The sequence below is a fragment of the Mangifera indica genome, chromosome 5 (genome assembly GCF_011075055.1).
Source record: "Mangifera indica cultivar Alphonso chromosome 5, CATAS_Mindica_2.1, whole genome shotgun sequence".
NCBI lineage: Eukaryota > Viridiplantae > Streptophyta > Magnoliopsida > Sapindales > Anacardiaceae > Mangifera > Mangifera indica.
Window position 1 is genome coordinate 19,026,100 of NC_058141.1, and position 243,793 is coordinate 19,269,892.

The following is a 243,793-nucleotide window of genomic DNA, read 5'->3' on the forward strand; positions in this document are numbered from 1 at the left end:
AGGATCCTTCAACTATAAAAAAGATCATACCAATTCAGTCAGAAACGCTTGTTTATTAAGACCTTCTAGTGCTGTGAAGGCAGCCTCAAGCACACGGGAAAGGTATGCAACAACTCTATAAAAGAAAGAAGAGAACATTATTTGGTATGAGGAAACATGAGATGAAATGTCTTCTTGTGATTACAGCAATATCTAGCAGAAATTACTATCTCATACCCAAAAGTCAGAGATGGGATGGATATAATCATTGTAGGTTATCTCAGAATATCTTTAATAATAAGGTAAAATTTGGCAGTGTCCCCCTCAGGTATCAGATTTACAGTTAAAAGAAAGCTAAAGTTTATAGCAGCACAAACCTTGTGCAAGCATTGGTTGGACGATGATCAGGTGCCATTCCGTCATCAGGTGATCGATAATCTGTTGCTTTTTGTTCTGCGGAAAGCAACCGTTCCACCTGCAGATTTACCAGGAAATATTATTATGAGGTTGGAAAAGAGAGAATAAAGCAAAAATGTAGGATCTAGAGGCTAGAAACACTTGCCAATGAAAGAGCAGTATTATCTCAAGAGAAGCAATTATAAGCAAGACTAGCTACCTAGATGCATGATGCTAATAGTCTAATACAGTTGTGCTGAGTTAAGATCCACAATAAAACAGTGGATCTATAGAGTAAAAAAATTAAATCTCAATAACTTACCTCTGCCATCACAGTTTCAATACATTGTTGAAGCCCTTTATAAGCAGCAGCCTCAGCACTGGACATTGCCGTTGCCATTTCTTCGCATGAGGCAGCATGTGCACCATCCACAGGTAATAAAAGCCGAGATATAGAATTCGCAAAGTACTGTAGATATAAATTCACTTCAAATTGCTTTCCCATACTCTGATAAGCTAATTTGACAGTGATCAAAGGATATAAAATGTAAAGCAACATACTTGCTGAACTATTGCCACACTACTACCACAACGCTGTACTGCAACCATGAAAGATCTGAAACTGCTTTCACCAGCAGCAGCAGCAGCTTCTGCCTACACATCAACCAACCAATATCCATTGTGCAACTATTTTCCAAGTAAACTGCACATCAATTATTATACATGCATAACATAATATAGCGCACACAGTTTAGAATTTACAAATAGGGGTGTGATTAGGTAGTTACAGCAGAAGCAGCAGCAGCTGCCACTCTTCTACTAATATTTGTGCCCAGCACAAACCTTTCCCTCAAAGCTGCAGCTTCAGTGAGGCTGTCTCTGGTCCGTTCAAGCCCCTCTGTTATATACTGACTTACCTGCAAAACAAATATCTAAGTGCCTATTACAAAATTCTGGAAAATCAATGCATTTTGTTAACCAACTTACTTGGTCCAGCAGGCAAGTAAACACTGCTTTCACGTAGGCTGCAAGGGTGGCGGGCTTTAAAAGGCATGTGAAAATCAATCAGTAATATATAATTATACATATAATATATGAAGAATTCAGAATACAGAAAGATCCATTCTTGTTATGTCATCAAACCATAAATTTACAGTACATTCTCTATTTAAAATTTCCATCTTGAGTATTACCAGATCCAAAATTATCAAGCGCCAGCCTTTGCTTCAAAAATCATGACTAGTTCTATGCTTACTGTTTATTTTAATTCACTTATATTGTTTTTGTCATACCCAAAGGCATCTGCTACTTTATATAGCATATATCCAATACGCACTTACTTGAAGTCATCTCATGATCCTCTAATATAGTTGAAGTAAAGGGAAAATATGAATTTTCAGTCTTGACTTGCAATTGTGTTGTTTTGTAGTTTTACACATTAATGTTCCAGGACATATTCAAAATAGCCTATCAAGGAAATCTGAATTTTCTATCATAAAACCAAATTAGGCAGACATTTTGTATATGACCATAAGTTAAAAAATTGTTAATATGAATTGTAGGAGCATATACCTGAGACGAAAATAAAGTGCATCTGGCTATTGCTTCTTCATTCCAGCGCACAAACTCTGTCACAACTGTAACAGATATCTGCTGCTGAGAAGAAGCTATTGAAGCTCCTTTAGAACGCCCAATTGATCCTGTTGATTCTGAAAGCTGCTGGCATTCAGCACGCAATTCTTCCATCTGCAATGATTATTCTAGTTATTGAATGACTAGAGATTCTGATAACAGAATGATGCAATTGATGCAAACCTTTGCTTGATACAATTGTCTTAGAGAAGCTTGCTCGTATTCGGGATATTCTTCCTTGTGAGCAGTAAAAAGGCATTCTGTGACACCTGAAACACCAAAGTTTGGCAAAATGAGAAAAATCCATCAACCAGGACTTCATGAATACCCCATTTACTTAAGCAGGGCCTCTAAGGTAAAAGTTGAGAAAATGCAAGAGTAGGAATCTTCATAATTAATTCATCACCTTCAATATCCAAATCACCACATCCCACAGCTCGTAGGTCTCTAGCAAGATCCTGTGTCTTCTCATATGCTATGGCTAGCATTCTAAGATACTGAAGCCTCAAGCCAAATAAAGAAAAAAATCAAATCTGATTATCATTTTGAACTTGCATTTGCATTATTAATCCAGCCCAAAAATTCTACTCACTAATAGAAGTCCGCCTTCTTCCATAGGAGGTAGGTTCACCAGAGATGGCTTCACTAATACTTTGTCCAGAATGGCTGTAACTCGCTGCTCCAAAACTCGCTACATGTGGCATTTTAAAAAAACAGATGTTTTTGATAATTTACAAAGACATTTTGGTATGTCATATCTGAATTTGAATGTATTAACAGGATCCAAGGTAAAAGGAAAAAGGGTAGAAGATTAAACAAATGGTCTGAACCTGAACAAGAATACTCATGACATAATTAGGCGAGGGGAATACAGCTGTAATTGTAGCAGCTTCTTTCCGCACAGTATCTGCAAGGGAAACAACACTGATACGGCAAATCTGAAAACTTCGATCACAGGATCAGATCAATGATTATCCACCAAACCTGTAATTTCTTTGTACAAGGAAGAAAGCCCACGGGAAACATCACTGGGACTCGCTTGAGAAGCCTGATCACCTAGAACTAATCTGATGTCTGCATTCATGACTTCCACATCAATGAACATAGGACGTGTTGCCACATAATGTTGCATAGCACTAGTACCCCTGTTAAACTGAATTGCAATATAATAGTAACCAATGAGAAAGAAATAAGTTTCAACTGACGCCAGGGAAACAAGACAGATGAAGGCTGATAGTGGAAAAAAAGGGTTTTAGGTTGTTCAAATAGCATAAAAATACAGAGTAAAATAGGCAAGGCCTGATAATAGCCACAGAGAGAGAGATAGATGGATCACTGTATATACAAGCTCAAAACCAAAAGTTCCATTCGAATTGAAGACAATTAACTACGCAGCATCCCATTATTATTAATCAGAAGACACCCTTTAAAGTATTCCAATTGGAGGAATAATTGATTCCTACTAATGTGTATCAAGAAAAAGGAGAAAACAGAAACAGCAAGAGACCAAAATTAAGGGAAGAGATTGAACAATGTGGTCATTTGAAAACGAATCACCTGAGATAAAATTTTAGCACATTCAGCCATGGTAGACAATTCTCTTCTCTGTGATGCTGCATCAAATCGAGCTAACAATCTGTTCTCCAGTTCTACACAAAGGGTAAGATAAGATAAAACTTAGTGATTGAATAATTGAAGGATAGGAAGACCTATCCAACAGAAAGCAGACTCTGACAAAATCTTTTCCTCCCCATTCCTATTCTTCAATTACAGAAATTCTGAGATAAAAAAGAATGCTAAAGAAAGATAACACAGGGTGCAAAAGAAACTGGAAAAGAATTTAGTATAAATAATCCCATAAAAAATTATTAGTTAAAAAGAAAAAGAATAACGACAAGACCCTTGCAGATGAAATTCACTTATCTAGAAACCGACAGAAAGCTTTGCATCAAGCAATCATGATCATTATGTAACAGTAAAATTTTCACAAGAATATTAATATACACTGTGGGAATACATTGTTTCATACACAAGGATGGAGTGCATTCACATTGCCCACAATTAGCCACATTTTTCTGTGATAGTGCATCAAACAATCCCTCCCAAGAGAAAATGAAAACTAACAAGAGTATTAGTACAGAAGTAGCTGTACCATTGCAGTAATCCTGAAGATTAGCAACAGCAACTTCTAATCCTCTGCTGGCAGTTGCATTTCCAATATCTGATATGCCTTGTCTTCCAATATCTTCCTCAGCAAAAGACCCTAAAATCAACAGAGTAGGGAAGGTATTAACTTTTCATTAGGCTGAAAGATGCATAAATAAATGCCACACAATATTTACCCAGACACAAGACCAAGTTCTTTGCTATTAAAAGGAATCATAACTTTTATCACTATTATTGGGCATCAACCAATCTTAGTATGCAATGTCATCTCTCACACTCTCCAATCTGAAGGAAAACTTTTTCACCATTTAAACATATCATAACTTTCCTTTCTACCGCGCATCAACCAATATTACCACAAACAAATCATTACTTCTCTCTCTGCGTCTCTCCCCCTCTCTAATATCACCACAAAGAAAATGAATCATTTCTTTCATTCTCTTAATCTAATTTCGAGATGCACATTTGAGTTTATAAAAGACGATTAATAATAAATAAGGATGAGAGAAACATGTTTTGGAACAATTGTTTCATTCACCAACCTTATATGCAGGCCGCTAGAGGCAGGCACAGGATAGACAAAGATAATTGGCATATATGGTTAATATGATGTCATGGAAAAAGATGATAACTTATAAAAAGGACAAAGTTGTCACTCACTGACTCTAGCAGGAAAGAGAAAAACAGGGATCAAGAAAAAAAGCCACAAAGTTAGAGAGAACATCATGCCCAGAGAGAAAAAAAAAACATAAATTATCTTGTGAAATAACACCAACTTACGCAATTTCTCTGCAATCGATGCAGCCTCGGCAACACGACTATCATCAGAAAATAATGGTGAAAGTTCCATTAGGTCACCTGGGCTGCTGTTAAACTCCATCAAGTACTGCAGGGTTTCAATTGACAGAATGTAAAAGCAAATTAAAAAAAAGGCATACCTTTTAATTTCTTTAATGAGTAAAAGTTATTATTACAAAAATCTAAAGAGGAAAGGCCTGAATACACAGGATTTAATACAAGCAGCTCTACTAAATGGCTTTTACAAGGGAAGAATCTCAAATATTAGTGAACAAAGAGTAAACAAATTAAAAAAAGTTACAAATAGATCCTTCCAAAGAGGACTACAGACTTGTTAAGAAATCTGATTCAATTTCATACTGAATTTAAAGATCAATGGTACCTTAATGAGGTCAATTGTTTGACTAGCAGTTACTCGCTGAGCATCTGCACTCTGACAAGAAATAACCACCCGAACAAAAACATAAATCCAAATAAACTAATAATATAATTATACAAACACAACAAGAATAAGCAAAAACAGAATCAGAAGCATAGACTAATCCATAAACCAAATCTACCTGCAAGTGATCTCCTATTTTAGCAGCAGTCTGTCCAACACTTGATATACGTGAATCTAACCTCGCAAAGCTATCAAACAAGCCGTCTACACCTTTTTCTAGCTGTAAAATAATATGCATGGTTACTGTAGTAAAAAATATGGTTCAGATGTAAATCAATGTCAGATTCAGAAACATTGAATTTCATAACTCACTGTAATTTAGCAATTCACAGTATGTACTAATGACAACTAATTGTACAAAAAAATTTTATTAGTTATAGTCCGTTTCAATTGGAAAATGCAAACAGAATCATTTTTATAGAATAAGCGATCAAGGACTGATTACTTAAATAACAGATGCATGCTCAGGCTTATATGTTTTTTTAATTTAAAAAAATGATACTGCCAGCTTCCTTGGCATCTTTATCAGTGTATTCCTGAAATGATTTAAGGGAAACAAACCTCAGCAAGTGTCTTGCGGTGCTTAGAATCTTGAATGGAAAGCTCCTTCTTGAGATTGTAGAGTCTTCCATCAATCTGAACCATAAATCAAGAGAGGGGGAGAAATTAACTCGGAACATAATGTCAATTTGTATGCCCATTACCTACAAACCCAAAAAAGAAATACCTGCTTTCGAAGGTCAATCAACTCCTTACAGGAATCCTTGAACAGAGATATGAGAGCATCCACTTCTGGAAAAAGAGGAGCAGAAGCAGATAGTCCTAGCGAAAACTTCGATACATCGGATGGGCCCCGTCTATGCCCATTTGACAAAGCATCATTTCCACTAATGTTACCATGCACATCCACTGAATCAGCTTCTTCTTCTTGAAAGTATGGAAGGAGCTCATTCACCAAGTTCCCAAATAGTGCATCAAAAGAAAAATCACCCTGTTAAATGCATTTCCATCTTGAAGTTAAATTTGAAGTACAGATACCATTAAAACTTGGATAATAGTTAAAACCTAAAACTAAAAACAGGTCAACACTGCCCATCAACATATTACCTTAAAGTCTTCTATGTCGAGAATAAGGGGTGATGATGATTTTGAAACCCTATCATTCCCGGTTCTGTCTTTACTCTCTTTCATCTGGTTCACGTCAAATCACAACCATGTAAGAATGAGAGGTCATCAACATTTAATAAAAATCTCAAAATTTTACCTCATAGCACCAGCAAAAAGGAAAAAAATTAAAGGCACCACTTAATTAATGTAAAACATTCAAGAACGACTAATAACTTGCATGAATAAGCAAACGGATGTCTTCACTCTAACAACGAATCAAACACAAATTAAGAATACGATGTAATTTTATTCCTCATAAGTCAGAAAGAAATATAATTTAAAATGAAAATCTAAACCTCAATTTATAGCTCAACTTATCACTAAATAAATATCCAACAGAGATCGACAACTGTAAACCTGATGCGATCAGATAGTTCAGTGTGAATCAAAACGTTTAACCAAATCATCCTGTTTATATTTTGAAAATTACACGAATTTCACCCTTCCTATGACTAATTCAACTACAGTTCCAATAGAACAATATAAATCTGAGAATATACTCGAAAAGAACGTACATCGCATGAAGCAATAATGTAAGAGGGACAAAGGGGAAATGGTACCTCTTCGTTAAGTGATAAGCGAGCAAGAGAGAGAGGAACAGAGACGATACAGAGATTGTTCGCGTCTTTCTTGTAAGCTTTGGTTGGGTAGATCGAGCCAGGTAATGGAGAAATAAACGAAAGCTACAATGAAGCTATTTCTTTTCCAGAATGACGGTTTTGCCCTTGTGGTGCCAAAAGGAATGACGCTAGTAATGTACTTTAAGATACTATTCTCCTACAATTTTCCTTGTAGGAAAATAATATATACTCGTTGAAGCTGAAAGCCAGAACATAAATTAAAAAAAAAAAATCGGAATGAGGCTAGTTATTAATGTATTATCATATTAAGAATACTATTACTTTTCAATTCTATATACAAATTAGAATTACTCTTGAACTTCACAAATAATATACGGAAGATTATTTTTTTAGTAAAATTATGTATATAATTTTATGTATAAATAATAATATATAATTATATCATTATATTTTATTTTAATTTTTTATCGTGCGTTGAAAGCCTTGATCATTACAAACATACAATATTTTATATTTTTTATTGGTATCTTTTTAAGTATAACCAATAGCAATAATCGGAGCTTGCAAATCTTATCATCAGATTGTTTAATTGGAACCCACAAAATCTATTTTTAAAAAGTACGCAGGCCCTAGAATTTTAGCCCAACAGAATTCAGATGAAGGCCCCAAATTTTACATTGAAACCCATTTCATTCACCGAAGCCTGAGATGGCCGCCGCCGGAACCATTTTAACGTATTCAACCATAACGTCTACATCGTTTAATTAGAGAAAAAAAAATGGAAAATAAACATTGCTTACTATTAACGACCTAATCTAGAGGGCAAGCACGACGCCACACAAATGTTCTAGTTTTAAATCTTTTATCATTTCTCCGGTGGCAATTCAAAATCACCCGATACGGTGACTTGATGCTGTCGTTTAGAGTGTGTTGGGTTGTACTCTAATTGAAAAGTGGATACACTTTAACCAAAATTTACCCGCTTTTTGTTGCATCGTAGATCTTTCAGGCTCAGATCGCCGAAGTGCAGGGGAATTTATGCACAAGGAATTGAAAATACGAAAAATCAACGAAAGCCGGCGAACTTGAGGTTTTTCCTCTCTCTCTCTTTAGATTTAAATAAAAAACTCGAACATATTATAAGGTCACGTGTCGTTAAACACGTGGCTTCTGTCTGAACAAAGTAAATATTTAGTGTTTTTTCCCTCTACTCCCGCGCATTTTAAATTCAAGAGTCGCGCCATTTTCAAGAGAAGGGCGAAGTAATATGCGAGAACGCAAAGACGGAGAAACGAGGCACACAAACAATGGCCATTGATACCAAATTTGGAAAGCCGATATGTTCAATCTGCTACGAAGACCTCAAACCAATCGTCGAAGACTTGCAAGTTATCTCCATTTGCGGCCATGTCTTCCATGAGCTCTGGTCAGTGCGCGTGTATCTACATACTAAATTTATTTATTAAGTATGTGTGCTGTGCGAATAATTCTTGTTTCTTTTTTTTTTTTCAAACCCTAGCTTGCAGCAGTGGTTCGAGTACTGTTCAAGCACGAAAAAGTGCACATGTCCTGTGTGCAAGCAAAGTTGTAAAGCTAATGATGCCAGTCGACTTTATTTTCAGTCGGTTGGTGATCAGACTGAAACTTTAGTTTCGCAGAAGCCGAAAGATTGTGAACCAGAAGACCCGGAGGTTTTGCGCTCTGAAGTGAAGAGATTGGAGGTCAAGGTTTCGAGGCTTAATTCAGCTTTGGAGAGTCAAGGGAAGGAGCTCAAAGAAATCAGCGAGGAGGTGTTTGATTGTTTATTGTCACGGTTTTTCTGTGAGATTTAATCTTAGTTATTTTTTATTGGAAATGCAAAGTGGATAAATAAAAAGAAGATAATATCATAAAAATACTGTCCTTTAATCAGACCATTCTTCTTTTAGTTGTGCCTTCGCAGAGAACGTTCAAAGGAGGAAGTAGCATTGAAGAATCAAGTTTTGCGAGAAAAAGCATACATTCAACAACAGCTTCATTCGAAATCCGAGGTGAGTTACTTCACTGTGGTTTTGGATCATTTTTATTGCTTAAGAGGCTTCCTTAAGAGGTGTATATTGATGATTTAAGTAGAAATTTCAACTAAACCTTAGGTTGATTGTGTTGAATAGGACCTTGATAAATTGAATTCAGAGTGCTTGAGGCTTCAAGAAAGGAATATGGCCTTAGCCAAAGAACTTGCAGCCCTCAGATTGTGAGTGTATTGTTGGGTCAAATAATTCTTTAATTAATTGGATGCTTGTCCTGAATTCTTGCTCGCTACTAACAAAGGTGCATGGTTTTCAATTTAGGGTATCAGATTTGAGCCTGGATGAAAATGAAGTTTTAAAATTTGCCTCTTTGGGTAATGATGCTAACAACAAAGATACAATTGATGTTTTAAGAAAATCTCTGATCATCCGTAACAGGTAAGTCAACTTTTTTCTCGTTTATCCCTCTATCAATTTATTAGTATCCATCAACATAGCAAATTACTAAAGTTTTCACAGTCTTCTGACACCAATCGAACTTAATTGTCAAGCACAGTTCATAAAAATGGTTGAAGCTTGGATTTACCAGTATAGATTAAAAGCACCATTCAACTATGTTTTCACACTTTATTTATGCTGATTTGAAATAATAAGGAAATAGCACAGGATGTTATTTTCTTGTTTATTATATGTGTCATCATTGTGTTTGTGTGTATAAGTGAAGGATTTGACTGTACACATACTTTTTGACTGCAAAATTTTGAACAGGAATTATACAGAGTTGATGGCCAAGTGCAATCTTCTTGGAAGAGAAAAGGCTCGTTCATGTGCTAAACTTGAGAAAGCTCAAGAAAAGATACTTAAACTAAAGGTAAGTCTCTGATCAACCAGCATAATTTTTTTATGGTGGGCTTATCTTAATTTGACCCTGGCAAACCATTTGTTATATGGATATCATCAGACAAGAGTACAAGAATTGGAGACTGTAGGAGAAGTAAAAGCTAATGAAGTTCTGAGGTCTTTGAAAGCCTTAAAGAAAACCAGTTGTGAAAATGATATAAAAAATGGCAATGTTGATTACTCCAAATCTTTGTGTACATCCAATCGTATATATGAAGATTTTGTGGAGCAATGTTCTGTGCCAATGAGTGAATTGGATGGGACTAGAAGTGTGAAAGGTGATTTATCTTGCTTCAGAAAAGGAGAAAACTTCAAACCCCTTGAAAACATGAATGCAAATCATAGCAAAGAAAATGTAGATGTAATGGTTCATAAAAAGGCAAAAAATGCTTCATTTGTTGACGATACATCAAAATCTTCTACAACCGTGCTTGAGCTTTCAAGTCCTTGTTTAAAACATCAAGCTAATATAGATGTAATCCATAACCCTACTCTGCCAAGATTAAATGCAAATCTTGTTGACAACAAAGAAGTTGCAGAGCGTGGGCCTCATAATCTGCTTGGGAATCTCGGTTCAAGGTCTGGTACCAATAATGATAACTGCAATGCTCCTGCTGCTGCTATAGAGGAAGAAACTTTGATTGTTGTTGATGATGATGATGACTTTGAACAAGCCCAGCCTGTCCTCAACATCAGAAAAGAGTCTCCAATGGCAGTTCCTCTTTCCAAACGAGGTAATTTTAATGGCCGGTGCAATTTTGATTTTGTAAGAGTTTCAAATGTTGGATTTAGCTAGAATTTTGTGATTTAATTACATTAATGAATGCTTCTTTTGTTGTCAAAATAATTTCAATTTAACTTGTAAAGAAATCCAGGTGATATATGTTTTTCTACTGGATTGCTTGGTCCTGATGGAACAAACCGGTATCTGGGGAAATGGTGCAAGCGTGGCCAAAACAAGGTGCCCATGCAAGGTTCAATTGAAAGCAGTGGTGATTTGATTGCTGTTGGAGCTGATGGGAGAGGTGGCAGAATAAAAGTTTTGAGAACTCCAAATCAATCTTCTCAGGTGCGTGTAGACACTCACTTTCCCATGCAAATTATTTTCATCTGGAAATTTGTTCTTGAATTGTAGACTATATCACAGACAATTTAGTAATTGTACTTACTCCCAAAAAATAATTTGGTCTAACATTTGGTTTAACTTTGTGGATACCAATTTCATATCTATCGAATTTTAAATTTTAATATTAAAAAGTTGTGATTCATTTTGTAGCGAATGAAAGAACTTGATCATTTTTCCCCTAGGTGCCTTTTTTTTCTTTCTTTAAACTTTGGTTTTTGGTTTTTTTTTTTTTGTTTGTGTCTGTTATTCTATAATTTTATTTTTGGGCCTGCGTCTACCTCTTTTATGTAGGATGGTAAACAGGATTTGGTATGTGCAAAGAGGTTAAAATATGGAGCGAAGACAAGTAAAGTGCAGTCCCAAGGGTGCTTGCAAATAGAACACTTCTTTGGAAAGGTCAGCCAATAAGTAAATGCACACATCACTGTCGGCAACTTCTTAATTAGGATTATATCCTCTAGCCACATAGGAAAGGCTGAAGTTTTTCTTCAACATCAATATGCCTTAAAGAAAATATATAGAGGCAATTGATTTGGCTATCTCTTAAGTGAATCCACCTCTATGATAACATTTTTGGGGTTTAGACTTGAGACTGAAACTATTCCATGTTGTTTTGTTCATTGCCTTTTGAATGGGATCAAGAGGCAATGTAGTTTATTTCTCAAATTAGCAGCACTGATTTCAAATATCTGTTGTCATACCTTACATGGATTAGAACAAACATCAGTGGACGGGATTGGGTACTGGCTATGCAATGCTATGGATGATGTTTATTTTTAATTTATATGAAGCTTAAGGATTAAGCCAATAGAATAGAAATTATTTAAGTTTAGACTATGAATTTTTGGTTATTGATGCAATAAATTTCAATATTTAAGAGTAAGATTTTGATTAGGTCTCATATAAAAAAGTCTTTGTTAATATCCCATTTTTGATTTTGGCCGCGGTGAACATGATAAAAATGTGCTTTCAATTTTGACAATGCACGGTCAAAATAACGATGTGTAGGTTTGAATTTCACCATTTTCTTTGGTTTTCAGTAGTCTTAAAAATTTGGCAAGAAAAAGGTGTCATAAATCTAACTGAAGGAACCTTCAAGCAACTTTCTGATTGAAAAGAGGGAATGATAGATGGTCAATTTCGACTATGTTGCACAAAAAATTTGGTTGTTGATTTTACTGCCCTACAGAAATTTCAGTTTTCCTGTGCCTGGATATGCTATAGTATTGAAGCGTTGAATTAACCAGAGCACGTCTGTCTGCGGATTCTAAGCACGTGATGTTAGAACTGGACCGAAAGCGACTCTTCCAGGTGCTGTGTCGGTTTAAGGCCGGTGGGAAACTCTAATACTAATCTTATAAATATATATATATATTTTAAATATCCGTTTGATCAAATTTTTTTAATTCAGATTAATAGATTATTGGATTAAATAATCAGTGTCTGATAACTTATATAAATAATCTAGTTATAGATTTTAATCACATTTTTAGATTATTAAAATCATAATCCAAAATGTTTAAATGATAATCTTATATAATAATAGATAGTTTAAATAAATGGACACCGTTCAATTTAATAGAGTTTAAAATTTATTTTATATCAAATTAAAAAATTATTTAAATCAAATTAAATTAAAAAATATAAATTTGTCTAATTTAAATTATGTTTTTAAACATATAATTATTTAATAAAATTAATTGAATTATAATTTTTTATAATATAATATGAATATGAAACAAATATATATAATATACAAATAAAAAAATGATAAAATAAATTATATATCTAAATGTTTATTAAAATTATATATATATGTATTTTTTAAAAATACAAATTATAATTTAGTTTAATTTAAAAGTTATTCAAATTATAATCAGAATTAAAAATTATTCTTAAAAAATTTATTAATTAAAACTAAATTATTTTAAAAAATAAATAAAATCATAATTGTTAAGCGGATCAATTTACAATTTGAATGGAATTTTACAACCTCCACTTTAAAGTGAATAAATTTTGCCGATGATAATTCAAACTCAGAATTAGTTCTTTCTGACTATGCAGGCTTGCACTTTGTCTTGATACATCCAATTAGACAAGCTACACCCGAATGTCTGAGAATCTGGCTGCTAGAATGTTGGGTAAAAACACGTGTATGAATTCCAAACTCCTAAGTTCTATCCTTCAACAGAAATTTTTTTTTTTTTTCCAAAGTTCATCGATATTGGAAGACAGCCAAACAAACGGGTCCAATACTCCTTGTGAAGACATCTTCCAAAAAGCGATTCTCCTAGTCCAACAGCCATCGATGCATGAATGCAACTTTGTAATGGTCTATTGTTTTTTCCTCCAAATTTACATGTCTAAGAACAAAGAGATTTTACATAAAGCAGGAAATTTCAGAAATCCTACTTGAATTTTGATTTCATTTCAAGACTTTTAGTCTTTTATAGACTTCATTGTCAGACTTTTTTATTTAGAAATTTCAACATATTTTCCTGTATTTTTTATAATTTATTTATATTAACACGGGATAAACATGTAAAGTCATTTCGCATGACTTACAGTATTTTTTTCTAATTTATTAAATAATTTAATTCTTTTTTATAAATATATTAAATATTCATGCAGCTTTGTTGGAAATAATGAGACCAAATGTACGTAATATTTACATTCTATGCACGAATAACACGACAGGATTGAAACAAAAATAACGTATTTTATCTTTACTTTATTTATTTATTTATATATATTTTTTAGATTGATCGATATAATTTAATACAAAAGATAGAAGAGTGGGGAATCTGATTCGGAATTTTATATATTCTTAATCCGTGTTCCAGCCCATTGATCTGGTTATTGGAATTTTTACCCAATTCTGTACCTGGCAAGAACAATGTAATTTTACCAAATCCACTAGCAAGTTCTTTTATGGGTTCAATTAATTATTTTGTCAACCCAAACTTTGGTGAAATAATTTTTTATTCTTTAAATTTGAAAAGTTATTCCGTTTGTTTGTCCGTTAGTAATGTTAGAATTTTAGAGAAATAAAATATTCGCAAGTATCAGTTTAACCTTAATCATACATAGTTTAAAGTAATTTAAAATATTAATTATAATTATATTAATTTTTTATTATTATTATTATTGTTTTTTACTTCTTGTCATCTCCTTTCCTCATATTCACCGCCACCATTGCACCGTCATGCTATTGTCATGAATCGTCATCACCAACCATTTTATTTCAAGTAATTTGACAACTCTTCACACCGCCACCACCTGCATCTTCACACCATCGAGCCAGCCATTACTAGCTTAATTTTCTCAAACTGCCACCCTCCCTACCACCATTCTCATTTGGTTCATAATCTTCCACAGTAAAAATATATTACATCAAATAAAAACAATAAAATTGATAAAACAACCCAAAAAAAAATGAAAATTATTCTTTATAAACAACACAATAACTAATCAATTACAAAATAAATCATAAATAAAAGGTTTTAAAATATTATGGAAATTCATGGCACAATAACAAGGTCGTGACTAGAGCAGGTGAAAATAACTATAAAATTTATTTTTGACAATCAAAATAGAGCTTAGGGTTGACAACCATTTAAATCTATTATCATTATCTTTCCTTTTTTGTTGTTTTTAACATATTGGGATTGGGTTTATCAAAGAGAATGATATTGTGGAATATGAAGATGTTGACACAAAAAGAATATTGAAAAATAGTAAGTATTTTAACCTAAAAAAAGTAAATTGTACAAACAAAATGAGTGATCATGATGGTTGAAGGCAAAGAGTTAGATAAAGAAAATTGATGTTGTTTAGAAGATAATAAGGTCAATAAAGAATTTTATCTTTTTGCAAAAAAAAAAGGTGATCATGGTGTTGGTGTCGATGTTTTTTGTCATAATTTTTTTTTAAGTTATTTCATTAATCGAAATGATGATCTTATTAAATTTAGTTAATATTGATCTCTTTCTAAGTTTTTTATACCAAACCATCACACCATTGCCACTAATCTCCCCGAACAATTGAACCACCACCATCCTATCCTACCTACATAGAGACCATCACTGTCGAGAATGCCAAAGTTTTGGATGATGGGAATTGTGTTTTGGCAATTTGAATTTTGGTGTTGCTTGTTTTAGTAGCGTGTTTGTAAAGGAAGAAGAAAGAGTAATGTTATTTGTACAGTTTGGATACATGTGAGGATTGTGGAGATTTTGACTTTGTTTGCTGTTGAACCATATTATTTTTAATGTGATGGAAATGAGGTGGAAAAAGGATAACGATAGACTAAGACACGGGAAGAAAGAGGAAAAGCGAAAAGAAGACAGACGAATTTTAAAAAAAGAAAAAATTGATTTTTTTAAAATGAAGTAAAATTACCATGATAACCTTTATATATTTAATAGATATTGGGATATTTTGAACTTTTAATATTGGTTTTTATATATAAATAGATGCATATTTATATATATATAATTATGTAATTGAATATTATTTTATTTTAATTTAAAATCAATAAATTACATAATAATATATTTAAATATATAAATATATAATTTTATTAATAATTAATATCTCTAATTTTCTTTTTCTGTTGTATCTGCAAACGGTTCCAATGGCAGCAAAACACACGTAACATGAGTTCCATGCGAATTGAAGCATTACCTTAACTAGTATAGTGCAACTCACCCTTCACATGCAAGAACAAGAAGAGCTATATGTCAAAGTCAAAGTCAAAGTTTATGAGGCCACCGTGAGAGCCAAGTAAATTACGTATTCAAATAAGAGTGAAATTATATATACAAGTAATAATATATTATTGAACAATACTATGTGTACCTATTTTGGGTACATAAATGTATAAATACTCATATGTGTCTTAATATGATTGGTTATTGTTTTATTCTTAATTCAAAATCATTCAATCACATGATGACATATATAAATGTGTATATATTTGTGTACCCAAAGTGGGTACACATAGTTTTATTGTATATTATTATACTTTATAGGAGGGATAGTCATACATGCTTAGTTTTGAGCTTATCAACTACCCAAATATTCCCACGATTAATCTTCATTTCTATATAATTACGTCATAAGTAATCATACTTAAGTATTAATAGTAAGAGGGATAACTTGATGTTATATACCCACAAAAAAATTATGTATATTTATTTTATGTATATAATATATATACACTTATATTTGTTATTATATAATTAGATAATTTTGAATTACAGATAAAATAACATATAATCATATGATCACACATATAAGTGTGTATATATTTATGTACTTAAAATGGATATATATAATATTAGTCGTTATCAATAAAACTGTGTACGCACTTTAGATATACAAACGTATGCAAATTTATGCGTCTCATCATGAAATTGAATGATTTTAAATTTAAGATAAAGTAATATTCAATCACATAATAACAAATATAAAAAGTGTATATATTTGTGTACATAAAGTGAGCATGCATAATATTGCTCTTTAAAGAAAGTTTATTGATTTTTATTGATAATATATATTATATTGTATAATTTTTTATATATTTTAAGATTCGTATTCATTTACTACTTTTACCATACTCTATCGTATGATACATATTATGTATCATATTATATCAATAACTATGCTTTAAATAACAATTTGATTAAGGGTTTAGCCACACAATTTGTGAATTATGTATACAGAGTCAAGTGAAAGCCATTACTTCTTAAAGGAAAGGAATGATGAAAATCCATAACTCCGGCCATGGCACTCGTTAACCGGTAAAGCTTATCGCTGCATCTGATGGTTAACATTTTAGTGCCAACCCAATCTATACTTTAACTGACCTATATGAATACCATATTGTATATAGGAAGATCAATTGCGTAATACAGATTGAGCTCACGATGACCAAACGCGGTCATATATAAGAGACCGCCTGCCTCAGTAACGTGCTCGGCGGCATTTATTTCTAAATATGGGGGGTGACTTCCATCTTTCTCTATCGAGATCTGATCCTGTGCTTGTACGTGTAAAATGAGGATTGCATGGTTTTGATGTTAATCATGCAAGGATAAGTTTTTCCTACATTAAGTTGCAAAAACAGAACCCAGAAAGTCGGAGGCTAAAAATTAGTAATTGTCGGGTAACCTTTCACAACCCCTAACTCACGCAAAAGGAAAATATTAATTCTTAGCTCAACACCGGCCAATTAGCACATTGGAGTCAGCATTGCCATTCCCATGCCTCTTCAAAGTCCAAATTCTTCAAACCGTGTATATCTTTTACTGCTTCCAAGAAACTTCAAATTTTTTTTTTTTTTCAAATTCTTATGGAGTAATAAGTAGAACGACTAATTTAATTATTTATTACTACAAAATTATTCGATAGATATTAATTTCAGAATAAATACAGGGTAATTAAAAATTTAAAATTCAACTAACAATTAAATTTATTTTTTCTACAGGTTTGCATGATATCATGTATTAAACGCAAGCAGTTACGATATATAATTGACCTAAAAAAAGGAATTTATTCTAGTTTTCAAATTGTTGAACTGACGTTCCTTTCATATTCATCACGTTAACAAGCGTTGAGCCACCTCCACTGTCTATAAATAAATGCTTACACTTCTCTCTAGTTGGGGCACACTCAAACTGCAAATATATTCTAAGATTCATACACACACACTGTTCTATTTAGAAAGAGAAGTAAGCTTTTTGAACATTGAAAATGGCAGTTTTGTCCAAGATTGCTACTAATGACCGCCACGGGGAAAATTCTCCTTACTTTGATGGGTGGAAGGCATTTGATAGGAATCCTTTTCACCTTACTCGGAATCCTGAAGGAGTGATCCAAATGGGACTTGCAGAGAATCAGGTTTGCCGATATTTTCAACCTCAAGTTTTCTGTTATCTTGTTTATACCATTACAGTGGCAGAGGAATTAATGTCACCAGAGATGAGAACTAAACATTTAGTTTATATATTTTTTTTTTCTCAGCTTTGCTTTGATTTAATCATGGACTGGATTCGCAAAAATCCCTGTGCCTCCATTTGTACTGCTCAAGGAGTTGATTGGTTCAAGGATATTGCAAACTTTCAGGATTATCATGGCTTGCCACAGTTTAGACAGGTATTGTGTTGGATAATTACAGATATACGTATATATTCTGATTAACAACGCGGAAACAAGTGGCATTGATTATCTTATCTATTTCAGGCTGTGGCGAAGTTCATGGGAAGAGTGAGAGGTGGAAGAATAACATTTGATCCGGAGCGTATAGTGATGGGCGGTGGAGCAACGGGAGCAAACGAGCAAATCATCTTCTGTTTAGCCGACCCTGGGGATGCTTTTCTTGTACCCTCACCTTATTATCCTGGGTAAGCACCTCTTCTCTCTCTCTTTTACATCAACTTCTTCGTCTGGTTCCAGTTCAAATTTATGCTTTGGAGTAATTTTGAGCTAGTTATGAAAAAATGCACGATAATGGTACTGCATGAAAGAAAAAGCAGTCTGAAGAATTTAGCAATAGAATAAAATATTATTATTCCGAAGGCTTGAAGTCATGGGCCGACAACCCACGTGGCTTTGAAAGATAGATTTAAGGCCAAACGACTATTTCCCACCCAAGGTTTGATGTTTTCTCAAATGTCCCCCTTTAACTATAGAAACACCAAATACCCACCCATGGCTGTTTAGATTTAACAAAACCCTAACGTTTAAAAATTTTTTCTCTTTTTGCCCTCCTAAACTTTAAAAACTAAAATTTTCTCTCACCTTAAGTTTTAAAAAATGGCAATTTCACCCTAGGGTTTGGTTTTGAAATCTCCGACGACCATTCCGGCTCCATTGCCAACGACTTCTCCCTCCCGAAGTAGCCTCTCCTTCCGACGAATGGTTTCCTCCCATTTAGAGGCTCGATCGACGTCAGAGACGTCTTGGGAGACGAAGACGAAGTTGTCGTCTTCGTCTGGGAAGACAGTCGTCTTCCCAGAGTGAAGACGGTTGTCTTCCCAGAGTGAAGACGACCGTCTTCTCAGACGAAGACGACGGCTTCATCTTCGTCTGGGGAGACAAAGAACTTCATCTTCCCCGACGAAGTTCTTCGTCTCCCAAGGCGTCTCCGACGCCGATCGAGCCTCCAAATGGGAGGAAACCATTCGCCGGAAGGAGAGGCTGCTTCGGGAGGGAGAGGTCGTCGCAATGGAGCCGGAACGGTCGTCGGAGATTTCAAAACCAAACCCTAGGGTGAAACTGTCATTTTTTAAAACTTAGGCTGGAGAAAAATTTTAGTTTTTAAAGTTTAGGGAGGCAAAATTAGATTCTATTTTAGTTTATTTTTAATATTATAGCAAAAATAACGATTTTACCCTTATCACCGTTAGGGTTTTGTTAAATCTAACCGGTCATGGGTGGGTGTTTGGTGTTTCCATAGTTAAAGGGTGGAAACTTGAGAAAACATCAAACCTTGGATGGGAAATAGTCATTTGGCCTAGATTTAACGGTCAAATTTCCATTTGGAATGCATAGAAAATTATGGGTCAGTAAGATCAATAAATCAAAATGTTGGCTTCATTAATTAGGGTCAACATAAACAGTGAGTTTTCCATTAATTGCAGCCGTTGACATGGAACTTTGGGCCAATTAAATGGAAGATTTCTACAGCCATAACCTAATTTTCATTATAGTTTACAGTCTTCTTCTGTATCAGAATGTCAAAATTCAACCGTTGCCTCCAAGTTTGGTCTCATCAATTGTTTGGACTAAGGAAAAAAATGTGTCATAATCTTATCGGTTATACTGAAGAAACAGAATATGGGTTTGCAGGTTCGATCGGGACCTGGGATGGCGGACTGGAGTTGAAATAGTTCCAGTTCACTGCAATAGCTCAACGAAATTCCGGATAACCAGGGCTGCGTTGGAAGAAGCATATGAAAAAGCTCGACAAGACAACATTAATATCAAAGGCTTGCTTATAACAAACCCCTCAAATCCACTTGGCATCACCCTAGACACAGATACACTTAAAAGCTTAGTGAACTTCATCAATGAAAAGAACATTCACCTTGTTTGCGATGAAATATATGCTGCCACTCTCTTCAGTTCTCCCAAGTTCATAAGCATTGCTGAAGTTATCCAAGAAATGGATTGTAATCGCGATCTCATTCACATTGTTTACAGTTTGTCTAAGGACATGGGCTTCCCTGGCTTTAGGGTTGGCATTGTTTATTCTTACAATGATGCAGTTGTGAGCTGTAGCCGCAAGTTGTCGAGCTTTGGTTTAGTGTCCTCACAGACTCAATTTTTACTTGCTTCAATGCTTTCTGACGATGATTTTGTTGACAAGTTTCTCACGGAAAGCTCAAACAGGCTGGCCAAAAGGTACAATACTTTTACAGAGAGACTTGAACAAGTGAGAATCAATTGCTTGACGGGAAATGCAGGTCTTTTCTTCTGGATGGATTTGCGACACCTGCTTCAACACCAAACATTTGAAGCTGAAATGAAACTATGGCACACGATTGTGCACGATGTGAAACTTAATGTTTCACCAGGCTCTTCCTTCCATTGCCAAGAGCCTGGTTGGTTTAGGGTGTGCTTTGCAAATATGGATGACGAGACAGTGGAGATTGCACTGAAAAGAATTGAAGCGTTTGTGCTTCAAGGCAAGGAAATTGAGAATACAACAACAAAGAAACGCTTGCTACCAAATCTTCGTCTCAGCTTCAAGTCAAGGATCTGTGAACAGGGCGTTTTGTCACCCCATGTGATGTCTCCTCACTCACCAATTCCTCAGTCGCCATTGGTTCGAGCAAGGACTTAATCAGACACATACAGCTTCAAGCCAAGTCAATCATTCAGTTTCTTGAAGAAATAGCGGTAAATTTTTTTTCCCATTAACACAGTAGTCTTTTTGTGGGAGAAACAAAATTTTCAGTGTGAAAATTGTGTTATTGTGTTTGTAGGGTTAATTCCGCAAGGCAACTAACCCAGGAAAGTATAAAGGCCAAAAGACTTATTCCCACCCAAGGTATAGTGAATACCCCAATTCCCACCCACCAACTTTAAAAAACCCTTTCAATTAATGTTAGGGGTAGAATCATCATTTAGCAAAAAATTAAAGTTTTATCATATTTTTCTCTCCCATATTTAAAAACTTATATTTTCCCGCCCAACCCAAGGTTTGAAAAGTGACAAAAACCCCCCCAGGATTTGTTCCTCTTCCCCTGGCGTCAATTTCTCCTTCCCCCTTACCTCTCCTCCTGTCTGAGACGAATGTGATTTTGTCTTCGTCTCTGGTCGAAGACGATCAGAGAGTTATGAGGAGAGATAAGAGGGGAAAGGAGGATGACCGACGGTCGGGAAAGGAGAAATCGACGTCGGAGGAAAATGAACAAACCCTAAGGGGGTTTTGGTCACTTTTCAAACCTTGGGTTGGGGGGGAAATGTAAGTTTTTAAATATGAGGGAGAAAAATGTGATAAAACTTTAATTTTTTGTTAAATGATGATTCTATCCCAAACGTTAATTGAAATTTTTAACCGAAATTTAATTGTGGATGGGTGTTTGGGTTTTTTAAAGTTGATGGGTGAAAATTGGGGATTTCACTATACCTTGGGTGGCAATAAGTCTTTTGGCCAAGTATAAATTGGGTAATTTAAAGTCATAGGCTTGTGTGTTTCGTTGAGAAAAAATATTTCTCAATTCTACGTTGAAGCTAATTATATTTCTGGAATGTCTGCAAGATGACTTTTTATATATTGTACGCTGCCCTCGAATCACAAGCACGTTGTTCTTTTGAATTAAGATGTGATGATTACTAGTTATTCAATTATAGGCCACATCACTACATTCCCCCCAAGGTTTCATGATCCAACAAATTCCCATTTTTAAGTTTTAAAAATTAAAATTTCACCCATCATTAAATTTATCCTATTAATGAATTTGTTTAATTTTATAAAAAATAATTATTTTAACTTTTTACTAAAATTATAAAATTACTCTTAATATTTTTTATAAATATTAAATTATTAATATATCTTTATTAATATTCAGTTCAAGCCTAACTTGGGTGGTAAGTAGCACTGGCCTTAATTACATTATCCAGCCTTTACATTAAGAAAGATATTTATTTCTATGAAAAGTTAGTGTTAATTGTTTATGGCTCGACAGTGTAGTTGCAGTACAGAATTCTGAGACCCTGACATATCGTCAAGGGAACAAGAACATGTTATAATGTTTTACATTAAATATCAAATTATTGAGCTGGGTGGGTGGTTTTTGTGAGACAAAAGCGATGCGTTGTGAGCTTGATCTGGACAATGAAAGAACATGGCTCCCACTGCACTAACAGCTATTTTTCACTTGTGTCCAAATGAGGGGAGCTGTTTATAAGTGTTTCATTACCACGCTATGCTTCAAGTTGACATTAAAATGATTTATAGGCCAAAGGAATATTTTTCACTCAAGTTTTGATGAAAAGATAAATATATATTTTTAATATTTGAAAATTTTAAATATTCATTCAAAGTTTAGTTTGTTATCATATATTTAAATTTTTTTATTAAAATTAAAAATAAAATTGTTATTTTATCAGTAATATTAAAATAATTAAAATTATATCTTATTTTCTCTTATTGATTTAGAAAATTAATAATTTTTCTTAGGATTAAGGTTTAAAGAATTCATTTTTTCCCCCTAGTTTTGATATCCCGAAATTTGGCCACCTTCTCTGGTGAATGTCAGCTCTATCTTGAAATTCAACCAAAACCTTCATTGACAAACGAACGCATTGTCGAGGATTGGATCCGATCGGAGAGGTGAAGAGATATAGCGATAACTGTTTAGGGTGGAGATGAGAGGTTATCGATGTTAGAGATGGTGGTCGGAGGAGTGAAGAAAAAAACTCTTGGCTTTGAGAGAAATATAATTTTTTTAAGTTAGAAAACTTTAGATATAAATAAAGTTATTAGTTTTTAAAATTTAGAAGGATAAGATTTATATTTTTTAATATTAATATTAAAATAATAATTTTATTTTTACCTTTAATAAAAAATTTAATAATAATTGATAGATAAGGTTTTTAGTTTTTTAAATTTTATAAAAAGAATGCGTATTTATTATGATATTAAAACTTGGGTGGGAAAAAGCCCTTCGCCCATAAAAAATAATGTGCCCTATCACGTGAAGGCTCACGTGGGAATTGCGGATTGGCATTTTGATCCACGTTGTCTATTTGGCTCCATGTGTAAAAATCAGTCCCTTCTCATCATTCCTGAGCCCCACAAATCTCATGGGATATTAATTAAAATAGGTAAAATTTTTTCCGTTTATATTTTTTTAGGTAAATACACAGTAATTTTATTTTTATAAACAAATTTTTTTGTAACTCCAAAAATACCCTCTCAGCCCTGTATACGTAAGCGCTGAAAAGAAAACTTGAGTGCGTGAGTGCATGCGGAGTGCGCGCGATACGTGCAGTGCGTGCGATGCGTGAACAGTGTGCACACCCTGATTAATATATATAAACAAAGTATAAGGGTGCGTGCGCAGTGCGTACAGTGCACGCACCCTTTCTTTTAAATATATATATATTAAATATTATAATATTTAATATAATATATATAAATAATAATAATAATAATTTTTAAATATATATTATATTATTATATATTATATATATAATATTATAATATAATAATATAATATTTTATATATATATACAATCTATGTACAGTGTATTATACACAGTATGTGCACTGTGCACTGTATACAGTGCACGCACTGTACTCACCGTGCGCGCGCACCCACGCACTCCGCACATACCCACGCACTCCGTGTGCACTTCGCACGCACCCACGCACTCAAACCTTCCTTCCAGTGTTTACGTATATAGGGCTGGGAGGGTATTTTTGGAGTTACAAAAAAATTTGCTTATAAAAATAAAACTACTGTGTATTTACCTAAAAAAGTATAAACAAAAATTTTTTTACTTATTTTAATTAATACCCCCTCATATAAATATGATTTTAAAAACATATCAATATTTAGGTGAAAAATGGTTCCTTTGGCCTAAACGGAATATAGGAAGCCGCCCATGCCTTTGCGGTTCGTACTATGGGTGGAGAGATTATTAAGACCCACAAATCTATAGGAAACATGACCCTGCTGCAGTTTCTGTAAATAAAAGTGGCCCAAATTAATAATATGACAGAAAATTCTGAAAAGGGAAAGGCCTCAATGTCCCCACCACGAGTTTTTAATTCACCACCGCCCTTTCTCCGCCCAGGAGGATAAAAGTTTACAGAAAGCAAATCAAAGAGAAATTGATGAAGACTACTTTAAATGACACGATTACTATCATTTTCAGACTTTCAAAATCACACATGCTAAAATGTACATACAGAAGAAGAGAAAGACCAATAACTAAGTCCTAGGTTATATCGACGAACAAATTACACAAAATTTTATTTATTCTCTCTACATTGATCTCATGCTTGAAATAAAAAAATGAGGCATTTGACTTCTATATACACAAGTTTGTTCTTGGCTGGTGTTGCTCTGCCTCATATAAATTGATGATATTCAAATGCATCACCAATTCAGAAAGTTGTCTTTCAATTCATGGCTTTTGAAAGCCTAAAACATTTAACATATAACACAAGCATTTGGATTTTCTTCCATGCTTTGAACATGATAATATGTGGTCATGTGGGGATTATATGCTCTGTAAAGCTTGACTAGCTCTAAAACTGGGTCTGGTGGTGGTGGAGCTGGTGCAGCCTCTTTCTTTGGCTCTTCTTTCTTCTCTTCCTCTTTCTTGGGTTCTTCTTTCTTGCCCTCCTCTTTTGGTGGCTCCTCCTTCTTGGGTTCTTCCTTCTTTGCTTCCTCCTCTTTCTTAGGCTCCTCCTTCTTCGGCTCCTCTTTCTTCTCCGGTTCTTTTGCCGGCCCAACAAAGATAATATCCGTTGGCCAATATTTTCGCAATTTGCTCACTACTTTCACAGGATCGACAGTTCCTATCACTGTCAATGTCTTTTCCTTCAGGTCCATGGAGATAGCATCGATCCCTATCATATTACAAATATGAAAATCTCCACGTGTAATCAAAATATTCAATAGCTCATGCACTGGCTTGTTCTTTATATATTCTGAAAGTATCTTTTTTCAAACGATAATCTATAAATTTTTATACTTTATGTTTATTATTGATTATCTTCTAAGTAACGTAAGCTTTAAAAGGTTAGGTGATACAGTGAAAAAATTAGGTTCTTTGCAGGCATCATGCAAGAAATGTTCATATTGAAATAATAATAATAACTAATTCGCTTGAAATTGAAGTTTTTATTTCTTTACAGTGTTTTTCATTTTTTCAATCGATTTGAAACCTGAAAGAGTAGAGACTGTCTTCAAGGCCTTCTGCTTGGCTTTGCCATCATCCAAATCCAGCTTCAAAACAAACTTCTGCAAACACAAACCCCGAAGTTCTGATTCAGAAACAGCCACTTAAGCATTCTGATCTTTTATTTCCAATGAAAATCACATCACAATATGATGCTAAAACCCATCGACGATATCAAACCTGATTTATTCATGACAAATATGTAATTTGAAGACAAGAAATGTCATTTTCATTCATTTATTTACTAATATATACATATGTATATATATAAAGAGTGAAAGATTAATCAAAGTTTAAAACCCTTTTGAGAAAATGGACCATCCATGTTCAAGTCAATGAGAATCAACTAAAGAAATTACTAATCTGAATAAAATGAACAACTAAGGCGTTGTATTCTTTTTCTGTTGTATCTGCAAACGGTTCCAATGGCAGCAAAACACACGTAACATGAGTTCCATGCGAATTGAAGCATTACCTTAACAAGTACAGTAGCAACTCAACCTTCACATGCAAGAACGAGAAGAGCTATATGTCAAAGTCAAAGTCAAAGTTTATGAGGCTACCGTGAGAGCCAAGTAAATTACGTATTCAAATAAGAGTGAAATTATATATATGAGTAATAATATATTATTATACTTTATAGGAGGGATAGTCATACATACTTAGTTTTGAGCTCATCCTGTGCTCGTACGTGTAAAATGAGGATTGCATGGTTTTGATGTTAATCATGCAAAAATAAGTTTTTCCTACATTAAGTTACAAAAAAGAACCCAGAAAGTCGGAGGCTAAAAATTAGTAATTGTCGGGTAACCTTTCACAACCCCTAACTCACGCAAAAGGAAAATATTAATTCTTAGCTCAACACCTGTTACAGTGTGACTCTCAAGTCATGACAACACCGGCCAAATAGCACGTTGAAGTCAGCTTTGCCCTTCCCATTCCTCTTCAAAGTCCAAATTCTTCAAACCGTGTATATCTTTTACTGCTTCCAAGAAACTTCAAATTTTTTTTTTTTTTTCAAATTCTTATGGAGTAATAAGTAGAACGACTAATTTAATTATTTATTACTACAAAATTATTCGATAGATATTAATTTCAGAATAAATACAGGGTAATTAAAAATTTAAAATTCAACTAACAATTAAATTTATTTTTTCTACAGGTGTGTATGAATTTGCATGATATCATGTATTAAACGCAAGCAGTTAGATAAATAATTGACCTAAAAAAGGGAATTTATTCTAGTTTTCAAATCGTTGAACTGACATTCCTTTCATATTCATCACGTTAACAAGCATTGAGCCAACTCCACTGTCTATAAATAAATGCTTACACTTCTCTCTAGTTGGGGCACACTCAAACTGCAAATATATTCTAAGATTCATACACACACGTCATCCATATTTGCAAAGCACACCCTAAGCTTTTTGAACATTGAAAATGGGAATTTTGTCCAAGATTGCTACCAATGACCGCCACGGGGAAAATTCTCCTTACTCTGATGGGTGGAAGGCATTTGATAGGAATCCTTTTCACCTTACTCGGAATCCTGAAGGAGTGATCCAAATGGGACTTGCAGAGAATCAGGTTTGCCGAATATCTTCAACCTCAAGTTTTCTGTTATCTTGTTTATACCATTACAGTGGCAGAGGAATTAATGTCAGCAGAGATGACAACTAAACATTTAGTTTATATTTTTTTTTTCTCACCTTTGCTTTGATTTAATCAAGGACTGGATTCGCAAAAATCCCTATGCCTCCGTTTGTACTCCTCAAGGAGTTGATAGGTTCAAGGATATTGCAAACTTTCAGGATTATCATGGCTTGCCACAGTTTAGACAGGTATTGTGTTGGTTAATTACAGATACACGTATATATTCTTATTAACAACGCGGAAACAAGTGGCATTGATTATCTTATATATTTCAGGCTGTGGCGAAGTTCATGGGAAGAGTGAGAGGTGGAAGAGTAACATTTGATCCGGAGCGTATAGTGATGGGCGGTGGAGCAACGGGAGCAAACGAGCAAATCATCTTCTGTTTAGCCGACCCTGTGGATGCTTTTCTTGTACCCTCACCTTATTATCCTGGGTAAGCACCTCTTCTCTCTCTCTTTTACATCAACTTCTTCGTCTGGTTCCAGTTCAAATTTATGCTTTGGAGTAATTTTGAGCTAGTTATGAAAAAATGCACGATAATGGCACTGCATGAAGGAAAAAGCAGTCTAAAGAATTTGGCAATAGAATAAAATTTTATTATTACGAAGGCTTGAAGTCATGGGCCGACACCCCACGTGGCTTTGAAAGACAGATTTAACGGTCAAATTTCCATTTGGAATGCATAGAAAATTATGGGTCAGTAAGATCAATAAATCAAAATGTTGGCTTCATTCCATAAATTAGGGTCAACGTAAACAGTGAGTTTACCATTAATTGCAGCCGTTGACATAGAACTTTGGGCCAATTAAATGGAAGATTTCTACAGCCATAACCTAATTTTCATTATAGTTTACGGTCTTCTTCTGTATCAGAATGTCAAAATTCAACCGTTGCCTTCGAGTTTGGTCTTATCAGTTGTTTGGACTAAGGAAAAAAATGTGTCATAATCTTATCGGTTATACTGAAGAAACAGAATATGGGTTTGCAGGTTCGATCGGGACCTGGGATGGCGGACTGGAGTTGAAATAGTTCCAGTTCACTGCAATAGCTCAACGAAATTCCGGATAACCAGGGCTGCGCTGGAAGAAGCATATGAAAAAGCTCGACAAGACAACATTAATATCAAAGGCTTGCTTATAACAAACCCCTCAAATCCACTTGGCATCACCCTAGACAGAGATACACTTAAAAGGTTAGTGAACTTCATCAATGAAAAGAACATTCACCTTGTTTGCGATGAAATATATGCTGCTACTCTCTTCAGTTCTCCCAAGTTCATAAGCATTGCTGAAGTTATCCAAGAAATGGATTGTAATCGCGATCTCATTCACATTGTTTACAGTTTGTCTAAGGACATGGGCTTCCCTGGCTTTAGGGTTGGCATTGTTTATTCTTACAATGATGCAGTTGTGAGCTGTAGCCGCAAGATGTCGAGCTTTGGTTTAGTGTCCTCACAGACTCAATTTTTACTTGCTTCAATGCTTTCTGACGATGATTTTGTTGACAAGTTTCTCACGGAAAGCTCAAACAGGCTGGCCAAAAGGCACAATACTTTTACAGAGAGACTTGAACAAGTGGGAATCAATTGCTTGACGGGAAATGCAGGTCTTTTCTTCTGGATGGATTTGCGACACCTGCTTCAACACCAAACATTTGAAGCTGAAATGAAACTATGGCACACGATTGTGCACGATGTGAAACTTAATGTTTCACCAGGCTCTTCCTTCCATTGCCAAGAGCCTGGCTGGTTTAGGGTGTGCTTTGCAAATATGGATGACGAGACAGTGGAGATTGCACTGAAAAGAATTGAAGCGTTTGTGCTTCAAGGCAAGGAAATTGAGAATACAACAACAAAGAAACGCTTGCTACCAAATCTTCGTCTCAGCTTCAAGTCAAGGATCTGTGAACAGGGCGTTTTGTCACCCCATGTGATGTCTCCTCACTCACCAATTCCTCAGTCGCCATTGGTTCGAGCAAGGACTTAATCAGACACATACAGCTTCAAGCCAACAAGTCAATCATTCAGTTTCTTGAAGAAATAGCGGTAAATTTTTTTTCCCATTAATACAGTAGTCTTTTTGTGGGAGAAACAAAATTTACAGTGTGAAAATTGTGTTATTGTGTTCGTAGGGTTAATTCCGCAAGGCAACTAACCCAGGAAAGTATAAAGGCCAAAAAACTTATTCCCACCCAAGGTATATTGAATTCCCAAATTCCCACCCACTAACTTTAAAAAACCCTTTCAATTAACGTTAGGGGTTGAATCATCATTTAGCAAAAAATTAAAGTTTTATCATATTTTTCTCTCCCATATTTAAAAACTTATATTTCCCCCCAAACCCAAGGTTTGAAAAGTGACAAAAACCCCCCCCAGGATTTGTTCCTCTTCCTCCGGCGTCAATTTCTCCTTCCCCCTTACCTCTCCTCCTGTCTGAGACGAATATGATTTTGTCTTTGTCTCTGATCGAAGACGATCGGAGAGCTATAGAGAGAGACCAGAGGAGAGATAAGAGGGGAAGGGAGGATGACCAATGGTCAAGAAAGGAGAAATCGGTGTCGGAGGAAGAGGAACAAACCCTAAGGGGGTTTTGGTCAATTTTTAAACCTTGGGTTGAGGGAAAAATGTAAATTTTTAAATATGGGAGAGAAAAATATGATAAAACTTTAATTTTTTATTAAATGATGATTCTACCCCGAACGTGAATTGAAATTTTTAACAGAAATTTGATTGTGGATAGGTATTTGAGTTTTTTAAAGTTAGTCGACAGGAATTTGGGAATTCACTATACCTTGGGTGGGAATAAGTCTTTTGGGCAAGTACAAAATTGAGTAATTTAAAGGGGATATTGAAATTTTTACCACTATTTTATTCCGTGTATACAAAATTACCACCCATCCTAAAGCTTTCACAAATATACTACAACAGTAATCACTTTTTTCAAAATACCCCTCTTTAATCTTTTATACACAAATTCTCTCTCCTCTTCTCTGCAATTTTTTTTTCTCTTCTTCTAAAGTGATAAAAGAATCAATCATTCTCTTTTCTGGAAAAAAATGTTGAATTCTTCAGATTTCAAAAACAAAAGCAGAAAATAAAAAATTCTTCAGATTAAGAATTCTTCAAAATAAGGATTTAAAAAAAAAAAGCAACTCACAAAAAAACTCAATTGAAAAAAAATGACCATCGAAGAATATCACATTCAGTAGGATTTAACTGAAAAAAAATTAACATTTAAGAATTAAAACTTAAAAAAAAATTTACGTTTAACCTAAAAAAAATAAAAAAAGCTTGGCGTGAAATCTGGGAATTGTTAACGCCAACCTGGCCTGTACATAGAAGGGTTGGCAACGCCAACCCTTACATGTACATAATGTATTTATATTAATATATATTATTATATTATTATATTAATTTTATATATTATAATTATATTATATTATTATTATATAATATATATTATATTTTAATATTATTATAATATTATATTATATATTATAATAATATAAATAATATATTATTTTATAATTATATTAAAATATATTATATATTATATTATTATAATAATATATTATATTATTAATAATTATATAATAAAAATATATATATATAATAATGTATATATATAAAGCCAAGGTTGGCGTTTCCGCCAACCTTGGCTTTATATATATATATTATATATTATAAATATATATTATTTAATTATGTAATTATAATAATATTATATATTATATTTTATATAATATATTTTATTATATATTTACAATTTAAAATATTATATATATTTTATTATATATTATAATATATTAAATATAATATAATTAAAGATAATATATTATATATAATATAATTATAATTATATAATGTATTACATAATCTTATTATGTAATATACATATAATATTATTATTTACATTATTAATATAATATACACATTATATTAATATAAAATATTATATATAATATATTATATATATTTTATTCTCTGCAATATTTTCTTGCAGAGAATACTGATGCTTCTGTCATAAATCTCTGGAAGGATTAAAGGTGGGCCTACCATTCAAAAAAAATCAAAGAGTGATAGCAAATATAGCTTGGCGTTAACGCCAACTTTTTCTTTTTTTTTTTTAATTTTCCCAGCTCGCTTGTCCCACCATTTGCCCCTAGCTCCCTTTTTTTTTTTATTTTGACCAAGGGTTGGCGACATCGCCAACCCTTGGTTTATATATTATATATATAATATATAATAATATATTAATATATATTAATACATATTATATATTATAATATATTAATATTAGATTATAATATTATAATATATTTAAATTCAGGGATTGGCGTAAAATCCAACAGCTTTCACCATTTTAATTTGTTAAATTAATTTGAAATTTGATACAAATATAAATTAATATTATATTATATATAAAATATTATAATATTAATATTATAATATATAATATTAATATTAATATTAAAATTAAAATTATAATATATATATATAAAATTTTGTTACCAAGGGTTGGCGGCATCGCCAACCCTTGGCGACGCCAAGGGTTGGCGATGCCACCAACCTTTGATTTATATATTATATATATAAAATGGCACCCTTGGTTTATATATTATGTATATATTATATTATAATATAATACTGTAACATTTTTATTGATATGGATCCCATCTCTTTATAAAAGATAAAATGCAAGCATTGACATACGCACATTTTTATGAAATAAAATAAAATATAGTATATATTATATAAAATGACAAATAATATATACATATATTATATTATATAATATTATATATTATAATATACATATATTATATTATATTATATTATATATTATAATATAATATAATTATAATATTCTAATTAAAAATATAATATAATATATAAAATATATAATATATATAATATTAATATTATATATTATAATATTATTATTATATTATATATATTATTAATAGTATATAATATATTATATATTATAATATAAAATATTATATTATATTATATATTATAATATAAAATATTATATATATTATTATAAAAGTATATATATAATATAATATATTATATATTATACTGTTGTGGTATAATATATATATAATAATATTATTATATTATAAAATTATTATAATATAATATAATATTATTATATTGCACGCCAACTCTTCTCCTGCTTTAATATTGCTTTAATATTTATGGGTTGGCTTCCCTTGCTTTTTAATATTTTATGGGTTGGCGTACGCCAACCCTTTGCCTATTTTTTAAATATGGGTTGGCGTAACGCCAACCTTCAAAAATAACAAAAAAGTGTTTTTTTTTTTCAGTTAAATGTTTAATTTTTTGTTTTTCACTTAAATCTTTAAACGTCAATTTTTTATCTTTCTTCAGTTAAATACTACTACATCTTCTTCTCCGATCATCATTTTCTATAAGATATATATAGTGGATATGTTTGAGTTTTTATAGGTTATTCTTTTTTTTTTAATCTTTATTTTGAAAAATTCTTAATATGAAGAATTCGGTTTTTTCTTCTTGTTTTTGTTTTCGAAGATGAGGAAAAAGTGGAAGTGATTCTTTTATCACTTTGGAAGAAGAGAAAGAAGAGAAAAAAAAATTACAGAACAGAAGAGAGAGAATTTATGCATGAAATATTGAAGAGGGGTATTTTGGGAAAGGTAAGTACTGTTGTGGTATATTTATGAAAGCTTTAGGATAGGTGACAATTTTATATACACAGAATAAAATAGTGGTAAAAATTTCAATATCCCTTCCAGAAATATAGTTAGCTTCAACATAGAATTGAGAAATATTTTTTCTCGACGAAACACACAAGCCTATGACTTTAAATTGGAATGTCTGCAAGATAAGTTTTTGTATATTGTACGCTGCCCTCGAATCACAAGCGCGTTGTTCTTTTGAATTAAGATGTGATGATTACTAGTTATTCAATTATAGGCCACATAACTATATTCCCCCCAAGGTTTCATGATCCGGCAAATTTCCATTTTTAAGTTTTAAAAATTAAAATTTCACCCATCATTAAATTTATCCATTTAATGAATTTGTTTGATTTTATAAAAAATAATTATTTTAACTTTTTACTAAAATTATAAAATTACTCTTAATATTTTTTATAAATATTAAATTATTAATATATCTTTATTAATATTCATTTCAAGCCTAACTTGGGTGGTAAATAGCATCTGGCCTTAATTACATGATCCAGCCTTTACATTAAGAAAGATATTTATTTCCATGAAGAGTTAGTATTAATTGTTCGACAGTGTAGTTGCAGTACAGAATTCTGAGACCCTGACATATCGTCAAGGGAACAAGAACATGTTATAATGTCTTACATTAAATATCAAATTATTGAGCTGGGTGGGTGGTTTTTGTGAGACAAGTCACAAAAGCGATGCGTTGTGAGCTTGATCTGGACAATGAAAGAACATGGCTCCCACTGCACTAACAGCTATTTTTCACTTGTGTCCAAACGAGGGGAGCTGTTTATAAGTGTTTCATTACACGCTATGCTTCAAGTTGACATTAAAATGATTTATAGGCCAAAGGAACATTTTTCACCCAAGTTTTGATGGAAAGATAAATATATATTTTTAATATTTGAAAATTTTAAATATTCATCCAAAGTTTAGTTCGTTATTATATATTTAAAATTTTTTTATTAAAATTAAAAATAAAATTGTTATTTTATCAGTAATATTAAAATAATTAAAATTATATCTTATTTTCTCTTATTGGTTTAGAAAATTAATAATTTTTCTTAGGATTAAGGTTTAAAGAATTCATTTTTTCCCCCTAGTTTTGATATCCCGAAATTTGGCCACCTTCTCTGGTGAATGTCAGCTCTCTCCTGAAATTCAACCAAAACCTTCATTAACAAACGAATGCATTGTCAAAGAATAATGATTTGTTTAGATTTGACAAAATCTTGCATTGTCGAGGATTGGATCCGATCGGAGAGGTGAAGAGATATAGCGACAACTGTTTAAGGTGGAGATGAGAGGTTGTCAATGTTAGAGATAGTGGTCGAAGGAGTGAAGAAAAAAACTCTAGGTTTGGAGAGAAATATGATTTTTTTTAAGTTAGAAAACTTTAGATATGGATAAAGTTATTAGTTTTTAAAATTTAGGAAGAAAAAATTTATATTTTTTAATATTAATATTAAATAATAATTTTATTTTTATTTTTAATAAAAAAATTAATAATAATTGATAGATAAGGTTTTTAGTTTTTTAAATTATATAAAAAGAATGCGTATTTATTATGATATTAAAACTTGGGTGGGAAAAAGCCCTTCGCCCATAAAAAATAATGTGCCCTATCACGTGGAGGCTCACGTGGGAATTGCGGATTGGCATTTTGATCCACGTTATCTATTTGGCTCTATGCGTAAAAATCAGTCCCTTTTCATCATTCCTGAGCCCCACATACGCATTCTTTTTATAAAATTGAAAAAACTAAAAACCTTATCTATCAATTATTATTAAAATTTTTTATGATATTAAAACTTGGGTGGAAAAAAAAAGCCCTTCGCCCATAAAAAATAATGTGCCCTATCACGTGGAGGCTCACGTGGGAATTGCAGATTGGCATTTTGATCCACGTTATCTATTTGGCTCTATGTGTAAAAAAGCAGTCCCTTTTCATCATTCCTGAGCCCCACCATCAAGCAAGACATTAATGTACTCAACCCAACTTGGCTCTATCGAACCGACCATTATTAATTATGTTTATGAATATCATAAAGTATTTGAAATTAACTCTACTGCCATAATTAGCCATCGACTCGTTAATCCTGATCCTCTAAAATGCTTAATTCGTCGAATTAATGGTAAAATATTATTAATTGAAGATTAATTAAACTTAAGGCCAAATTACTATTTTTATTGAAGGTTTGATATAAATTTAATTTTTTATTTAATAATTTTTAAAAATTAAAAATTTATTTTTTATTAAAATTTATTATTATTAACAAAAATAAAATTATTATTTAATAAAAATATTTAAAAAATAATAAATTTACCACATTTTTCAGTTTAAAAATTAATAATTTTTAAATCACCTTTACCTTACCCAAAGTTTTAAAAATCACTATTTTTCTTCTAGAGTTTGCATTTTCCCTTGCCGTTTCTCTAACGATCAGAATCGGCCATCTTCCATCCTCTCATCTCTCGAATGAGAAAGAATCGTAGGGCGGCGAGATGAATCATCAGCCAACCTCTTATCAGTCGATGATTCATCCTCATTCAAGAGATGTGAGGGTGGAGTTTGGCTGACTCCGGTCTATAGAGAAGTAATGAGATAAAAAATACAAATTCTATAAAGAAAATAGTGATTTTTCAAATTTTGAGTGGGAAAAAAGTGGAAAAAAATATTAAATTTAAAATGTGATAAGTTTATAAATTTTTTAAATATTTTGATTAAATAATAATTTTATAATAATAATAAAATTTAACAAGAAGGTAGATTTTTAAATTTTGTAAAGCTATGTGTAAGAAGACAGTATAAGAACTTGTGATGTTAAACTGCACGTCTCTTCTCTAACAAAAATACGACCTGATACGTACCGTTTAAATGATTAATTAATCACTAATCAATTTCTAGCGAAAATTAATTTGTTTGGTTGTGCCGTTTAATTCATCTTTTCTTGCACGTATATTCTACACTGATGGTCAAGGGTTTTGAATTTTTTATTTGTTTTTCATTTCTCTAATTATGAGTCTCTGCATGAAGTTTTCCTTCAACGATACGCTTTGAAGCCCGGTGAAGCCATCCGAAACAAACTCAGCTCAGTGTCGAGCAAGCAATTGATAGGGTGTAAAGTTTGGTGAAGCATATAAAGCAATAAAAGAATACAATTATACTGGTGGGAGGATTAAGCAGGAGATTAATCAATCAAACGTTGGTAATTACATTCGTTGAACCATAATTAAAGAACGTTAAATTTTGCCAAGTTGTCAAGTCCCACAAATTCTATCAATGGAATCTTATGTAGACCCCGATATAATTTACCTCCACTGCCTCTGCTTTAGTTTTGACAACCGTACAGAGATGAAGTTACTGTGCTTCACGTGTTGTTCAAATGCGAGGCACGTGGAAACCAGAAATTCACACCTGCCAAATTAATAAAACATTATTTTATAAACCTATCTTTAATTATTTATATTATTAGATTTAATTCAATAATAATAAAATATATAATAATATTTTATTATTAATAGTCATATAATAGGTAATATAAATAATAATTTAATTATTACTTTTAATTATTGTTAAAGTAATTTTGATTTTATTATAATTATATTTTTATTTATTAATTTTTAAGATAAAAATAACTTTATTTTCAATTAATATGATAAGTAATATAAAAAATTTTAGAATAATTATATCTAAAGATATTTAATAAAATAATCTATTAATATTTTTTATTATCTTTAATTAAATATAATAATTATTTATATCTATTAGATTTTATCAAATATAATAATAATTTATATTTAAAAATCTTTTAAGTAATATATTTTCAAGACGATCTTTCAATTTTGATAATAAAACATTATTCAAACCAAATATCTTTATTAAGTTTCCTCAATTACTTTTATTAATGAATTTTGTTAAGCGAAATAATAAAAAAATTAACTTTTATAAATATTTTCATTATATATTTTTTATTTAAAATAAAATGTATTTAAAAAAATATATTAATAATTTGGTATTTATATTAAATATTAATGATAATTTATAATTTTAATGATAATATAAAATTGTTATTTTCATAAAATTTAAGCATAATTTATTATCGAAAATAAATAACAGACATTTTTTTTAATTTAAAAAATAGAAACTACTCAATTAAATATTCTTATTTGACCTTTTAAGTACGGTAATGCAAATCCATGACTTGTATCTTACGTGGAACACATTTTTAAGCAGCGGTGATGTACTTAGTGCTGCTGTTAATTAATTTTTAATAATTACGGAAGCAACTTTTGGATTAATCCTACGTCAGCTACAAGATTGAAGCCCATTAAGATACAGTAATTTAGATTTATAAGATCTGAAACATTAAAACAAATCATTATTTCCCAAAGAAGATTTCACATCACCGTCAAACCGGCCAATTATATAATAATAATATAGATAACAATAAAATTATGTGTATCTATTTTGAGTATATAAATATATACATATTTATATATATCATCATATGATTGAATAATTTTGAATTAGAAATAAAATAATAATCAACTATATGATGACACATATAAATGTGTATATATTTATATACGTAAAATAGATACACTTAATATTACTTCAAAGATAAGGCAGGAGGAATTATTCCCGCCCAAGTTTATCAAAATCACAGTCATACAAATTAAAAAAATTTAAAATCCCACAAATAAATTAATCACTATTAAAATTTTTTTTAAAGATAAATATAAAATTATTATTTTATTAAAATATTAAAAAATATAAAATTTATTATATTTTTTGTTCTAAATTTTAAAAGTTAATAATTTTACTCCTACTTAAAATTTTTTAATTTTAAAAAATCACAATTTATTTCTCCCAAATTTAAAGTTTTTTCCCTTTATCTCTCAAACCACCATTTTCGACATCAACTATCTTCTCTCTTTACTTTAAAACATTAACCAACATATGATGAGACACGAAAACCTCCTCTTTCTAGTTCTTTTTCTCTCTTCATCGAGACGAAGAGATCTAAAGAGAAGAGACACTAACCAAAGTTTTAAAATGGAGAGAGGAGGTTGTCAGTGTCAAAAGAGAGAAGAAAAAAATCCTATGATTGAAAGAGAGAAAATACGATTTTTCAAAATTAAAAAACTTTAGGTAAGAGTAAAATTGTTAGTTTTTAAAATTTAGAAGCGAAAATATAATAATTTTTTAAATATTATTAATAAAATAATTTTTTTTATTTTTATCAAAAATAATTTAATTTTAATTGATGTATAAATAAAATTTAAAAATTTTTAAATCTCATATAAATATGATTTTAAAAACATATCAAGAGTAATATTATATGTATCTACTTTAGATACACAAATATATATACACTCATATGTGTCATTATATGATTGGTTATAGTTTTATTCTTAATTTAAAATTATCTAATCATATAATAACATATATAAATATGTATATATTTATATACCTAAAATAGATACACATAGTTTTATTAAACATATCAATACTTAGGTGAAAAATGTTCCTTTGGCCTAAACGGAATATAGGAAGCTGCCCATGCCTTTGCGGTTCGTACTATGGGTGGAGGGATTATTAAGACCCACAAATCTATAGGAAACATGACCCTGCTGCAGTTTCTGTAAAAAAAAGTGGCTCAAATTAATAATATGACAGAAAATTCTGAAAAGGAAAAAGCCTCAATGTCCCCACCACGAGTTTTTAATTCACCACCGCCCTTTCTCCGCCCAGGAGGATAAAAGTTAACAGAAAGCAAATCAAAGAGAAATTGATGAAGACTACTCTAAGGGTGCGTTTAGTTGATGGTTTTTAAGTTTACGTTGGTAATTTATCTTTAATTTCTTTGTTTGATTTATCAATAATAAAAGATTACAGTAATCTTTTATTACCAATACTGATGTGATAGGTAATATAAGTGGTAATCTGATTACCACTTTCACCTTAGGTATTTAAAGATTACTGGGATAATCTTAAGTTTATTATAAAAAAATTATTATTTATTAATTTTTTGAGATAACAATAAATTTATTTTTAATTAATATGATAAATAATATAAAAAATATTTTAAAATAATTATATTTAAAGGTATTTAAGCAAAATAATTTACTATTAATCTTTTATTACCTTTAACCAAACACAATAATTATTTATACCTATCAAATTTTATCAAACATAGTAATCATTTATACCCAGTAATTTTCTAAGTAATCTATCTTCAAAGTAATCTTTCTATTTTAGTAATCAAATATTATCCAAACCAAACGTCCCCTAAATGACACGATTACTATCATTTTCAGACTTTCAAAATCACACATGCTAAAATGTACATACAGAAGAAGAGAAAGACCAATAACTACGTCCTAGGTTATATCGAGGAACAAATTACACAAAATTTTATTTATTCTCTCTACATTGATCTCATGCTTGAAATAAAAAAATGAGGCATTTGACTTCTATATACACAAGTTTGTTCTTGGCTGGTGTTGCTCTGCCTCATATAAATTGATGATATTCAAATGCATCACCAATTCAGAAAGTTGTCTTTCAATTCATGGCTTTTGAAAGCCTAAAACATTTAAAATATAACACAAGCATTTGGATTTTCTTCCATGCTTTGAACATGATAATATGTGGTCATGTGGGGATTATATGCTCTGTAAAGCTTGACTAGCTCTAAAACTGGGTCTGGTGGTGGTGGAGCTGGTGCAGCCTCTTTCTTTGGCTCTTCTTTCTTCTCTTCCTCTTTCTTGGGTTCTTCTTTCTTGCCATCCTCCTTTGGTGGCTCCTCCTTCTTGGGTTCTTCCTTCTTTGCTTCCTCCTCTTTCTTAGGCTCCTCCTTCTTCGCCTCCTCTTTCTTCTCCGGTTCTTTTGCCGGCCCAACAAAGATAATATCCGTTGGCCAATATTTTCGCAATTTGCTCACTACGTTCACAGGATCAACAGTTCCTATCACTGTCAATGTCTTTTCCTTCAGGTCCATGGAGATAGCATCGATCCCTATCATATTACAAATATGAAAATCTCCACGTGTAATCAAAATATTCAATAACTCATGCACTGGCTTGTTCTTTATATATTCTGAAAGTATCTTTTTTTCAAACGATAATCTATAAATTTTTATACTTTATGTTTATTATTGATTATCTTCTAAGTAACGTAAGCTTTAAAAGGTTGGGTGATACAGTGAAAAAATTAGGTTCTTTGCAGGCATCATGCAAGAAATGTTCATATTGAAATAATAATAATAAATAATTCGCTTGAAATTGAAGTTTTTATTTCTTTACAGTGTTTTTCATTTTTTCAATCGATTTGATACCTGAAAGAGTAGAGACTGTCTTCAAGGCCTTCTGCTTGGCTTTGCCATCATCCAAATCCAGCTTCAAAATAAACTTCTGCAAACACAAACCCCGAAGATCTGATTCAGAAACAGCCACCTAAGCATTCTGATCTTTTATTTCCAATGAAAATCACATCACAATATGATGCTAAAACCCATCGACGATATCAAACCTGATTTATTCATGACAAATATGTAATTTGAAGACAAGACATGTCATTTTTATCCATTTATTTACTAATATATACATATGTATATATATAAAGAGTGAAAGATTAATCAAAGTTTAAAACCCTTTTGAGAAAATGGACCATCCATGTTCAAGTCAATGAGAATCAACTAAAGAAATTACTAATCTGAATAAAATGAACAACTAAAGCGTTGTATTCTAGAAAAAACATAAATATAATAGATGAAGGAACAAGAATCTGTCAAAGGAAATTCTAAACAGATATATATACAAAAGAATATTTAACAGACAAGAAAGTGGAAATCAAACCTTCATTCCTTGTTGCTTTTAGAGAGAATTGCAGATGAATGGTACCAGTAAAGAGAGAATAAAGAGATGAAGAGAGATAATGTCAACTGGGGAAAGAAAAAAAAAAGTTGAGAAGACGTGATTGAATAATCCTCTGTTGAAAAAGATAAGAGAGACTGAAACCAAAAAAAGAAAGATCCGAATCAAAACAAGGAATGCAGAATAAAAAAGAGAAAAGCTGAGAGGGAGAGAGAGAGAAGGAAATCCGCTCAAAGCCTCAAACTCGTCCTCACCACTGCTCGAAATGTTGAAGATGGGTAAATTTAGTGGAGGAGGAGAGCTATAAAATGCCCATCTGGCTAGAGAACCTGATCTATTACGACACAAATTTAACCACCCACACCTTTCTATTTCATGTCCACGCGATTGATAGAGGCGTTACAACCACAACCACCTACATGCTTAGTGAGTGTGCCACCTTTGTCTTATTACTATTTTTATATCGCACTAAAATTCTTTCAAAAAATTGGCTTTTCTCCACAAAAATTATCACGCTGGCAATCAACTTTTGTTTGTAGCGCGTGTACTTACCACCGATGTGATCGAGATGATTAAAACGCCCGTAAGAGGATTATGTACCCCAGCAAGCAGTCAAATCAAAAGCATCAACAGACAACTGAAAGTTTTTACAGTGGGGGCCACCAAACATAAGCCTTCAAGGCATGCCAGCCGTGAATTTAGAATGCAGACATTTTAGGTCATAAACGTTAAGTGAAGCAGATTTGGACACGTGTTCCAATCTGGTGGTCCTAAATTTGCCACTTGAAGTAGCCCCAAATGGACCCATTACTAGATCAAGCGAAGCACAATGTGGAACGAATGCCAATGTTCAAATCTTCGTGTACAATGATGCAATTTAAAATTGTAATTAAACTCAATATGCATTAACTTCGCTTTAATAATATTCCTAAAGAGATTGAATTAGGTAGAAGTTAATACTTCAAATTCTAGCCATCACCGTACCAAATTAATCACAGCAGAAATGAATTTAAAAGGCCAAAGGACTATTTCTCACCCAAGGTATGCTGCAATATTAAGTGTCATCTCTTTATCTATGATAATATCAAATATCTACCTATCAGCAGTTAAAATTAATGATATAAGAGTAAAATCATCATTTTCTTTATAATATTAAAAATAAACTAAAATATAATATCTTTTTACTCCCCTAAACTTTAAAAACTAAAAGTTTCTCCCAATCTAAGTTTTAAAAAATAACAGTTTCATCCTAGGGTTTCTTTTTGAAATCTCCGACATCATCTTCGGCTTCATTGCAAACGGTCTCTCCCTCTGACGGTCTCTTTCCTACCATTTGGATATCTGATCGGCGTTGAACGTCCAATCTTCGTCTTCCCAGATGAAGAGTTTCGTCTCTTCCTAGACGAAGACGACAGGGAGGACAAAGAACTTCGTCTTCCCCGACGAAGTTCTTCATCTTCCACCGCTCTCCCGACATCGATCGGGCGTCTAATAGGAGGAAAGAGACCACCGGAGAAAGAAGATGCTTCGGGAGGGAGAGGTAATTGGCAATGGAGCCAGAGATGACGTCAGAGATTTCAAAACGAAACCTTAGGGTAAAACTGTAATTTTTTAAAACTTAGGTTAGGGAAATTTTTTAGTTTTTAAGGTTTAAGAAGACAAAATGAGATAAAGTTTCAAGGAATTAAGGTTCCGTTAATTTTAACGGCTGATAGATGGCTATTTGGTATTTTCATAGATAAAAAGAAGACACTTGATATTGCAGTATACCTCGGGTGGGAAATAGTCCTTTGGCCATTTTAAAAAGACAATTGCACGTGAATAATTTAGGCCTACACCTTAATAGAGTTAGTTTTAGTTTAAACTTAAATCAAAAGAGTTTAATCCAATTTGAATTTGGTTTTTGGTTTAATTCAAAGATTGTTACGTAATTATTTAAATAATATTATTTTATTTATTATTTGATAAAATAATATTATTTATTTATGAGTTATAAATTTAAACTATAAATTTAAATCATATATTTAAATTATAAATTTAAATTAAATTATTTTTATTCTAATCAGATATAAATTATTTTTAATTTTAATTTGATAAATTTAATTTAAAATATTTTTTATTTTAACTGAACACAGATGATAAGATATTTAGGCTGGTGGATACTGCTAATTCCTTTCTGATTTTGTTTCTCAGGTAGATTGGAAGGCACATCAATAAAATTTTTGTACAAGAGTACAGGAAGATGATCTTGCGTAACTTCGTTGTGATACCTAAAACTACCGGAGGACGTGAGATTTCTGACACGTCATCATTTTCCTTTAGTTTTTTCATTCGTAGTCTCCTGGCATGCAGACAATTAATAATACGACCGACGTTGGGATCTTTCTTGTACAATTACGAAGTTAAAGTAGCACCGGCCTATGTTGGCAAGTCGGTTCGTGAGGTCCACAACCAGTGGGGACTTTAATGGATCATAAAATTCTAACTTTTCAAAACCCAAAAAAGAAATTTTCAGAACCATTAATTGCAATTCATTTCAGTCAGCTTCATAATAAGGGGGCCAAACTTTTTTAAGTGTATATCTACTTTTTAGAAGCATCTTCTTTTACATCCACATTTTCACGAGTTGAGAATCAGCCACATCATTAAGCCATTTTCAAGTGAAGATCACGGACGTAATTGTTGAGGATAAGCCACATCATGACACCTTTTTGACACTGCATGCTTCTGGAACTTGAAAATTGCTTGATACGATTCATAATACTCACTGGAACTAGAAGGGGATACAATTAGCCTTAGCCATGCAGCTTTACAAATTCCTATACTGTCGTCAAATCTGCGGCTACCACGACTGTCAGCCTTTCAAATGTCATGTGATTGGTTGTGGGCCTTTAAATTTTCAACGGGCCCTTCAACCGTATAACATCGGCAACAAGGTTATGGGCTTTTAAGAACTACTTGATCGTGCTTAACACAACACTTGCTAAATACACCATCGCTATTTCTTTGTACATCCATTTAACAATTGATTAATTGAACTAGACTTGATTAGAGACCACAATTTGGCATGCGAGATCGGTCCTCCAGTCTGCTCCTCCTTGAATGAGAAGGAAATTTTCTAATAAAAATATAAATAAAGTAGCTAAAATCCTTCCTGTTAGCGACGAGGTAGCTAAGGATATATACATGGAGCAATATTATGTGTATCCACTTTAGATACACAAATATAAACATACTCATATGTGTCATCATATGATTGATTATTGTTTTATTCTTAATTCAAAATCATCCAATCACATGACGATATATATAAATGTGTACATATTTGTATACCCAAAATAGGTACACATAGTTTTATTAATATATATATCCCCAATTTGTCTTATCATCAATTCATCATCTCTCCTACATATTTTTTAAACTCTTATATATTAAATTATTATAAATATATTATAACACTTAATAATATTTCATCAATTTTCTAGTAAGGATAGAAAGAGAAAAAACTTGAGAAAATTTTTGTGTGGGGACAGAGAGGAGAAGGAGAGAAAAATTTTACTTTTAGAAAGGGGATGAGGATTCCCCATCATCCTCAGAGCGGAGACAAGGATTAAGGTATTTGATTCCTACTCATCCTATTGTCATCTTTAAATTGGATTTGAACTATGAGTCTATTTAGTTTGAAGTAGCTTAAATTAAACTTGAATAGCTCGAGTTTGATTAAAGCATTTCTCATTAGTTGAGCTCACATTCTTAATCTCAATCAAACCCAATTAAATAAGAAAACAATTTTTTTTTTAGGTGTAAACCAAACCATTTTGAAAATCAAATCAATTTAATTTAAAAGAATAATATTATATTCAATCATACTTATTATTTATTCGGGTTTTATAATAATATTTAATTATATAATTATATGTTATTTTATATTTAATTATTAATAAAATCACTTTTTTACTTCCTCATCACAATTCAATTTCATTTTATATTTTTTATTATAAAATATAAGTTTTAAAAATTAAAAATTAATATATTTAAAATAAATAAATTTAATATTATACCATACCAAACTCAAACTTTAGACTCCTTGTAACAAACTTGAGCCCTATTATGTTAAATTTGTCAAACCCAAACTTACTCTATCGAGACGAATGGACCAAATCAAGCGCGGGCTCAAAGTTTGGTGTGGCATTAGATACCCCATTTTCAATTGTAATTTCCCTTAAAATGAAATTGCATATGCACAGAAACCCAACCGCTGTAAAGGCAATATTACGAAGACACGTGTAACATACATGTCTAGTTTTCCTCTCCTCTCTTTGTCTCCCCACTCGTTTCTGACTACGTCGTTGCCTACTTTAGAAAAACAAAGAAAAACTCGACAACCGTTAAAAATCAGGAACGAAAACAAAACCCACTATTCAATTTCCAAATGCACGAATCCAAAACCCTAATCTCCAACAGCGATAAGTTTTTTCGCAACAACTGTTTCTACTTCCTCACGTTTCCTAAAACTTCTCAAATTGGTAAACCAATCATCAATTTTCCCAGTCTAAATGTTTTCGAAACTATAATTCCATTCAAAACAATAAATTCTTGTCAAAATTATTGAATGGATCGCAAAGAATCGATCGAACGGGTAAATTCCTATCACCTCATCCATAATTCAGCGTGGCTTGAAATCAGACTCTTTTATGTACGGATTTCACCCTGCGCGGTCTCCAGCGTGCCCGACCACCTAATCCTTTGCCATGTGCGAAGTCAGATCGGCGTATCTCTCGAAATCAATGGTTCACGTGTTCCTGCGTCTGAGGTGGCCTCGATAACCCTACGACGAGATCGGCTTAACAAGGAATCATCAGAAGTGACGTATGTGAGCACGGATAACGTGCACGTCACGGGAAACGTCGAATTCGAGGTGTTTCATGAAAAGGACATGGTTTTGTGTGGATCCTTGGAGAGGATGGAGTCAACGTGGAATAACGAGAGTGACACGAGGGCGGGATGGAGCATGGATTGTTACACGGCGATAGGTTCTGGTTCATCAGCGTTTTTTCAGCCGAAACTTGGGGTCTCGGCTCCTGCTATCGAGGTTTATATTGCTGGTTGTTGTGGGGGTGTACCGGTAATTTTGACAAAGACGATACAGGTTAGTCCGAGAAGGAAAGGGTCAAGGCATCGGGTGCTGGATGCGATTCCCGAGGAAGAGGAGATTGAGAAACATTTAAACGCTGATAATGGGCTCGCTCGCCAAAAAAAATTGCAGGTACGTAACGTAGACTTTGATGTTGTTCTAAAAAATGTTGATACTTTTTGTTCTTTTTGTGTATATATGCGATGCATTGATTTAAAACCAGTAACAGAGGTGTTGCCTGGATTCTAAATTATGTTGTTGACTTAATTTTGGAAATGCGGCATTGATGGGAACGATGAGTATGCTGATTATATGAAACATGTATTTGAGTGAATGGACGTTTTTGAAAATTTAAAGCAATACTATGGACATAGTCCGCTTGTGGATTTTGGGTTCTTAAGCCTGTTATTCTAAGTTCTGCAATCTTTCAAGTACTTATTCAAGATAATGCACTCCCTGGAATGCAAGAGAATTCAATTCTACCCTGTAAATTTAGCTTTACTGTTGGTCAAAGTTACCGTTCCCAATTCTTATAATGAATTTGGCATTTATCACTATATAGGTGAATATGTTGTCCGCCCCACTATTTTAGCTTTAAATTTTGGTTCACTTTGCTTCCATGTAATGAAATTCCACAATATCATAGAGGAATGAACCATGAAATTTATGCGTTAGTGAATACAGACACCTTTGGTGCCATTAAAACATTTATTCCATCCTCTATTACAAGCCACTGTCATCCATTTGGTCTTAATCTGTCTGTTTCTTTCTTGACTTCAACTAGAATTACGTTGAATCCTGTTAGACCTCTTAAGGTGTATCGTAGGAGGAATATGGCAACACACATAGGAGAGAATCTGTTGGAAGTATGGAAAACGTTTGGTTAGCTTGTGCTAGGGAGGTCTACAGCACCTCAAATTGCTGGAACTATCCTTGTTTTCATTTCATTTTATTTTGGCTTGACTTTTGTATCTGGTTGAAGCAGTGGACGTATATATTGGATTTTCCTGTTAAGTTCATTATAAAAATCCAGATTTCTTCCATAATTTGGCCTTTTTTTGTGTTGTGGTGTGCTTTGACCGATTTGCAGGTAGATTCTTAACAAATACCAAGCTAATTCTTTAACTGCATTGATTATGTCTGTCAGAAACTTATTTAGTTTATTGTATGAGAAGCATTCGTCGAGATTTACACAACTTAGATTCAAATGAGTTAAGTTTTCTTTATTACACCAAGGTAGATTGGATAGGTAGTACTTTTCTCAAATGCTATGGAAGTTATCAATATTGGGTAATGTACTTCTTGATCAACCTTTCTTTCTCTCAAATGATCAGATATATCTGTTCTAATCAGCCTTTCTTGTTGATAATTATCCTTTTTCATTACATAGATAATAACTTCAACTTGAATTCTTAGGAATTGCATGTGGTATCCCTTTCATTAAAGCTTTGTTTGCAACTAATTGTTCTCTTATATATGCTGATTTTCTTTAGTCATTATTTTTATAATTCTAACTTGGATTCTTCAAAGTCACTTGTGACATGGTTGTGTAATTGTGTTTACAATTAATGATTCATGCTTGACGCTGAAATCTACTATATATACATGTGAAAAATGTGATTTATTGCTTCTCCTATGCTTTTAAATAATTTTTTCTTCCTCCATATTTGGTGCATATTTTGCATAAAATTTCCTACGAATTTAACATTTGCGGTAGTACATACATTGAGTAAAAATAAGCAGATTGGTGGACCTGTTTGAACATCCAGAGATCTTCTATCTGTCTTTGTATTCATGGTTATACTGGCTAATTGAAACTTCTATTATTGTTTTAAGATTCATTCTTATCATAACTTTTAATGATGTTTTAAAAAGAAATTTGAATTGAACAAAAAAAGAACCATTTTCCCAATGGTGATGTAACATGTCGAGTGTCATCTGCCTGCAATTAATCAATTTTCCTGTCCTTTTTTGCCTGCCCGATTGGTTTATCTATGTTTATGTGATAATTCTCAAAATTTGCTTTATGCCGGTACTCTACACATTAAAGTTATGTACTTAAGCGACTTATTTTCAGTTGTAGCTCTTGTTTGCAATGTTGATACAGAACTAAAAGCTTTCCTTAATACATTTTTTACTAACCATAGGTATAAATACAAATACAAATATAAATACTAATGTGTCATTTTGTAATTTTGAATTTAAATAAAGTAATCATATTTGGTCCTTTGACCATAACCTGGGGTATGCCCCTAATTATACGTTATATTTTTTTTCATTTATATTAACTTAAAAGAAATCCAATCAATATTTATGCTCATATTTATATTTATTATTCAATAAAACTATAATTATACATTTTTTTGTACATAATTTGGTACGCATAATTTGTGTACCTAAATTAAGCGTTATTAATACATTTTTTACTAAGCATTTGTTCTACTTGGAGTTTTCGGCAATCCATGTTTAGTCATGATTTTGTATTACTTGAACTGCATGTGTTGATTCTGGGGCTGTGCAGATAACAGAAGCAGAAGATGATGATAATGAGTCAGATGAGAAAATTCGTGGGAGTTTGTACTCAGAAGACATGTACTACGGGGAAGATGGCCAACTGTCATGGTTTAATGCTGGTGTTAGAGTTGGAGTTGGAATTGGGCTAGGCATGTGCGTTGGGATTGGAATTGGTGTTGGTCTTCTAATGCGTTCATATCAAGCAACCACCGGAAAGTTTAGGAGGAGGTTTCTCTGAACCTGATCAGATTGTTCTTTTTTCCAGTATAATAACAAGGAAAAGTAAATTCATCAGGGTACATTAATGGAAGTTGCCTTTAATATGGTATTTGAATGCAAGTTTTGATAGCTGGTTTGTGAGTTGTACAGTATATCAGCATGTTGGCAGAGGTTGTAGGGGAGTAACTGAAACTGTAGAGTCACGGTCTTCTCATAGCTGCTTACAAAACTATGGATATGCTGTTTTAAATGAAATGTGGATAAACCCTTCTCAAGACAAAATGACTGAGGCATGAGCGTTTGAATATTAATAATATGGTAAGCTTGCAGTGGGGAATATTCGGACCCCCTAAGTAATTGGCATAAACTTGTTTAGTGTGAGAAAAGGTGTTTGAGATGTAGAAATTTTGCTTTGTGTCTGTCTTGTAGTCTAGGTGCTTTTAGTAGGCGATATTATAATTTCATGTATTGTATCTAATTTTTGGTATTCTTTTATTCTGTTAAATTGTCGTAAGATTTGTTATTTCTTTCAAAATAAATTAATATTCGTTTCAAGTGTTTATCAGCAATATTTTTAATTACAGCTTCTTCCCTGTAGTCCGTAGAAGCAATGGCAGCTAATGAGTTCTCATTTAAGCGTTCCGTTTCGCCGTTCTCATGAAACTTGAGAAACGGGATATAATCGTAATTTAACAACGCTTCGGATGGCATAGGGTCAGTTCTTAGTGGGAGGGCATTTCACCTCCCCCAAGCTTCGGCGTACCAGAAACTAAACTAAACTAAAATAGAATAAAAGGCAAATAATAAAATGACGCATCACCCAGTATCCTCTTCCACCTTCAACGAAGCCCTCGGAAATGCTGAAATTTACAATTTTAAACCCTAACCTGTAACCACCACAACTGAAAAGTAACACTGACGACACTCGGAGAAGAAACAACATAGCAGGTGAGAGCGTGCAGACGATGGAAAATAGATCTTCTGCACCAATGCTTAACCGTAACAACCCTACGCCCCTTCCTTTAGTGGTTACTCTCAACTCCATTGAAGACTGCGGCTTAGAACAAGACTCCCTTGCCGGCGTTGCTACCGTCGAGCACGTCCCGCTCAGTCGCTTATCCGATGGAAAGATCGAAGCAGCCGCCGCTGTCCTCCTTCATTCCCTCACCTACCTACCCCGCGCAGCGCATCGCCTGCTCCGCCCCTACCAGCTTATCCTCTGTCTTGGCTCTTCTGACCGCGGCGTCGACTCTGCTCTCGCCGCCGATCTCGGTGTTCGGCTGGTTCACGTTGACACCTCGCGAGCCGAGGAGATCGCTGATACTGTGATGGCTCTCATCCTTGGTTTGCTGCGACGTACGCATTTGCTTTCTCGCCATGCACTCTCGGCTTCGGGATGGCTAGGCTCGGTGCAGCCACTCTGTCGAGGAATGAGGCGTTGTAGAGGACTAGTTTTGGGGATCATTGGTAGATCTTCGTCGGCTCGGGCTTTGGCTTCAAGGAGTTTGGCTTTCAAGATGAGCGTGCTTTATTTTGATGTTCACGAGGTACTTTTTCCCAATGTTGATTAAATTTTGAATAGAAAATTTATGTTTTTGTATTTAGCAACACCTTACCATGCTTTGTTTGATGTTCGCAAAGAAACTTAATACAATTTAAAATTTTTCTGTGTGGAGTTGAATTTTGAGCCAATGTTAATGTTGTAACTTTCAAAATTAGGTTTTTAGTAGCTAATATTGTAATTATGTTAGTTCACGGGGATATTCATACTTGCTAGTTGTTAGTTGTTAAGGCTTACCTGGTCAATGTTTAGGGTATCAAGTCTGTGGAAGATTAGGGAGTGCAAATCTTTAAATGAAGTGCATTATGACTTTGTGGCAGATATAGTTATCCATAGTAATGTATTTGCAATTTAACTGCTCTTGCACGAGCAAAGAACTTAATGATTGAACAATCACTTTGAAGTAATGTGAAATTTCTCATGTAGGGTACAATTTAAGATTCTTATAAACTTGAATGTTTGATTTTCATTTTTCCTGAAATGGAAGAGTTACCTACTATATCAAATGAAAAGAACTTCTCCTCTCAGAAAAGTTGCACAAGATCTTGAGTAATTATGATGTATACGGTTATCGTGCGGATTACACATTTCAGAATTATATTCACTTAAATATTTTTTCATGTTTCTATTGCTTGAGCTCCATGAAAATTGGTTAGATGTTGTTTCTGTGCACACTTTTGAGCTTTTAAATGCATTAGCATGTAATTTATGACTTGCACTTTGAATTTGAAATTTGAATTTGTTCTGAATTAACTTTTCACTTACAGGGTAAAGAAAAATTTGCATTTCCTTCAGCTGCCCGGAGGATGGATACTCTTAATGATTTACTAGCTGCAAGTGATATTATCTCTCTTCATTGTGCTGTAACAAATGAAACCATTCAGATTATCAATGCTGAATGTTTGCAGCATATAAAGCCTGGTAAATTTTCTTCATCTTTGATGATCCTGCTTTACTAAGTTATTGAGATATCTTCTAATTTGCCTGTAAGTTTGGAAAATTTTCATTGTTTCACATAGGGGCATTTCTTGTGAATACGGGCAGCAGTCAGCTGTTGGACGATTGTGCTGTAAAGCAGCTTTTAATTGATGGCACCTTAGCTGGCTGTGCCCTGGATGGTGCCGAAGGGCCACAGTGGATGGAAGCATGGGTAAATATCAGAACATTCTGATAAGTTAGTGATGCTGCAACATTATTGCCGGCCACATGATACCAATTTTTTTATCTTGTCTACATGTCAAAGAATTCTCCTCCTCCTTTGCTCTCTCTCCATTTCTCACTGGATAAAGAGTTCACTCTTTATGTATTAGATTACAAATCAGTAGTAACATCCATTCTGACGAATTCTCATTTTCTTTTCTTTTTTCCTTAATTGTTCTCATCTGGTACTTTCTACTATGCATACTAGTTAAAATGCATTTTCTTCTTTGCATGAATTTTAATGTATCCTGGTTTTTAGTTAAAAGAGCACTATTGATGATTGAGTATCAGAGACTTAAAAATTATGTTTCAGTCATAATCTTTGCTTTATGCTCAAAACATTATATTTCTCAATTAAGGAGCAACTTGTCTCATTTATAACAAAAGGCCAAGTTTCTCTAGTTTGGCAATTTGGCCAAATCTGGCAACTTTATTCATTGATTCATGTGCATGTGCTCCTAATAATCAGTGGAAGGCATATTTAGTAGCTGAATGAGTTTAATATGCTCTTTAATCATTATGAATAACACTAGAGAGTACATGAGAGTTTATTTTGATAAGGTGCCTCTAATCTGTCATATACATTGCTTTTAGGTTAGGGAGATGCCAAATGTATTGATACTACCTCGCAGTGCGGATTACAGTGAAGAAGTATGGATGGAGATAAGGGATAAGGCCATTTCTATATTGAAAACATTCTTCTTTGATGGGGTTATTCCGAACAATGTCATTTCTGATGTGGACGAGGATGAGGATGAAAGCGAAATGGGTGATGAAGTTAAACAATTTAATAAACAAGACAATGTGAGTGCACTTCAGGGTTCTGTTTCTGAGCAACTAACGGATAATATCCAAGTTACTTCACAAAGCTCTCAGAAAAAGGGGATCAGTCTATCAAAGGATTCACCTAGCCAGCTGCAGGGTTCAGTTTCGTCCCAAAATACTACCTCTAAGCCTGATGGACGGCGTAGCAGGTCAGGTAAGAAGGCCAAAAAGAGGCATGCCCGCCAAAAATCTTTGCAAAAATCAGATGATCCCTCTGCATTAGAAAAAGAAAGTACTTCACATAGAGAAGATGATACTGCTATGAGTGGTACAGATCAAGCCAGTTCTCGGTGTGCTTCCCCTGAAGACTCAAGAAATAGGAAAACACCTATAGAATTAATACAAGAGTCAACTTCTGAAAGGCATCTAAAATCTAGCAAAAAGCTCAGTGGAAAGTCTGTGGAAATGCTGAAAAATGGTTATGTCATAGCTCTATATGTAAGAGATCGCCCTGCACTCCACATCTCTCGGCAGAGACTTAAAGGTGGTGGCTGGTTCCTAGACACCATGTCAAATGTAACAACAAGAGATCCTGCAGCTCAGTTCCTTGTTGTTTGCAGAAGCAAGGTTTGATGGCAAAAATTTGTCTTTTTGCAATCATTGGGCTTGGGTTTCAACAAAGTTTTATTATTATATGTGTAAGTGGATTTGGTTATTCTGACCATCTAATATGACTATATGGTTCATTTTCCTCAGGACATAATTGGTTTGCGTTCTTTTGCTGCTGGTGGAAAGTTACTGCAGGTAATTTTATATCCTAGAAAACTAGTTGGGAAGTGTTTCTCAAAGCCTATCTACTAATATTTAATTTTGGATTTATTGCAATTTCATGAAGTTCAATTATAAATGGTGCCTGAAATTTAGTCTGGAATTGCTGATTTTTCCTTGTGGAAAACATCCAACTTTTTCTTTTCAGAAGATTGTCTTTAGCATGTTATTGTACTTTTGTTGTGACCTCATTGAAGTGGAAATCACATGCTGCTCTACTAGTAATGATTTTTATGCTTGGGTATTGAACTCAGATTATGTTGACCTTGCAGATTAATAGAAGAATGGAGTTTGTATTTGCTAGTCACAGCTTTGATGTTTGGGAGAGTTGGACAATGGAAGGTTCTCTAGACGAATGTAGGCTTGTCAACTGTAGAAATCCCTTGGTAATATTTTCTTTTCTGGTTTATTTCTTTATACTTGTTTATAATTCTTATGATTCGGTGTGTGGTAAATGTGCTTCCTAGCTTTGACCTTTTTTAACAATAGCATTAACCAAAGAGGACGTTAAATTGCCAAGGGTTATAGAGTAATTAATCACCTTTATGGCTGGGATTGCATATATTTTTTGGTGTATTAATATAATTTTTGAAAAGTGTAGACCTTGCATGCCACCTTCTCTGCCTTCTGGGTAGCCTGTGTTCCATAGCAGTCACTGAAATTGTAATAACCAGCAAATAGGGAGAAACAATCCTCAATCCTTCCTAATTGCTTCAATTGACAAATTGCAGGCTGTTCTGGATGTTTGCATTGTGATCCTGGCTGCTGTGGGTGAAGACGATGGGGTTACTCGTTGGCTTGATTAGATTGTGAACTTGGAGACCTGACCGAATCTAAAACTTTCGTTGCCAATATCTTTTCTCTTTAGAGATTTGTATTAACCAAAGTTGTTTGTAAAGCAATGGTTTCTTTCTTTTCTTTCGTTCTTCCTGTCTCCTTCCTGTCTTTTGCATTCTTATCGGCTTTGTATGATTTCCTGTCGTGCTCTGTTGGGCCAGGCAGCACTAGAGAAGAAAATGCCTTTTTTGTATCTTTCAGAACGGATATCAGAGAAGTGACATTGCAGATTGTAAATTATCAGTACTAAGTAATGACGCATATTCTTGCTGCCATAAGCTTGTGCCCCGTATTACCACAAATTTAAATGAAAAACGTCTTGATTCTTTAGGTTGGTTATTGATTTAATTATATGAAAAGCGAAGGACAAAGGTGTATATTTTACGGTGTTTAGATCTGCTTTTCGAAAAAGGGCTGGTCATTTCAATTGATCGAATTGTCCCCAGCTAAGTAGAACAAAAATGGTTAGTAAAATATATGTTATAGCGGTTGGATTGGATTGAATCCTGATCCAACCGCTCAAGCCGCTTCGGTTTAAGAGTGACAAGATAAAAACTCCAGCAAATCTAGTTTGGACATTGGCATAATGAGATTAGCGAAGTGTGACTATCGATCAGTTTGTCTAATTATCATATGATTTTAAGAATATTGGTTTAAATAGTTGAATTTCTTAATTTAAATGCTCTAACCCGAAAAAGGAAACAAAAAATTCGAGCAGCATCAGGATTCATGCCCGTCACATGATCAAATCACTTGTTTAATGGTACATAATCCTTAATTTATTACCATTATTGGTTTTATTGGATAACGTTGTAATGCTTTAGTTGGTTATTTTAAAATAATTGCCTCCCTGCCCATTAAATTGTCGTTAAGTTGGCTTTGATAAAACTTAATCACGTTTTTCGGTAAAGCTGATCTCGACCTTGCTGGAACTTTCAATTAAAAAGCAAATTCCACTCAGTGCCTCCCAGCAAGGGTGCAGCCGTAATTTCACTTATCGCCAATAATATGAATTTTTTAATCAAATCAACGGTCTCCCACCCCTGGTATTAATAGGAGCTGACTAATAGCTACAAAATCTACCTGAGGGAATATTTATTAATTACCATTTTTTGCAAAATTAAAAACCTTTATTTGGAAGGTTAAAATTATTTACACAACGTGTAAATATTGTAGTACTATTGAAATAAAATAGCTGCAAATAGTATTGGATTTGAACTGAATTTATTTAAATTCAAATTTAAACTTAATTTAAATGAATCTAAAATAAGTTAAGCTCAAAGAAATTTAAATTTAAACTTAAAAATTTAATATTTTTGAGTTCAAACTTTAGGGTATTTAATTTGTTAAACTCACGAATTAAAAATTTTAACATAAAATGATATCTTTTTAACCGATATATATTAAAATAACATTATTTTAATAACAAATTAATTAAAAATTTAATTTGAATGAGAATTGAACTTGAATTTAATTCTTTTGAAACGAATCAAAATCAAATTTATATAAAATAAATTTGATTTTAAATTTAGATAAATTTAAATTTAATTCAATTCGAATCTAATCTTAACAGCAAGGATCCACATTGCCAAAAATCCAACTCAAAATTAAGCTCTCGTATATTTAGTTATTTATTTTCATCGGAATTTTATTTGATTTTTTATAGTGGTACAGTGAGTAAGCCAAGACCATCGGCATCCTAACTGCTCATTTTTAAAATACATAACAAGGTGGTGTAGAAATTGCCACTCGTCACACAATCGATGCTTCAGGTCCCAGTCAGGACAACCAGATGAAGCCACGTGTAAACGATTCAGTGGGTAAGTTCAGTTTCGTCACAAATTTTACAACCCCACACTCTATATAAAAGCTCGCTCCGTTTGGCAAGCATCTGTACTCTTTACCTGTCTGGCTTCCCAAAGAACAAAACACAAGCAAAGCTTTCCCAACAGGAAAATCAGAAAAAAACTAAAAATAAAACAGAAATAGGAAAACATATCCGTCTCAACCTATGGTGTCCGTGAACCCGAATCCGGCTCAAGGATTTTTCTTCTTCGATCCAATGAATATGCCGTATTCTGGCTTCAATTCTCTGCCAACAGCAGCTAATAATACTACAACTTCCGCAACAAGTGCCACTACTACATCGTCGACTAAAACTACAAATACTAATACGATGTCTTTTGCCGAAGATCCGAGCAAGAAGATTCGAAAACCTTATACAATTACTAAGTCTAGAGAAAGCTGGACGGATCAAGAGCATGACAAGTTTCTAGAAGCTCTCCAACTGTAAGTCATATTCTAATTTTCTTTTTTCGTTTTCTAAAACATATGTTCATGATACGGTGAATTTAGTGTTGGTTATTTATCTTATGCTTGTTTGGTTGATGAGAAAATTAATGAAATTACGTGATAGTTTCTATTTTGATTTTTGGCTATCGATAATTCTAGATTTCGTAATTTCTGTTCTTGTTATTGTTACTTGTATAATTTTCTACTTTTCACAATTTGTGGCATGAATGACTGTTTACTAATTTTTTTTTTTTTTGTTATTGCTAAGAATTTTGAATGGTTTAGTTCAGTGTTCGTTGCTTGGTTGTAATAGGTTGCTAGAATTGTGCGAGTTGTAACCAGTGAAATTCAGTGCTTTTGTTTAATTTATCTTTTAATGTCTCAGTCCTTGATGGAGTAGTGTTATTTCAAGCGAGGATAATACACGTGGTGAGAATTTCATTTCTTTGTCTTTGGCTATATATTTGGGCTGCTATATGCTAAAGAAATGGGGTTTCTAATTTGCATTTTGATCTTTGATTTAAATTAACATATTTAAATTGTAGAATGTTTGAAATTTAAAACTTAATGTGGATTTTGGTTGAAACTTGCAAGCATAGTCCAGTGGATGCATTGGAAAACATATCTACAGTTGTTAGATATTAGTGTTGCTTTGAGGTTATTTGAGTCATCTTCTACATTAGAGCCTAATTAGTAGTGTGTAATATCTTTAAATCTTTCATACTAATGTGAAACTTTCTGTTTCATTTGATTTTCTTGGTGCCAGATTTGATAGAGACTGGAAGAAGATTGAAGCATTTATTGGGTCCAAAACAGTCATCCAGGTAAATACAAATTCATATTTCAGTCTATCTAGTATATCCATATAAAGAAGCATCAAGACAGAACAGATTGTGAATTCTTCCATCTTGAATTCTCTAGTTTAAAAATATTAGATATAGACGAGATTTTTTGAATTCATTTTTCTTGTTACAGTTTTAATGTTTAATCTTACGTTGAGTTTGTTGTTCCAGTAGAAAACTGTAGCTTTCTTGAATTTGGTTTATTAAGGGGAAAAAAGCATTAGACTCATCTCCTGTAATTCTATAGTCCAATCACCTTGTGACAATTGAATATAACCATGTCATCTGCAGTGTGTCGTTGGTGGTGTAAGATATGTAGATACTATGCAAATGTCTTCTTACTAGCATGCAATATTGTGCTGTTATGTGAAAAATTTGTTAGTTTGATTTTAACCTGTATGACTTACTCATTATAAAGGTATTGCATCTTCTAACTGATTAGTGGAAAACTTTAATTTGAATGATATGGTGGTCAATTTCTCAGTAATAATGGCTGAAAATAGCTTCACTTATCCTATTTCTCAAAATTATTTAGATTAGAGCATCTTGGGAATCATGTCTGTTTATAATTTTTTATCCATTCCCTAGCAGAGGATGCCACCTCTTCATCTTTCTATTCGTTAATTATATCTAAGCTATCTTTCTTGGCAGATACGAAGCCATGCACAGAAGTACTTCCTGAAGGTTCAAAAAAATGGAACAAGTGAACATGTACCTCCCCCTAGGCCAAAGAGGAAAGCAGCTCATCCATACCCACAGAAAGCACCTAAAAATGGTCCATATGGTGAACTATTTCATCTTTGTTGATTTTTGTATGGATATGTTATAGTGTGGGAATAATGATCTCTCTTTTATTTGTTCACAAATTATAAACAAATTTTTATATCATTTAATTAAAGCACTTTCAGTGAATAAGATTTTGAGCTAATGACTTACTACTTGTGTTATAATTTGTGTTAAAAATGAAGGACTAGTGTTGACCATGTAGATTTTTAAGCAGTGCTTGGTTCTAAAAGTTACTGCTTATATGTGTGTTCCTGGCAGCTCCTGTTGTATCCCAAGTTTCTGGCCCGTATCAATGTTCCACAGCGATGCTTGACACAGGACTTTATGGTCCAGATTCATCATCAGTTCTTGCAAATCCATATCCTGGTGCAGCTATGTCTTCTTGGAATTTTAACTCAGAGCAACCAGTGTGTGTGTCACAAGTGGCTAAAGGTATAATTTGTTCTTATATCATTGTCACTATCTTGTTCTTTTTTCTCATGATAATCTTATGTTGCAATGTCAATTAAAGAATTTATGTTCTAATAATAGTTTAATTATTTGGTTTTTAAGATGATGTTGGATTGGCTGGACCAACCGTTACTCAGAATGGTTACAGTAGCAGTAATGAAAGCACTCCAAGACCTTGGCCTGTTGGTGAAACAATTGATCGAGGGGATCATAGAAAACCAACCAGAGGTTTGTATTTTACTTCTAATTTGAGCTTGACAAACATTCAATTTGCTGTAGAGGTGCAGGCATCCTTACAACATGAATGCTTGGTCTATTAACTGTATTATTGGTGAGATGATGTTTTCTTCATATGCCTCTGATTTGAATACTGTTAATATTGCTGTAGCAGTTGGTTATGACTCTCTGATATGCCTCTGATAAAGGATCAGGTGTGCTAAATAGTAGTGGTTTTCATTCTTACTATTGCCAAGAACCATAAAGTTCCTTCTACAGTTTACATTCTGTTGTCAATCATCATGAAGTATATATTTTCAGGAAACTTCATATAGCTTTGTTTTGTTTGTTTATGGTTTATTGTAAGGTTTGGTTTGCCATTTTGCTTTATATAGGATTGTAAATTATGGGAAATGTGTGATCATTTTTGGCGGTTTGTATAATACAAGCTTGATTTATCCTTCGCTATGTTTTTTTCATTTTCACACTATTTTAGCAATGCCAATGTGCATTTGTTGTGAAATGGTATTCTTGCTGGCTGCTCATGAAGGGCATCCTCAGATAATTTGACCTCAATGTTGAAAATGCATTGGCAGCTTTAAGGGGATGGAGCAGGAGACTAGCATTTGGAGGGTTTCAATTCCTTTACATTTTTTTATATACATAAGCAAATATTATCATTAGAATCTTTTCCATCATATTGGCTGTTTTCCATATCTATCTCACAAGTTTTTTAGTTACTGAGGTCATCCCTTCTTCTTTTACCATTCTTAAAGAGCTATACTTAAAATGATGGTGGATGTCGTTTGTTGACTAGCCTGTGTTTCTTTCTGGTCTAAATATTAAAAAGCATGAAAGGCTGATTCTCCCCCTAATATGATAAATTTTACTTCACTTGAAGTTTTTTGACATTATACCATATCAGCATTTTTTGTCTCCTGTTCCTGAATATTTCCATTAATGAAAAATCCTCTGCTTCGTGCAGCTATGCCGGATTTTGCTCAGGTTTACAGTTTTATAGGCAGTGTTTTTGACCCCAGTGCTACTGATCATGTTCAGAGACTTAAGCAGATGGACCCAATAAATTTTGAAACTGTAAGTTATTTCACATCAATACCTTTTTGTACGTTTTGTTGGATGTAGTGATACTTTTTGGTGGTATAAGAAATAATGTTCTGGAACCAGCTACTAGTGCATTATTCAACCTTCCCTTCCTCCCCTCTCCCCTTTCTTGCCTACAGAAATTTAAAATGTTTTATATTGAATTTTCCCAGGCATTGTTGTTGATGAGAAATCTTGCTATCAATTTGTCAAGCCCTGAGTTCGAGGAACATGTAAGTGCTTTTTCCCTTCCCTTATTTGCAGCACCTATTAATACACAGTTATTTGGTATTTATCTCTTCTTGATGCTGATAATGTAAATAGTAGAATTGTTTGACATGTAATCTGGTATAATACTTATGAGCTGCTCACTTTTGTGAAAAATAGCTGAATGCATAGATGATGGGGTGCCGCATTAAGTGCTAGAACTTGTTTTTCCCCTGTGGTCACTAACAACATGGAAAACCATGTAGGTGATGGTATTTATCATGTTGTTATCTTAAGCATATTAATTTGAACCAAGTGCTCCAAATAAAATTATTAGATTATGTAAATTTAACCCTGTGGAAGTTTTCAAACTAGTCACTAGTGCCATGTTTGTCATCACAGAGTTGTATGATCTAATGTAATAAATTCTTTCTATATAGAATGATTTTTTAGCTCTTCGAATAGCATTATAGGTAAGTTGAATAATATAATCTATTTCTGTCATTAATTAAAATATGAAATGGATGCAGAGAAGGATGCTATCACTTTATGATGCAGAATCAGAGAGAGCTAAATTTAGTAGTCCTTATAATAATATGCAAGTTGTTAAATCAGAAAGTGCCATTCCATCCTTGTAAGGAAGAGGTAATAAGAAGATATATCTTGTTACAAGATAATTTTGCATTATGATTTATTGCTGGGATTCTTGCTGATCTTGAAAATTGAATGCCAGGGCAAAATGTGAACTCCGTTTGAGATTTTGCTAGGGAAGAGTTCTGGAATGAAGTGATGATGTTCATATGTATATTAGTGTATGTGTGGCAACTGTCTAGGTCAGTTAGCTTGCAATGCTTGTTAGTTTGTGTATATGATAGAAAATCTGTTGTTTCTTTGAAACGTGGGGGTAGTGCAAGTCATGTCAGGGCTTTTTATTAGGTGGCTGGCTTGTATAGAAATTTGAGTGTCCTCGAGTTTTGACTGCCTATCATAGTAGTACTTTTACTTCTTGCTGGGTTTCCCACATCTGATCGCTAAGAAGTAGTATTTATAAACATAAACTAAGGTATGTAAATAAAACCCATGCTATCGTTGTCAAAAAATCCTTGCGTACCAACTCGGGGCTTTGGAACCCAATATTGTGGTTGATGCTTGTATTCGAGTTGTTTGAGTTCAGATTGATGTTTAACTTGGCTTGAATCTATTAACTGAAAAACTGGTTTGTTGATAATTCCTCTTATTCACTGACGAGAACAAGTCTAGTTCAATCTTAAATTGACTATTCTAAGTTCAAGAGGAGATCAAAGTAAACTTTGTTGAAGCTTTATTTGCCAAGAATCTAGTTGATGCTCAAAGTTGTTATGCGTTCTGTAATTTTTGTTCTGATTAGTGAAATCATGCGTTAACCTATTAACTTCGCCGATGAGTATGATCCGGAAAAAAATTAAGAAATCGTAAATAAGAAGGAGAATTACATCCAACCTAAAGCCCATTATAACCCCATAGGAAGTTGGGTTTGAGGCTAAAGATTAAAAATCAAATACTCAAAATTTATTAGAAAAATACTAAAATAACCTCTTAAATAGCCCTCAATTTGCTTGAGTTGTAGCCGAAGTTAACAAATGGATGACAATACATGAACTAACAAGTACAAATACTTATATATATACTACCTAATTGAATGTTACAAAATTACCCAATGAAACATGTACATAAATTAGTTCTTAATGTCAGTGTATAATTTTTTATTGAAAAAGAAAACATTCAACATACATTTCGCACTTCAACAAACCCCAAGTCTGCCTAATAGCCAAGGTGATACGCACAGAGTGAACGAGTTTTATTTTAGTTCCAAGAGCCTTCCCAATTTTTTGTTTTACAGGATTACACCGACAAGATTTAAATAATCTGAAAATCTGGGATGAATCAAGATCAAATAGAAAAACCAAACAAATGCTGATAAAATCACATAAAAATCCATTAATTACACCAGCTTTGGAAAAGGCATGTTAAACCCATCATCCACGCAATTAGTTTCGGATATGAGTGCAAGTGTGGATGACAATAGCACAATATACAAAAACTTAATCCAAATCCACTACCTATACCTGAAACCCATGTCTAGCTCATAATTATACATCCCCTGATTATTACTAGCTGTAGCTAATGGGTGAATCTGCTTAGCATTTGATCGGAGTTCCATCTCGAAGAGCCTCTGTAGTGTCTCTGGATTATTGGTTCCAACCCCAACATCAGCAGCTGAAGATTTATCAAGCATTGATAGTAAGATGCGTATCCTACTCTCTAGAGCCACATAATGACATATATTTTGTGGATAGGCTATCTTAGACAGTTAAGTTTTCCACATTGATACATGCCCTTTATTTGAGAAGAACATGAAGAATTAACAAACAAAAACCTAAAGGCATAAACTGTAGCAAACAGAATAGAACACCTAAATTATGGGCTAAAGTTCAACATATATAGAAGAATTCTGTGGTGCGAAACCAAGATTATAGCTTTCAATGACAATACACAGGTCTATTGTTGTATAATTTTCTTTAGCCACTTAACATGCATATTCCACAAAACCTACTTTTCCAGCCAAACCAACTTGAAAATAATTAAGAGTACTGACAATAACACTGTACACAAATGCCAACAAAGAGGTGAATACTTTACCTGGTGGTGGCATTCCATGACCAGCGAAATTGGGCTGCCGGGGACCAAAAGGGAAACCTTGCATTGGGTTCATATCCGGTACAAAACCTGGCATTTGATTGTTTGAATGAGGACTGCTGGCAAATCCTTGTAGTAGGTGAGGTGGAGGAAAACTTCCTGGCATGTGCATCTGTGGTAAGATAGGATGATGATTGTGGGCAGAAGGATCAAATGCAGGGAGTCCTGGGCGAGGATGATGGAAAGGAGGACGAAGCATATTTGCAGGCAATTGATGAGTGGGTGGAGGATCATGATGGATGATGCCCTCTGGACCCATGAACTTCATATGAGAATTTACGTTAGCAGGATGAGACTCTAGTGGATTGAATAATGGTCCCACATGATTTAACTGTGGGTGAAGCTGTGGAGATGATGGTTGGATTTGCATATTATGAAGCAAAATATCAGGCTCCCTTGCATCATAAGAACCACGAAGAAACGGTGGACCTTCTTGACCTGTAATGAGTCTTTCGTCCCCGAAGACAGAATTTAAAGCTGCTAGTTTTTCCGCAATGTCAACTGGTGCAGCTGGGGAGGGAAATAATTCAACTTTGGATGAGTTCATAAGGCGTTTTGTACAATCACCAAGAGGAATCGAGCTATCCTCTTGAGAGAGTCGAATATCAACAGGTCCATCAAAGCCACCAAGTTTAGATTCTAATTCATTTCGAAGCCGTGGCGAATCGACTTCAGTTCGACAATCGTCAAAGCCTAACAAATGTTCTTTGCTCCTATCTGATTTTATTTGCTCTCTCTGATTTGATGCCAGGATACTACTTTCATAACTAGTCCTGCTGGAATCAATGTCGACTTCAGATGAAAGAAGACCATCATGAATTTTCGAAATATCAACTCTAGAAGACATAACTGAGCCTCTTTGAGCAGATGAAGGTGCTCCTACAGATTGTAATTCCTTCATAAAGGCTGTACCAAAAAGTGTTTCAAGTGTCAGACTCTTCCCTGAATCAGAAACATTTTCAGCATTTGCATCCCTAAAATCATGAAGTGCATTGTCAATATTTGATACATCCCCATTAAATTGTCTGTCCACAAACTTGATATCTATACCAGGGAATGGTGCCACATCTTTTGGGACAGTTCCCCTTTGCAACAGTGAAAGGAGGTGCTGAGATGCATGATCATCAGCATCTATTTTTTTCTGTTCAGTCGTAGGCTCACCAAAACCCCCACCTTGCGAAGAAGACGGCAAGGTTGCATCACTTGTACTAATTTCTGATAGAATGGACTGTTCAAGGTCTTCGCATGTGAGGACAGCTGCTGTTTTACTGATGTTATTGATATTACTATCACCTAATTGCTCAGAATTTCCGTTTGTGACAAGCTCTGGGCTTGGGGCCAGATAATTGGATGAGATGAGCCTTGCAGCCTTCGCATCAGAAGGTTGTGATCCCCCTTTTTCACTACCAACAATTAGTGAGAGCAAATCATTTGGCTTGCCAGAGGAAAGTTCATCCACTGGCTTCTTTTCTGCAGTAAAAAGTTCAAAAAAAAAAAAATTAGAGCTTAAACCACATTACTTGACATCTACGCAAAAAGATATCAAGTTGCCACAACCAAAAAAATTCAAACTTTAAATAAGTATACTAGAATACCTTCATCAAGAAACCAATGGGCAAACTTGGAAGATTGGACAGAATGAGGACTCCATATGTCATCTGCTTTACTATCATGCTGGATCCAAAAAGATATTGAACAGGTTCAGATACTTTCATGTTAAGATTTTTCAGTTAATCAAAAGCCAGAAATGGTACACTCAACCACACCACTTTTTTGCTAGAGAATATCCTCTTTCAGTAACCACCATCCCATTAAAAGAGAGAGTAAGATTATGTGCACTAAAAAATAGTAGTAATTTTGTGTACTAACAATAATGTATCACCATGTGATTAGGTGTTACTTTCATAATCATCCAATCACATGGTGACATAACATCATTAATACACAAATTAGTTCTCATTATTGGTGCACATAGTTCTGTTGTAAAAAAAAACAAGTTTTTAACTTAAACAACATAATGCAAATTATAAAATACTTAACCAAGCTGGAAAAATTATTTCCACTGAGAACTGAAGCTATCAGATGGAAGATTTCACTATATATTGAGGTGAGATTTCATTTTATAATGGAATAAATTTGTAATTATAGCCTGACATTATTTATCTAAATAGTGAAGGTCCTCTCATTGCTGACATGGCATAATTATAATACTTAATTAAGCATGTGATTAAGTTGTACTAGCATGGTAACAACCTGATCCCTAACACCTATATAAAGAAATAAACTAGACGAAAAGTTAAATTGAAGTGCACAAAATCTGCACATAATTATGACATCTATGATTTGTGATAAATAGGAAAGAGTATCTCCTTATCTAGTATCTTTTTATAATGCAAGAGAGTATGGAAAGAACTTGTCTCTGGTCACTATAAATGATTATTACCTCAACAAGACTATTGGAGCCACCACCATTAACTGTCAAAACATTGCCAAAAAGCTTATCAAGAATTGAAGATGACTGATCTTGACTTGATTCAGAGACAATTTTTCTGTCTGTGACCTTCTCAACATCAACCTCTACACCTTCACTTTCCTCAGATGCTTGAAAGGTTTTCAGAAGATTAGAACTCTTACATATTTGACCATCAGAGTCTGTTGTCTTATTGAACACATCTAGGCCGGAAGTTAAATTGTGAACTTTATCATTCTTTCCGCTTGCTGAAACACGAATACTCATACTTTCACGTGGATGAGTTGAGCTAATTTGTTCTACAGATTGCTTGTCTTCATTATCAAATGTCCCATTTGACAGAAGGTTACCTTTGGCAGGCAAGATACCACCCTCATGTTCAGAACTTCCAACCTACAAAAAAGAAAAACAAGAGATGCACTTGTTTTTAAAAGAACTTAGCAAAATAAGACTCCTTTTGGGCACCAAAGCATAGTTTACCCATCATGATAAATAAGAACACACATTGGTCAATGAACAACACAATACACAACTTCATTACATTAAACCTATGATCAGCAGATAACCTGTGCACACACAGAATCAGAACAATCTGGTCATGGCCAATTTCTTCAAGTGGATGACATAACCACATCCAGACAGCCATAATTTCTGCATGAACGACGTTGAAAATTTACAGGCACACAGAAGGGTGTTACCCATATGCTATGGATACAAATGAGTTGCTCTGAGCTTTTACAAAGTCCAATATTGAGAGAGCTATTTGCCATACTTACCCTCTGTTTAATGAACCCAGTTATCAGTATTCAATGCAGCTGCAAGTCTAAAATATTAGATACCTAATGTCTAAACTATGATATTATGAGGGGTTAAAGTCTGTCAAAGGCAGAGGATGCTGAAAAAATAAATACAGCAAGGCAAAGATGTAAAATGATCTAAAAATTAAAGGGTAACAATAATATGGTCTAGACCCTACTTATTTAGTTAAAATCTAGGTTGTTTTGAATTTTTTACCTTTAACTGTGACAAAAATAGGTTATGCATAGGTCAAAAGATAAATAGACCTCAGTGTTATGATTTACACTATCCCATGCTTCCCTTTTTCATGAATTATTGGAAAACAAGCTCCAACTCTAGCAACATAGTCCAAATAACTAGAAAAAATAGGAAACAACAGCTTTCTTCTATCAATTCAACTAATTTGCTGGCGGCATAAAGTTTAACCATGATGTGTCCTGTTCTCTCTCCTGATATCCAGAGATCCTTCATCTTTCCCATGTTTACCAAGTTCAAGTTTGAGGCTGCTTACAGACACTTAAACTTTGGTAGACGAGAAACTCATGAAAGATAACTATGGCCCAAGTAGGTGGCCTCACATATAACAATGTGGATAGGCATGCGCAGAATAATAAAGGAGAGTGAGGACAGGAAGGGGTGCACATCAACTAGGTATTTTTCAGAATAATGAAAGAGACTAATCATTCACATTTATGCAGTTCAAACAGTATGGCCATCCCATTGCATTATAGGAGATATTTCATGACATTAAAAAAAAAAAAAAGTGATGCAAGTTCACAGATTAAAAGTTCAATATGAAATAAAAAAATTATTTAAGACAAGAATAAAGCAGTCAAAAAATTATGCAGATTGTATACCATGTTCATTGTATCAGCTGCTAAAAACAAACAAGTTCATACAAGAAAACCAAACATTCCTTACCTCTACTGAAGGGGGATGAATAATATTTTTGGCTCCAAAATTCCTTTCCAAATTGGCATTTGAAAAACCTGGAGGCACAAGAGGTCTGGATGCAGGAGTTTGTGACAGGAGAACAGGTTTGTCAGAATCAGCATTTGGAGCATTAAGCATCACAGGTTTATCAAATTGATTGCTTTTATTTGAAGTTCCCTCATCATTTTTGGAATCCTCAAGCAATGTCATAATATCAAATTCATCCTTATGCTTCTCCGGATTAATTTTTTGCTTGTCTTGAAAGGCTTTCTGCTGTTCCTTCCTCATCATCTCAAAAGAAGCTGCAATGAAAGTCATAAAAATTTTAACTTCAATGCAGTTAAAAGACATAAAACCATTTTCCCAGAGTGGAGATGTAATAGAACTGAGTGAAAAATATTTCCAAGAGACAATCATATGAGACTTTACCTCTTCTCTTTCTTTCCTCTTCTGCCCTATCCTCACTTGTACATTCAGAAGAACCGAATGTTTCTTCATTGTATGAGTCATTAGTTTCCCTCCGAGGGTGAGCAACTGCCTAAAGAAACATAGCACAAAATAAATAAGCACAAATCATTAAGGGAGAAAGAATCCAAAATTATGAGCACCACATTTCTAGTATATGTTCATCATCAGTGACCAAAAACATAAATGCAATCTTAACTTTGTAAGGGCGTGGTGGATGATATGGCTCATTACTCCTATTGAGCTGGTAATGATCATTAGCTCGAAACTTTGGAGCAGATGCTCCAGCTGTGTATCCAGAAGGCCTTGCAAATGAACCACTTCCAAGAAGTCCGTCATGCTCTGGAACTTGCCAAGAACGCCGAGATTGGTTGCCATAGCGCCTTCCAGATTCTGCATTGTGTTAGTGCAATTAAACAGTTCAGAACTCAAAAGATACCAACATTCTGGGAAGGGAAAAAAGGGACAAATTAAGAAAACACACACTATCTAGTGAAATCCAGGCACCACAAGACAGGAAAACTGAATGGTCCATGTTAACACAATCAGTGCAGGCACAATTTGAATTCTTCAACATTAAATATTCAAATAATTACCCGAATCCCAATCAGATTGTGAGTCACTATCCCTATCACTCCGTCCTGAAGAGCGACTATCCCACCTTCCATGGATTCCCCGAGAAAAATTACCAGACTCCCCTCTTGTAGGTGGGGATGAACCATACTCATTTCTCCTGAAACTATGCAGTGACAACCCACTGGGAGTTTTTTGTCTATCTCCAGGAGCATCCTCAGATTCACTGAGCAATAAAAAGAATTGCATTAGAAGAAGTAAATATCAATTGTGTTATATATAACAGCAGTAACAAAAGGCAACTCTATATAGAAATAGGCATGTTACCTCAAAAGAGATGGGTCCAATCCACTGGGTAGCTTTTTGCAAATATCCAGTTCACTGAACGATAGTAGAAAATCTCTTGAATACGTAATTTTCAAATTCCTGAGCAATCATCAGCAGAAATTAATTATTGCCCACCAAAAGTAATAAAAATAACAAAAATAAGAAAAAAAAAATACAATCAAACAAATAATCAAAATTCAAGCGGTCGGAGTAGGTTACTTTTGCGATTCACTGTTTATCGCAGCAGGCTGATCCAGAGTGTGCTCGTCTTCATTTTCTAAGTTCATTCTGTAAAACTTTACAGAAAACAACTCCGAGAGCAAAGTCCGATAAATATATTTCTTCAACTACAAATTACACCAATCGTCACCAACAATACAGGCCTAAGTTAATCACCAGAGACTCCTATATCCACTTGCCTTAATAGCCTGCTATCATATCTATCTACTAAATCTAAATGCTAAACCTTCAAAGGAAAAAAGAAACCCATTGATTTACACTGGAAAATCAGATGATTAGTGCATTTAATAGGCTAATTATAGCTTAGCATCATCCATGAGTATCCAATCATATTTAAATCCACATCTAGCACAAAACAAGAGCTACTAAAATAGCAGCTGTTTTTAAGTTATTCCATCCTCTGATCCACCAAATCTACAATCAAAACAAACCTGAAACGTCCCTCCCAAAATGCCCCTCGCACTCGAATAAACAGAGAAACACGAGTTTCAATGCATCATTTCTTTTTTTTTTAATCAGTAATCAGCACTTATATATCTCATCTGACTCAATATAATCCGATTAATTACCTCCAATTGTCCTGAAATTCATAGGATAAACAAACCTCCTTATAAGCTCGGATGAAACAAACGCCAGGGCTTGTAGTAATCAACCAAGTAGCTCCCAAAAACTAGGGTTTTCTTTTCTTTATTTGTTTTCTCTTGAAGACGAACAACCGAGATCCAGACACAGAAGGGAAGAGTTAGGTTTTCTTGATCTTTTCAGCTCTTCTCGTTTCCCTATGATGGATGGATGAGAGAGAAAGTGTCTTGAAAAAGGGAAATTCTTGAAAGAGAGACAGGCAAGCAATTGGCCATTTTACTGTTGCAGAATGACGTTTTCCCCCTTCGCATCGCCAACAGAAAAAAAAAATAAATTAAAATAATAAAGAATTTTCCCGAAAACACACGCGCTGCTGTCTCTTGTACCGCGCTCTTATATCATTGTACATCTGAGTGAAATTTGGTGGGCAAGGGCATGGAAATGTAATTTACTTGCGTGGAAAATGGATTTAACTTTTATTTATAAATACGAGAATTTGCCTTAACCGTCCATTTTCCATTTTGGTTATCAATTTCTTCGCATTTTATTGATTAGTTATTGTAAGCGTAACTTGCTATAACGGGAGAAAGTGAGAGTATATGGTTTGGTTACATTGAACGGAACGGACCAACCATTAATGAGATTATATTATAAATTAATAAAATTATCAAGATTTGCTGCGATGTTGGTTAAATATGATAATCATAGTATCTTATAAAATAGAGGGAGGTTAAGAGACTTATAGTAGCAATATGAATCCCTTGTGGGCGGACAAGAGCATCAATTGGAACTGAAATTGTTGGGTAGCCCACGGTTCGGTTTTGGTTCCTATTTGAAAAAGCTTTAATTGGTTCGGTTTATAAAATTGGTGAACTTAGCATTGTGGGTGGGGGATAGATTTCAACTCCAAAATACTAAGTAAAATATGGTAAATTATGGAGGTAAGTATTATATTATAAATTATCAAAATTATAAATATATTGGGTGAATAAAAAGTTTTTAAAACAAGGTAAAGGGAAAATATTTATTTATCTATAATAATTTTTTTAAAATAATATTTACATCATTATAATATTATTTATAATATTATTTATAATTAAGTCTAAGATAAATATTATTATATTATTTTAAATTTGAAAATAAAATAATACTTAATAATATTTTTATAATAACATTTGCACAAAATGACAAAATAACATTCGCTTTAATAGTTGATTTTGATAAAGGACTAGGAAATTGACTTTTTCAAACTTAAAATCAAAGATCATGAGGGACACAGTTAAATGCCTTTTAAGAAGGGCGGACATGGTGCCAAAAACTTTAGATGTCCATCTTACGTGGGGCAAGGTGCCTTATCCACTTATCCTTCCACGAACACAGAAAAACCGAGTAAACAATCAACCCAAAGGAAAGGAAATATTTACAAGAAGCCCACAAGAGCAAGATATGCAAGTACCACGTTCGTAAATATACCCGATGACAATACCATTTTCCCAGTACACCTCTAAATTACACCCTTAATCCAACTGGAGAGTATTATAGCGTGAGAAAGTTAGAAACATACGCAGCGTCAAATGGCTTGTCCCTCACTGTTACACTCTACGTCGTCGTTTCGCTGTCAATTTCCTATTCTATCATCTCCATCTTCTGTACGAACATCTTACGGAAACCCTAGAAATGTAAATGTGGTGGTATCGGTGAAGGCTGCTGCGGGAGGCATCGTGTTGGTGGACAAATCCGAATCAGATAAATCCCATCGGCTTAAAACTACTTATCTTGAAAAGGTTGTTCCTTTGCTCAAAGAGGAGTTCTCTTACACTAATATTCTTCAGGTAATCTGTTTTTGTATTTATTATTTTCATTTTTACTTTCTTAATTATGGCAAACCCATGTTTTAGATGACTATAGTTATTTATAAAATTTGCTAAAGTATTTTGATAATGAGTTATGCAGTCATCATCTTCCCACAAGAGACATGTAAAATGGGGGAAGCATCTAATTAGGAAGCGGCTCATGAATTCATATGATAGGTTCATATCTAAGTTTTATTAATAAATAAAATAGTAATTTGGTACAAAGATGCTGATAAACATACACCAAAATGTAAACTTCCTGTATTTTTCTTACCGTTGACATTGAGAAAATTAGAGTGGAGGAATTTGAGAGTTGGTAAGATTGCAAAAGAATTTTAGTAACCGAGAGTGTGAGAGAGTTGTAGGGGAAAATGAGGCAGAAATCATAAGGTTACAGTGGCGGCAATAAATGTGCACCCCAACATCCTAAGCAAGGCAGCAAGCCCGGGGCTCCTAGGTTGAAAATTAATCCTATGAGACAGGGAAGGAGAGAATCTAAATGCTATGTGGTATAGATTTGGTGAATGGGAATTGGGAATATAAATAAAACAATTTCTCACATGGCACCAGGACATGATTAATATCGCCATGATCCATCTTGATAGCTAGTGTTTTCTAAGTATAATAACTTAAGTATTTGACTTTTTTGTGTATTGTACAAGACATTAATACTCAATTCTAACTAATGCAGTGCTGGTCCTCATAAATTATGGAGTAGTTGCAATACCTTACTTTTTTAAAATGTGAGCTTTCTACATGTCACGGTGAAATGAACTTACTTTAGTATCAAGTCACAGTCTAAACTTCTCATGTTAATTTACATCAAAATGTTTTAAGTGAAACAATAACAAAGATCACAGGATGAGTTGCTGGTCACTCATAAAACAAAATGTTTAAAAAAGTAAAAGTAATTTCCTGGAGGGACTATGACTGCGGATGAAATGAGCATTTGCTTGCAGGTATTTGAAATGAACTGGTTTCAGGAGGAGGCTTGCATCATCAAATGGATTCTTGTAATATTGTATAATGAGTTGGTGTTGGTAGTGAGAGAGTTAGTAAAGCCATTTTTTAGAGAATCTTGAAAAATTTTTTGAGAAATAACAATCACATCTTAGATCAAGAAAATTTTCTGAAACTGAAACTTTTCTGTTTCATGAAATATGAGAGAGAGAGTGTGTGAGAGAGAGATTCTCTGTATTTGAATTGCAGGCTATGTTAGAAGGACCAATTCCAGAGAAATATATGGATATATATATTTGGCTACACTTCTTTTGTTGTATGAATTTCTTTGGATTTCTACTTCCAGATTGTGTGTATTACCATAGCAATGGTTGCATATTTACTTTTAAAATGGGTTGGCAATAGCATCAAATAAATTCTTTCATTTTTTTTCTCTTAAATGTGTAATTTACTAGTTGGCTTGAATTGGTAATGTGGAACATGGGTAGGTTCCAAAGCTTGAGAAGATTGTTGTCAACTGTGGTATTGGAGATGCTTCCCAGAATTCTAAGGGTTTGGAAGCGGCAATGAATGACTTAGCACTAATTACAGGGCAGAGACCTGTAAAGACACGAGCTAGGAAATCTGTTGCCACCTTCAAGATCAGGGAAGGTGAAACACTTGGGATTGCTGTCACACTTAGAGGAAATGTGAGCTTATATCATTTCTTTGGTAGCTATTCTTTTTAGCTATGTTTTAAGTCTTCTCATGATTCTTTGCTACAGATATTTTGAAGATTAGAGTTTTTATTTTTATATTTTCTGGTTGCTTGTTTAAAATGAAATAGAGTTGAGCGAAATAATCTCATGCTGCATACTTCTTTGGATGATATAACAGATAATGTATTCATTCCTAGATCGGCTGATTAACTTAGGGCTGCCTAGAACAAGAGATTTCCAAGGTGTGAACCCTAATAGCTTTGATGGTCATGGGAATTACAGCATTGGTATTCGTGATCAGAGTGTCTTTCCAGAGGTCAGGTCTGATGCTCTTAGTAAGCCGAAGGGAATGGATGTTTGCATTACAACAACAGCCAAAACTGATAAAGAAGCCCAGAAACTTTTGGCTTTATTGGGAATGCCATTCAGAGAAGGTGGTGGTCCTGCAGTTGTAGTGCGAAAGAAGAAACTGAAGGCTCATCATTTTGATTCAAAATCCAAGGTAAGGTCACGTAGATGAGGTCTTATTCTTCCCCGTAGGATGGGATTTTTTTTGTGTCGCCTTTGTTATTTGAAAGTTTGTTATTAATAGGGATGTTGGATTCCATTTTCAGTTTATCACATTCAATATAACTTGGTATTGCTTACATGCTAGTATGTTTCCACATTTTGTTTTATAATACAAGTGAAACTTGAACAGACATCTTATGTCTGATGATGCTCGTGGAAACAGTCATCAACATTTTATCATCCAGATGTTGTTATATTTAACTAATTCTGATTATATCCTGAATGCTTTACCATGCATCAAAACATATTTCTTTATTAGTTTTTAAATAGGAGGTTCATAAAGAAAATGTATTAACTTGTTATTTAATCTCACTAATTTATATGAGATTGAATTTTGATCACTTTCAAGTTAATGAATGGTCATAGGAGATGCAACAGATTGAATTTCTGTCATGAGGTTGATTGGATTAGTTTTAAGATGATTATTGTGGTAGGAATTTGTTACTGAATTCAACAAATTGAAAGCTTTTGTACAAAAGTGTTCATGTGTGGTTGAATTATGAGTGGATATGAACTGAATCAATTTCGAACACTCGTTGGATTGAATGAAAAATAACTCAGTTCAAGTTCGGTTCAAATTTGTCAATACAACATTTAGGGTGGTTTGAGTTTATGTCGAATTTGGTTTGAATTTATGACTCAAATTTATTGTTCGAATATGCGGTTCAAATTTGTAGCACATTGACAAAATAATATTATTTAATATAATTCGAATCGAGTTATAAGTTAAGTTTAATCTGAATAGAGCCATCTGTCTAGTTTTCAAGCTAAACTGAGTTAAACTCTTTATAGTTCAAATTTGATTCGGTTTTAAAATGTGTCAAATCTCGTAATTCGAACTTGGTTTATATTCAAAGTAAATGAATTCAAATTGAACTAAAACGAGCCAAACCGGCTTTCAATTCTAAGTCAACTCAGTTTGGGTCCAACCTTAAGTTGAATGCACTGTTTTATTAATACGGGAAGATAACATTGGAGATCAACTCAAAATTTAGACTAATAGCCCAACTCTAAATTTAACTTAACTTTAGGAATTTTGACTAGCTTGATCCTTAATGTCAATCTCTTAATTATTATTCTAAATAATCAACTTCAATTTGAATAAATGCCTCAAACCACAAAATACACTTGTGAATACATTGCAGGAGATGTAAGAAATTTAAGAAAATGGCTAGTTGTGGGCTACTACTAGCTTTAAGGTGAATACTATAATATGGAGTTTTACCCAATACAATTATTTTATTATATATTATATTGTTTTGCCAATGAGATGAGAGTTGAGCAAAGGAGAGTTTTTAATATGTTGGTTCATTATTTGAAACTTTATTTTCACGATTATATAATTTATCTTTAAAAAAATTCCTGACAAAAGCATTAATAATATTTAAAAAATGTTGGACACAACTGTTTAGAGAGATTTAACGAAAGTTTAGTGACTATAAAACATTTCTTACTGTTATATTCAAATTTAAAGAAATATTTTTAGTCGAGATGTTATTTAGAATCACGCGAGATATAAATGAAATGTACTATAGAAAGAGATTATAGACAGATGGGTGGTGGGTTTCTTGGACATTGGAGTTTCTTTCCGCCGTGTGGGACGGTCATGGTGGTGGGTTTCTTGGTGGGCTACGGATAGTTATACCATTGCGGTGGTGGGATTGACGGAGTAAATTGAAGTTTATAACTTGAATCATTTAAATTTATTGATTTTATATTTTTTTAATGCTAATGTTGACAAATGGAGGCTAAATTTGTCATTTGGCTTGAATTCACCGACCGAACCCTTGAGGGTGATTTACATTGATACGATATTATATGGCAGCGACTAGCTTATAGGCCAGTGGAAGTAAAAAGTACGGTAACTTCGGCGGCTGGAAAAAAAGAAGATAAGAATCAACGGATGACAGCGAAATGATATGCTGTTATCAGATTGGATTGGGAGGAATAGTTTCAATTGCAAAATCCTTTGTTTTCAGAGCAGAGCTTCCCATGGCTTCTGGTCTTTCTTCCGACCCTTCGATCTCTCGTCGTGGAGCCCTCTCTCGCCGTCGTGACCTCGTTTTCGTCGTTAATCCCCGAGGTTTCTATCTTTTCAATATTTTTTCTCTCCGATACTGAGTTGTTTGGTTGTGATTGCTAATACGAAACTTTTGTTGTTTGCTTGAAACTTTAACTGGAGCAGGTGCTAATGGAAGAACGGGTAAGGAATGGAAAAAATTGCTTCCATATCTTAGGTCTCGACTCGATGCGGATTGTAATGTGAGTTTCCCATTTGGCTTATTAATACTTAGTAATTTTTGCAGGACTTCGTGTATTTGCTTGGCCCAGTAACTAGTGCAACTACCTCAAGTTAAAAATTTGAACCCACTGTTCAGGTTTTTGTGTTTTGGGACCAGATCTTTTGATGATGAAGGTTTAATTTTATTTTTTATTGTACGAAAAGAAAAAAGGAAATATTGGGTATATACTGTTCCCAAATACTTCCCGATGGTTTGAATTGTCTGGGTAACTTGGCTTTTATTTAGTCTTTATTTTCTATCTGGTATACAACCGTAAATTTCAAAATAATTTTGGAGGTGTTTTGTAGCAAGGTTTGATTGTAAGTGATTTCCATTTCTTTATTCTTTAAAGTTTGCCTATTTCAGTTCTGGTTGATATACTTTAAGCTTTGGCGGCAAATATTTAATGATTTAAAGAAATATCTTGGCATATATTCCTTGAAATTTTGATACTTTTGTTTGGGGTTTGGATTTGTTTGCTTTGTTAATGTATCTTGTACATGACAGATATGTGAATCTTTGACATCAGGTCCTGCTCATGCGATTGACATAACAAGGGAGGTAGGCATTGGAGTCATTCTAGATTGCCCTTGAAGTTTTTTCAGGTTGGTTTAAATGTCAGCAGTGTATATTTACAAGCCTCACAATGTGCAGGCTATAAGGGAGGGTGCTGATGCTGTAATTGCAGTTGGAGGTGATGGAACTCTTCATGAGGTGCAGTTTGTTTCTCTTTCAAATAATATGTGTATTTCAATAATTTATGCATTTGAGTGTATATTTATTTCTGCAACTCCGTAAAAAGATTGGTTTACTTTATTTGATAACTAATGAACTTTCCAAGGGAGCTTAGATAGATGGTGAGGAATATGTTTAACAGTTCTTCAAATAAATGGCCTTGTATTCTGTCATCATATGCCCTGGTTAAATCTGGTTTGGACTGAAATAATGAATATTATAAACTCTGGACTGAGAAAAGCATTAAAATGGTATGAGGACTTCCACATTTCTTTGTTGCTGTTGTCTGTATTTCTGATAGAAAGAGTGTAACTTTCACCTTTGTTCACAATCAGCAGGTTATTAACGGATTCTTTTGGGCTGGAAAAACTGTAAGCAGTCACGATAGAGAGTCTACTCATTCAACTGCACTTGGTGTAAGTTCCATGGCATTCTTCTTATGCTATTAATTTTGCTTAGTGATGCACATGGATTCATTGACTACTTGCTATAGATTTCTCAAGAGTATATATAATGATGTTGTACCTCTCTACAGCTGATCCCCCTAGGCACTGGATCTGATTTTGCAAGAACATTTGGTTGGTAAGTTTGTCCTACTCTTATTTGGTTTCAATTTGGTTTTTATTCTTGGATGTAATATACACTCTAGATCTGAGTTTTTGTGGTTCTGTTTTGGTAGGAAAAATGATCCTCATGAAGCTGTTGAACGCATAGTCAAAGGTATCTTGCCCCTTTCCCAACTCCATGCCATTTTAAACTCAAAAAAATGGAGAAGCTTTTACCTATACAGGAATTCAACAGGCACACTGGATGCTTATGCTTTTTTAATTGTAATAGTCTATGCAATGTATTTCAGGGATGAGATCACGGATTGATGTCGGAGTTATTAGTGGAGATAGTGGAGAGTCTCATTACTTCTTAAATGTTGCTGACATTCATTTGTAAGGCTAATTAGGGAATTCTCAGAGCTTAGCAGTACAGTGGTGCATTCTGATTTTTAAATTATATTGCTGTTTGCTGTGGAATATTGCAGGAGTGCAAAGGCAGGGTATTATGCTTCAAGATATAAGAGATTTGGAAAATTATGCTATGTATTTGGTGCTTTGCAAGCTTTTATGGGGCACAAAAACCAGGACCTTAAAATCAAGGTTAGTGTTTGTAACTCTCAAGTCTGTAAAGATTTTACACAGCTTATAAGTGAGAGAAATTTATAATGTTCATGTTTTCCCCAAATAGGAGCATTTGGTTTTGCATATTTAGCATAATTTACTCACTGGCACACCCACTCTGCATGTTTACCTATAAGAATGCTATTTGTTCTAATTTAACTTGATAGATTGTTGTAATTTTAGGTCAATGATGGTGAGTGGCAAGAGTATTCTCAAGTGACTGCCCTTTGCATTGGAAATGCAAAATACTTTGGTGGTGGCATGAAAATTACCCCAAATGCTGACCCTCGAAATGGGAACTTTGAGGTGGAATACATTACCATAAAATTTCTCTTATCTAATTAATATTTAAAACTTGATGTGGCAGTTATTTTTCCAGTTTGTTTGAACTTGCTTATGTGGTCGCTGCAGGTTGTAATTCTTCAGGACTTCAAGTGGTATGACTTTATTCTGAAGTTGCATAAACTGTACAGTGGGACACATTTATCCGTAAAAAATGTGACGTCAAGAAGGTAGGTTCTATCTTAGTGAACAAAAATTCTGTACCATCTTTACATTTTCTGACGAACCATATTGGGAGCTATGATGAGAATGTTCAGAACCTGTGGTGTGATATTAAACATATTTCCTGGTTATTTTTTCTAAGGTGGCCTTCTTTGTTGCCAATGAATCATGTCTTTTTATAATTTAATTAAAAACAGACTTCAATCCGCCATTTTTTTTGCAATCTATCTTACTATATTATGGTTGTTATTGGTTTGATAAGAGTGGTTTGCACGGAAGTGAAATCTATTAATACAAAGGGAATGAAAACCCTTTTGGGGTTAGAACAATTCTTTTGATAGCTGATCCTTATCATGCTTTTAATGGGGCATAAGTTTTTTCATATTTTATATTTTTATATATTATTGTCGTGTCATCTAATTTTCTGCTTCTAAGTATCATATGAAAAGTTGCTTTGGCTGAAATAGGGGCAGAATTGATTCTCTATGGATTAGCATGATCTAATTTATTGTTTATAACTGTTTGGTGCTGTTAGAGCTGGCTTTTAGCTTGGTGGACACTACATTCATGATTTGTGTTTCTGTGACAGTGTACATTCTATTGAAGTGGAGGACATTTCGGGCAGTGGCAGCATTTTTGTTCAATCTGATGGAGAGCATTTAGGATTCCTCCCCAGGAAGTTCTGTATTTTACCTGCTGCAATTGAGATGATATACTAAGTGCAGATAATCATGGCGATAGCACCTCAAGGGGATTATGATTATTAGTTATATGGTGGAGGTCCATTTTGACCACTTCAACCTCTACAGATTTTGTGTAACAATAAACAAATTCTAATATGACCTTTCCAAATCAAGTAACTTTAGATTCATTACTTTGTTAAATTGATTTTAGTTTATCACATTTTGCCTAAGGTCACTTGTAATAACAACTTGTCTCTTATGTCCCCTGTTTTGTTAGTTTTGACATCATCTAATTATTAAGCTTTAGGGGAAATTTTGCTATTTATGTGTTAAGGAGAAGTCTCTTGCATTGGATTGTCTTTGATAAAAGGTTTGTCTCTGCTATTTTCACCGATCAAAGAATGAATTAACATTGTTATCTGAGTTTCTGACCTTAGAGAATACATGACCGATTTTAGAATCTACTGCAATAACAATACAGAATGCACCACTACCAATTTATCACCAATCAAGAATAATCTGAGCCTCAAATGCACTGCTTAAGATAGCTTGTATGGCTTTGAGCTTCTGGGGATCGCAGCTTCATTTCTTCGTTCACCATCTAATGTTGAAGCAGCTGAAAACGATCTCGAGCTTGCTACAGATGGGTCAGGAGTTGTTGATTGTGCAATTTGTTGTCGAAACTATTAAAAAAGATTTTGAAAGTTGATAGTATTTTGTCATGGGTTTGCAAAAGGTTGATCCACTATATTTTAGGAAGGTGTTACCTTTTTGAGTTGTGATTTTCAGTTTGTTTCCTTCGTTACTTGGATTAAGCTACAAAGAAAGAATTGGGTACCATGACATTGTCCCATCCTTGTAAAATCGGAAACTTGATAAATGTTGAGGTGAATGGCTCTTGTTGTCTTATAAAACTATTCCCGTTACTAAACTTCAGTATTGTTTGTAAATTTGAACACTGAACTTAGTTGAAGTCAGATTGTCACCATTTTTATTGTCTGAAAATACAAAATGCAACTTGGAAATTATTTCGCAGAGAAAGCCGTGGGTATTTTCAACACAATTGAGGCAAGTGGGCACAGAAAAATGGTTCTAGATGTCTGAGACCAACAGAGTTCTGAAGAGAAATAAAGTCCCACGTCGCCAAATCACAAGAAAACGAAACAGTTTTTATAAATTGATGGAAGCATGGTACTATTCGACCTTACTTGAACAGGATCTGTTCTATGGGCTCATACCTCTGTGTCCTTGAGTTCTAAGAGACAGGATATCAAGTCTGGTGGATGAATCATGAACGCGTGGGCAGATCGTGATTAACAGCCTCCTTGCTTGCTCTGATCTCTGAATCAGTAGATGATCGTTCCCAGCCGGTCTCACTGACTGGGGTGGTCACGCGGTTGTCTGACAGACTACCAACTCTATTTTTTCCTCTTTCGGTGAAAGGGACACGTAAGATTTCAATGCCCAGTTTTGACGTCTCCTTCACTCCTCTCTACTCACTGTAAATACGAACGAAGTCAATGTGAGCATAAACTGTACAGTAGTACACATGTAACTTCAAGAAGGTAGGCTCTACTTAGTGAACAAAAATTGTGTACCATCTTCATATTTTTGATGAACCATGATGGAATTTATGTTGAGAATGTTCAGAACCGTATTGTCCCTCGGTATACTTCAAAGGGGTATCTTTGTTTGGATCATATCTGTAATCCAATCACTGAGAAGTCCATGCCTTTAAATTTCAGGAAACCTTGCCCTCAATGCTTACAAACAGGATTGTGGGTTTGCTGAGCCAGCAGGTTCCCTTAGAGGGCTTAGCCGTTTCAAAAGGAATTGTACGAATTTCGGCTTGCTTATCGAGAAGTCAAATATGAAGCCCATGAAGTGGGAAGATCTTGAGGTAAGCTAGAGAGTATCAAATTTATGATTTTGTTCAATGAATGAACTCTCTCTATTAACTGTTGGCAAAAAATTGAATCTGAACACAGGATAAGGGATTTGGACACTGGCGATTTAGTTGCTTCATGTCATTTCCCTGGAAGCCTATTCTTTCTGGTGCGTTTTGTTCATTGCACAAAAAAAAGGCAAAAAAAAAACACCCTTGTCATTAACCTTTTTCTAGCTACAAAAAGTTTTCAGAAACATGAGTTTGCTTTCTTGTAAAATGCTAGGCTTCTGCAATTTTGTATCTTATGCAATTGCATTATGTTGCAGCAACTGGACATACAGAGTACTATTGTGATATACAAATTGGAAAAGTATGCAGGTAACTGCAATCAGGCACGCATTTTTGTTACCTTTTGAGTATGCCGTTTTTGTTAAATGTAGGTTGTGTTAAACTTTCCAGGCATGTGGAACACTGGAAAGTTCCCTATAAGACAATTTCAAAGCAACTTCTGAAGCCTAGCCGAGGGCTTTGGCATCGGAAGACCGGTGGTTGAAAAAGCAATAGAAGGGTCTCCTAGGTTCTAGCCAGAAGGTTACCGTTACAATGCAATTTCTTATTGGGTTTTTGATGAAATAGGTTAACTCAATCCAAATGTTTTAGGCTTTTTTTTTTTTTTTATAATGTAAAATCTCATTTAAGTCAATCAAGTAGGAAAAATAAACTTTTCAATAAAGTAAATTAAGAGTTTTATTTTAATATACAATTAGAGAAAACTTAAATTTATATGTTTTTATATATAAAATCTTTTATTTTGTTATTCAAACTATTTATTAATAAGGTTGGACTCAAACCAAACTCGTTTAAATTCGAGCTTAAGCTATTTGTTAAATTTTTTAATTAAAAATTTTGATATAAAACGGTATCGTTTTGATCAATATGTATTAAAATAATGTCGTTTTAATAACTAAAAATAAATCGAATCGAATTCAAATTGAATTCGAGTTCAGCTTTTATGAGCTCAAACTCGAATTCGAGCTTAGCTATATATAAACCGAACCGAATTTAAACTCAACTTAATTTGAATCCAGTTCTACCTATTAAAAATAAAATATTTTAATTTTATATATAATATTTACTCATTTGAATTTAAAGTAGTGATATTTTTGTGTTCTACTTAATGTCAAACCATTATCTTTTATTATCGGCTGATTGCCTTAAAAATTATTATTTACAATCAAGACAAGAACATCTGATAAAATTATTAAAATATTAATAAATTATTAAAAAAAGATAAAATTAATATAGCAGCAGCAGGTCATTACATGAAAATGAAGCGGGCTTTTAGCTTGTAGACACGGTGTCGTGTTATAATCGTGTCCCAGCTTCACCATAAATTGCCGTCGGAGTAACTGTGTGTTCGTAACAAAAATTACTAAACTCGAACGACAGTACACATCTTTGTTTCTCCCTCAAAATATTTCTCCACTGCGTATTTAAAAACTTCACCATGGTTTTTCCGTACATGGAATCCGTTGTTGGTGTGAATTTCTCCTTTTGTTTTGTTTTATTTTATTATCACGTTTGACTGATTCTTGTTTGATTGAGATTTTTAGTGATTCTTTTTTTAATTTTTCTTTGTCTTTTGAGATATTGTTCATTTTCTTTTTTTTTTTAATTTCTGATACTGTTCGAATTAGGTTCATTGTCTCGCTTTTTTTGGGCGTTGAGTTTTCGAGAAATATGATGTCAATTTTAGGGCTTTTTTCAGTCATGAAAACAGGATGGTTTATTTTGTTTTGGAGACTCTTCTTGAATAACCCTAATGTGATTTTTGTCACTGAAGTGTTTTCGTGGTCGCTCTGAGGTTTATTGAGTTTATTTTTGCTATAAATTAAAGAGTTTTGTTCTATTTCGTCAATGTTGCGATAGAATTTGGATTTGATTTCGGCAAATTAAAATTTAATAGAATTTGGATGGTAAGAATAGTTGTAATTGATTAGTTATAAAAGACGGTGAGAAAACTCTCCAAGTATTGCTCCAATTGCACAAGATAATCTAAATTAAGGGGCTTATGTTCGTTTTTGGATGCTTCATACATTTAAAGTGGTGGTTATTGGCTTTTAGTTTGTTTTTATTTTACTTCTTGTGCAGGTATATTTACACCTCAGCCTGCTTGTAGGGGTATTAGGGCTGACAAAACTAAGTTAAATATTTTATCTTGGTTTTCTTCTTTTTTGGTTCCTGGAAACCAACTAATTCAATTTAAAGAAGTTGATAGTTTTAGTGGGATATTTATAACAAACGGGAATCATTTACTTCAATGCACTTTTTTATCTTTAATATAATTTGAAGCGGTCACAACTATGTATTTATAAATTTGCAAGAGTTAAAACTAGGTGAATGTACTGCCCCAACCCATTAGCTGGTTATCTGATATTTTCGTAATTCAAAATTTTCATGCTAGAGGCTTTGGTTCATGGGATTTTTTTTTTTTAAATAATTTTAACAACTTATTTAGAGGTTTCTTACTCTAGTGGTAAATTTTCTTTTTTAAAATCCCCTGTGTTTCCTTGTTTTGACATTAATTGTTTGTGTTGCTAAACTCAAACGTTTACAGGTTTTATGATCTTGATGTATTTTTTTGAAACTTATCTGGATTTGCGGCAACATGCTGCACTCAAGCTACCAACACTTCCAAAAACTTTGGAAGGAGTAATCAGCCAAGATAAATTCGAGAAGTCTAGAGCCTATAGTCTTGATAAAAGGTTTGTTATGACCATTTCCACTGATTATACAATGGATTAACATTGTCGTCCAACCATTAAGCTACCTTAACTTGTACTCCCTTGCAATTGATTGCCCTCATTTTAGTTTATTCTTTTTTGTTTTCAACAATATTCGGTGCTGATGCATCTATGTAAAATTCCAGCAACTTCCATTTTGTTCATGAGTTTGTGACCATACTGATGGACTCAGCAATTTTGTTCTTTGGTATATTGCCTTGGCTTTGGAAGGTGAGTTATTGGTTTTAGTGTTATAGAGTCCTCCTGGAAGTTGAATTATCACAATCTAATTTTTCTTCTCACTGCAGAAATCAGGGAACTTTTTGGTTTTAGCTAGTCTTGATGCAGAGAATGAAATAATACACACTCTGGCATTTTTGGCTGGTGTTACTTTATGGTCACAGGTGTGTATCCCATAACCAATGGGTTTATGCTTTCTTCATGACCGACAAGAATCCGTATTAGCACCGAATTAGTTTCTACATCTTATTCTCCAATCCAGTAGTAGTGATTGTTTGTTTGAAATTTTTGTGCAGCTAACTGATTTGCCATTTTCTCTCTATTCAACTTTTGTGATTGAGGCCCGTCATGGTTTCAACAAAGTTTGTATTCCTGCTTGAATCTTCTTCTCACCTTTTTTCCTTATGTTCCTTTTTTTCAAACTCTTGATTTCGGAAGTGTATTGCTATAAATTTCTCAATGTTTAATTTTCCTTTTGTTTTTTTTTTATTTTTGCTTCCTAATATTGGGTTTTTTTCATCTTCTTTTGCAGCAAACCATATGGTTATTCTTTAGAGATATGCTCAAAGGAATGTGTCTTGCTATTATTCTTGGCCCACCTATTGTTTCTGCAATCATCATAATAGTACAGGTAGGATCATCTGCCAATGTTGAGAACCAACAATTATTTGTTCTGAATTGAATTCTTTGATGATTAGAATAAAGCATTTTCTTTTAACATTTAATTATTTATTTGCTGTCTAGCTTCATTGTCATTGTATTTCTTTTCTTCACTATGATAAATGTTCATTTTCTTGCTTACAGAAAGGAGGTCCTTATCTGGCCATCTATCTTTGGGGATTCATGTTTGTACTTTCTCTTGTGATGATGACACTTTACCCCGTTTTGATAGCCCCTCTGTTTAACAAGTTCACACCTGTAAGTATTCATGAATTATTTGTGAACAATTTGTTTGGGTGTGTGTCACAGGTTTGATTTGTTGATTTTCTGTTTCTTGGTTGTGTTCTCAAATAGCTCCCAGAAGGAGAGCTCAGGCATAAAATTGAGGACCTTGCTTTGTCCTTGAAGTTTCCTTTGAAGAAGTTGTTTGTTGTTGATGGATCCACAAGGTCAAGTCATAGCAATGTGAGGATTTCACTCTTGAAAATTTATTTGGTTTTGCCTTAGGTGGTGTTGTGCTCTACTATGATCTGATATTGGCTCTTGCATTGTTGAATTTTTTTACCCCATGATTTATCTTCTATGTTGTCTTGATCAAACTGGTTGCTCTACTATGCTATTATGTTGGTAACTGATGATTGAGCAGCATTTATCTGCTTAATTTTGCATTATCTATGTACACTTTAAATTTGACACCTGGTGTTTTCTGATTCATCTTTTATCCATACTGTGCAGGCCTATATGTATGGATTTTTTAAGAACAAGCGAATTGTCCTTTATGACACCTTGATTCAGCAGGTGCAGATGCATTCATTTGGAGGAAAAAATATCTTCATCTTTCCTTATTTTTTTGTCCTTTTGTCTCTATTTGATGATTTTTTTTCCTCATTAAACACAAGACTGCAGCAAATCGCTGCTTTTTATTTTTATTTATTCAAATGACTAGATATTACCCTTGTGCACTTTAGTGTTATAAATTTTTTTTTTTTCATTTGAAGTGGGTGAATTTTGAATCTCTTTGCACTTTGGATAACATCTTATTCCAAAAAAAGTATAGCTTCTTCCTTTCTATGTTGTTACTGAAAATGTTCAGACTTCTCCTTGTGGTATGAAAATGTCTTAATTGATCAACTGTTGCTTTGCAGTGCAAAAATGATGAGGAAATTGTAGCTGTTATTGCCCATGAACTTGGTCACTGGAAACTTAATCATACAATGTACTCGTTCATTGCTGTTCAGGTATGCTGTAATTATTTTTTGTGAAGGCTTCTCTTTTTTATATCCTTTTTTCCCCTTTCCTCTATTTAGTTCCCTGTATTATCAATATTACTTTGGCATAAGTATTAATTACTCTGTTTGAAGACTAGTCTTGCATCTCAACAAAGCCTTTAAACTATTTTTAATTCAAGGCTCTAACACTTATTCATGAGCATGGTTACAAATTTTACAGCACCGTGTCCCATGATGAAATTAATGGAAATCCCGAGGCATTTTGCACTGTTGGTATGTGTAAGAACTGAGATCTGGGAGTTATTGTAAATGGGTTTCTGTATGAAATGCATATTGGTTACATCTGCAAAATGAGTGGATGAAGGTGTAAGTTTGAACTTGAGTCAAGGTTTTAAGAAAGGTTTTGAAGCGTGTTAGACAAAACATTAATGCGAGATTTATCTTCTCTTTTTGCTGTCTCATTTGTGGTTCATTTAACAAATATCACAGTGATTGTGTTTTCATGTTGTAGCCTTTAAAAGCATTTTTTGTGTAATTAACTAGGAATCTTATGCTACTGTAAGCAATGATGCATTTCTTGAGCAAATAAATCATATTTTTTATATTATCTAGGAATGTCGAAATAGAGTGAGGTTGCTCACTATAGCTTTCTTCTATATGTTTGAATCTCAGATATGAACTTTGATTCTGATGAAATTTTCTTTGGTCTATAAGTCATTAGTTGTAGGGAGACTGCTCAAAATTTAACATAGGCTCTAATATGAGGTTAAGTTTTATTCATACTACAGATTTGTAGTGCATAGGTACACGGTATTTTTTTAGCTTCTCTTTTTGTTTCCTTCAGTCTTGATCTTTAATCTTTAATCTTTAAACCTGATATTTTACTACACTGAAGTCTGGTCAAACACAGAAGTCCATGAACTGTTCAGTGTTTAGTTTCTTGCCATAGGGCTGTTACTCATTGGTTGCTAATATTTTATTTTCACTTGTGCAATGCTTAGTATCCAGATATATTACTTTTTCTTGTTTCAATAGATTACTGGTATAAATATAACTGATCATCATTCACTTGTTGAGGAAAAAAAAAGGATCTTTTTTCCCAATGACTAAGAGAAGGCACTTTGATATGATAACTGGCAGATTCTTACATTTTTGCAATTTGGAGGTTATACCCTTGTTAGGAACTCAAATGATCTCTTCCAAAGTTTTGGATTTGATACACAGCCAGTACTCATTGGTCTCATCATCTTTCAGGTATTTGTAATTCTCATGAAAATGAAGGGGGGAGTATTTTATAATTTTTTTTGCATGAGCAGTTGTCAAAGGTGTAGCTCTTAGATGTGTTATTTTATGTGTTCTCTTCATGCGTTCCTTCTGATGCAATTTATTATCTCCTCCTGCAGCACACGGTCATCCCACTGCAACACCTAGTAAGCTTTGGTCTGAACCTTGTAAGCCGATCTTTTGAATTTCAGGTATTTTCTATCTGTGATGTAGTTAGTTAGTACTATCTCTTTTAATGTCTGCTTAAAACTGTTTGAAACTTAAATCTTTAGTTGATGTAATGGTTTCTGTATGTAGGCCGATGCCTTTGCTAAGAAGCTTGGTTATGCATCTGCTCTTCGTGCTGGTCTTGTGAAATTACAGGTGATTTATCTGTCACTCTTGCCTTGATTAGGAATCGGTCAGTCTATTTTATCTTTCCAGGGACTTGCAAAGGAACCCAACTTTTTGAGTCTTATGCTTTGAGCTAATTTGGGTCTGGTCTTCTGATCTTGTTTTTCTTTCACTTTATCATCTTTTGTGTTTTAGTTCTTGCTGTTCCGAGTTCTTTGAATATGTTTGTCTTCTGACCATCCCAAAATTTTTTCCTGAATAATCCTCCTCTGACTTGTTTCTCTTCCTCATTTGGATTTAAGTAGCGCCATTTGTATTGGACTCCAAGCCATAGCATGCAAGTCCTGTGTATACTTTGAAAAGATATCTAAATTTTTCATGGAGTTCAGGACTTATTTGAAACTATTGCGACCACAGTAAAATATGACAGACAGGAAATTATGGGTTTACTGATCGGGACTTGATGGTTTTTCAGGAAGAAAATTTGTCAGCTATGAACACAGATCCTTGGTATTCAGCTTATCACTATTCTCATCCACCGCTAGTCGAAAGACTGGCTGCAATTGATAAACCTGATAAAAAAGAATGATGTGGAATGTGAGGATTGTGATCTTAATTTCCTCATTTGTCGCACTGACAGTTAACTGTGATCATGAGGGTGGCAGCTGTGATATTAGTTAACCTGTATCAGTCCTGTTAGAGCTTACATTCTAAAATGCCTCTATAAGAACTTTTATGTTAAGTCAAAAACTCAGATTTTGTGTAATTACCCGAGAAGAGGAAGAGACAAGTATGTATTGTATGAATGTATGAGCTTGTGATCATAGAATTTAAATTTTCCTTGAATCCGTCCACTATGTTGTGATGATGCGGTAGATTCTGAAGTTCTGCAAAGGCCAAACGACTATTTCCCACCCAAGGTTTGATGTTTTTTCAAGTTTTCACCCTTTAATTATGGAAACACCAAACACTCATTCATGGCCGGTTAAATTTAATCAAACCCTAACGGTGGTAAAGGTAAAATCGTTATTTTTTCTATAATATTAAAAATAAACTAAAATAGAATCAAATTTTGTCCCCCTAAATTTTAAAAATTAAAATTTTTTTCCAGTTTAAGTTTTAAAAAATGGTAGTTTCACCCTAGGGTTTGGTTTTGAAATCTTCGGCGACCTCTCCGGCTCTGTTGCTGATGGCGCCCTCCCAAAGCATTCTCTTTTTTCGGCGATCTTTTTTCTCCTATTTGGAGGTCTGATCGGCGTTGGAGACGTCTTGGGAGACGTCGTCGGCAACAAAGCCGAAGAGGTCGTCGGAGATTTCAAAACCAAACCCTAGGGTGAAACTATCATTTTTTAAAACTTAAGCTGAGGAAAAATTTTAGTTTTTAAAGTTTAGGGCGGCAAAAAGAGATAAAATTTTCAGATGTTAGGGTTTGGTTAAATTTAACCTGTCATGAGTGGGTGTTTGGTGTTTCCATAGTTAAATGGTAGAAATTTGAGAAAACATCAAACCTTGGGTGGGAAAGAGTCGTTTGGCCTTCTGCAAAACACTATGTCAAAGATGCGTGCCAGTACATGTCTATTAACTTTGGCAATAGGCTTTTTTCCGCTATTCTTTTTGAAGCAATGTTTCGTGCATTTGATTTTGAGTATCGAATTGATATCATCTAGATATTTAATTAGATATATATAATTTTGTTTTATTTGTTAAGGTCCCTGGATGGGTAGATTTAATCACAGATTACAATAAAGAGTCGGGAGATTTGATGGTCAAATACCTCAGTTACCGGTAGTCACGGAGTTCCATTACTTGCATATGTTTGAATTTACTAATTTTTTTAATAGAATAATTCTTCTTTCGGGTTGTAATTACCATAATTGTCCCTCCACATTTTGCGTTGTAATTGTTTGAATGGAAAGATTAGAGGCAATCAAGTGTGAGGTAGTCCGGTGTCCAACGATGTGACTTTGAAAATTTTAGTCTCCCATGGAAATTAGATTTTAGCGACGGAATCGGTTAGAAATTTCGGTTTTCAGGTTTCTTAAAGTCAAATTCACGGATTCGATTGCGTGCCCCGTGAAGAAGTTCTCTTGTAACTTTGAAAGGTCCAATGAATTTTTGCCACCCGAACTACAATAAATAAATAATTTTTATCACCTTTTAATCTTTTACGAACTTGATTGGGCCATTTAGAAACTTGAGTAAGTAAGATACGTGTATATAATTTTGGTATATAATTTATATATATATATGATATATAATTATGTGATTAAATATTATTTTATTTTTAATTTAAAATTATCTAATCATATAATAATATATTATATGTATATATAAATTATAAACTAAAAAGGCCAAAGGATTATTTCTCACCAAAGTTTTAGTGAAATGACAAATATATATCTGTGACAGATGAAAAACTTAAAATCCATCTAAGTTTTAGTATGTTAGGATATACTTGTAAATTTTTTGTTAAGGTTAAGGGATAAAATCGTTATTTTATTAGTAATATTAAAATAATTAAAATTATATCTTATTTTTCCAATTTGATTTAGAAAAGCAACAATTTTTCCTTTTGATTAAGTTTTAAAAAATTTACTTTTCCTCTTAAGATACTAAACCTGAAATTCGATTACTTTCTCTAATGAACGATGGATGAATAAAACGGAGTTGTTTAGAAGACAATTTCTGAAAAAAGATCGTCATCTAGACTGGATGATAAGAGTCCTCCTCACTAGATGACACTCTATCATCTAATAACGCACCACATCGGTTGTCGGTAACTAAAGAGAGGGGTGAAGAAAAAACTTATGAATTTTGATGGGGGGAAATCACTTTTAAAAATTCAGGTATGAGATGAAATATTAATTTTTAAATTTTAAAAGAGAAATAAGATAAAATTATATATTTGTTAATATTTTTATTAAATGATATTTTTGTTATCATATTTAACAATAGTTTAATAATAAGTGGGTATTTAAATTTTTTATTAATTATAAGTATATTTTAAAAATTAAATTAAATTTTGAATAAAAAATAGTTTTTTATATGTATTAAAAATATATATGTATAATATTATAATATAAATTTAGAGAGAGAGAGAGAGGGAGAGGTGCTCTCAAACATGTAAACTTTAGAGGAATACTGACTTGGAAAAAGAAAATCTCAGGCTATGAAACGGTCTAAGCCCGCCCAACTTGTCACAAGCCCTAAAACAAACCACATATCATTGTCAATTACAAAACAGTCCGTAATGATAACGCCGTCTGCCTACTCACTGTTGAGGGCTCTCCACTTCTTTATTTATTCATGTTGCTTTCCAATCAGAACAACTTTTCCCTATCTTGTCTTCATTCAATTTCAAGATTCTAAAGATGACTCCAAATTTGTAATGTGCGGTTAAAGTAACAGTTAATCAATTATCACAGAATGGCATTCAGTGTCCAATTCCAGTCAAATAAGCCAAGAAGACCACAGGGCTTGCTCCTAAAGCAAAATCACTTACTGCCGAATCCCCCAGCTTCCCATTGGTGGATCGCTCACCATAATGGCACACATCCGCTGATGCTTCTGTAGTGCTTCACGAGGCTGGACCGCATATAGACAGACATATACTGTTTGTTTGATTACTTATTGAGTAAGATTGTACGTGCTAACAGTAATGAGAATAAATCTATTAAAGAGCAAATCACATTTTCCCACTTCAGGATTGCCTTAAGAACATTTTTCTACCCTTATGTATATAAATAAATTTTTTAATCCAAAATCAAACATTAAATTTACAAAAATAATGGTATAAAGGTAAAATAATAATTTTATTATCTATTAATTTTGAAAAAGAAAACTCTTTATTATCAGAACTAAATGTTTTAAACACGCCGATTAAATTTTAAATTTTAAAAAGTTTGAAAACTGATTATTAGTTTTTAAAATCTTTTAAAAACTCTAGTTGTAGTATCATTTATTCGAAAATTATCATATTTATCTCATGTATTTTAAAATTAATATTATATCCTAAATAGTTTGTAATATGATATTTATATTCATAATTTGTGTATTGTTCAATTCTTTATAAGTGTAATTATAATTTTTTAAACTATGAAGGGGTATATTGAAAAAATAAAATATCAAAAAACATTTCTGAATATTTTTAAAATTTTCAAAGCCTTCTGAAAAATTTTTTAAACAACCCTAATATTTTAAAAATTATGTGCACCTTCAAACATAGGAGTATATGTGATTGGCATCTCTATTTATACTTCTACTATTATTATTATCACTTCTCATCATTCCTAACCTAAAACTAGGAAGAGAGGACCAAAAAAGGGTGAAAGTGAAAGATATAAAAAATAATTCAGTTTTTATATAATTTAGATATTTAAAAAGGTTTACTTATAATTTTTGTTAATTTGATATTACATAATACAAAAATGAAAGTGGTAATAAAATGATAATTTTACTTTATGATACTATATCAAATTTGATTTTGAATTTAAAGTGTTGTTTACGCAATATAATGGTGGAAAAGGGTTTACTCATTGGGTGGGGAAATGTAATTTACTCATTTCATTGTTACAAAATTATCACAATAAGTGCATATTGCAAGTAGGGTTGGACCCAAATAGAGTTGGCTTGGGCTTGAAAATCAGCTCGACTTAATTTGATTCAGTTTGAATTCATTTATTTTGAATATGAACTGAGTTCAAGTTAAAAGGTTAGACTCTTTTTAAAACCAAGTTGAACTTGAACTATAAAGAGTTCGACTCAGTTTAACTCGCAAGCTGAATAAATAGTTTGAATCGATGTGAACTGACTCATGACTTAATTCAAATTATGTTAAATAATTTTTAAATGATATTGTTTTGTAAATGAGCTAAAAATTTGACCCACATATTTGAATCATGAATTTGAGTCCTATATTCAAGTTAAACTTGAATTAATTACTTTCATTCGAACTAAACTTGAATCACCTTTAACATTATCTTAACAAATTCAAGTCAAAATCAAGTTGAACTATTTTTTATTTAAATCGAATTCTACCTGAGAGGTGTTCAGACTCTGCTTAGTTCGTATCCACCCTTAATTGTAAGGTAATTAATTATTTTAGCTATTTTTTATTTTACCAATATACATTAAATCATAATTTTTTTATTATATAATTACAATAAAACTTTTATTTTTTAAAGTGATTAATAGATCGAAATAACATTTTAACCAACTACTTAAGAATGTAAAAAGTAGTTGGTTAATCGGTATAACACTTAACGAACTATTTTAAAATATAGAAACTGATCTATAACTGTATAATAAAAAATGATTTTATTTACATAAATAAGGTAAAAAGTAACTAAAATAATTATTTTTCCCATATTGCAGGCCGTTTTTAGAATTTTTTTTATTTGCCTTTAATTCTTCCAAGTTTAAAAGTTCGTTATAAATACCCAGTCGAAAATTATGAACATAAAAACCAAATGCATCATCCAAACTTAGTTTGTCTGTAACAGAAGTCTTCAATCATAACATCAAATTTAACGGTCACCCTTACGTGGGCCCAAACTTAGACTCCGGAGTCCGGACCCAACCGCATGCTTACGGACAAAACATAGACGTCATCCAAGCGTATCCAACGGCACCCACTTTACAACTCCCACTACTTAAAAAATAAAAATAAAAATAAAAAAAAGACAGCTCATCTCAACTTAGTACGAACTTTACTTCTTACAATTATTACCATTCGCTGTCTTCCTCTCTCTCCGTTCTTACGCGAACACACACATTCTCCTTCCTGCCATGCCTGGAGATATTTGACATTTTATTTTTTTCTCAATATCAATCAACATGTCTGTATACGACGCCGCTTTTGTCAACACTGAACTCTCTAAGCGGACATCCATCTTCGGCCTTCGTCTCTGGGTGGTTATCGGAATCTTATTAGGTTCTCTTATAGTTCTCACACTTTTTCTCCTTTCTCTCTGCCTAACCTCTCGTCGGAAAAGGCAGAGCCATCACCGTCAACGATTGCCGAAACAATTAATTGCTAGTCCTCCCATCTCGAAGGAAATTCAAGAAATCGTACACCACCCGCCTCCGGTTCCCGAGATTCAAGTTGACATCGGCAAGATCGAGCATCGCGTGGTTTTCTCTGATAGAGCGTCTAGTGGAGAAAGTAGAGGTACGGGCAGTGCGTGCGATATGACATCGTTTGGAAGCGGGAGTGTGGGACCGGAAGTTTCTCATCTCGGGTGGGGTCGATGGTATACTTTGAGAGAACTTGAAGCGGCGACAAATGGTTTGTGTGAAGAGAATGTGATTGGTGAAGGGGGTTACGGGATTGTTTACAGTGGAATTTTGAGTGATGGTACCAGAGTTGCTGTCAAAAATTTGTTAAACAACAAGTATAGTTACTTTCAATTTCTTGTGATTTGGTTAAAGTAGAATCTTTTATTTTTTTCTATTAGTGATTTTGATCTAACTTTGAAAATGGGTTTAAATTGTCAAAAGCTGCGTTTTTGGTGTCTTTTTCTGAGTGGAAGAGCTGGGATTTAGAATTTATATGATATATTTTGCTATAATTTATGCTGAGTTGGGATATAGGCTTGTCTTTTATCTTCATTTGGTTTCATTCCTTTTCTGTTTCTTATTGTGTGCTGTTAGTTACAGGATTTGAGCTGTAACGTGACCTGCTTATGGTGAAAAAACTGATCTTGCTCTTTTTAATTATTTTTTGCTACTAATCTAAGCTTGAATTGACTATCGGAGCGACAAAAATTACCTTATTTTGACAGTATGGTATTGATAAGTAATAATTATGGTTCCTGATGTGGAGAAGATCTTGCCTTCTTATTTTCTCTTGTATTAGTGAAATATTGCTTTACTTATGAGAGGATATTATCAGGGGTCAAGCTGAGAAGGAATTTAAAGTTGAGGTGGAAGCAATTGGGCGTGTTCGGCACAAGAATCTAGTTAGATTGCTTGGATACTGTGTTGAGGGTGCATACAGGTATGAATAATTTGTTGTTGCATTTCAAAATTGTGATTGAGGTTGTGCTTTTATCTTTTTTACCGTCCAGAAAAGATGTAATTTATTGTCTGGTTTTGCTTTGTAGAATGCTAGTTTATGAATATGTTGATAATGGCAATTTGGATCAGTGGCTTCATGGGGATGTCGGTGATGTCAGCCCACTGACTTGGGATATTCGTATGAATATCATATTGGGGACAGCCAAAGGGTACACCAATTCATATTCTGAATGTGATTCTATCTACATTTATTTGAATTGATTTATGGAATTGTCACTCAAGAAAATTTTCTTATTGAATTTTTACAGATTGGCCTATCTTCATGAGGGTCTGGAACCTAAGGTTGTCCATCGAGATGTAAAATCTAGTAACATACTACTTGATCGGCAATGGAACCCTAAGGTGTCTGATTTTGGGCTTGCTAAGCTTCTATGTTCTGAGAGGAGTTACGTAACAACTCGTGTGATGGGAACATTTGGGTTAGTTCATTCCATACTTTAAGTCTCAGTTTTTATCATCTTCTTCTTCGCTTGATTTAAAAGATTCTACTCTAATATAAAACAGGGCCTTGCTTTGGTCGGAAACTAAATCTTATTTTTGTTGGTTTCTGTAGTTATGTTGCACCAGAATATGCGTGTACCGGGATGCTGAATGAAAAGAGTGATGTTTATAGCTTTGGTATACTTATAATGGAGATAATTTCTGGTAGAAACCCTGTTGATTACAGTCGACCTCAAGGAGAGGTTAGTCTCGACATAAATTTTCTTCTCGTTGCTCCATTTAAAGGGCTTCCTTGGTCTGCCAACCAGTAATATAAAATAATTAAATGATTGCAGGTTAATTTGGTTGATTGGTTAAAAACAATGGTTGGGAATCGAAAATCTGAAGAAGTAGTCGATCCTAAGCTGCCTGAGATGCCTGCTTCAAAAGCACTTAAACGTGCTCTGTTGGTTGCTCTTAGATGTGTTGATCCTGACGCAACAAAGAGGCCTAAAATGGGGCATGTGATTCACATGCTTGAGGCAGACGACTTGTTAGTTCGTGATGTATGCTCCAAACCTTTTTCAAGACCTTTCTGTTTAATGTTCTAAGTATAATACTAGTGGTTTTAACTGCCAGTCATTTTGACCAATCATATATACCTAATCCTGCAGGAACGTCGAATTGCGAGAGACTCTTCTCATTCACATAGTGAAGAGAATCGTGGTATCAAAAAATTATGTGAAGGGGCTTCTGATGCAAGTGAAGGTGAAAGCAGCATTAAGCATCACAATCCTACCAGGTGGAGATAGTGCTTTCATTGAAGTAGGTTTCTAACAATTTAAAGTCTCCTTAAGTTTGTGCATCTTCCTCTATTAGTTGCCTAGAATTCTTGTAGTACCTTCAATTCTAAGAAAACAATAATTTTCAATTTATTCCACATATATATTTTTTTCATACCTACCTCGAAGTGGAATCATTTGTATAATTGAAAGAATGTGTTCATCTTTCTGATGGGAAGTGTAATTAATTGTTATATTATGAAGTTTTATATTTGTAAGTTGGTATGAAGTCAGTGTACTAGGATTCATTTTCCCACCATTTAAGTTTGATCTCTGATACTTTAAGCATTGCCTGGTTTGTGGGTTACTGGTATTATCACCATCAGTGCCAGCTACTAAAATGGATGGTTTTGTGATGGACCCTATACCAGCTATTTTGATTGAATTAATTAAAAACTCTATATCTACATCAGGGGCCAACTCCAAATTCAGCTGCTTCTGTGAATTGGACCCACTAACCCGCTAATTGTAGCAACTAAATTTGTCACTCCTCAATAGTTTTTATGTATTTATCCTGGTTGGGTCAAGACTTGTGGTTTTGGTTGAGTTCAACAATAACAATTACGTTTCTGGTGGACCTGACTCTCTCTAGTTTTAACCTCCGATTTGGTGTTAATTCATATCTTGTGGTGAAGCTGTCCTTCTCTCCCAACTATTTTTACAGGACTTTTCGTCTGTTTAGTACGTACTTTTAACTTGCGTGGTTCTTTGTTTCGTCCGAAGCAAAGACCGACAGGGTTGAGTTGTTATGATGGTTACAAATGTCTTAATACAATGATGGATTTGAAACGAGTTAATTTTGATTTGTTTATTTGATTATATTATTTATTTTATTATTGGTACTATTTATCTTAGAAAAAAGGATAATTTTCTATTCAAGTTTTAATCGAATTTCAAAAATATATTTGTGACAGATGATCACCTACAGATATATATTATTAAAATTAAATATTGCCTTATAGATGGGTGCAGCACCTACAGATAGAAAAAAATTATGAAATGAGATGGAGCAAATTATTAATTATTAATTATTAATTATTATTATTGCTTGCTTGTGAACTGAAGAAGGTTCATGCATGTGATGCTTTAATTGTTGATCAAAGAGGTTGAGCTATTCTTAAAATATACATTTTTTAATAAATAATAATATTCACTTGATTCTTCTGGCAAAGTGAATCAGACATGTATTTTGTTTTTGTCTTTGTTTTTATGCTTGCCTTTTTCATGAGGGTTGAATTTGAATCGAATTATCTAAACTTTTAAACCTATCATTGATCTTATTTTTATAAAACTGGTTAAATTCAAATCGATTTAAATATTTAAGTTTAAATTAATTTGAATTATATTTAAACTAAAATTAGTTTTTAATGAAATTCGAAATTCAACTTGTTCACTTCAATCTAATTCGGAATTTGATTTTATATTGGGCCGCCACGTAGGATTGGACCTGGAAAGGCCCAATACAAGCTTGGCTAAGTAGGATTGGACCTGGGGAAGGCCCAATACGAGCGTGGCTAAGAGTCTTCACTTCGGCCGTTGGGCCAAGACAACGTGGCTCACGCTTGAAGCTGACGACTTTCTCTCAACGGCCTCTATAAAGATAAGGAGCCGTGTTTGGTAACCGGTTAAGCAAACTTTGTCAATAGAAACTTCTAGTTTTCGTCGTTTAGAAAATGAAAACAATTTTTGTTCTGGTCGCCTAAATTATCCATTCATAGGACTCCACGTACCTTTCTGTTACTAATATTTTCGTAACAGCAAGTGACTCAACCCTTGCCCTACTCTTAGACTACAAAACAAAACTTCGTTCATCCAAAAATCAAAGACGCAACCGTCATTAACGCGTTTCAGAAATTTCATACTACCTTCTGACACACTTTTAGGTACGATTTTCTCCTCCCTTTTTTGCTTTACGCTCTTTGCTATTCATCTTCTTATGGTTCTTTTCTTTGATTTGTTTTCTCTTGTAGAAATTTTTTATTTATGTAAATTTTTAATAATAGGTCGAAAATTTAGGGTTCATCATAGCTGATTAATATTCGGATCTAAAAATATAACCAGTATCCAGATCTAACTTTTGGGTAAGTTATTTGGAATATATATAGTTGTGCGTATTTATTTGTTGGTTATTGTTAGTATGCATGACTATTATGGCCGACGATGTAATGATTGAATGAAAATTGGCATGAATTAAAACGGGATATGCTTTTTTTTTTTTTCATAAATTCTTGATTTCATGTTTTAGATCCGAGGAAACCCTGATTATTAGATGTTTTGAAGCCATGAATAGGTGATGTTATGCTGTATGAGCAAAGAATTGCTTTCATTTGTTGAGAAATTTTGGGTTCTGTTTTCATTATGATTATCTTTGGATGAACAAGTTAAAATTTAAAAGTTTGTCTCCTTTTTTTTTTTTTTTTTTGAGAGATGTAATTGTTTTGTTTTCTGGTCATGTATTGATGAACGATGAAAAAAAATAATCATTTCCGGATGTTAGGTATTTTAAAAGCCAAATCTTCCCTCATTCTCAAGAGCTTGTTTTCATGGATCTCCATCAAGAAGGGCATTATTTTTTTAAACCTTCTTAAAAATAATGCTTTTGCAGGGGAAATAACTTTCCAAATTGATGGCTTTTCCTATGTTTCCTGATGAAATTGTTCTATTTTTGCTCATGATGACCATAGAATGAAATATCAGACGTCTGCTCTGACGAAGGGTTCCCCTCCTGTTTTTTCTGGAGCTTGTTTGCTCCCACACACGCATGTACACATTGACAGATATTTTTCATGGTCAATCAGTAATCACTGTACTTTATAAATTTTTAGGATATATCACAATATGATGTTTGATGATCTGTTTTTGTTTTCATGATCTGCAGAAATTAAATCAAAATGAGTCGTCCACAGGATCCTCACCGCCCTTTCTTCCCTTTTGGAAATCCTTTCCGGATGATATCATCCAAGGGTTCTCGTTTACCTGAAAGGCTTCTTTCTCTATTGATTTCTTTTGAGGAAACCTTGGCAGAGAGGGTTAGGAAACTTATTCCAAAGGACAGCGATGAGGTCCTTAGTTTATCATGGATGAATCTGGCAATGGATTCACTCTGCGAGACTCATAGTGGTGTAAAAAACTTAATAACTGAGCTGGAGATTCCTGTGAGTGACTGGGATGAGAAATGGATAGACGTGTACTTGGATATCAGTGTGAATTTGCTCGATCTTTGTATAGCCTTTAGCTCTCAACTCACAAAGCTTAACCAGGGTCATCTCTTGCTTCAGTGTGTCCTGCATAATCTAAATTCTTCCTCTCCAAAGCAGTTTGTGCGTGCTCGTTCTTCACTCGATAGCTGGAGACAGCATATCAATGCAAAGAACCCTAGAGTTGAGAGCTGTCAGTCAATCTTAGACAATTTGGTGCGATCTTTGGATTTACCCAAGGTTAAAAACTCTGCCAAAGGGAAAGTTTTGATGCGAGCCTTGTATGGAGTTAAGGTGGTGACTGTATTTATCTGTAGTGTTTTTGCAGCAGCGTTCTCTGGATCTGCAAAGAATTTGTTGGACTTGAGCATTTCTGACACATTACCATGGAGACCGGCATTTTCTGACTTGCAAGCTAATGTTAATGGGGAAGTTAGAAATGTATTTGGATGTGGAAGAGTTACAGTTTTGAAAGAATTAGATGCAGTTGCTGTCAGCATCAAGAAATTGTATCCAATGATCCAAGATGGGTTGGAACCGGTTGAAGTTGAACAGTTTAAGAAGTTTATTATAGATTTAGGAAAGCAAGAAGAGAAACTTTCAGAGGGGCTAGATCGTCTTACAAAATCAGTGGATGGTTTTTTCAAGATAGTTTTAACAGGGCGTGATGCTTTGCTTTGTAATCTAAGAGAAACTGGTACCGAGTCAATGGTAGGGAGTAACTCAGAACAACTGGTTGGGAGGTGACTGTCGATGAAAGAACTACACCTCCCCATATATCGGTGTTATAGGTATTGTGTGTTGCGTTATGTGGTTTTTAGAAATATACCATCAAGTATTGTGTTTGAAATACGTTGTATTGTGTCTATTTACTATTTTCTGGTTTGTACATGTACTTTGTACTGTATAATACCAAAGACGTATAAAAGAGAGGCTTGTACTACAGTTTGCTTAAGTGCCTATATTTATGTCCTATATGGTTATCGCGGGTATATTTTTATTTTTTTAATTCTAAACTGGTTTGCCTTTGCATTGTTAGATGTTGATATTTCAATGTGGCCGGCCGATGTCTCCATATTGTAAAAAGCTTAAAATAAAATAAAATTAGAAAAGCTGGCCGAGTTTGGCAATATTGCGTTGATGCTTGTATAGAGATGGAGGTTGGAGTTGTGATGATTCTTCTTCTCGTCGGCGGAACTAAATATTATGAATTGTCATAAATATGATAAGTCTTTATTTTATTTCTAAACTTGATAATAAATTCATCAGGCTTTTAATCTAGAAAAGTTGAATTTGGTCACGGGTGACTCAGGCTTCTCCAGTTCAAAAGGCTGAAAGTTCACATTCTAAGAAAAATGTCGAACTTCTTGGTTGACATGCCTACCGAAACGCCCTCGCTTTCTCCTCTAAATTAGCTTCGCTTTTTTTTTTTTTTTTTTTTTTCCTTTTTTAACTTTCTCAATCCGAATTTTGTATTCGGAGCTCAGGCAAAGAGACATGTCTGCTGAGTCGAGCTCCGGTTCAGGGGACCACACTATCGTCAGAGGTATACCTACTCATGGTGGACGTTATGTCCAGTACAATGTCTACGGTAACCTCTTCGAAGTTTCTAGAAAGTACGTCCCGCCAATTCGCCCCGTTGGTAGAGGCGCTTATGGTATTGTTTGGTAATTTTTCCATTTCTTAACTTCTTAAGATCAGAATACTGAAGATCGTATTGCGTATCTGCACATTTTTTTCTCTTTGTCGTTTATCCTCAGTTATGTTCTTATGTTATAGCTTTTGCGAGAATTTAGTTCCTTGAGTAATTTGTTTTGTCGAATTTCACTAGAAAAAATTTATTGTTTCTGTTTCATTTAGTTTTGCAATAGTACTTTTGGTTTTATCGTAATTCGGTGATGAAAATTTTCACACCAATAATGAGATTTGAGGTTAATCTTTGTAATTTTTTGGAACGTTAAAGCAGATGCTTTAGTAGGTAAAATAAGCTGTCATTTAATTTATGTGAAAATGGTTTGGGACTGCAATCCATCTATCTCAGTCTTAGAAAAATTATTATGCTGTTCATTGGATTCTTATGACTCCTCCTTTAGTGTGTGCTGTGGATTATTATTGTGACGGTATCCTAGTTTAAAAGATTGATAGAAATTACTTTCTGTTTAATTGACTTGATTTCTCTTTGTTATAAAAAAGAAGGAAGATATGATTTTTTTTCATTTCTTCAGTGCTGCTGTGAATTCTGAGACACAAGAGCAGGTTGCCATTAAGAAGATTGGTAATGCGTTTGATAATAGAATTGATGCTAAGAAGACATTGCGAGAAATTAAACTGCTTCTACACATGGATCATGAAAATGTAAGTTTAGCAAGATTTTCAATTTTTACATTTGTCAAGGCATAAAATTATGCTAGAATTGTGGAATTCTGATTTGTTGGGATTATGCGCTTACTGCTGTTTCTTTATACACCGCAGGTTATTTCCATTAAAGATGTCATACGACCGCCACAGAGGGAGAACTTCAATGATGTATACATAGTTTATGAATTAATGGACGCTGATCTATATCAAATTATACGATCCCCCCAAGAATTGACAGATGATCATTGTCGGGTTGGCATCATGCACTTTTTATCAATGCTTAATTATTTTCTCTAACACTTTTGAATGTTTATGTTCTATCTTAGTTAATTGTCTTAAATTTTTGTTTTCCTTCAGAATTGTTGATTACCTAAAGGTGGACCTTACAATACTGTTGTTCAGTAGTCTTGGGCATTTTTATTTTTCAAGATACTAATGCAAGATGGTTATTTGTGAATAACGAATTGACCTCCTTATGACATATGTACTGCAGCAGTAGTATTTAGTTATTTTAATGATCATCCTGACAGAGGGATCTTTTATTCTGATTATAGTTTTGCCTTTTGTCTTAAAAGTCAAGTGTTATCGATTTGAGTTCAGAAGAATGATTTTTTTTCCTGTTGATGTTTTTTCATTTATATGGTTTATGTGTAAGAACTTAGGCAGAAAATGCTACCTTTGTTGATTATTGAATACTACGTTTGCAGTACTATCTGTATCAGTTGTTACGAGGACTGAAATACGTGCATTCAGCAAATGTTTTGCATCGTGATTTAAAACCCAGCAATTTGCTCCTGAATGCAAATTGTAATCTTAAGATTGGAGATTTTGGGCTTGCAAGGACGACCTCAGAAACTGATTTCATGACTGAGTATGTCGTCACTCGTTGGTACCGAGCACCAGAGCTGCTTCTTAATTGTTCTGAGTATACTGCAGCAATCGATATCTGGTCAGTAGGTTGCATACTTGGTGAAATTATGACAGACAGCCCCTGTTCCCAGGCAAAGATTATGTCCATCAGTTGAGGCTGATCACAGAGGTATGGTCAGAATATGCTCAGAGAAATCGCTTTTCTAGGACAATTAACATTTCTCTCCGCATTGCAGTAACTTCTTCCTTTTATTATGTTTATTTTACATTTTTCTCCTGCACCCCTCTCAGGCTTCTTAACCTTGGTATGCCTGTTGGTCATTGTTCATGGTCTTGTTCTCACTCTTCAGCATCTTCAATTTGACTGTCAGGGTTAAAGATGCATCATTGGATATTCTTACTTTGCCCTGATAGCTGATTGAGCATAACCTTGAATATTTTCTGTAGGGACATCTATGTTTCTTTAGGAGTTGCTAACGACAGCTGTACAATTTTTTTTTTCTCGGAGATAAATACAGAGCCAACTTCCAAGCTGTAAAAAGAAGAGGGAAAGAAAAGATTGGATATCAAAAACTTTTCCTCTGCACCCGTTTTCTTTTTGCTCTCTATATGGCTGATGATAATCAAATTTGCTAAATTGACATGGTCTATGCAGTCCTATCTGATCATTGCTGCACACATATATATCGTTTTCTAGTGTGTTGGTCAGCAATTATTCTTTTTGCCACACAGTCATGCTGTGCGTTGACTTTCTTTTGTTTATGTGATGTGCATGCTAAAAGTGATGTCATTTGTTGTTTCCCATCTGAATATAGATCAAATTTGTTTTGGGTAACTTGTCACTTATCCGATTAATTTTCTTGAATAGCTTTTAGGTTCACCTGATGAATCCAGCCTTGGCTTCCTTCGAGGTGATAATGCCAGAAGATATGTTAGAATGCTGCCACAGTACCAAAGCAAAATTTCTCTTCTAGATTTCCTAACAAGTCTCCTGGTGTAGTTGACTTGCTAGAGAAGATGCTTGTCTTTGATCCAAACAGGCGGATTACAGGTATAATGAAAAAATGATTTATGCCTCCAGCTGTTGGTTTAATGCGTTTTTGTTGATTCTAATACGATGTATGCAATATGCAAACAAGATTATCATTATAAACAGTTGCTGCATGCTTGCATTTTTTCGTTCTGCTCTTCAAATATCAGTTATGATGAATATCGAGTAACTGATATTTTTCTACATATGGTTTGCAGTTGAGGAAGCTCTGTGCCACCCATATTTAGCCCCCCTTCATGATATCAATGAGGAACCTGTCTGTCCAAGGCCATTCAGTTTTGATTTTGAGCATCCATCTTTTACTGAAGAAAATATCAAGGAGCTCATCTATAGGGAATCTGTAAAATTCAATCCAGATCCAACTCATTGAGGATGTTTCTAATAATATCTTGTACATGCAGTATACTATATATGACCATTGGGTCCTCTATATTGAAAAGACAAAAAATTCGATGGAAATATCGATACTCATCGTTTATACCTAGCACTATCTATGTTTATGAAGTTTTGTTATTTCATAGGAGCTGAAGCAGAATATCTTAGATTTCTAGTTGCTGGCTCTTCTATCGATTGAAGATCTGGGAAACCGAGTTTAGTTCTGTGATTGATGCTGCAGGTATTTTGTTCAACTTCATGGTGAGAGCGGCTGGATTATATGCATATTGTGGAGCAGGTAACCCGAGTAGTTATGTTATTTTCTTAGATAAGCTGAGCTCAATTTCTTACATACTAATATACTATGTTTATGTTACAACACTTACATTATTTTGCTAGAACTAAAACAGAAATATACCATGTTTATGTTACAACACTTACATTATTTTGCTAGATCTAAAACAGAAAAATCATAAGTATTTCATTCCGTAAGTGCATTGTTTCAACTCCACCAAATCTATCGGCAGTTTTTCGGCCGGAAAGTCACAGGCCGTGATTTTCTCTGGTCCTTGGTCAGGTAACAGGTCACACGGTCGAGGAGTCACACCACTAGTTATCCCTGCAACATCAGTGCAAGTCCATGGCACCTTCTTGGCTTTTGCTGCCATTCCAATTGTTGTATTAGCAATGCAGATACCTGTAAATGGGTCTCCGGAAATGCCTTCCAGTCTAGCAGCCATTGACACATTTTCTGCTACAACATCCCTGTAATTAATCCCCTGAATTACCGGCAATGCGTTTGGATCGTAGTGATTATCAGCATGTGATCCATAATTGCCAGTCATCCAGAAGACCCATTTCATGGTATGCAATTTCATTCCTCTCACATATATATCTTTCACATAGGCTCCTCTCCCTATGGCAGTCTTGATCCTTACCCCAGATTCTGTATGGATGGCTGTGATGTCTTCTGCTCTCACATCTTGTATTCCCCCTGACATCTCACTGCCTAATGCTATGGTCGCACTGTATGGTGAAATGCATGTCAGCCGTCTGATTATCAATTGTTTTGTGGGCATCCCAAATGCAATACCGTACTCGTCCCAACCACTCTTTACTGCTACACAGTCGTCTCCAGATACAATGTAGCAGTCCTCAATTCTTGTATTGGTGCAAGAATCTAATTTCAAAATAAAAACCCAATTAAAACACTTTGAGATTGAAAAGTTTATAAATGCCCATCAGTCGGTTGAACACGAATATGAGAAACAAACCTGGGTTGATGCCATCTGTGTTAGGAGATGTTATTGGAGCAATTATGGTGATGCCTTGGATAAGAATATCTCTGCAATTCATATTTCAAATGTGAACTTTGATGATGCATTTTACTGAGCCATAGGATGTTTAAGAGGATGTATATGTATAAATTTATAATATACCTGCTGTAAACAGGATGAACATTCCATGAGGGGGAATTTAGAAGCACCAGATTTGAAATTTGGATGTTATCTGAGAACATGAGTTCAATTAGGTAAGGTCTTGTGTACTTTAGCTTGCTCTTATGGAATTGCTGCCACCAGAATGCACCCTGGCCGTCGATTGTGCCATTGTCCCCTGATACAAAACAGCGCTTTGTTTGTAAGATTCAAATAGAAAACATGATAATTTGGCACCCAGTAGAGCTCTAAAGTTTCCAGTTACCTGTAATAATAATATCAGTGAGATTTGTTCCAAATATAAGACTCATAAACCTTCCAGCTGGTGCATCCCGTCCTCGACCGTACGATGGCAGAGGTTTCAGCACAGGCCATTCAGTCATATCCTGAACCCAGTAAAGAAGAAACATTTTTAATTAGATAACAGTAAAAAAAATGGTTTTGGGGTTGGAATTTTTGACAAAGTGAAACCTGTGATCCAAGAATGACAGCATCCCTGTGAAGATAGAGAGTGAAGTGACTGATAACATTAAAGCTGCCGGTTAACCATTTTCCGGCAGGAACATAGAGCTGAGCTCCGCCGTCTGATGCATACCGACTCAGTTGATCGATTGCATCATGAAATGCCTTAGTGTTCGAAGTTTTGCCATCACCAACTCCTCCAAAATCAGTTATTGATGCACTGTGCGCTCTGCAACTTATGGCACTGTACTCGAACGAGTCCAGTACCTTAACTTTTCTGCCTTCACCGCCAATCGGGCTCAGTAATGCCACCACAACAAGAAGGTGCAGTATCTTCATTGCCTGTAAATCAATCAAAGAAAGTATAAGTTAAAAATGACAACCCAAGTTGGTTAAAATGGACATCTTCTAAAGCAACCTCGATCTATCAAAGATGTACATTTGAAAAGGTAGGTTCAGTGGATTTTAGTGAAAACTGGAGAAGAAGAAAAGAAAAAAGAAATGGAGTGAAGAGTATTACTTGAGCTCTCTTGAAACTTATCCATGAAAACTCCATTGTCTGGAAAGAAAGTTGCTAATTTGTTTTGTGGTATTGCAGAAAGAAATGTAGATACAAATATATAGACTGACAGGATGAAGTTACACTATCAAGTCTCAGTCCGTGGCTACACCTTTTAAGCTACTATTGTCCTTCTTTAAAGCAAAGTAATGCCTTGGTGTCAATTTAATGCGTGTCAATTTCTTTATCACCTCCCTGTAATTACCATTGTCTCTGTCAAACTTACCACTCTTACTGTTGCATACATTCCCTGTAATTTTTATTCAACATTTCAAACATCTGCTTCATCCCAACTAATTAATTGCCAACGGTATCTCTTTCTATACAAGTTAAGTGGTAGAATGCTTGTTTCTCCACCGGACTTCAAGCAGAGTTCATGGATTTTTGCTTAGTTAAAAAGCAACTGAAGTCAGCAATCCGAAAGCCATAGCTGTAATCTATTCTACGGGCTGCATTTCTACAAACAGGAGCTCGTGAGTGTCAGTCAGAGAGCGGTTGTTGAAATTTGGCCTTGTCAGTTTGAAAGCAGTTAGTGAACCCCACCACTTTCACTTTCTCGATATTGTCATCTATAATCATCATCTCGTGAACCTTCCCACGCCTCACGCCACTATCGCCGCCCCACTTCACGGGTAAGAAAAAACTGATAATGGTGGGACCTTTTCATCATTTTTATACCTATCCTTGGGAATATTCTTTGGAGTTCATCCAATCAATGAGTGGAAAAATTTTATAAGCAAAGATTGGATAATGGTGGCGCCATTACCACCGCAAGTTCTTGTACATTCATTCACGAGACTTTGCCTAACAGTATTGTTGAATTGAAATGAAACTTTTTCACCCACTGATGCTCTTCACATGACTCCTTTCCATGTGTTTTAATTGACATTTGTCTCATTCTGTAATGGGGTCAATTCTAAACGACTAACTATAAAATTAGTACTTTGTATCTCAATTTATGGATAAACATTCTTCATTCAATGGAATGATCTACAAGTTGGTATTTCATCTTAATCGTATGCAAAATGAAAATATAGTTAATAATTGACTTTAGAAATTTTAATGTTAACATGTTAAGTTATATTATTTATATACTATTATATTAAAAATAAAATAACATAAATATTCTTTTACTCATTCCATTGTAACAAATCATTTCTCTCGAATTCACCAATCTTCGTCCCGTTGAAAAAACCTATTATTTTCTTTCTTTGTCAATTATCTCAAATCAATTTTCAAATATAAGTTGAAATTCTAAAACCAATTTCCACCTGATCATGGTCTGGTTTGCTTGCTTAGCCGTGCCAACCAGGGAAGCTAAGCTAGTGACAATGACAACCAAGCTCAACAAGAAGACTCCCTTGCCGGCACTGCTTCCATCAAGCTGGAAATGCTAACTCTGCTCTTACCAGCTTATCCTTTGTCTTAGCTCTTCTAATCACGTTGTTGTCTCTGCTTTCGCTGCCAACCATGGTCTCCACATGGTTCACGCTTATTTTCATGTCCAAACAAATAAATATCATTGAATCTTATATCGCTGTAAACTTAAACAATAATTATTTGAAATTATAATGTAAATACAAGATAATTACTAATAAAAATTAGACGATATAATAACAATTATTTATAATATTTAAAACTTTCATCAAAGTTAATTTTTCTTTTCCTTAAACATAACTTATTATAACATTTAAAATTGTAATTAAAAACTTAAAAAACCCTCTTCTTTCAGCTAATATTTTTTTTATAATGACAATTATGAATGTCAAAATATCCAAATAAATTATTTAATTAATAATTGTGACTTTTATGAAAGCAATAATTTTCTTTTTCAATAATAGTCTTTTCCATCGCTTTTTTATTGTTGATAAAAACTGTAAACCTATAATTAACATATATATATATATCCACTTGATTTAAAATTTATCTTTTCATTGTAAATAATAAAATTACATAATGACAAAACACATGCACGAGAGATAAGATTCCTCGATAACATGTACCTAACTAGTTAATTAGAAATCACAAGCTCATTTCTTTCCTTGAAGCATTCATGAAAACATTCATGACGTAAGGAAGACTTAATGCAATCTCTAAGTAGTCACGGGGGTTATTCTACCATTGTCCTCTACCAAATCCAAATATAAGTCCTGAAAAGTAAGAAATTAAGGTCACAGAATATAAACTATTCATTAGTGTGTTTCCAAACAAGTGGCACATTTAAAAATAACAATCTCATATCATCAAAATATTTAGAAAATATAGATCAACACATAGCTGAATATATTTGAAGGAAATTACCCTTAGAAGCCAAACAAAAATTGGGGAGAACTGCCCAAGTTCAGAAGCCATAGTCCTTCCTCCTGTGGCTCTCACACGTACATGCTTTGTCATTTGAGTGACCAAAGAAATACAATCAAGGGCAGCTTCATCGATTCCACCCATCTGTACATAAGAAAGACAATTAAACGACTATTGTTGCACAAGTCCATGGAAAGAAAACCCCACAAAAAAAGGTAGTAAGTTAGAAAAATGCATTGAGTCACATGACAACATGAATCTATTTAGAAGAATAAAGGAATTTGCATACGTGGCCCTAAAATGATTGTAAATGAACATGCTAGATAAAAGGACAGCTAAGGAAAATATCTGAGTGTTGTATGTCACCTGTAAATGAGTAAAAACCAGATTTCAGATGATTAGAAAAAGACAAAAAAGTAACCATCAGAACAGTCATATAATATTCTTACTAATAAATAATTTCAAAGAGAAGCTATAAAAATGGTGCAAGACCAAATCATGCAGCCTCCAACTATATCTTACGGGCTGTGAAGCGCTGATTTGGAAAATTACTGTCATTGTAATAGAGAGTGAAATCAAACTGTTTGATCATAAGCATCAATACCTTCACTATCTAATAGTAAAACATTGTACTTAGTTCCATCAAGCGCACTTCTCTACAAAGGTGAACTTCACAACCATAGTCCTTTCGTACATGGGCTGTAGGTTGATGCTACTTGAAATCCACCACTCCTCCCAAGGAGCTGCAACATGGTGAACTCTAATTTAAAATACTATCCATGTAAAAAGAATGTTTTATGGTACTATGATAAGGTTAAAGTAGCAAACATGAATCAAAATGATACTACCCCGAAGCAAAATCTAATATCATTAGAGTTAAATATTTCAGATACAAATGTAGGTATAAACTGGAGCTCCATATGTCTTTCCTACCCAATTATATTTGATGCTAAAGGAGAATGGCATCACATTCTTGTACAGTGCTTTCTGACATACAAGCATTAGATAAGAAAGAATGAGAGGCCATATTAAGAATAAAATTGGAAGAGCATCTAACAACCAAGGGTATTGGAAGCAATTACCTCAAACCAGACATGAGCAATATGTTCAACCTGTGAACATCACAAGGGCCAACGACCTACAGCAAAGAATATCTTTAGAAGGAAAGAGCTATCTTCATTCAAGTAAGCAAACATGTAATACCAGCCTAGGCAGCCCTTTTTCTATTAGAAACAATATTTTCAACATGCTTTCTGCTATTTGATTGTATGGTTTTGAATATATAGAAAGTTTAGCTATCCAGTGCACAAGCACTCTATAAAAAGCCAAAACATTTTAATCAGTTTAAGAAAAGCACAAAAATGAGAACCAACTAAACCTACCATGATCATATTGGACACCAGGCAAAAAAAGTTGTTCTGTACTCAATTTACATATGAACGTTTTCCAGTTTAATTTAGATTTGCAGCACCGTTTTAACAGAGCCAACTCACCATAATCGTTGAGATATTAGCGTTTACATAAGAAGTTTAAGCCTTGAACCTCAATGCGTCTTAGTTTATGCCACTCATAACCGGAAAATCACAAAGCTATCTATAGAAGTTAATGACCTCACAGACCAAACACAAAAAGCAAACCATATCCCAACAATTTCACTTGCAACTAAAAGCAACAAAAGAAACACCTAATAATAGCATAAAGGTTGCACCTTGGTGAAATTTTAGCTAAAATCAACACATTCCAAAAATACAAACCCCTTTCACAACTTCACATACGGATATGTTCACTTCAAAGTAACCAACAAAAATTCACCACGAAATTATTTTCGCAAACTCGAGGCCATCCAAGAAAATGTAGCCAAAATTGCCACTTTTTTTGCTTCCTAAAGCAACAAAATCACTTCAAAACCCTAATTACACCACTCCTAATCCCGAAAACCCTAGACTCCACAATTTCACGCATAAAACTATCAAAAGAAAAAAAATGAAAACAATTTCATTAAATTAACGATAAGAAACACAAGTTCACCAGATTCAAGATAAAGTTGTTACCCTGGCGAGCGCGACCGCGCAGACAGAAATTACACCAATGGGCTCATTGATGAGCTGGATCGCCGCGACTGCCCAGGATCCATCCGGAATTTTCCTTTCTCATCGTAGTACACAAATCGGATCGGCCTCGCCGGACCGATAACCGAAGACAAAATAGACGGAAACTGTGAAGGTGACGGCGATGAATTAGATTGTGATGAGTCACTGGAGTCTCTTCTTCTTTCGAATAATCTTTGTTTTTGTTTTGGTTTTGGTTTAGAGAGTCAGCCAGTCAGGAAGTGAGCAGGTTTTAAAATTGGGGAGGGAAAGTGTGAGGTCAAGCGACTCAAGCCATCCAGGTCAAGATTGGTTTCGGCGTTTATAAAATAGTGTTAAAGGGAGAAACCAAATTACAACTTTGGACAAGAATTTTGTGGTATAAAAGTCAATGAGTGAGGGTATTTTAGTCATTGTATCGAGGGCAGACTCCCTTAGAGCTTGGTAACAGAACTTACTAATTTCGTTTTCCAAACTAAACAATGAAAATTACCTAAATATCCTTTTATATTTTAAGCTGACCAAAAACAATGAATGAAAGTACCGTTAGATTCGAAATGAGTATTGTTTAAACAAGCCCAAACATTACCATGAGATAACAAGTCCTAATTTAAATACGAATGAAAAAAACCCCAAACTCGAATAGGAATAAATAAACTCTAAAACGATGTTGTACAACTGAGTCTTGAAACAAATTAGAACGATCCTAAGCCAAAACACACAAACACAAGCTAAGTGCAAGTCAATCACAAATACTAAAATTATAGAGCGAGTTGAACATAAACACATATTCAATGAGCTCGACAACCTGAGTCTCTACTCAGTGAAAATGAGTATAATTTTATTAGAGTTTAGCTCAGTTCGGTTTGTATTTAACCTTAAATGAAAGGTGGAAATGTGTTGTTTTTAAAATTGGACGGTAGAAAGTGTAATTTAAATAAAAAAGGGATGGGCCATAGTGTATTTACCATTTAATTTATAAGAAAACTGATAGTGTATGTTCCATAAATAGCTCACCATGAAACGTAATTTTAAATTTTAAAATTAAATGAGAGTAGAAACGAAAATATACGTTAAGATAGAATAGAATCTAATATATGTGTCGTTGTCTTGTCACATTTAGAATATTTTTTGATAAATAAATCAGTTTGAGATGTAGAAAGTATCGGATAAATAAGGGACTATATATAAAAGGAGTCTCTGGGAAATATCATTTTCCTAGAGTCTTGGATGCACAAGAATTCTGATCTATGTGTTGGCACCTCATCTCTCTTTTCAAAATTTGTTTTGCCTTCTGAAATCCGAATCCTGATAGATTGATAAAATAATTTATTTCAATATTGGTGAGGTTGGTGTTGTGTTCTCTCTTTCTTTCTTTCTTAATTTGCATAAGTAAATCTCCATTGAAACAACCATGAGAAGCCCCCCAAAAGAGCTTGCAGATGGTGGTTCAAGGGATTTCATCTCGAATTCATATTTAAGCTCTTGGACTCTTCCAAAAATGGTGATCAGCTTCATCATCGTAATCTCTCTTCCCTACTTCTTTTATTCATTAAGGTTGTTATACTCTTCAAATCCACCAAAACAACAAACAGTAATTCACGACATCCAACAATCTCAATCTCAACCTCAACCTCAGCCTCAGCCTCAATCTCTTCCTCGGCTTCCAAGCAATTCCTTACCAAGGCAAGTATCATCAACTCGGAAACTCGAGACGTCCCCGGCGGAGAGAACAAGCCTCAAGCATATAGTTTTCGGCATTGGAGCCTCGTCGTTCACATGGGAACGAAGAAAAAATTACCTCAAGTTATGGTGGAGACCGAAACAGATGCGAGGCCATGTTTGGTTGAACAAGCCTGTCAGATACACTGCTGAGGATCGTAAATCTTTACCACCATTAAAGATCTCTAGCGACACATCGAAATTCGATTACAAACACCCATGGGGTACGCGGGACGCCATTAGAATGTCGAGAATTGTCTCAGAATCGCTGAGGTTAGGCATGAAGGACGTAAGGTGGTTCGTAATGGGTGACGATGATACAGTTTTTATTGCAGATAATTTGGTTAGGGTTCTATCCAAGTATGATCATAATCAGTTTTATTATATAGGGAGTCCATCAGAGACCCATGTTCAGAATTTAAATTTTTATTATGGCATGGCATTTGGTGGTGGTGGATTTGCCATAAGTTATCCATTAGCCAAAGCTCTGGAGAAAATGCAAGATCGTTGCTTACATAAATATTCGTTTTTATATGGCTCTGATGCAAGGGTCCATGCTTGTTTGTCTGAGATTGGTGTTCCTCTCACCAGAGAACAAGGATTTCATCAGGTTAGTTTTTCCTTTCTGGGTTCTTCAGTTTCATTTAATTTACAAAATCTATTTCAGTTTGGATAAATTATAATCTCTGATAAGATTCACATTCAAATTATTCACAATATTTAAATCTAGGTAATCAAAATCACAAATTCAAAACTTGCCATGCCATGTCACCATATCTGGTCATGGTACTTTGTCCTAAATTAGACAAGCTTACAATAAATAACACTCATTTCCGCCGTTAAAGGTCTGCCACAATTGCAAATGAGCCAATCCTTGTCCTAACTGAATAATAAAAAAATTTAATTTTTTCATTTTTTGGTTGAATAATACCAAGTAGTTTGATCTGCACGGCAACATTTTCGGCTACTTGGCGGCTCATCCGATTGCACCTGTAGTGTCTTTCCACCACTTAGATTTGATCGAGCCTATCTTCCCGGACATGGACCGAGTCGATGCTATAAGGCGCTTAATGGTATCAATGAAATTAGACTCAGCAGCCCTGATTCAACAATCGTTTTGCTATGACAAAAAGCGGACCTGGACCGTGTCAGTATCCTGGGGCTATGCTGTGCAAATAATACGGGGCATAATTCCGGCGAGTGAAATAGAAACACCGGAGAAAACCTTCATGGATTGGAATTCAAGAGGGGACGCCAGTGCATTTGCATTCAAAGTCCGCCCACTTAGCATCAACCCTTGCCAAAATCCATTTGTCTACTTTCTTTCCAACGCACTGTACAATGCCAGTACTAATCAAACTGCCACTGAGTATACTCGGTATTGGGTACCCACCCCACCTTGTGCTTGGAAGATTCCTAACCCTTCTAAAATTCATAGAGTTCAGCTTTTCAAGAAACCTGATCCCCATTTATGGGACAAGGTACGTAATCATTTTAACTCTTTTATCTATCACAAATTTATTGACTCAGTAAAGGAAATTGATTTTTGTTCTTGTCTTCAGTCTCCGAGAAGAAATTGCTGTAGGATCTTGCCGAAGAAGAGGAAACGCACCTTGAGAATTGACGTGGGTGAATGCAGGGAAGATGAGAGTGTTGACGTTGGTTGACCAGATTTTGTCAGTCAGTACGAGATAGGACATGATCTTAATCGAAGTTTTAAGATCTTTTAGGTTTGATATCTGTGTTGATGACGATGGTTCAAGTTCAACTCTTAGAAAATTTTCGTTCGACATACGAAAGAAAATTTATACATGTTTGTAGGATTTTTTTTTTTTTGTAAATTTTCAAGTTCGTGTCATAATTATTCCTAAACTTAATTTATAATTTTTTCTTATATCATAGCTTAAATTGGCCAAGGGCAAGATTTAACATCTACGAAACGCTGCGTTTCGTATTGCATTGACTCAGTCACTGTCAAGGACAGAAGTCAGTCCGCGGAAGACGCATTTAAGGTTTGCTTGTAACAGCTGTCAGAACACGTGGACCCGAACCGAGCCGTCGCGAAGTCTTCGACTCAATTACACAAAATCAGAAACTCGCGTACTTATTCATAAATCTGTAACAATTTTGTTTCTCTTACTAATGCTCATGGAGATCTTCCACAACACTCATTCATCTTTCTTTCTCTTGTTTTTTTTTCTATCATATCTCTGTGCATTTTCTTTTTCCCTCTCGTTCTCTCCTATCGACAACTACCTCATTGACTGCGGCTCCGCTGTGGACGCTATCATAGACAATCGCCGATTCGTTCCCGACTCATTTCGCTCAAACTCACCTTTGTTTAGTTCCTCAACTCGGTCTGTCCAACTCAATGGCCCCGGCTCCAGTTTACCCCAAATTTATAACTCTGCTAGGGTTTTCGACAGACCATCGAAGTATGTTTTCAAGATCAGAGATCAGGGGACACACATGGTACGGCTCCATTTTCACCAATTGAATTCTTCGGAAATCGATTTTGCTGATGTTAAGTTCCATGTTTTGGTTAATGGGTATGTCGTTTTGAGTAATTTTAGTGGGGGTCACAACTTGTTAAGTCCGAGGGTTAAGGAATATTTGATCTTTGTTCATGATGAGCAGCTCGTAATTAAGTTTTTGCCTGCTAGAAAGTCGAAATTAGCGTTTGTTAATGCCATTGAAGTGATATCTGCACCTAAAGATTTGATTTTGGATACTGCCCAGTTTGTGAATTGGGATAAAATTGAGAAATTTGATGGGTTAAGTAGACAAGCGCTTGAAGTTATGCATAGGGTTAATGTGGGTGGTTCTAAAGTGACACCTTTTAATGACACTTTGTGGAGGACTTGGTTACCAGATGATGAATTCTTGAAATCTGGTGATGGATTAAAAAGGGTGTATTTTAGTGGTAGGATTAGGTATCAGAGGGGAGGGCCAAGCCGCGAAGTTGGTCCTGATAATGTGTATAACACTGCCCGAGTAATTGTTAGCACGAATGCTTCAATTCCTAATTTGAATATGACTTGGGAGTTTCCTGTTGTTGAAAATTATAAGTATCTGGTTAGGTTGCATTTCTGTGATATTGCTAGTATCTCTGTTGGTTTGCTATTTTTCAATGTTTATGTTAATGGGAATTTAGCATATAAGGATTTGGATCTTTCTTACCTTACTGCTTATACATTGGCTTCTCCATTTTATATGGACTTTGTGGTTGATGTTGATCACTCGGGGGTTTTAAGTGTTAGTGTTGGACCATCAGAAAAGAGCTTGGATCATGCTGTTGACGGTATTCTGAATGCAGTGGAAATCATGAAGTTGAATAAGTCTATGGGTATTCTTGATGGAGAGCACTGTGCAGGGTTGATCTTGAATAGTTGGCCAAGGGGAAATACTGGGATTTTGGTTCCTTTGGTTGCTGCTGTGTGTATGATCCTAAGTTTATCTGCATTTATGCATAAGCGGCGGAATGGGGTGAAGAACTCTATGGGATGGCATAAACTGCCTACAGATGTGCCTGAAATGAATCCAAAGCATGGAAATCAACACATATCAGTAGAAATGTGATGACTTTCTTTTTTTTTCAAAAGAACTGCGATGCTGCTTCTTACTAGTCAACTACATTTTGTTGTATACACTTTGTGTATAAGATACAATAGATCAGTATTTGCAATCCGTATGCTTGGAAAGTGCTGTTTTGTGAATTTGTATGTAAGTTGTACCAATATTAATCAGTATATTGTCTTTTGGAATTTCATTATTTTGCATTTCGCATATTACAGTGTTTGCTGGAGCAGAGAGGCCTTTGAATTTGCAGGTTTGTAAATAAGATATTAGTAATATAATGTAAGAAATGGAGGAGTAAGTATAGTTGTAGTGGGGCTATCTTCTTCTAAATACTAAAACAAGCATTGAACAGGCCATTGCTGTTGTTTATATTAGGTTTTTGAATTTGCAGATTTGTGGATAGGCATGGTATGATATCTAAGTGTAGTTGAAGTTGACTTCTTTAAATACTAAACAAGCATTGAACATTAGGGTTGTCACTTGTCAAAATTGTTCACGAGATTTTTCGTCACCAACTTTAATTTTAAGTAAGTTTTGCGCAATACTTAATTAAAAAAAGAAATGAGATAAAACATAAAGTGATTCAGTCCATCCCATAGTTATTACCTGAAATGTGAAAAGGAACAACAAAACACTTGCTACATCAAACTTTACTAGATCTAAGCAAGCAACACCAGAATGAACTTCCAAACCTACAGCAATAGTCAAGATACAGAGCAAAGAAATGAAAGAAATAACGACCGAAAGTACTGAAAAATTACAAAAAAAAAAAAATCTAAATTCAAGTTTTAATACAAGAACAATACATGCCAGCTTTATACAAGAACCATAACAACCCTCAGATCTAACATACGACAATGAGAGAAACCTAAATCATTCACCATGGGTTCGAACAACACCATCTCATCATTAGATCTGTTGCGAAATAATTGAAGCCCTAGGTCATCGAGAGGATGAGAGAAATTTCTTGTAAATTGAAAATGAGAGAGGAAGCAAAAATATTTTTCCACTGTTTTGCCCTTTTTTTTTTTTACCCTTTTTAAACAAATCGTTAGTAGCCATTAACTTTGTTAAGAAAATTAATATTTTTTAGTAATACATAAACTTTTTTATGGTCTTTTATATTTATAAGATTTACAAAAAAAAAAATTATCATCTCTACGAGGATTTATCCCTAAATATAATTAGGGGGGTTGTATATCTTTTCTTTATTCTTAAGTATAAAAAGATTATTCTAATAAAATATTTTTATAATATATTATTATCAATAATAATATGATAAATAATATAAAAATATTTTAATTATTATCTCTATTTTAAATATTAAAATAATTTTAATTTTATTATAATTATATTTTTATTTATTTATAAATAAAAATAATCTTATTTTTAATTACTATAAAAATATTTTAAAATAATTATATTCAAGATATTTAAAATAATTAATCAAACATAATAATAATTATTTTATATTTTTTAAAATTTAAATAATTTATATTTAAGATAATGTTTTAATTTCGACAAATACACTCTGCCTGGTAAATTTTAGTTACTATAGAAGCCACAACCACACGGCAGCACACGTCCAACTGACCTCCACCCAATAAATATTTATCCATGCACGAGGCAGACTTACGTTAAAAAAATAAATGCCTAATTGGTGACTATTAGTTTTAACGGTGGTAATTTTGTCACTTTACCACCAATTTTTTTCATTTTTCATCATATTTATTTTTTCTAATTTTCTTATTTTTCTTGATATTTTACCTCTTTCCTATCCTCCTTACTTGTTTGCTCTTCTCTAATTTTACTTTCATTTTTTTTTTTCTCCTTGTAAATTTTGTCTCTTTAAGTTGTCAGCCACGTCATCAAAAGTTGCGTGAAGCTGGCATGAGCTAAACAAATCCACGTGTCTCACAAGACCCACACCCTATAATCATGTCAACCTCTTAAACTTGCCACGTAATACTTGTACTTAATTAAACAATAAAATTATGTACGAATCCTAAATAGCTTAAATTTAAATACCGACGTTAATCATGCTTCCTAATCCTTCCTCCATCATGAAATGCACAAATCCGAGCATCTACCTTTTCACATGCATTAAATTAATATTTACAAATTCTCTCCTATATATACAGTCATCACGCTTACAGTCTCCACAAATATTTTCCTCTATAATTAAGTACCGAGAGGAAGAGAAAGAGAGAGAGAGAGATGGCTTCATCTGATGGAAAAATACAAACAGTTCGCACTGCGATGAAGCTGCTGTTGATGGCAGTGTTTTTGGGCACTCTCATGATATGGATCATGATGCCCACCAGCACTTACCGCCAAACATGGCTGCCACATTTAAGATCAAAGTATAATTTTTCAAAGTTTCTTGGAGTACAAGGTTAGAACACACTTGAAAACTTGATCTCACAATTCTGTAACATCGATCGTGCCCTAATATCTATTCTGTTAGCGATTTATGATATGCGGTTTTGTGTTACAGGTGCAACGCTTTTGATTTACACCTTTCCCATTCTCTTCATCGCTGTCTTCGCCTCCATATACCACTATATTGGAAAGAATTTGAATGACTATACACTGGAAAGGTAACCAGCCTTTTAGCTCTTTCGATGGGAAATTGAAAACACTTTAATTATGGCTGATCTTCTTTTTCTTTTTTTTTTAATGGTTTTGAATCATCAGCAACGACGGCAGAAAAAATATGTTGGCCTTATGGAAAAAGCCGATGCTTATAAAAGGTCCTCTAGGGATCGTTTCTGGGATAGAGCTAGGGTTCTTTATCATGTTCATCGCACTTCTGATTTGGTCGCTCTCGAACTACCTTCACAATGGCTTTGCTCTTATCACTCCACAGTCAGCGGCGAAGAACGGAGAGCAACTGTAATTTTAAATACTCTTAACAACTACTTATAGCACTTAGATTTTCTCTTGACAACATTAATTAAGAAATCTTGGTGTTGGTTATGGCAGATGGCAGGCAAAGTTGGACAGTGCAGCATTGAGGCTGGGTCTCGTTGGAAACATATGTCTGACATTTCTCTTCTTTCCGGTGGCACGGGGATCGTCGGTGTTGCCACTTTTTGGCTTAACGTCGGAGGGTAGCATCAAGTACCATATATGGCTTGGCCACCTCGTCATGACATTCTTCACCGCTCATGGCCTTTGTTACATCATCTATTGGGCTGTTACCAATAATATTTCAGAGGTAATTAATTCTTTTTATATAAATATATCTTTACATTAGTCATGTAATTTTTGTTTTTTCCATCTCTGGTTCCTTTTCCCTTCCTTTCCGGGAATAATAGTTTTCTTGCCCTTCTCTCTCTCTGAGAAACAGAATACCATACGGCTTTGAAAGACTTCGTTGTTAGGCACTAAAAATCAACAATATTACAAAAAAAAAAAAAATTTATAAATTCTATTTGTAATAATTATATAGTATTTATTTTATAATTATGAAATGTTAGAATAATACAAAAAGAAAAATCAATAAAATTTATTCAAAATATTCGCAAATTGTTTTGAATAGGACCCACAAGTCGACTTCTGTAGTTCTCTTTTTCTTACTTGCTGCTTTCGTGGGCTATGAATGCGTCATCGCTGATGTGGTATTTTGTTAATCAAGAAGTGTTTAAATGTAATTTCCTTCTCTCTTTAGACAAAAATATTAAATGCAAATAATTTTTTCGTTCCTATTTTATTTGCTTTTTCGACACACTTTTTCTTGTGAAAGTGAGAAAATAGCACAGTTCTTGTTTTCATCATAGTGGCTGTAACTTTGCGGACAGAACAGGAAGAATCTTGTCTTCTGTGTAGGGTCAGTTTGACATCGGAGTTCTTGACCTTCACATTTTCTTGGGCCTGATTTTCCACTACCTATGGACCACCTGATTGGCAGAATTCACTTTGGCCCGATTTCAAAGACATACGGGACACCACCACTTAGTGGCGGCCACCGGCCGGCCCCATTAGTGTCTGAAATCTTGTTTGATAATAAGATTATGCACATCATATGACATGATAACAGAATATTTTGGTAATATGTCAAAAAACAAAAAAAAAAAGACTGTGGCTTATTCGTTTTCAGTCGAATCTAATTTAATGATCAAGGCAGAGTAGTTTTTATTTTAGGTGAGTGTAATGGGCTAAGGATTTATGGTGGTTGATTTAATGCAGATGGTAAAATGGCCTAAAACTGGAATTTCAAACGTTGCCGGAGAGGTATCTTTGGTCGCCGGTTTAGCGTTGTGGGCAACAACCATCCCTCGGATACGCCACAAATTCTTTGAACTCTTCTTTTATACTCATCACCTCTACATTCTCTTCGTGGTGTTCTTCATTTTTCACGTTGGCGTCTCTTACGCCTGCATTATGCTTCCTGGCTTCTATCTCTTCTTGGTCGATCGTTACTTAAGATTCTTACAGTCACGACAAAGTGTTCGTTTAGTTTCCGCCCGAATCTTGCCATGTGAAACTGTGGAGCTCAACTTCTCCAAAACGCCTGGTAAATTTGCTTTCCTTACGTGTCTTACTACAGTTGGTGATTTTGATAATAAAAATATTTTATTTCATTTGTTTACTAGGGTTGAGTTATACTGCGACAAGCATTATGTTTGTGAACGTGCCAAGCATTTCGAAGCTGCAATGGCATCCTTTTACTGTTTCTTCCAACAGTAATTTGGAGCCACAGAAACTCAGTGTGATCATTAAAAGTGAAGGAAGCTGGTCCAAGAAACTTTATCAGATGCTTTCATCGCCTTCTCCAATGGATCGTCTCGAGGTCTCTGTTGAGGGACCTTATGGACCCGCTTCAGCTCATTTTCTGAGGTTTGCACTTCAGCTTTTGCATTTTTATTGGCGTTTTAAAAATATCACTTGTTGTCATTGTTCATAATATATATAATTATTTTTGGTAGGCATGACACACTTGTGATGGTGAGTGGAGGCAGTGGCATCACTCCTTTTATCTCTGTGATTCGAGAGCTCATCTTTGCGAGTTCAACAGTCAAATGCAAGACCCCACAAGTAATTTTAATTAGCTCATTCAAGAACTCTTCAGACCTCACCATGTTAGATCTTTTACTTCCAGTTACCGTAACCCCACTTGATTTTTCCAATTTGAAACTGCAAATTGAGGCTTATGTAACAAGGGAGAAACAGCCTGCCACAGAAAACTCGAAACGCCCTCGGGCCATATGGTTCAAGCCTGAAGCAACGGATGCACCCATAACTTCAATTTTAGGCCCAACAGCTGGCTGTGGCTTGGCGCAGTAATATCATCATCATTTGTCATTTTCCTCATCTTGATTGGGATAGTTAACACCTACTACATTTATCCTGTTGATCATAACACCAATAAGATTTTCTCCCACTCTTTGAAAGAATTCTTTAATATGTTATTTATATGTATCGGCATAGCCTCGAGTGCAAGTGCAGCTGTGATTTGGAACAAGAAACAAAATGCCATGGAAGCCAAACAAGTACAGAACATGAACGGAACAACCACAGCTGGGTCGCCAGGCTTTTGGCTAGATAATGGTGATACAGAACTGGAAAGCCTTCCACACCAGTCTCTTGTTCAAGCTACCAATGTGCACTATGGGGAAAGACCTGACCTGAAGAGTAAGTTCCTTCTTTGTTGCCATTTATATAATCAGTAAAATCTTTGTGCCTACAAACACAGCTGATTGCTTTATGGTGGGCGTGCAGGTATGCTACTCAATTGCAAAGGCTCCAGCGTTGGCGTTCTGGTTTGCGGACCGAAGAAGATGAGACATGAAGTTGCAACCATTTGTTCATCTAGTCAGGCAGATATTTTGCATTTTGAGTCTATTAGCTTCAGCTGGTGATTTGCTCGTCTTCTGCCAACGATGGTGCCACTTTAGGGGTACTTGAACAGGGAGGGTGCAGGATAAATTGATGTGCCATATACACAGTTTGTGTTTAATTTTAGCAAATAAAGGTGTAGAAGAATAAAACTGTTTATTTCCATTTTTTTCCGAGTGTAAAGTTTTCAGGGCATCTCTTAAAGAATTTGCCCACAAATAAAAAAATAATAATAATAAAAGTTCAATATCTTTCTTATTATTAGAGGTCTGGCACTTACATAGAGATGGGTTCTAATAACATATGGGTCATTTCTATAAACTAGATGAATTAAATGTTAAATAGTATGATCTATACTGGTACGACTCAAATAAGAAGCCACAGCAAAAAAAAAAAATTCCAGTTGTACAATGTAAACCTAGCGTTCTAATCGGGCAAATTGCTTTTCATTTATTTTTTATTAATACAACGACCATTATACAAAATCTAAAAAATATGAAAAAAGAAATAAAAATTCCTCCAGAACATTTCAGTATGCCTTTGCTCCTTACCTACACGAAAACTTGTGACATTCCCATCTCTTGATTTCCAGGTCAGTAACTTCTGTTCATCTGTTGAAATGGACAACTGAGTACTCGGTTCACAGGAAAGCAGCATCTCATTAGGATAAAAAGAAAAATACTCTCATTAGCCCCAGTGTGTTGTAAAACAGGATAAGGCTTCACTTAGTTTCAGACCATCTTCATTTCTCTTCTGTATGTGCAGCAGATGGAAGTCTCTCCTCCAAGGCTTCAAGCAGATCTTGGTACTCAGCGAACGTGGGATAGGACTGAGATAAGTAGATAAATAAATTGTAAAATGTACTTTTATAAATTGACGATTTAATTCTCATGATGACCAACATTTTAAAGACACGTACCTGTAATGTAAAGGCATATGCTTTCCATAACCTCATATCATGATGAAAAAGATCAAAAAGGACCTGCATAAAACCAGAAGAAAAATCATAGTATGCAACCCCAATTTTCATGATTGAGGTAATGGTTTAGGGAATTTAAAGATGTTAACAATGCATCCATAATCTAATGCACAAGGTTGTAAAGGTATGTTAAGCAGGCCTTCAGAAAGCTCGAACTGGAATGACAGGTATAGTTAGCTTTGGCAAGTACCAGACTTCTGTTGGATAAATCAATTATACCTCAGATCGTCTTAAAAGAGTGGCGAGAACAACTATCCACTCCTTGAACTTGACAGAGCACATATGAGCCAAGAGAAATTCTGCATCCAACCTGCTCTGCAATGTACCCATTTGAAGCTGTAAAAGAGAAAAAAGAGGGAGAGAGAGGGAATCAATCAGAAACCAAATGAAAAACTAAATAAAAATTGTTAGTGGTTTTAAATACACTGAAAAATCTTCATTTTGCACTCATTTTTTAGTACAGCTATTTGGCTTCATGTCACCCAATAAGAGTCTTTCTCTCCTTTCTCAAAGTTAAGTATATTGCGACTTTTTCCTTAATTACTCAATAGGCATTTAAAATTATATCTTAAGACAATAATCAACTCAACTATTGAATAAAAATCATGAACAGAAAAGAAATTTAGGTTTGACGTTGAAGAGATGAGAATTAGGCATACACGCTCCAACTAGTTGTCCTGTTTCGGAGAAAAATTTGTAATAAAAATACGAACTTTAACTTATGCAAATCCAATAACTTAAGAAAGCAGAAGCAAACTCAAAAAGATGATTGGGTACAAAAGAGAGATCGACACTAAATTGATACCTTTTGCCCAATTAGTTCGAGCCCTGAGGCAAAATTCTCTAAGCGGGCACTGCCATATCTTTCTCGTTGAAGATATTCCTGCAGTAATTGATAGCAAAGCTCTAAGATCACTTTAATCTATATCACAGCCTTAATGGACATTATAAGTTATTCTTACCACTAAATCAAACTGAGTGCCTTTTACAAATGCAACAAGCTTGGAAAGTTCTTTTCCCGACATCAAATAGCTAGCATGACTTACTAAGATGTTCTTAACAGAAGCTAAATTAGGACTCTGCTCCTTGAATGAGGTGCTGTCCAAAAGAAGAAAAGTGCAGTGAATATAATTGGGAATGTTAAGATGTCAGGTTCAGATGCATGCCAAACATCACAGGATTGCAAATTAACCTTTTATCCAAAGATGGACTCCCGTAACTAGAAGGAAAACGAAAATAGCCCAAGAATCTGGGCGATAATTTTTCTGAATCAGTTGATGATGGTTCAAATTCCCTTCCAGATCTCAGTAAGAATCTCACCTAAACATCAAACATTTATACAAAAAAAAAAAAAAGAAAGTTATTAACCATATAAATTTCCAGTTGAGCAAAAATCAATTATCATGTCCAAACTGATACCAGCTCCCCAGCGAGTTCGTATAAACATTCATCAAGTGTTGCCTGCATAGTATTAGCAACCCTGGTCAGAGTTAAGTCATGAAGCAACAATGAAGAAGAGAACAAAATTAGAAACCACAAGAATATATCTAACCTGTAATAAGCGTAAAGCACAATATTGACTGACAGCAGGACCTTCAAGTTTAGAAATCACCTGTGACAATCATTTTGGAAATGAAAAGATTAAATTTTTTCTTAGCAGTTTTCCAGCTTTAATGCACACGTAATCACATTTTTTCACTGCAATTTATAACACAAAAAGAAAAATAGGCTTCTGATTCCCACTTCTTGTTCATGACTCCATAACACTATTTATTTCCTCCAACCAACATGAAAACCCACTCCTTATACGAATTACAGTCTATCATGAAAATAGTTCAAAGATTTCAACCTAGAAATGCCATTAGTCAGTGATGTGTATATTATCAATAGCCAATTAAACAGCATTCCCACCTGATAATGAAAGAAGACTGACAGAAAGATTTTCAACTAGGGAGTGTAGACTGTACCGAACAGCAATTCTCACTGGTACAGTGGAAAAATTGACATGTACTGTTTTAATTGCACAGAGACATGAAATTGCTAACATTCAGGGGGCCTAATATATTGAAGCAAGAAGATAGTAACCCTTCCTCAGCCAAGAGAGAGATTTTAAATCTTACAAGAATATAGCAAGCTGCAGTGCGATACCATCTCCGCTGGAAGCAGTCCTCAAACAACCTAAATAACATATAATAAACACATTTTAACTTTTTTCTTCATTGTCTTCCCCTTAAAACACAACATATAGCAAAAATAATGTATGAAGAACATATGAATACTTGCTTCACAAAAATAAATTTCAAGTCCGGCAATGTTCATAAAACCTCACACCAGCCCTTTGGTGAAAAAGACTGTCTACAAATCTTTACAGAAAACCAAAAACACTAATTAAGATTTAATCAAAACTCCATTTGTTTCTTCAATCAAGACTTCATCTGTACCTTAGGTCAGCAGAATCAAACAGAGAATAGCAGCAAAAAAAAAGGCTTTGGCAAGTTCTGTGAAGGTTTTTCTTGCTTGTTTACGTTAAACACCTGCATGACTTGAAGGAACTCTATGGGAAAAAATTCTTGTCAAACCACCTCTAACTTCAACTTTTGGCACATTACAGTAACCTCAGTTTGTCCAGATACACAATTTCCTAAATATATTTTTTATGATACCCTTAAGCATGTGGACAAAACCAAAAACAATTATTAACAAGAAGCATACTCTGTTGATCTTCCAGCAGCAGAGAACAAGTCTGACCAATGTCGACCATCAGTTTTTCTTGCAACACTGACAACGACATTAAGGTACTCAGGAAAATTTCTAATCAAATCACAAGCCCTCTCCAAAAGAGAGAAGTTGGTAGCACGTTTAGGGATTGAGATGTGGTTCTTGTTTATATTTTCCCTGTAGGAAGTTAACATCTAGATTAGATAAACACGATATATGCAGACAGTAAAGGAATGTACATAGCAAACAAGAACAGAGAATAAAATGGTCAAGCAGAAGCCCAAGAAGATACATGCCAATGTCCAACACAAAAACCATGGAAAAAGTTATTAACTTTGTGAATCAAACTAAAGAAAAACAATGGAAAAACTTAATAACTTTGTGAATCAAGATAGTCAGGCACACATCTTTCAAATTTGGGGATTCATGAAAACAAAAAAAATTAAAATCACACATACATTCCATCTTCGAACTGACAAAACATACCTGGTAATTTCAGCATCAAATACAGTAAAAAGAAGCCACTCCAGACAATGTGAAAAATGAGGCTTTTCTGCAGATAGCTGCGCCAACCGTAAAGCCTCCACAATTTTGTCCCTCTGGAAAACCATAAATGAAAAGTAATTGAAAAAAAAAATCTTTCACTACTAGTACAAGGTCAAGGACCTCTTATATACAGGGAAAAAAAAAAAACCTGCACCAATGATACCTGAAGAAGATGCCGAAGTAGGCAATGCAATATAGTTTGTGCTTGAGGAGTTGGTTCAAAACATGGAAACTCCGTGCATGCTGAAAATGACAGTCTCTGGGAAATGCCTACAACAACACCAGCATTTGGAAGAAGACCCACAGGATATACCTCACGGTCAAACTCCAACTCCGGGTCCAACTAAAAGCCAAATATCAAGTTACTTTACAAAGACAGACAGAACATAATGACCACTAACCAGATAAGAATACCTTAATTTCAACAGATTCATTTTTCAAAGGTTTGTTATCTTGATTTCCAAAACACTAATGGAATACCAACAGCTAAATCAAGCACACATAATATTTTATCAATGATCAAATAAGATGCAACCTGGAACGTAGATACTGCCTTCATTAACAAAGGTAAAGGTATAAAATCGTAATGCTATCAAGAAGAACCAGAAGCTAAAAAGGAGTCTGTTTACCATCCTAAATAGAACAAGAGCACTCATTTCAATTACCATCAAATAAATCCTATTAACACCACTTAGCATCCAACAATAGGGGGAAAAAACAGATCCCTCTTTTATTTTTTATTTTTTATTTCTGATTATTAGTTTCTGGTTTTATTTAATTTATAATCATCGGCTACCTAAAAACTTATTAGATTAAGACTATATCAGATATCAAAACAATATATATATAAAATTGAAAAAACAAACACTACAGATTCTGTCATGTCCTTCTCAGACCTATCTGCAACATTCCACAATATAAACAGCCTTAACCAAAAAAAATTACACATACTTGCAAAAAGTCCTCCTGCTTAAAAGGGTCAACACCTGAAGACGGATACCAAACCTGTAGAAATGAGCTTACAGCAAGAATCTATATCAGAAAAGTACAAATGGAAAAAAAATAGAGAAAAAATATTTACAAACCAACACAGAGCCTTAAGGGGGAAAAAGATGGAACTTAACAATTGGTTACCTGCATCCCTCGGTAGCCATAATCCAACCATGAAACTTCCTCAATTAGACTCATCTTCTCCTCTGATTGACCACAAGTAACCCAAAATAGTTCAACAGAATTGGTAAGTTCCCTTTCCCTTCCATCATCTAAATCCAGTAGTGAAAGCTCCCCAGTGGCTCTCAGTATCAAACATCTAGCAACACATGAATCCATTCAGTGGCATATATTTCAAATGAAATCCTACTTTTCATTTGTAGACTCATACCTTGCAGGCTCCCTGTCAAATAAATCTTCTTCAGATGAAATATGTTTCTTTAACATACTTTCTCCAGTAAACTGATCGGGGATAAAACGCATAGCAGTTGGGTGGCTCTTCGCAGTCATGATTGAAAGTTCTCGTACTGTAGAGAGCTGTTTGTCATTTAATCACTTAAAAACACATGAAGAATAAAGATTCATCAAAGCACTCTCATTCAGATTGCACAGTGAAACTTCATGAGCAGTAAAACTATATGAATAATAATGTCAACATTATAATTATTCCCATTGAGTAACACTAGAATAAGCTGTTACCTGTAGGTCTGGAGTGTTAGAAGGTGTCAATTCACCAAATAATTTCACATGGAATATGTGGACATCAAATGGGCGATAAGTCACCAGTATATAATCTTGGTAAACATCCATCACCATTGGTTTTGCAAGCAAAGGTTTCCGACAGAGTAGTGAGCTCTGATCAAGATGATATCTAGGATAAAAAAGCAGTTCATACCTAAAATGAAACAAACATTTAAATACTATAAATATCCACCCTTTTTAAAATAATAATAAAAAATAAAAATGCTCCATACACGAGGAACAAAATGTGCAGTACCACATACAGAAGTAAAAAGACATTAATCCTGAGAGATCCGCATGGGGCAAATAGCAGCCAGCAGACCAGTGCCAAAACTCATCCAGGCATTTTGACACTATACTTCCATATATATTCATAACTTATTATAATATTTAAACAGATAAAGCCAGCCTCTAAAGAATTATCCATAAAAGAAATAAATGGAATAATATAGCTCACGTGTTAGAAGAATCAATGTAGTTGCAGACAGCAATAATATTTCCCAGCCACAGCAAACCTTTGCACTGAATCCTCTGTTCCTGCATGATATCTCCAAACACTCGCCACTTTTTCAGCCGTATATCATATAATATTAACCCATGAAAACCAGCAACAGCTAAGTGCATTCCATCCTTGCTAGCTGCCACATGTTGTACAGGCCAATTCTGGGAGATATAAGAAACCTGGGCCAAAGCAAATGCATATTAGAGACATCCATTTGGTAATGACAAAAAATTATTGTATTAATTATAGTTTGTAGTTTTGGTGCATAACTGGAAGGTTTAGGTGCAAAATTTTAAGTTCATCAGTGTCTTCGGACTGCACAACTAATAACCTATCTTCACCATAAATTACTTGACGGACATATGCCATGCCAGATACTCCTCTGTTAAGGCAAAATTTGCCAAAGGAAAATGCAAGAATTCGCTCTGAAGATCCTTCCTCAATTGCATAAAGCCTATATCCATATTTATCCCACTGAACCTGTGAGGTGCCGCTCATTAGTGGCTCATATATGCAGTCTTGGTTAGGCTTCACAACTGGAGAAGATACAGAGCTTAAGCCAATCTGACGGATTGTTGACATCAATCGACACCCAGAAACAGACCACACAGTAAGTCCTCTTGACCTCCACCCAACAGCAAAAGCAGAATTATCAGGTGTCCATGCAATACAACTGACAGAACCAGTATCATCCATTGCATAACTGCAAAATACAAGGCAAATCAAATACATTACTCATTCACTTTTTTCTTTACCTTTTGCCTTTTATTTTCATTTTCATTTTTTCATTATAACCACTATTCAGATAAACCATGGATAAAACAGGCAAAAGTTCCACTGACTTAAAGCTTTCTATAGAGTAGGTAACGTAACAAAAAATTGGATGAATCACAAATTCATGGACAAATACCTTCATCCATACCCCAATCCATTGATTATAAGATAACTGTTCCAGCATATATACTAGAATAAAGTTAAATCAGAACCAACCAACACACAGATTTAAAGAACATATTTGATTGAAGTCAATGTACACAATACAGACCAAGAAGAAGTAAATATTCTTTCAAAAACCTTAGATTAGGCATACCAGAGTTTTACCTTCAGAAACTCATAAAAACTTCAATAAAATATAAGATCTACAATTCAAAAAACTAACATGTTAGCCCCAGTTTACTGCCTTACCCCCAGTCATACAAAGACACAGTACGAATGAGAGATGCAGAATCTGCCAGGTCATATAGCTCAACAATCCCCCTTCTGGTACCAACAGCAAGGATTTGTTGCTCTGATGCCACTGAAGCACATACAGCATCACCAGAACCCAACTCTTTTTCAACTTTAATAAATTCAGGTTGCTTTAAACCTTTCTTGCTTATAGAGCATGACATCAGTTTTCCATCAGAATATAGAACAAGAAGCAATCTCATTGAAAAGCAAAGCTCCAGCTGGATGATAGCACATGTTCTGGAGACTTTGAGATCAGGCACGAAAGCTCCTGAAGTCTTTGCAGAAGCATGACCATTACTCAGAGAATTTGGTAAGAGTGACACAGTGCTGCTATCATATGGAAAGTGATTGAGTTCAAATGCTCCACAGAACTGTAGAAAAGAGTACCAATAATTTAACGGGATATTACAAAATAAACCAAGCTAAATGAAATAAATAGACTAATACTTTGAATTAGTGCTATTTTACTGTATGCTCAAAATCACTAACATGAAATATTTAGATTACCTCTCCCTTCCATGAGATTCTATATAAAGATCCATCAGAAAGTCCGAGTAGCATATGTTTGTTATCACTCACAATATTGCTCCTAAAGAAAAATCATATTACAAGAAGACTAGCAGGATCAGACTTTAGAAGAATTGCATACAAAATCAAAGCATAAACAAATTGGCCAATATACGTCACGTCAATCAACCAAAAGCAACATACAAAAAATAAATGATTGATCAATCAGTTTTTTTCTAAAAATCAGTGTCAACACTAGCTCCCTGAGATACATCCATACAGTACGTCTCTTTTTCTTTTCACTCTGTGCTAATGAGAAAACCAGAACAAAGAGGTGCTTACTCATTAAAAAGCTCAGTAAAGTGTTTGACATACAAAACAGAGGAGAAATTTTACCATCATTTACGTGTGACTATGATTTTATTGTGTTTGGATTGCCCAATAACCACACAGGATGTGAAAATTGTATGCTACCAATCACCTCCCACAAACTTTCCTCAGATAAGGAAGAAGAAATCACTTAAATCAAATTCTACATCCTTAAAAATTTTAATTCAAAAGAGAAATCAAGCATCGCCTAAACTAAATAGCATGGGTACTTACACTGAAAAGCCCTTTTCTGCAAAAGGCACCTGCTCATTGAGAACAAGAAATATATTTGCCACAAACAAACCAGAAGGATGTTTTCCTCCAATTTTTAATTTTTTCTCTGTAAACTGGACCTTGAAAATGTGAAGAAATAAAGATGACGTCTGCCAGACAAACAAACAAAAACACAAATTAAGCAATAAAGGCATTGCTTTATAGCTAATTAGCTGTTATAAAGAAAATAAAAGTTAACTTCAACGTAATCAAAATAAACACTAGACTACTAACGAAGCTACACCAATCAGTTAAAACTGATCACTAAATTCAAAGAAATTCACTCTAATTAAAACAATGTCAACGTTATTTTAACGCAATGTTCACGGAATTACATACAAAACCAAACCATCCAGAAACTTACAATTACAGCGATCAATTTGCCATCGGGGCTCCACACAGCCTGCAAATTCTCTCCTTCTCTCTGCACCGATTCTGAATCCCTCTTATATTTCCCTAACCTCACTTTATGCTGTAAATAAACCCCGATTTTACAAATTAAAAACATAAAATCAAGAGCCCTGAGTAGACAAATGAATTAAAAATACCTGCGAGGAACTCCACAGCTCGATATGAGAAGGAGAGACAACGAGTAATAAGCCATTGATGACTTTCAAGTATATGATCCGTTGAGACGACGGACACTGTCCTTGCTCCAGTGGGATCACCTGTGGCCATCCATACGACATGTACATTTTGGTCGTCTCGATTGAGTGTGTTGCTACAGAGATCTATGAATCATTAGATCTGAAATATTTTTGTTGAAATGGTGGATCTCATCTTGCTTCGTAGACCCACAGCGATGATTCTTAGTTTTTCATTTTTACCTTTATTTGTATTTTAGCTTGAAGAGAAAACAGACGTCCTACTTTCCCAGTTTGACTGGACTTGACTTCGGATGGATATTGTAAGACTCCATTAGGCTTTTTATTATTGGGCTCAGCAAAAATAGTACTTAAATGGGATTTGACGTTGGGCAGGACCCAAGAATTAAAAGCTGGTCGCTAAATGCCCCAACTACTTTTTGAATCAGAACTCTTTTGACCTAATTACAAGGCCCATCAAATAAATAAAATCAAATGCTGGAACTTTGAGTAATCTACAATTCTGTCGATAATTTGGTGACTCCATTTGTTGTGCCTCAAAGACTACTGGTTTCGATGTTATCGAAAACAGAGAATATCGGCCAAGTCATTTTAATTGACTTGCTTATTAAATGAAGAAGGTTGTTAGTACAATTGGCTCGAAACTAGAAGCATGTCCGCATCATCAAGCAGCATGAGAAAGAGACTAAAGAGTAGAAAGACGACAACCACAAAAATGACAGAGCATTATGAATCCAAATAAATTAGTCAAGAAATAGAATAGAAGCCCACGATGAAGAAGATAAGATAATAGTCAAGGAGGATTTGTGGGTGAGCTAGACAGAGATCAAACATTTGGGATTTTAAATTGGGTCCCCTGTAATCAAAACTATAACACTTCTTTATTTCGCATCAAACTTTATCAACAAACAGAAAATTATACTTTGATTCATTTTGGGTGCACCACACCTAACCCTCCTATTCCTTTTAAGGACGGATTTCAGTGTTTTTGAAATTTGATTAGACTTCAATTTGGTGGGTGGGATTTTTGCAAATATTTTATTAATAAATAGATTAATTAATTATTTAAAATAAATATAGTTGGATGATATATATATATATATATATATATATATATATATATGATAGATGAAGCTTTTGGTTCAAGTTTTAAATATTAATTTTTCATTTATTTTATTAATTGGGTTAAACCCGATGTTTTTTCTAATCTAAACATTTAAATTAGTCTAATTCAATTTAATATCAAAAAGAGTTTTTAAGTAAAATAATTTTTATTAATTGTTGATAGTTCAAACTCATTAGACTGATCAGGGTGATGTTTTTTTTTTAAAACTTTATTGGATTCAAATCAAGTAAAACATAAATATTGCTTTGACTTGATTTCAAACACATTCAAGTTGATATAAGATGTAGTAAAAGGAGCGTTGTCAGTGAAATTAACAATATCACCAAAAAAAATTAAAGTCAAACTCTAATTTGAATCGATGATCAAGCCCTGATTCCTATTGTGCAATGGGAATGAATTGTGAGAGGCAGTTGGGGCATAAGGTGTCTTGGACTGGGAAGGCAAACCAAAAATTCAGAAATGTTAGTTCGGATCTAATGTTGATTATGGGTGATGACGACTTTGTTTTTTCAAACCCAACTAATACACACCCATCATGCTTTGCTGGTTGGCCGGGGTTCGCACCACCGACGATATTTGTCCTGTCTAATTTTTCTCCACTTACTTGGACTTTTATGGACCTTCCTCTTCTCTCTTTTATCATGGAACTACCCCACTCTCTGTTTATTTGGACCTTATTTCATCACTATTTTTTTTTCCTCTTTTTAAGACTTAATTTGATTTGAATATGTACTGAAATATGTGTTTTAATGTGTAAAGATGCACTATTTTCTCCCTGTTTCTCCATAATGAACCAACATTGAAGGTGGGGGCATCAAATATGCACCTGCAATGCCCACTAGGCTATAAAAATGCTTAGAAGATAACCCCACAACAAACAAATTTTATTAAATATTTTGTTTTTAAACATGGAATTTGTAAATCTTGAGTTTTATAATTAAAATATGAAGAAGAGTGCAAACTTCCACCTTTCTTTTTAACAAAGCAACGCCACCAACATCAGCATACAAGAATAATTAGCTTGAAGAAAAACAGCAGAATCACTATTGTCCACCTAATTTTCACCTCTTTCTTTCGTTATTAGACCTATGATATTTTCGTTATCTGAAAGCTTAAAACATCTCTACAATGCAATCCCACTATTCATTCAACAGTTTCACCAACTACAAGCTTTCTTTTCATTGGGAGAAGTTTCAAAGCTACAATTTTTTTAATAAAAAAGGAAATTCAGAACTAAATTTGAACTGGGAATTGAGTTGTAAGAGGGAAAGAAGACGGTGAATACAATATTTCAAGTTGGGACTTGTGGCGGTGTGGCCTGCAAACAATGATTTGTGATGGGATTGACACACCTGAAAATAAATAATTAATCATTAATGCGCCTTTATAATCCTTGTTTTCTGAACTAATTATTGTTGCTTTGTTATACTTGGACCCCTCTCGGCTACATTATTAACAATGAGACGGCCTGTGTTTGTTCAGGAAAAAATCTTCCAGACCCATTTTGAATCTGATAATAAAATTTTAATTTGATTTTGCAGTAAGAGAATTTTGCGTTAGAAGCCAACCCATTAAAATATGGGTAAAAAGAGAGCGGCAATCATAAATTTAACACAATGAGATGATTAATTATCTTCTAATTACACCACGTGACACGTGTCTAATTTTAGAACTTGTGAAAATAATTAACCATTTTTTAAAACTTATAATAATAAGAACAAGCCAAGCAGCCTTTTCTCAACCAAAAATTATAAAAAAAAAAAATTACCCACTTCAAAACATAATTAATCTTTCCTCACCCACCAATTAAATTGTTTTCTTCATGTGGGACCCACCCACACAGGTCTCTTTTAATTGGTTCATCATAAAACCCTGAAACGACAGCCTGTAAGTATATCACCTTCATGGTACTCTGTACTGAAATACAGTCGTGTGTAAAATTTACGGAAAACAAACAAGACATAGCCAAAACAGAAGCCTCTCCCGTTATATAACTCTTTGTAAACACAACTCCCTACTTCACAAACAACTCTCTTCTCTTCATTAAGATCCATGGGTTTCCCAGTCGGGTACACAGAAGTATTCTTGCCAAAGCTCTTTGTACACACACTTTCCTTTCTGGGTTTCATCAGAAACATCATTTTCTGCTTCTTTAAGTATCTGGGTCTCTCTGATTTTCTCGAAACAGATGTCGTTTGGGAAGATTCAACGTCAACTCGAATTATCGAAAGCCCGTCCGTATCTGCTCTCCTGATCCGAGAAATCCTGCCTGTGATCAAGTTCCAGGACCTGGTGGTCAACGGACAGCTGCCAGAAAATTGTGCTGTGTGTTTGTACGAGTTTGAAGACGGAGAAGAGATCAGGTGGTTGAGGAACTGTAAGCACATTTTTCACAGGGCTTGTTTGGACCCTTGGATGGACCACGATCAGAAAACTTGTCCTCTTTGTAGGACACCGTTCGTGCCTGATGAGATGCAAGAAGAGTTTAATCAACGGCTCTGGGCTGCTTCGGGGGTTGGTGATCTTTACAGTGAGTACAGCTCGATTCCAGGGTTTTAATCGGTGAAGTATTTTTGTACGTTGAGTTGTATATATACATGAAAAAAATGAAAATTTGGTACGTAATGATACATAAAAAGAAAATTAATAAAAAAGAAACTTCTGTTATATTTTCTCTTGCCAAATTCACCGGTGAAAACTACAAACTGGGGCTTTTTTTTTTTTTTCTGCTTTTCATGAGGAATTAACTTAGAGTTGAAAAGTTCCAAGTTACGTTAATGGATGACCGGTTTGTTAGGATCTTGTCAGTAAGTGTCAATGGATTGTCATAAATGAATTCAATTATAGCAATAGATTATAATTTCCAAAGCAGCATTAATTGGGGGATTAAGGGTGCTGGTGATGAAACTGCAGGTTTAATAATTTTGTGAGCTCATTTTTACCTGATAAGAAGTAACAGTTGAAAGGCAGCTGCTTACACTGAGGTAAGTGATGGTGGGTGCGTTGAAATTTAACATTGGATTTTGCGCCTGACCCATCCTTGTCTCAGGCTCTGTACGTGTAAGGCTTAGTTACAGCTACCTCAGCTCTTTTCTGACAAAGAATTGTACTATAAGACAGATATAAAGCTCTGCTTTTAGCGTGTAACATCTCAAATCTCAATTATGTACGGTTAAATCATGATCTGCTTCATCATCGTATGATAATCATAAGCCGAAAGCCTTTAACAAAAGGGTATCCAATGCTTAATGCTTTGCGTTGAAATAAAGTATGTATGGTGGAAGTAGGGAGGTAAAAATCATGTGCCTCGGTAGCAGCAATCACTGAGCCGGAGTCCGAATAAGTTAAGTTGATAGAACAATGCAGGCCCTTTTCGTACAACAACAAATCATTTATTAGTGCAAATAGGAGCTGATTCCAGCCAGCAAAACAGAACAAACAACGCCGGTTTAAGCCCCCCTAGAATTCAAAATGATTACTTCAAATTTGGCTGGTTTGAGATTAAGTTGACGATCAGTTTGCTTAAGAAGTCTTTGAAAAGTCATAGAAGATAAACGAAAAGAATAATAAAAGAAGAAGTTATCAGAAAATAAGAAAAACTATCAATCTCCCCCCCTTCTTTTAAGTGCAAATGCATTTTGAACACTTTGTGGCACAAAGCAGAGGTCAGGCCCTGAGATGGCGACACTTCAAGGCAGAAGTTGAGTTCTCTTGGCCCAATTGCTTTCATTTTTTTAAGCTCAGCCCAATTGCTTCAAGTCTGACACATTGATTGTAGTGTCTCCAATTGGAATAAACTATTACCATGCATTGTTTGACTTCACTACCCTTCTCCAGAATGAAACAACACCACTCTACATTTCACTCATTCACTAAAACCACCTTGAACATCAATCAAATGCCAGACCTATCCTTCAGTCTAATGGCGGAAATTCAATTTCTATCAAGCTGAGTGCTTGGTTGAAGGAGAAGCTTGCAATTGTCCGCCTGATAGGAAAGGAAGTGCCGACTGTTCTGTCCCAACAAAACCTCAAACAGGTCCCAATTATCAGATTCATCAATGGATTCAACCAGTCCACAACCAAATTTCCACAAAGGGGAACTTATAGCAGTCCAAATGTGAGTATATAATCTGCCTTTGCTTTCCTCTAACTTAAAAGATATCAGATTTCGAAGTTTGTTTATGTAATCTACCTTTGCTCCCCTTGAAGAACTTGGTGCGTCGACGCTGGCAGCTGATTCAACCATGGCTGTGCATGGTCTTCTTTAATTTTAGTACTCTTTCCCTTTCGGCCCAAGCCCAATCTTCAGTTACAACATTCAGCATCAGCATCAAGCACCAACCAGATGCCTGTCACAACATTATCTTTTTATCTTAAAGTGTTATTATGGCCAAAGAACCTAGTCCCACCCAACGTTCATTGCAATCCCAAATTGATACCTATTAACTATTTAAAACTCAAATATCTATTTATAGGGTATTAAAATTATGAATTAGTTAAATTGTAGGAGTAAAATTATTATTTTATTAGTAATATATTAAATATAATAAAACATTATCCATTTTCCTACTAAGTTTAGAAAACCAACTATTTTTTTCAAAGATTCAACTTTGAAAACTTACATTTTCCCTCTAAAGTTTCAATTTTCAAGGTAATTTTCCAATGAACAGTCAACTCTTTGATGCAGTATCTCCCTCCTGATGATGTCTCCCTCTCTGCCTTTGTTTCAGGCATCGATCGTCCAATCAAATTCAGTTTGATTTGAATAAAAATTAAACTTCTTTATCAGTATTGACAAACACATTGTCTTTGTCGATATCGACAAAGATGTTTTCTTTTTCTAGATCTGAATAAAATAAAGTGTCTTCATCCAAACAAAGGTATTTAAACGAAAGTGATTAGATGTAGATCACTTGAAAATTTTAATTTAACAAGAGAAAAAAAGTTTATTTTCAAAGTTTACTTTTCAAAATTTTAATGGAGGAAACGCCTTTTTTAGAATAACATTTCATTTTTTTTAAAATATTTCAAGTCAAATAATAATTTTATTCTTATTATTAATTAATTCAATTAATTTTAAAAATACAGTCAACTTTGATGGATACCAATTCGGAAATACAAATCAACCTTGGGTGGAAGTAAGTCCTCTGACCTCTTTATTATTACATATTTGCTTTGTGAAGACCAATTTACCGGCTGTTGAATCAAAGATTTTTTTAGTCGCTTTTAGGATCCTCGACTTAATTTGATGGCTTGATGGATGATATTATTATAATAATAATTATTATTATTATGCTTAATCAGTGACAAAATGTGGTACAAAATGGGTGGAAGACTAGAAAACGATGCCCCACGAGAGAGTCATGTCTAGTCATGTTTTACAGGGGTCCGTTGAATATGAACGTAATTTTCATATTTGCTTTTAAATGAAAAGATTGGACACCTTTTTTAACTGTACAAACTACATTTCAACATTTAGATCCTCCCCAACGGCAATCAAATACAATCCCATTCACTTTATTCCCTTAACAATAACTAAAATATATGATTTCTTTTAGGCCAAATGACTTAGTCCCACCCAGGGTTTACTGTAAACGTAAATCACCCCTACTAATTTTTAAAATCCAAAATACTTATTCATTTATTAGTTTTGGTTGTTATAGTCAAAAGTAAAATCATTGTTTAGTTAAAAATATTAAAAAATAAAATTTTATCATATTTTTTCTTAAGTTTAAAAATTCACAAATTTTTTTCTACCCAAATTTGAAAATTGACTTTTTAGCCCCTAAGATTTCTCTTTTACTTTTCTTCTCTGACAAGCTTTCTTTAGTGATAGCCGACCTTCTTCTTCTGTCATGGACAACTACTGATACCAGTTGCAACTTCCTCTATCATGGACGATCACCAAAACCAACCAAAATGGCCAAATTTTTGCGTACATAGCTTCTTGAAACAACGACAAATCGTGAAGAAGATCAATGTGAAACGCCAATCTTTGGCATCCTTGGTCTTCAAGAAACTCAGATTGGCATTTTTCAAAGATCAACATTTCATGTTGATCTTCGTTGCATTTTGTTACTGTTTTAGGAAGCTTTGTGCACAAAAAATTGGCATTTCAATTGAATTTTTGATGGTTTTTATATCGAAAAACCACTAGGGAGGGACGAGGATGCTGTTGAGAAGAACAGTTGTCGAAAAAATATAATAAAGTTTTTGAAGTATAAATGTAATATTTCAAAGTTTGAGGGGGGTGACATTTATTCTAAAATATAAAACCATATATGGTGATAGTAAAAAATTAATTTTTTAAAATTAAGTTATGAGAAAATGGTTAATTTTTTAAATTAAGAAAGAAAAAGAAAATAACTTTTTCTCTATTTAAATAAAAATTTCTAAATAATTATATTACCCTTAATTATAACAACCAAAATTAATGAATAAATAAATATTTAGGTTTTAAAAAATTACTAAAAGTGAGTTTAGATTTGGCCTTTCTTTTATTGAAATCCTAATCATAGCTTTTTACCTTTTTTTTTTTTTTTTTTTTTCTAATCAATCAACTTAATGATAAATTAAACACCGGATGGGATACAAAAAGGCAATTTTTTCACACTTTAAATTTAAATTTAAAAAAGGACAAAAAATTATTTTACCAAAAATTCTCTGAAAATTCGAACATATTCTAACCTCTATTAAATGTAATAAATAGTACACCTACTTCATTAAAAAAACCTTTCTCATTTTACTTCATTTTCCTTTTTCTTTCTTTCTCCGCCATCCAAAACCTCGGCGTTCTCAATAATGGTCGTCTCCCTGTATGCAACTTCTCTCCAATCTCTACCACTTTCTTTGAATTCTTACCTTTGGTATTGTCAAAAATATTTACAATATTGTTTAATTCAAATCTCACGACTTCTTCATAGTAGTTGACATTGTCGACGAATCTATCAAAATCTACAACATTTTCCTCTCACCCGTTATCAATTTCATTTACTTATTGTAGAATTATAATCATGATATCCATTTTATTGATTATAACCCTAAATGTTATAACTCTTTTTTAATCTTATATTGGAATGACACTACCGAACTTTAAACTAGTGATAGTTTGACCAATATCTGTATGTTTAAAGAACACAATTAATTCATAAGATTTAGTTTAAATTATTTTATTTTTTCCGTTAGTCATGGTGAAAATGTGTTAATAGTGGCCATAAAGAGAAAAAAAGGCGAGAGAAAAAGAAGAAATAAAAATTAAAAAATAGTAAAATATAATTATTATTTAATATTAATTTAGGGAATTTCATATTTTGATAAAATAAGAAAAATTGATCATTTACATTTGAATGAAGTATTAAAAATAGTATTGTAATTTCACTAAAATTACAAACAAACAATTTATGGTAAACCTAAATAGATTACGCTGATAAAATTGGCGAATATACATGTAAAAATAAAAATTTTAAATTTAAAGGATAAAAAAAACCATTAATGAAAGTTTGGGTGGGACCTAGTGATTTTGGCCTAAAACCACTTTAATAATATCAAAGCATCTTCAAAATAAATACCAGCTTTCAATGCCTAAAATAGAGTCGTATGATTCATGGTAGTATTTTATCACGTTATATTTTGGAATGATCATGATTCAATTCGATGGCTGCGTCGCCTTTTAATGGTGTAGATTCTCCTTTAACATTTTACTTTCAGATTCTGCTGCTCTAGGTAACTCTCTTCTCTTCTCTTCTCTGCGCTCACTTCGCGTCGCGCGCTGTAGTTTTCTTCTCCCTATTCTCTCCATCGCCCATCAAAACCGTTTATTGAGTTCACAAGAGTGGGACCGCTCCAGTACTCTCATCAAATCCATTTTTAATGTGGGCCATACTTGTTTGCCACTTCGTTCTACGAGCGTGCATTTCAGCGCGTGTCTTTCACGCTTCATTATTTCCTCTCTGTTCTAGGAGAAAAGATGTTTGGTTTATATGTATTTTAATGCATTTTTTTAATTTTAAGAGCTAATGTTATTTACTTAAATACCCCTCACCCCTACTCTATGTTGGACAAAAATTTTAAGGCATGCAGCCATATATTCTTCCGATAAAATTTTCTACCATTTAAAATAAAATATAAGAGATATCAACTGTGAAGACAGACCATATAATTAGGCTAAAAATGAAAGCAGTTGCAGAGGATAAATTCTCGGGCTATAAAAGAAAAACAAATAGCTTTGGACAACTAGCGTGACGTGTAACAGCGGCAGCTTTCTTTTCTCCCAAAGAAATCTGCGGAAATAAATAGAATCCGAAAGGGAAGGGTAAAACTGTCCAAGAGAAAAAAACGAAACGAAACATATGAAGGCCCGAGAAAGCAACAGAAAGTTAAGAAACCCTGATTATCGAGTTCTGTGAGATCTGCTATAAAATAAAACTAAGAGAGAGGCCTGGCTTCTGCTTGTGAGAGAGAAGTGGGGGAAAAAAAATTAAATTAAATAGAAAAGCTTAAGATCTAATATAAATACCTGTCTCTCTATTCTATCTGAGTGTGTCTATCTATCTTTGAATATGAGGATTCGGAAGAACGCAAAGCTCACTTCGATATTGTCTTCGCACGATTCAGCACCAGAGAGTCTGCAGACACACGTGTGCCAGCTGAACCAGTCGCCATGGGATGTGATTTCGTTCTCTCAAGAGGCCTACCCACCTTTCAATCCTCAGGTGAGTTAGTGTGTTTTATCTCTTTTTTGTCGATATTATCACAGATCTACCAAAACCCTCTTCACTGTTCTCTCCTTTTGCCTTCGTTTACCTGCATTTTCTCTTCTGGGTTCTAGGGTTTTGTGATTATACCCCATTAGGGTTTCATTAAAACCCTAAATTTTCTCGTTTTTGTCGTGTATTCTCCTTCAAATAGCCGATTAGGGTAAGGGGTCTTCACCATTTCTCGCTATTTGTCTTTTCTTTTGCTCCTCATTCTCCTGCGTTTTATTCATCAGTTCGAAGGAGAAGATAGCTTTACGGGAAATGGAAGCTTTGGAGACTCTATCGGCGCTGTTGAGAGGTAATCTATTCTTCTTCTTCAAATCGAATCTTTAACACACATTTTATCTCATATTTTTCTCTCATTGGAGCATTAGGGTTTTTTATTTATCACTTGGAATAGCTGTATGGTTTAGCAGTAATTATCCAAAATTTGTAATGGGTAAGAAGTATGAGTGGTCAGTGGTTGTAAATATGCTGTATATATACGCAGCGTGGCTTCGATGATGGACGGAGAAGAGAAGGCAGTGATGTTCAAGGTCGAAGATATGATTATCGACGATAATGAAATGGAGGATAATGAAGAAACGAAAATGGAAGATGAACTTGGGTTTGAGAAAGAATACAAAACGCTGTACTGTATCAAAACTGACGGCAAGGGCTGGCAATGTAGAAATGAAGCCAAAGATGGGCGCACCATGTGCGACCATCACTTATCGTTAATCAAATCTTACAATAATAACAACACTTCTTCTTCTTTTACAAAGAAAATCGATAAGGGAATAGGAGTTCGTAGAGGCCGAGCTCGGGCCAAAAAGGGTTCATCATCGTCGTCCAATCCATACGAATTTTACTATTATTCTGGGTTTGGGCCGTTGTGGGGCAAGAGGAGAGGCGATAAAGTAAATGAAGGGAAAAAGTTCGAAGATAGAGAAGTTGAGGATGTGAATCAGCATGATAAAACGCCATCTTCTTCTCAAATCGATGATTTCGATTTTGTAGATTATGAAGACGATGAGGACGACGAGAATGGAGACAGTGGGAAGAAAAGAATGAGAAAACCAGTGAAAGCAAGATCATTGAAGTCTCTCATGTAGATGGAATGGGGAAAAAAAAAAAAAAACTTACCTTGGGTTTTTGTTTTTGTATTTAATCGTTGTTTATTTTTATTTTAGGTTTTTTTTTTTTTTTCACTTCGGGTAAGTCGTTTAGGGTTGTTCAAATTTACAAGTTTTGTGACTGGTGGTGAGATTAGCATCACTCTATTAACGTGGCTGTAATGTAGGAGGATGTCTACGGTGTGATTCCCCTGGACCCAAGGAGTTGTATTATTATTTGTTAATCACTGATTTCAAATGCAAGGGTGCTTTTGTAATTTCTCGTTCTGCTATGTTGGTTTTCATTGACCTTTTATCTGTCTAATGACGTGGCAGTTTCTGGTTCTTGTGATTACGAAGGTATCTGATAAATTTATAAAAATGGAAATTCTTATTGAAAGATGTGGCTTTTCATTAATAAATAAGATTATGGAAAAAATTAAGATAATAAAATCCTTAAAAAACAGCCAAACAATGTATTTATTATTTTTATTTTTTTTCCTTTTTAAAAGGATGAGCAACAAAGTGGGGCATTGGGTATGTCACTGCCTCAACGAAGGTGACAATACTGGACCCTTCAACTTTTTTCCAAAATGCAATATTATAACACAGGAATTTTGGTTGGGTTAGAAATTTTATTCATTTTTTAATTTATTATAAATACGTTTATTCCGATATTTTCGAATGTCACTATGAAATAGGATATGGTTCGGTTCTATTGATAGCCAGATTGTTTAATCAATAATCAAACTGACTAATTATTTAAAATAATATTAATAATATTATATATTATTATTATTATTATTATTATTATTAAATTTTTTTAACCTAATTTAACTATGCAAATCATCAACTTTAAACCATGATTTAGACTTTACAGACCCACCAAAGGTTGAAGCTTGGAGGGTACATTGTGGGCATCAAATTCGGAAGACAAACACTCTAATGTCAACATCATTGGTATTTAAATTTATTAGCTAAACCAAAGCAGCATCTACTACTACAAACAAACACGGATATGTCACGTGGAGAAATTAAATGGCTATAATTATTTAATTAACTATAAGAAGTCACTTTATATTATGCAAATCAATGGACGCATTTACATTATGTTGTAGAATATTTAGTTACCTCATGTAAATAGAATAATTTTTGCAACCCAAATTTACTTGTTTTGTATAAGTCTCTTAAGCCAAGTAGATTATTAGCTCTTTAGTAGACAATAAAACCTTAAATTCTAATTCAAACATTCAACTAATAGCCTTCTTGCTATAGAGAATACAAAGCCATTGGTAAACTTCTTTGTATCACAATCTTTAGCAAAGTCAACATTTATATACCTATCCAATAGTAGATTTTGTCTGCTATAATACGAAATAGACCCGAAAGTCCCTTTCAAATAATGAGGAATGCATTTCAAGGTATTCTAATGATTTATACCAAGATTGACTATAAATTTACTGAATACTATCATTGATTGTCTAATGTCGAATTCTGTACACATCATGAAAAACATAAAATTCCCAATTACTGATGAATATGGTACTCAGAGATATCTATGTTTTCTCAATTTTTTGTGTTGGGTGAATATCCAAAATACAACTTGTGTCCAATAGGAAGTAAAATACCAATTGATTTTGCCTCTTGCAAATTAAAGAGCCTAAGATTAGCTCAAGACAACTTCGTTGAGTTACCTAGACTTTCTCGTTACTTATATTTCTAAATATTGTCGTCCCACAAATTTGATTCACAACTCCTAAGTCTTTCATTTTATAATCCCTACCCATATGAGCTTTCAAGTTTGTAATACCATTCATATTAGTGCCTACAACTAACATGTCATATGCATATAATCACAAAATTAAAAAATCGCTATCACCTTAATTATACAAGTAAACACAATGATTAACATAATATCCTTAGAACTTTAATCTCACAATGAAAGAGTCAATTTCAATATTATTTGTTCAAGTTTAAATAAAGTACAACTATCAAACTTAGATAAGTGACTTTGTAACCCTTTGCATAAAACCAATCCATCATATCTGTTGAAAATTTTATATACACAAAAAAACACTTTGCAAATAAAAATTGTCATCTAAACATCCTCTTCTTCCCCTTTCACTTTCACCATTTTCTTCCTTATAGATCGTTTTGGTGGTTTATGTGGTGGTTGTGATGGCTACAATTTCCAAATTTAAACCGTAAAAATTGAATTGCAAGGTCAAACTATCATGTTTAGTGGTTCTAATGGATTTAGGTTTGAGCTTGTGATGGTTCTAATGGGTTTGGGCTTAGATAGATGCAGATTCTAATGAATTTAATTTTAGATTTGAAATGGATGATAATTGTAATGGTTAAGTTTCCAAATTTAAATAAAAAATTATAAAAGAGTCAAATTATCATATTTAAATCATTAAAGTAAAATATGTAAAAAAAAAAATTATTATTTTTTATTTTTAAAATTTTTAGACTATAAAATTACTCTTTTACTCTAATCATCTTACTTTTTTATTTAAACAAGAGTTAAGTTTTGGGTGAATAGTATGATTAATGCTTTTAGTGGGCCAAAAAGTTTTTATACCAAACTGGGGGAGTGAAAGGAAATCACTCAAGAACAAATGATTTAGAAAAGATTACCACGTTGGTATTTTGATTTTGTTTCTCTTACTAGGGTACACATCAAGTACACCATTCTGCCGGTTTTTTTTTTGGTTTTCAAAGCAAGAAAATCATTTATATAGTTTAATACTTTTTTTTTTTTTTCATTCTTCTTAATTTCGAGATATTTTGTCATTGACAAAAATCTTTTCTAGCACGCTCGCTGGAAGGAGCGTGGAGCACACTGTTATCCCTTTGATCGCTCATTGTTTGCGGACTTACCGTCGCCCGTGAAGAAACAATTGGCCACGAAAATCAAGTTGCGCATCCATTTTCGTCGTTGATATCCATTTATTTATTTTTTATAAGAATATAGTTTTAGTCGTATATGAGTCAATCAAAATTAAACCTGAGTTATATTTACATTAACATGAAATTAATTTAAATTAAACCAAATTTAATTTATTTGTATTTTTATATTTATAAGTTTGTAAGGGGATATTAATTAAAATCGATAAAAAAATTTTCACGTAAACATTTTTAGGCAAACATACAATGATTTTATTTTTATAAACAAATTTACTTTTAATTCCAAAAATACTCTTCTCGACTTATTACATGATTTTTAGCAACTTATGTGTGCGTATTACAATGTATGGGTGCATACATGGTGCGTACAAGGTGCGTATAGGGTGCGTGTAGGGTGGATAGGGTGAGTACATAGTGTGTACGAGGTGCGTGCAAGGTGCGTACAAAGTGCGTGGGTGTGTACAGGTACATGCGGGTGCGTGCAAGTTCGTACGGGTGTATGCGGGTGCGTGCAGATGCATACGGGTGCGTAAAAAATATAAATAAATAAATAAATATATATATATATATATATATACACACACACACACACACACACACAAGGTTACTAATTTATATATAAATATATATAAATTTATAATATAATATAATATTTAAATATTATTAATTTAATATAATATATAAAAATAATTAATAATAATAATTTTGCACCCGCACGCATCTTGTACGCATTCCACATGCACCCACGCAGTCTGTACGCATCCGCACGCACCCTGCACTCACCTACACACTCTCCACGCACTCACGCACCCTATGCACACCTACGCACCCTGTATGACCCTTCACATCCCACACATAGAATTATTGAAAGTAACGTAATAAGTTAGGAGGGTATTTTTGAAATTACAAATAAATTTGCTTATAAAAGTAAAACCGTTGTACATTTGTCTAAAAAAATTTACGCGAAAAAAATTTTACTGATTTTAATTAATATCCTGTTTGTTTGTAAGTGTGTTTCAATACTATTTATTTGAATTTAGCATGTATAATGTGTGATTTTTTATAACAATAAAATTATATATATTTATTTTAAATACATAAATATATACACACTTATATATATTATTATACGATCGAGTGATTTTTAATTAATGATAAAATAATACATAATCATATAATAACACGTGTAAATATGTATATATTTATATATTCAAAATAAATACTTATAAAATTGTTTTTTTTTATAATTAATTTTTAAATATACATGTACATTTGTAGTTAGTTAAATTTGATGTAATATAATGTTTATTTTATGTGCTTATTAATTCTCTTAATATATTTATATGTTTGCCTAACTTTATTATTATTCAAGTTGTGAATTGATTATTTAAATTATTTAAGTCAAATGGATCAAACTAATTATGCTTCCACTCAACGGTTTACATGGTTTGAATCAATATCAAAATATGCATCGAGTTTGGATTAAGATGATTCAATGCAATCCAAATTTATACCGGATTAGAGCTTAAAGTTACTATCCCAAAAGCTTAAATTAAAAGAAACAAATGCAATTGATGATATTACAAAATGTTTTTAAAATCAAATCAATGATCAAACCAATTATCTTATTGGTTTATGATTTAATTGGTTTAATCAAAAATTGGTTAGTTAAATTTATTATTAAATTATAATAAAATTTTTAAACAATATTAGAGTATCCAATAGATTTTACTTATAAATTTGTAAAAAAAAAAAAGAAATCAATTAGGATACCCAGACTTATAATGATTAAAACACATCATTTATAAGAATTGACAATTATTTACTTGTTTCAATAACATAATTAGATTAAAAAAATATCTTCATCTCATGATAAAAAAATAATAATAATAATTTTGCAAGTCATCATCTATATAAGACATTTTAATGAATTTTATTTTTAAACTTATATTTTTCTTACATACCTTTAAAAATTTATCCAATATAATATAAAATAATCAAATTACTTATAAATAATTAAAATTTCTCAAAATACCCTAAATTTTGGTCAAACTTAGTTTTACTGATTTTGACCAGTTCATCCAATTCACCTAATTTTAATCGAGTTTACCTTAATCAACAAATAAATCACTTTTTAATATTAATCAGACTTGACTTAGAATTAATTTCCTATTCAATTGGTTAAATCAACTGATCTAATTGAATTTTCAAAACAATGATATTAAAACTAGTCATTTTCAACTTTCGACAGGCTTTCGTGGTGTCCTAAAAGGGAAAAGGAGGACATATTAAGAGTTCTACAAATTAATAAATTTATTATTGTTTTTCATCACATATTTATAAGATAACAATAAAACTATCCATATAAACAATATATATAATTTTATACACAAACAATAACATGTCATTAGATAATTAAGTATTATTTTATCTCTAATTCAAAACTGTCTAATCACATAGTAATATCTTATTATTTGAATATCAAATTATACATGTTATTTATACATATAACACAACTCATGAGATAATGTGACTGAATTTCACTTCTTTAATATCAAAACTAATCATTTATAAATTAAGTAATATTATATACACAATTCTTGTATATAATTTTATGCACAAACAATGACATGTCATTATATAATTCGATAATTAAAAATTAAAGATAAAATAATACATAATTATTTAATAATATATTATTATTTATATATTAAATTATGTACATAATTTTATTGTTATAAATTACTTGACTACTTCAAGTTCACTCTTGTGCGGGTGCGCACGCGCGTGTGTGTGGGTAATCACAATCACCACCTTATATTCAAATAAGTAGCTTAGAATTGCTTAAAATAATGCATTGTATTAACAGATAACACCAATATTCCATCTTATAAAATAAAGCTCACATTAACGCCATTAAAAAATAAAGAATAATTTCACCACCTTGATACTAGAAACCTGAGAATCCTCAAGCATATAAAAAATGGGTAAGCTTGAACGCCAATTTCACTTCAAGACACTGCAAAAAGCATCGATTATTATTATTGACGCATGAAAATTGAAAAAACATTTTATGTCAACTAATGTCTAACTAAACTACAGCCAAATTTAAAATTATATACAAAACAGTCGAATGAATAATTTAAGGAAATTAATTACTTGTTCAAACAGGCTGAAATGCGTAAGTTTATACACAAGAGGATGATATCAATGCAAAAGTAGCGGCTGGACCTCAACTGAAATAAAATCAACAAACAAAATCAAACCAGAAACGACATAGAAGAAGAGGATGAAGGAATGGCCCAGTTAATATATGGATAAATAACTGGACTCAATAAGCTTACCTGGTTTACAGTATCCTTGAGCCTCACATCGGTACTTTTCAGCTCAGGGGTAGCCCTGTCAACCTGAACGATTTTGAATAATACCAATTAGCTTTGTCAAGTCCCTTCAAACAGAATACTCAGTTGAACATAAAGATCATTAAAAAATAAAATAAAAGTAGTATCCATCAATGAATTACTAAGTTAATGAGTAACTAGGAATTTCACAACTTCAGTTCAGCCCCTTTACGTGCTAATTTCTTTTGTTTTGTAAAAAGTATTCTAGGAAATTGAAGTTAACATCGTAAGTTCATGACAATGCAGTCAATAGCATTTAAAAGAGTGGCATTGTTATGATCCCATGACAGATTAGGAAGCATAACGGAAGTGGGTATGATTAAAGCAACGGGGAAGAATCGCCTTTTCACCTATTTCATTTCATCCATCAGATGCAATTGTCTGTCCAATTCCTGCCAAAACAACAATCAAGAAAATAACAGTTGATTCCACCACTTTTACACCACAAATTACTGAAGAAATATATATTCACAAACAACCATCCAACCTTACCTCATTCATGTCATGTGCCATATTTTTCAATGTGTCCAATCCTTCAGTTGTAACTTCTAAACCGTCATCCTGCATAAATTCAAATTCACACCATTCAACTCATTAATCATTATCAAAAACTCTTACAAATTTCCTTATCCATAATATCCCAAAAATTTCTACTAATACAAATAGACTTGCCTGTTTCATCCTCCGCATTTCATACTCTTGCCTGAATTGGTTTGACTAAAATTATTTCATCAAACAATTTACAAAATTTTATACATAAACAATGACATATTTTCATGTAATTATGTAGTTTTAAATTAGAGATAAAACGATACTTAACCACATAGTGATATATCATTGTATATATAAGTAACAGTATTTTTCAAATTTCCCATATCACATTATTCAAGTTAAAACTTTAGAGATAAAAAACAGTTTAATAATAGAGCACGCATCCGTATTCTTTCATTCTCCAAAGATCCCCAGAACCTGCTTTAATAGATATCTTTAACCTTCCTCATTAATTAATACCTGAATATGAATCAATTTAAATACCTGCATAGACTTGCCCCAGCATCATTTTGTTTGGCTGCAGTTGTTGATCCATCATGTATCGCTTCAATCCTTTCTTTCAGTGCGGCTACTAAATCAGTTCGAGTCTGAATCTCTTCCTTTGAAAGCCCTTTGACCTACTTCAAACACATTCAGTGATTCGTCAAATACGCAACCATTGACAAAACCGATATTATGCTTTTACAATTCACAGTGTAAATTAAGTTTTTGACTTTTTTTAAAAGCAAGTCCCTGTAACTTCGGGACTTCTTCAAGCGACTTAGCTTTCCTTCTCCTAATCTCCGCGTTTATGGCAACTGCCGTCGCCCAATTACTCTCCGTCGCGACCGCCTCCGATTTCTTTAAAAAATGATTAGAAATTAAAATGATTTAAAATATAGTAAATTAAAATTTAAAAATAAAGTACTTGGAGAGCAGCATTGAGTTCAGCTTCTATGACCCCGTATAAGCGAGCGAAATCATCCTCGCCAGCAACGTTGCTGGTTTTCTGCTTGTCGGCATCGTACTTTTCATATTTCTTGCAAATCGCATCAACTCTGGTGATCAAATCTGTCAGTCATATTTTTTTTCTTTTGAATGAAGGTGTGAGGTTAGGATTTTCGAGCTAACTAAGTTGAAGAGAAGGCAGAAGACGAAGGCGACAATGTCGTAGAGACGGAGACGGCAGAGCCAAGGGAAAAAGGAGTTTTTCTTGATTATTTTTGTGTTTCAATGCTTAACTTTATATGATAACCGTTTGTTCTGCCACGTGGATATTTAAACCTTAGTGGGGCCCATTAGTAACATATCAGACTAGACGTTATGCGACTTTGCATTTGACAGGAGAGAAAGCAGGCAGATACTATTCGATTATTATTTTTATTATTATTATTTAGGGATTAAAAATTCCACTTTTTTAATTATTCCGAAAAAGAAATTTACCCTTTAGCCCCCACCCCTTCCACCCAACTCTTGTTCATCCTTCCTATTTAATTTACCACAACTTCCCAATAATATTTCGCAAACATGCCTCACAATTGATGTTCATATCAAAATTAATTTTCAATTATGTTGTTTTTTACAAGTTCCAATTGGCCATCTCACTGAAATTCAGTGTAATATACTCACTCTATCATCTTGATTCAATAAATCTTAGTATTATATTTATTATCATAAAAATATAAAATATATATTTTTAAATACTTTAAATTATGAAAATAATACTATGTATAATAAATATTAATTTAAATATTAATAATAATATATTGATATATAATTAGATGTTGCATAATACATGATTATAATGGAAATACATAGTACACGTCATGATATTTATGTACTTTTTAGTAATTATGCATATTTAAAAAAATGGAAACTAAAATTGCATTATAATCAAAAAGATATTTTATTCTTACGAAAGGCAGAACAAGGGGGAAGAAGGTGAAGTATGTGTATGTATATATTTATATAATAAAATTATGTGTATCTATTTTAGATACACAAATATATACATATTTATATGTGTCATCATATGATTAGATGATTTTGAATTAAGAATAAAACAATAACCAATCATATGATAATACATATAAATACATATATATTTATGTATCTAAAATAAACACACATAGTATTATTCATATTTATATATTCCCACTTGGATGATGGCGGCGGCCATCAATTCATAACCCAGTCGTTCGAAGGGGAACGGGCGTGAGCTCGCGTTTTCTTCAATGGCGCGTGGTTTTTGCAATCTTCAGTTCCTTCGATTCGACTCGATCACCGTCCACCTGCTTGACCAACACAGGTCAACCGTAGCAAATATTCTCAATTATTTTATAAAACAAGAAAGACCTCTCTTTCCTTAAGTCACTGTACTAATCAAACTTTTACTAGGAGCCATATCTTTTTATCTTTTGTTCCACGAGAATCGACCCAAAAATTAGAAATGGTGGAGAATTTGATTCTCTACCATTGTTCTTATCTGATTCTCAGTCTTTTGTTGATTTTTTCCTCTTCCACTAGTCGCTGTTATACTTTCTCTGTATCCAGTTTTAGATACCCTGAAACCCGGCTCAAACCATTTGATTCGCGTTATATCAGATGTATGTCAAATTTTATTTATTTATATCAAATTATTTCTTTATTCATGGCGTTAATTCTGATTGTTTTGGTTACTTTTCTTCTTTAATAATTGCGTTTGCTGATGTTTGTACTACAAGTATCACTCTTTGAAGTTTTGCCCATCAAAACTACGTATTTGTTGCAGAATCAGTTAAAAATGTCAGCTTTTGCGTTGAGTTTGGGGATTAATTGATTTTGAGTAATAGTTAATTATGAGCATGTTTCTGTTGTGTCCCAACTCCCAATTATTATTTTCTCTTATGTTGTCTTATAAGAGCTAATATTACTTTTCTTTCTTATCTATTATCACGGCTAATATCTAACTGGTTTGGTGTTGTGCCTTGTTCAAGTTGATTTGCCACCATGGTTCTCGTCATTGTCTATACAGTTGGAATCAAACGTAGACCTTGTAAGTTGCATATCTTTGTTTGAAGAAAGTGAGTTTTTTAGCATAAGAGATGCTGTTCAGGCCTATTTACTGAATTTGACTTTTTTCAGACCCCAGTTACTTGAATTTGATATTCTTTAATTTACAAGCCCTTTTAGAACAATTTGGAAAAGAATAAGCATAGTTGATGCTTTGATTGAGTGAAAGATTATATTTGAAGTTATTTTTGTCTTGATATTTTCTTTTGCCTCAAGAAAGCTTGTTGACTTGAACCTGACAATAAGTCGACGTGAAAAACTTTCTCATATCACTTTAACATTCTGTTCCATACTGATTTATCTGCTTTTCTGTTAGCTTACGGTTTAACCTTTTTGCAGGATATCAAAAGGATAGCAAAAGTCCCCTTAAGTGCTCTGCCATTGATCTGCTTGAGAGATGGTAGTCTCCCCCTGCCAGATGTCTCAGAGACTACTCTAAATGGTTTAGGTATGATGTGTGTCAGCTGAGCTTAGAAATCCCCATCTGCGTTTTGACTTAATTTACTGTTGATTGGTGTAGGAAGACCCAACCCACCTGTGTGCAACTTTGTTGTGTCCAATATGACAGATTAATAATTTCAATTACCTTTAGAAAAATTTCTTCGTTTGCAGTGTTAGGTGCTCTCTCTAATGGATCTTCCAAGGGATTACAAAATCTTGAGAATGTGGAACAGTGTTTTCCAATGCAGAAAAATATATCAGTGAAGTTGACAAATGAGCAGGTCTGTTTTTAATTACTTTTGCTAAATAGATTTCTTCTAATACGAGAGTAGAACTTCTCCCTGAATTTTTATTTGCATATGCAAGTTTTACTTTTTGTCTCCATAACCTCTGGATAATAAGGTGGCACATGGTTTATTACACAAACACTATTGTAATTGCTCTCTCTAAAATTGTTGTCTGTTAACAATAGTTGACAACACTTAAATGGCTTTTATTCAGATACCTTCAGGAGTTTGGTATCTTGGTCTTTTCAATGGTGTTGGAGATACAAGGACGCAATCAAAGATGGTATAATTATTGTCACTAGTTTTTATTTCCTATTACTTGTTGGATTAAGTTATTTATCCTCTTTGTTAAAGGGATATTGATTCCACAAATTCCTGAATCTTGCAAACATTTCTGAGAACTGAGGTTGCAGCTAATTCTCTGGTACTGCAGATTGTTCGGGGTCTGTCACACTCTTTCATTGTCAACATTAGTGTAGAAGGATGTACAACCTCAACAATATGGGGCCAGTTCTGCAACCAGACAGTCAACTCTCTATTTTGTGTTCAGTCTAACAGTTATAATCTTACTGGAAACATTTCTGATAGTGAGGTGAACAATAGGACAACTGTAAATGTGGTTTCTTGCAGAAACTCTTTTAACACTCTTTGCCATGGAATTGGTGAAACTAATGTCTACTCCTTGGATGTCGTTGGAATCACAGAACAATTAACCATTATGGCTATGAATGTCAGGTTCAATATGACACCTTCAAATAACACAGTAAATGTTACTGGAACTAGCATGATGTGTTTTGCTCGTCATGGTGCACTGCCTTCGGCAACTTTATATGATTTTTCAGCTGATATACATCAAGACCCATTGACTATTCCGTCACCTAAGGTTGGTCGCTGGTATATTACTGTTATACCTGTTAATCTTTCAAAAGAAATTGGAGATATTCATGATATTTATGCACAAGTTTGCTATTCTTTGGAATGGCAAGTACTTGAATGTCCCATGGGGAAGGCCGGACCGAATTGTACATGGGAAAGATATAATCTTCAGGTGAGATTGTGTACCTTGCACCTCTAAAGCTCTTCTTTCTAATATTATGTTGAGCTTTATGATTAAGAATAAATTTTGACTTGTCACAGATATATATATATATATATATGGGTATTTTGATAAGGTGACAATTAGATTTTGGGCTTAGGATGCAAGTGCAGTTTCATGTTTTGCTTGCCAAATTGCATTGTTGTGTACATGAATTTAAGCAAGTGTCTCCATGATCCCTTTGCTGGATGAATAGGGAATTCATCTTTTGGGGGCTTGAGTTTAAATCATAATTTGGCTTGTAACGTGCAAAGTAAATTATTAAAGGACAGGCTTATTATATATCAAGAATATGATACCATGTAGATTTCAACTTTGAAGATTACTCTATCCTGCATTTTGCATTACATAAATGTAGGGATATTTATATGATTTACATGTCAATGTTTACATTATATATAGAATACCTTTTGTCATGTGTTAATTCTGTTGATGCTTGAGAAATTTATCCAAAGTAATTTGTTGACTCGCTGAAAATGGTTGTTTCCAGACAGGAATCAGGAGGTCATACCTGTTTGAATCCAGTTATAGACCTGTCAGTGGAAAAGTCCCCACAGATTCTGCTGATTTTCCTCTTGAACCTCTTTTAAGCAACTCTTCTTATGGAGAATCAGATGATATTTGGACTTATTTTCTCATGGATGTTCCTGTGGGGGCAGCTGGAGGAAATGTCCACATCCAACTGGAATCAGATACAGAGATAACATATGAAATATATGCTAAATTTGGAGGATTACCATCTCTTCAGAGCTGGGACTATTACTATGCAAACAGAACAAAGAGCAGTACTGGTTCTACGTTCTTCAAGTTGTATAATTCAAGTGAAGTAAAGGTTGATTTTTATATCTTATATGCTAGAGAAGGAACTTGGGGTTTTGGAATAAGAAATGTCAATAAGTCTATTAGTGAGACTATCATGTCTATTTCCCTTGAAAGATGCCCTAGAAGATGCTCAGATCATGGGCACTGCAGATATGCTTTTGATGCAAGTGGATTGACATCATACAGGTTTTTATATACAGTTCTCCCCTTATTCATATATTTTTAAAATTTCTTTTATTTCTTATATATGGTCTTCTGTTTTTATAATGAATTTACCCCCAAGTGTTTTAGTTGGAACTTTGATAAGTGCATACAAGAGCTTATTAGTGTATTCGTTTTTAGCTTTCTGTGACTTTTTTAATTGTTCTTTTTCTTTTTTTACAGCTACTGCTCGTGTGATCGTGACCATGGAGGCTTTGACTGCAGTGTTGAAATTGTGTCTCGTCAACGTAAATGTTGCTTTGAAGTTAAATTTAAAGGAAAAAAATCATTTAGTCTCTGATATACACTGATGCTTATGTTATTTAGAAGGCTATCAAAGTGTTTTTCTTTTGTCAGTGATATCCTAACTGTCCATCTAATAGTAAGCTAGCCCTTGCACTTCATATAAAAACAATGATCTGGAAATTCATGTTTGTCTTAAGGAGCTGTAGATCTCTGAATTAGTTGAGAAGATGGTGAAAAGCTGGAAGTCATGGCCAATATATTTGCTGTGTCTTGCAACAGTCTATGTTCTTTTTGTACCACACTCTACCGATGAGATAATAATTTTAGTTTTTCATGACTATGCATATGTGATGAATGCAAGAGACTTAGCATTATGCTAATAGCATGTTCTTTACCTAATCCACCAGCTGAAAACTGATGTAGGGCACATATGGCAATCGATTTCTCTCATTGCATCAAATGCTGCTGCTCTACTTCCTGCCTATCTTGCTCTTCGACGGAAGGTTAAGTTCTTTTTTCTGGTACACTTATTTGTATATCTTCTGGACAAGACAAGACATATAGCTAAGTTTAACTTGAGCTTTGTGATCCATCGAATAATTTTCCTATTGCCTAAAGGACAATTAATTCTCTGTGCAGGCATTTGCAGAATGGGTACTCTTCACATCTAGTGGTATTTCAAGTGGATTATATCATGCATGTGATGTTGGCACCTGGTGTGCATTATCCTATAATGTCTTACAGGTATGAATAATTCTATAATTGTCTCTTTTTTTCTCTTTTGGACAATTGGTGTCTTTGACATCTTGAGATATATTGGCTAATAACAGAAATATCCTTCCCATACGGATACACGCATGCTTCATAAGCTTATTTGTTTGAGATGTTAAGGCTCACTGGCATTTCTTTCAGTTTATGGACTTCTGGCTCTCTTTCATGGCTGTGGTGAGCACTTTTGTGTATCTAACCACTTTTGATGAAGCTTTTAAAAGGACAATTCACACAGCAGTAGCTATCCTTACGGCACTTGTGGCTATTACAAAGGCAACGAGGTATATTGAACCAGTAGATATGGTTCAAATATGTTGAAAGCAGGTCGTTCTTTCTAGGTGATCACAGCAGGCATTTAACCATGCTAAACTCTGCAGGTCTTCCAATATTATTCTTGTGCTATCGATTGGGACACTTGTTCTTCTTCTTGGATGGGTGGTGGAGCTCTCTACTAAGTTTAGGTCGTTTTCCTTTTCAATTGAATTTTTTAGGAGCTTGCTGGGCAGGTAACTTATTTTCTTTTTCATACCAATCCTGAACTTTTATTCATGTAACTTGATATTGGCTCATCATGCGATTAAAATAAAATGAACATGTCAGGATTGCTAAAATTTTTCTTTTTAATTTTTCAAGCATATTTCAATCAAGTTGAATTTTATACAAATATAATTTCTAAAATGCATTGCTGCTTTTTGGGTGATCTAGGCATCCTGATGCAGTATTTCTGATTTTTGTGATTGGGTATTATGACAGAGTCAAGCTAATTATTTTGCTCATGAGATTATACCTGTATGATATACAGGACAGTAGGCCAAATGAAATTGATTTTTTTTTTTTAATTCTTAACAGTAGGCAGCAAACTGTTACACAAAGGCTTCGTGATTTGATCAAGACATTATTGCGACAGTTCCAATGGGCATTTGTACTAGCAGGTTTTGCAGCACTAGCAATGGCAGCAATAAGTTGGAATTTAGAAAGCAGTGAAAATTACTGGATTTGGCATAGGTATGATGAATTCATTAGTCTCTCATCTCTGTCTCCCTCTTTCCCTCATATTTGTTGTTTTAAATGGTTTTGTAGCGTTTGGCATGTCACCATATACACATCTTCCTTCTTCTTCCTTTGTTCAAAAGTCGATAACGTAAACAGTGAGAATCAAACGCCAGTAGAGGGAAGCTATGAGTTAACCCGCCAGGATTCAATCCCAAGAGATGATGGGACGGAATGAAGAGGCAGAAAGTTTCGCAGATTTAGCTCCTAGAAAAACCAAAAAAAAGTGATTTCTTTAGGCATGCAGGGAAAAAAATCATTTAGCTGCATAGACCAGTAAAATTGTTTGATCTGAAGAAGAGACAGTTTAAAACACCTCAACAGAAGCAATTTGTTGTGGGTTCTTGATAATGTAAGTTTTCTTAATTTTTTAGGGGGTTGGTGATCATTTACATTCATATTTATACACATATAGCTAGGAGAAAGAAGGAAGGCGCTGGCAAGACATAGAAAAGTTGTTCTTAAGCTTTAGGTGCAGAGGAGAACGTTAAGTGCAAAGATAAGGTCTTTCAATTGTATCTTGTAAAGGGTTTTTGTTGTAATTATAACATCCTTCATGCATCATAATGGGAAAAACTTGAGATTTGATAGCTGAGATTGCTTTAAACCTTCAAGAGAAAGATTGAATAGTTTTTTCTTGGTCATTTGGACAGACGTGGAGGCGTAGGTTATGCCCAAGAAATGAAGAAGATGTTGCAACCAAAACTTGTCTCAAGAGTCAGTTGACAAAAAGACAAATTAAAACAGTGTGTTCACATCCTTCTCCTGGAAGTTATTGCCTTCCTTTCGCTACACGATTTTCAATTGGTTGGTTTGAGAGAAGCCCGTGTGTTTCTTGATCTTCAAGTATTTGCACGCCTTGATGCAAGCTGAATGTACCTCACCAAAATGGCTATTTAAACCTCTGGATCTATTCTTGCACTGCCATTTCCTACTCATTTTACTTTTGTTGAAGCATTCCTGTGGGAATAAGAGGGTTGTAAACAAATGTCTGAAGCTGAAAGCTCTCTGTATTTCTTATGGATGCTCCATGGGATCTCTGCACACCTTCTCATGCTTGGCTCATTCTATCTGCATGGAGCCAGGCATTGCAATGCTAGTTCAAGAATTTTTTCAAGGGCTAAGTTGTTTGCATCAGTTTGTTCTAGCATTGGGTCCAATGTTGAAACGGCATCTCCATCTGTGAAATTCTTCATCGCCTGCATTTACAAAAGAATAACTCTCAACAAATAATTTCTCCATCCAACTCGGCCGATTGTGTGTTGATGCGTTATTATTTACATGAAACAAGTAACAGAAGAAGAGAAAATCATACCCAATTTGCAGCATCCTCTGCCTGAATTCCCTTCTAGGTTCAATTAAGCGGCTGCCTGAGACTATTTGAACTAGCACTCTCCATCCAGCTACAACCTGGAACTTTATAGTTACAATTGTCCCTCATCTTTTTGCGCACTCTCACCACATCAGACCAATACCCTTCTGAGGCATACAAGTTAGATACAAGAGTGTAATTCACAGGCTTGTCAGGTTCCAAGTGAAACAGCTTCTCTGCAGCCCATTTTGCTAATCCTGCTTCTCCATAAACTCTGCATGCCCCGATGAATGCTCCGAGAGTATCAGATCTAGGTTCAATGGGCATTGATGCCAATATATCATAAGCTTCATGCAGCAGACCGGCTCGAGCAAGGTGGTCAATGAGACAAGTGTAATGCTCTGAATCTGGCATAATTTGATAGTCATTGATCATCAAATTAAAGTAATGCAGACCCTCATTGACTAGCCCACCATGGCTACAGGCAGAAAGAACTCCTAAAAATGCAATTTTATCTGGCCTTATACCACTAGATAACATCCTCTCAAAAATCGCAATACTTTCTCCAGAAAGGCCGTGGAATGCAGTTGCACCAATCATTGAAGTCCATGTAACAAGATCGGGGTCTGCAACTGAACTAAAGCATTTAAATGCACTAGCAATGCTACCACATTTGGAGTATGCCTTTATCAAAGCATTTCCAACAGACAGGAAAGCTTGAAATCCATATTTAACCACATAAGCATGAACTTGCATGGTTTCGCAAATGATAGATAAATCGCCACATGAGCTAAGAATGCTAGCCAAGGTAAGATCATCTGGGTAAAAGTTTCTTCGAAACATATCTCTGAGAAGTCTCATAGCCTCCTTTCCATCTCCATGTTTACCATAACCTACGATCATAGTATTCCATGAAACAAGATTTTTAGTTGTCATAGCATCAAAAACTCTACCAGCATCATCTATATTTCCACTCTTGGCATACATATCAACGAGTGCACTAGCCACTGAAACATCTGAATCAAATAACTGTTTGATTATTAGGCCATGAATTTGCCTCCCCAATTCAGAAGATCCCAATGTCCCACATGCATTGAGCAAACTAGAAAATGTAAATTCATCCCCGTTCTGGCCTTCCAAAAGCATCAAGTCAAATACCCGAAAAGCCTCAGCTGTCAAGCAGTTCAAGGCATAGCAAGACACCATCACATTCCACAACACTAAGTCTCTACACACAACTTCATTAAAAACCCGCCTCGCATCTTCAACTGAACCACATTTCCCATACAAATCAACAAGAGCACTGCTAACAAAACAATTCAAATCAAAACCCAATTTCAGTATAAAGCAATGCAATTGCCAACCCATCTCGATATCATCAATTTCCACACACGCACGAAGCAACCCATTAAACGTTATCTGATCTAAACCCACCTTGCATAACAACATTCTCTTGAAGTAACGAATACCCAGATGCGGACTTGACTTGAACTTAAAATCACAACCAAGAACCCCACAAATTACTGTATTCCATGTCACAACATTCTTCACAAGCATTTCATCAAACAATTTCTCTGTATCATCAAACTTATTGCACTTAACATAAACATGCAATATCTGATTTTGCAAGGACAATTTGTTGTGTAGTCCTAACTTTATTGTGTGTGCATGTGTTTGTTTTCCTTTCTGAAGAAAACGAAATTTGGGCCAGCTGGCTGAGACCTTGAGGGCATGAGAGCAAAAAGAATGGTCTGAATGGAAATCTTTGAAGTGGGTTAATTCCAGAATCGGCTTTGAGGTAGTGGGTAGAGTCGCGAGAAGAGATGGATAATGTTTTGACTGCTCTGTGAAAGCTGAAGAGAGGTTTGGTGAGCCTGATAACTGTCGTTTGAAATGAAGGGAGGAGACTGAAGAAGCGCGGCATTTGGAGAGCATAAGATGATAAACACGGGGAAATGACAATTAAAACACATTCAATACTCCAATCAAGCAGAAGCACTGATTTTAATTGTATAACTATGAGTCTTCCTCAATCTCCTTTAAATAAAAGAGTCCCCATTTTAAACTAAAACCATTTCACATCCCTGGTTCAATCGAAAAATGTTTAACACACATACATAGAGGTGTTAAATAGATTAGGTGGCTCGTTAAAGATCCATGACGGTATGACCTTAACACAATTCGACATACGGATCTAACAAACGTATCAAAATCAGCATGACACTATTTGATCCAATTTACTATCACCTCTTAAATTAACTAATATTTTAATTATTCCACTTTTAAAACCTTGTAAGTAAGTTTTTTGACATGGGCTAAATCTAGGGTGGGAATAAGTCTTTTGGCCTTAATGTTATGTTAACAATATTAAATTTTGGACCCAAAAAAAAATATATGTTTAATGAGTTAAAAATATTTTTAAATTAATTTTTAGGTAAGAAAATGATAACAATAATAAAATAAATAGAAATATAAAAGGAAGTGTCATGGTTCGCATTATACAATATGCAATGAAACATTACAGTGGATATAGATATTTGTATTGACAATTCAATTGAATTATCAATCGAGGAGTAAATTACCTTTTCCCACCTAAAATTTAGCCTAAGACTCCTTCACGCCCTAATGATGACGCATTACACATTTTTACCTAAAAGAATCCAGATATAGTGTCAAAGAATTAAATTAAGAATAAAACTATGTGTATTTATTTTTTATATATAAATATGTACATATTAATATGTGTCATCATATGATTGAGTAATTTTAAATTGAAAATAAAGTAATATTCAATCATGTAATAATATATATAAATATATGTATAATTATATATCCAAAATGAATATACATAATATTACACTTAAATTAATATATTATCATTACTATTTTACTTTTCAAAATTATAATATCACTTCAATTTAATAAAAAAATTTTAAAATTTCCATTTAATATCATATTTTATTATACACTTTTTTTTAAATATCTTTTTACCTCTTTACATTTTACTCTTGCCTTTTTTAACCTTTCACTGTTAGGAATTTCATTTGACTCCAACATCCAACAATTTTTCCTTTTTCAACTCCATATGATATTGAATTTAATTTCTATCATTTCATCCCACCGATCTTATATTGGACGTTGAAAACATAATCGACGATTTTGCCTTCCACACCCATGGATCTTTGCCCTCTATGCACCCTTTGACATTGGCTTCACTAATGCTGAAAGCAAAAAATACAATAATGTTTGAAACTCCATCCAATTTTAATATCTTATCTTATTTCTCAATTCTTCACCAATAAGTAACAATAATGAGAAAGAAAAGAACTTTTTTAATATTGAAAGCTTTGAATTCGTCATTAACTAAAAGAAATGATAGATATTTGTAAGTGGCGAAAGTGGTTGTCTAGAGTTACGTTTTTTTTTTTTTTCAAAATTCATGGACAATTAAATAACTATTTTACTTGTCCCATTTATTCTTTAATCTAGTGGGAATGTGGATAGATGAAGAGGAAGGAAAAGTGTTTATCGGGTAGACCTTTGGTGGGAACTTGTCATTTTCTCAAAACAATGTACTATCCCAGTTGGCCATTATCGAGGATGATATAAGCAATAGGGAGCCGCCTCTGTATTATCTATGTTCGTTCAATTAAAAATATCTAATACACTTCTAATTTTCAACAAAACCCTAATTAATCATCTGTATATGACGTGAAAGAAAGACAGAGATATGAGTGGAGCGCAAAATGTGAAAGAAAGAATATAACACCACCACCATCACAATAGAAGAATAAAAAAAAACCCCTCAAAATCTCACCCTTTTCCTTCTTTTCATCGACCACCCTTACTGTGTCTCTGTCTCTCGTTCTGCCCTTACAATTCCCTGTGCCAGGAGGTAAGCTTGCATAGTTTTTATGTTAACTTTTAAGATAATGATTGATTGAATTGGTTATCGTTTGCATCTCACTTACCTTTCTGATTAGGGTTTTTGTTTTTGTTTTTTTTACTTTATTAATTTTGATTTTTGGTTTCTTAATATGGGTTTAAACCATCTTCAGGTTTTTTTTTTTTTGGTTCTGGATTTTCATGTGACTTAAAATTTTTCGTTTTTGTTTTTTTATTATATTAATTATTGTATTTATTTACTGCTTTAAAATTTTGTAATCTAAGCTAAATTATGGTAATTCAAATTGTTAGAATCATAAATTAGAAAGGCTGTTTGAGTTATCTGGAAATCCTTGGCTTACTTGTTCGCTTTTTCTCATTGCGGTATACTATTTTATCTTTCCGGATATATTTTTGGTAGTAAATTAATATAAATTGAGTTACTAGCTTGTTCATACTTTTTATTATCATATTGCTAACTTTTCTTTATTTTAAGCTCAGTAGTATTTGACTTTTCCCGATGCTGAATGACAGGAAAATAATGTACCAACCACTGCCTGTATTGGGTGGGTAACAGAATTAATTGCAGGGATGGGAGGCTGTTGTTGTTCTTCCAGGAAACCTCATCTACATGGAACACCTGTATACTACTATGTTAGTAATGGTTTCTCTCCAATTGCATGTCTTTTGGATTTTAATCTACTCACTTTCTTTTGTCATGCTTTATTTGTCTTTGTTGCTGATACTTTTTAATAGCTGATGTTAATATTGACTAGTTGTTTTCTGCTGTTCAGTTTGCATTTGGATTGGATATTGGAGAATTGTAAATTTACATCTCCAACCAGACTGCTCTTGTGGTCTACAGACTTTTAAAAAAAAAAATTATATATGAATATGTTTATTTTACAAATTAAGTGTTACAATTATTATTAGGATTTTGTTTTGATTGGAGTATTTGAAGTCTGAGCTAGAGGAATGGTAAGTGTGACATTAATAGATTTTATGAGGAGTTGAGATGAAAATATGGGGGGCTGTTGTTTTAATCTTAAATGTTTTTTCTTGGGAAGGGATTTCGGGTGTGTCCTGTGGGGAAGCCACTGACGGAAGAAGACACATGGTATAAAAAATTTCGCCTCTTTTCTGCCCTACAAGACAATGCCATAGTTGATGGCTGGTGATGTTATGTGAATGTGCTTTTAAGCGGAAATTTCTATCAGCTTACTATTGTCAGCAACTGGCTCATTAGTATTTTTCTGGTCCATTCTTGTTGAACTTAAAGAACTCATTTATGCAGTATCCACCAGCCTTGGAAGAGCAGGAGTCCTTAACATCTCCCAGTGGCGGAGGCTCTGCCTTTACAGGAGGACTCCTGGTTGATTTTCATCTGGAAGGATCAACACCTGACACTTTCCGGCCCCCTCCTGCACCTTTGCCATATGATGTTGTTTTCGGATGTCCACCATCAACAGATTCAGAGTCAGTTAAAGAAACTATTAGTTGCGGTAGTTTTGAAACATTACCCACATGTGAAGATCTTGAAGAATTAGACTTAAAAAATCAAGCTAGTTCTTTGCTTGTCTCACCAAGGAAATCAGAAGTTGCGAAATTAAATGAATCCATGGTGGCGGAAGAAGATGACACCTGTCCCATTTGTCTTGAAGGTGCAGTATTATCAATTTTTGAGGCATTAATTTCTTATCCTCTGTATTACTATCAGTTTTGTGCGGTAAAATAATTCTGGTACTGCATTGCTCTACTATTTTAGCATTTCATTCTATTGTTTCATTTTTGTTGGTACTTCCCCTTGCAGAATATGATACAGAGAATCCGAAACTTATCACTAAATGTGAACATCATTTTCACCTCTCATGCATTTTGGAGTGGAAAGAAAGAAGTGACTCCTGCCCCATCTGTGATCAGGTTTGCCTTATGAAATTAATTGAATATGCAATAATTAGATTGAATGTTTCATTTCCTTGTAAATTATCTTGTAAAGTGATGTCTGGTTCTTCTGAAATGATGCCTTTTCTACTCCTGTAAAATTCATGCACACTGCATGAGTCTTTTACCTGAGAAGTAGACAACATTTGATACCATGATACCTGTACTTTCTATTGAATGTACAGGTAAGCTGGCTAGATTTATGGTGTTATTAGTTGATGACTGCTTAAGTGCGTGCAACTATCTTTTAGAGGAACCAAACTTATCACTGGGCTTTTATTTACATGTTATGCACCACATATGCCTTTAAACCTGAAACTATTGAAAGGGTTATGTGTTCTTATTGTCACAGGAAATGATATTCGATCGCACCTTTGATTAGTAGCTCCAAGTTTCTTTGGATGTAGAAGTTTCTTTTCTGTTTGAAATGATTGCTACAGTTCCACTTCGATCCATGGCTGGTTGGCAAATAGTGCTGATGGATCCTATTTCATTTGGATTGTAATTATTTTGGAGGTTGAACTGTTTCGAGATGTCATTTATTTGGTGGGTCAATCCAAAGTAGAGAAAGAAAGTTATGATCCAGCGTCGTGGCAGGTTTCTTCTTCTTTATACCCCTTTTCACTGGTTGACTTGAGGTAAAAGAATGATGTGAGCTGCACTGTTGTTGGGGTAAATCAGATATACTTCATTTTCAAAACACAGAAATGGTCAGGTGCCCTTTCATGTGTGTTGTCAGTGTTGATAAAAGTTCTATTGTAAAGTGTTCTTCCTCATACTCATCTTTTTCTGAAATTCTTTGCATGTATTATTCTCCATATGTGTGCTCATTGCTGCTGCATTTGTAAATCACATTTGTTTAAAATTTTGATGGGTTTGACACAAGGCCTCCTATCCATGTTAAATCATATGATATATTAAATGTTTTTGTATTGTTTAGCCAATACACTGCATTGAGTTCACCCTCTGGAAATGCCCAACTAATTTAGTTCCTTTAAAGAAGAAACTTACACTGGTTTCTCATTAGCATGTGTGATATAAGCTTATTTTCTTTCATGTGAAAATAACTCATTTTCCCCTGCAGATTTTCTTCAATTTCCCCCATTCCCCAATCTTCCACACCCCCCTCCACCACCACCCCCCCACCCCCCCCAAAAGCAGTCTTTTTGGTTAACTTAAGTATTCATTTATTTTCCTCTTACTGTGTAAGCCTATGACTTGATATCTTCGTAGACTTTGCAAGAGGTCAATGAAAAGCAAGGATGGTGCTACATCAAGAACGTGGATGAAGTTTGTGTTCTATTAAAATCTGAAATGGGTAAGTGATGAAAAACCTCTCGGTGGAAGGCAATTTCAGTAAGAATTTTGGTATTGCAAAACCTGTGGCCTGATGCCCAATTAGTGTGAAAAGCTAACAGAAACATACCAGGTAGTTGCTATCTATACCTTTTGAATAAGTTCAGCCAACAGTTACTGTGTCTACTAAAAAAAGGGGCAAAATCTCGATTAACTTGAAGGCACCCCAGTTGGGTTGAGCAGGGGTATTATCCAGCAAGGCTCAGTTTTACTTCACTGTCAATCAGTTTGGTGATTTTCGGATTCATGATTTAGTTTAAATAAAATATTAATAAAAAATTTTAAAATTTTAATTTTTGGTTTTAAATTAGTAATTGATAAATATATAAATTCTAACTTGAACTCGAACTTGAGCAAAAAAATTTTTCAACTCAACAAGCCTGAGTTTTGTTTTGCTTATATTGTTTCAGGTCAGCATTATCCGACTCAATTTGCCTTAACCATACCTATAGGTTAATGTAAGTTTAAGAACTTGCAGAAAATATAACCTGATTCAGAATCGTTGTCTTTCACTTTTGTTCATCATCAAAATTAGGATTGGAAATGAGTCCAATTGAGTCTGAGTGGGATCTGGCGTGTTTTTTATTGGGTTTGACTTGGGTTCGATTTGGGTTATTTGACGTTAAATTCGTTTCGAATTTAAATAAATTTATTTTAAATTTGATATTAAGTAAAATTGAAAATAATGTTGTTTGTTAAGGGTTCAAATAAGCCAAACTTGGTTTAAGCGATGAGCGAGGTTTTAGTTTGGGTTTGGATTTAAGTTTATTTTATATTTTACTTTTCAATTCATATTTGAATTCGTATTCATTGTCTCATATTTGTTCAAGTTATATTTATTTTAAATTTAAGTAATCTTGTTGCAAATCCAGCTATAATCAAAATTCCATTGGTCCTCTGTAATAAATTTCGGAAAAGTGGTACCGAGTTAGGTTAAGAGATGAGAACCACGACTTTAATGAGAGAAAGTAGAAAAAATGTGCTTAATCTTAGTCTTCATAATAATTATTATTACTTAAGAAAATAAAAAATTATGATAAATAATAAAAATTTGCCACCAGAACAAATGAGAAATTAAGTACATTTGAAAATTTTGCTACGGAAGTGAGAAGGTCAAAGGACAGGTAGAGTATTTTGACTTGTTGAACTGATGAAGCAATACGGTGTTGCCACGTAGGCAGAGTTGAAGCTTTGAAAAATATAAATAATATCACTAAATCCAAGAAGCAGACTGCGCGCGTGGTTACACTTTCTCATGCATATTTTTAAATATTATATTTTCATGTCTTTCACTAATCCTTTTGTTGAAAAGTGATGACCTCGTGAGTGGACCTCAGCTCGTTTGTCTGCCACCAAACCTCACCCCTTTTATTTTACCAAAATATCCTTAGCTCATTCATTTAATTCCAGTTACCATAAAAGTCCTGTTAACTTGTTATGGTGAGGGTATTTTTGTCAATGAGTGGTAATTGGGAAAGTCTTGGGCATCGTGCGCGTTCGTGTCCGTGAAGAGCAGCTTTTGTGAGATATCTACAGAGAAAGCATCCAGAGTCCGGCTCTTTCGCTCTCTTGACTACCAACCGAGTGAGTGAGTTAGTGAGGTCTTCCGTTCCATGTCATTTTGCGAGAAAATAACACTTTCTGGCGAGCCAAACAACAACTGTTCAAGGAACTGACTGAAAATGTCACCACCCACCACCGTCACTTTATTCTTATTTCTTCTATTAACATTGTTTTCATTACGGGCCTCAAGTGCTGTTCAATCAAATCAAGACCTGCAACTGGGAGCGGTTACAAGTTTCGGTCTTTCTTCTCCAAAGAATGAGACAGGAGTTATCGTCGCCGGCAACTCTACAATTTTAAGCGAAAACCAGACGTTCGAGCTGGGGTTCTTTTCGACAAATGAGGAAGCTGGCTGGTATTTGGGAATTTGGTACGCTTCAAATTCAATTCCTACACCAACTTATGTTTGGGTTGCAAATCGTGAAAAACCCATTATGAATATAACACAATCTACACTACAAATCTGTGAAGCTGGTAAATTAGCAATTAAAGATTCTCAAAACTCTATCATTTGGCAAAGCACAAACACTGAAAAGGCTACTCATTTTTCTTTTTTAGACACTGGGAATTTGGTTTTATTATCAACGGAGGGTTTACCAGTGTGGCAAAGTTTTGAACACCCAACTGACACGTGGCTTCCGGGCATGAACCTCAGTAGTGATAGATCTTTAACTTCTTGGAAGAGTTTATCCGATCCATCGCCTGGTTTTTACTCTCTGAGGCTAAAACCAAGATGGTTCAATGAAATTGAACTTGTGTACAATGGTTCTCTGGTTTATTGGTCTACTGGGAATTGGACTGGCAATTCATTTGTTAATATACCAGAAATGACCATCCCTTATATATACAAGTTCTATTTCGTGAACCCATACAGGCCCACGGCAACGTTTGGTTTCACAGAAAAGTCAATCGACAGCGGATTAAAACCGCCGTTGACAAAGTTTCATTTGGATCCAAGTGGACAGCTAAAGCAATATACTTGGTCGCAGCAGATTGAGAATTGGAACATGTTCTGGTCACAGCCGGAAGATAAGTGCAGGGTTTATGGTTTGTGTGGTAATTTTGGGTTTTGTCAGGGCACAATGCTAAGGCCTTGTACATGTTTTAATGGATTTAGGCCATCTGATGGTAATGGCTGGGATTTTGGGGATTACTCTGGTGGTTGTATCCGCACGAGCAATGATTTGTGTGGTCAGAGTGATATGTTTGAGGAGGTTGGTGTTGTGGGGTTCATGGGTGCTGTTACTGAATCATTTTCGGCTAGTAGGACGGTATGTGAGAATTCTTGTTTAAGTAATTGCTCTTGTATTGGGTTGTATCATAATGTGAGGACTAATTTGTGCAAGAATTTGTTTGGGAAACTCTTGAATTTGAGGAATTTGACGACTGATAACACAAACGAGGATGTGTTGTATGTTAGGGTGCCAAGAGGAGGTACTGAAAAGAAAAATATCTCAACAACAGTGATTTTAGTGGCTGGTATTGTTGGATCATTGGCTGTTTTTGCATTAACGGCAGCGGCGTTGCTGATTTTACGGAAGAGAAGAGAGAAGAAGGGCAAGGATAAAGATGGTGTATTCTCAGTGCTGAATTTGAAGGTTTTTTCTTACAAAGAACTTCACACAGTGACAAGAGGCTTCTCGGACAAACTTGGGCATGGTGGATTCGGGACAGTTTTTCAAGGAGAGTTATCGGATTCCACTATTGTTGCAGTGAAACGCCTTGAAAGGCCTGGAAGTGGAGAGAAGGAGTTCAGGGCAGAGGTTTGCACTATTGGGAACATTCAACATGTTAATCTGGTGAGGCTAAGAGGTTTTTGCTCAGAGAATTCCCACAGACTATTGGTTTATGATTACATGCCAAATGGTCCTTTGAGTTCATATTTACGCCAAGTTAGTCCTAATATAAGCTGGGATATTAGATTTCGGATAGCCATTGGTACGGCTAGAGGTATTGCATACTTACATGAGGAATGCAGAGACTGCATCATCCATTGTGATATCAAACCGGAAAACATTCTTTTGGATAGTGATTACACAGCCAAGGTATCAGATTTTGGACTTGCAAAGTTAATAGGTCGGGACTTTAGTCGAGTATTGGCTACAATGAGGGGCACTTGGGGCTATGTAGCACCAGAATGGATATCTGGATTGGCAATTACAGCAAAAGCTGATGTTTATAGTTATGGAATGACATTGTTAGAGTTGATAGGAGGTCGCAGAAATGTTGAGGCACCAGCTTCTGGAGGCAATGGTAATGCCGGTGGTGGTGGAGGAGCTGAATACGGGGAAAAATGGTTTTTCCCTCCATGGGCAGCTCGACAAATCATTGAAGGCAATGTGGCAGCAATCGTGGATGACAGACTAGGTGGAGTTTACAATGTTGATGAGGCTGAGCGTGTTGCATTAGTGGCAATTTGGTGTATACAAGATAGCGAGGAAATCAGGCCTACAATGGGGATGGTGGTTAAGATGTTAGAGGGCGTAGTCGAGGTGACGACTCCCCCACCGCCAAGACTAATACAAGCACTTGTTTCTGGGGAGTCATATCATGGAATCAGGATGGATTCTGACAATGGGGCATCTGTTGCTGGTGACTGTTCTGGCAGTATGAGAGCATCAGCTGGAGGTTCACATTCATCTTCTGGAAATGTCTCTTCCCCAGTGAATGTTTTAACTGACAAATTTGTTGGAAAAACTGATGAGAAAAGCTAAGCTGAGAACAAGTCTGTAGTATTTGTCTTTTAAAAATGCCATAGAAGGAAATGTAACATAGATTGCCAAGCAGGTATAAAAGAGCTGGTGCAATAGAAAGAAACTTTCAGTTCAAATGCCTGTATGGCTATGTCCTTTTCAGATTACATATGTATGATTGTATTTTAGCGCATGTATACATTTCCAATTTTTTAATTAAAGGTCATAATTTTGGATTGACAAGGTTCAAAAGGGTTGTTATGACTCATTAATTCAATCGTTGTTCGTTTGGGTCCAGGATCACGTGGCTGCATGATGCCCTGGATGGCCCCAAGACAAGACCTGACCTGCTGTTAATAGCTCAGAACTAATGAGTCAAACCTGCAAGCTCAACCAACAATTACCTCCCAATCACTTAAACTTTTAGTTTAATAACTCAAATGATTCAATTGTTATATAATTTCGGGACGGAAACTAGATTAGGATATTATCAAATTTAAAATCTTTGGAGAACAGCTGTCGAATCACGGATTATATCTTATATCTAATTTAATTTTTTAAATAATATATTATATCACATGTATATAAAATAACAAATAATTTTAATTACCATTTTAAAAATTTTTAGATATATTTTTACTATATCATAATTTATTTAAAAAGATATATTAATATGTATCATCAATATATATCATATTATATAATTTGTCTATATATTTTTAATAATTTATCTTATATCATATCATATATTATAAAATACTAATAATTATGTATAGAAAAACTTAATTTTCTTAAAAGATTTGTCATTTACATCATTATGTTTTCATCCCACAAAACCGGTATATGAAAAGAGCAATTTTATGTGCATATAATTTTAAGTGCACAGTCAAGTATCAAATAATATATCGTTATATAATTAAATATCATTTTATTTTTAATTTAAAATTTTTTAATTACTGATTTAAAAATAGTTAGAAATGAGTACCTTTGATCTATATGCAATAATAGTATTATATGTATAAATAATTATATATTATTATATTATTAGATGTTATTTTATTTATAATTTAAAATTATTTAATTATAAATAATATATTATTATTTGTATATAAATTTGTGTATATTAATTATATAGATAATTTTTTATAGGTGATACCACTAGACAATACCTATTGTAAAGCTTCACATTATAGGCGTAAGAGAGAAGGATGAAGTTGTGATCAGCAAAAAAAATAATAATAATAATTAAAAAAATAAATTGGGTTTAAATGAAGATTAAATATCCTTTATTGTTACCAACCGTCGTTTTCACTTAATGGACAATAACTTCCTGAAGATAAGTGAGAGACTTCGTCAACCTGCTGTCTTTCTCTCAAAATTTGTGTTTTTTATTTATTTATTTATTTTTTAATAAAAATTGCCATCTTTCAACGGACAACCTCATTCATAGCTACCATTAAACATTGGTAAAAGCTCAAACATAAACTTAGGTTACAGGATGAAATCATAATTGAAAAGAAAATAACTCTAAGCGCATTCAAGCCAGAATTTTAATGAATCTGGGTTCCATAAAAGCTGCAAAAATTGAGAACCATAGGGACACTGAAGCACTTACGGCAGAGGGGAACACAAGCTGTTCTTCCTCTGATGAATCATCTCCTATAATGAGGCATGTAAAGGGATCAAAAGCATTAGCCATTGATGGCATTGAAATCTTGGACACAGCTGATCTCCACCATGCTCCTTCCACGCTGCTTGCTCCCCATGACGCTGATTACCCTCCTGTTAATAACTTTCAAGACGCCAAATATATATTTTTTCTTGAGTCCAACAAGATATGGGCCATTGCTGTTCCTATTGCTTTCAACATCTTGTGCAATTATGGGATTAACTCATTCACCAATATCTTTGTTGGCCATATTGGAGATCTTGAATTATCCGCAGTTTCAATTGCTTTATCTGTCGTTTCAAATTTCTCTTTTGGATTCTTGGTTAGCGCCCTTCAAACAATCTCAACATAAAGTTTTTCTATTCATTGATTTCTCACCTTTAATTTTATTATTTATGGAATTTAAGGTAATGTATGAAGAGCCATAATACATTTGCATGCAGCTTGGCATGGGAAGTGCACTTGAGACGCTTTGTGGACAAGCATTTGGAGCCGGGCAAGTAGAATTGCTAGGTGTATATTTGCAACGTTCATGGATAATCCTTTTTGTAGCTTGCTTATTTCTAATGCCTCTTTTCATATGGGCAACACCAATCTTAAAGCTTCTTGGTCAACGAGATGACATAGCTGAACTTGCTGGGACGTTTACTATTCAAGTAATGCCTCAAATGCTTTCATTAGCCTTCAACTTCCCAACCCAGAAATTCTTGCAGGCACAAAGCAAAGTTGGTGTTCTAGCATGGATTGGCTTTGTAGCTCTGATTGGGCACATTACTTTATTGCTTCTGTTTATACATGTGTTTGATTGGGGAACTGCTGGAGCTGCTGCTGCTTTTGACATATCAGCTTGGGGGATATCAATTGGCCAGATAATTTATGTGGTGGGTTGGTGTAAAGATGGGTGGAAAGGGTTGTCTTGTTTGGCCTTTAAAGATATATGGGGATTTGTAAGATTGTCTATAGCTTCAGCTGTCATGCTTTGCCTTGAGTTTTGGTATTTTATGAGCATAATTGTTCTCACTGGTCACCTTGATGATCCAGTTATTGCCGTTGGTTCTCTTTCCATATGGTGAGAATCCAATTCGCTTAAATTGTTCAATCTGACAAACTATTTCTGAGTTGCTTTGCAATTGTTTGTTTCAGTATGAACATCAATGGGTGGGAAGGCGTGGTTTTCATTGGAGTCAATGCAGCTATAAGGTTAAAAATGAAGTCCGATAATAATTTTTCTCTAATTTGGTGCTAGTTTTATTTTTATTATTTTTGTTTTTTTGCTTCCAGCGTACGGGTGTCTAATGAGCTTGGATCAGGACATCCCAGAGCTGCAAAATACTCTGTGGTTGTCACAGTCTTACAATCTCTTCTTATTGGGATTATTGCTGCTACTATCATCATGGCAACAAGACACCAGTTTTCCATGATCTTCACTGACAGCCAACGGATGCAAAACGCTGTGGCTAACTTAGCTTACCTACTTGGTATAACCATGGTGCTAAATAGTGTCCAGCCTGTTATATCTGGTAAGATATATATAACGTACAAATTCTAAGTGCTATCTATGAACAGTTTTTACTGAAATGTTGTTTGAAAAAACGTTGGCAGGAGTTGCAGTCGGTGGAGGGTGGCAAGCTTTGGTGGCTTATATAAATTTGTTCTGTTATTACGTTATTGGGCTCCCTCTAGGGTTTTTTCTTGGTTACAAGATGGACTATGGAGTACAGGTAACCATCCATCCATGCACGCCCGTCCTTAACATTTAGACGAAGCTTTTATTAATCTGGGTTGCTGTTGTAGGGAATCTGGGTTGGCATGATTTGTGGGACTTTTTTGCAGACAATTATCCTGGTGTACATCGTTTACAAAACCAACTGGAACAAAGAGGTGCTTACTCAATTATTTCTCAATAATTTTAAGTATTTAATTGAATATTCAGATAATGTATCATAATATAATTAAGTTTTATATGATACATATTATTTGAATACTCAATTGAATATTCGAAACCGAACATAGTTATATTATTAATTTAAATTTATAATTCATTTTTAGCCAAGGTGAAAACATATATATGCATATATTTCAGGTTGAACAAGCGTCTGAAAGAATGCAAAAGTGGGGAGGATTGCGGCAAAGATTTGATAAATAGAATTGGCTTGCATCCATCTTGTCAACCAGTTATTAATTGTGTGATTAATGATTAATTAATTGTCTTATACAGATTAATAACACTTGAATGTTTCTTAATTATTATTTACTCGATTATCAGATCATTTAACGATTTAAGGATAACGGTAAATACGGTAATCAAAATTAATTTACGGCTTCCGTTAAGAATGTTGACATCTTCCGTCGACGTTTCCAGCTCTTCATTACGTGCACTAGACCCACGTATTTTTCTTTTTAACGTAATGCACCCTAATTCCTTATATTTACATCATGATGGTCCCGCCTTTAACAAATCAAAATTTGAACCTATTTTTGACTCTTTTATAACATTTGAGTCCCTCTTTTAGATTTAGGCATTAGGTTTTCCCAAAAAGTGCAGCGACAAGAAATCCGTCCGACTGCATGAGCAATCAACGGATGTCACCGGCAACGACCGCGCTCTTCCGTCGTGTGATGCCCATCAGAATTCTAAATTTCATCTTATCTTTCATTTTGGGGGGGTTAGTATTTTAACTCAATAAATTCATTTTGTTTAAATTAATTGTTAAAATTGAACATTTTTAAAACTATTTAGTGTTTTTGATCTTTGGAGACTATTTGAAAATTTGAATTGGATTTTCATTTTATAATTTTTCTTTCTCTATTTTGTCAAACAACAGACGTAATGGTGTAATCTAATTGAGCTTAACCAAGTATTAGTTGGTTTAAGCTTGAATTGATTACTCTGTAAGAAGTTTGAGTTCGAATTTATCAAACTAGTGACATTTATGTTCAAATTCGAGTTAAAGATAATTTTAATTAAAGTAACCTTTAATTTTTGAAATATCATATTTTAACTTCTAAATCTGAGCTCGAGATTGAAAACCCTCTAAAATAGATGGGCTCAGGATTGGTCCCAACCTGCCATTTTGGTGCTAGACCTTTGGGGCTTCAGTTAGACCCATATCAAATCTCATATCCCTACGTCTAATTAGATTATATTATATTTTATAAATTTCGAAATAAATTAGAATAGGTGAATTTTATAAGATTTTATCTTAATGGGCTCGAATTGGATGTTGATGTTCCATTGCATTGATTAGATTGAACAATCTCCAAACCCATCAATAAAGCTTTTTAATTGTATCGTCCATATGGGAAAGATTTAAGAGCAACACTTATTTTACACAAATTGTGAGACATATAATTGGGAATCCTTACGATTTGTATGCTTATTGTACCATGGAAATTACATAATTTACTTTCAACTTAACCATTCAAATGTGTAAATCCAATGCTTCATAAAAATTTACGTATAAGATGTTAGGTTTTTGAACTTAACATGTCTATAATGATTAATACGTATTGTTAAATCGGTGTATGGTAAATTCTTATTCAAAAAAAAAAAAAATTTCCAATAAACAACTAATTAAAAAAACAAAAACTTATGTCTCAACTTACAGATAGACATCTCTCACCTAAACAACATAAGTTATAAATTGGCATCCTTGTATCATTTGTCTACTATAAAAAACAATAAATTCTTACCTTATCAACTCTCGATCGTTTTTTTATTTATTAAATGTAATTGATTGAAAAGTTATTATCTAAATTTAAATGTAATTAATAAGATTATAACTCATCTCTTGATCATATAAATATAAAAGATTATTAAGAGGAGAGATGATCTATAAGAATGGAAAAGAAAAAGAGAAAAAAAACATAGAAATCATATATTTAACACTTAAGATTAAACAAGCTTAATTCTAAATTCGGCAAAGAGACTCTCATAATTTAGCAACCTTTTCCGAGACTCTTGTCCAAAATCGAGTCATTTTCATGACAACTCTCTTGTAATTTCTATACATAGTCATAGCATTTTTCTATAGTTACTAATATCAAAACTGTAATTATTAACTCTCAATCAATGAATTAAATCATGTTAAAAAACCTATATGTGCTCAACTTTCTTTATTTGCATTTATTATATAACATCTATTAACAAATCCTTAATCTTGCTACTATACCATATCTTGTATAAAAATATAAACTGTGTATAAAAATTTCATATATAAAAACTATATATTATAACTTAATATATAAAACTTATATGATTGGAAAAATGGTAGTATTAAGTGATTTTTCTTATCCGTCTTTAAATCATGAGTAATCAACGTTTAAATCATAATTTAAGTTATTGTGATATCACTTCTTTATGATAACCTTTACGTTATGTTTAAATCAAGTAATCATTTATTACAAAAAGTGAAAGATTAGTATAAAAATAAATTACCTAAAAAATTATTACTATATTTCATAAAATTTATCTATATAAATAATTATTATGATTGGTTAATAATAATAAAAAAATATGGAAATATTGTTTTGTTTGAATACTCTTAAAAGATTAACAAGTATAAATTATTATTGTATTTGGATATATTAACACGTCTTACCGTGAACCATACACCATTTTTTATTATAAGACCAATCAACACTTTTAAATCATACGATAATAAATTAATATTTTTATTTTTATTTATATATAGTATTTGTATATTTAATATTTACTAAATGAAAATCAAGGTATTTCTCATTAAAAAAATGTGTTGATTTTCAAAAGACAAGCATACATAATAAATATATATTTTTAATTTCCAAAAACATCCCTTTAGCAATCACAATCAAGATCCACAACTCAAAACTCAACCCAATTTAAACTATACCCATAGTCAATAATCAACCAGGGTTAGCCAGTCATAACACCTATAAATCAAGGAGAAAGTATTCATCTTCAAGCCCTTTTGTACTTTCTCACCACTTGGTTTTTTAGATGAGACCAATAAGCAAAGGGGGCTTAAAAAATCAAGTGAAGGTTTATAGGGCAAAGAAAGAGAAAAAGCCAAAGTCTAAGGAGGTCTTCAGAGAAGGTCTCATTCAACTCCAAGCCCCACTCCAACACACCCAATTTTCTACCCGGCTGGTACGTTTTCTTTAATTTTTTCTTTTTTAACTTCAACAATGACAAAACGAGAAACCCAAAATCAATAATGCAATAATACAACTCTGTTGATATTGAAAACCAGGGTCTGTATCTGTTCAAAACTTGAAATATAACCCTCGCCTTTCTTTATATTGTGTCTGTAATTACGAAAGAGTACGCGGGACTTTAAAAAAATTTTAGTGGGGTTTTCTTCAAACCCTAGATTGATTTTCCCGCCAAGACAAGATGATTAATCGTCACTTGTTCGTAAAATGGATCACCTAAATCACGAGTGTTTTATTCTTTTAGTGATAAAAATGAGAATGACCGTGATCTCCTTTTTATTTTTTAGGTTTTTGAGCTTTTTGGTTTGTTTTTCTAATGTGTTTTGAAGATTATAAACAAACATAATTTGTTTATAGGGTTTTGAACTCGAAATCGAAAATACATGGCAGGTTGTTCGATGGTTGCAAATGGGTCTGTTATAGATTGTGGCCAAAGAACCTCAAAACAAAAGAATCTCGAGGCAAAAGGACTGGGGGTGGCTTTTGAACCGTCTTTGGAAGAATCTAAACTCCAATGCAATTTCGACCAATTTCTTCGCATTTTTCTTAGAGAGATCTATGCCCAAAATAGCTTTCAGCCTCTCCCTCCAATGCTTAAAGATGGACAAACTGTTGATTTGTTTAAACTCTTTTTGGTTGTGAGAGACAAAGGTGGAGTTGATAAAGTTTCGAAGAATGGATTGTGGGATTTAGTAGCTAAAGAGACGGGGTTGGGTTTGAGTGCTTCAGTGTCTGTAAAATTAGTTTATGCCAAGTATTTGGATGCTTTAGAGAGATGGTTAGATAGAGTTGCTGATGATAAAAAAGACTCAAAGGGTAATTCAATTGATACTGGCTCAAGTTTGAGTGGGTATTTGATGGAGTTAGGAGGAGAGCTTAAAAGGTTTTTGTCGGACTCAAAGAAAACAGATGAGGTGTTTCCACGTTTGGAAGAACTAGATTCTGAAAATGTGGATGTGTGTAGAAATGATGATAGTATGGGGGTGGAGTCTAAGGGACTTGAAAAATGTGTTAATGATGAGCAAACTAAGCACATTAGTCCAGTTAAGAGATATGTAGATACTGTAGAAGTTGTGAAGTTTTGTGATTTGAAGAACACGAATATTGATTTAGAAGGGGACAAGAATAGCTTTGATTTTGGGGATTCATGTCTGGATGATGCAGACACAGCAAAATGTGTCCTGGATTTATCGGATTCAGGAGAACGGTGTAATGATGAGGAGGTTAGGAGTGTGATAGTGGGGGAATCAGATGGAGGTAAGAACTGTGCTGATAGTGATAAAGATGGAATTGTGATGCTGGATTCGAAATTTGTTGAGGAAAAGGAAGAGAGTTCTAGTCGTGTCGAGAAAAAAGAAGAGAGGTCTAGTTGTAAAAGGAAACATGGGTCTACATGGAAAATGCTGAGCTGGATTACTGGGATTGCCAAGAATCCATGCGATTCTATGGTTGGTTCATTACCTGATAAGTCAAAATGGAAGTCCTATGGAAATGGCGAGTTGTGGAAGCAAGTTTTATCTTATCGAGAGGCAGTTTTCTTTAAAAGACATGTTGATTCAAGTGCTGAACAATCTACTGGTCAGGTATTTGTCAGCTACAAATTTTTGCCTAGTGTCAGTCAAAAACCATTCTTATAGTTATGTAGTGGCTGTATGTAGGCTGCACCTTCCATGTTTCTTGTTCATATGTTGTTTTGTTCTCTCATTTATGTGTCATTTCTTTGTTTGGGTTTGTGGGTCTTTTTCCTTATTAAGGTTGATATACAATGCTTTATCTTTTTCATGTTTAGGCTTCATAGTTATATCTTCTTGGCATGAGGTTTAAGTTTCCTGTAACATTCTTGTATGTATCCTTTGCTGGGCTTAACTTGTTGATTGCCATGCATTTTGGAAATGCCAAACTTTTTAGTATATTGTATATATCTAAGGTTTCATTCTGGTTTACTTTGTATTCTCAAGATTGCTACACTGTTTGGCACAAGTAAGGCTTGTTTGTTTATTATCCCGATTCTCTATTTTCATTTTCAATAAAACCATACGTAGACAGTTTTGAGTACGCAAATGGTGTCTCATTATGTGATTCAGTTATTTTGAATTAAAGATAAAATAACATGCAATCACATAATAACATATCGTTTGTATATCCAATTGTGTACTTAAACTATGTGCATATAAAATTAGTTTTACATCAAACTTAAACCTTGATTGCTCTATAACACAATTTTTTTAACCCTATTTTACAGTATATTCTATTCCATCACCTTATCTTGGTCATTTTCACTATGTTTTGTCAGCAAACATGATTATAAACTGTATTCTTATAATTTTTAAAATGTCATTTTTGGACAAACATGTCGAGCATGTTTTCATTTTCACATTGTCAAAATACTGTTTTCAAATAAACATGCTAAGTACATTTTCTTTTTCTGAGAATCAGTCCCTTTCAAAATCTCAAAAAACAGCGAATTCATTGAAAAAAAAACACCCTAATGGATTCTATTAATTATAAGATGTATCATAGTTACTTTACATGTCCCACTGGAGCCATTAAGTTCATTATAGGCTGCTCTTTCACTGATAATGTAAATTTTGTAAGTTATTGTTTGTTAGAAAATCATCAACAGGTCTTCCTGTAATGCTATGACCTCTTTTTTCATTGTCCCCCCTATCGATTTTGTTGTGGGGAGCAGTAGGTTAGAGGAGCTGAGAGCTTTGTGCTCGTGGTAATGAATGTTGTGTTGGAATTGCTTGCAGCTGCCAACTGAATTGTTGTGAACATAAAATGAGATTCAGGTTTCTCCACGATGTGTACACTGATTTGTGACTTAGGCTTTTTTAAAACTAATGTATTATAGAATTTTATCTCTATTTATTTACAATTATGAATTTTCCATTTTTTAGAATAATCAGAAGATGCACCCTTGCTTGTATGATGATCAAGCTGGAACAAGTTACAATCTTAGAGAAAGGTTAAGCTGCAGAATGAAACATCTTTTGGGAAAAACATCTCAAGCACAGTCACTCTTCACAGGTGGTCGAGATGGCTCAAGCAAGGGAGGGGTGGAAAATTGTGCTGACAAAGAATTTCTTCAGTGCACTGATTCCTCAACAACTCTTTCAGTGTTTGACTATGACATTGAGAAACCAATTCCTATAGGACCAGGTTTTCAAGCTGAAGTTCCAGAATGGACTGGTGTGCCTTCTGAAAGTGACGTAAAGTGGTTGGGGACCCGGGATTGGCCACTGGAAAAGGTAGAGCATAGGTTTTTAATTGAAAGGGATCGAATCGGAAAGGGAAGGCAAGATTCTTGTGGTTGCCAGGTCCTAGATTCTATTGAGTGTGTAAGATTTCATATTGCTGAGAAAAGGTACAGACTGAAACTTGAACTGTCTTCAGCATTTTACAAATGGAAAATTGATAAGATGGGTGAGGAGGTTATGCTTTCTTGGACCGAGCAAGAACAGAAGAAATTCAAGAATATAGTAAGATTAAATCCTCCATCTCTTGGTAGGTGTTTCTGGGACCAGATACCCAAGTTTTTTCCAGCCAAAAGCAGAGAAGAACTTGTGAGCTACTACTTTAATGTCTTCCTTCTGCAGCGCAGAGCTCTCCAAAATAGGTCCAACTTGGATGAAGTTGACAGTGATGATGATTATGAATCAGACAGTTTTGTACGTGAAACGATTAAGTCGCCAAGTTCCATCTTTCATTCCCCCAATAAGAAGCATAAAAAATCCAGATAGTACTCCAAAAGATGAGGAGATGAAGCCCTTGTTGAGATATGTAAAGTCTGTCCATTTTTGTTTTTTGTTTTGTGATCTTTTGGATAGTTTTGGTATTCCACTGAAAGAAAATGATTAAGATTTGCCAGTTGAGTGAATTTTTAAGACAGTTACTAAAGCTAGGGTGGTGGAGGGAGCAGCCAACTGTAAATCTCAAGCAACTTCATGGATGTTGAAAGTCACATTTGGTTAGTAGGATCAGTTTTGAGATGTACATTCTCTGTGTTTTCCCAACCTTAAAAATACTTTGTTCTTTTTCCAAATGCTTTTCACAACGGGACTGAATTAAATGGAACCCTGAAGAATACAGTGAGGAGCCAATAGGCTGGAGAGGAGATGAATAGAAACAACAGTATTTCCAGATTTCAAATTGTACCACACCTTCAATCCTGAACTATTCACAAATGGTTGCTTTTTTCCCTTCTCCGTTGAAGTCTGCAATGCCGAAGAATATTATGTTATTCATTAATTAATACAATGAGGTGATCAACATCCCTGGGGTAAGAGTTTTAAAAATGGAAGTGCCCTTTGTTTTTTGGATTGCATTTATGAGTAATACCAATTTCAAAATTAATAATGTTGTATTATCATGTGATTGAGTGTTATTTTATTTTTAAATCAAAATATTTATTACATAATTACATATCATCATTGGTATCTATTACAAATACACGTAACATCAAACTCAGTTCAGTTACGTTAAAGTAAAGTTTGAGTTTAAATTCGTTGAGTCGAAAAGTTTGTTACTTGAGCTTGAGATAGATTTGGCTTGCTTAAGTTTGATTCAAAAAATTTTAATTAAATCTCATAGTATCAATTATTCGTACATTTGTGGTTATGGAGTAAAATTTTAAGAATATAAATACAAAATTTTAAATTTTATATATTTATTAATATTTTATTTAAATTGGCCGATAAATTGTGTAACTCATTGAATTGACCAACAACAAATTTAAGTTTGAATTTGATCCATACAAGTTATACACAGCAATTTGACTCGTTTAAACTTGTCTTTGTCACGAAATGTAGCGTCTTTTGCATGCAGCACGTCCTTGATCAAGGCATAGCCTAAATTATTCAAAACCTCCTAATATTTGATTGCAAAAATAAATGGAATAAAATTTAATTACTAGATTGGATTGCAAAGAATCTTGAAACTGCAAGGACGGCAATAATGGATGATGCTGATTAATTATGTTATTTAGGGACATTATAAAAATAATTATTTATTATTATTATAATTACAGTACTAATATCTAATGCACAGTCAACAAAAATATTGTAAAGATTAAAATCATAATATATTATTTGGGGTCTTAATTGAAATTTTTTCCCATTGTCATCTTCGTCTTGTGCACATTTGTCAGAAGCCATTTTTGTTATCCCAGTTGCACAAGCGTCTAGCTAACTTGTGTGGTGCGACCCCTTTATTATTTGTCTGTAATTCTCTTTGGGCCCCAAGAAGAAAAACCAGTAAAGGGGAAAATCGTGTCTTCCTTCACCAGGCAAACGACGATAGATGGACTTGATGAGACTGTTAACAGTGATCTATTAATCTTTTCAAATTTTTTTTTTTGGGTTGTCGAAGAAGGTTTGGTCTTTTCATTTAGCGGCAGTTTGTTCTGTTTTTATTTTGATAGGATGATGAGTGATTACAAGGTAGAGATGATCAATGATGGCATGCAAGAGTTCTATGTACATTTTCATCCCTTGCAATTGTGCCAATAAAATGTAGCTGTTTTGCCCAGAATTCTGTGAGCAACATGCCCAGCTAGAAGATACAGGAGCCGCCCTAGAAGGAAAGTCAAGCGATGGAGGGGAGTAAAGATGAATATAGTTCAAGCGATGAGGCCCTGGCCGGCCAAGATGACCCGTACTTGTTCATAATGTCCGTAAGGATTGTTTTGTGGCTTTTATTTGCGTATTTGTTAAGAGAGTGCAAAGACACTTGTAATGCGGTCCTGCTCTGAGGCAAAATCATAACATTATTAAGATCAGTTACTCTATGAAAAGCATTTAAAGCAGACCCCACGCCTACAATCAAGAGACAGATTTGCCTGCCCCTTTTCTTCCACGAGTAACATTGATGCCCAAACTACAGAATTCCTGAGAATTAAAGTACACATATACAAAGATTTGTGGGTACCGAGAGGCAGTAATGAAAAGCTACTATTTCCAATAATGGAAGAGGCGGTATACAATGGAGAACCATAGATCTACACTATATTAACAGTAAGGACTAACTGAACTTGTTGAGGCCAGCAGAGACCGATCATACACTGCACTTTCAACTCAAAAACAATTACAATGATACGCTACACTCAAGTGAAATCATAATTGGCTTGGCCTCCTTTTACCAGCATCTGTCCTCAATCTCTTAACAGGATTAGCCCAACCAACACTGCCACCACTAACATTTGGCGGTTGACTAGCCTGATTGGCCCATCCTTGTTGGGTAGATTGTTGAGTCTGTCGTACATTATCCTTGGGGATTGAACCCGGACTTTTCATGTTACGACCCAAGGTTGGAGGTGAGACATGGCCAGCCGAACCAATCCTTTGCTTCACCATCGACTTTTCCCTGTCTTTCCTTTTCTTCTTGCAGATAACCAGCTCCCCGGGATGTGGAGAATCATCCTGCTGGAATTGCTCCCGACTAATGCCAATGCCACTTCCAAACCTTGAATCCTTCTGAGGCAGGTGCACTCTAATCCTTGTGCTGTCTAGTGGCTTCTGGGTAAGGGCAGGGGCAGGGCCAGCACCAGGTTCCATCTCATTTATGATCTTGTGTCTCTTGGTTTGGCCAGCAGCTGCCTGTCTTTGGGCTGGAGCAGGGATAGAGGTAGATGCAGGACTAGAGAAATTGAGTGCATTTCTAGCTTCTTGGAAATCTGTATCCGGAAATGCAATCTTCAATATATCAAAAAACAGATCATGCACTTTCCTTGCTTCAGATCTAACCTGCACGACATAATCATATGTTTAGATGCAGTAAGGCTGAAAATAAGTTAGCTGGAGGAAGCAATGGAGAGCTCAAGAATTTATAGAGGATCAATGCCACATCTGTGAAATCAAAAGAGAAATAATTCGTAAATTTTACAGGAAACAAGGACAAGCAAACAGTGGCATGACTTAGAAGCAACTTTATTGAGTAAAATGAAAATTGGTGATGGAATTTAAACTGCCAAGGATATTGAGGTGTGATTCTAATTTTTACTTTGATGCTCCAGCCACCAGCTGATTGCCAAGATAGATATGCAGCAAACTGTAGTATAATTCCAACCTTTTTCTTTGGTTTTGTCCAATAGCCTATCATATGCACTGATACAAGCATAAGCAAGAGGGAAAACACACAAAAAAAAAGTTTCGAAGTGGTTTGCTATTGTGGGCCAAGAGGTTGATAGGACAATCAAAATTATAGTGGCAGCTTGAAGGAACTTATCCATTCTTCCATTAACATACTCGTTAGACAATCAAGAAGACAAAGTAGATATGAATATGTAAACCAACGTGGAATAATTAAGATGTTCAAGATCTGGAACCATAATCAAAATTATAGTGGCAGCTTGAAGGAACTTATCCATTCTTCCATTAACATACTCGTTAGACAATCAAGAAGACAAAGTAGATATGAATATGTAAACCAACGTGGAATAATTAAGATGTTCAAGACCTGGAACCATACCTCATGTGAGAAGCCATAAATTGCCATTGCACCCTTTAACATAAGCTGCACATCAGACACCAGCTCCATCACCCCATTATACTCTAGTCTGTCAACCTGCTGATCAATCTTCCGTAAATCCAAAAGATTATTTCCACCTCCACTCATGTAACCAGAATTTTCAATCCTTCTCCATAAATCAGTTAGCAGAGGTACAATTTGATGTCCTTCCTTGTCAATTCTCCTTTTCAGCTTACAAATTACATTTTTGCACTGCAGAGATGAGTTTTCAGGTCATTTCGAAAAATGAACGGCATGATTAGTAATAGGCAAGTATGGGAAAGAAGGGAGGGGGACGACAAAAAGTAGGAGTCAACAGATTAGACACAAAGGGATATATTTTTAATCCCTTTCCACTAACTTCGAATTATTGCATAGAAAAGACATAAGAGCCATCTGCATAAGTATGCTATATGCCACACAGCAATCAACAATATCTATCAAAGTATGTTACATGTCACACAGTATTCAACATATCAAGCAACAAATTCAACTGGGAACAGCTGAGTGAATTAAAAAGGCTAAGTACAGCTAAAAATTGCAAGGTATGAACAACAATAATTCAGGAAAAAAATTATCAACAATATAGAAATGGAAAAGCAAGTCTATCAGGAAAAAAAAAAAAAACACAAAGACATCAAGACACAGAAGAGCTACCACTTAATAAACCAGGAAATAGCAAAAACACAGTACATACCCTTCTTTGAATGACATCAGGCATCTTAGTGCCAAAATTTGAAGACTCACTCGCATTCATAACTTTACAATCCCAACTTTCTCTGGAATGATCAGCAGCATCATCTGCATTCAATCGGCCAGATTTCGGTGAAGCACAGAATTTTTGGGCATTTGCTATTTTCCTTGAAGATAGGTTCCGCCTACTTTTTGAAGATGGCTCACTTTGATCATGCTTGAAAGAACTGAGCTCACCATGTGTTTTTGTTTCAGTTTCGGTCCTCAACTGTGCTTGATATTTATGTTCCATCTGGAATGGCAAGAGAGATGAATCTCCACGTTGGAGAGAAGGTGCCTCATTCCAGGGCTTCTCTTCCTGCTTTTCAACAGTGTGACGAGGCCGAACTCGAATACTACGCTTTCGTTTTATCTTGGGTTGCAAGACCTGCTGCTCATCTTCACCTTCATCACGATCATGAGTCCAGCTTCCAGATTGCTGGTGGTCCATGTGAGAATCTGCAGATACTGCAATCTCTCCTTCCTCGAGTTCATCTGGCTGGCAATATTAATGGTAAAGAAATAAAAAGATAGGACAGATAAGCCAGCTAATCCAATAACAAAGCATCAACACAAGTATTAAGTATACCATCTTTTTTGAAAGAGAGCCTGGTCGAGCTTCTAATGCAGACAGAGACCCAAACTTCTGAGAAGAAACCGGAGATACAATCTGGGTCAATCTACGACTGTCAGAAGATGATCCAGAGGAACCAGCTTCCTCAAGTATATGGTTATTTCTTGTGTTCTCTGAAGGCTGGCGATACTCATACCCACCTTCGCACACTGGACCATCTTCTTCTGATTGGTCTCTATTGATTGGTGGCGCTCCAGCAGCACCACTGTCTTCATCATCTTCAAACTCTCCAATTTCTCCCTCTTCTTCATGCATAGAATATCCATTCCTCTCATCAGAACTTGCTTCAGAGTATTCTCCATTTTCATCATCCAGTTCCTTGTAGTTTGGATACTTTTTGCCCTTGGTCCCTCTTTTTCTCTCTGTTCCAATTTCACTAGGTTCCACACCAATATTGCTACCAAATAAAATATTCTTCGACGGTTTTTTTGATAAATTAGCAATTGCAGCATTCACTTCTTTTGTACTGATTCGAAGCCACTTTGGTACCTGGTCATGCCTAGTCATCTCCTCTATCCAATCCAGCTCTTCATCCATTTGATCAAATAGTTCCACTTCATCTTCATTCCTTGCAATCATTCGATTTACCTCCTGCAGTGATGGAACATCATGAACAGTTTCTTGATACCTCTCCTCATCATGCAATAATGTCTCCAAAGTCATGCGTCTCTCTTCATGGGTTGTTCTCTGGTCAAAACGCCCAGCATTGATGACTTCATCAGCCATGTCAATCTTATACTGCTGGATGTTTTTCCTTATGAGGCTTTCAATAGATCCCATATATCGATCCTTACCTGCAAAGTCATCTTCTAGATCAACCATACCTCCGCTTCTGAATTCATCTTCTTTCTGATGACTGGAAATTTTGTCAACAACTGCTTCCATATATATGACCTTAACTTCTCTTGTCTGTCCAATGCGGTGGGCTCTAGCAACTGCTTGTTCCTCGTTTTTAGGGTTTGGATCAGGATCATATATGATGACAGTGTCAGCAGATTGAAGATTAAGACCTCGCCCAGCAGCACGAATACTCAGTAAGAATATAAAGCAGTCAGAATTTTGGCTGTTAAAATCAACAATAGCTGATTCACGGTCTTCTAAACTAGTAGTTCCATCAATTCGTCTGTACAAAAGTTGCCTCCACTGCAAATATTCTTCCAGGATATCAAGGAGTTTTGTCATGGTACTAAAGAGCAGTACTCGATGCCCTGTTCTTTGAAGTTTTATAAGGATCCTATCAAGGACCCATAGCTTCCCACATGATTTCACAAGAAAATCTTTTGAGAGGTCATTAAAATATGGGTAATTAAGAAGAGGATGATTGCAAGTTTTCCGAAGCTCCATACATCTATTATTTAGAGTTTTATACACCCTAGCCTGGTATAGTGGATTTTTTTGAACCCTGAGCTTCTCATCTTCAGGATCAACTCGAAGAGTACCAGTTGATTTAATCCAATCATAAATAGCACCCTGAATAGCTGACATTTTACATCTTAATACTATGGAGACCTGCGGTCCAGCAATAGTTTCAGGAATCAGAAAGATAAAAGGAAATGACTAACTGCAACAGCTATAATAGAATACCTTGGGTGGAAGTGAACCTTCCACATCCTCAACACGGCGTCTAAGCATAAAAGGCTCCAAAATTTGATGAAGTCGATGGATGATAATGACCTTCTTCTCAGTCTCAAGCCAGTCATCCTCTGCATTGTGGGCAGGACCTTCCTTTTGAAATGGTTGTGAGAACCAATCATGAAATGCTTTCCGGTTATCAAAAACTTCAGGAAGAAGTAGATTTAAAAGTGACCAAAGTTCCTTCAAATCATTCTGCAAAATAAATTCACTCCATGCTCAATTAAACAAATGAAGTACATTAAAAGATATAATCAGTCAATTCCTTAAGTGTCAATCACAAATTAACATTCAGGAATTTAAAACAGTTCAAGCATAATTTTTCTTTTTCTTACAATTTTTAAAAAGTCACTTCAATACCATGTATATCTTCTCCATAATTATTGCTACAAATAATCACCAGAGTAGACAACTATGGAACCTTTTTGCATGTACATACTCAAAGAAAGCCCCTGTTAGGACTAATGTATACATAACACGCAGGAAAAAGCACTCTGAAGAAAGGAAATCAAAAGGCAACAGCACAAGGGGACAGGTGTCACTCCAGCAGGCTCCAAGTCCTTTAGAACCAACAAAGGACAACAGAGCTACAGACAACCTTTGCAGAAACGGTTAAAGGGATATAAAAGAGAAAGAGGGAGGAAAAAAGGGGGAAGGAAAAAAATCAGAGAATGGAGGGGAATTGAGGGAAGAGCAGACCTCTTGAAGGCTGCAGGCTGTTTTCTTATTATTAAGTTTGTTTTTTATTTCCGTAATTGGCGTTTCCAGAGAGTAGCTTAAGAATTATAAGTTTCTGTAATCGGAAAACACGGTTTATTTTTCATCCAGTAATTTCATTAGACTTTTATATCATCTTGCTAAACATACATAGTTCTTTATTACACATTGAGAATATTGGTTTTTCCTTTTAAGTTTATCTCAGCTATTTTCATTACATCTTCTTGTGGGATCCTGAGTTTCTGCGTTGAGGCAGCAGTGCCTGCTTCTTGTGATTCCTTAGCCTGTAATCCTATTGCTGTTGGCAACGATCCTTGGGAGTCCCTCCAGGTACCTAACAAACTTGGTATCAGAGCAAATGACTAGGATGGAGGCAAGGGTAGATGGATTGGAAGAAGAAGTGGCGTCCATGAAAGGAAGGTTGGAAGGGCTTGACAGAAGAGTAGAGAGCATGAGCGGTAATGTGGAGGAAATTAAAGGCAGAATGCAAGGGGTGGAAACAGTAATGGAGACAATGAAAGAATACTTGAGGGAAGTGAGGGAACGTTTGGTGGTGAAGGATAGTGGACCATCTGACAAAGGCAAAGCAACCATGGAGACGCCACCAACTCCTACGCATACATCACCAACGAGGGAAGTTACGCCTCCACCAACAATGGGGGCAGAAGAGCCAGAACAAACCGAAGGAGCCAGAGAGCAGAGGACTGAAGTGGGGGATAATACAGGAGGTGTTCGACGTGAACTGATTCATCGACGTCTGGAGCTACCGGTGTTTGTCGGAGACGACCCGGTAGGGTGGGTTTTTCGAGCGGAGCATTATTTCTCTGTCAATCAACTTTCAGAACAGGAGAAACTAATAGCAGCTGGCGTATGCATGGATGGCAAGGCGTTAAGGTGGCTCCAATGGAACGAAACCCGGCAACGGTTCGCTAACTGGACAGAACTAAAAAGGGAAATGCTACTAAGATTTCGTCCAGCACAAGAAGGGTCTCTATATGAGGACCTCATGGCGCTGCGACAAATGGGAACAGTGGAGGAGTATAGAAGTTGGTTTGAGGCCATTTCTGCACCAATAGAGGACGCCGCCGAGGAAGTCTTACTATCAGCCTTCATGAACGGACTGAAGAAAGAAATACGGGCAGAAGTAAAACTCTTTCGCCCGACGACGCTGAAGGAGGCGATGTTGAGAGCACAGGAGATTGAGGAGAAAAATCGGATTATTGACGCCCGACCCGGAACCTATACTACCCATTTAAACTACAGAACTCGGACTTCCAACCCAACTTGCTCTTACCTCACCAGCCCAAATCCAAGACCACCCCATACACCAACCCATGCCCAAACGAACGGCCCACCATCGCAGCCCAACATGCGAACCGATCGACCCATTTCAAGCTTCCAGACCGCCCCACAGACCGGATCAAACCGGCCCCTAAATAACACCAATTTCGCATCCAATTCCAAAATCTCTCCAGCAGCAGATATTAGGGCAGATTTGTCTATCAAGGGAACACCCAGCTCCGTTGCGTCAGCTAATCAATCGCCACAGGAACGCCGATATCGGAGACTCTCCGACGAAGAGTTCCGATCAAGGTTGGAGAAGAGACAGTGTTTTCGATGTGATGAAAAGTTCTTCCCAGGGCACCGATGCAAACTTAGACAACTCCGAATCATGGTGGCGTCTGAAGAAGAAGAGGACATAGAGGCAGAAAACTTGATAGAAGAGGAGGAGACGACTCTAGAAGAAAAGGAGCTGGAGCTGTCTTTGAACAGTAGCTCGGTAGTCGGAATATGTAGTCCGAAAACAATCAAATTTTTAGGGAGGATCCAAGGAAGGAAGGTTGTGATTCTCCTTGATAGTGGGGCAACCCACAACTTTATTTCTCAGAAATTGGTTATGGAACTACCATTAGAGGTGTCACCCGTGAAGTTTACAGTCACTTTGGGAGATGAACGAAGGGTCCAAGGATTAGGGAGATGCGACGGAGTTGAGATCGAATGTCAGGAGATTAAAATAATTCAGAGTTTTTTCCCTTTTGAGCTGGGAAGCGTAGATGTAATCTTAGGAATGGATTGGCTCTGTAGATTGGGGGAGGTGAAAATTAATTGGAAATCCCAGACAATGAAATTCGAATGGGGAGGACGGCGTGTGGAGCTGAAGGGAGATGTCTCTTTATGCAGAGTTGAATCCTCCCTGAAGGCTATAGTAAACTCAATGAGGGAAGGTGGAGAAGCATATTGGGTGGAGTTCAGGGGATTGACGCAGAAGGGAGAATTTAATCCACAGCATTTAGAACCATGCCTGAAGGAGCTGATAGAGGGGTACCAACATCTCTTTCGTGAACCCACTAACCTGCCTCCGAGAAGAACTCAAGATCATGCTATTAGACTTTTGCCCAATGCTCTGCCCCCAAATATCCGACCTTACAGGTACCCACATTTTCAGAAAAATGAGATAGAAAGAATTGTTCAAGAGATGCTTACAGCAGGGGTAATTAGGCCAAGTGTGAGCCCGTTTTCTAGTCCCGTATTATTAGTAAAGAAGAAAGATGGGGGATGGAGATTTTGTGTCGACTATCGCGCTCTCAACAAGGTTACTATTCCAGACAAATTTCCGATTCCTGCCATTGATGAATTGTTCGACGAATTGGCTAGAGCAGTAATTTTTAGTAAGCTAGATCTGAAATCAGGCTACCACCAGATTCGGGTTAGAGACGAGGATATTGAGAAAACGGCCTTTCGTACACACGATGGGCATTACGAATTTCTCGTGATGCCATTTGGTCTCTCAAATGCACCTGCAACTTTCCAGGGGGTAATGAATGAGATTTTTAGACCGTATTTAAGACGGTTTGTTCTTGTTTTTTTTGACGATATTCTGATTTATAGCAAAGATTTTGGGGAACATACAAGGCATCTTCGGATAGTGCTGGAGTTGATGAAGGACCATCAATTGGTTTTAAATTTCAAAAAGTGTTCTTTTGGGCAGAGGAAAATAAGCTACTTGGGCCACATAGTTTCGGCAGAAGGGGTGGAAGCAGATCCGCTTAAAATTCAAGCAATGAGAAATTGGCCTATTCCGAAAGACTTACGAGAGCTGAGAGGATTCCTGGGTTTAACAGGATATTATCGAAGGTTCGTTCAAGGGTATGGAAAAATCGCAGAACCACTCACGAGATTGTTAAAAAAAGATTCTTTTGTTTGGAGTGACGAAGCCACCCAGGCATTTGAAAGATTAAAGCAGGTGATGTCGTCAGCTCCTGTATTAGCCTTGCCAGATTTTTCGAAAGAATTTGTTATAGAAACAGATGCATCAGGGGTGGGATTGGGTGCTGTTCTTATGCAAGATAAGAGGCCGGTAGCTTATATCAGTAAGGCGCTTTCGATTCAGAACAGAAACAAATCCGTATACGAGAGGGAGCTAATGGCGATTGTGATGGCATTCCAGAAATGGCGTCACTACTTGTTAGGAAGGCATTTCAAGGTAAAGACAGACCAACGGAGTCTTCGGTTTCTGACTGATCAACGAGTTATCGGAGCTGACCAGCAGAAATGGGTAATGAAAATGCTTGGGTATAACTTTGAAATTTTGTACAAACCAGGAATTGAAAATAAAGCAGCAGACGCCCTCTCTCGGAAATCAGAGACGGATGGGGAAATTTGGGCAGTCTCCACAACACAAATAATGGGCTTGGAAGAGGTTGAACGGGAAATTTCAGAGGATGAGAAACTTAGGGGAATAATACAGGATCTGCTGACGAATCCCAACTCCCATGAAGGCTACAAGTTACAGAAGGGAAGATTACTTTATCAAGGAAGGTTGGTCCTTTCAAAAACTTCTTCCTTCATTCCTGTTTTTCTAACAGAATTCCATGCATCTCCGTACGGTGGACATTCTGGATTTTTTCGCACCTATAAACGAATTTCCAGTGTGCTTTATTGGGAAGGGATGAAAGCTACTGTGAAGAGATTTGTATCAGAATGTGAAACTTGTCAGCGGATGAAATTCGAAGCAGCATCTCCGGCGGGACTGCTGCAACCACTGCCCATCCCCACCAAAGTCTGGGATGATATTTCTATTGACTTCATCACAGGCCTTCCAAAAACGCCACATGCAGACACCATTTTAGTGACAGTTGACAGGATGACGAAATATGCACATTTCTTGGCACTAAAACACCCTTTCACAGCTGCGGAAGTTGCCAGGAAATTCATACAAGAAATAGTGAAGTTGCATGGTTTTCCTCGATCAATTGTTTCTGATCGCGATCGACTTTTTATGAGCCAATTCTGGGCTGAAATTTTTAAAGCTGCAGGTACCACACTCAAGTTTAGTTCGGCGTACCACCCTCAAACCGACGGGCAGACGGAAGTAGTAAATCGAAGCCTAGAAACCTACTTGCGGTGCTTCTGCTTTCGTCAACCTAAGCGATGGCTAAAATGGCTCCCATGGGCGGAGTATTGGTTCAATACATCTTACAACGCATCCGCCGGCATGACACCCTTTAGGGCATTGTATGGCAGAGAACCACCGGCATTACTAAGATGGGTCGAAGAGGTATCGAAGATAGAAGAAGTCAACAAGATGATTGAAGAAAGGAATGCGGTGCTCGACGAACTCAAAGACAACTTGAGGAAAGCTCAGGAAAGAATGAAAAAACATGCTGACAAAGGCAGAAGAGATATCCAATATTCAGTGGGTGATTATGTGTTCCTAAAAATCCAACCATATCGTTTCAGATCATTAGCGAGCCGAGCAAATGAAAAACTCAGTCCTAGATATTATGGTCCTTTCGAGATACTACAGAGGATTGGATCAGTAGCTTACCGTTTGAAATTACCTCCTACCGCAAAAATTCATTCAGTATTCCATGTTTCACAATTGAAGAAAAGAGTTGGTCCAACAGTAACCTGCCAACCTCTCCCTGAATGCTTGACCGACGATGGAGAACTACAAGTGCAGCCATCAGCAATATTACAACATCGGTACTCTCAGCATGGGGAACTGGAAATTCTAGTGAAATGGGAAGGCCTCCCTGACTGTGAGAATACCTGGGAATTATTCACAACCTTCAGCAACCTCTTTCCACAGTTTGACCTTGAGGACAAGGTACCTTTCGATGGGAGGGGAAATGTTAGGACTAATGTATACATAACACGCAGGAAAAAGCACTCTGAAGAAAGGAAATCAAAAGGCAACAGCACAAGGGGACAGGTGTCACTCCAGCAGGCTCCAAGTCCTTTAGAACCAACAAAGGACAACAGAGCTACAGACAACCTTTGCAGAAACGGTTAAAGGGATATAAAAGAGAAAGAGGGAGGAAAAAAGGGGGAAGGAAAAAAATCAGAGAATGGAGGGGAATTGAGGGAAGAGCAGACCTCTTGAAGGCTGCAGGCTGTTTTCTTATTATTAAGTTTGTTTTTTATTTCCGTAATTGGCGTTTCCAGAGAGTAGCTTAAGAATTATAAGTTTCTGTAATCGGAAAACACGGTTTATTTTTCATCCAGTAATTTCATTAGACTTTTATATCATCTTGCTAAACATACATAGTTCTTTATTACACATTGAGAATATTGGTTTTTCCTTTTAAGTTTATCTCAGCTATTTTCATTACATCTTCTTGTGGGATCCTGAGTTTCTGCGTTGAGGCAGCAGTGCCTGCTTCTTGTGATTCCTTAGCCTGTAATCCTATTGCTGTTGGCAACGATCCTTGGGAGTCCCTCCAGGTACCTAACAGCCCCTATTGTTGGATATCATGTCACTTCACAGTACACAGCAGATAATTGAAAATGAAGCCACAAGAAAGCCTTTTTTGAAATCTGGAGGTGCAATACTAGCAAAATTCATAACTATGGAAGTATGACTGCACATACATTACAAGAGCATATCTTTCTGCTTACATACCTGTAAAGGTGTCCCTGTAAGAAGTAAGCGCCTCTGGCAGCGGTATCTATCAAGATCACGGGCCAAAACTGATTCTCTGTCTTTCATTCGCTGTGCTTCATCAATTATAATATACTTCCAATCAATTTTAGAAAGTTTTGAGCGATCATACATGATGAACTCATAAGTTGTCACAAGTACATTAAATTTCAGGGCACAGACCTCCTACAAAAAAGTAGCACAACATATACGTCAAGAACTAAACAGTATCATCAACATCCATATTTATGCAAATAGATTTTACTTACCTGAGAAAATAATTTTGACCGTTGATCCTTTGCACCAACATAGTAAATGCATGACACTGATGGTAGCCAAGTATGAAGCTCACTCTGCCACATGAACATGGTTAGACACTTTGGAAAAAGAACCAGAAATGGCCATAAACCATAATACAACTTAAAAAAACCAACCTTCCAATTTACCAATACAGCATTAGGTACAATTATAAGATGTGGACCATAGTTCCCTTTAAATTCCATCAAATAAGCAATCAATGACATGACCTGAACAGAAAATAAAAAATCAGAAAAGGCAATTGTATCAAGACATTATGTTGCAGTACTGATTAAATTACTCTTGTTATATTGAACGGGGAGTATTTCTAACGTTATTCAAGTACTCTATCAGACTAAAACTAACAACATCCTGAAAGATTCTAACATATAGGAACAAACAGAGCAAGACACATGAAACTGCCATGTTGCTCAGTATTACAAATATAAGATTTTCTGCTATCTCCTCTATTAAGAAAGAACTTCTACCACCGATCCTAAGAAAAAATCACCTGCACAGTCTTTCCAAGACCCATCTCATCTGCCAATATTCCATTCAATTTGTTGTTATACAAAGAAAGCATCCACTGCAACCCAACCTGCCAATGAAAACATAAAAAAAGCTTAAAATAATAATACAGAACAAAAGATAATTGAAAAGAGGGCATATACAGAAAGAATTAAAATGTTAAACGGCAAACTACAAGCTGATAATCTCGTAAAGTTCCAGCTCGTAACATTGAGGGTTGCCTAACAACCCTTTCATTCACAGCATGTGCAAGATTATAATACCTGGTGAAAACCATCAAGATAAACATAAGGAATGACAAAATAAGAAAACAACAGTGCATAGTACAAGTAATAAAGATAAAGCTGAATTCAGAGTTAAAAAGAAAAATCAATCTTTTAATATAATAAACAATATGAAAACATGAACAACATAAAACTAAAATTGTTATTGCATATAATAGGCATATTCTAAATCCATGACTAGCACAAACTTCCATCTCATGGAGTTGACAATTCTTCTAGCAATGTTTGTTAATTCCATTCTGAATGTTTCATAAATATAAAATGTTTTTGAAGCAAACAATTCAAAAGAGGGCTTACTTATTAACAGATGAACTATCCCTTGGTGCATTCATTTCCAGAAATCGATTTCTGATCATCACTTCCTCACCAGCACAAACTGCTGCTGCCTTAATTTCTTCTTCTGAAAGACCCTTTTGTGTGCAAATAAAAGAGGAATGAGCTTGTGATATAACAAAAAATCAAATAAAGGGTTAAAAAATTCTGCAAACTCATGGCATGGGTGCTTAAAAATGAGAAGTGGAGAGGCTAAAACTTAACAACTAAATGGGTGTGGAAAAGACAGAAAGAGAAAGAAATGTGTATAAAGCATGCCTGCAATCTTGCAGCAGCCGCAGCAGTGTTTGATGCCTCTTCCACTTCCTGCTGATTCTTAGCGGCAGTTATTTTACTTCCCAGTTTGTAGAGATACTCTTCTGTCTGAGTCAAGAATGACGAGAGAACAGCATATCTCTCCGCAGCATCACCTGTGATACTAGTCTGCTGCTCCAGCAACATCTCCCTATATCTTTCAACATCATTATTCTTCAAGGCCTCCATCCTTTTGTTTCGGTCATCATCTTTTCTCTTAGAGAACTCCCTCAACATTCTCTCATGGTACTTTGCAACTCCACGGTTACGGGCAGTCCGCGCATCACGGATGGCCCAGTGAGCCTCAAGAAGTTTTTTACGCCACTGATAGATGGATTTTAATTGCTTCTCTCTCATGGCTTTCTGAGAGGTTTGTACTTGTCTCATCAGCTCAATGCGTTGACGCTCACACAGCCGAACAAATTTACGGTATGGCCTATCAGGCATTGCCATTATCTCCTGCTGCTGTTGGTCAACTTCATCCCTTAAGCGTGCCTGTAAGTCTAAGAGTCGAAGCTTTTTTTCTTCGATCTGTAATCGCAGAACAAGATCAGGCCTAATCCTTTTCCTCTCTAAGTTTACTGCAAGTATACCGCTGATCTTCTTTAAATTCTCTGATCTTTTCTTATGCAGGACTTCCACTCCTTCATCAAAAAGAATATCTTTGACATCGTAAGCCAATGTCAGATTATTATTACTGTTAACCATGGTAGTTGACCCAACTGAATCATGTTTCCTTGTGAAAAAGGGAAAATCAAATAGTGGACCATGATACTTTCTGGCAGAGCCAGCATCCTTTGGCTGGGGGGTCACAGTCACTTGTACAGGCTTCTTAATTTGCACTGCATCAGACACTGCTGCCTGTGGCGCAACAGATTTTCCTTTATCTGCAGTAAATTCACTTCTTACAGGAGCATTCTGAAGACCATGATCGACTTCCTGGTCCAACTTAATAGGGTTTTGTGGCTCTTCTTTCCCACCAGCTACAACTGGTGCAGGTTCCTCAACCACAGCAGGCATACCTTGCACACGAACTGCTGACATAGTTGCTATATCATCTCCTGCATTAGATTCCTCTTTCATGTATTTTTGTCCATTTATTGATGGATCATCCTGTCCATCCTTTCTATTTGACTCCAAATGTCTCAACTGATCATCTACCATCTTTCCAGATGATCTTTCCTGATTATTTATTGGAGCAGGAAGAAATTGTTGCTGCTGCTGCAACTCAAGGGGTGGTGGAACAATGGCTCGAAGAAGCTCTTGGGGAAGGGTACCTTCTCCTTTCTGTAAAACAAGCAGACAATATAAAATAATCAATTCAACGCATGCTAAGAAGCAAAAATTAGCACTTGTGCTTATATTACACACAAATAGGGCTGGACTCGAGCCGAGCCAGCTCGAGCTCGAGCTCGGCTCGGCTCGGCTCAAGCCCGAAACGAGCTGGGCTCTGCTCGGCTCGATCGAGCTCGAGCTGACTCGGTAGATTTTTTTTTTAAATTTTTTATACAAAACGACGTCGTTTTGATCCATATATATTAAAAACGATGTCATTTTGATATGAAAAACGAGCCGAGCCGAAAACGAGCTGTGCCGAGTTGAGCTCAAGTCAAGCTCAAGCCGAGCCCGAGCTCGGCTCGGCTCGGCTCGGCTCGAATCTAGCCCTACACACAAACACAAGCACGCAGATTAGATAGAGAAAAAGAGAATTCTGCACACCTTCAGCCGCCTAAATACCAGAATTTGAGCCTTAAGAACATGAAGTTGATGTTTCGTGAACCCAAACCGCTGCTGTGGTGTCTGGGGAGCCAGCCCACTCTGTGCTGAGACATTAACTGAATCTCCATCACTGGAAGGAATTGCAGATTGAGGAGAAAACTGATTTAACTGCCGGAGGTACTGCATTTGAGAAGCTTCAGGGCCACCTGAACTCTTAACAGGCAGAGGCTGATCCACACCCTGGCTCATGTTTGTAGTTGAATGTGGAGAATGCATGGGAGGCATTCCATTCCCACTGGCAATCGGCTGTCTGGAAGGCACTTGGGTTTCTCTGCTATGAACAGCAAACTGTTGCAGTGCATGACTGTTAGCAGGACTAGAATTAGAAGTTGAACCAAGAGGGCTTGGCAAAACTGTCTGCCTTGCCTTTGCAGATGCAGATTGTCCAGATACATCACTCATTGAATTAGAATGGGGAGAACTCTCACTAGCGAGAGGTGAAGAAGTGAACTGTTGCTTTGAAACAGGGACAGGTGATGACGGTGAGCCCATATTGCTTTCATTTGCTTTGTGTTGAGCAGCCATCCTAGACTGCATTAGAGGAATGAGCTGCGCCATCAAGTTGGCATTTACAGGTTGTGACAGATCAATATTGTGCTCACGTGCCCATGCCTGCAACTGAGCAGCCATCGCATACTGGTTGCTAGCTACATTTTGGATATTTTGCTGAGTCTGTGCTGCCTGTATAGGCCTTATCATATTGGAAGGCATTAATTGCCCACCAATACTGTTCTGACTTTGAGGTTTTGGCTCATTCCTATGGTCAGATGCTGGTCGCTGTCCTTGGTCCATCTGCTTTTCACCACGGCCAAACTGTTCTGATAAATTTTTGGAGGATGATGCCTGAGCCTGATTGGCTGACTGCATGGAAATCAGTTCCTGCATTTTCAAATTTCCCATCCGCGTATCTTGATCCTTCCCGGATTGAGGACCCAACATACCCATTTTAGCTTGCTGCTGAGATTGCATAACTGAAGCAGACTTTTGATGGGCTTGGAAAGCATACTGGAGATAAGCCTGATGAACAGGATTTAGTACCTGTTGCTCAATACCTTGACTTCTATTTTGGCCCTCCTGGGATGAGCCATGCTGTTGGGCATAGTCAAAAAGTTTCCTAGACTGTTGAGACAGTTGCATGGACACTGGAGATGAAGCAAAGTTCCCCCCTCCCCCTCCCATTACTCCTGGGAGACCACCAACTTGATATGCTAAAATGGCATCACTTCCTTCTGATTTTCGAAGTAATTGTTGTTGGAATGACTGCAAAAATAGATAGAAAAATGGAACACAAAACACATTTCATATTAGAGCCAGAGATACATTAATGATTGAGTAAAAATATTCAACAACCATAAAATATATAGCGATGCCATGCATACACACTTTTGGTATACAATTTGAATATACAAATGATATGTCATCATTTGATTAGTTGCTACTTTATCTTTGATTCAAAATTCTCCAATCACATAATAACATATCATTTGTGTATCTAATTGTACACACACAGACATTCATACATACAAATGTATATGTATATGTATATGTATATCAACAGCCACAGAATGGAAATGGGGAATGAGAACTGCAATTTGGAAAGATATCAACAAGAAAGAAAAAAAACAATATAGAAAAATGTTACTAGTTTGAAGACAATATAACTATCAAATTCAGATATAAAGACATCACACCATATACATTCAATATTTCAGTGGGCTAAAAAATCATAAAAACATTCCATGAGAAGTACAGAAAAGATTTTCATGGATATCTGAATTTACATAATGATGAGAACCCAAGAAATAAATAGTAAGAAAAAAAAAGCCCAAAACAACAAGTAAATGACATGCAGATACAGATCCAGTTTTAAAAAAAGGAATGCAACTGAAAAAATACATATATAAGGTATAACAAAATGCACGAATTATTCTTGCTATAACATGCAGAACTGAAATTTATACAATCACCATTATTTTACAATCATCATATTCAATCCCGAGATTTAACTCACTGTGCTAAGTTTCAACCCTAAACTAACATTTAGATTATTCCATGTGTGAATCCATAAACCATTGAAAACCAGTTTAGCCAGTAGTCTTCGTTCCCACCAATCCCTTCATGTATTCTACGACAATTCATAGAAATATACAAAAGAAAAAATCCACTGAACACAAATAACATCAAATACAACTCGAAATTCAGTTGGTTGTAACTATGCTCCATCTGAGTGCTATTAATCATAGCAAAAGCTCGACATTGGTTCAGCAGCTTGAAAGTTCAATGCTACACAGTTCACTGTTGACCTCCCAAAAAAACCAAACATTTAATAATCCAAAATCAACTGATATAAAACATGTTCTACACTAATCACATACCAGGGATCATTAATTACAAAAATTAACTCCAGACCATTTTCCAAAACCCTTTCAATTGTGTAACAAAACCCAACCCATTTGCATAAACACTCTCAATTACAAAACCCAAGTGCTAATTTGGCCAAAGTCCATACCTGCCTCTGCTGCTGTTGTTGCTGTTGCACCGAATCAAAACCCAGGTGAGGAGTCGAAACAGCAGAGGATGACGAAGAAGGCGACGCGGCAGATGATGTCGATGCCGCCCGGCCCGCCGGGTTCCGTCTGGACCCACCGCCTCCTCCAACCACACCGGATTGCATTCGAATTTATAATTTTCAACCTAATTTGCAAGAATAGTAAAATAAAAACAAAAAACCCACCAAAAATTCCAGCAAAGAATCCCTCCAACTTTTAAAATAAAGAAGCACTATTTTTTACCCTCCGATCCCAACGTTCAAAAAATAAAAACGACCCCACTTTTGTTTTACCCCATTTTCTCAAAAATTGCGATATTTTCGGGTGGATCCTTGTAAGGTTGTAAATTTCAAGGAAGACGAGAGTGAACCGACCTTGGAGGAACCCGTGATTGGACTCACTACTACTTTCTCTATTGTGGGTTTCACGCGATTCTCAAACAATTTTTTTTCCGTCAAACCCTAAGATTTTCTTTACTAAATATTCATTTTTTTCCCTGGTTTTTTGACGTTAATTTTCTTCTCAGGTTGGTTACAAGAACTCTTTGCACCAACTTGTGGGACCTACTCATTCTTCTTATAATTACGGGAGAGTCCCCACTTTCCCAGCAAGTAATCTGTAACCAGCTTGTTATTCCAAAGGCCAAAGCACTGTTTCCCACCCAAATTATAGCCTAATTTAAAATTATATTTATAATAACTTAAAATTTATAATACTTATTTATAAAATAATTTTTATTAGAAATAAAAATAAAAATTTTATTTTATCATTAAACTTTAAAATCTTAAATTTATATCATTTTCCTTTTTTAATTTAAAAAGTTAACAATTTCTTTTTTAAGGTAAAACTTTGAAGAACTACATTTTTCTTTTAAAGTTTTTCTTTTTTCCTTCTTCAGCAACAAAGTTCCTCTCCGATTAACTTTATCTTTCCACCAATCTTCTCCGGTCAAAGAGCAATTGCACTTATTCGACGAATCGATTCCCACCCATTTATCTTCACTCTCTCTTGTTCCATTGTCGTCAATCGAATCGAATCATCTTCATTGTCTCTCATTTGACGAATTGTCCACCTTTGCTCTTTCACTACAATCGCACAAACTTCAACGATGAATCAATTTGATTGACGACAAAGGAACGAGAGAGAGTGAAAACGAATAAGTGGGAATCGATTCGTCAAACGAGTGCGGTGGCTCTTCAGCCAAAGAAAGTGGGAAAAGGAAGTCAGTCGAAGGGGAACTTCATTGACAAAGAAGAAGGAAAAAGAAACTCTAGAGGGAAAATTTAACTTTTCAAAGTTTGATAACAAAGGAAATTGTTAGTTTTATAAATTAAAGAGAGAAAATTATATTAATTTTTAGAGTTTAATAGTAAAATAATGATTTTATCTATATTTTTAATATAAAATTTTAACAAAAATTAATTCATAAGTAAATATTCAAGTTTTTAAACTGATATAAATATATTTTTAAAATTGAATTATAATTTGAGTAGAAAATAGTCCTTTTGACCTATTCCAAAATAAAACACTGCACTTCATAAAATTGTCACCAAGGGCATCTTTATGTCATAATTAAAATTCTACATACATATAGTTTAGTTTAAATATTAAAATTTGGAATGAATAATATTGTTAATTCATGAATTTATAGATACATAAATAACAAAATTTACTGAATTTTAACCCCAAGATTTCATATCTCACGTGATATTATACATATATATCCAATCAAATCCCCGTAAATTATTTTATGTCAACAATAAATAAAAAAACAAAGAGGGGTATAATTGTATATCTCTTCATGTGTGGCCCCACCAGCAATTTTTCAAATGCTGAATTGATTTTTTAAATTTTAATTATAGATGATTTAATCAGTAACAGCATCGGCCAATATGGTATAATATAAATAAAAATGTATATTTATTATAAAATATATAAAAAAAATTATGTGATATTGTTTATTTTATCGATATATATCCTAATTCGTGATGTGGTAAATAAGGTTAAATATGAATTTAACTACATTTGAAAATCTTTAAGTTCGAGTTTGACTCAAATAAAAAATGATTTGATTCGAGTTTAATATATCAAAATTAAATATTCCTAAGTTTGGTCTGAATAAAAAATTATTTAACTTGAATTCATGATTTGAATTTATAATTTGGATTAATGATTCAAATTTATAATTTATTAACAAAATCATGTTATTTAGAAATTGTTTAATAAATTTTGGATAGAGCTATGAACTAAATTTCGAACCAAATCAAACAATTCTCAAACTAAATTAAACTTTCTCTAACTAAAGTTTGATTCGTTTATTTCAATTCGAATTTAAGTTATATGAATGTTCATGCTTTTCTCTACCAATAAGCAATGTGACATTTGGGTTTGAGCATGTCATCTGACTAGTAGTTAGTTGCATACTTCATGATACAAACAAGAAATTATTATTTATAACATATTGTCTAAAATTGGAAGTGTACTGTTATTAAATTTATTATTGATATTAACATTAAAGAGATCCACATATTTAATTGTTTATTTTGCTTTAAATTCAAAATCATTTAACAGACAATTACAGACCAATTTAATGCTGAATTCTGATAGTGCAATATGGGCTGGGCTACCAAAAGGAGATCCACTGAAAATCGGCCAAAACTCCGACCTGCCGGATTCGAACCAGCGACCTAAGGATGACAGCTTTAACTACTACAGTCCTCCGCTCTACCAACTGAGCTAAGGTCGGTTTTTGTTTGGGGACTCACCATTTTATAGAAATTTAATTTTAAGTGGTATTTTTTTTTCTACACTCTTTCCATCTGTTTTCCCAAATAAAAAATTATTTGTATAATTGCACTTTGAAATTTTAACTTCATGATGTGGCATTATTTCTTTTACTCAATGTTCAATGGTTTATTAAAATTTTTTACTAATTGATTAGTAAATAATAGCGAAGCCGTATGATTTTAAAGTTTGTTTGATAGACAATCACCATTTGTTTGGCTTTGAATATCTAATCAATCAAATTTGTGTCATCAAATTGTGACTTCTAAAATTAAAGAGACTTGAAATTTGAGAAAACCACCAACCTAAGGGATTCGAGACGATAAAACCACAAAAAAGAGTGACATTGTCTATCATAGAGACTAACCTATTGTTCAAAGTTGGGAGCTAGGCTTCAACTCCATCAATTTGGCTAAGGATTTCAGTTGCACACCATAAGCTTAACAGATAGAGGAAACATAAAAATAAGCAAAATAAAGAGAATAAATCAAACGTTTCTAAGAAAAATAGATTTTAAAAAATCTGAGAGATATGATTGAAAATTTTAGGATGGGCAGTAGAAGTGGTTGTTTATTATCTGTCTTTTGTTGAGTTCAGTGTAAATCAATTTAAGTTTGAGATAGAGACGATTTGTATTTATAACAATTAATGGTCACACTTACTTTTTTTGAAATAATCAAACTTCGTGCCCCCATTAACAACACCACTCAATTCTTATATTTTTATTTAATATAAAAATTAAAATTATATGTAATTAATTATAAAAAATTGATATTTATGGGTTTATCAATACCCATAGGATCAGTTATGAATTATAAAAATTTTCACTTATATAAATTAATCCGTTTTCAATCTATACTTATATCCTTCGTATTTGTTTTCAATCATAACGTTGTTGTCAGGTCATGATTTTCTACTTTAACAGGGAAACATATTATAAAACAAGTGAATTGATTTTTTTAATTTTAAATGGCTTGCACAATTAAAATATTTGAGAGAGTGTTATAATTTAAACAAATAATAAATGAGATAAAAAAAAATAAAAAGGTTATCAAATCTCACATAAGATTGTGCTAATAAAATAGATATTAATTTATTATTCTGTAATTAAGTGATTTAAATGTTTATTTTATTTTTAATAGTAAAAAACGAAACCCACTAATTCTAAATTCTGAAAATAGAATATGGTAAAGTTGAAAAAACAAAAACACTGCAGAATTTCGTTAATAAGAGAGAAATGGGCTGAGCATCCAAAAGCGAAACCACCAAGAATAGAATATGGGCCGGGCCATGAAGAGGAGATCCATTAGAAAGCGAAGCGACCGCCAAAAATGAACACAGAATCCGACCTGCCGGATTCGAACCAGCGACCTAAGGATGACAGTTTAACTACTACAGTCCTCCGCTCTGCCAATTGAGCTAAGGTCGGTTTGTAATCTTGCGCTCGCAGTTTATTGAAATAATTTAATACTGATTTTATTTTGGAAATTTGCAGAGGAGTGTTTTAGATTTAGTGATTTACATAAAAGGTCTCTTTTTCAGATCACCTCCTCTTTGGTGTCTAAAGGAAGCTCTAGCTAAGTTTCCCGTCAACTAAAACCCACGTTGACAGCTTTTAAACCTCCTCCCTTCTTGATTCTTGATCAGATGACTGTCAAAGTGAAAGGCGTCTTCTTTCTTGAGTTTATTGACCCATCACGTACGTCAAGATATCTGCAGTTTACATGTACTGGTATTTACTGTGCATGGGTATGATAAAGGTCCAGTGAGAGTTATATAGAATCTATAAATCGCGAAGAATACGCAGACTGAGATTAAGCGAGCGGGAGTGGTGGCGCTGCAGCTATTGAAAGCTTATGTACGGTGTTCCTGAAACCCCGTTTCAGCTGTCGACGGCAAACTCTGGGGGCTTTCTTCTGTTTTCTCAAGCAAAAGATTTGGCTTTAGCATGGCGACATTACTAGAACACATCGACATCAACTACTTTTAAGAGAAATTACTCTTGATCTCTAGTCAGACCAAGTATTAGTTGAGAAATGAGCCACGTAGTTTAACTACTTTCTGATCGAGGAAGATGCTGATGATTCATCAGTATTCTGTCCTTAAGAAGCCATAGCTAATCTGGACTAAAGAGCTACATAATAGATTCATACAAGCTATTAGATAGACAGAGTGCTCGCCATCGATGGTAAAGGCGTAAAGCGTCTCCGGATTTGATTTTCAAAATTCTTATTTATTAAATTGGTTGCCACTGGTAATAACTCAGTAGCTATAAGAATTCTTATATATTCTTTTGTCGGGTTTATTATCTCAAAAGTTAGTTTTGAGGCGTGGTTTTCTGAACATTCAGCGGTGTTAATAGTTTCTACACTAAGTCCTACCGTTAGCGACAACTTACCTGTATGGAATAATATTAAGGGAAAATTTGACCAAAAGTTATTATATTCTGCACCTAAATTTAAGAACACATCAAATTCCAGACAAGCATAGCTCAACCAGAGCATTGAAACAAGAAATTTCCAATAGAATTTTGAGCTTTTCACAGGCCAACACGCTAATAGCATTAGTCAACTGGAACTGGCTGCATGCTCTCAGCCTCTTTCCTCAGCTCTTCAAACAGGGCAGATGACAAGTACCGCTCACCAAAGCTCGCATGAAGAGTCTGAAATTTTAACCAATAACCATATAGTCTAATTTCCAACTGGGTATGATTTATAAGATTGACAGAAATTAAGACAGAAGTGTGCTTACAACAATAAGTTTGCCCTTGTTCTCGGGCATTTGAGCAAGTTTTAATGCTGCAACTGTGTTGGCACCTGAAGATATCCCAACCTACACAAACCACGAGGTTGACATCAAGCTTAAAACTATCTGAAATTCAGCACATTACGAAGAACTTCAAAGTTGTAGGTCTAATAATTGGAACAGAGGCTTGAAATATTTCAGCCAAAAAACCCGATTACAATGCTCAGAACAACTTCAGACAGAGTCTGAGATAGATCTAGAGAAATGCTCATTGAGAGAAGGTAACTATCAGCTGTATTAAAACTCATTAACTATGGGTAGAGATAACTGGAATTTTAAAGATCATTTGAGGTTTACCATTAGCCCCTCTTTCAAGGCCAATTCCCTAGCCATTTTCACTGCATCTTCACTTCCAACCTGTCACAGAAAATTAAGTAAAATTCAGTAGTTTAGCCTCACAGAGAGTTTTAACTAATTTATTTATTTAATGCAAAAAAGGGTTTGAAAAGATGGTGCATGCGCAACATTTACCTCAAGAACTTTATCCATTACATCCATGTCCAAAATATCTGGTTTGAATCCAACCCCATTGCCAGTAATGAGATGAGGACCTATTTTAATAGCATATGTTAGACTGCAGCTTGTCCAACCAGGACCTTGGATCCAAATGAGGCGTAATAATAAAATTCACAGAAAGCAGATTAACAAATGCCAAAATAACACACTGTTTACCTGGTTTACCACCATTCAATACATTACTTTCAGCTGGTTCCACCCCATAAATCTACAACAAAAAAAAAATTATACTATTATCTTGAACATAACTGTTTCACTTGGGTCATTAGCTTACAGGTCCTGGCTGTTTCTTCTTTATTCTTAAAGCAGATATTGACCCTCAACTAAAAGTGAAAATTGGGTATTTAATTACCTTAACATTAGGATTTTGAGATTTAAGATACTGCCCAACACCAGAGACAGTTCCTCCACTGCCAATGCCCATAACAAAGATGTCTACTTTCCCCAGAGTATCCTCCCATATTTCAGGACCTGTAGTTTCAAAATGCACCTGTTGTCCAATTGTTGTCACACATCCATTACTAAACCAATGATCTTTTCCCTGTTAGGCATAAACAAGCAGTACAAGATAGAAGCTAATTGGTACCTTAGTATTGGCAGGGTTAGAGAATTGTTGCGGCATGAAAGCATTTGGTGTAGATTCCAAAAGCTCGTGTGCCTTCTTAACCGTCCCTCCCATCCCCTTAGTGGGATCAGTGAGGATTAATTCCGCTCCAAATGCTCTCATAGTCACCCTTCTCTCCAAGCTTGTGTAAGAGGGCATGGTCAGAACCATCTTATATCCTTTCATGGCTGCTATAAATGCCATACTTATTCCCATGTTTCCTGAAGTGGGTTCTATCAGAGTTGTCTAGTTCATCAATTGAATATTAAGTTAGAGAAAGATTTAATGTAATTTAATAGTTTAGAGACAAAACATATGTGAGGAAAATAAAATGTAACTACTCAGCTAACCTTGCCCGGAAATATCAAGTTTTTCTTCTCTGCATCTTCTATCATGGATAATGCGGGTCTAATATCAGAAATAAAAGAGCATACTCTCAAATTTCAATACCAACATAGTAAGGTGATCGTTAAATTATACGTTCTTGTATAAATTTATGACAGCAGTGACAGAAGTACCTGTCTTTAACACTAGCAGTAGGCTGGAACATCTCTTGCTTTACAGCAATATAAGCTCCACATCCTTCTGTAACTTTATTAAGAAATACAAGGGGAGTTCTGCCAATGAGCTGAAAGATGAGGAAACATGAAGAATAATATCAGTTCATATTACTATGATTCAACAAGCTAACATGGATGCAGCACTTTAAATAATTTTGTCAATCACTTCAATCGCTTTTTAGTTTTAACACTGTTTTAGATACCGATATTACTTTGAAATTGAATGAAAAAGGAAGAAAAAAAACCGAAGCTGGTTCATCATTCGTATTACGTCAGAATTGAATGAACAACTATATCGTTAATATAGGAGGCATTATATATAAAACAATATGATCCTAGAAAAGAACAAATACGAAACTAAACCGATCACATGCAAGTCACGGGACTGGTAATATGTGCGTGCAATGTACGGCAGTTTTTATTTCTGTAGAATTGATGAATGCTTCATCTAATCGTTCTACCAACTCCCCATCTACCATACCATAGGTGGGACCTCCTATTCAGCTGGACCCATTAGGAGTCATTCAATCCAAGCTTTTCCACCTCGATCGGCATACAGAATGAATGAGTCAGACTCGAGTTAAAATAATTTCAACTCATTAAATTTAAGTTTGATTTGTGATTAATATCAGCCAAGAACTCGCCTTGATTTGTTCTTTTTTGTCAGGACTTATTTCCAACTGAGGCATGTTGTTTTTTATTTAACTTTAAAAATTTTATTTATCTATATTTAAATATATTAGTTTTCAAGATAAATTTATTATTTTATCCAAAATATTAAAAATAAATTTAAATTTTATTTTTTTAAAATCTTGAAAACTAATATTTTTTTTTATATTAAATGTCAAAAAATAACATTTCTTTAAAGTTTGGTTAAAGATTATAATGCGAATGACTCGACACACTCCCCCTTCTATGTACTTCTAACAAATTTCAAATTATTATAAATATATTTTGAAAACTAATAAATATTTTATCGGAAGAGGAGAAGATAAAAGAAAGATTTTTTTCTTTTAAAAAGAATGGAGATATCTTCCCAACAATGGAAGGAGAGTATCATACCCTTGTCGTCCGTAACTTCACGGCACCGTAAGAAGATAGATAGATAGATTTTATATATATATATATATATATATATATATATATATATATTTTTTTTTTTTTTTTTCTTTTGATATATATTGATATACATATATATCAAAAGCACTTGATCCTATTTTGAAAGATGGCTGGAAGCATATAAAAATGAATAATCATTGCATCTACATGTGTGCATCACGTGGTCAATAATGAAAGCACACAGAATACGGCCACCGACAAACCACTCTGTTTTATCTTTCTTACGAAGATTATGGCAAGAAGGAAGACTGAACAAAAGAGGAGAAGAAGGCGAATAGTGAATTGTTAGTACAAGGAAATTTAAATGATGATGAACAGTACTCATCAAATGCTAATTTTAAAAGAAACTGAAACTTATGATGAAGAATGAATTACTTGGGAAGCATCTTTCTTGACTTTGGTTCCAGGAAGATCCAGAGGCAAATCTCTGAGTCTCTGAGCAAAAGATGGAGAATCAACAATAGGTTGGGTGGAGACTAATCTCCTCAGCATGAACTGGTTGCATGTTGTAGATTTTTTCTTCAAGAGGCTCCTTAAAGCAGCAGCAGCAGCCATGACAAAGAGGGAAGGCTTGCTCAAAGACTAATTTGGAGCACTGTCGCAAGAAGAACCACTTGAGTGGATAATGAAGAGGAGTGATGAGGATGAGCAAGAGCCTCGTTCTGTGAATCTCTTTTTATAACCTTTAAAATTCATAAACAAATTCATTCCCCAGTAATATAATTAATACAAAATTATATATTATTTTAAATCTATAAATAAATATATATTTATATATATTATTAAATAATTAAATAATTTTAAATTAAAAATAAAATAATATTTAACCTCATAATTATATATATAATTATATATAAAAATAAATTCATATAACACCACTCCTATCAAAACTTGTCGATATTGGTTAGACTCACACTGCGCATCCTATGTCCATATACAATGCACATTTTTGGCCAAAGAATATTTCCACCCAAGGTTTAATAAAACTGCATATTCCTATTTTAAAGTTTAAAAAAATTATTTTTCTATCCATTTGTTAAATGATTATCTTCTATTTAGATACAGTTTTGGACTGTGTCCGACTATATCTAGACTGGATTTAAATCAAACTGAGCTCAAATTTACTTAAGCTAGAACTTGGCTCGGTTTATATATAGCTAAGTTCAAGCTCATAAAACCCAAATTCAAATTCTGTTTGAATTCGATTCGATTCATGTTTCGTTATTAAAACGATATCATTTTAATACATATTGGTCAAAACGATATCGTTTTGTATCAAAATTTTTAATTAAAAATTTTGACAAGTAGCTCGAGCTCGATCGAGCTTGTATAGCGCTAGCTCATTCTAATCAAGTTCAAGATTAAACGGATTCGGTTCAAATCTAACTCTAGCTATATCTAATGTTTTTGTGGGTTGACCTATAATATATATTAATTTTTATATTTTTGTAATTCGTGCCTTTTCAAAGGGATCAAGCTAGACCCATAGGCTAGTTTGGCTTCTTGGCCATGTCTACTTTACCCAAGGATTGTTAATGTGAAAGGATTAAAAAACTTCAAAATTAAATAGCACTTCTGCCCTTTAGGATTAATAAATATATTTTTATCATTACTTTACATTAATTTTAATTAAAATAATAAAATTAAATTAAAAATTAATCATATAATGGGCGAAGATGAGAGTTATACTAATTACTGTAAATTTAATGGCAATTGCACCAAATGAAAATGAAAATGAAAATGAAAATGGGGGCCAACTATCAGTAAATAGGGTTAAATATGTCCATATATTTTTCTCTGAGCTCGTGATTTTGTATTTGTGGGGTAGTCGCCAGCTGATTACTTTGTTGGACTATTTGTTGGTTAGTGTTGCACTTGGCTCTTGGCTCTTGGCTCTTGGCTCTTGGCTCTTGGCTCTTGGCTATCTGGAAAGAACGGTCAAAGGAAAAGCAATTGATTTTGATTTTGATTTTTGAAGAACGTCCAACCCCGTGCACGGGATCAGAATGAACTTGTTTAAAAATGGGTCAAACACCAATCCCACCTAAGGTTTAATCTATTTTCAAAAACATACCTAGAGTTTTAAAAACTTAAATATCTATGTATCATCTAATTTGTATTAAAATTTACTGTTAACAATAAAGGTAAAAATATTATTTAATTAATAATATTAAAGAATTAACATTTTATTATTTTTTTAGTTTTAAAAACTAACAATTTCAGTTTTAATTTTCTTTTAAGTGCCCCTAAACTTTTTAAAACTTCTTTCACCCCCCACAAATGGATCATCAGCTCTAGGGTTTCTAAAGTTTGGTTGCTGGCACTTCCTTCTTTGCCATTTGCCATTTCTAGGTTTCTTCTCTGTCGGCTCTTTTCCTTTTCGTTTTAGCATGTCATTGGCTCCCCTTTTGGTGGATTTCATGGCTTTTTCATCTTCGTTTTAGTGAGTTGTCAGCTTCTTCATTATCGGTCGAATTTTGTGGCAGAAGAGCCCATCGAAAGAAATGAAACAAATCCTGAAAGGGAGGTGTCACATGATTTCCAAGAGCGAAATGAATCTTAAAAGGGTTGAAAAAGAGTTGATGACAAGAGAGGAAAACCTTCGTTGTCCAGATATTGTTGGGAGTACATTGTTGTAGAGGGAGAGAGAGTGGCCACCGTTTGTTGGATTGACTGGTCAAAATTTAATTTTATAAAGAAATTGTTAGATTTTTAAACTATTAGGGAAAGAGAAATTATATAAACTTTTATAGTTTAGTAATAAAATAATAGTTTTATCCCTTATCACTAACGTTTTAGATAAATTTAACCGTTCATAGGTGAGTATTTAAGTTTTCAAACTCTATAGATATATTTTGAAACTGAGCTAAACCTTGGGTGGGAATGAGTCCATTTAACCTTTAAAAAAGTGAGGAAAATGCCCTCTCTTAGGAATAGAAGACTCAAATACTATAAACTAGGAAGACCAACCGACCTGACGAAGAATTCTATTCGGGTCATAATTGAAATTTATTTTAGCCACCAAATAAAACTAATTGGTTAATTGTGTCAAATTATGATTCAACTGTAAAATCAAATTGATCTAATTATCATATTAATGGTAGTATCATTTAGTTACTTTGTGTAGTCTTGTTAGTGTTCACTAGGCTATTAGTGTTTTTTCATTATTTTATTAAGTAATTAATTAAGTTAATCTCTTTTTTTTTTTTTTGGTCTATTATACACCTTTAGTCAACATTATAGGAATCATGCCAATAAAATCGTTAAAATAGGGTTGGTCGATTTTATACTAACATAAAAAAAGAGATTTTGATAAAAATTGACCCATATTTAAACCGAACCCAAGATCGGGTGGGGAAGCACGAAATCGACGGTTATAAGTTTGTTAATTTTGTAGATGAATTTTCAGTGAAAATTGATAAATTGTTGATAAAGAAGTGAATTGGAAAATCAAAATTTTTTTTTAAGAATACAAATTTTATGGAATCAATATAAAAATTGCAATTATTTTTAGGTAATAATTTCATAAAATTAATTTGGAAACATTTTTAGGTACAACAAAATTATGTATATCTTTTTTAGATACATACTTATCGTGTATTATTATATAATTGATTAATTTTTAATTAAAGATAAAATAACACTCAATCATATAATATTATATATAAATATGTATTTGAATACATATAATGTTATTTTTAATGAATTCAATTGGAAATTCAATTAATTTTATATAATAATTTCATAAAAAGTAATTTGGAAATATTTTTAGTTAATGTTTTAATAAAATTAATTTGAAAATTCTATTAATTTTTAGGTAATAATTTCTTGGAAACAATTTGGAAAATCAATTGTGTGAACAAACAGTACCAGTAACTCTTATATATAAAATATCATTTATCTCCGGCCAAAGGACTTATGCCCACCCAAGTTTTATTGCACTTGCAACACTCACCATGGAGTTTCAAAAATTTAAATACCCACCCATTATCCAACTTCAGTTAAATTTTTCTACTAGCTATAAGAGTAAAACCGTTATTTTACTATTAATATTAAAATTAAGAAAAATACATTTCATTTTTCTCTTTTAGTTTAAAAAATTAATAATTTTTTCTACCCAAAAGTTTAAAATTTGTAATTTTTCTCTTAAAATTTGATTTTTTCAAATTTGACAATTACTTTGGGAAGTATTAGTAGGCCTTCTCATCACCTTCCTCCCCGATGATTTTTCGATATAAAAACTACTGAAAAGCTAATTGAAATAATTGATAATATTGTATAAATTTGTGTAACATTGTATAAATCTACGTGGCAGTCGATCCTAAAGATTTTGTGATTTTAAGTTGAGACCTTGATTAAAACGATTGAAATTGAGATGGTGAAGATTTAAAGTTTTCGGATGAGAGCAGTTCTGGCATTATCTTAGATGATTTGATTGATGTTAGGACCCTTAGTTTGGTTAGATCAATTAATTTCCCACTGAATTTTCTAAAAAGTCGCGTTACTTACAGCATTAACTACAGACAACGAAAGTCAAACCTTGGGTTGTAGCTGGGCACAAGCATCATTAAGCAAGAATAATTTATTCCACCAAGTTAATAAATAAATATATTTAACAAACGAATTTAAAATTTTAATTATATTATATTCACATTACTACTTTATATCATTTGTAGGATTAGTTGAATCATGGATTGACCCTTTGGATAAAAGGCCAAAGGACTATTTCACCACCGAGTTTAAGTGTTATCTTAAAGTTATACTAGTGAGGTTTGAAAACCCTAAAATTTCATTCATCTATTAAAAATCTAAGTTATAGTTAAACATAAAATAATTATTTAATAAAAAATTTAAAAAAATCTAAAGTTTTATTATGTTTACCCCCTCAACTTGAAAACTCACAATTTCTCACCCTCTGCTTAAAGTTTGAAAAATCAAAATTCTCCCCCTAGGGTTTGCAAATGTTGCCAGAGATAGCTGTCTCGGGTGACGTTGGCTCTCCCTCCCAACTTAACTCTCTCTACCAATCACTTATCAGCCATTGATGAAGGCTAATTCCTCTGACGAAGACGAAATTGTCTTCGTCTCAAACGAAAATGATTTCATTTTTGTTCAAGATAAAGACGATCGTTAGAGGTCTTAGACGAAGATGATGTGGCTGTTTGAGACCTCCAATGATCATCTTCGTCAGAGGAATTAACCTTTGTCGATGGCTGGAAAGTGATCAATAGGGAGAGTTAAGCTAAGAGGGAGAGTCGATGCCACCCGAGATGGCGAAGTTCGCGTGTTCGATAATGATTTGCAAACCTTAGGGGGAAAATTTTGATTTTTTAAACTTTAGGTGGGGGTGATTTATGAGATTTTCAAACTGAGAGGGGCAAACATAATAAAACTTTAGTTTTTTTTGTTAAAAGATAGTTTCAACCTTAATCCTAGCTAAAATTTTTAACAGATGGGTAGGATTTTAGATTTTTCAAATCTCACCACGTGGTTTTGGGATTATACTTAAACTTGAGTGGGCAACAATTCTTTGGCCTGGATAAAATCCGTGTATAAAGCATTGGACAAAAATTCCCTTACGAACCACACTGTAAACGGGGATCCTATTTCTGTGGGATTGGCTGAAAAATCACTTCATTGCTGCCTTGAGATAGAGGAAGCGAAAATGAAGTGGATGGCTGTTTGACTGGTCCCTGTACTTGTAATAGCCGCCCTTGCTTGTGTAAGTACCATGAACCATCGTTCTCAAAGGCCCTCCAGCAGCCATTAGAAATTAATTAGGCAGGTCAAGGAAAATTATGCAAGTTGGTGGACAGTGGAGCTGTTGCTTGTGGCCGGCTTCTAACCTGGTCAGATTCGGCTGTTTCCATTTACAATTTTGTATGCTTTGGTTTAGTTCCACTCATCTCCGTCAGATTCTCAATAGCCTTACAATTTTGTATGCTTAGACATAATGGTGACCGGGTGTAAAGTCGATCAACTTTCTTTTTTCGCCATTCTTTATGTCAAATTCGTAGCGACACCAAGGGAGTATAAATCCAACCACTTCACTTTAATAATTCAATCCACTATCTTTTCTTAATATTATATCATCGAAACTTTTCTTTCAATAAAAAATACGTATTCGATACTTATCATGTGATCATCGATTAATAAATAAATAATATATCAATGTATAGATTGAGATTGAGACAAGATCAAATCATGATGGTTCTAAAAATAATATGATTACTATTACTATCATCGATATCATCGTTTCATATATTTTTCATTGGCCTTAGTCGCATCACATCTCTATCATTAACAAATATTTATACTCCGTGATTAATACGCCGCTTAAATAATTAGTCGTAATTGAAAATTGCAACAAAGTATTGGGCGATGAAGCATCGCTTTTATGTGCACCATTAAACTTTTACTTTTAGCGCTGGGAACCTTGAATGGATAAATCTTTGGCATCTAGAAGAAAGAAATATTTACCAATTGTTGAAAGAAGTATGAATAACGCAAGACAAGAGATGACAACTGAGAAGGATGTGTATGACTAAAGCAATTTTAGAGTCTTATTGTGACCCTATTTAATAAAAACGTAAATTATTCATATTTTTATTTAATTTATATTTTAAATAAATTATTTTAAAATTTTGAATGTAAAACATATTAAATACATATTTTATATATTTATTGTATTAAATATATATTTTTTTTGCTTTTTATAAATTTTTTAAATATGAAAGTATCTTTTATATTTTTAATTATTTATCATAATATAATAATTATATAAATAAAAAAACCAAATTTTTTGTCATGAAAATTTATAATATCTGTCAATAATCTTTTATGAGGATAAAATCTTAATAATATATTACGTTATATTAGTTTTAATTATTAATTAGATACTTTATGTTTGAATTGTTAGTCAAAAAATATATAAAAAGTGTTAAAATTATATTTAATATTAATATATTTTTAAAAACGTATTATTGATAATATATTATATCAAATGTATATATATTTAATATTTTATTTATATCTAAATTTTATAATATTTTTTATTTTATATTATATTATACCTATAATTTCTATAGTAAGTTGAAAATTTGACAAAGGGAAGAAGAAGATGCTCATTATTTCCGGAATTTGAAATGTCGAAGCTGCATCACCTCATGGCGAAATGTTCCAGTACTGAGGAGGAAAAAGGCACTTTGGTCAAATGGATTTGTGATTTGATTTGCGAATTCCAGCGTCAAATAAACGTGGACGGCTATTTTATTTCCTTCCAGATTTGGCTCCTGTCTTAGTTAAAGTTTTCCATCATCTGCAGTCCGTTTGACAATGTATATTAAAAGACAAATAAGCATAAAAAGGTATTGGATTTTTGGTTCGTGTAAATCTTTGATACAGAGGCTTTGACTGCTGAACCGACCCAACGCACGTGAGGAAAAATATATTGATTTTGTACAATAGACTATGAACTTTTTTAATTTTATGTATAGGCAAAAATTCTGAATACTTTTATGTTATTATCAGTATTAATATCTACTATAGTCTTTAAGAAAAATACTCTGAATGATAAGAGTAAGAGTATAGTTTCAAAACCCACTTGCAATTTATCAAAGGCCAAAAACTTATTTTCACCAAAGGTTTAGTTGAAACCTAAACTCTTCCCTATTAAAATTTGAAAACGTAAGTATTTATTAGTTATTAAAATTAATAAAAGTCGTTAAATTTAAAAGTAAAAATATTATTTAATCGATAATATTAAAAAAATAAAAAAAATATATTATTTTCACCTTTTTATTTAAAAAACTAATCATTTTCATCACTTAAAAATTTAAAAAATTATATTTCCTCTTGTTACAGTTTATAATTTATTCTCTTGCTTCTTTAGTGACTAAAGTTGATCAAAACCCTTTTCAGTCAATCTTTATTATTTATCATTGATAATCCTGATCAAAGAAAGATAAAAATGTTATAAATCAAACTTTTAATATAATTATTATAAAATTAATTACTGAATCAAAAATTTTACTTATTTAATATAATAGATCTAATCTCAACGAAATAACCTGATTCTAGTAAGAGTTTATTGTTAAAAAAATCCATGACCTGAACATGAAGGTACTAGAAAATGATAAAGGCCAAAGAACTATTTCCTGCCCAAAGTATATTGTTTTCCCAAGTTTCTCTTATTTAATTTTAAAAATCTCAACTACCCATTTATGAGCAGTTAAAATTAATAGAACCTTAACCCTTAAAATTTTATCTCTTTTTGTCTTCCAAAACTTTAAAAACTAAAAGTTTTTCTTTAACCTAAATTTTTAAAAAACGACAGTTTTCTCCTAGGGTTTAGTTTCTAGATATTCGACGCTATCTTTGACACCATTGCTGACAGTCTCTCTCCACCCATTTGGATGCTCGATCAATGTCAGAGAAGACGTGAAAGACGAAGAGTTTTGTTTTCCCCAATGAAGCTCTTTATCTTACACACCTCCTCTAACTCTAATTGAGCGTCCAAATGGGTGGAGAGAGACCGCCAGAGAAAGAGGAAGCTTCAGGAGGGAGATGCCACCCACAATGGCATCAGACATCTAGAAACTAAACTCTAAGGGGAAACTGTCATTTTTTAAAACTTAAGTTGGGTGAAACTTTTAATTTTTAAAGTTTAGGAGAGAGAAAATTATATTTTAATTTATTTTTAATATTATAGATAAACTAATAATTTTATCCTTACTACCGTTAATTTTAACCAATCATAAATATGTATTCGAGATTTTCAAAATTAAAAAAAAAAACTTGAAAAAATAACATACTTTTGGGTGGGGGTGGTGTGAATAAGTCCTTTGGCCAATGACAAATACCACAACGGACACAAGGGGCAAAAAAAAACCCAAGACAGAAAGAAAGACCAAAGGAAACATACGAGTAGCTCGTACCTAGAGCTCTACAAAACAATCTTTGGCGTCTTGTGGAAGGGAAGAGATGAGTGTTTCATCTTCTTGTTTCAAAAATCTCAAATTCTGAATATCATTATGAATTAGGGCACGGGGAGCACATGTATATTCTTATGGGCTCAATCAAATATTAGAAAAATACGGGTACAAACAGAAAAACACACAACTAAAAGCGTTACAATGCAAAAAAACTTTCTTTCTTTCACAGATCATATAATATATAAAAATACTTTTTCGTCATTAACAGCTGTCTCCTCCGCCCTCAAGTTTGTCTAATTTACATCGACGACCCTCGAATTGCCCTGTTCTGGTATCTCATTCTTCACTCAATCCCCGTATATTATACGTGTTTCAATTTTATTCTTCTCTTTCATTTTTTTTGTCTCCTTTCTTTTTCTTCATTGCTTAATTGTTTTTTTTTTAAGTTTATTTTTAGTAAGGTTCATATGTTCAGAGCCTCTGCATGTTAGGGTTTTTAAATTATTAAACAAAACGAACTGGAAATGAAATTTATTTTATTTTGGATAGTTCATAGCCGCATTTTACGTTAAGCATTTCGGTTGATGGGATTTAGCTATAAGCATTTTTGCTCAGTCACTGCAACATTAAATTGTAGGTTTGATGTGAAGTTAATTGATGCATATATTGGTAATTATAGTTATAGAGAGGATGTATATTTTTTGCGCACAGTATGCTTGCATATTCAATTTTGCTAGTTTGTTGAAATGCGTTTTGATGGCCTGATATTGGCTTCACATTGGGACAGACACTAGAAGAAATACAATATCTGGTGGAGATTCTTCAATCCTTACATTTAGAGTTATTAGTCACCACATAGCTGTTTATGAAATCACTCTGTTTATGTCTTTGTTCATGTTATAACTAGACTTTCTATATTGCACATGTATCAAAGTGGATAATTTTGTCAAACCAGTGATACCTTACTGTTATAAGAGAATATAAGAAGGGAAGTCCAAGGAAATAAGCTCATTTTCAATTTTTTTTTTTTTTTTGTAATATGGTCGTATGTTTGATGAATTACTTGTTTATTGAAGGTCAATGAACAGGGTTGATGACGACTTGGGTAGTCCTCATTATGAGGACATGGATATTAGACTACAAACAGCAGATGAGCTGGACTTGAATTTAGAGCATGAAAGCTTCATTCCAAAAGGCATCTGTGTGACTCCAGCCAGTCTTTCCTCAAAAGAAGAAGCCAGTACTGATGGGGTACTTAAAATTGGTACTGAGTTTGAATCAGATGAGCATGCTCACCGATTTTACAACAGATATGCCAGATTGCTTGGTTTCAGAGTGAGAAAAGATTGGGTAAATAGGAGTAAGATACATGGTCAGGTGGTGTCTAGAAAGTTTACATGCTCAAGAGAAGGATATCGGCGGAAGGACAAAAGGGACATTAATGTGAAGAAACATCGAAAAGAAACCAGAACTGGTTGCCTGGCACATATGATCATCACTCGTCAAACTGATGGTAAATACAGGGTTACTCATTTTGAAGCAAATCACAATCATGATAATATAAACCCCAATAATTCTCAAATATTACAACTGCAGAAAGAGCTTTGCATTACTCAATTTTCTGAGGCTGACTTGCCAATTGATTTGGATTTCCAGTCAAGTACAGATTATGAACTTATGAGCAGGAGATCTGAATTACGAGATTCTCTTGATTGTCTTGCCATGGGTTATGACAATTTTCTCCAATGTGAAAGGGCAAGAGATATGAAAAAAGGAGAAGCAGGACGTCTACTGCACCATTTCCAGAGGCAGCACTTTGAAAATCCATCTTTCTTCTATGCGATTCAGCTTGATGCTGATGATAAAGTATGCAACATATTTTGGGCTGACGATAATATGGTTGTTGATTATGATCATTTTGGTGATGTGGTTTGTTTGGACACAACCCACCGAACAAACAAAGATTCTTTGCCATTTGTGCAGTTTATCGGAGTGAATCATCACAATCAAGTTGTGGTATTTGCGGCGGCCTTTTTATTTGATGACACTGCTGAATCACTCAAGTGGTTACTTCATACATTCTTAGAGGCTATGTCTGGAAAGAAGCCAAAGATCATTCTCACAGATCAAGATGCAGCTGTTGTTGAGGCGATTAATTTGGTCTTACCAGAAATAGACCATTGTATATGCCTATGGCAGATGTACCAAAATGCTCTTAGGCACCTTAGCCACATAGTGAAGGATACTCAATCTTTTACCTCTGATTTTAGAAGTTGCATTTATGACCAGAAAGATGAAGAAGGTTTTATTCAATCATGGGAAACTCTTCTTGAGAATTATGGTCTTCAGCAAAATGACTGGCTGAAATGGATGTTCAGAGAAAGAGAGAAATGGGCTGTGGTATATGGCAGAAACAGTTTTTTTCTTGATTTGAATGGTAGACATCTGGCTGAGAGTTTATCTAATAACTTAAGTAATCATCTTATCTCTGATCAAGGTATGCTTCAATTTTTTAACCATTTTGAAAGGTTAGTAGATGAGCAGCGTTACAAAGAAAATAAAGCTAATGAAGAGATGTATAGGTGCATGCCAAGGTTAATGGCAAATGTGATTTTGTTGAAGCATGCAAGTGAGGTTTATACGCCAAAGGCATTTGAGTTATTTCAACGAGAATATGAGAAATGTTTAAATGATGTTGTTAACCAGTCCAGTCAGAAAGGATTTTTGTCTGAATACAAAGTGAACACCTTTGGTCAATCTAGAGAATACTGTGTTACATTCAATTCTTCTAACAATATAGTTGTCTGTAACTGTACGAAGTTTGAGTCTGTTGGGTTTCTTTGTAGTCATGCACTAAAAGTGCTTGATCATAGGAATATAAAGGTGGTCCCATCCCAGTATATCTTAAAGCGATGGACCAGAGATGCAAAGATTGGAAATGTGGGGAATAATACTGAGATCATAGAATCTGAAAACCTCAAGTTGGTTGTAGCAAGACGTTACAAAGATTTGTGTTATCGAATACTAAATATATCAGCCAGGGCAGCTGATTCCGCGGATGCATTTCAGTTTGCGTCAAGACAATTGGAGGAAGTAATTGAAGGGGTTGAAAAAATCTTGACATCAAAATCTGATGAAGCCCAAGGTATCACCTCAAGTAGCACAGGGGCAAATGCTTCTGAAAGTGAAAATGCAGACCCTTTTTTGGATGGAAACAGAAATGAGGATCAGGAGGTGGATGACAAAGCACAGGGAACAAGGGCAAATACTGATAGACGCAAATTGAAGAATATAAATGCGAGAAGCGCCAAAACCAAAAGAGACCAGAATGTAAAAGTACAATCTCGAAATGCTCTTACCTGCATTTCAAGCCCCCCATCTGCTTATGTTTCATCCCAGCCTCCAACAGACAATCCTGTTATGCAGGTGATTAATGGTTTACTTACACTTATCCAAAATTATCTTGATCTCTTTGTCCTATTTTCAGTGATTTTATTATTCTTATAATCTTAAAATATGTATTGGCAGAGCTTGTACAATTTTGAAACTATTCAGGTGGTTCAGTGCATGTACCAACAGCCTAATATGCTCATAGACCAACAACCCAATACGGACATGTATCAACAACCAAATTTCTACTCTGACCAACAGAACCCTCCTAACCAAACTCCGTTGCTCCAGGTATAAACAATAACTTTATCATTTACTCTACAATTGTTTTGAAATATTTTTATGAATGATTTAAGAGATATTATCATACAGGAACCTTTGATACATAACACAAATCATGAGTCTGTCTCAAACACCACTCAACTGAGGCAGGTAAACGGCAGTGGAGAAATAAATTAGGCTAATGGTTTTTGCATTTAGATGCTGATTTAGCCATTCCGTGTATGTTTCTGTAGGCTATGGATCTTGACATGCACCATCCACATTCGTCTTCATTTATGCTTTATGATCACAGATACAGAGGTCCTGACTCCACATATCTTGTACCCAAATAATGAAGAAGAATGCCTCACGCCATTCTTCTCTTGTGGATATATATTGTGTTGTACAGTTACAGTTGCAAATAATTGTTGTGTTGAATCATAGAATTAGGTGGGAATACAAAGGAGTCAATCTTCACATCTTCTGTATTTTGTACACAATAATTTATGAACAGATTGAAAGATGCAGAGGCAATTCATCTACTCCAATTCAGTGCACTGATTTAAAGAAATTTGAATTTTCAGATCAGTAAAGCCGCCCAAATTGCAGTCACACGTAAAACAAAATCAATGTGACATTTTAATATTGATATTCAGTCGAGAATTTTACTAATTTATCTCTATTTCACCTCAAAATTACTCAAGAGGAGGCTCTGTTCTGACCCACATAAATTTGTGGGAAATTATATTAAATGTCTAATTTATTTTTTTATCAAGTAAAAGTGTCCCTTTCTCTTATTCTTAAGCAAAATTGTTTTATATTTTTGTCAAATATCAAAATTACCCTTCATCACATTTATATAAATTCTCTCACTCTCATTAAATACACTTCTTATATCACTTAAATACTAATTCTCACTCTCATTTTTACTTAATATCAATTACTACGGATTCATTCGAAAGAAAGAAGTTCATATTTCTGAACTCAAATAAAAAAAACAATTCGTGAAAAAAGTGTATATATGAATCTTAACTCAAAACTTAATTTTGTTTGTTAAATATAATTTGTATGTCATGTAAAAAGAGCATTTGAATATTTGATAATAATTTAGGGGTTAAATGAAATATTAAAAAAAAAAAGAAGACATTTTGATATTATACAATATATAAAAGATTTAAATAATATGTTAAGAATAAATAGATATATTAAAATACCCTAGAATGTCAACAATAAAAAAATCATTCAAAATATAAAAAAACATATCTGAATTTTGAAAACTACAGGTTCGAATAGCTTAGAAACAAAAAAACTAAAAAATCGATCTGAAATTTGGTAATTACATTGTAAAACATGTCTTGAAAAGCACAAAACTAAAGAGAGAGATGTTAAATTTGAAAATTACATATCAAACAAGTCTAGCCCGATCACAACAAGCTCAAAATCATAGAAACCGAAAATCCTAAATTTGATAAAACAAAAAAAACCACATAATACACACTGAAACAATTTTATTTGGGCTTCCAAATTGGGCGCAACAACAAAGCTGGTTGTTGTTTAGAGTTCGAAACGAGCTTCGCGTTGATATATTATAGGCGTCGTACCTCCTCTCGGATCAAAAGTTATGGTTGTTCAAAGTCTATTTCTTACAAGCCCTATAATTTAAAAAAAAAAATCAATTTTCATCCAACCCACGGTTTTCACGGTATAGTATTAACTTTACCACGGACCTCCGTGGATCTCCCCCTCTCCCTAAAATTTTGAAAACGCTAAATTTTCCCCCACCCTATGGGCGCTTGTAGGAGATTAACATAGTGCCGATAAATCTAACCAATTTTTTAGCCAAAAATCGTCATTTTAGCTTCTAATTTTAACATTAATCAAATATACACATCCAATAACACAAAACCCCTCAAGAAATTTAAGCAAAACAACTAAGAATCAAAACATTTTATGCATTGTTCAAAATTGAAACCCTAGACATTCAAACCTCAAAATCTCTCTCAAATCTCAATACTCATAACAATAAATTGATTCAAACAAGAAATGAGATAATATACTATCATTATTTGTCATTTTCAGTTGTTAAAAAACACGAAAAATCGACGGAAAAGACCGAAACCCGTTGCGTCCGTGGGAGATCCAAATTTTTCTCTGAATTTAAACAGTAAATCTATGGGAAATGTGAGTTTTATATATAAAGACAGTTTAATCATTTTCTAAATTGAGGGCATTTTTACTTAATCCTTAGAGTTTTGAACAATTTCTCTTAACACCCTTTTGTTTTAAGTATTTATTATAATTTTCTTAAATTTAATAATTAATAATTATTATTATTATTAAAATTTAAGTAATTTTCATTTAAATTTGAAATCTAAATTTTAAAAATCCAAAACAAAACAAGAGAGAGAGAGTAGATGTGTACTCCTACATGTAAGCTTTTAAAGAAGAAAACGAGAAACACTGCCCACCAAACACCCATTAAACCATGAAAATGAAAATTCCATTTTTTTGGTTACCGTTAATCCTTCTCCTCTTCTTGGTGGTGGGATGGAGTGAGGCAGGAAAGGCGAAAGTCCAAATAACGGATGACCTCGACGACGTCGTTGATGATGAAGAAGATGAAGCTTGGAAGGAATGGGGGAAGAAAAAGCCATCCGTTCCTGAAAAATTCGATCCCCCAAAAATTGATTACGACACAATGAGTTTGTCTGAGATCCAGCACGAGATCATGAGCCGTCAGTATGGCCCCGTTTTCGGCTTCGTTAAGCTCCGATTAGGAACTCGCCGGACTCGGGTAATCAAATTCTCTTTTATTTTCGCTTTTGGGTTCATGACATTTATTCTTAAAAAATGCAAATTGGATCCGGCTCGCTCTTTCTTTCTTCCTTTTTAGGAAACAGTGACTGAAACGACAAAGAGATGGACACAAATTCTAAAAACTGGAGGTATTGAAGCGAATTTCGCGGGTGTTGATGTTAATACCGTCATGTTTACCCTGCAAAGAGGCCTGGACAACTTGGAGGTAGGCTCATTTCTACAAATATCTTCAATTTCAATTTCTTTTTACATCAAAGATTGTTTTTGTGATCTGATTTAAATTTGTATCAATCCAGTTGAAAGAGTTTTTCCTCAATCAACCAGAAGTTTATGAAGTTAAGATAGGAGATCAACTTTTTCGAAGACCTGGAGATCCTCCTTTAGAACAAGTTATTAAGGAGCTTCAAAATAAAGAAAACAACGAAGAAGAAGAAGAAGATGATGATGATGATGCTACTGCAGCAAAACAAGAACTCTAGTTAACAATAATCTTCTAAATTAGGTCAGAGCTCTATTCTAAGAAATGATTTCCAACATTACCCATATCTTTTTCTCTTTCACAACCTCATTAAATTCGTAATTGTCAAGATTTTCTCTTCAATTTAAGTCCTGCGTAAGTTGTGATTTACCTAAAAGCTGTATGTACAAACATTTATTACCTGCTTATTCATATAAATTGACAAAACAATATGGAATTTGACTACTGCAATGCAATGCTCGAGGGTTCATCATTGTATGACTTGAGAATTAAAACTTATACCTTATGAACAGGAATCGGAGTATAAAATAAATTGGTACAATTGAAATCACAAGTAATTATCTGTATGTGTCTTTGTGACACCATAAATAACTTAGAAATACATGGTTCCTTTTTTGGGAGGCAAGACTAGACTAGACATTCAAATAACTCATCTTCATGATTTTCATGAAAGGAGAAGATATGCCGTTTTTATTTATTAAGTGAAATGAAACAATAAAGTACATTGAAACCAATCATTACTTCAGCTTCCTACTAAAGTCAGAGAGTTCGAGAACTTGAATCCTGGGAATGCTTGCTGCCTCCTCTCTCTCTTTCTCTGTGTTGTAACCCCAATTACCTGTTCCAATTGATCCACCTTAGCAACTAGAACTACATGGCAGAATAAATATAACATAATAACTAAAAGAGGCTTTGGAGGCAAAAAAGACAAAAGGAAAAGGGTCAGAGAAATACAAGATAAACCCATAAAATATATTACCAAGATACAAATTCCATGCATCTAATTCAGGCTCTTTAATCACATTCTTCAGGGTTGCAAGTCGATCTTCCACAAAGCTAGTGCAAAATCAGAGTAGATATAGTCAGTTCAATCAACCTCAGTGAACAACTTAAATTTGAAGAAGTACATGATTCAAAGGCAACAACAGTGCTGGAAAATTATAACTATCAAAAGACAAAACCAACAATTCAAAAACATTGACTAAATTATTTAAGGTTTAATCATTGTGCGAAAAAAGTAACATACTGTAGCGTCAGCCCCTGGTGTTCCGGTTTCTTCTGAAGTTGTTTCAGTACTTCCACCTTAGGACTGCAAGGAGTAATTAATCAAAAAATTTTAGCAGCTCCAAGAATTTACTACTCTTAATTGCATACGTGACATACTAACCCAGTTCCGAGACCATAAATTCTCTCAGCTGGTATTGTAACTCCTGCAAGCTTCCGCAATAAAGCATCTGCAAATCGGCTCTGAATTGGGAGAAAGGGGATAATCATTTACAAGTGAGAAATAGATTATTTAACAGTTCTTTTAAATAAATCCCTTCTTTAATTTATTTATGTGCACAAGCTGAGTATGGACATGGCTGAGAGCATAGAACAAGAAATTGCACCTGCTTTGTGGTGACTATATATATCCTCGAGCTTGCAAATTTAAGCGCATCAGGAACACCTGGATAGAATCTGCAGAAGAAATATCTTTAAATCCGAAAATTTTCCAGACCCTACGGCTCTTTTCAACAAAGTTCAGTCAATGAAATTTTTATGTAAAAATAACCACTTTACAACATGTCAATATATAGCAATTCACAAGAATTTAACTGACATGACATGCTACTGAACAAAATTAGGCTAGTCTTGAAAAATGATCAATAAATAAGCACCACATTTTGTTCATACTGGAAATATATTAAACCTATAAGTGTGAAGATTGAAACTCATATTACACAAACCCAATTGGTTTGTGTTAAAGTTCAATTCACCACACTTATATATCACTCATTTTACTCATTTTTATTAGATGTGAGACTATTTTCTTTTAGTCTCCAACAGTTCATCATGCGAAATAGGAGAATCAAGTATATCGTCACTCTCAATAAACTCATTTACAATACCTATTTGCACCAATCCAAGTTTCCAAATCCATGTCCATCCATTCGTCTCTGACTTTCCCAAAAAGATCTATTAGAGCATCCCTACTATTTTCACCCCATTCTTCCATAATGACAGGTTTAAGCTTAGACCAGTTTTCCAATATCCCCTCTACTGTGAGTCCCTCTGCAACCTTGCAAATTGAATGATAGTTATCAGATCCACCAATTCTTCAAAATGCAAATAAAAGAATCTCTGCTAATCACTATTCTAATCAAGAACAAATTCGAAACTAAAACATTAGCCATTAAACATCCATCAGATAATCTCCACCCAAAATTTAAAGCTTGTATTTTCTACCCACTGAAGATTTTCGAATAGAAGGAAGTCTCATCTCCAGCAGCAACCTCACAAGCAACAGATTTTCATATCCAGTTTCCACCACAGGTCGGACCTGCCATAATAGAAGGCATTAATTATCTTCAAAATTACTAATTTCCACACAGATTCCACAATGTTCCTACATATGACATGTTTTCATAGCAAAGAGGCAGCTTCAACATTGATTAAATCTTTGAGTGGCACAAGAGCTGAGAACCTCTCTAAATCTGAATTTTCTACAGCTTAATTGTGCAGACTATAAACTCAAATCAATATTCAACAGAAATGAAACCCTAAAAGTATAAATTAAAAATGATTGGATTCATCTATATCTGTAGTTCAAAGTGTGAATAAATTTTGAATTGACTAGAATTTTAAACCTTGGAGAGCTTACCGTGTACATTTGATCGAGAATCCAATCCTCCATGGCAGAATCCACACCATCAAATAAACCTGGCCATCTTACTTTGGCAGCCTATTGATTGTGCAAAATAACCCAAAAAGAAACAAAAAAAACATTAGAATAAATTGAAATTTGCCATATGAAACCAAGGGCAACACAACAAGTTTGAGAGAGAAAGGACCTTGACAGCAGAGAGGGAGCTCTCTCCACAACTGTCACAGAGAACTCCATCAAAATCCAACGCATACAAATCCCCCATTTCTCCTACTTTATATTCTTGTTCTCAGAAGATAATGGTTTGGTTATGTCGTCCCCGCCACCCAAACCTGTTTTACAGGTAGCCTTTTCTACTTTCCAATCAAATTAGGCCACCTAGTGAATAGTAGGAATACTCTTGGACTGTATTAAACAGAGATTTTTTCATATGTCGATTCCCGGGTCGGGCTCTATCCTTCTAACTTCTAACAACTGGGCCCAGTCCAGGTAGGCAATACATTACATATCATTATTGTGAACTTGGCCGCACCGAATTTAACCTTTTTGGCGGGAACAGTTTTCTCAAATATTATTTTCTCAAATCTCAGCACGCTTCACTTCATTAGGGTTTTCTGATTACAGGTATCTCTGATTCTCACTTGAACGGCAACGTTTCTTTCAGGCACGTCTCTTCAGCTTAATCTTATTGTCCTCTTTCTCATATTCATCTTTGATTGATCGTAAAGAAAAAGCAGGAAAATATAATTGGAAGAGATTTAATTTTTTAAATAGAAATACTTTTATTTTCTCTGGTATTGTATAATCTCTTCACCTCTAGTTACTGTTTCATAAATTATTTTCCCTAATTTATCAATTGTTGGTTGATTTGCATAACTGATTTTTTTTACTCTGTTTGGATTTTGACTAACGGTTTCTTAAAAAAGATATTAAATGAAGTCCCAAATTGGTTAAATAGAATGTTAAATTGTTTTAATTTTGTTTCTTAGGATATTGTTATTTTGCTGATATGATGCTCTTGATGTTAGTTTACTGATGTTAGGTTGTTTTTTCCCCTCTTTAATGGCCATAAAATTGTATAGATGGCCAAGGATAAAGAGGTAACCACACAAGTGAGTAGGAGAGCTACAAGGTTGTCCTTGTCTACTGCTAATTCAACCGATGATATTGAAGCAGCGAAACCAAATGATTCTGAAACACCAAAAGTTGATAACTTAGTATATGGACAAGAACCCTTTGGCTTAGATGAGTTATTATCTTGTTTCCCGGGAAGGCGTGTTCAAATTCTTGAAATACTGCATCTTTTGGGTTCCATAAATTCTTCAATGCCTCCTATGTTTTTATACGGAAGTGCTTCTACTGGAAAAACTAGTGTTATTCTTCAAACATTCCGGCATCTCAGACGCCCTTTTGTTTATACAAGCTGTCTTTCATGCTATAGTCCTCGGATATTGTTTGAGTCTATCCTGAACCAGCTGTCGTTTCATAAAAAGGATGCAGCTAATGGCTATTCAAATGTGAAGAAATGTGAAAAACCATCTGATTTTATTAATTTTCTCCGTGAGGCATTGATAAATGTTATAGGTAGTCTCAAGGAGAACTCAACGAAAATGAGCTCATGTAAGTTGAAGAGACAAGTTTACGGAAGAATGATTTACTTGATTTTTGATAATTTTGAGCTTATTCGAGGGTGGGAAAAGAGTTCTAGTATATTAACTTTACTGTTCGGTCTCTGTGATATCTTGAAGATCCCTGAAGTGGGTTTTATATTTATCAGCAATAGCTCTCCTGATACTTATTACTCAAATACTGGTTACATGGAACCTATTCTTGTTTATTTTCCTGAGTACACAGAAGATGAACTTCGTCAAATTTTCATGAGAAACCAAGCAAATCAGAAGCTATATTCCTCCTTTCTAGAGTGAGAATTCAGAACTTATTTTTTCTTTAGAATACAGACTTTATGTTTTCATTGATTCTCCTTTGATGGTTTGCTTATGCAATTCATGGAGTGATATTTTTTCTTATCAAACAGTGTTGTGCTGAGACCATTCTGTAGAGTTTCCAGGCGTTTGGATGAGCTATCGACTGCATTTTCAACATTATTTAAAAAATACTGTGAACCTTTAAGTGATTTGGGAGTTGTACCAAATGAAGATATGAAGAGAAGATTATTTAGTCATCTTCAGCCACACGTTGCTCATTCATTGAATGAGATATTTAGTGTTGCATCTCAACCTTTTGTTGGATGTGAAGCCAATCAGGAGATCAGGCCGAAAGCAAGTGCTAAGAAATCAGTGGGTTCTGGAGATTTTGATGAGATAGACTTCCATATGTCCACTTCTGCCAAGTATCTCCTTATTTCAGCATTCCTTGCTTCAAGAAATCCAGCCACTCTTGATGCATCACTTTTTGATTCAACAGGGGGTTCTGACAGTCGCAAAAGAAAGAGGAAGTAAGTTTATTGGCAATCTGGTATTCTAATTTATTTAATTTCAGTTACCACTTGAAAACCATGGAACTATCTTTTAGGATATATAAATATTCTTGGGCTATTTTTCATAGTATTAATTATGAGGCTTATTTTGCAAAATGATAAATGTATACTCAACTCTTATCTTTCCTCTGTATCAAATGGACCTTGAGTCAAAATTTTAGTTGCAGCCTCTTGGTATTTTCACCATTTTTGTTGATCTTTATTTTCTTGAATAGATAGTATATCATTAGCATTTTTTAGGTGCTAGACATTATTAATATGAAGTTGCTCTATTGCATCCTTTACTTGTCAACACGTTAATTCTCTAGATCATCTACTGCCTGCTCAGGGTCTCTGAAAAATCAGTGGAAAGGAAGGAAGCAGCAGAACAGGAGTTATTCATGAAAGGGCCTGGAACTTTCTCTTTGGAGAGATTATTAGCCATTTTCCAGTGTATTACATCAGTAGGAGAAGATTCATTTGGCGAAGCGGGAGGAAATGATGATGTAACAGTTGAAGGAGGGAGTAATGGGCTCATGTCCGATGTTCTCTTGCAGCTATCCAGTCTCTGCAATGTTAATTTTATTGCCAAAGGAGGAAGCTGTCCTTTAGAGGGTTCAACTCGGTATCGTTCTACAGTATCCGAAGATTTGGCTCTGAAGGTAAGAATTCTAAAACTTTATAAGTTTTATTGTATATTTTAGTATTTGTATGATGATGATCATCATCTGTGTAATGCAATTAAATTCTCTCAATGATATTGTATATTATTCAGTTATATACTTTGATAAATGTAGGTGGCGAGGAGCCTTAAGTTCCCTTTGTCAAAGTACTTGTTTAGAAGATAAACATTGATGTGAAGAGAAACTTGTATCATGGACTTTCATGCATTCCAGGGAAGAGATATTTCAGAGAAATCATATGGCCTTGATGCCACCTAATTGCTCTTTTGGTTTTTTCAAAATGTGTATATTGTAATTTTTCATTCGGATTTTCAGAATACAAAGATATAAGATTTCATTTGGATAGAGGCAACAGCAGATAGATAGTGTCGGTAGGAATTTGTAAAATTCTTAACAAAGGGGCTGCCGCCTCTAAGAGATTTGTCATTATTCAGTTGCAGAAAATGTGTAAACAAGCACTGTCCATTAAGGGCCACCCGCAAGCATTATCAAGAGGACGACCAAAATAGGTCAAACTTTCTCAAACGTCATGTCTTAATAATGTCAACAAACTCAATAAAGAGAAGAAAGAAACTTTTCAAGAGAAAGGAGAAACAGTGGGCAGAATTGCACTTAAACACAGAGCAAATTCGTGTATGTCATTTCTCTGTTTATGAATACTACAGCACCAAGACAGTCGGCCCTGGCGACGAAAAAAAACGTATAGTTTTCGATAAGGAAAATAGCTGGAGTGATTGATGTCTTAATCTATCCATCATCAAGTTTTTGTGAAAGTAACAAAATTACATACCAGAAAGTCAAGTGTAGTTGGTGACCAAATTAGTGCAAGTACTTGGCCTTAGAGTTTGACAGCAACCTCCCATCCAATTTCATGAAATTTGTAAATCTGGTATCTGGATTCCTCTGAACCTGAAAATATGGTAGAAATAACTATCAAGAAATCAGGCGGAAAGAATTAAAAGACTTTTTCTAATGAATTTTGAAAATATTTGTTTGGGGATCCTTGTAATTAGCTTCTTTGATTATTTGGTAGAAGGAAGCATTAGTGTTTTTTTAAATTATGCCAAAGCCAATAAGTTTTTATCCTTTAAGTCTAAAAATGATAAATTCCCATCTATGTTCGGTGAACGAACTCTTAAGTTTTAAGATGAATAAATTGAAAAGACAATAGTTTTAATTAATTTTTTTTAAAACGTTTATATATATATATATATATTCTGAAAGTAAAATATTTTATGTTTTGGCCAAAGGATTATTTTTCACCCAAGTTTTGGTTTAATTTCAAATGCATATCTGCAACAGTTGAAAAACTTAAATACCCACCCATATGTTAACTTCTATTAAAATTTTCTGTTAGAAGAAAAAGCAAAATCATCATTTTATTATTAAACTTTAAAACCCTAAAAATTTATATAATTTTTCTCTTTTAGTTTGAAAAATTAACCATTTTTTCTATTATTAAATTTTGAAAAGTGACATTTCCCCCCTTTTAAATTTCTTGGCAAATGACAATCGCTCTCTCCCTCCCGACAATGGCTCTCCTTGCGACACTTTCTCTCCGTCAAACGCCGTTTGTTGTCATTCAGTCGAAGGGTTTCGTTTGGATTCAAAACCTAGTTGGAGGGAGAGGGCTTTGAATAAAGAGAAGACACCAAAGAGAGCAATTTTCTAGAGGGGAAGAGTGGTCGTCGTTCACCAAGAAATTTGAAAAGGAAAAAATGTCACTTTTTAAAACTTAATTATAGAAAAAATTATTAATTTTTTAAAATAATAGGTGAAAATAATATAAATTTTCAATGTTTTAGAGTTTAATGGTAAAATGATCATTTTATCTTTTTCTCTAATAAAAAAAATTTTAACAGTAGTTAATCTATAAATAAATATTTAAATTTTTTAAATATCATAAATATACTTTTAAAATTATGTTAAAACTTGGTGGAAAATAATCCTTTAGCGTTTAATAAATAAGTAAACCGCACTGAGCTATACAGCAAATCAATATAACGAAATCTGTGACCTGTAACGGTGACCGTAGCAAATAAATGCACTCCAAACTCATTTCTCCCTTGGAAGAAGGAAGAAGAAAGAAAAAAGAGAGTGACTCATAAGTACCTGTTGGGTGGGAGTGGGACGGTATGAAAACTCATTTCTTAATTAATTTGCGGAAGTTTCAAAGTGGATGGATAGACAGATAGCTTGTGGCGTGTTGAAATATGCAAACTCCGTTAATTTTAATTTTAACATTATACTAATAATCTCCATTATTAATTTCATAAAACATTTTTGTCAAACACCTTCTTCCTCGTACGGCAAATCATTAATTTAACTAGAAGTTGGTCAATTTTATTCTACTCTTGGTCTAAATTGCCTGTTTGTCTCATTAAACAATTTTAACCCAACTTCCATTTTCCAAACCACATCCACATGCATCAATCAGTTCAACTAATATTGTTAGCCAAGTCCCCTCCGAATTAATTATATAATAAAGTCATGTATATCCATTTTCAATTCATAAATATATAAATATTTGATATATGTTATCAAATGATTAAATAATTTTATATACATATATATATTTGTTTATATATTCAAAAATAAATATACATAATATTATCCTTAATTATAATTAAGTGGTTGATTAAGGAGTTTTAACCTGACTAGATTACACAAATACTAAATATTAATTATATGCAAATTAAGGTTAGTTGTTGGATGAAAAATTGGTTATGGTTACCTAAAGGGATTTTGCATACCAAATTTCAAATGCTTTATTCAATTAAGATAGCAACTGTGATTGTGGCGAGAAAAGAGAATAATAAATTAATCATATTGAATTGAATATGCTTCCCATTCCCATTCCCATTCCCATCCTAATCAATTAGATGCTCTCCATCAATTTTACTTGTCTTTTTTCAGCAAATATTCGGACGCTCGATGCAGCTAAATTAATTATATAATAAAGACCAAAGGACTAATTCCCACCCAAAGAATATATTTTTTTTTCAAATTTTTATCTTTTAATTTTAGAATTTTCATTTTATCTATCCATCGACCATTAAATAATAAAATTATAAGAATATATTTTTTAATATATAATTACATATATAAATAATTTATCTTATGTGATCAAATAATTTTAAATTAAATATAAAATATCATTCAATTATATGATATTGTGTTATAACTAACTATTAAAAGACAACTCTACTTTGGTAATTAAGTTATGTATCTCAACTTTCAACCCCTTCAATAGTATTGATGTTGTTGCAACTGGGGATGACAATGGGGCAGGGGTGGGGAGGTGATGGAAATCCTAGTTCCCATCACTATCTCTCTTCCCTCCTGTTAAGTACTATTATAATTATGAAATTGTGACAAATAATTGAAAGATTAATGAATATTTTTTGTAATTATACTTTAAAGGATACAGGATGAGATGGGTATGAGCCAAAATATATTTATCATCGTCTTTGATTATGAGTTTTTGTCTCTACTTCTGTTCCCATCCATGCCTGTTTCGGAGAATTTCTCCCAACAATTATGGTGAAGTTGCCATCCCCAGCTGCATGCATGAGCACCGGCACATAAGGTCAATGGCTGTTAATTTTTTGTTGATTTCATCCACCTACAGATATCACAGGAGCTTACAGCATAATTAATACGTTATAGTAATCAGTTGCCAACGGTTATAGAAATTAATCTTGAGGTCAAAGTAACGGAGAAAAGAAGAAAACAAAAGTATCGATGAAATATGAAAGTTAGGAGTGCCGATGAGAGTAAGCCATCTGCCTTCAGGTGGCCAAATCTACATTTGACTTTGATTTTTTTAGTAGATATAGCAGAGCCACTGGGCATGCATTTTATTATCATGCAAACATTAAAAGATCAAGGTCAACCGTTGGATGAGTCTCGAGAATTTGTTTTTACTGCAAACAAAAGATCAGAAAGATTAAAAGATTAAGAAAAAATTATATTACTGTATGCATCCATGCATGGCAGAAGGGCAAAGTTTTTATTGTTGGCGAGTTGCTCACCGAACCCTAACCAGAGTTACAATATGGTCATTCATTACATCAACCCAGAAACAGACTGCCTTCGGTGATTCTTCTTAGCCAGTTCATCGTTTTGTGTTTTTTTTTTTTTGTAAGTCTCATCTAGCTGCTCTGTCAATAGTTGCTCAACTAAACGCATTAAATTCTGAAATAAAGACTGTTTTCTTTCCTGCAAAAATTAGGTGTAGAAGAGAGAAGAGAGAAGAGAGAGATGTAGTTAAATTTTTAAGGGGGGGTTTATAAAAATTAACTGTGTGCGTGCTTTTTCTTTGGGTTGATTTTAGATAAGAGTTTCAACGAACTTCTCCTTGGCATTTATGGTGGCTTGCAGAGAGAGAAAGGTGCAATTCAAAAGAACAGTCTGGCCTTCATAATTGCTTTCCACCTATAAAATCACCTCTCTAAATCTCTTAGTTTGTACGATCGTCATCTATATCAGCCCCCTCATCCTATTTCTCTCTGCATTTTACTTGTTTTGCTCTTTTAGATCTATCCCACCTCCATTTTTCATCAACCAAGTTCTTGCATTGTTAAGGTATCTTCTTTCTCTCTTTGCCCTGAAAATGAACTTTCTTTATATATACATGGATATGGCGACCGCTTTGCTTCTTTTTTGGGCTGTCACGGCTTATCTATTGTGGTTTACATTCATCTCACGGTCGTTGAAAGGTCCACGTGTTTGGCCGCTATTCGGCAGTCTTCCTGGCTTGATTGAAAACTGTGACCGTATGCATGACTGGATCTGCGACAATCTCCGAGCTTGTGGTGGCACGTACCAGACTTGCATTTGTGCGATTCCATTTCTCGCCGGAAAGCAGGGTCTCGTGACTGTCACGTGCGATCCGAAAAATGTAGAGCACATATTAAAGAATCGCTTCAATAACTACCCCAAGGGACCCACCTGGCAAGCTGTGTTTCATGATCTACTGGGTGAAGGGATCTTTAACTCTGATGGGGAGACGTGGCTATTCCAGAGAAAGACTGCCGCACTAGAATTCACCACCAGGACTCTGCGCCAAGCCATGGCTCGCTGGGTTAACCAAGCAATCAAGCTTCGCTTCTGTCCGATTCTTGAATCGGCTCAGCTCGAAGCTCGGCCGGTTGATCTACAAGACTTATTGCTTAGACTCACGTTTGATAACATTTGTGGCTTGGCTTTTGGGAAGGATCCGCAAACCTGCGCGTCTGGACTTCCCGAAAACGGCTTCGCATCAGCTTTTGACAGAGCCACTGAAGCTTCGCTTCAACGTTTTATTTTGCCGGAAATCTTGTGGAAGCTGAAGAAATGGCTGAGGATGGGCATGGAGGTGAGTTTGAGCCGGAGTCTAATCCACATCGATGAGTATTTATCCGAGGTAATCAATACACGTAAGCTTGAGTTGCTGAATCAGCAAAAAGATGGGAACCCGCACGACGACTTGCTCTCAAGGTTTATGAAGAAAAAAGAATCATACTCAGACGAATTTCTCAAACACGTGGCACTTAACTTTATCCTAGCTGGACGTGACACGTCATCAGTAGCGTTAAGCTGGTTCTTTTGGTTAGTCACGCAGAATCCATTAATCGAAGAGAAAATCTTATATGAATTATGCGGCGTCTTAATTGAGACACGTGGCGAAGACACGTCAAATTGGTTGGAGGAGCCGTTAGGTTTTGAAGAAGCTGACCGTTTGATATACTTAAAAGCAGCATTATCAGAAACCCTAAGACTGTACCCTTCAGTGCCAGAGGACTCAAAGCACGTGATCTCCGATGACGTATTACCTGACGGAACGTTCGTGCCGGCAGGTTCATCAGTTACGTATTCGATATATGCCACAGGGAGAATGAGGTCGTCGTGGGGAGATGACTGCCTGGAGTTTCGTCCAGAGAGATGGCTGTCGTCTGATGGGAAGAAATTTGTGATGCATGATTCCTACAAATTTGTTGCCTTCAACGCAGGGCCGAGGATTTGTTTGGGGAAGGATCTGGCTTACTTACAAATGAAATCAGTGGCAGCAGCAGTTTTACTGCGGCATCGGCTGACGGTGGTGGCGGGACACAAGGTAAAGCAGAAGATGTCATTGACTTTGTTTATGAAATATGGGCTGAAAGTAAACGTGCATAAAAGAGAATTAGAGTCAATTGTAGAGAGAATTAAGGAGAGTAATAAATGCAATGGTTATGTTGGTGGGGCTAGGGTTGAGGAAATGGTAGGTGGTGTTGATTAAAGTGACGGTTTCATTGAAGTAGTAGATTTAAGGTGAGGTGGCTTCGCATTATAAATATTGCTAGGTGAGGTGAGGGACAATGGCAACTTAGCGGTTCAAGTTCAAGGTGGTTCAGTTTCATGTCATGTGCAACACTGTGTTTATGTTTCCCGCCGCACGGTTTTTTTTTTGAGCAGAAATTAAAGAGGGTAGAGCTTCTACACAGTAGCTTCTTCATCAATATTCTCACGAGAGAAAGAGAGCCATTATAAATTCCTTACATTTCAAGTTATTTCTCTATCAGTAAGATGTTTCGTTATTCTATAAAAATTCTTTATTTTCTTTTTTATTTTTATTTAATTGGATACTGCGACAGGTCGATCATTTTACAGTTTTGTTTTTTAATAAATTAATGTTAATGTCTTTCTATTTATTAGAATAAATTATTGAAGATACTTTCTTTATTCGAAATATGACTCCTCACTCTCAGTCTTCTTTTTAGGTAGAATAATCGGAAGATTAATAAGTTAGTTTAACTATATGTTTGAAAGCGAATGAGGACAAGATTTGAAAATGACTAATTTTTAAGAGATTAAATGGGGATAAAGAATTATTTGTAACTTTCGGCAACAGCTAGACAGCACAAAAATTGAACGGTGACAGCCATTCTCAGGATCATGCTTTTTAATTTTATTTACAATCTGACCTAAATTTATGGGCAATAGAGGTAAAAAGCCTATTTCAATTTTTCTGGCTATTACGCTGTTTAGACTGGACTAAAGATAAAGATAAGGCCCAAATGGGCAATAGGGGAAAATTTGAAAAAGGACTGTTAGAGAACACAGCGATGGAATGTACAGGGAAAATTCTTTACCGCACCCCTAAACAAATTCCGCGAGGATTGGACGCTAGGTATGTGTTGAAATATGACAATCCTACGTCCCTTGAAGATACGAGAAATGTTAAATAGTTTGTTAACTCTAAACTGGCAAAACGCATTTTTACTTGTAAACGCACTTTAACGACATTTTAACCATAAATATTCAAACCATCGGATTAGAATATTTTATGTTGGGTGCATTCTGATAGTTCATTGAGGCAGTTTGCAGATTAGGCGTGTACTGGGCGAAGGAGAATGTTTCTTGGGTACAAATCAGCACTGCAGTATCAGAAACATGTAAGCGAAAAAGAAATACAAAAAAAAAAACAATTAACCTGTATGAGGTTTTTCAAGTCAACTCAAAAGCTGTCAGAAGTCAATTTAAGGGCCTTCAAAGTTGACGAAAAACTTTGATAATAGTATATTGAGACTTGCACTTCAGGGTTTCAATTTTCACCCTGGCATGCGTGTAAAGATATCTCAAGCCTATAGTTATTTGGTCCCTTTTCCTATACTTCTCATTCTTGCAGATACTTGTCTAATCCAGAACTTTCTCTCCAGTCGCAAACAAGTTCCAAACTAATGTGCCAATGATGTATAATACAACAGCTACCTTGAAAACGTCATCCCAAGTACCTGGAAAGATCCCAGAAATGAATAAATATGTGACTAGAAAAATACAAAATGCCTATGGTAGAATAAACTAGGACAGCAGTACCTCTTTGGAGTATGTAACCGGTCGCAGCCGTACCAAAAACACCAGCAAGCACCCCTGCTGTGTTTGATAGACCTAATAGAACTCCCTGTCATTGATGCAAGATATATAGATTGTAAGTTCAGGAAATTACTTAAATAAAACCATGAAAATAAATTCTCGGCTGGAACATCTCACATAATTAAACTATTAGGTCGGCGGCTGGGTTTATAAAAATATATGGATATATGTTGTCAAAGAGTTTCTAAGTATTCATTAATGTGGTATGGGCATAATCATTTTAGAGTTTGGACAGTTGCAAGTGTCGTATCCTCTAGTCCTTGAAATCTATAATAATGTTTACACTAAAGAAGATAGCAACAACTCACAGCATAGCGAGGGCCAATGTCTTGGTGATTGGAATAAAGACCAGATTGTGAGAATGCATCAGAGCCCTGTAAAAAATAAGGTCTGGATCATTCATCAGCTTCATTACAAAATGGATAGTTGCATCTTAGCTAAACTAATTCAGCATCCACCATCATGTGGGCATTGATTGTGTATGATTCAATATTTAAGTACAGCATAGGAAGGGTATCTGGTCATCACAACAGAAAAATTATAATATAAACAGCAACTTCTGATTTCATTAATGATGAGTTGTTTCTCATCTTTATAACATAGTTAGTTGCATTGTCATATTCTTTTGAGTGAAACAGTGTGTTAGGATCTCAAATATAAGGTATGAGACTTGGATCCCACATTGAAAAGTATGAACTTCTAATGTGGGATTTATATGGTCTCGGACTCTCCGATCTCAATAATTAGTTTTTGAGTTGTGATTCTCTCAAAGTTTATATCATTTGGTATCAGAATTATTATCAAGTCCCCAAAAATGCCTGAAGCTACCAAAGCGCTAGCCTTCGAACTGTTCGAGGCTACCAAAGAGCTAGCATACAACCAGCCTGCATGAGCACCAGAGCAACAGAACATGGTGTTATGTTAGGATTTCAAGTATAACATATGAGACTTGGATCTTATATTGAAAAGTATGGACTCCCAAACTACCCGAAGCTACCAGTGAGCTAGCGCATAGCTAGCCTATGTGAGCACTGGGGTTGCGGAGTATGGTGGTATGTTAGGATTCTAAGTACAAGATATAAAACTTTGATCCCACATTGAAAAGTATGAACTTCTAATATGAGGTTTATATAGTTTTGGATTCTCTAATTTCAATTGCTAACTTTTAAGGTGTTGTTCTCCTCCCTTTTCTTTCCCTGCCAGATACTGTTTTCATGGCCTCAGAAGATCAATCTATTGAATTGTTGGGCAAATAACAAGCGACTTTTTCTAATTTGTTTCTGAAAGAAAACTATTATTTGGAGTATGCTTGCTGCACTTTTATTATTTAAACCTAGACATTTGAAGGAGATGCCCTAGCTAGCGGCCATGTTATTAACTTTTGGTTTCTATAAATTTCAGTACAGTTTTAACCAGCAATCTGTAGAGTAAAAATCAATAATTTCTACACGACAAGACTTTGCAATTGACAGCAGGGATTTAATAACATATAATTGAAGATGATTGAATAAACAGACTTGGATGAAACTGACATAAAAAAGATCAAACCTGACTGCATGCCATGCATAGCACTGCCATTGCAGGAGTCCTGACATTGCTCAGCTGTGTGAGAAAGAAAGCTGGGCCTAGAAACCCAATTGATTGCATGATCTGCAAAATTAACAAGTATGGAAAATAATTATTTCCAACTGGTAGAATACCATTTATATACCACAGTATGGTTGTTTGGGTGTTCCCTTGTGGCACTATATGTATGGATAAGATCAATATAAATTAAAATGATATGTGGAAACGGCAGCTGCAAATGTTCATAAGAAATTCAAGTAAGAATCAACCAGTCTTAAAGTCTTACCTTACGAACTGCAGTTATGGAAAGACCTTTGCTTACAAGTGTGTCTGCAATCCAGCCTCCTAGATTTGCAAAAAGTGCCATTGTCAACCAGGGCAAGACACAGAGGAGTCCAGATTCAGTCAGGTTGAACTTCAAGACCTGAGAAAGCAAATAGTTTTACAAGCTTTGTTATAATTACTATAGTTATGTCATTATAAAGCCCTAGGCCCAAAAACTGCATTGCTTAGAAAACAAGACAATAAATTACAGCCACCAACCAGGTCACTTTATAAGGTCTATGATCTGTATAGCTAAGCATAATATATGGGAAGTTTATGCTGGTGAGGGCACCGGTGAAAACTGGCCATGAAACATGGGTCTAACAGACAGGGCCCTAGACCAAAAGGAAAACGAAAAAAAACTGGAGAAAATTTTGTACCTGGAATGTGCCCAGTGAACACTCAGAATTTCAAGAGGTTACTAAGGGTATGCATAAAATCACTACTCATAAAGGTTCATTGTCACATCTAACATTTGAATCTCCACTTTCAGGTAACTTAAATCATATGCAGGAACTAAACATTACAAATCTCATAACGAAGATACCTGATTATAGTATGTAGGCATCCATGTCAACAGAATAAAAGTACCCCAATTGTGGCAGAAGTGAGAAATTATTAGAGCCCAGACAGGTGCTTTTGATAATATTGATTTCCAGGGAATCACTGAAACAGGTTCCTTTGACATGTTGCCACCCAAAATAAAATTTTTTTCTTCAGCTCTAAGTTCTGGGTCTTCTTTTGGAGAGCTGTACGCCTGAGAAGAAAACAATAAATAAGGCAAAATGTTACTTCAGATTTACATTTCACAAATATTCTCTAATCTAAGGGAAGCAACAATTTCTGGTGTACTATGTCCAGCCATTACAGAGTTTCTGTATGAGAAAACAAAGTAGGCTCTGCTTGCTTTTATCTTAATTATTCAACAAATTGTGCAAAATAGAACCACTAGATATTGCAGTCTAACACACAAAAAAAAAAAAAAACAAATTGAATATTGCTTTCTTGAAATAGGTGAATTAGCTTGTCATCAGCAGAAGAATCATCAACTTACTTTTTTCAGCCAAAATGCAAACCAGATGCTTCCTAGGGAGCCAAATGAATAGAACACAGATGGCCACCCAAATTTGTGGATTAGAATGGGAGAGACAGCCAACCCAGCAACAGAACCAAGATACATTCCGCTATAAACTAGTGCAAGTGATCTGCTTCTCTCAGACACTGGAATCCACTTAGATAGCATGTTATTCATTGCAGGCATAGCAACACCCTGCAAAGAAATTCTCACCAATAAGAACACTTCTGTCTGTCATTAAAGAGATAAATCCCACATCAAGGAAGCAGGAGGCACTGATACTACATTTTCCAAAGTATATAATGATGTATATTTATGTCTTTTTATAATTTTACATACAAAGTATGACACTATGAGCCTCAATTGCCAAATAAAAGATTGCAGCAATTGGAGCACCCAAGTCTATACCACATCATTCAAAGTATATAGTGATACATATTTTTGTCTTTTCATAATTTTATACACAAAGCAAGACTCCGTGGGACTCAATTGCCAAATAAAAGATTGTAACAATCAGGTCAATTTATTTCAACTTACTTTCTTGTCTTCTAACCATTTTGTTGTACCTATTCTTGCTACCATCTAAGCAAATGATTCAGACAAGTGGAGCTTCAACAAGCAAATGATAAACTTATTCTCCATGGACTAGTATAGAATAACAAAATCAAAGAATAAGATGTCGACCTCTCCAATCCCCATCAAAGCACGCATGGTCAGCAAAAAAGGAAGTCCGATTCTTGCAGCAATAGGTGTCAAAACAGTTGCTAATGACCACCAGACCACTCCAAAACCCAACACTAACTTACCACCAATTTTATCTGCCCATATGCCTCCAACAATCTATGTGCCAAAGAAAAAAAGTTTTGTTAGATCGAAAGATTGCAGGAAGAAATTCACAGATTACTTAATTAGTTGATACGGAACTCCAGGTCATAAAGATAAAACTAAATCCTTCAGGACAAACAAGTCAATCATAGAAAGTACTAAGCTGCATCTTGGGGCTCTTATGGAGGGATTAACTATAAATGCTTAAATCCGATTTTTTTGGTTTCTCTAAGTTATACAAGTTGATTTGAATTTCACCTGAGTGAGTAGATAGCCCCAGAAAAAGGAGGACTGAATTAAACCCACTGTAGCACTGTTCCAATTGAATTCTTGCGACATTGGAAGTATTGCAATGCTCATGTTCACCTATATAAAACATTTAAATTAGCCAATAGGTAAAGAACAAGACAAAATAAACAGCTGGGTTCAACAAGCTTTCTGGAAGAATGCAATTTTCACGTTTATCAAAATGAGACATTAAGTGACGAAGTTACTATGAGACTGGGTTTGGATAGCTAGAGGAGGCACCGAACGCCAACTTGAAAAGAATTCAATTTGATATGTTAAGGAATTTTTTGGATAAAGAGCATTTTGAATAAGAAATCTCACAGTAAATAAAAAAATACTCACACGATCCATGTTGCACAACAGAAATGCCACAAAACAGAGCAGTACAATCACCCAGCGTTTAGGAAATTGCTCCCACCAAGGAGATGTTTCCTGCACATTTCCTTCTAGCAGAACGACCTCACTTGGTCCCTCTGGTGAATTCAAAGAGTCCACTTTTGCTTCTGTTATGTCATACTCCTCAGACTTATAGAAAGCACGAAATCTTTTCACCCTGGCATGCTTGTTTTGCACGAATTTCCAGTTACGTGTGCCAATCCTATCTACTGTGCTTGGTTGAAACCAACTACCAAGTGAATGTTCTGAGGAAAGATGACATTCACATCTTACACTTTGTCGGAGATAAATTCTCCGGGACTTTTCATTACATCCAAGGGACAAAGGATGTTCCTTTCTGAGGTGACAATGTGTGTATCCAGATATTAGGCAATTGGCCATTTGACTACACAACTTTTGGTAGAGCATGCTTCCTGCCACATTCTGGGCCACAGGGATGCCTGACTGTTCTCCTCTGAGACGTGAAATAGCTCGATCCCTGTCACATATTTTCCCTGCCCAACATAAACAAGCAACTCAGAAAGGTTCACCAAAACCACTTACACTCAGTTACACAAACTGTGCAAATGACCACGCCAAATGTAACATGTATCTTCAAAAAACTACAATACAATTGGCATAAATGAAAATGTGGCAGCTTTAAGACCTTTCTAAACTATCAACAAAGTATAAGTTAGAAGGGTAATATATAAAAGTATTGTAGAGAGACATATTAGCAATCCACAAATAGCTCGCTCTATTTCAGTATCCCAAGTTTTACAATTAATTATAGAAAATGCCGGGCCACGTCTCTCATAAGCTTACATAATTTAATTGCACAAGTGTCACAAAGAGTTCTGGGCATACACCGACTAGGCGGACTTTCCAAAGTTTATCCTCAGAAAAAAATCAAGAACCTTTTTATTCTAGATTAACCTCAAACATATCGAGGTCTAAACAATAGTTAATAAAATAATATAATAATTGCATACAGCATTAACTCTGTTCCGATTAAGCAAAAATGGATACATATTAGATTAGAAGAACAGCCCAATATGGATCAAAAGTCTCGGTTCCAATTTTGGTGAGCTATTAATTACTCAATGGATGCCGAGATACATCTTCTCCAGTCAATGAATTGAAGAAGACTGCAATTGCATAGTGTAGAAGAAGCTATTAATAATAACAATATTAATTGTACTCAGTTAACTGTTAGCAAAATTTTCTGAATTTTTAAACAATATAACAATTCCAGACAATCTAACACTTCTCCCATAAAATCCAATTCAATTAAAAAAAAAGATTTTGAATTATCGAATCGAAATGCCACCGTCCATTAAATAAAATTTGAGAAAAATCCTCCAAGAAGAATAATAAATTCTCAAAATGCAGCCATTGGAGCTCCGTTTCCGAAGCAGAAAAAAAATTACAGAGAAAAATGAAGACACGTATACAGAAGCGGAGCTAATTTTTTTAATCTCAGTGAAAATTAATTTAATCCATATATTGAAGCTCATACCTGAACCGATAAAAGAACCAAAATTCCGGCTAGAAATGAAACTACCGATAGCCATTGGTTTAACACAAGCTTTGTAAGATCGAGCTGAAAGCTAATCTATAACATTACAGAATTCAACACCAAAACGCAGATTCGAGGAACGTCGCCGGTTAAGCTCCTGTCTGTATCCAGCTCTTAGTCCCTTTGGCTCAGAGTGGATAGGCGGAGAGGTTTTTTAAAAAGCGGGAAGTATCTTAGTGGTTTAGAACATACCAAGTAAAAGAGGGTGGAGAGGATGACACGTGGAATATCATCTTTGTGAAATAAGTAGTGGATAAATTTACACAGATACCCCTCCATGCAATGAGAAATAACGTTTATTTTAGTGCCGGGAAATGGTAAAATGATGACTTAAAGATGGGTAACTTGGGAAATAAAGTTGAGGCAATCTGAGCCGTGCTTACCGAGCAGGCTTTCTTCATCGCAAAAGTTGTTTTCACAAAGACCCACCCGAAAAGGGCCCAAAAAGGGATAATAGAACCAGACTTTAATTTCAATTATTTTTGGTCTTGTTTATATTGACAACGTGGAATATTCACATCAAGACACCTCAGAATTGGGCACCGACGTAACGGACCACTGATTACAAGATGGAAAGATTCTGAGAGATGATCCGTTTCCGTTTTCATTATATTTAGGCCAAAGGACTATTTCCCACTTAAGATATGCTGCAATCTTAAAGTTTTCTTCATTAACTATAAAAATATCATTTATCCACCTATCAGCAGTTAAAATTAATG

General features: G+C 34.4%; 34 protein-coding genes, 2 long non-coding RNA genes, 3 other non-coding genes and 3 pseudogenes across 66 annotated transcripts in view; 27 read left to right on the plus strand and 15 right to left on the minus strand.

Annotated features, from left to right (window-relative positions):
* Positions 1 to 7,310, minus strand: part of LOC123217015 (exocyst complex component SEC10b-like) — a 9,469-nt gene extending 2,159 nt beyond the window's left edge. The window contains exons 1-21 of the mRNA XM_044637743.1: positions 7,141 to 7,310; positions 6,521 to 6,604; positions 6,141 to 6,404; positions 5,975 to 6,049; positions 5,532 to 5,633; positions 5,354 to 5,404; positions 4,954 to 5,059; positions 4,160 to 4,270; positions 3,565 to 3,656; positions 2,992 to 3,160; positions 2,838 to 2,914; positions 2,600 to 2,698; positions 2,414 to 2,504; positions 2,191 to 2,276; positions 1,948 to 2,121; positions 1,363 to 1,416; positions 1,164 to 1,292; positions 937 to 1,029; positions 698 to 844; positions 357 to 454; positions 31 to 115 (exon numbers count right to left, since the gene is read on the minus strand). Coding sequence (XP_044493678.1) covers positions 31 to 115; positions 357 to 454; positions 698 to 844; positions 937 to 1,029; positions 1,164 to 1,292; positions 1,363 to 1,416; positions 1,948 to 2,121; positions 2,191 to 2,276; positions 2,414 to 2,504; positions 2,600 to 2,698; positions 2,838 to 2,914; positions 2,992 to 3,160; positions 3,565 to 3,656; positions 4,160 to 4,270; positions 4,954 to 5,059; positions 5,354 to 5,404; positions 5,532 to 5,633; positions 5,975 to 6,049; positions 6,141 to 6,404; positions 6,521 to 6,604 — 2,187 coding nt within the window. The 5' untranslated portion in view covers positions 7,141 to 7,310. The remainder of the gene's footprint in view (positions 1 to 30; positions 116 to 356; positions 455 to 697; positions 845 to 936; positions 1,030 to 1,163; positions 1,293 to 1,362; positions 1,417 to 1,947; positions 2,122 to 2,190; positions 2,277 to 2,413; positions 2,505 to 2,599; positions 2,699 to 2,837; positions 2,915 to 2,991; positions 3,161 to 3,564; positions 3,657 to 4,159; positions 4,271 to 4,953; positions 5,060 to 5,353; positions 5,405 to 5,531; positions 5,634 to 5,974; positions 6,050 to 6,140; positions 6,405 to 6,520; positions 6,605 to 7,140) is intronic.
* Positions 7,311 to 7,916: 606 nt separating this feature from the next.
* LOC123215924 lies at positions 7,917 to 12,026 on the plus strand. 4 transcript variants are annotated; one of them, XM_044636230.1, is made up of 10 exons: positions 7,917 to 8,251; positions 8,395 to 8,587; positions 8,681 to 8,951; positions 9,090 to 9,191; positions 9,312 to 9,394; positions 9,492 to 9,608; positions 9,939 to 10,041; positions 10,132 to 10,804; positions 10,946 to 11,139; positions 11,488 to 12,026. In XM_044636230.1, exons 2-10 carry the CDS (start codon positions 8,469 to 8,471, stop codon positions 11,602 to 11,604), a joined length of 1,779 nt encoding a protein of 592 aa, XP_044492165.1. In that variant the 5' UTR covers positions 7,917 to 8,251; positions 8,395 to 8,468; the 3' UTR covers positions 11,605 to 12,026. The 4 variants fall into 4 exon arrangements, 3 of the variants coding, with proteins under 3 accessions (XP_044492165.1, XP_044492166.1, XP_044492167.1); XM_044636231.1 differs by having other exon boundaries at positions 8,413 to 8,587; XM_044636232.1 differs by having other exon boundaries at positions 8,418 to 8,587.
* Positions 12,027 to 17,877: 5,851 nt separating this feature from the next.
* Positions 17,878 to 21,683, plus strand: LOC123216302 (1-aminocyclopropane-1-carboxylate synthase-like). Its single transcript, XM_044636718.1, has 4 exons — positions 17,878 to 18,099; positions 18,223 to 18,354; positions 18,442 to 18,602; positions 20,050 to 21,683. The coding sequence occupies exons 1-4, from the start codon at positions 17,953 to 17,955 to the stop codon at positions 21,044 to 21,046; spliced, it is 1,437 nt and encodes a 478-aa protein (XP_044492653.1). The 5' UTR covers positions 17,878 to 17,952; the 3' UTR covers positions 21,047 to 21,683.
* Positions 21,684 to 24,676: 2,993 nt separating this feature from the next.
* Positions 24,677 to 41,005, minus strand: LOC123216854 (heavy metal-associated isoprenylated plant protein 39-like). The gene is made up of 3 exons (XM_044637464.1): positions 40,867 to 41,005; positions 25,610 to 25,685; positions 24,677 to 25,291 (listed from the first exon to the last, which is right to left on the minus strand). Exons 1-3 carry the CDS (start codon positions 40,870 to 40,872, stop codon positions 24,870 to 24,872), a joined length of 504 nt encoding a protein of 167 aa, XP_044493399.1. The 5' UTR covers positions 40,873 to 41,005; the 3' UTR covers positions 24,677 to 24,869.
* LOC123216851 (1-aminocyclopropane-1-carboxylate synthase-like) lies at positions 27,064 to 29,282 on the plus strand. Its single transcript, XM_044637461.1, has 4 exons — positions 27,064 to 27,210; positions 27,312 to 27,464; positions 27,552 to 27,712; positions 28,268 to 29,282. The coding sequence occupies exons 1-4, from the start codon at positions 27,064 to 27,066 to the stop codon at positions 29,262 to 29,264; spliced, it is 1,458 nt and encodes a 485-aa protein (XP_044493396.1). The 3' UTR covers positions 29,265 to 29,282.
* Positions 39,413 to 41,021, minus strand: LOC123216853 (heavy metal-associated isoprenylated plant protein 39-like). 2 transcript variants are annotated; one of them, XM_044637462.1, is made up of 3 exons: positions 40,867 to 41,021; positions 40,347 to 40,422; positions 39,413 to 40,027 (listed from the first exon to the last, which is right to left on the minus strand). In XM_044637462.1, exons 1-3 carry the CDS (start codon positions 40,870 to 40,872, stop codon positions 39,606 to 39,608), a joined length of 504 nt encoding a protein of 167 aa, XP_044493397.1. In that variant the 5' UTR covers positions 40,873 to 41,021; the 3' UTR covers positions 39,413 to 39,605. The 2 variants fall into 2 exon arrangements, with proteins under 2 accessions (XP_044493397.1, XP_044493398.1); XM_044637463.1 differs by having other exon boundaries at positions 40,347 to 40,445; positions 40,867 to 41,000.
* A 4,115-nt stretch (positions 41,022 to 45,136) lies between these two features.
* LOC123216482 (C-terminal binding protein AN-like) lies at positions 45,137 to 54,217 on the plus strand. Its single transcript, XM_044636891.1, has 9 exons — positions 45,137 to 46,150; positions 48,540 to 48,760; positions 49,707 to 50,298; positions 51,080 to 51,233; positions 51,332 to 51,462; positions 52,107 to 52,904; positions 53,034 to 53,081; positions 53,378 to 53,491; positions 53,837 to 54,217. The coding sequence occupies exons 1-9, from the start codon at positions 45,497 to 45,499 to the stop codon at positions 53,909 to 53,911; spliced, it is 2,787 nt and encodes a 928-aa protein (XP_044492826.1). The 5' UTR covers positions 45,137 to 45,496; the 3' UTR covers positions 53,912 to 54,217.
* Positions 54,218 to 55,837: 1,620 nt separating this feature from the next.
* LOC123217789 (protein REVEILLE 5-like) lies at positions 55,838 to 61,009 on the plus strand. 2 transcript variants are annotated; one of them, XM_044638916.1, is made up of 9 exons: positions 55,838 to 56,231; positions 57,001 to 57,058; positions 57,728 to 57,860; positions 58,121 to 58,294; positions 58,415 to 58,540; positions 59,514 to 59,623; positions 59,803 to 59,862; positions 60,367 to 60,481; positions 60,570 to 61,009. In XM_044638916.1, the coding sequence occupies exons 1-8, from the start codon at positions 55,954 to 55,956 to the stop codon at positions 60,472 to 60,474; spliced, it is 1,047 nt and encodes a 348-aa protein (XP_044494851.1). In that variant the 5' UTR covers positions 55,838 to 55,953; the 3' UTR covers positions 60,475 to 60,481; positions 60,570 to 61,009. The 2 variants fall into 2 exon arrangements, with proteins under 2 accessions (XP_044494851.1, XP_044494852.1); XM_044638917.1 differs by having other exon boundaries at positions 57,728 to 57,851.
* Positions 61,010 to 61,770: 761 nt separating this feature from the next.
* Positions 61,771 to 69,286, minus strand: LOC123217788. The gene is made up of 10 exons (XM_044638915.1): positions 68,358 to 69,286; positions 68,139 to 68,237; positions 67,835 to 68,037; positions 67,438 to 67,631; positions 67,203 to 67,311; positions 66,762 to 67,075; positions 65,016 to 65,435; positions 64,168 to 64,246; positions 62,516 to 64,042; positions 61,771 to 62,092 (listed from the first exon to the last, which is right to left on the minus strand). Exons 1-10 carry the CDS (start codon positions 68,423 to 68,425, stop codon positions 61,932 to 61,934), a joined length of 3,174 nt encoding a protein of 1,057 aa, XP_044494850.1. The 5' UTR covers positions 68,426 to 69,286; the 3' UTR covers positions 61,771 to 61,931.
* Positions 69,287 to 70,388: 1,102 nt separating this feature from the next.
* On the plus strand, positions 70,389 to 73,172 carry LOC123217641 (50S ribosomal protein L5, chloroplastic). The gene is made up of 3 exons (XM_044638731.1): positions 70,389 to 70,792; positions 72,262 to 72,462; positions 72,650 to 73,172. The coding sequence occupies exons 1-3, from the start codon at positions 70,535 to 70,537 to the stop codon at positions 72,989 to 72,991; spliced, it is 801 nt and encodes a 266-aa protein (XP_044494666.1). The 5' UTR covers positions 70,389 to 70,534; the 3' UTR covers positions 72,992 to 73,172.
* Positions 73,173 to 74,659: 1,487 nt separating this feature from the next.
* On the plus strand, positions 74,660 to 78,735 carry LOC123217454 (sphingoid long-chain bases kinase 2, mitochondrial). Its single transcript, XM_044638491.1, has 12 exons — positions 74,660 to 75,124; positions 75,227 to 75,303; positions 75,831 to 75,884; positions 75,978 to 76,037; positions 76,397 to 76,474; positions 76,594 to 76,640; positions 76,738 to 76,778; positions 76,915 to 76,999; positions 77,092 to 77,206; positions 77,411 to 77,533; positions 77,639 to 77,739; positions 78,321 to 78,735. The coding sequence occupies exons 1-12, from the start codon at positions 74,956 to 74,958 to the stop codon at positions 78,448 to 78,450; spliced, it is 1,080 nt and encodes a 359-aa protein (XP_044494426.1). The 5' UTR covers positions 74,660 to 74,955; the 3' UTR covers positions 78,451 to 78,735.
* An 877-nt stretch (positions 78,736 to 79,612) lies between these two features.
* Positions 79,613 to 79,825, plus strand: LOC123217833. Its single transcript, XR_006502568.1, has one exon. It is a non-coding gene; the product is annotated as a small nucleolar RNA U3 (small nucleolar RNA).
* Positions 79,826 to 81,636: 1,811 nt separating this feature from the next.
* Positions 81,637 to 87,677, plus strand: LOC123217070 (CAAX prenyl protease 1 homolog). The gene is made up of 14 exons (XM_044637826.1): positions 81,637 to 81,840; positions 82,920 to 83,067; positions 83,232 to 83,316; positions 83,394 to 83,489; positions 83,622 to 83,687; positions 83,858 to 83,956; positions 84,130 to 84,243; positions 84,340 to 84,450; positions 84,721 to 84,783; positions 85,131 to 85,223; positions 86,355 to 86,468; positions 86,618 to 86,689; positions 86,796 to 86,861; positions 87,307 to 87,677. The coding sequence occupies exons 1-14, from the start codon at positions 81,810 to 81,812 to the stop codon at positions 87,418 to 87,420; spliced, it is 1,272 nt and encodes a 423-aa protein (XP_044493761.1). The 5' UTR covers positions 81,637 to 81,809; the 3' UTR covers positions 87,421 to 87,677.
* A 4,857-nt stretch (positions 87,678 to 92,534) lies between these two features.
* Positions 92,535 to 95,388, plus strand: LOC123215372 (probable serine/threonine-protein kinase At1g01540). The gene is made up of 7 exons (XM_044635429.1): positions 92,535 to 93,223; positions 93,724 to 93,828; positions 93,935 to 94,057; positions 94,157 to 94,327; positions 94,462 to 94,591; positions 94,685 to 94,894; positions 95,003 to 95,388. Exons 1-7 carry the CDS (start codon positions 92,667 to 92,669, stop codon positions 95,138 to 95,140), a joined length of 1,434 nt encoding a protein of 477 aa, XP_044491364.1. The 5' UTR covers positions 92,535 to 92,666; the 3' UTR covers positions 95,141 to 95,388.
* Positions 95,389 to 96,804: 1,416 nt separating this feature from the next.
* Positions 96,805 to 99,359, plus strand: LOC123215230 (protein BPS1, chloroplastic-like). 4 transcript variants are annotated; one of them, XM_044635243.1, is made up of 3 exons: positions 97,036 to 97,053; positions 97,174 to 97,251; positions 98,049 to 99,359. In XM_044635243.1, exon 3 carries the CDS (start codon positions 98,062 to 98,064, stop codon positions 99,112 to 99,114), a length of 1,053 nt encoding a protein of 350 aa, XP_044491178.1. In that variant the 5' UTR covers positions 97,036 to 97,053; positions 97,174 to 97,251; positions 98,049 to 98,061; the 3' UTR covers positions 99,115 to 99,359. The 4 variants fall into 4 exon arrangements, with proteins under 4 accessions (XP_044491176.1, XP_044491178.1, XP_044491177.1 ...); XM_044635242.1 differs by lacking the exon at positions 97,036 to 97,053 and adding an exon at positions 97,776 to 97,959 and having other exon boundaries at positions 97,080 to 97,251; XM_044635244.1 differs by lacking the exon at positions 97,036 to 97,053 and adding an exon at positions 97,855 to 97,959 and having other exon boundaries at positions 97,080 to 97,251.
* A 137-nt stretch (positions 99,360 to 99,496) lies between these two features.
* Positions 99,497 to 103,130, plus strand: LOC123215229 (annotated as a pseudogene).
* Positions 103,131 to 103,306: 176 nt separating this feature from the next.
* LOC123215228 (probable polygalacturonase) lies at positions 103,307 to 105,596 on the minus strand. 2 transcript variants are annotated; one of them, XM_044635240.1, is made up of 7 exons: positions 105,440 to 105,596; positions 104,929 to 105,261; positions 104,723 to 104,843; positions 104,461 to 104,635; positions 104,296 to 104,366; positions 103,478 to 104,201; positions 103,307 to 103,422 (listed from the first exon to the last, which is right to left on the minus strand). In XM_044635240.1, the coding sequence occupies exons 1-6, from the start codon at positions 105,473 to 105,475 to the stop codon at positions 103,492 to 103,494; spliced, it is 1,446 nt and encodes a 481-aa protein (XP_044491175.1). In that variant the 5' UTR covers positions 105,476 to 105,596; the 3' UTR covers positions 103,307 to 103,422; positions 103,478 to 103,491. The 2 variants fall into 2 exon arrangements, with proteins under 2 accessions (XP_044491175.1, XP_044491174.1); XM_044635239.1 differs by having other exon boundaries at positions 103,307 to 104,201.
* Positions 105,597 to 106,644: 1,048 nt separating this feature from the next.
* On the minus strand, positions 106,645 to 110,165 carry LOC123215232. 3 transcript variants are annotated; one of them, XR_006501991.1, is made up of 6 exons: positions 109,831 to 110,165; positions 108,862 to 108,917; positions 108,384 to 108,522; positions 107,780 to 107,923; positions 107,482 to 107,628; positions 106,645 to 106,969 (listed from the first exon to the last, which is right to left on the minus strand). It is a non-coding gene; the product is annotated as an uncharacterized LOC123215232 (long non-coding RNA). The 3 variants fall into 3 exon arrangements; XR_006501990.1 differs by lacking the exon at positions 106,645 to 106,969 and adding an exon at positions 108,713 to 108,766 and having other exon boundaries at positions 107,390 to 107,628; XR_006501989.1 differs by lacking the exon at positions 106,645 to 106,969 and having other exon boundaries at positions 107,390 to 107,628.
* Positions 110,166 to 111,197: 1,032 nt separating this feature from the next.
* On the plus strand, positions 111,198 to 113,548 carry LOC123217150. Its single transcript, XM_044637948.1, has 3 exons — positions 111,198 to 112,198; positions 112,527 to 113,069; positions 113,151 to 113,548. The coding sequence occupies exons 1-3, from the start codon at positions 111,281 to 111,283 to the stop codon at positions 113,253 to 113,255; spliced, it is 1,566 nt and encodes a 521-aa protein (XP_044493883.1). The 5' UTR covers positions 111,198 to 111,280; the 3' UTR covers positions 113,256 to 113,548.
* Positions 113,549 to 113,646: 98 nt separating this feature from the next.
* LOC123217151 (probable receptor-like protein kinase At5g24010) lies at positions 113,647 to 115,357 on the plus strand. The gene has a single exon (XM_044637949.1). The coding sequence runs from the start codon at positions 113,731 to 113,733 to the stop codon at positions 115,165 to 115,167; it is 1,437 nt and encodes a 478-aa protein (XP_044493884.1). The 5' UTR covers positions 113,647 to 113,730; the 3' UTR covers positions 115,168 to 115,357.
* A 1,957-nt stretch (positions 115,358 to 117,314) lies between these two features.
* Positions 117,315 to 121,269, plus strand: LOC123217148 (annotated as a pseudogene).
* LOC123217145 (guanine nucleotide exchange factor subunit RIC1-like) lies at positions 121,236 to 130,747 on the minus strand. Of its 3 annotated transcripts, XM_044637940.1 has the most exons (23): positions 130,412 to 130,745; positions 130,228 to 130,335; positions 129,825 to 129,973; positions 129,222 to 129,303; positions 128,670 to 129,085; positions 127,755 to 128,187; positions 127,440 to 127,663; positions 126,941 to 127,136; positions 126,633 to 126,778; positions 126,386 to 126,560; positions 126,203 to 126,256; positions 125,415 to 125,594; positions 125,192 to 125,304; positions 124,700 to 124,882; positions 124,108 to 124,165; positions 123,540 to 123,599; positions 123,407 to 123,448; positions 123,180 to 123,307; positions 122,950 to 123,085; positions 122,793 to 122,870; positions 122,207 to 122,323; positions 121,928 to 121,990; positions 121,236 to 121,837 (listed from the first exon to the last, which is right to left on the minus strand). In XM_044637940.1, the coding sequence occupies exons 1-23, from the start codon at positions 130,556 to 130,558 to the stop codon at positions 121,751 to 121,753; spliced, it is 3,375 nt and encodes a 1,124-aa protein (XP_044493875.1). In that variant the 5' UTR covers positions 130,559 to 130,745; the 3' UTR covers positions 121,236 to 121,750. The 3 variants fall into 3 exon arrangements, with proteins under 3 accessions (XP_044493875.1, XP_044493877.1, XP_044493876.1); XM_044637941.1 differs by lacking the exons at positions 121,236 to 121,837; positions 121,928 to 121,990 and adding an exon at positions 122,647 to 122,664 and having other exon boundaries at positions 122,275 to 122,323; positions 130,412 to 130,747; XM_044637942.1 differs by lacking the exons at positions 129,825 to 129,973; positions 130,228 to 130,335; positions 130,412 to 130,745 and adding an exon at positions 129,618 to 129,740.
* Positions 130,748 to 133,507: 2,760 nt separating this feature from the next.
* On the plus strand, positions 133,508 to 134,261 carry LOC123217155 (brassinosteroid-responsive RING protein 1-like). The gene has a single exon (XM_044637955.1). It carries the CDS (start codon positions 133,647 to 133,649, stop codon positions 134,151 to 134,153), a length of 507 nt encoding a protein of 168 aa, XP_044493890.1. The 5' UTR covers positions 133,508 to 133,646; the 3' UTR covers positions 134,154 to 134,261.
* A 5,712-nt stretch (positions 134,262 to 139,973) lies between these two features.
* On the plus strand, positions 139,974 to 141,724 carry LOC123217153. Its single transcript, XM_044637950.1, has 3 exons — positions 139,974 to 140,307; positions 140,586 to 140,650; positions 140,843 to 141,724. Exons 1-3 carry the CDS (start codon positions 140,155 to 140,157, stop codon positions 141,444 to 141,446), a joined length of 822 nt encoding a protein of 273 aa, XP_044493885.1. The 5' UTR covers positions 139,974 to 140,154; the 3' UTR covers positions 141,447 to 141,724.
* Positions 141,725 to 147,146: 5,422 nt separating this feature from the next.
* Positions 147,147 to 149,489, minus strand: LOC123217156 (annotated as a pseudogene).
* A 975-nt stretch (positions 149,490 to 150,464) lies between these two features.
* LOC123217147 lies at positions 150,465 to 156,843 on the plus strand. Of its 3 annotated transcripts, none has more exons than XM_044637945.1 (14): positions 150,465 to 150,894; positions 151,264 to 151,322; positions 151,679 to 151,787; positions 151,952 to 152,061; positions 152,282 to 152,350; positions 152,501 to 153,115; positions 153,654 to 154,171; positions 154,370 to 154,434; positions 154,856 to 154,935; positions 155,072 to 155,176; positions 155,345 to 155,484; positions 155,581 to 155,709; positions 156,056 to 156,208; positions 156,284 to 156,843. In XM_044637945.1, exons 1-14 carry the CDS (start codon positions 150,738 to 150,740, stop codon positions 156,429 to 156,431), a joined length of 2,457 nt encoding a protein of 818 aa, XP_044493880.1. In that variant the 5' UTR covers positions 150,465 to 150,737; the 3' UTR covers positions 156,432 to 156,843. The 3 variants fall into 3 exon arrangements, with proteins under 3 accessions (XP_044493880.1, XP_044493879.1, XP_044493881.1); XM_044637944.1 differs by having other exon boundaries at positions 150,467 to 150,894; positions 156,053 to 156,208; XM_044637946.1 differs by lacking the exon at positions 151,264 to 151,322 and having other exon boundaries at positions 150,762 to 150,894; positions 156,053 to 156,208.
* A 525-nt stretch (positions 156,844 to 157,368) lies between these two features.
* Positions 157,369 to 159,702, minus strand: LOC123217149 (pentatricopeptide repeat-containing protein At2g46050, mitochondrial). Its single transcript, XM_044637947.1, has 2 exons — positions 157,569 to 159,702; positions 157,369 to 157,452 (listed from the first exon to the last, which is right to left on the minus strand). The coding sequence occupies exon 1, from the start codon at positions 159,498 to 159,500 to the stop codon at positions 157,608 to 157,610; it is 1,893 nt and encodes a 630-aa protein (XP_044493882.1). The 5' UTR covers positions 159,501 to 159,702; the 3' UTR covers positions 157,369 to 157,452; positions 157,569 to 157,607.
* A 1,463-nt stretch (positions 159,703 to 161,165) lies between these two features.
* On the plus strand, positions 161,166 to 164,276 carry LOC123217154 (probable E3 ubiquitin-protein ligase RHB1A). 3 transcript variants are annotated; one of them, XM_044637953.1, is made up of 6 exons: positions 161,985 to 162,104; positions 162,245 to 162,428; positions 162,518 to 162,567; positions 162,745 to 163,111; positions 163,261 to 163,370; positions 163,744 to 164,276. In XM_044637953.1, exons 3-6 carry the CDS (start codon positions 162,565 to 162,567, stop codon positions 163,771 to 163,773), a joined length of 510 nt encoding a protein of 169 aa, XP_044493888.1. In that variant the 5' UTR covers positions 161,985 to 162,104; positions 162,245 to 162,428; positions 162,518 to 162,564; the 3' UTR covers positions 163,774 to 164,276. The 3 variants fall into 3 exon arrangements, with proteins under 3 accessions (XP_044493887.1, XP_044493888.1, XP_044493886.1); XM_044637952.1 differs by lacking the exons at positions 162,245 to 162,428; positions 162,518 to 162,567 and adding an exon at positions 161,166 to 161,460; XM_044637951.1 differs by having other exon boundaries at positions 162,245 to 162,567.
* Positions 164,277 to 165,843: 1,567 nt separating this feature from the next.
* Positions 165,844 to 169,255, plus strand: LOC123217146 (G-type lectin S-receptor-like serine/threonine-protein kinase SD2-2). Its single transcript, XM_044637943.1, has one exon. The coding sequence runs from the start codon at positions 166,430 to 166,432 to the stop codon at positions 169,022 to 169,024; it is 2,595 nt and encodes an 864-aa protein (XP_044493878.1). The 5' UTR covers positions 165,844 to 166,429; the 3' UTR covers positions 169,025 to 169,255.
* A 1,227-nt stretch (positions 169,256 to 170,482) lies between these two features.
* LOC123217714 (protein DETOXIFICATION 34-like) lies at positions 170,483 to 172,926 on the plus strand. Its single transcript, XM_044638819.1, has 7 exons — positions 170,483 to 170,994; positions 171,116 to 171,741; positions 171,816 to 171,872; positions 171,954 to 172,192; positions 172,275 to 172,393; positions 172,467 to 172,553; positions 172,756 to 172,926. Exons 1-7 carry the CDS (start codon positions 170,557 to 170,559, stop codon positions 172,816 to 172,818), a joined length of 1,629 nt encoding a protein of 542 aa, XP_044494754.1. The 5' UTR covers positions 170,483 to 170,556; the 3' UTR covers positions 172,819 to 172,926.
* A 2,706-nt stretch (positions 172,927 to 175,632) lies between these two features.
* Positions 175,633 to 179,879, plus strand: LOC123215261 (AT-rich interactive domain-containing protein 1). 2 transcript variants are annotated; one of them, XM_044635281.1, is made up of 3 exons: positions 175,633 to 175,800; positions 176,223 to 177,448; positions 178,766 to 179,879. In XM_044635281.1, exons 2-3 carry the CDS (start codon positions 176,249 to 176,251, stop codon positions 179,606 to 179,608), a joined length of 2,043 nt encoding a protein of 680 aa, XP_044491216.1. In that variant the 5' UTR covers positions 175,633 to 175,800; positions 176,223 to 176,248; the 3' UTR covers positions 179,609 to 179,879. The 2 variants fall into 2 exon arrangements, with proteins under 2 accessions (XP_044491216.1, XP_044491217.1); XM_044635282.1 differs by having other exon boundaries at positions 176,256 to 177,448.
* Positions 179,880 to 180,997: 1,118 nt separating this feature from the next.
* Positions 180,998 to 181,402, plus strand: LOC123216957. The gene is made up of 2 exons (XR_006502377.1): positions 180,998 to 181,190; positions 181,288 to 181,402. It is a non-coding gene; the product is annotated as an uncharacterized LOC123216957 (long non-coding RNA).
* A 280-nt stretch (positions 181,403 to 181,682) lies between these two features.
* LOC123216956 (ATP-dependent helicase BRM-like) lies at positions 181,683 to 199,609 on the minus strand. 3 transcript variants are annotated; one of them, XM_044637656.1, is made up of 15 exons: positions 199,034 to 199,609; positions 196,465 to 197,784; positions 194,710 to 196,032; positions 194,416 to 194,528; positions 194,010 to 194,097; positions 193,818 to 193,904; positions 193,444 to 193,536; positions 193,279 to 193,362; positions 192,992 to 193,195; positions 186,322 to 186,564; positions 184,693 to 186,246; positions 184,302 to 184,602; positions 184,069 to 184,172; positions 183,333 to 183,584; positions 181,683 to 182,608 (listed from the first exon to the last, which is right to left on the minus strand). In XM_044637656.1, exons 1-15 carry the CDS (start codon positions 199,196 to 199,198, stop codon positions 181,979 to 181,981), a joined length of 6,561 nt encoding a protein of 2,186 aa, XP_044493591.1. In that variant the 5' UTR covers positions 199,199 to 199,609; the 3' UTR covers positions 181,683 to 181,978. The 3 variants fall into 3 exon arrangements, with proteins under 3 accessions (XP_044493591.1, XP_044493590.1, XP_044493592.1); XM_044637655.1 differs by having other exon boundaries at positions 184,069 to 184,602; positions 199,034 to 199,608; XM_044637657.1 differs by having other exon boundaries at positions 184,069 to 184,602; positions 199,038 to 199,171.
* Positions 199,610 to 201,732: 2,123 nt separating this feature from the next.
* Positions 201,733 to 201,819, minus strand: TRNAY-GUA. The gene is given in 2 exon segments: positions 201,733 to 201,768; positions 201,783 to 201,819. It is a non-coding gene; the product is annotated as a tRNA-Tyr (tRNA).
* Positions 201,820 to 203,200: 1,381 nt separating this feature from the next.
* TRNAY-GUA lies at positions 203,201 to 203,286 on the minus strand. Its single transcript is given in 2 exon segments — positions 203,201 to 203,236; positions 203,250 to 203,286. It is a non-coding gene; the product is annotated as a tRNA-Tyr (tRNA).
* Positions 203,287 to 204,270: 984 nt separating this feature from the next.
* On the minus strand, positions 204,271 to 208,127 carry LOC123217493 (L-3-cyanoalanine synthase 1, mitochondrial). 2 transcript variants are annotated; one of them, XM_044638554.1, is made up of 10 exons: positions 207,841 to 208,127; positions 206,301 to 206,414; positions 206,133 to 206,190; positions 205,765 to 206,028; positions 205,531 to 205,668; positions 205,335 to 205,386; positions 205,134 to 205,213; positions 204,960 to 205,019; positions 204,609 to 204,689; positions 204,271 to 204,519 (listed from the first exon to the last, which is right to left on the minus strand). In XM_044638554.1, exons 1-10 carry the CDS (start codon positions 208,014 to 208,016, stop codon positions 204,421 to 204,423), a joined length of 1,122 nt encoding a protein of 373 aa, XP_044494489.1. In that variant the 5' UTR covers positions 208,017 to 208,127; the 3' UTR covers positions 204,271 to 204,420. The 2 variants fall into 2 exon arrangements, with proteins under 2 accessions (XP_044494489.1, XP_044494488.1); XM_044638553.1 differs by having other exon boundaries at positions 206,301 to 206,410; positions 207,837 to 208,126.
* Positions 208,128 to 216,454: 8,327 nt separating this feature from the next.
* Positions 216,455 to 220,587, plus strand: LOC123217215 (protein FAR1-RELATED SEQUENCE 7-like). 2 transcript variants are annotated; one of them, XM_044638049.1, is made up of 5 exons: positions 216,455 to 216,725; positions 217,471 to 219,820; positions 219,923 to 220,075; positions 220,157 to 220,216; positions 220,300 to 220,587. In XM_044638049.1, the coding sequence occupies exons 2-5, from the start codon at positions 217,475 to 217,477 to the stop codon at positions 220,396 to 220,398; spliced, it is 2,658 nt and encodes an 885-aa protein (XP_044493984.1). In that variant the 5' UTR covers positions 216,455 to 216,725; positions 217,471 to 217,474; the 3' UTR covers positions 220,399 to 220,587. The 2 variants fall into 2 exon arrangements, with proteins under 2 accessions (XP_044493984.1, XP_044493985.1); XM_044638050.1 differs by lacking the exon at positions 216,455 to 216,725 and having other exon boundaries at positions 217,774 to 217,907; positions 217,991 to 219,820.
* Positions 220,588 to 222,425: 1,838 nt separating this feature from the next.
* Positions 222,426 to 229,671, plus strand: LOC123216895 (origin of replication complex subunit 5). Of its 3 annotated transcripts, none has more exons than XM_044637546.1 (8): positions 222,426 to 222,839; positions 222,939 to 223,067; positions 223,159 to 223,364; positions 226,612 to 226,651; positions 227,058 to 227,908; positions 228,023 to 228,442; positions 228,813 to 229,125; positions 229,261 to 229,671. In XM_044637546.1, exons 5-8 carry the CDS (start codon positions 227,070 to 227,072, stop codon positions 229,309 to 229,311), a joined length of 1,623 nt encoding a protein of 540 aa, XP_044493481.1. In that variant the 5' UTR covers positions 222,426 to 222,839; positions 222,939 to 223,067; positions 223,159 to 223,364; positions 226,612 to 226,651; positions 227,058 to 227,069; the 3' UTR covers positions 229,312 to 229,671. The 3 variants fall into 3 exon arrangements, with proteins under 3 accessions (XP_044493481.1, XP_044493482.1, XP_044493483.1); XM_044637547.1 differs by having other exon boundaries at positions 227,070 to 227,908; XM_044637548.1 differs by lacking the exons at positions 222,426 to 222,839; positions 222,939 to 223,067; positions 223,159 to 223,364; positions 226,612 to 226,651 and having other exon boundaries at positions 226,717 to 227,908.
* On the plus strand, positions 222,531 to 223,666 carry LOC123216433. Its single transcript, XM_044636841.1, has 4 exons — positions 222,531 to 222,839; positions 222,939 to 223,067; positions 223,159 to 223,251; positions 223,634 to 223,666. The coding sequence occupies exons 1-4, from the start codon at positions 222,531 to 222,533 to the stop codon at positions 223,664 to 223,666; spliced, it is 564 nt and encodes a 187-aa protein (XP_044492776.1).
* LOC123216896 lies at positions 223,640 to 226,359 on the minus strand. 2 transcript variants are annotated; one of them, XM_044637549.1, is made up of 9 exons: positions 226,175 to 226,359; positions 225,985 to 226,065; positions 225,574 to 225,663; positions 225,233 to 225,402; positions 224,732 to 224,801; positions 224,509 to 224,588; positions 224,368 to 224,430; positions 224,101 to 224,177; positions 223,640 to 223,991 (listed from the first exon to the last, which is right to left on the minus strand). In XM_044637549.1, exons 1-9 carry the CDS (start codon positions 226,250 to 226,252, stop codon positions 223,864 to 223,866), a joined length of 837 nt encoding a protein of 278 aa, XP_044493484.1. In that variant the 5' UTR covers positions 226,253 to 226,359; the 3' UTR covers positions 223,640 to 223,863. The 2 variants fall into 2 exon arrangements, with proteins under 2 accessions (XP_044493484.1, XP_044493485.1); XM_044637550.1 differs by having other exon boundaries at positions 223,640 to 223,959; positions 226,175 to 226,355.
* A 3,742-nt stretch (positions 229,672 to 233,413) lies between the features above and the next one.
* On the plus strand, positions 233,414 to 235,860 carry LOC123215756 (cytochrome P450 86A8). Its single transcript, XM_044635978.1, has one exon. The coding sequence runs from the start codon at positions 233,762 to 233,764 to the stop codon at positions 235,406 to 235,408; it is 1,647 nt and encodes a 548-aa protein (XP_044491913.1). The 5' UTR covers positions 233,414 to 233,761; the 3' UTR covers positions 235,409 to 235,860.
* A 554-nt stretch (positions 235,861 to 236,414) lies between these two features.
* LOC123215757 (ascorbate transporter, chloroplastic) lies at positions 236,415 to 243,258 on the minus strand. 3 transcript variants are annotated; one of them, XR_006502149.1, is made up of 12 exons: positions 243,015 to 243,258; positions 241,463 to 242,010; positions 241,091 to 241,198; positions 240,692 to 240,847; positions 239,987 to 240,202; positions 239,480 to 239,689; positions 238,895 to 239,032; positions 238,591 to 238,692; positions 237,351 to 237,416; positions 236,986 to 237,070; positions 236,603 to 236,903; positions 236,415 to 236,528 (listed from the first exon to the last, which is right to left on the minus strand). XR_006502149.1 is itself a non-coding variant. In XM_044635979.1 (11 exons), exons 1-11 carry the CDS (start codon positions 243,067 to 243,069, stop codon positions 236,806 to 236,808), a joined length of 1,782 nt encoding a protein of 593 aa, XP_044491914.1. In that variant the 5' UTR covers positions 243,070 to 243,258; the 3' UTR covers positions 236,510 to 236,805. The 3 variants fall into 3 exon arrangements, 1 of the variants encoding a protein (XP_044491914.1); XR_006502148.1 differs by having other exon boundaries at positions 236,510 to 236,546; XM_044635979.1 differs by having other exon boundaries at positions 236,510 to 236,903.
* Between the last annotated feature and the right edge of the window lie 535 nt (positions 243,259 to 243,793).

Excerpts from the sequence above, each read along its gene's own strand:
- LOC123215261 (XM_044635281.1), top strand. The coding sequence starts at position 176,249 with ATGGCAGGTTGTTCGATGGTTGCAAATGGGTCTGTTATAGATTGTGGC. Across the intron at positions 177,449-178,765 it reads CTGAACAATCTACTGGTCAG|AATAATCAGAAGATGCACCC; the intron begins GTATTTGTCAGC and ends TCCATTTTTTAG.
- LOC123216433 (XM_044636841.1), top strand. The coding sequence starts at position 222,531 with ATGAAAATGAAAATTCCATTTTTTTGGTTACCGTTAATCCTTCTCCTC. Across the intron at positions 222,840-222,938 it reads TAGGAACTCGCCGGACTCGG|GAAACAGTGACTGAAACGAC; the intron begins GTAATCAAATTC and ends CTTCCTTTTTAG. Across the intron at positions 223,068-223,158 it reads GAGGCCTGGACAACTTGGAG|TTGAAAGAGTTTTTCCTCAA; the intron begins GTAGGCTCATTT and ends GTATCAATCCAG.
- LOC123215228 (XM_044635240.1), bottom strand. The coding sequence starts at position 105,475 with ATGGAGTTTTCATGGATAAGTTTCAAGAGAGCTCAA. Across the intron at positions 105,262-105,439 it reads TAAGTTTCAAGAGAGCTCAA|GCAATGAAGATACTGCACCT; the intron begins GTAATACTCTTC and ends ATTGATTTACAG. Across the intron at positions 104,202-104,295 it reads CACAGATGGCATCAACCCAG|ATTCTTGCACCAATACAAGA; the intron begins GTTTGTTTCTCA and ends TTTTGAAATTAG.
- LOC123216302 (XM_044636718.1), top strand. The coding sequence starts at position 17,953 with ATGGCAGTTTTGTCCAAGATTGCTACTAATGACCGCCACGGGGAAAAT. Across the intron at positions 18,100-18,222 it reads TGGGACTTGCAGAGAATCAG|CTTTGCTTTGATTTAATCAT; the intron begins GTTTGCCGATAT and ends TTTTTTTCTCAG. Across the intron at positions 18,355-18,441 it reads GCTTGCCACAGTTTAGACAG|GCTGTGGCGAAGTTCATGGG; the intron begins GTATTGTGTTGG and ends TATCTATTTCAG.
- LOC123217153 (XM_044637950.1), top strand. The coding sequence starts at position 140,155 with ATGAGGATTCGGAAGAACGCAAAGCTCACTTCGATATTGTCTTCGCAC. Across the intron at positions 140,308-140,585 it reads ACCCACCTTTCAATCCTCAG|TTCGAAGGAGAAGATAGCTT; the intron begins GTGAGTTAGTGT and ends TTTATTCATCAG. Across the intron at positions 140,651-140,842 it reads TCTATCGGCGCTGTTGAGAG|CGTGGCTTCGATGATGGACG; the intron begins GTAATCTATTCT and ends ATATATACGCAG.
- LOC123217493 (XM_044638554.1), bottom strand. The coding sequence starts at position 208,016 with ATGGCTGCTGCTGCTGCTTTAAGGAGCCTCTTGAAGAAAAAATCTACA. Across the intron at positions 206,191-206,300 it reads ACTGCTAGTGTTAAAGACAG|ACCCGCATTATCCATGATAG; the intron begins GTACTTCTGTCA and ends TTCTGATATTAG. Across the intron at positions 206,029-206,132 it reads ACTTGATATTTCCGGGCAAG|ACAACTCTGATAGAACCCAC; the intron begins GTTAGCTGAGTA and ends TTGATGAACTAG.
- LOC123217154 (XM_044637951.1), top strand. The coding sequence starts at position 162,466 with ATGAAAATATGGGGGGCTGTTGTTTTAATCTTAAATGTTTTTTCTTGG. Across the intron at positions 163,112-163,260 it reads CTGTCCCATTTGTCTTGAAG|AATATGATACAGAGAATCCG; the intron begins GTGCAGTATTAT and ends TTCCCCTTGCAG. Across the intron at positions 163,371-163,743 it reads CCTGCCCCATCTGTGATCAG|GAAATGATATTCGATCGCAC; the intron begins GTTTGCCTTATG and ends TTATTGTCACAG.
- LOC123217454 (XM_044638491.1), top strand. The coding sequence starts at position 74,956 with ATGATATGCTGTTATCAGATTGGATTGGGAGGAATAGTTTCAATTGCA. Across the intron at positions 76,475-76,593 it reads CTCATTCAACTGCACTTGGT|CTGATCCCCCTAGGCACTGG; the intron begins GTAAGTTCCATG and ends ACCTCTCTACAG. Across the intron at positions 77,207-77,410 it reads ACCAGGACCTTAAAATCAAG|GTCAATGATGGTGAGTGGCA; the intron begins GTTAGTGTTTGT and ends TTGTAATTTTAG.
- LOC123217147 (XM_044637944.1), top strand. The coding sequence starts at position 150,738 with ATGGTGGAGAATTTGATTCTCTACCATTGTTCTTATCTGATTCTCAGT. Across the intron at positions 151,788-151,951 it reads GACTACTCTAAATGGTTTAG|TGTTAGGTGCTCTCTCTAAT; the intron begins GTATGATGTGTG and ends CTTCGTTTGCAG. Across the intron at positions 155,710-156,052 it reads TTTAGGAGCTTGCTGGGCAG|TAGGCAGCAAACTGTTACAC; the intron begins GTAACTTATTTT and ends AATTCTTAACAG.
- LOC123217641 (XM_044638731.1), top strand. The coding sequence starts at position 70,535 with ATGGCTTGTCCCTCACTGTTACACTCTACGTCGTCGTTTCGCTGTCAA. Across the intron at positions 70,793-72,261 it reads CTTACACTAATATTCTTCAG|GTTCCAAAGCTTGAGAAGAT; the intron begins GTAATCTGTTTT and ends GAACATGGGTAG. Across the intron at positions 72,463-72,649 it reads CTGTCACACTTAGAGGAAAT|ATAATGTATTCATTCCTAGA; the intron begins GTGAGCTTATAT and ends ATGATATAACAG.
- LOC123215757 (XM_044635979.1), bottom strand. The coding sequence starts at position 243,069 with ATGGCTATCGGTAGTTTCATTTCTAGCCGGAATTTTGGTTCTTTTATC. Across the intron at positions 239,690-239,986 it reads TTGCATTTTGGCTGAAAAAA|GCGTACAGCTCTCCAAAAGA; the intron begins GTAAGTTGATGA and ends TTTTCTTCTCAG. Across the intron at positions 239,033-239,479 it reads TGCCTACATACTATAATCAG|GTCTTGAAGTTCAACCTGAC; the intron begins GTATCTTCGTTA and ends TTGCTTTCTCAG.
- LOC123217151 (XM_044637949.1), top strand. The coding sequence starts at position 113,731 with ATGCTCATGGAGATCTTCCACAACACTCATTCATCTTTCTTTCTCTTG.
- LOC123217714 (XM_044638819.1), top strand. The coding sequence starts at position 170,557 with ATGAATCTGGGTTCCATAAAAGCTGCAAAAATTGAGAACCATAGGGAC. Across the intron at positions 171,742-171,815 it reads GTTGGTTCTCTTTCCATATG|TATGAACATCAATGGGTGGG; the intron begins GTGAGAATCCAA and ends TGTTTGTTTCAG. Across the intron at positions 172,394-172,466 it reads AGATGGACTATGGAGTACAG|GGAATCTGGGTTGGCATGAT; the intron begins GTAACCATCCAT and ends TTGCTGTTGTAG.
- LOC123217149 (XM_044637947.1), bottom strand. The coding sequence starts at position 159,500 with ATGCTCTCCAAATGCCGCGCTTCTTCAGTCTCCTCCCTTCATTTCAAA.
- LOC123216851 (XM_044637461.1), top strand. The coding sequence starts at position 27,064 with ATGGGAATTTTGTCCAAGATTGCTACCAATGACCGCCACGGGGAAAAT. Across the intron at positions 27,465-27,551 it reads GCTTGCCACAGTTTAGACAG|GCTGTGGCGAAGTTCATGGG; the intron begins GTATTGTGTTGG and ends TATATATTTCAG. Across the intron at positions 27,713-28,267 it reads CCCTCACCTTATTATCCTGG|GTTCGATCGGGACCTGGGAT; the intron begins GTAAGCACCTCT and ends ATGGGTTTGCAG.
- LOC123217070 (XM_044637826.1), top strand. The coding sequence starts at position 81,810 with ATGGTTTTTCCGTACATGGAATCCGTTGTTG. Across the intron at positions 83,957-84,129 it reads CAATCATCATAATAGTACAG|AAAGGAGGTCCTTATCTGGC; the intron begins GTAGGATCATCT and ends TCTTGCTTACAG. Across the intron at positions 84,451-84,720 it reads CAAGGTCAAGTCATAGCAAT|GCCTATATGTATGGATTTTT; the intron begins GTGAGGATTTCA and ends CATACTGTGCAG.
- LOC123217155 (XM_044637955.1), top strand. The coding sequence starts at position 133,647 with ATGGGTTTCCCAGTCGGGTACACAGAAGTATTCTTGCCAAAGCTCTTT.
- LOC123217215 (XM_044638049.1), top strand. The coding sequence starts at position 217,475 with ATGAACAGGGTTGATGACGACTTGGGTAGTCCTCATTATGAGGACATG. Across the intron at positions 220,076-220,156 it reads ACCAAACTCCGTTGCTCCAG|GAACCTTTGATACATAACAC; the intron begins GTATAAACAATA and ends ATTATCATACAG. Across the intron at positions 220,217-220,299 it reads ACACCACTCAACTGAGGCAG|GCTATGGATCTTGACATGCA; the intron begins GTAAACGGCAGT and ends ATGTTTCTGTAG.
- LOC123216956 (XM_044637655.1), bottom strand. The coding sequence starts at position 199,198 with ATGCAATCCGGTGTGGTTGGAGGAGGCGGTGGGTCCAGACGGAACCCG. Across the intron at positions 194,529-194,709 it reads CGGCTGCTGCAAGATTGCAG|GGTCTTTCAGAAGAAGAAAT; the intron begins GCATGCTTTATA and ends TGCACACAAAAG. Across the intron at positions 193,363-193,443 it reads CTGTATTGGTAAATTGGAAG|AGTGAGCTTCATACTTGGCT; the intron begins GTTGGTTTTTTT and ends TTCATGTGGCAG.
- LOC123217789 (XM_044638916.1), top strand. The coding sequence starts at position 55,954 with ATGGTGTCCGTGAACCCGAATCCGGCTCAAGGATTTTTCTTCTTCGAT. Across the intron at positions 56,232-57,000 it reads TTTCTAGAAGCTCTCCAACT|ATTTGATAGAGACTGGAAGA; the intron begins GTAAGTCATATT and ends TCTTGGTGCCAG. Across the intron at positions 59,624-59,802 it reads ACCCAATAAATTTTGAAACT|GCATTGTTGTTGATGAGAAA; the intron begins GTAAGTTATTTC and ends GAATTTTCCCAG.
- LOC123216482 (XM_044636891.1), top strand. The coding sequence starts at position 45,497 with ATGGATCGCAAAGAATCGATCGAACGGGTAAATTCCTATCACCTCATC. Across the intron at positions 51,463-52,106 it reads CACAGTGGATGGAAGCATGG|GTTAGGGAGATGCCAAATGT; the intron begins GTAAATATCAGA and ends CATTGCTTTTAG. Across the intron at positions 53,082-53,377 it reads CTGGTGGAAAGTTACTGCAG|ATTAATAGAAGAATGGAGTT; the intron begins GTAATTTTATAT and ends TTGACCTTGCAG.
- LOC123216854 (XM_044637464.1), bottom strand. Across the intron at positions 25,292-25,609 it reads GACAGTCTCTACTCTTTCAG|GGATCGATGCTATCTCCATG; the intron begins GTTTCAAATCGA and ends GTAATATGATAG.
- LOC123215756 (XM_044635978.1), top strand. The coding sequence starts at position 233,762 with ATGAACTTTCTTTATATATACATGGATATGGCGACCGCTTTGCTTCTT.
- LOC123217788 (XM_044638915.1), bottom strand. The coding sequence starts at position 68,425 with ATGAACTTAGAAAATGAAGACGAGCACACTCTGGATCAGCCTGCTGCG. Across the intron at positions 68,038-68,138 it reads TTGGACCCATCTCTTTTGAG|TGAATCTGAGGATGCTCCTG; the intron begins GTAACATGCCTA and ends TTTATTGCTCAG. Across the intron at positions 65,436-66,761 it reads TTCATCCCCCTTCAGTAGAG|GTTGGAAGTTCTGAACATGA; the intron begins GTAAGGAATGTT and ends TCTTTTTTGTAG.
- LOC123217145 (XM_044637940.1), bottom strand. The coding sequence starts at position 130,558 with ATGTACATGTCGTATGGATGGCCACAGGTGATCCCACTGGAGCAAGGA. Across the intron at positions 125,595-126,202 it reads AGCAGGAGGACTTTTTGCAA|TTGGACCCGGAGTTGGAGTT; the intron begins GTATGTGTAATT and ends TTTGGCTTTTAG. Across the intron at positions 123,600-124,107 it reads CTGCAGCTTGCTATATTCTT|GTGATTTCTAAACTTGAAGG; the intron begins GTAAGATTTAAA and ends TGATTGTCACAG.
- LOC123215230 (XM_044635241.1), top strand. The coding sequence starts at position 98,062 with ATGAGTCGTCCACAGGATCCTCACCGCCCTTTCTTCCCTTTTGGAAAT.
- LOC123217150 (XM_044637948.1), top strand. The coding sequence starts at position 111,281 with ATGAGAAGCCCCCCAAAAGAGCTTGCAGATGGTGGTTCAAGGGATTTC. Across the intron at positions 112,199-112,526 it reads GAGAACAAGGATTTCATCAG|TTTGATCTGCACGGCAACAT; the intron begins GTTAGTTTTTCC and ends AATACCAAGTAG. Across the intron at positions 113,070-113,150 it reads ATCCCCATTTATGGGACAAG|TCTCCGAGAAGAAATTGCTG; the intron begins GTACGTAATCAT and ends TCTTGTCTTCAG.
- LOC123215924 (XM_044636230.1), top strand. The coding sequence starts at position 8,469 with ATGGCCATTGATACCAAATTTGGAAAGCCGATATGTTCAATCTGCTAC. Across the intron at positions 8,588-8,680 it reads CATGTCTTCCATGAGCTCTG|CTTGCAGCAGTGGTTCGAGT; the intron begins GTCAGTGCGCGT and ends TTCAAACCCTAG. Across the intron at positions 11,140-11,487 it reads CTCCAAATCAATCTTCTCAG|GATGGTAAACAGGATTTGGT; the intron begins GTGCGTGTAGAC and ends TCTTTTATGTAG.
- LOC123215372 (XM_044635429.1), top strand. The coding sequence starts at position 92,667 with ATGTCTGTATACGACGCCGCTTTTGTCAACACTGAACTCTCTAAGCGG. Across the intron at positions 93,829-93,934 it reads TGTGTTGAGGGTGCATACAG|AATGCTAGTTTATGAATATG; the intron begins GTATGAATAATT and ends TTTGCTTTGTAG. Across the intron at positions 94,058-94,156 it reads ATATTGGGGACAGCCAAAGG|ATTGGCCTATCTTCATGAGG; the intron begins GTACACCAATTC and ends GAATTTTTACAG.
- LOC123216895 (XM_044637546.1), top strand. The coding sequence starts at position 227,070 with ATGGCCAAGGATAAAGAGGTAACCACACAAGTGAGTAGGAGAGCTACA. Across the intron at positions 227,909-228,022 it reads CTATATTCCTCCTTTCTAGA|TGTTGTGCTGAGACCATTCT; the intron begins GTGAGAATTCAG and ends CTTATCAAACAG. Across the intron at positions 229,126-229,260 it reads CCGAAGATTTGGCTCTGAAG|GTGGCGAGGAGCCTTAAGTT; the intron begins GTAAGAATTCTA and ends TGATAAATGTAG.
- LOC123217146 (XM_044637943.1), top strand. The coding sequence starts at position 166,430 with ATGTCACCACCCACCACCGTCACTTTATTCTTATTTCTTCTATTAACA.
- LOC123216896 (XM_044637549.1), bottom strand. The coding sequence starts at position 226,252 with ATGGGGGATTTGTATGCGTTGGATTTTGATGGAGTTCTCTGTGACAGT. Across the intron at positions 225,664-225,984 it reads TTCTCGATCAAATGTACACG|GTCCGACCTGTGGTGGAAAC; the intron begins GTAAGCTCTCCA and ends CTATTATGGCAG. Across the intron at positions 224,802-225,232 it reads ACTTGGATTGGTGCAAATAG|ATTCTATCCAGGTGTTCCTG; the intron begins GTATTGTAAATG and ends TTTCTTCTGCAG.
- LOC123216853 (XM_044637462.1), bottom strand. Across the intron at positions 40,028-40,346 it reads GACAGTCTCTACTCTTTCAG|GGATCGATGCTATCTCCATG; the intron begins GTATCAAATCGA and ends GTAATATGATAG.